The following is a 281600-nucleotide window of genomic DNA, read 5'->3' as shown; positions in this document are numbered from 1 at the left end:
TTCCAAGAAAAAAATTCAGGTTTAATGTTTCAAAATGATTTTGTGAAAATAGGAGGGGAAAAAAAAAAAAGAAATAGAAAGGAGTTATTTTAACTTCAGGCCAGGTACAGCCTGCATGGATCTGCAGCAAGATTTGAGTAAGAAATGATGGATTAAAAACAAGCAGAGCCCTGCTGGCACCCAGGAGGAGGAATGGAGAGGATTTGCACAGAGAACCCTGTGTGTAAACTATGGAGTCACAGAGACAGACAAGACTTCAAGGTGCTGCTTGTCACTTGTTCCTAGAGGAAAACTACTTTGCCAAGAAGCTCAGAGAGTTTTCTACAGCTTTTTCTGGAAGAAATGGATGCAAGCAGCAGGGTTCTGGGCAGCCAGAGGATCCCACTGCAGGAGTGCTTGTGCTAAGTTCCATCAGCTCTTTGTAAGAAAAAAGGTTGGGGGGGTTTGTAGCACTCATTGTCATAGCAAAAGGCAGTTTTTGTCTCATAAAAAGCCTAAACTAAAGGAATTTTAGATCCATAACTAAAGGAACTTTTCCCTCAGCATTTCTTCAGGGCACAGCTAGAAATTTATACTGACAAACAGTATAAGAGCAGGGAACCCTTTTGGGAGGTTTAAGCAACAACCAGGTGAGTGCATTTTCCTTGCTAATGCTCTCTAATGCAGGAATGACTCTGGTTTACATTCTCTTCCTAATAATCCCTAGGGAACAAATCATCCCAGAAGCCACAGCAATCATTCCTTGACACTTCTCTGCACACAGACAGGAGAAGTTCCAGCCATTTGCAACAGCAACTTTTCCTTTGGAATACCTGATGCTTTTTTTATTTTATTATTGTTATTATTTCCTCCAAATTTATGAAATGCAGCGACATTACCAAGCCAGGAGTCATTTCTTCTCTTCAAGCTGGAGGATGTGACATTGCTCTCCCTTTGAGTGGCTGACTCAAGCACTAATCCTGGTGCAAATGCAGCTAAGATTTCTCCAGAGGAGCAGCACCGGGCACGGGGCGCTGCCGGACACCGCTCGGGGATGAGTCTCTCTTGCTCCCCTCCTTCCCCTCTGTTTCCTCATCTGAGATATCTCCCTCATCTCCCTCCTGCTCTTCATACCTGTTCTTCAGCAGATGAGCTGACTCTGGACCTTGTTTCCCTCGAGGAGAAAGGAAAAACACACAAGTAAATAGCAAAGTAAAATCCACTTTTTTAACATCACGGGCAAGCACAGCGACACTGAGAGCTCCACTCCATTTCCTCTTCCTGCCCATGTGGAATTTCATGTCTTTCAGGTATGAAAATGCTCTCAAAATTTTTTCTATCCCTAAAACCAGTTTTAAAAATACCCCAGCTTTACTAAATAGCAAATCCCAACCCATTATAAACCCTAAGGGCGAGGCATCAATCCCAAATGCAAAGTTCTCCACTCCACGTCACATCCTGCAGACACCAGGATTTCTTTAATATTTTCTCCAAATAAGATTTATCAAACAGCTTCATTGAATCAGAAGTTTGCTGTGGGCTTACTTGGCTGAGGCTGGAGCTGTGGTGGTCTGTGCCTTTTGGAGGGACAGATGCAGTCTGCCAGGAACACCATCATCTGAAACCAAAGAAACCCAGGGTGAAACTCCCAAACATTCTGCACATTGCAATCGTTTAGGATGGAAAATTTCCAGATCAAATCTAAGCATTTACCCTCAGGTGGATCCCATCCAGCTTCCCCTTGGATTATGGGGGCTCCATCCTGTCCCCATCCCTGTGTTGCAGCTCAGGGTACCCCAAAACCCACCCCAACATTGAGGTGGAGGCAGCACAAGTGTAACCAGGTCACCCTCAGCCCCAAGGGCTGCACTTACAAGTCCCAGAACCATTCCTAAGAACAGAGTGGCCAATCCAAAAACTGCATAGGAGCCCCAGACTGGCATTCCAAGGTTTTCTGTCAAATAGCCATGGCCATGCTAGAATAAAAGAGAATTATTTCAGAAAGAGCTGATTTCATATTGAGGAGGAAATGAAGTGGGGATGTAGGCAAATACCCTGATCCACATGGACAACTTGAACAACGCTGACATGCTGCTCATCCTGAAACAAAGCACAGAAGAGAAACTGAGAACACCTTAAAATCTTAAAGAGAGAGCACTGAGAACACCTTAAAATCTTAAAAAGAGAACACTGAGAACACCTTAAAATCTTAAAAAGAGAGCACTGAGAACACCTTAAAATCTTAAAGAGAGAGCACTGAGAACACCTTAAAATCTTAAAAAGAGAACAGTGAGAACACCTTAAAATCTTAAAAGAGAACACAGGACACCTTAAAATCTTAAAAAGAGAGCACTGAGAACACTTTAAAACACAAATTTTCCCCCAGCTCCTGTGATGATGTCACATTCCCTTTCCTGCCTGGATAATTCCATTGCCTGTCCCTTTGCCATAATTTCAGCCTCAAACCTGTGTGAAACAACCTCAGCTCATACATGGACAGCCATAAATTCCCAGATTTCTCTAACTTGGATCTGCTGAATCCAAGTTAAAGTTAATCCATGTGAATTTCAAGTCCCTTTTCTGTTCTATCTGGACCAATGTTCTGTGAGAAGCCAGCTGGAACTCCAGTGGAGATATTAAGAAAGAAGCACAAGGAGGTTTTATTAAAACAAAAAAAAATTAAGCTATTAAAAGAAAATCAGGTTATAAGAGCTGAGAGATCCTCAGACACTTAAGTTTGGTGTCTGAGTACAGAAAATAATAAGAGAACTTGTTAATGCTGAATTAATACCCAGTTTCACACATTCCTTGGCATGGGGTAAGAGTTTGTAAGAGAACCTCACAGCCAGGAATTCCTTGCATGTATCAAACCCAAATTTCCCTTGGCAGTTTGAACCCAATCCCCTTTTTCCTGTCAGTTCCTGATGGAGAATCCCTCTGTGATTTCCTTGTGATTTCCTCCAGACAGTGAAAGAAATTTCCCAGGATTTAGCTGGGCAAAAACCATCAGAAACCAAAAAACTTCAAGGGTCAGCAAGGTCCCTACAAGAGTTTAGGAAACCTCTTCAAGCTTTAAAGTAAACCTTGCTGGGGACACCCCTGCTATGGTGACAATGCTCAGGTCACCCCTGCTGTGGTGACAACCCTAAGGTCACCTCTGCTGTGGTGACAACCCTCAGGACACCCCTGCTATGGTGACAATGCTCAGGTCACCTCTGCTATGGTGACAATGCTCAGGTCACCTCTGCTGTGGTGACAACCCTCAGGTCACCCCTGCTATGGTGACAATGCTCAGGTCACCCCTGCTATGGTGACAGTGCTCAGGTCACCCCTGCTGTGGTGACAGTGCTCAGGTCACCTCTGCTATGGTGACAATGCTCAGGTCACCCCTGCTGTGGTGACAGTGCTCAGGTCACCCCTGCTGTGGTGACAGTGCTCAGGTCACCCCTGCTGTGGTGACAACCCTCAGGTCACCCCTGCTATGGTGACAGTGCTCAGGTCACCTCTGCTGTGGTGACAACCCTCAGGTCACCCCTGCTGTGGTGACAGTGCTCAGGTCATCCCTGCTATGGTGACAACCCTCAGGTCACCCCTGCTATGGTGACAGTGCTCAGGTCACCCCTGCTATGGTGACAGTGCTCAGGTCACCCCTGCTATGGTGACAACCCTCAGGTCACCCCTGCTGTAGTGACAATGCTCAGGTCATCCCTGCTATGGTGAAAATGCTCAGGTCATCCCTGCTGTGGTGACAGTGCTCAGGTCACCCCTGCTATGTGACAACCCTCAGGTCACCCCTGCTATAGTGACAACCCTAAGGTCACCCCTGCTGTGGTGACAATGCTCAGGTCACCCCTGCTGTGGTGACAGTGCTCAGGTCACCCCTGCTATGTGACAACCCTCAGGTCACCCCTGCTGTGGTGACAGTGCTCAGGTCACCTCTGCTATGGTGACAATGCTCAGGTCATCTCTGCTATGGTGACAATGCTCAGGTCACCTCTGCTATGGTGACAATGCTCAGGTCACCCCTGCTGTGGTGACAGTGCTCAGGTCACCCCTGCTGTGGTGACAGTGCTCAGGTCACCCCTGCTGTGGTGACAACCCTAAGGTCACCCCTGCTGTGGTGACAATGCTCAGGTCACCCCTGCTATGGTGACAACCCTAAGGTCACCCCTGCTGTGGTGACAATGCTCAGGTCACCCCTGCTGTGGTGACAGTGCTCAGGTCACCCCTGCTGTGGTGACAGTGCTCAGGTCACCCCTGCTATGGTGACAACCCTCAGGTCACCCCTGCTGTAGTGACAATGCTCAGGTCACCCCTGCTATGGTGACAATGCTCAGGTCACCCCTGCTGTGGTGACAGTGCTCAGGTCACCCCTGCTATGGTGACAATGCTCAGGTCACCCCTGCTGTGTGACAGTGCTCAGGTCACCCCTGCTATGGTGACAATGCTCAGGTCACCCCTGCTATGGTGACAGTGCTCAGGTCACCCCTGCTGTGGTGACAACCCTGCCACAGCTGAGGAAGAATTGGGACACCCACCCATTCCCACAGCTCCTGCCCACACAGAGCTGGGAACAGGGAGCAGGACACACCTCAGGACATTTGATAATAAATTGTTACAAAACCAACCCAAAGCTTACAGGAAAGAGGAAGGACCAAACCAGGAGGACACTGGTTCAATGGATTTCCACTCCTCATCACTGATGAAGTTAATGAAGGCAGCTTTATTCCTTGCTCCCTGGTACCTCCTGAACTCTCCATCTTTGCAGCTGTAAAATAACAACAACATCACCCAAATCCTTTATTTATATGACCCAAGCACCAAGTGCAGCATTTGTTTCCATCCAACAAACCCCCTCCCATCACCTTGTCTATTTTTTACACATTCACTTTTTCAGTGGTGTTTTTTTTTTTTAGCTGATATTGCCTCTAAAAACCATTTTCCAAAGCCCTGGACTTACTCCAAGTTATTTCCAGAACACTGACTCCATAAACAGCTTGGCTAGCTTTAGGCTGTGATCCCACAAAAAAAAAAAAAGAAAAAAAAGAAAGATAATGATCTTCCTAAAGCCCTTGCCACACACCTGCACTGAAGATCAACCTACAGAGAAAGGATTGCAAAACAGAAACACCCATGAAAAGGCAGAATAAATAAGGCCTGAAGGGAAAGGAAAAGAAATCATCTGGCAGCACAAGGTCACAGTGGGTGAGACAGTGGATGTGTCAGTGACAAGCAGCTCCTATTCTTAAAGAGCATAATAAATCTCATTTATTTGCCAAAAAAAAAGAAGAAAAAAATGCCCACTTTCACCCCAAAAAACCCCTTCTACTTACTGATAGATGGTAGGGAGGGCTGTGATGATAAATCGTCCACTTAACCCTGTAAGGAAAGTTATTTTAAGAGTATTTTGAGTATTTTTATGGAAAAAAAAGAGGCAAGGAATGCTGTAACACCCCAAAATACAACAGCAGGCCTGGGTATCAATATTTCCATGCAATCCAACACAACCTTGTGCATGTCAAAGCAGCACACACTTGGAAAATGGTCCCTGGACAAAGAGTAACATGGGGAAAATGAGATATCCAGGGATAACAGCTCCATTGGACTCTTTTGGCTGCAGCTCTTCAGAGGGAGAGGCTCTCCTTTGCAAACAGGATCTGCAGCCTCCAGAAACCCTGAGGAAAATAACCCAAGTGAGGCAAGCTTCAAAAGTAAAGCTGCTCTGGAGAAAGAGATCAGCGTGGGGAAGGCCAGGCTTACAAATCCCACAGGGACAGGAGAGTTCCAGGAGATTTTCAGGAGATTTTCAGGACAGTCTCAGAACAGTCAGAGCAGATTGTTTGCGCTCCCTTCTCCCAACCAAAGGAGGGACTGGAATGGCAAGGCTGAAACTTTAAAAGTATGGCCAAAAATCTCCTTGAAATCATGCTCTGGACAAAATCTCTCATTCTTTTTACCTATTATAGTCTATGCATTTTGTTTATTCTATTCATTCAATTATACCTATTTGATCTACTATCTGACAGTCTCGTTCCTGTGTGGAACCTGGCCCAGGGTGCCCAGAGAAGCTTTCCCTGGACCCCTGGGAGTGTCCAAGGCCAGGCTGGACGGGGCTTGGAGCTCCCTGGGATGGTGGAAGGTGCGGTAGGGGTTGGAATGGGATGATCTTCAAGGTCCCTCCCAACCAAAACATTCTGGGATCCTATTAAGCAAGATCAGGGCGTTTAGTCACACAGCTAGAGATGAGTAAAACACTTTTATTACCCCTATTATTTCTGCCTGCCTCCCACAAGCACACACCGGAGACGAGCACCCCCAAACCCCTCAGCTCCCCAAATCCCGGGGGGGCTTCGGGAGCCCTTCCCAGCCCCTCTCACCCGGCTGCTCGGTCACATCCACTTTGGCCACGTTGACCCCCAGGTCCTCTCCCCACTCGGCGAACTTCTCCCACTCGGGCTGCAGGTTCTCGCAGGCGGGGCACCAGGGCGCGTAGCTGCGGGAGCGGCACAGCGCGGTCACCCACACAGCCCTCACACCGCCCCGGCACCCCCGCCGCGCCGCTCCCCACTCACAACTCCACCATCCACTCGTCCTGCAGCAGCTCCCGCCACATCCCGTCCGACAGCACCTTCACGGGGCTCGGCCTGCCCCGGGCGGCGGCGGCCAGCGCCAGGCAGAGCAGAGCGCAGAGCGGAGCCCTCAGCGCGGGCCCGGCCCGGCCCGGCGCCGCCATCTTGGGCCGCCCCCCCTCCTTCCGCCTTCCCGGCGCGTCACGGCCGGGCCCGCCCTGAGGGCAACGGGGAGGAGGCGCCGGGAACCGGGAGAGCGGGGCATCGGGAGGGGCTGGAGTCCTGGAATGGGAGGGATTGGGATCCTGAAATGGCCAGGATTGAAATCGGAAGGGATTGCAATCCTGAAATGGTTGGGATTGGGAAGGGATCGGAATCCTGGAGTGGTGGGGATCGGAAGGGGTTGGAATCAGAAGGGATTGCAGTCCTGGAATGGTCGGGATTGAAATCCTGGAGTGGTTGGGATTGGGAGGGATTGGAATCAGAAGGGATTGGAATCAGAAGGGATTGCAATTCTGAAATGGTTGGGAGTGGAGGGGACTGGAATCGGAAAGTATTGCAATCCTGGAATGGTCGGGATTGCTAGGGATTGGAGTCGGAAGGGATTGCAGTCCTGGATTGGAAGGGATTGGAATCCTGGAACGGTTGGGATTGGAAGGGATTGAAATCAGAAAGGATTGCAATCCTGGAATGGTCAGGATTGGAATGGAATCCTAGGATGGTCGGAATCGGAAGGGATTGGAATCCTGGAGTGGTTGGGATTGGAAGGGATTGGAATGGATTGGAATCCTAGGATGGTTGGAATCAGAAGGGATTGGAATCCTGGAGTGGTTGGGATTGGAAGGGATTGGAATCCTGGAACGGTTGGGACTTGGAAGGGATTGGAATGGATTGGAATCCTGGAATGGTTGGCATTGGAAAGGATTGGAATCCTGGAATGGTTGGCATTGGAAAGGATTGCAATCCTGGAAGGGTTAGGATTGGAAGGGATGGAATTCCCGACTCGTCCCACCCCATGGCACACCATGGCACACCAGGGATGGGGCAGCCGTGATGGTTGGGTAACCTGTGCCAGGGCCTCAGCACCCTCACAGGGAAGGATGTCACCCTGATTTTTTAAGATTTTCTAAGCCTTCTGATGTTTACATTTTTGTAATGAACTTTCTCACACACATTCTGTAAATGACTTATTGTTTTACATGCTTTTATAGAAAAGGAGAAATTTGATAAACTGTTAGTTTGCCCGGTGTCATTGGAGAGGTGGCGCTTTCACCCTCCAATCCACTGTTACTTTTAGAAATCTATAAATGTTAGAGTCAAAAAATAAACTTTCTTTTTTTGCCTTGAAAACAGCAATGTGTGCGTGTCGTGTTATTTCGTGTCCTATAGTGACAGAAGGATTTCTTCTATATGTCCTAAACATCCCTTCTATCAGTTTGCACCCATTACTCCTTATCACAGAATCATTAAGTGTGAAAAGTGCATATTAATGTGGCTCTACACAGATATTTACTGTATATGTTATGTTATATTGATTGGTAGCGCTGTATTGACATTTTAGTAGGATTGTAAATGTAGTTTTGTAGTTTAAATGTAACTTTTGTAGTTAAAATAGAAACTGTGTATGTGGGATATTTTTTTTAAAGAAAGGAATGAGGTACACCAGATAGCAGCCACAGGACACCTAATCTTTCAGAGAAAGAGAATTTATTGCTCCATTATCAGGAGAAATGAACTTCTTCTGCCTTGCTCAGGGTTGGAGACACCGTCAGGATTCAGAGGAAGAAGCTGACACTGCCCAGACAGAATCCTGTGTTGGAATGGAATTTCTGCATCATGGATGAGCTGTATGAATATGCAACAGGCTGTTGCTTTTAAGGGTTAATCCTCTGGTAACATGGGTCCTTTTTTTGGGCTTATTTTGCCCAGAAAAGGTACCCAGATGTCTGTAACTCTTTGTTTCTATTGTCTCATATTGTCCTAATCCAAATTGTCCAAATTATTTTTTCAGGCTTATTTTGCCCAGAAAAGGTACCCAGATGTCTGTAACTCTTTGTTTCTATTGTCTCATATTGTCCTAATCCAAATTATTATTACTCTAATTCTATTGCTATTTTTATAACCATTTTATTACTATTAAACTTTTAACATTTTAAAAACAAGTGACTGGCGTTTTTCACATTACCGTTGGAAATGATCTCCGAGGTCATCGAGTCTGAGCTGTGCCCGGTCCCCACCTCGTCACCCAGCCCAGAGCACTGAGTGCCACCTCCAGGAATTCCCTGGGCACCTCCAGGGATGGGCACTCCACCATTCCCTGATCAGCCCCTTCTGATGCTTAACAACCCTTCCTGTGAGGAAATTCTTCCTCACACCCAACCTAAACCCTGTCCTGGCCCAGCCTGAGGCCGTTCCCTCTGCTCCTGTCCCTGTTCCCCCCGGCTGTGCCCTCCTGGCAGGAGCTGTGCAGAGCCACAAGGGCCCCCTGAGCCTCCTTTGCTCCAGGCTGAGCCCCTGCCCAGCTCCCTCAGGGATTCTGCAGCCCCTGCCCAGCTCCCTCAGGGATTCTGCAGCCCCTGCCCAGCTCCCTCAGGGATTCTGCAGCCCCTGCCCAGCTCCCTCAGGGATTCTGCAGCCCCTGCCCAGCTCCCTCAGGGATTCTGCAGCCCCTGCCCAGCTCCCTCAGGGATTCTGCAGCCCCTGCCCGGCTCCCTCAGGGATTCTGCAGCCCCTGCCCGGCTCCCTCAGGGATTCTGCAGCCCCTGCCCAGCTCCCTCAGGGATTCTGCAGCCCCTGCCCAGCTCCCTCAGGGATTCTGCAGCCCCTGCCCGGCTCCCTCAGGGATTCTGCAGCCCCTGCCCAGCTCCCTCAGCCTCTCCTGGGGCTCCATTCCCTTCCCAGCTCCATTCTCTGCACACTCTCCAGCCCCTCAGTGTATTCCCCAATTTAGGGGCCATTGGTTTATGGGCTGGGAGCACACACTGCTGGCTTGTGTTGAGTTTTTCATTAACCATCACCCCCAATCCTTCTCCATCCAACCTGTGTGTCTGGGATAGAGAACAGCCACAGCTTCCCTCTGCTGCTGCCCAGAGCAGCTGTGGCTGCCCCTGGATCCCTGGAAGTGTCCAAGGCCAGGCTGGATATTGGGGTTTGGAGTAACCTGGGACAATGGAAGTTGTCCCTGCCCATGGCACAGGGTGGAACTGAGTGGGATTTAAGGCTCCTTCCAACCCAAACCATTCCATGATTCTGTGATCTTTACTTATGGCAGAAAGGAACAGCACCTGAGTGTCACCGTGATGTTTTCTGAAAAATCCCTTCGCCAGGATTTCTTCTCCTGGGAAGATGAGGAGCCCCAGCTTCTCCGTGTTTTGCTGCTCTGGAATGTGGTCTGGAGATTGTTTATCCAAACATGTGAATTGTTTTTAATTAATGGCCAATCACAGCCAGCTGTGTCAAGGCTCTGAGGAGTCACAAGTTTTTATTATTCATTCTTGTTTAGCCTTCTGATGTATCCTTTCTCTTTCTTTAGTGTAGTTTAGTATAGCATAATTAATATAATATAATATAATATAATATAATATAATATAATATAATATAATATAATATAATATATCTGCCTTCTGAGAACATGGAGTCAAATTCTCATCTCTCCCCTCATCCTGGGGACCCTCAAAAAGACCACACCTGAGTGATTAATTCTCAAGCAGAAATCAGGAAGAAGGTCAATGTTAACAAGCAGACAAATCCCACATCAGCTCACTCCTGTCCCTCAGCACCTGAAGCACTTCCAGGGAAGGAACCTCCTTTTCCATATGCACATACTTTCTTTAACGCAGATTTTTCTCCAGCTCCTGTGGTAATGTCACCTTCCCTTTCCTGCCTGGACAATTTCTTTGCCTGCACCTTTGCCATAATTTCATATCCCACAGTCCAGAGCCTTGGCAGCCATTGAGAGGTGCAGGAAAAAAAAAGAATAAATCAGCATTTGGGTTTTTTTTATTTATTTTATCTTATTTGAGCAACTTTTCTATAGTACAACGTGTACGTTCCTGTCTGTAGGAGAACAGGCATTATTAAGGACTTGTTATTCATTGATTCAGCACTCAGGAATAAATCACTGCTTGCAGCACTCTGCTGACTGCTGTTTTAGGCATAATTGAATTTTTGAAATTTGTTATTGATAATCCATGAATATTCCATTCTGCATCAGCAATCAGGTGAAATGCAAAGTGCTGTCTCTGAGTAACAACTGGACTCAATGATCCTGAAGGTCTTTTCCAACCTAAACACTTCTGTGACTTCTGTGATTACCCTGATAATTTGAGATATGTTGAGGAATAAGTGCATTAAAATCTGTTGTGTAACCATGTGTAAATAAATTTACCACTGTGAATAAAAAGATTTCTTCAAAGGCACACTATGAGCTCCCTATGGGAACAGCTTGAAAAACCCTGAAAATTACAACTTCATACCTCCCCTGCTTGGTTCCAGGAGTTATTTTAAGTGTAATGGCTGCTCTGAATTACTTGTACCTCAGTTATTAATATGACATTGACATTGTCTTGATTCTCTGTCAAGTTTTGAGAACAAGAAAGCCTTAACCTTATCTTTGAGGCATCTTGCTCCCCTCAGCCCTGCCAGGCTGACAGGAGAATTATCTGCCTCATCTTTCAAGGTTCATGGCAGGATAAAGAGAGTTAATAGCCAAGTGACCTTAAGAAAGAAACACATCTTTCATTATTTTATTATTTTTCATGTTCTTTTCCAGTGCTGCCACACAGAGGCAGAGTTGAGGCTGCTTCTAAAGGGAAGGAGTGAAGGAAGAGAATCCTTTTTTTGGTTAGGAATTACCTGGATTTCCTGCTGGGGACACCCCATCACCTTTCAAGGCTTTTTCTTAATCCAAGAGCTCATTGTTTAGGTTGTTTCCCTAAGGTAAAGGGGATTTTCTGGTCAGTTTAAACCTTCCCACCAACACACAATCACAAATTGATCAAGATTGGGGTTACAAAAGTACCACCACCAAAGAGTCTTTAAATTTCATGAAAATAATTCTCCATTCAGAGTGAGCACTAGTGATGCACAGGAAGAGGCACAGGCCCAGATAATTGTTTGACAGAGGGAAAATCGTGAAAACCTTAACTTGGTCTAGTGGAAGGTGTCTCTGCCAGGGCAGGGGGTTGGAACAAGGTGGATTTTGAGGTGTTTCCAACCCAAACCATGCTGGGATATTTCTCCTGTCCACAGAGCTCTTGGGTTTTGATCCAGGATGAAGGATGATGAAATAAGAGAGGCTTGTGTCATCAAGAAATCATCTTTTCTTGGTGATGTCTGTGCCTCATAAATTCAGATGCTGCAGGTAGGAGTGGAAATGGAAGGACTCAGCTCCCTTTGGGCTTTGCTTTCTTTTGAGCTGAAAATAAAAATAAAAATACTCAAACACTCGAATGCCTCAATGTTGTCCCCAAAGCTAAAGCCACAGAGATGAACAAATCCTAGAAACTCACTCCATTCTCTAAGTGCTCAAAACCACTTTAAAAAATTGCACACAGATTGACTCACTGGGTTTCTTTTTTGCAGAATATTAATTCATTTATATTTTAACTCAGAACAAATTGAAGCAGTTCTATTTTTCCTTATTTTATCTTTTTTTTTTCTTTCTTTCTCTCTGTTTTTTAAGCACCTTCACATGCCCTGAGGCTGAGCTGAACACTGAACCAGGTGAAGGAGCTGCAGGAGCCCAGCACTCGCCCACCTGGGGCTGACCTTTGGAAGGAGCACTTGAGGAGAGCTTTGGCCAAGTGATGGTTCCAAGCCCTGCAGTCCCTGGATCAGGTACAGCATCAGAGCCCTGACCTCATTTACAGCCCCTGCATCTCTGAAATGCCAGGAGATTATGCAGAGAGCTTTCCTGAGTGGCATCATGTGAGGCAGGAGACACCAAGTCATTGTCCTAAAGCCCAAGGTGAAACCAGGCTGTCCCAAAACGCCCCAGCCAGGCCTGGAGCTGCATTTTGTAGTGCTGCAGGAAGCAAAGCTGATCCTGGATGGTTTTTTCTGGGTGGTTTTGCTAAGGTGAAGGGGATTTTGTGGGCACACCAACACATCACCTCATTTTGAGCAAGGTTGGGGTTACAAAAATACCAAATGTCTGTGAATTTCATGAGTTGTCCAGTTAGAGTGAACTGTTTCCTGGCTTCATCCTTTTGGGAAAGTTGGCATCTAGAATTTCACTCAGAGCAGTTTTCTGGGCATCAGCATTTAAAAAAATAGCATTTTAATGCTAAAATATTTAGCATTAAAAAAAATAAAAGTCAAGATGTCATTATTTCTCTGCACCTCAGGATTTCATTCCAGGAACTCTATCCATACATTAATGCTTTTTTCATACACAAAAATCCTGGATTTCACAAGAAATAATTCATCCTGGACTGAAACACCCAGAGGTGCCAGTGGCTTCTCAGGAGCCACATTGGGCTTGGTGCATGTGAACATTCCCCACTGTGGGAAGGATTAACAGAATTCCCTCCTCCTGCTTGGAAACCCCCCTGGCAATCACATTCCCATCCAACAGGCCCATTCCTTCTGCTCCACAGCACCTGAGCTGCATCAGCCAAGCCTCACAGGGCCCATGGGTTCAAGGATTCAGGGTTTTGGGAGCAGAGAGTTTCTCACAATCAGTTTGCTGCTTCCCACTTCGGAAAACCACATGGAAGACCTCGGAATTATTCTCACAATCCTCTCTGAGCTAAGAAACCCCAGTAACTGCTAATTATTCAGTAATTAAGTGTCTCTCTGGGGTAGTAATTGTGAGTGTGGCCTCTCCCCGTTACCGTGTGCAGCAGTTTCCTCAATGCCCAAACAAATTCTCTCCTTCCCATTTGATTGGATTACAAAATTGCTTTAAACTCTGCAGAGATGATGAGGAAAAGTGTGGTTCTGCACAGGAGTTACCATGGGAACCAAAGTAGGGAGAGATCTTTGTAAACCAGGAGTCAAGCAGATTGTGTTTCAGACAATTAATATTGCCTTGTTCATTAGCTTTAACTCTTCTGTGCTCTGCTCCAAAGTAGATTTTATCTCTTTTTCTGTATCAAGGGCTGTGTCAAAGAGGTTCTGCTCCCCTGAGGATTCATCCCTCGTTCTCCTGCAAGGCCACCTTGCATCCCTGGTTAGCTTCAGCTTCCCCTTCTGCTTTGGTTTTGGGGCTGGGGGCATCTCTGGGGGCATCCAGGTGGGATTTGGTTTGGGATTGGGATATAAACGTGGGGAGAAGTGTCAAGGCTCCCATCCTGTCACAGCAACCAGAACTGGTGGCTGAGCTGAGCAGCCCTCACTGCTTCTCCTGCAGGAACCCCTCTGCTCTTATTTCTAACACCTTGGACTCCTCAAATCTTCTTTTCTTCTAATTCCATGTTTGGCACTTTAGGGAGCAGCAGCTGAGAACTGCCCCAGTGCAGGAGCTGTCCCTCGCTCTGCCCTCTTTTTCCCATCTCCTGACTTCTCTCCCCCCTGCCCTCTCCCAGCATCCTGCCATCCTCTGGCTCTCCCCTCACAGCACACCTTAAAAACAATTATTATTTTTGTAATTATTAAAAATAAAGGCATGCCCTTATTTTCCTTCAGCCCCCTGCCTGACTCTGTGAACAGGAGGAATTCCCCTCCCAAGGGAATTCAATATTCATGTGTTTAAAAAGCAAACTCCTCCTCCCCTGTGTGCTGCTGACCTCCTTCCCTGTGCTGGATATGGAATTACTCATTTTCCCAGGGGCTGATCCATCACTTTGTTGTTTCAGCTCCTCACAAACAATATTTGTGTCCCACCAGAGGCAAAACTGAGTTCAGCACAAAACTTCTGCATTTTCCAGCTGCTGCTCTGATCACAGGGTCTCAATCCCGCTTTTTCCACCATCCCACCTGCAGCCACAGTTCATCACCTGGGAAAAGCCAGGAGCCAAACCACCAAATTTCCAGTTCCTAATAAAAATCAAGGAAGAGTGAGACAACCTCAGAGAACCCCTGGGGAGAATTAGCATTGCATGAGGCAAACCTCCTCCTTCCCCCAGCTCCAGTCTGCAACTGCTGAACTGATTTTGGCTGAAACCTTCCAGAATATTTGTTCTGGAATACATCAGTGGGCAAGATTTCAGCTCAGGGAGATGAGAAGAGGTTGGAAGCAGAGGCTTGCAGTGGGAAATGAAATGTTGGGCAGCCAGAAATTGAGGTGTTGGCATTTCCTCTGCAGATTTTGCTGCAAAATATGAACGAACCAGAGAGTGCAAAGCAAAGAACATGGGCCAAGGAGAGCCAGATCAAAATGACCACTTCCTGCCCTCCAAATCCTCCCTTGTCCAGATGCCAATCCCTTCTGACCTGCTGGTTTTCCATCCCTTTGCACCAGCCTGAAGGTTGCTCTTGGTGCTGGGAGACGGCAGAGGTCGTGCTGATGGAAGCCCATTTTGCTGTGTTTTAGGGACAAAAAACCAAAATTAAAACTGTTTTAATATCATTTCCCCCTCCATGTCTTTGGCCATCCTGAGGCCAGCACAGGAATCTGCCTCAGGGTGGCCAAAGCCATGGAGGGGAAAATGATATTAAACCAGTTTCCTTGTAAAATGTCACTTTTGCAGGAGCAAGGTCTGGGAAGGTGTTTTTGTGCTGATTTAGGAGCTCCAGGGGAGCTGATTTAGGGGAGCTGATTTTTGTGCTGATTTAGGACCATACGAGCACAGGCCTTGTTCAGACAAGACCAAACCTAGGCCTTATTTAACTCCACACTTCATAAAAACATTCCACACTTCCACTCAGGTCCAGTTTCCATCCTGAGAAATCCACGAGGCAGGGGAGATGTCAGCACACCTCACATTTCCCTGTCACCATGGAAAGGGAAGCCTGGGCAGCCTGAGAAGCTGGAAAAAGAACCAGAAGATGTTTATTGTGGCCAGTGCTCTGTGTGGTTCACCCCCAGGCACCTTGTGAGGCAGTAAAGATCAACCCTGTGTGTTCCCTGCAGTCCCTGAGGCTGGAGGGGATTTTCTGGGAAGCTGGGAAGGAAATGATGTTGCTTTTGAAGCCAAAAATAATTCTTTGGATGACTTAATCTGTAGCAGGCCCTTTACTTCACTGTATCAGCCAATGCTGACGAGAGGCAGGTCATGACCTTCTGGAAGATTCTGTTGGGTTATTAGATCAGATTAAATTAGATTATCTTCCTGGGTATTGAGGTCACAAGGGGACAGAGGGATAGGCTGGTTTTCCACATATCCCCAGGCATCCAAGTGCTCTTCATGGGGAATCACCTCACTCCTCCTTTTCTTTACATCCCTATTGTTATGAATAAGAAGCTTGACTAGGCCAATATCCAAGCAGCAATCAATTTATTAATTAATATGGTAAAGTATGAGCAATACAGCACTGGCTACAGTGGGGGAAGTTTTCCCTCCAACTGCACACCCATAGTTGAGGATTACAGGTATTTATAGGGGCACTCATCAGCTTTCTCAGCAGTTTCTATTGCAATTTTTACTCATCAGCAGTTTTTATTCCAAATTTTTACATCACAATTCTATACACTATTGTGATTTGAATTTCTCAGGATGCATCCCAAAAGGAGTATCCCCAGATGGTGCTCGTCCAGTTTCCAAAAGAAGAAAAACGAATCCCACCTGGTGGAGTCCAGCTCCCCAGATGTGGGTCCACTTTTTAATTGCAAGGACTATCAATCTAACAACAGTGATGTCCAGCTTCCCATGGTCAAAACCATAAATCCTTGAGGTGATGTTCATCTTCCTTTCTCAAGCTGTTTTTCTCTGCTTTATTAAGGTGTTAAGATAAGCATATTTCCTTTATATATATTCCAAAGCTATAGTTTCAAGGATACAAGGAATATTCTAAAATTATACTTCAAAAGGTTATTATTGCACAGCTCTTTATGGATTAACTACAAGCAAAAAGCAACATCCTTAACAGCTTAATTCCAATGCTCCTAAATCAACCAAGGTTAATTGCAAACAAAAGATAGGTTCAAAGGCCTTTTCCATGCTTTATTGTCCTCAGTTATTATTAGAATTCACAGCTCTCCCATTGTTGGTCTCCACTCATATTGCCATCACAAATACACACGTTGCCTGTTTGTACCTGACACAAAACACAGCTTTGTATTTCACACTATTCAATTTACTTCTGTCAGGGAATTGATGCCAGCCTCTTTCCTAGCCATGTCCTCACTGCTGGAACCAAAGCCCCAGTGCCAGGCAGTGCCACAAATAAAACCCTGGAAGCATTTGTGCCCTCAGAAAGAGCCAGGCTGGCTGGCTGCTGGCACAAAGCCCTCTGCTGCCTCCCTTTAAAAAGGGAGTTTAAATCAAATTGGTGAGGGTTTTTTTCTTTAAACAACTGAAATGGAGAGCTCAGCTTCAAAGAGTCAAACAGAGCAGCACAGAAACAGCTCCAGAGCTTCTGAGGAGGCAGAGAATGACACTCCCAGCCCCGGTGAGGCCAGCAAGGCACACAGAGCTCCCAAAGTCAGCAGCTTTGAGCACAAGGGAACATTTCTCCATGTGGTTTTTCCAGCCAAAAGAGAAGCACAGTGGTAGCATAGCAAGAGAACAAAACTGTTCTTGCAGAAGGAACCAGCATGTCCAGCCAAATACCTCCTCATTGACACTGGTGGGCTCTGAGTCAGGCTTACAAGAGGATGAACAGCACATCATGATTTTCCATGGAAAATTTCCCCCACTTTTCTCCCTGGAGAGGCTTTCTGTGAGTAGCCCCATTTCTGGCTGGTGCTGATGGATATTTGCTCTCCTGGGCTGGAATTAGGATGACAGGACCCCAAAAAAAAACTGTCTAATTACAAAACTCTACCCAAACCTATGAAGAAGAAGGAAGAAAAAGGTGAAGAAGAAGGAAGAAAAAGGTAAAGAAGAACAACCTACCTCTGCTTTAAAACTTCTATTTTGTTATATATGTATTACTCTATTCTAAAACTCGAAACTCTTAAGTTTTCTACCTTGTGATATTACGCACTTCTAATCAACTACACACTCGTAATCTTAGTGCTATTAATTAATTTTGGAAGCTTGTTCCACAGCCTCAGGTCAATGCAGTGTTCTCCTGTCAGCACAGAAAGTCTGAAATTCTCAGCATCCAGAACTCCAACAGCCATCCAAACTCCCTGAGACTGGAAGAATTTAGATCTCACTCTGGCCTTTCTTATTTACATTTGTTTCTCCCGGCCACGTGATTTTTCCCTTTATACAGTGGGTGTGCATTTGCCATGCTTGTTCCACCAGACATCTTGTAAGGTTTGCTAAAAACTCCTCCCTTGTTATTTTTATAGCTAATATTCCCTTTGCTGCCTGGGCATTGCAGTGCCAGGCCCCAGGGAGCTGCAAGGCAGCAGCTGTGATAAGGATGGACGTGCTGGCTCCCTCTCAGGAGGGCTGTTTGTGTCACTCTGTCCCTTCACCTGCAGGGAGCAGCTGCCTGAGCTTCATCTCCTCTGCAAATTCAAAATGGAAACCTATTTTCACTAACAAAACACGGATTTATTCACCCCTTTGCAGCAAAAGCAGAGTCACTTTAATCTGCTTTCAGGGCATGATTGAGTCAGTGGCTCTGTAATAAGAGCTCTGTCCCCTGTTCCTCAGAGGGGGTTCTCTCTGGCACATTTATCCACATTCCTGCTGGGAAGAGCCCTGAACGAGCTGCCCACGCTGTGACTGCTGTGTGGGTTTATGCAAAATGTTCCTTCACCCACCATCCCTACCTGCCTCTGCCTTCAAATGTCATTGAGAAAGCAGCCCAGGATCCAGGCTCAGGGGAGAAGCTTCTCTGCCAGGAGCCTGCCCCAGCCTGGCCCTGCTGACCTGGAGGGGACAATCCCAAATCTGCTGCAGAGCTTGAAAAGTGCTGGGGGGTTTGTTTGGCATTCAAAGGAACAGCACGGGGGAATATCTGGTTATGTGAAATGATAAAGTCATTGACTGGTTTAGGGTGGAAGGGACCTTAAAGGTCACCTTGTCCTATGACAAGGGACACCTCCCACTGTCCCAGGCTGCTCCAAGCCCTGTCCAACCTGGCCTTGGGCACTGCCAGGGATCCAGGGGCAGCCACAGCTGCTCTGGCAATTCCAGCCCAGCCAGGAATTCCCAATTCCCAATCTCCCACCCATCCCTGCCCTCTGGCACTGGGAGCCATTCCCTGGCTCCTGTCCCTCCATCCCTTGTCCCCAGTCCCTCTCCAGCTCTCCTGGAGCCCCTTCAGGCCCTGCCAGGGGCTCTGAGCTCTCCCTGGAGCTTTCCCTTCTCCAGGTGAGCGCCCCCAGCTCTCCCAGCCTGGCGCAGAGGAGCTCCAGCCCCCAATAATTTCCATGGGCTCACTCCAACAGATCCTTGTCTCCCCTGTGCTGAGGACCCCAGAGCTGGGCTGATATTCCAGCATGGTGAGCACAGGGCTCCTGCCCCACAGGAACAGAAGATGCAATGGTGGAAGAGAGTCTGAAACCCAAACATCAGACACAGGAAAAGAGGGACCCAGGGGTTTCTATCGAACATCTAAACCAGAAGCTGGAGCCAGGAGGAATTTTGATAGAATGAATCCATAAAGGAGCAGCTTTTCCCAGCACTCAGCTTGCCTCTCATTTCCATTCATTTCTGCTTTTCCTCACGTCAGGAACAGCCCCTTGTGCTGTTGGAATCAAACTGAACCTCCAGACAAGCAAACAAACAGGCAATAAAATCCTCCCCAGGAGAAAGGGGCTCATTTTCTGGGTACATAACACAGGGCAGGCATGGCAGGGAGAGGAACTGGCACTGCCATGCAGCTGAAATCTGCTCTTTGGCAAAATCCATCTCTCCCCTTCCCTCTCTGTGCCTGAGCAGTCCCAGGCACCCAGTACCTCCTGCACAGACATGGCTCGTGCTGCCTCTGCTGCTTCCTCCTCTCCTGGCTGCTGGCTGCAGTGAGATAAATCAGGTTTAATCACTCCCAAGTCTTATTCATCTTCTTATTCAGTGTTTGTGGGGTTGCAGCAGCAATTTCGTGCAGATTGGTAACTCCTGAACACTTGAAAAGTGTTGATTTCACCACGTTCAGAATAGAATTATAGAATCATAAAATCATGGGGTGGTTTGGGTTGGGAGGAACCTTAAAAACCATCTCATTCCACCTCTGGCATGGGCAGGGACACCTTCCACTGGATCAGGTTGCTCCAAACCCCATCCAGCGTGGCCTTAAACCGGAGTGAGATGGCAGGGGGAGGGTTTTAAGGTGGAAAAGGGTAGATTTAAGTTGGATATTAGGAAGGAATTCTTCCCTGTGAGGGTGGGCAGGCCCTGGCACAGGCTGTCCAGAGAAGCTGTGGCTGCCTCATCCCAAGGTCAGACCAGACAGGGCTTGGAGCAGCCTGGGATAGGGGAAGGTGTCCCTGCAAATGGCAGAGGATTGGAGCAAAATTACCCTTAAGGTCCCTTCCAAACCAAACCATTCCATGATTCTGTGATAACCTCAGAGCCCAGTGGCTAAATGGACTCCAGGAGGACTGGAGAGGGACTTGGGACAAGGGTCTGGAGTGCCAGGACAAGGGGGAATGGGCTTCCCACTGCCAGAGTTCAGGGTTAGATGGATCAAAGCTGGAGATTTCCAGGATGAGAAGGGGAGAGGAGACAGCTGGGACATGGCTGTGGCAACAGCACAGGTCACAGCAGAGCTGAGAGCCCAGCCCCATGCCCAAGGAGTTTCTGAGGCTGAGATGACCCTTGAGGTATTAGAAAATCTCTTTTTTCCCAGCCCCGCAACCAAAGAAGTCGAGATTTATCAGTTCTGATTTTCAAGGTTGTTTATTTTTTCTTATCTGTTCCATTCTTTCTCTGGCCTGCTGAGGTCTGTCCAGCAGGTTGGGTTGAGGCACACTGAACTCCCTTGGGGTGGTGTTGGCTTTTTATACTAAAAACCTACATGTACTTTATTTACAATAATTTTCCAATACCTATCACCCATGTCAGACAGTCTGTCTCTACTCTAAACCAATCCAGCAGTGCCACCACCACAGCAGAAGATGGAGGACAAGAAGAAGAAGAAAGAAGAAAGAGAAGGAGAAGGAGAAGAAGGACAGGACATGCCCAGATTCCTCCATCTTGTCTCTTGAACCCCATTCTAAATCCCCAAAATTCTACTTTTTCACCCTGTGGCAAATTCACTGCCATTCTACTCAAACCCTTGTGGCTTGTAACTCCTCACACAGAGTTGGGAATTGTTTCCATGGGCTACAGTCAAAGGCCCAGGTGTCTGTGACTCCGTGCCAAGGTCTCTGAGCCCCTGCCAGGGGCTGGAGTCCCCCAGGGCAGCCAGAGCAATGTCCTGGGTCCTGACATCCTGCTTTGTCACCTTGTCACCCTCACAATGCCAGGCACACGGGGCTGGTGCCCTGTGTTGGCCCTGGTGCCACGATCCCAATCCCGATCCCGATCCCGATCCTGTGAAAAATGCCAATCACTTGTTTTTAAAATTTTACAAGTTTAATAGTAATAAAATGGTTATAAAGATAGTAATACAATTGGAGTAATAATAATTTGGACAATTAGGATTTAGGACAATATGAGACAATAGAGACAAAGAGTTATGGACACTCCAGGTACCTTTTCTGGGCAGCACGAGCCCGAAAAAGGCCCCACGTTAGCAGAGGATTAACCCTTAAAAACAACAGCCTGTTGCATATTCATACACTTCATCCATGATGCAGAAATTCAATTCAAACACAGGATTCTGTCTGGACAGTGTCAGCTTCTTCCTCTGAATCCTGATGGTGTCTCCAATCCTGAGCAGGCAGGAAGAAGTTCATTTCTCCTGATAATGGAGCAATAAATTCTCTTTCTCTGAAAGATTCAGGTGTCCTGTGGCTGCTGTCTCACTGCCAGTCCTTTCTTTAAAAAAAGTATCCTACATAGCATAGTTTCTATTTTAACATTTTGTTATAACCTAAAACTATATTTAACACACTACTTAAGAGAATTAATACAGCATCACTTTCTAACACAACACATATAATATTCATTTAAATATTTGTGAAAAGCCAATCATAAAATACACATTTTTCACAATCCTGATCAACTCGCAGGCTCCCTGCAGAGAAAATCCACCCTAATGAAACGCTTCCCGCAGTAATTGGATTTCCACAGCAAACCAAGTCATTATGCTGATTGTCCTCGTGCTTTGGAGATGAGACAAGTGGCAGTGAGTGGCAGCTCTGGCTCCTGGATCCCTGTGGTGGAAAGTCAAGTCAGGAGAGGAAGAGCCGGCGTGTGCGAGGTTCAGGAGTCACTGGCTCCAAATGTTTCTGCTTCTGCTCCAGAAAGGGGGCAGGGGAGAGGCTCTGAAGTGGGCAGGGGGCTCCCAGGAGCGTGTCCCAGCTGTGGTGGCATTGCCAGGCACAGGGTGCCCTCCCTGTCCTGCTGAGTGACAGGCAATTCCCAGTCTGTGCTGCAGAGCTGCTCAGGGAAGGGCTGGCTGTGTCCCTGCTGGGAATGCACAGAACTCCAGCCCACAGCAAGGCCAGGTGGGAGAAGGAGCAGGGGAAGGATGGGTACCACAGGCGTGTGTCAGCAGCAGAGCTGGAATCAGACCCACGCTCCTCTGAGCTTCTTGATTTTGGAGATTATGGGAATCCAGCACATCCCTCTGGCAGTCCAGGACGGCCAAGACCCCTGCCAGGGGGCTCAGAGACCCTGGCACAGAGTCCAGAACACCTGTGGGTTTGATTATGACCTGTGGAGCAAATCACCAACCTTGTATGAAGACCAGCAAGCCACAACAGTTTAGGCAGAATAATAGTGAAGTTATCACTGGGTGGAAAAGTAGATTTTGGGGTTTTTGGTATGGGGGTTCAGGAGGCAAGATGGAGGGAACTGGGTGTGTCCAGCCTTTCTCCTTCTTCTTCTTGGCCTCCATCTCCTGCTGTGATGGTGGCACTTTTAGATTGGTTTAGAGTGGAAGCTCACTGTCTAACACAGGTGATAGGTATTGGGAAGTAATTGTAAACATTGTACACGTAGTTTTTAGTATAAAGACATAACCCCACCCTGGGGGCAGGCAGAATGCCTGGAACTGTGCTGCTGGATGGACCTTGGCAGGGCAGGAGAAAAATTTTTTATACATAAGATACAATAAATAACTCTGAGACTGAGAAATGAAGAGTCCTGACTCATTCTTCAAGCGCTGGGCTGGGAAAAGAGACTTTCCAACTTTTCTTGGGGTCACTGTGACAAGCCAAAGATCCCAACAGGAGATCTCAGCTGAGCTGGTGCCAAAAATCTACTCCCGCCTGGTGGAAAAGAGGTGAAGGCAATTTTAGGACACTCTTGGAACAACCACAATTCCAGCTGGGGTTCCAGCAGGGCTTTGTCATCGTGGTTTGATCAACAGCACATGTCTGCCTGAGCCATCTCCTCCCCCTTTTGTTTTCCAGGTTCTTTAGTCACACAGGGAAATGTCAGGCTTTAAAAAAAAACCCCACAGAACAAAATCCAAAGCCCAAGTGAAAAGGAAAATGCAGCTGCAATCCCAAGGTTGCCTTTCTGGTTGGTTGTGAGTGAAATCCTTCCAGCAGTGCCAGCAGGCCTCACAAAGACAAAATGCCATTGGGAATGGAGGTGCCTGGTTGGATTTGGGACTGGTGAAATGCACAGCACCAGAGGAAAGGGTCACAAGTTGCACCAGGGAAGGTTTAAGTTGGACATTAGGGGAAATTTCATCATGGAAAGGGTTGTCCAGCCCAAAATGGTGGTGGAGTCCCCAAAGCTGTGTGGATGCGGCACTTGGGGACGTGGTTTAGTGGTGGCCTTGGCAGTGCTGGAATAACAGCTGGACTCGAGGATCTCAGACCATTTTTCCAACCCAGAGCTGATCCCAGTTCCCAGGGAGGCAGCAGGGAGCTCAGTGCTGGTTCCCATCCCAGCTCTGGGGTCACTCTCCCTCTTTCCTTGTGTCCCCATGGCCAGAGGTCAGTGGGAGAGACTTTTGACAAAGGTTTGGAATGACAGGACACAGGGAATGGCTTCCCACTGCCAGAGGGCAGGGATGGATGGGAGATTGGGAACTGGGAATTCCTGGCTGGAAGGGTGGGGAGGCCCTGGCACAGAGAAGCTGTGGCTGTTCCATCCCTGGCAGTGCCCAAGGCCAGGCTGGACAAGGCTTGGAGCAGCCTGGGATGGTGGAAGGTGTCCCTGCCATGGCAGGGGTGGAATGGGATGGGATTTGAGGTCCCTTCCAACCCAAACCACTCTGGAATTCTGTGATCTTAAGCAGGCATCAGGACATGAACCACCAGCGTGGCCTTTTCCTGATCTTGTCCAAATGTGGCTTTGAGATCTGCCTGAAAATTCAGAGGAAAAGAGGAAGTTTAATATCCCCATTATCCAACAATGCAGAGGCAATGCAGCCCCTCTGTGCCATTCCCAGGGGGGAATCCCTTTTTGATCTAATGAAAACAGTGCATAATGATCCCCAACAGCAAGGAGCTCCAGTCAGAGAAAAAATTCCAGCTGGAAATTGTTGGTTTTCTCAGCTTTTACAGAGATGGGGCAACTCAGAGGCGTTTTAAAAGATTTTATTCCATTATCAGTCTTGATGAATAGTGAGACTCAAGGGATGCAAAACTCAGTGCCATTCCATCAGAAGCCAACCCATTTCCTGGTCACAATACCTTATAAATGTTTTTCAGCCTATTGGCCTTTGCCACACAATGTGCTAATGCTTCCAACACCAATCACCTGTATTTTTACCCCACATGGTCCTACTACAATGCATCTTTCACAGTTCTAATTCTCTAATTCTCTAATATATCTGGTCTTTTTGCAAAACCATCTATTGAACCTTGTTGAATCTTGTTTATAGTTCAGTCTCTCTCTCAGCAATGTCATCTCTACCCCATGGCCTTCCTAAGCCAGCACACCTCATCTCAGAGTTTGCACACAGGTGTACAAGGCTGTGTGAGCTTTCTGCCAGCTTTTGAGAATCCTTCACAAATCCATTTCCCACGGAAATGAGGCGCACATTTTCAAGGGGAGGGGATGAATCCCTGGAGCCCAAGGATGGGATGAAGGCTCTGGCAGGCAGAGCCTTGCAGCCCCACCTGGATCTCAGAGGGAGAGTCTGTGTGGAGCCACCAGCTGTGCTCACACATCAAAACTGCTGCCCTGAAACCTGGGATGTGTTTGCCATGGGAAACCATCCTACATAGGATCACAGGTTTGGGTTGGAAGGGATCTCAAAGCTCATCCCATCCCACCCCTTTTCCATGGCAGGGACACCTCCCACTGTCCCAGGGTGCCCCAGTGTCCAGCCTGGCCTTGGGCACTGCCAGGGACCCAGGGGCAGCCACAGCTGCTCTGGCAATTCCAGCCCAGCCAGGAATTCCCAATTCCCAATCTCCCACCCATCCCTGCCCTCTGGCACTGGCAGCCATTCCCTGGTCCTGTCCCTCTATGCCTTGTCCCCAGTCCCTCTCCAGCTCTCCTGGAGCCCCTTCAGGCCCTGCCAGGGGCTCTGAGCTCTCCCTGGAGCCTTCTCCTCTCCAGGTGAGCACCCCCAGCTCTCCCACCTGGCCCCAGCCCCTGGAGCATCTGAGGGACAAATCTACACAACCATTTCTTTTTCCATATTCTATTTCCATATTCCATTTCCCTAAGACTTCTCCTGGTCCCCCACAGCAGACACCAGGATGTCACCCCACACTTTGACCCATGGATTTGTAAAGAAGGGGCTGTGTCCACCCAGCTGGGTTCCATTGATCACTGAGCCACATCTCTGTTTGCCCAGTGACCCAAAATACCAAATTATCCCATCCTAATCCAGCAGAACACGGGCCCAGGGAATACATTTGTAACACTTTCACTTAATTTATTCACACAATCAGATTAGTACATGAATGTGTGCTGAGCCCTGTCTCTGTTGCTGTCCAGGGATATTTCTCCCTGCATCTGGATGTCTGACAGTTTGTTTACATTATCACAGACATGAATAACTTAAATTATTTGGCTTAGCATCCTGAACAGCCTCTATTTTAGCCACCTGCAGTGGCAGCTCCCAGTGAATTTTAATAAGCCATTAACAATGTGTGCAGAATTTGTTGTTGTCAGCAGAAGGATGAGGGCACAGATATTTCCTGAGGGCTACAAAAGGATTAATAATTTCTTTTCCTGTAGAGCTGAGCTGCCTGGCAAGGTGGGTCATCCCCAGAGCACAGACCTTGCCCTGACTCCTGGGGGAATGGCTGGGCCAGGGGAAGTTCAGGTTGGATTTCAGGAAAGGTTCCACTGTTCCAGAGGGTGCTGGCACTGCCCAGGCTCCCCAGGGAATGGGCACATTCCCAAGGCTGCCAGAGCTCCAGGGGTGTTTGGACAGCACTGCCAGGGATGCCCAGGGTGGGATTTGGGGTGCAGGGCCAGGAGCTGCCCTGGATGATCCCTGTGGGTCCCTCAGGATTTTCCCTCAGAATATCTCAGGATGTTCTGTGGTTCCCTGACCACCCTGGCCGGGTGGCAGGGGCTGTGCTGTCACCTCTCAGCTTATTCTCTTCAAGGAAACTCCTTAAAAAGAAAAGGGATCATGTGTGACAGGGGTTCACAGGGGTTCTTGGATGAGGGAAGAGACGAGGATCTGACTCCATGTTTCAGAAGGCTGATTTATTATTTTATGATATATATTACATTAAAACTATACTAAAAGAATAGAAGAAAAGTTTCATCAGAAGGCTGGCTAAGAATAGAATAGAAAGGAATGATAACAAAGGTTTGTGGCTGGGACAGTCTGAGCCAGCTGGGCTGTGATTGGCCATTAATTAGAAACAACCACATGAGCCAATCCCAGATGCCCCTGTTGCATTCCACAGCAGCAGATAACCATTGGTTACCTTGTGTTCCTGAGGCCTCTCAGCTTCTCAGCAGGAAAAATCCTAAGGAAAGTATTTTCCATAAGAGATGTCTGTGACAATCATGATCACTGCCCAGTTCTTTCCCATCCTCCTGCAGGTTCCTCTCCAGCCCTGCTCTTGTTGCCCACAATCAGCTGTCTGGAATTCCCTGGTTTGGAGCTGAAGCATCCAAGCCATCATGTGAGTGCCACTGGGGCCCTGCCAGGAGCTGCATTTCCAGCAGCTCTGGGGCTCCTCAGGGCCCTGCTGCAGCCTTGGGAGCAGCTTTGTTCCAAAGCCCTCTGTGCAGGAGGGTTTGTGGCCATGGGGAGCCCACATGTGCTGGTGGCTGAGTGCCCTGAGGTGTTACCTGCTCAAAAAGAGAGAAAAGCTACTCCAGGTGCTCAGGGCTGGCTTGGGACCAGGTTTGTGCTGGTCCCAAATGAGGGGGAGGCATCAGGAGCCCATCCCTGTGCTCAGGATGGAGCAGAACTCCCCTTTCCCAGGCAGCTGCCTCTCCCCCAAAAGCAAAAATCATGGGGAGCTCCCACATCCTGCAGATCCTGGGACACCCAGCAGCCCCCAGCTCTGGGGGGTGAGCAGGGGCCCAGCACCAATGACAGGGCAGCCCAGGCCCCTCCTGCTCCCTTCCCTGCTCTGCTCTGCTCTGTGTGGAGCTGGAGTCAGGAGGGAAATGGCTCCAGGGTCCTCCCAGGGGGACACTGTGGAGTGGCACAGCATGTGGGGGTAGTGGGAAGGGTTTTGGGAGTTTGGGTTCTTCATCCCATCTGATGGGCTCTGGGAGAGGCCACAAAAATCATCAGAGGGCCAGAGATCCTCTGCTCTCCTCTCCTCAGGCTGGGAGAGCTGGGGGTGCTCATCTGGAGAGGAGAAGGCTCCAGGGAGAGCTCAGAGCCCCTGGCAGCATTCCCTGTTCCTGAGAAACTGGGAAAGCCTCAGGCACTGGGAATATTGCTGGGAAGAGGGGAAAATCCCCACTGTGGGTGAGGAGGTGGCAGCAGCCTTCAGCTGGGGCAGCTGCCCTGGCAGAGCACAGGAGTCCTGGCAGCTCCAGGGAGGGATGCTGCAGCTCTCTCCTCACATACAGAGCACAACATTGGAGACTTTGGGATTTTTTTCAGTTTTATTTGGGGGGGATTTTTGGTTTGGGGGTGATGAGCCAAGCAGTTGGTGTTGGGGTAAGGCCTGGGGAGCTCCAGGCTCTCCAGAGCACCACGGGGCTGGAGAGAGCCCTGAATTCCTGCTCTGACACCCCAAACCCTCCTTTTCCTCAAGGCAGCATCTTCCTCATCACTGGTGCCATAAAACAACCTGCTCCAAGTGTGTGCTGAGGGTCTGTGGAAATCTGGGCTGTGGGATGTGCTGCCACATCCAATGGGAGGATTTTGGGGTGTAAATGGATTCAAACTGCCAGAGGCCAAGGTTAGATGGGAGATTGGGAAGGAATTCCTGGCTCTGAGGGTGGGCAGGCCCTGGCACAGGTGCCCAGAGCAGCTGTGGCTGCCCCTGGATGCCTGGAACTGCCCAAGGCCAGGCTGGACAGGGCCTGGAGCAGCCTGGGACAGTGGAAGGTGTCCCTGCCATGGCAGGGGTGGCACTGGATGAGTTTTGAGGTCTCTTCCAACCCAAACCATTCCATGATTCTACAGGCTGGGATGGCAGAATTTGTCTCATGGCCAGATCAGGCAGCAGCAGACCTGGAGGATGGGATTTCAAACAGAAAGGCATTTTTGAGAAAAAAGGGATTTTATTAGAACATTTCCCAAGGGAAGTTTTCCCCAGAGCCTGGGGACTGTGACCAGCACGTGCAGAAATGGCCCCTCCAGCTCTCCCCAAGCCCAGCAGCTCCCAAAAACCTTTCACAAGCAAATCCTGAACTTGAGCAAAGCCAGCCCTCAACCTCACTCCTCCCACCACCCTGATGGGCACAGAGCAGCATCCCAGCAGGAACAACACCCACCTGGGCACAGGTGGCACCCAAGGGACCCCATCCACCGTGCCAGGGGTGTGAGACACAGCCCCCCGTGGCTGTGCCAGGCTGGAGGAGAGGCAGGAGGCTCGGATGGAGCGGCTAAAACGGGATTTGCGCACTCTCTCCTATTTTTGCAGCGCTTTAGTCACAGCAACACGTCCTCCCTGGATATTTTTATCTGCTGCAGTTGGGAAGAGCATCCTCGGGAATGCGGCTCCTTACGCAACATCCCCTGCACGCTGCCGGCCCCAGCCCCTGCTGCTCTGGCTCCTCGGGTTCAGCTTTTCTGCTTTTCAGGTTCTGTGCTGCTTCAGTGTGTGGGGCTGAGGGGATATTAGGGGATGGCGAGCTCTTTTCATAGAGTAGGGAGACAAAACAATTCCCGCTCCAGCTGGGCACCAAGGACAAATTGTTGTGTGGTGATTTCAGGGTTTACCTCAGAACCTCGGGTCCCTCCCCTGATGATTCCCTGCCAGGTGTGTCAGTCACCTCCCCTTTCCCCTCCCAGCACTGTCTGTCACTCCTGGCATTCCAGGAGGGCACTGAGTGATTGGGCAGATCCAAAGGATGCCCTCTGTCCCTGGGGGCATTGGGCCATCCAGGTGTCCTTTGTCCCTTTGTCCCTCCCCTCCTGTCCCTGCTTGGTGCCTCCCTGCCCCTTCCCTGCCCTCTCCCCGGGGTTAAAGGAGCAGCAGCCACGGGCTCAGGGAGTTCTGTGGGAGCTGGTGCTGCATTCAGAGGCCTGAGGGCCAGAATAAAGCCCTGGATCCAAACCCTCCCTCAGAACCGACTCCTTTCCTTCACCATGGCCTGAAAGCTTCTCCACAGAGGGAAACCTGAGGAGCAGCCCCTGTTATGGGGGGAAGCTCCATCCCAGCACCACCAGAGCTCCTGCAGGCCTGGACTTGTCTGCAGGGCCCAGCTGCAGCACCCAGGCAGCCAAAAGTGTCTGTGGGGTGAAACACCACACACCCAGGCAGCCAAAAGTGTCTGTGGGGTGAAACACCACACACCCAGCAGCCAAAAGTGTCTGTGGGTGAAACACCACACACCCAGCCAGCCAAAAGTGTCTGTGGGTGAAACACCACACACCCAGCCTGGCAAAAGTGTCTGTGGGTGAAACACCACACACCCAGGCAGCCCAAAGTGTCTGTGGGGTGAAACACCACACACCCAGGCAGCCAAAAGTGTCTGTGGGTGAAACACCACACACCACCAGCCAAAAGTGTCTGTGGGGTGAAACACCACACACCCAGGCAGCCAAAAGTGTCTGTGAGGTGAAACACCACACACCCAGCCAGGCAAAAGTGTCTGTGGGGTCAAACACTACACACCCAGCCAGCCAAAAGTGTCCCTGGGGTGAAACACCACACACCCAGGCAGCCCAAAGTGTCTGTGGGGTGAAACACCACACACCCAGCCAGCCAAAAGTGTCTGTGGGGTGAAACACCACACAGCCAGCCAGCCAAAAGTGTCTTGGGTGAAACACCACAGTGCTGCTGTTTGGTTCAGCACCAAGGGCCAGATAAACTCAGGCACATCCTCTCTGGCTATATTGGTAATATTCCAGTAATACTGGTAATATTTGTGATGAATATATACCAATATATTGGTAATATTCATAAGAAATAATCCAAATCTCAGGCCCAAGAACACAAAACAACGTGGGTTGAAGAGAGAAAAACAAGAAGGATGGAACTTGATGGGCTAAAGCTGGAATTGGACAATTGTGGTCATTAATTGTTGTGGGGGTCCCCAGGATGAGGTGAGAGATGAGAATTGACTCCAAGTTCTCAGAAGGCTGATATATTATATTATATTACATTACATTACATTACATTACATTATTATATTATATTATATCACATTATATTATATCACATTATATCACATTATATTATATTATATTATATTACATTATATTATATTATATCATATCACATTATATTATATCATATCATATCATAATGGTATACTAAAACTATACTAAAGAAAGAGAAAGGAGCCATCAGAAGGCTAGACAAGAATGATAATAAAAACCCTATGACTGACCAGAGTGCTGACACAGCTGGACTGGGATTGGTCATTAATTAAAAACAATTCACACTGAACCAATCAAAGATGCACCTGTTGGTAAGCAACCTCCAGACCACAGTCCAAGCCATCAGATAATTATTGTTTGCATTTCTTTTCTGAGGCTTCTCAGGGGCAAAATCCTGGCAAAGGAATTTTTCATAAAATATGACAGAACTGCAAGATGCAAATGGAGCAGAACTGATCCCAGGGAGAGACCCCGTGCCCGGCCGTGCATTTTGGGGCCATTTTGGTTCATCTTGGGTGCAGGCCTGGCTGGGCTCTTGTGCTGCCCAAGGTGGATGCATGGAGGAGATGCTTTGAATAAATCCCTGCTTTATTCTGGAACTCCACCCAGCCTCTGCTCTAGGGCAGCCTGCACAAGGCATCAGCTCCCTGTCCTGGGAGGGGATGTGGGAGCTCAGGAGAGCCTGGGGAGAGCCAGGAGCATTTATTTTGTGGCCTCACTGCTCTGGGTCAGAGGAAGGAAACACCTTCCTGGTGTTTGTGACCTTTGGAATTTGAGCTGTTTGCCCCTGCAGAGGTGGTTTTGGAGGGGAGCTTGGCAGGAATGGCAGGAATTGGCAGGAATCAGCCTCCACACGGATGGAGAAGGAGCCACCGCTCCCTGAGAGTTTCCCTGCACTTATAAAACCCCTGGGAATGCCGGCAGAGCCACCTCTGACTTCAGCCTGACTTTGGCTTCCCCTCCTGCCCTTCCACAGCATCCCTGGAGGTGGCACCTCCTGCTGGGCCCCTTCCCTTTCCCTGTCACCACCTTTAAAAGCTTTGTTGGGAAGGGATCGGCTGAGCTGCCTCCGAGGCAGGATCAGGTGGAGCAGCCCATGGAAGTGCAAAATGTGGTTTTTAAGAATTAAAACCACCACCAGTGGGGCCTCTGACTTATTCCTCTGCCTGGAGATTAAAGCTTCCTGGGGCTTCTTGAAATTTTGCCATGAAAAGTAATAATTTCTCCTATAAATACAATGAGTCAGTGATGCCTGGGAATTGTTGTGTGGAAGAGCTTTCTTCCAGAGTCATCCTCTATTAAAAAGGCAAATGTCTTGTTTATTCCTTACTTGGATAAAGGTTTTTCTTTACCATTTATTATTTCCTGTGAGTCAAGGCACCTTGTAAGGTTGTCTCATTCTCCAGCTGGTTATTTATATATACAAAGGGTAGATAATGCCAACCATTAATTGGGAATTAAGGAATTCTATTCAGTCCTTTCTTGCTGCACAAAGGAAGAAGCACAGCTGTAATGAGCACCAGGAGAGAAGTTCCTCACCAGGGCTATTCAGGGCTAAAGAAACATTCTTAAAAATTGAATTAATGGCCTGTTTTGGAAGCCACTGTAAAGGTGATTGAAGCCATTTCAGGCAGAGCCTGGTGCCACACAGAGCCTTCCCAGACCTTAGAAAATATTTTCAAAATACAGATTAAAGAGAGTAACTTATGAAGCTTTTTCAAAACCATTAATCCTCTGCAGGAAGCATGGGATGTAACAAATGTCCACATCCCTGGAAGTGCCCAAGGCCAGGCTGGATGGGGCTTGGAGCAACCTGGGATGGTGGAAAGTGTCCCTGCCATGGCAGGGGGTGGGACTGTGTGGGCTTTAAGGTCCCTTCCAAACCATTTTGGGATTCTATGAAAGCTTTTCCATTTTTGCTCTGTTTAGATAAACAGTGAGGCTCCCCTTAGCTTGTCGGAATTTTTTCCACAGCCAGGCAGCATTTGCAGTATGGGGGCATCTGTCAAAAATGATTCATTCCTTCCCCTCCTCTCTCCACTGGTATTTTCCTCCCAGCCATAATAATAATAATACTCATTTTTCTCTCTTAATCTTCCTCACACTTCAGTGTTTGGGGTGTTCCTTGCCCCAGGGGGGGATTGGTGAGCAGAGAGAGGGGTGCCCCTCGCAGGGAGGGAGACCAAGAGCATGGCATGGGGACATGCCTGACAGCCACCTCCTCTGCAGGGCACAGAGCCATGGAACCATGGTTTGGGCTGGAAGGGACCTTAAATCCCATCCCACTCCACCCCTGCCATGGCAGGGACACCTTCCACCACCCCAGGCTGCTCCAAACCATGTCCAAACTGGCCTGGGACATTCCAGGGATCCAGGGGCAGCCACAGCTGCTCTGGGCACCCTGTGCCAGTGAGGTGACACAGCCAGCCTGGCACTGCCTCCAGCTCTGTGTGACCAGGCAGGATGTCCCCAAACCAGCACAAGACCAGCACAGAGCTTCTCTGTTATTATCACCTGGACATTTACAGAAAAATGCTCTGAGAGCTGGATTTCCTCTGCTCTGGAGCCAGGCTGGGAGAGCTGGGGGCGCTCACCTGGAGAGGAGAAGGCTCTAGGGAGAGCTCAGAGCCCCTGGCAGGGCCTGAAGGGGCTCCAGGAGAGCTGGAGAGGGACTGGGGACAAGGGATGGAGGGACAGGAGCCAGGGAATGGCTCCCAGTGCCAGAGGGCAGGGATGGGTGGGAGATTGGGAACTGGGAATTCCTGGCTGGGCAGGAATTGCCAGAGCAGCTGTGGCTGCCCCTGGATCCCTGGCAGTGCCCAAGGCCAGGCTGGACAGGGCTTGGAGCACCCTGGGACAGTGGAAGTGTCCCTGCCATGGCAAGGGTAGGATGGGATGGACTTTAAGGTCCTTTTCCAGTCCCAACCACTCCAGGACTCTCTGATGTTTAACTCCTCTCAGTCCAGCTGTGGAATCCACATCCCCAGACCCCCTCAGCCATGGAGGGCTCAGGGAAGCAGCTGCTGAGCAGATATAAATAGGGAGATTTTGGCTGCTGTTTCCAAGTGCACAAGGCAGAGCTGGCTTTGCTCCGCTCGGGCGGTGCTAAATTTTCCCGAGCTCAGTGACAGAGAAGACAATGGGGAAGATCTCAGGCGTTGGGATCCTATTCTCTGCTCATTCCCTGTGCCCACCTCCTTCTCCTCCCACCCCTGGGCACAGATGGAGCTGCAGCATCCTCCAAGGGTTGGGAGGGAAAGGGAGCTGGGAATCCACTTCTCCTGCCTGCGCAGCCCTCTCGGACAGGGCATGCTCCTGTGAGAAACAGCTACTCACTTTTGTGAAAAATGCATATTTTATGATTGGCTTTTCACAAATATTCAAATGAATATTATATGTGTTGTGTTAGAGAGTGATGCTGTATTAATTCTCTTAAGTAGTGTGTTAAATATAGTTAAGTTATAACGAAATGTTAAAATAGAAACTATGCTATGTAGGATACTTTTTTTTTCTAAAGAAAGGACTCACAGTGAGATAGCAGCCACAGGACACCTGAATCTTTCAGAGAAAGAGAATTTATTGCTCCATTATCAGGAGAAATGAACTTCTTCCTGCCTTGCTCAGGATTGGAGACACCGTCAGGATTCAGAGGAAGAAGCTGACACTGCCCAGACAGAATCCTGTGTTGGAATGGAATTTCTGCATCATGGATGAGGTGTATGAATATGCAACAGGCTGTTGTTTTTAAGGGTTAATCCTCTGTTAATGTGGGGCCTTTTTCGGCTCGTGCTGCCCAGAAAAGGTACTCGGACTGTCTGTAACTCTTTGTCTCTATTGTCTCATATTGTCCTAAATCCTAATTGTCCAAATTATTATTACTCCAATTATATTACTATTTTTATAACCATTTTATTACTATTAAAGTTGTAAAATTTTGAGAACGAGTGATTGGCATTTTTCACAGGATCCATGGGGGCCATCGCTGCTGAGCCGCCCCAGCGCCAGCGCTGCTCCATCCTCGACAGGAACACTCCTGTGTCACAGACATATTTTATGGAAAATCCTTTCATTAGGAGCTTTTCTCCTGAGAAGCTGGGAAGCTTCAGTTTCTCCATGTTTCGCTGCTTTGGAATGTGATTTGGAGAGTTGCTTACCCAGCATGTGAAATTGTTTTTACTTGCTGACCAATGACAGCCACCTGTGTGGAGGCTGAGAGCAGTCACAAGGTTTTATTGTCATTCCTTTCTTTTCTATTCCTTGCTAGCCTTCTGATGAAATCCTTTCTTCTATTCTTTTAGTATATTTTTAATATATTCTTTTGTTTTAATATAATAGGTATCATAAAATACTAAATCAGCCTTCTGAAACATGGAGTCGAGATTCTTGGTCTCTTCCCTTGTTGGGGTTGCTTGCAAACTCAAAACTCCTGCTCAGCCCGGGCCTCCTTGCTTCAGCCTTTCTTTTTCTTATAATAAATACTGAAATCACTTTAGTACCAGGGGCCTGCTCTTGTTTTTAGCAGATCCAATCCCTGTGAGCCACCAGAGGTCACTCACTGGGAGAAGGATTGGTGTCACTACAGGACACGAAACACGAGCGCACACGCTGCTGCTCTCAAGGTGCAAAAAGGGGAGTTTATTTTCTGACCCCAACATTTTTAGATTTCCAAAAGTGACACTGGATTGGAGGGTGACAGTGCCACCTCTCCAATGACACTGGACAAACCAACAGCCCATCAAATTTCTCCTCCTCCATAAAAGAATACAAAACAAGAAGTTATTTACCGAAAGTGTGTGAGAAAGTTTGTTACAAGAATGTAAACATCAGAAGGCTTAGAAAATCTTAAAAAATCAGAGTGACAGGGCCCTCATTCCCTTTGTGTTCACTGCTGGAGACATTCCCAGCCCAGGGTCCACTGTCAGAACCCAGGAAATTCCTCTGGCTGCCCTGGAGGGCTCGAGCCCCTGCCTGGGGGCTCAGAGACCTTGGCACAGAGCCCAAAACCCCTGTGCCTGTGATTTAGCCCTTGGAAAAAACAATTACCAACCTTTATATGAAGAATTACAAGTCAAGAGAGTTCAAGTAGAATAATAGTTTATCACAGGGTGAAAAATAGATTTTGGGGGTTTTTAGAAATGGGGTTCAGGAGCAAGATGGAGGAATTTGGGCTTGTCCAGCCTTTCTCCTTCTCCTTCTTCTTGGCCTCCATCTTGTGGGTGATGTTGGCATTTTTGGATTGGTTTAAGGTAGAAGCTCACTGTCTAACATAGGTGATAGGTACTGGGAAGTTATGGTAAATAATGTACACGTAGTTCTTAGTATAAAAAGCTAACACCACCCCAAGGGTGGTCACTGTGCCTCAACCTGACCTGCTGGACAGATCTCAGCAGGTCAGAGAAGGAATGGTAGAGATAAGAAATAATAAGCAACCTTGAGAATGAGAACAGAAGAATCCTGACTCCTTCTTCGACAGCAGGGCTGAGAAAAGAGACTTGTACACATCTCAGAGTCACTGTGACCAGCAGAGATTCTGAGAGCCCACCACCCCTCCATTCTTAAATGGACACTGCTGCCATTCCAGAGCATCCTTCCCCAAATCCCCAAATCCCTTCCCTTCTCCAGCCTCCCATCAGCAGCTGCTGCTCATTTTGGTGCCCACTGCAGATGGGATCATTTGATCTCCAGATTTCTCAGTGCAGCCAAGTCGGAGCTTGCAATTTCCTTTCAGCTGAATTAAGTTCCTGCATGATTTTCAATTCACTCCTCCTTTGTGGGGGATGAATAGAGAAGGGTGTTCTCTGTCAAAGAAGGTTTATTAAAATGCAAATAAACCTCAAGCTGAAGGTCCATTTCCACTGAAAATCACTTACATCAACAGGGAATATTAAATTTGGTCACAAGAACTGGGAAGCAGAATAAGGAGGGAACAAAGCATCTCTCCCACTATGAGACTTTTATCTGTGGCTTAAGGCATCACCCCAACTCCAGGCAGCCAGAGCTGGCATTTCCCATGGCAGGTGTCCTTCCTGCCTTCTTGGAAAAGTTCAGGCCAGGTCAGCCACTTTTGAGGAAGAAATAAAAGCTGCAGGGGAGGGTGGACAAGTCCATGGGTGAGGACTCTTGGGAGAATTGCTAAATTCAAGCAGTGGCACCTTCTCCATCCATGGCTAAAGCTGCCCAGAATGGCACCCAACAGGCTGAGCAGGGTGGGAATGGCCATGGATTGCCCTCCAGGGAGACTGGAGGGAGCTGCTGGTGATGAGGAGGAGGAAAAGGGGGAGGAAGTCACCTGTGAGCTCAGAGGGGAGCAGATTCCCAGCTTTCCTCCTCCTCCCAAGTGCAGCAACACCTCTGACTGAGGTCACATCTCACCAGGGACCATCAGTGACGCTCCTGGAGCGCTCCCACCTCCCACCAAAGTGCCTGGAAAGGGACTGGGGACAAGAGCCTGAGGGGACAGGAGCCAGGGAATGGCTCCCAGTGCCAGAGGGCAGGGGTGGATGGGAGATTGGGAACTGGGAATTCCTGGCTGGGAGGGTGGGGAGGCCCTGGCACAGGTGCCCAGAGCAGCTGTGGCTGCCCCTGGATCCCTGGCTGGACAGGGCTTGGAGCAGCCTGGGACAGTGGAAGGTGTCCCTGCCATGGCAGGGGTGGCACTGGATGAGTTTTAAGGTCCCTTCCAACCCAAACCACTCCATGGCTTTATGATTCTAGGAATCATGGCACACAGACCCAATTCCTGCCATCCCAGGTGGGCACTGCCCAAAATAACCCCCTCAGATCTTCCCAGCACCCAGTCCTGGAGGATCCACAGGGAAGAGAGAAGGGAGCACATCCTGGGGGGGTGAGCCCTGCTCTCTGCTGGGGATCCAGCACAATCCCTGCCTGCAGGGCATCCCCAGCTCTGCCAGACCCCAGGGACCTCTGGCACTTTTTGATTGATGTCCCTGTGGCCATCTGCAGCCAGGGAGGCCAAAGCCGTGACCAGAATCCATCCAGGTTGCCATGGCAGCAGGAACAAAAAAAAAATTAAAAAGAAAAAAAAAAGAAAGGAGGAAAAAAAAAAAAAACCCAACAAAAAACATGTCTTAGGTATGGGAGTATGGGAGAAGGAATCTCCAGCAAAATAAAAAGCCAAGATGATCTCAGTGCCAGCACAGACCTGGTGGAAGCTCCTGTGGGAGAGGGAGGTGTGGTGGCACAGGGATGGATGATGGATGGATGCAGAGCAGTCGTGGGAGGAGGAGGAGGAGGAGGAGGAAGGAGGGTGCAGCATTACCAGTTTGTCACTCTCCTTCAGGGAGGGAAAAAAGCCCTTTAGAGCCTTATGGGATGTCTGGATCAGGTGGAGGCATGCCACAGCCCAGACACTCCAAAAAATTCCCTTTTTTACAGATAGAAATGCTGCAGTGTTTCCCTTTTCTTTCCCAATTGCTCGTGCCTCACCCTGGCTCTGGGCATCCAGTGATTGAAAGATCCCATCAAAGCAGATTTGTTCCTTACCTGGGCTTCTCCAAGGTCTAAAAGGACTAGACTGACTCATTTTAATTCCCTCCATTTTCTTTTTTTGGTTCATTTTTCCAGTTCTGTTCTCCATACCCCTCTCTGCTCACAGCAGTTCTGCACTAAGCACAAAATCATGGAATTACAGGGAATGGTTTGGGTTGGAAGGGACCTTAAAGTCCATCCCATTCCACCCCTGCCATGGGCAGGGACACCTTCCACTGTCCCAGGCTGCTCCAAGCCCTGTCCAGCCTGGCCTTGGGCACTGCCAGGGATCCAGGAGCAGCCACAGCTGCTCTGGGCAAAGAAGGGCACAGACCTTTCATTTTCCTGGCATTTTAGCAGCCTTTTCACATGGACTGGTTGTGGGTGAAGTCTCCACACAAATTATGCCCTTTTTGATTTGCTGGAAAGAGCCTTTGGAGTTTCTTTCCAAAAAATCAAAGCCAAAAGCAGGGAGGAAGAATAAAAATCTTCCAAAAAGTGTCCAGCAAATCCCATGGAGCACTGACATCCTGGTGTCCACATTTTCCTTTTTCCATGGTCCAGACCTTGCTTCCCCCTCATCTCCTTTGTGCTGGAGAGCTGCCTCAGCTCCAGCACAGCAAAGGCAGCCAGGAGAAAAAGGGAAAGGTTTTTCTTGGAGTGGGTTTGGTCCCTGGATCAGGGGACTGGCAGGTGCCATTCCCTTGGCAGGATCCCAGGGAAGGAATCACGCAGCTCCTCTCTCCTAAAATCCTGCTGGATCCACCCTGATACAGACAGGGTGCAGCGAGGTGATCACAGAAAATGGCCCAGAGGATGGATCCTTCATCCTTCCCACGTGCTCTCCTCTTCACCTGCTCCAACATCCCCTTTCCCCATGTCTGAGGCAGATGGGATGCACCTCATCCATCCCTGAGCCCAGGCTGGATGCTTCAGTGCTAGACCCCCTGCACGTGCAGGGAATGTGCCTGTGGCTGGCACGAACACCCCAAAGGATTTCCCACTTTTTTTTTGGAATTAACCTTGGCATTGGGACAGCAGGAGGCAGCAGTGGTGTGTGGGAGGAGTAGCCTTGGCTCTCCATGGATGGACAATGGATTCATCCCAGGATGTTTCCACTGCCACCTGGGACGAGATCAAATCACAAAACCCCGAATATCTCAATGTGCCAGTTTCTCTCTGTTTTGCCCTTTTATTGAGATTTAAAACTCTGCTGTGCCAGCCAGAGGTGAGTCTGCATGAGGAGTGGGCAGTGAGGAATGGGAACAAGCCTGGTTTGCTTCTCTCACATCTCCTCAGAGCTTCCACCACCACCCCCTTGATTCATCTGAGTGTGTCACTGCAGGCAGCTGGGAACACCCACGCCAGGGATCCGTGCTGGGAACGGGGGGAGACACCTTGGGAAGCAGAGATTCCTCTGGGAAGGGTCAGGGACAGCCATCCCAGCCAGGGCTGGAGCATGGGATCCACCTCCCCATCCCTATGGGGCAGCTGAAGGATTTGGGAAGAGTGTCAGTGCTGCTGGGCTTCCCACAGCCTTCAGGTTAGGAGCTTTTACCCAAGTCTCAAGCTGCACCAAGGGAAATACAGACTGGATAGCAGGAAAAAGTTTTTTACAGAAAGGGTGAGAAAGTTCTGGAATGGCTGCCCAGGGAGGTGGTGGAGTCCCCATGCCTGGGTGTGTTTAACAAAGCCTGGATGTGGCACTGGGGGCCAGGGTTGAGTTGAGCTGTTGGGGCTGGGTTGGACTCCATGATCCTGAAGGTCTCTCCCAACCCAGTGATTCTGTGAATTCTGTGAATTCTGTGAATATGGAAGGGTTGGTCCTGTCATTGCCTCTGGCACAGTCTGGCCACCACTGTGGCTTCAGGTCAGGTCAACTTTTGTCTGCCAGGACCTCACATGTGGCCACCAGACCTGAGTGGATCTGAGGCTGTGACCCCAGGGAGAGGGATACCTCTCACAGCACCTGGCCAGGACATGCCCTCTCTTCACCCTTGTTTGAATCCTCTTCCCATGCTGGAGATTCTGGAAAAGAAATCCCAGTGGCACCAGCAGCAGGAAGCCCAGGCCAGGCTGGAGCAACCTGGGCTGGTGGAAGGGCAGTGGGTTGGGACTGGATGATCTTGAAGGTCCCTTCCAACCCAAAACATTCCAGGATTCCATGAAGCTCACCTTGAGGAATGGTGGCACCTTCTGCTCTCTTGGCAGGACATTCCCAGCCTCTGGTGAAGGCTCTGCAGCAGGGGAGTGTCCTGGAGCCTGGGCATCTCCTGAAGGCCACTTGGAGCAACAGAAAAACTCATCCCAGGGGAATCATCCCAACCATCTCATCCCCAGTTCACCATGAAGCCACCCACACCTGGGCAAGTCTCCCAGGCTCCCTTCCCAAGCCCCTGTCACAGAATCACAGAATTCACAGAATCACAGAATTCACAGAATTCACAGAATCCCAGAATCCCAGAATCCCAGAATCCCAGAATTCACAGAAATCACAGAATTCACAGAATTCACAGAATCACAGAATTCACAGAATCCCAGAATTCACAGAATTCACAGAATTAACATAATCAGAGAATGATGAGGTTGGAAGAGACCTCTGAGACCATCGAGTCCAACCTGTGCCCTCACACCTCACCCAGACTATAGCACCCAGTGCCATGGCCAGGCTTTTTTAAACACACCCAGAGATGGTGATTCCACCACCTCCCCGGGAAGAACATTCCAGTCCTTTATTACTCTTTCTGTGAAAAATTTCTTCCTGATATCCAACCTGTCCCTTCCCTGATGCTGCTTGAGGCTGTGTCCTCTGGTTCTGTCAGAGACCAACCCCACCTGTCTGCAGCCTCCCTGCAGGAAGGTGTAGAGAGCAATAAGGGCACCCCTGAGCCTCCTCTTCTCCAGGCTGAGCACCCCCAGCTCCCTCAGGGCTTCCTCACAGGGTTTGTGTTCCCAGCCCCTCTCCAGCCTCGTTGTCCCCTCTGGATGTGCTCAGTGTCCCAAGGTCCTTCCCAAGCTGAGGGGCCAGAGCTGGGCACAGCACTCAGGGTTTGGCCTCACCAGCGCCAAGGACAGGGGCACAATGACCCCCCTGCTCCTGCTGGCCACACCATTCCTGAGCCAGGCCAGGAGCCATTGGCCTTCTTGGCCCCCAGGGCACTCTGCTGGCTCATGTCCAGCTGGCTGTCACCAGCACCCCCAGGTCCCTTTGTGCCTGGGCACTGTCCAGCCACACCATCCCCAGCTTGTAACCTTGTAGGGGGTTTTTGTGGCCAAAATGTGGAACTCAGCACTTAGATATATTAAACTTCATCCTGTTGGACTCCACCCATCCATCCCTGCCTGATTTCAGCTCTCTGATTTAGGAAGAGATGCTGGAGCCCTTGGACACAGGCACCACTCAGGGCTGTCCCACACCTAAAACACTCCTGGGGTGTCCTCCCTGCAGGCTGGCTCTCCAAGCTCACCCAGAGCTGCCACCTGCACAGGCAGCTTTTCCAGAAGCCCAGATTTTGTGGATGTAGTGGTTTATTTTGTGGATGTAGTGGTTTATTTTGTGGTTATTTCGAGCAGATGGACACTGGCACCGGTTTCATGAGTCTCCCTTCACACGTAACCACAGCAGGTGCTGAACAGCTGCTCTGAGCACCTCCAGCTCATTCCCAACATAAACCCCAAAGAGCACAGGGCAGGCAGATTGACTCCCAAAGTTATGCAAAGCATCCAACCTGAAGACAATTTTCCCCTGTAATTAGAGGAATGTTAAACACCGTTACATAATGGCTGCAGATTCCAGGTCAGATCCTCCATACGTCACGGAAGCATGGAGTGTTTTGACATTTATGGGAATGCTTCTTATTTTTAGTTAGTTTGGTTGCCATGGCAGCGAGAAGAAATCTGCACCATTCTCAGCCATACATTAGATTTGAGCCTCCCACTTGGTACATCCAAAAAAGTTTTCAGCTGCTCTCCTCCAAAGTTCTCAGCCAGAAGCTGGGAGGAGTGGAAGGAGGCTTGGAAAGAAAATATCCCACTCCATCCATTAATGGGAAAGCTGCTCCTGAAGGCCTCTCTAACACCTGGCTGACTCATCAGCAGATCCACTTTAATTGTTCTATTTAGATATAATTTGGAGTTCAGAATTTAAAACTTTATCATTTAGATTTTATTTTAAGAGATGTCTGTACTGCAGAGGTTAGGAGATCATTTTGAATGAGCAACTTTCTGCTCAAAAGAAGCAGAAATTGGCTGAAAATGGGAATATCAGAGAATCCCAGAATGGTTTAGGTTGCAAGGACCTTCAAGCTCATCTCATTCCACCCCCTGCCATGGCAGGGACACCTCCCACTATCCCAGATTTCTCCAAACCCTGTCCAACCTGACCTTGGACACTTCCAGAGCAGGTCAAACAGGCCTTGAGTTGTTTGTGAAGCCAATAAATTTGGGACAAAGCTTCTTTTTCAATGCAGAAGTCACAGGGAATTTCCCACCTGCAGCACATCTGAACCACCAAGTGTTCCAGCTGAGTCTTTGGGCAGCAGGGAAAGGAGGATGGAGACAAACTGGCTGTGGGAGGAAGGACAGATTTTTCTGGTGGGATGAATTTAATGTTGCTGTTCTCCAAAATGAGTCACAAGCTGGAGAAGTGGGGCATTAATCCCAGAGGGGATGAGTAAGTGGGCAGGCTGGTCAAAGGAGCATCACAATTTAGACTTGAAGCTCTGCTCTTCCCCTCTATTAGCAATGGATTCTGCTCTGTTTTGATAAAAATCAGAAATTTTCCACCAGCTCCTGGGAGTAAGAAAAAATAATGACTTTAAAATAAATGATGTCACCCTTGAAAGTAAGCAGCACATTGAGATGTAGAGATTTTTTTTCAGTACATCTCACTCTGAGGCATCATTTGAGCTTTAACTTCTCTTCCAGTCAGACATGCCCAGATCCTGGCACCTCGCCAGCCTGGCTCATATTGATGGAGCAATTTTGCCACCTTATTTTCAGAAGTGATTTCCAGAGATGGTTTTGGGCAGCATTATCCCCTACCAATGCCCACGGTCACAGCTGGAACTCCTCAGGGAAAAAACAACCTCCTCTGGCACTGGGGGTTTATCCCTACCCTGTGCTACCACTTCAGTGCTGGGTTTAATATGCAAAGTTTGTGCTTGATGCCTTGTGCAGGCTGCCCTAGAGCAGAGGCTGGGCAGAGTTCCAGAATAAAGCAGGGATTGATTCAAAGCATCTCCTCCATGCATCCACCTTGGGCGGCACAAGAGCCCAGCCAGGCCTGCACCCAAGATGAACCAAAATGGCCCCAAAATGCACGGCCGGGCACGGGGTCTGTCCCTGGGATCAGTTCTGCTCCATTTGCATCTTGCAGTTCATTGTCCCATTCCAGCTTTAGCCCCTGCAGTCCCACCCTGCTTGTTTTTCTCTCTCCAGCCCACGGGGTTTGTGCTCTTGGGGCTGAGGTTTGGATCATTTGTCCTTGGTGCCCAGCTGGAGCAGGAATTGTTTTGTCTCCCTGCTCTGTGCACAGAGCTCACCGTCCCCTGATATGGAGCCCAGACCCTCACACTAAAGCAGCACAGAATGTGAAAAATATAAAATCTAAAACCTGGGGCATCATGCTCAGCAATAGTAATTAAAGTCTGACAGAGGATAAAACCCTTAAATATCTCAATCAGTTCCACAGTTAATGTTGCCATCAGGGTTTCTCAGGATCCTGTGACAGAGCAAGGAGCAGCCTTGGACACCTCCACAGCTTCTTGGGAAGGGTTGGAGCAGTCATGAACCCTTTGTTGTTTCACACCCACTCCGTGTGGGTGGTGATGAACAACTCTGCTGGTGTTGCTCATCAGCCAAACAAGCCCTGAGTGTTTGGGGAGAGAGAGAGGGAAGCAGAGAAATCCCTGAATCATGGAATGGTTTGGGTTGGAAGGGACCTTAAAGATCACCCAGTGCCACCCCTGCCATGGGCAGGGACACCTCCCACTGTCCCAGGCTGCTCCAAGCCCCAGTGTCCAACCTGGCCTTGGACATTTCCAGGGACCCAGGGGCAGCCACAGCTGCTCTGGCAATTCCAGCCCAGCCAGGAATTCCCAATTCCCAATCTCCCACCCATCCCTGCCCTCTGGCACTGGGAGCCATTCCCTGGCTCCTGTCCCTCCATCCCTTGTCCCCAGTCCCTCTCCAGCTCTCCTGGAGCCCCTTCAGGCCCTGCCAGGGGCTCTGAGCTCTCCCTGGAGCCTTCTCCTGTCCAGGTGAGCGCCCCCAGCTCTCCCAGCCTCGCTCCAGCCCTTGGAGCAGCTCTGTGGCTCCTCTGGATTCATTCCAGCAGTTCCAGATCCTCCTTGTGCTGAGCCTCTTTGTCTTCCTCCTACACAACAGGAAAAATTCTGAGTGTTTTGCCATTGGGAAGCTTTCCTTTAACTTCCACAATCCATCTAACCCCAGGAAACCTCAGCACTCTCCCAGGAGCTCCCTGCCAGCAGTGAGGCAGCAGAGCTGGCATTGCCTTCAGCCTGCAGCAGCCCAGAGTGGTGGGAAGGAACCTGTCCTGGGTAAAGGGAAACTGATTCTGGAGAACTGGGCATCAAAATGGTCAAAAATGCTCAAAAACTGCAAGGTCTGACTACAGGCACAAAGCATTTCCTGGATCCTTCATGTTTGTGACACTGACATTGGGCAAAGATGCCCAAGTCAATCATCCACAAAAATCTGGCACTTTTCCTTGCAAGGAGGAGACCTCAGAAACAAATGGGAAGGGTTTCCAGCTTTCTGAGCTCCTGAAGCGGTGCTTGGAGCAAATGATGTCACCAGCAGAAGCTCTGGAGGTTGTTCTGGGAGGCAGCTCCTGCCAGAGCCCTGGGAGCCCTGGAACCTTTCCAGGCACGGTGCCAGCATTCCTGACCATGCTCTTGGCACCAGAGAGCAGAGTGACCTCAGCTCCTGTCCTGCTGCCAGGAGCTGTCCCCAGGACAGGGAAATCAGGATGTGCTGAGAGCTCTGGGTGAGCTGAGGGAGCAGGATGAGCTCAGGGATGCTGATTTCAAGGTCGTGCACACAGGGACTCACAAACGAGGATTGCTCCTGTCAGCCAAGGGCTCATCCTCTCAAAATGATGGAGGAGGAGGAGGAGGAGGGTGTATTGGTTGGTGACAGGATGAATTATGAGCTGCCAATGTCTTGGAGTCATAAAAAGGCAGCTCCAAGCTCTGGCTGCATCTGCTGAGATGTCCCCAGGGGGCACAGGGAGAGGGTTCCAGCACAAGGAGTTCTACAGGAACAGCAGAGATCCTGTGTGGGACCTCCAGGCACAAGAGGAAACACATTCCCAGAGCCTGAAGCAGGTTTCCCACGTGGCAGTGGAAGATCTGCTTGCATCAGACACCTGAGGCCTCTCTGGAAAGGTTCTGGTGCTCCCAAGCCTCTCCTCTGAGGAGCTCTGAGCCTTTGTCCACTCTCTGATTTATCTCCTCAAGGTGTTCTGGGCGTGGGATGAATAAAGAGACTGCAGAGTTGTTGTCTTGGTTCATTCCTCTTTTATTTATGAGCTCTAGCCCAGCTCAGATATTTATTACCATTCACCAAGAGGATCCAACAGCACTTAGAGAGTCTAAATTACTTTAATTTATCTCAGCCCAGCGGTGGCTTCCACACTCTCCAGGGCAGAGGTTGGTTACAACAGGAGATGCACCAACAGCAGGAGATGGAGGAACTTCTACAGCAGGAAAATCCAGGATAATTTTCATCATGGAAAGGGTGGTCAAGCATTAGAAGGGACCCCTGGGGTGGTTTGGAGTCCCCATCCCTGGAGGTGTCCAAGGAATCACTGGAGGTGGCACATTGTATTTGTGGGGATGAAGGAAGGAATGATGAATCTGACACCATGTTCTCAGAACAATAATTTATTATTTTATGATACGATATTATATAAAAGAATACTAAACTATACAACACTGAAGAATACAGAAAGGATACTTAGAGAAGGCTAAAAAGATAAAAATGAAAACTCCTGACTCTCTCCAGAGTCCTGACACAGCTTGGCCCTGATTGGCCAAAGAGTGAAAACAATTCACAGAAAACCAATGAGACAATCACCTGTTGGATAAACAATCTCCAAACACATTCCATATGTGAACACAACACAGGAGAATCAAATGAGATAAGAATTTGTTTTCCTTTTTCTCTGAGGCTTCTCAGATTCCCAGGAGAAAATCCTGGGCAAAGGGATTTTTCCAGAAACTGAGACTGCCACAGTGGCACTGAGTGCTCTGGGCTGGGGACAAGGTGGGGACCAAGGCTGGACTCGATGATCCCAAAGATCTTTTCCAACCTCACAGATTCCATGGCTCTGTGGGAAGGTGAGAGCCACAGGAGAAAAGCAGGAGCCAGCTGAGAGAACAAGACAATTTCCCCACCCTTTAACTGACCCCAGCCACATCAGACAGACAAATGCTGAAGCTGGGTCAAGTAATTATTGCAGGTCCAGAGCTGTGCAGCTCTCAGGGCAGTGACAAGTGTGACAGGGACTGTGTGGCAGCTGTAAATAAAGCACAGCCAGAGTGTGAGCAGCACTCAAGCTGCAGTGCCAGGAAGAAAGCAGCTCCATGTTCATGACCAAGGGTTGCTTCCAAAGGCACCGGCTGTGCTCCTCTCTCTGCCCATTTCCATGAGCAGCAGCATCACTCCAGCAGAAACGGCAATCCCAGACCTGCCAGAGTGAAAAATGGCCACAGGAAACAGGAGGCAAACGAGGAATGATGGTTTTATTTCAGCAAAAGGGCAGCTCGAGGTGGGAGAGCAGGGGGGAAAAAAATGAGCAGCTCAGAGCAGAGACACCAACAGGGAGCAAATGAGGAATGTTCAGCAGAGTCCAGGGGAAGCCACGGTCAGTACAGAGCCTGAGGAAGCAGAAAGGGAAGAACAAAGCACACCAGAGTGGAAAAGAGAAGCTCCCAGGAAATCCTTTTCTCCTTATCACTTGTCCTCCTTGTCAGGCTGAGAAATGGTGGTGCCTTCCTCGGGCATCTGGGCTTTTGGGCTTCCCCCCTGCCTGAATATCAGTGTGGGAGCTGGGAATTGCAGCTGCTCCCGGAATGCCAGGACCTGCCTGGCCCCACTGCAGAGGGGAAGGAGCCCCTCAGAGTGCCCTGACAAGCAGGGGACTCACGGCCCTGGGTGCCCCCAGGATTTTGCCATCCTCCCAGCATGGAAATGGGTGCCATGGGCAGGGACATCTTCCATTATCCCAGGTGCTCCAAACCCCATCCAGCCTGGCCTGGAACACTTGCAGGGATCCAGGGGCAGCCACAGCTTCTCTGAGAATCCCATCCCACCCTCTCCCCACCTTAAGCCAGGAATTCCCAGTTCCCAATCTCCCACCCATCCCTGCCCTCTGGCACTGGCAGCCATTCCCTGGCTCCTGTCCCTCCATCCCTTGTCCCCAGTCCCTCTCCAGCTCTCCTGGAGCCCCTTCAGGCCCTGCCAGGGGCTCTGAGCTCTCCCTGGAGCCTTCTCCTCTCCAGGTGAGCACCCCCAGCTCTCCCAGCCTGGCTCCAGAGCCCTTTGAGCATCTCCATGGCTTCCTCTGGATTTGCTCCAGCAGCTCCAGGTCCTTCTAACATTTGGGTCCAAGAGCTGGACCCAACCCAAAGCCATCACAGAGGGCACAGAGCATCTGGGGCACCAACGGCCAGCCCAGATTTGTGCACAGCGAGAGGGAGATAGGAGATAACACAGCGGCATCCCGAGCAATCCCATTTTTCCATTGGCTGAGCAGGACCCGCTGTGCCGCTCTGTTGCCAGGAGAGTTTAAGACCTCAGCCGACCTTGGGAGCGAGCAGGGCTGAGAGGCAAAGCCCCGGCAGCTCCTCGGGGCCGCTGTCCCCGCTCTCCAGTGGCGGAGCGCGTCCCCACGGGGGCGTCCCAGGCTCAGGGACCGCGTCCCGCTGCCCACGCCGGGCATCACCGCAGGGCACCGGGCACCGCTCCGCTGCCATCCCCGGAGAGCCGCGGCACCGCCAGCACCGCAGGGCACCGGGCACCGCTCCGCTGCCATCCCCGGAGAGCCGCGGCACCGCCAGCACCGCAGGGCACCGGGCACCGCTCCGCTGCCATCCCCGGAGAGCCGCGGCACCGCCAGCGCCGCACAGGTGCGGCCACTCCAGTCAGTACAACTACACCCTCACGACCGCATCCGTCAGCGGGTCCCTTGCACTGCCAAAGTCACCTCGTGAGGGCAGAGGGGAAAGCGCAGGAGCGCCCCAGGATCCCGGGGAGGGGATGCTGCGGGCACCGCGGAGCGGGAGGGCGGGAGCCGCGAGGCTGGGGTGACGCTTCCCGGGAGCCGGGGAAGGGAAGATGAGCGGGAGGAGCAGCGGGAAGAGCGGCGGCAGGCCCGGGACCGCCGCTCTCCCTCACAGACCCCGCAGCGGCGCCGCAGCCCCGAGCGCAGCCCCCGCAGCGGCGCCGCGGGGCGGGCCCGCTGGATGACGGACGGGAGGATCAGCCAATCGCAGCTCGCAGCGCACCCCCGCGCCGGCGGACGGGCCAATGGCGGAGCGGAGGGGCGGAGCCCGGCGGCGCGCGCGGCGGCGGGCGGCGGGCGGGCGGCAGTCGGCGCCGAGGCGCGGTGCGGTGCGGGTCGCTCCTCGGGCTCCTGCCGCGGCCGCCGGAGCCGCGCCGCCGCCCTCCTCCTTCCCTCCCCTATGGAAGAGATGGAAGAGGAGCTGAAATGCCCGGTGTGCGGCTCCTTTTACCGGGAGCCCATCATCCTGCCCTGCTCGCACAACCTGTGCCAGGCGTGCGCCCGCAACATCCTGGTGCAGACGCCCGACTCGGAGTCTCCGCAGAGCCGCCGCGCCTCGGGCTCGGCCGTCTCCGACTATGACTACCTGGACCTGGACAAGATGAGCCTCTACAGCGAGGCGGACAGCGGCTACGGCTCCTACGGGGGCTTCGCCAGCGCTCCCACCACGCCGTGCCAGAAGTCCCCGAACGGGGTCCGCGTGTTCCCGCCGGCCGCGCCGCCTCCTCCCGCCGCGCTGGCGCCGCCGCCGCCGCCGCGCAACGCGTGCCTGACGTGCCCGCAGTGCCACCGCAGCCTGGTGCTGGACGAGCGCGGGCTGCGGGGCTTCCCCCGCAACCGCCTGCTCGAGGGCGTCATCGACCGCTACCAGCAGGGCAGGGCGGCGGCCCTGCGCTGCCAGCTCTGCGAGAAGGCGCCCAAGGAGGCGGCCGTGATGTGCGAGCAGTGCGACGTGTTCTACTGCGACCCGTGCCGCCTGCGGTGCCACCCGCCGCGGGGACCGCTGGCCAAGCACCGCCTGGTGCCGCCGGCCCAGGGCCGCGTCAGCCGCCGGCTCAGCCCCCGCAAGATCTCCACCTGCACCGACCACGAGCTGGAGAACCACAGCATGTACTGCGTGCAGTGCAAGAGCCCCGTGTGCTACCAGTGCCTGGAGGAGGGCAAGCACTCCAGCCACGAGGTCAAGGCGCTGGGAGCCATGTGGAAGCTGCACAAGGTGAGCCCCGGCTTGTGCCAGCAGCCCCAGCCGAGCCGCCTTGTGCCACAGGTTCCATCTCCCCCGGCTGGCAGGGTGGGAGCACCCTCGGCCATTCCATCCTCATCCATTCCATCCTCGGCCATTCCCATCCCCTGCCATTCCCATCCTCATCCATTCCATCCTCGGCCATTCCCATCCCCTGCCATTCCCATCCCCTGCCATTCCCATCCCCTGCCATTCCCATCCCCTGCCATTCCCATCCTCGGCCATTCCCATCCCCTGCCATTCCCATCCCCTGCCATTCCCATCCTCGGCCATTCCCATTCCCTGCCATTCCCATTCCCTGCCATTCCCATTCCCTGCCATTCCCATCCTCGGCCATTCCCATCCTCGGCCATTCCCATCCTCAGCCATCCTCATCCTCTCCCGTCCCGTGTTGCCCCCTTGGCATCGTGCAGATGATGCTCTCCTGATGCGGGTCCCCAAATCCGGCCGTGCCAGCTGCCCCAAAGGAGCTGGCAGCGTCCCTCGGGGGTGGCTCGGGGACATCTGCGCCGCAGGGCTGGGAAAGCAACAGGAGCGATGGTTTGGGGACGAGGAGGAGGAGGAGGGAGGCGTGAAATGCACCGTGGGAGCGGGGAGCCGCGGGGTGCCACCTCCTGCCGCACTCGGAGTCACCGGGAGGAGGAGGAGGAGGAGGGGTGGCAGCGGGCAGCCGGGAGCTGTCCCTGAATACTGATCAGCTGCACTCGCTCCCCACGCGTCCCTGCTGGAGGAGAGGGTCCCGGAGCCTGAGGCAGGGATGTGGCCATCATCATCTTCAGCTCCATCCATCCTCTGCCTCCCGCCCTCCCTGCTCGCAGCAGGGACCGAGGGCACTGGGGCAGAAGTGAGCGGGACACGGGCGGACAGGGATGGGCGTCATTCCTTGGATGAACATCGCCGTAATTGGCCCCCGCTCCAGCAGATGGGAGCAGGTGGGGGGGACCTGTGACAAGGAGCTGGGGAGGGTGTGACCTCCCGGTGGGCGGGACTGGGCTGGGCTGCTTTCAAGAAATGTTTCAGGATGCTCTGGCAGGATGCAGATCTCTGGGATGTAGCTCTGCACCCCCAGTTGGGTCAGTGGGTGCATGCAGGGACAGGGTGTCACTTGTCACAGTGCCCTTAAAAGGGGGGTGAGCACCTTGTGCTGTGGGGAGAAGGTTTGATGGTGCTTTTTGGAAGGGGGTTTTCCTGACCCTTTTGCTGGGAGCAGGAGCAGCTCCTCTCTGGATTTTCAGAGCTCTTGTGCAGATGTGCCAGAGCAGTTTGGTGCCCTTGTCCCCATGCATGGGGTGCAATCCCTGATCCCAGAGTGCCGGCACTGCTGTGGGATGCCCAGGGTCAGGGTGGCACAGGTGACTGGGGAGCTGCTGGCAGGAGGCAGAGGATGGAGCCAGGCTCTTGTGGAGTGGAGCAGAGGGATGAGAAGCAACAGGCAGAGTTTGGAACTCAGGGAATTCCACCTGGAGAGCTTTACTGCTCAAGCCAGGTTGGAAAGGGCTTGGAGCAGCCTGGTCTGGTCTGGTGGGAGGTGTCTGCCCATGGCAGAGGGGTTGGAATGAGATGAGCTTTAGCTTTTCCTTCCAAATCCCTTTTCCCGGGGGAGAGCTTTAGCCAAGTGCTGTTTCATTGATGTAACTGACAGATGAGGATAATGTAACATTATTTCAAATGATGATCTTGGACGGTGGAGCCTCATCTGTCTTGAGAGCTGTGTTTCTGCAGGGGTTCACTGCTATTACCTGGTGTTAGTTTGCTTTCTAGGGGAGGGGAAGAGTCTGTGGAGTTAAATGTGGTGCTAAGGAATAATTGAAGGAGTGATTTCCAGGCTAGAGAGCTCAGATTGTTACTTGAGATGCCATCCAACAAAATCAGGGGAAAACCTTATTTACCTTAATTTTTGTTACACACACACACACACACAAAAAAAAAAAACAAAAAAAAAAAAAAAACCAAAAAAAAAAAAAACACACACAAAAAAAAAAAAACCAAACCAAACAAGCAAAAAACTCAACAAAAACCCACAAACAAACCAGAGCCAATACCCATGATTTCCAAGGCTGATCTTGGTTGGGACTGGGCATTAGGAACCAAACCACCTGTGGATTGGAGTGGTGATCCTCTTGCAGAAGTGTCTGGTGGTGCCATTTTTTGAGAGCACAGTCCCTTGGTGGTGGGACAGATTTGCTGAAGATGTGACTGTCCCTTTTTGCCTGAGCTTTTCTCTGTGATGGGCAGTGTAATGATACCTACAGCTCACAGGAGGGAATTGTGGAATGTTTGGATTGGAAAGGGCCTTAAATCCTATCCAGCTCCATCCCCTGCTATTCACAGGGACGCTTTCACTGTCCCAGGTTGCTCCAAGCCCCATCCAGGCTGGCCTTGGACACTTTCAGGGATCCAGGGGCAGCCACAGCTGCTCTGGGCACCCTGTGCCAACCCCTCACCACCCTCACAGCCAAGAATTCCTTCCCAATGTCCCACCCAAATCAACTCTCTTTTAATTAACACCCATCAGGCAGCTCCTGAGTTCTCTTGCACCATTCCAGCCCCTCTTGGTGTGAACGTTCTTTGGGATGCTCTTCCCTTCTGGCCCAGGAGGGCTGGGATTGTCCCCAGAGCCTGTGGGTGCCTGGATGAGCTGTGGTTCCTGAAAGCAGCTCTGTTCATGCCCCAGTAGGTGATTGCCAGACCCAGGGCAATCAATCCCTGCTAATTGCAGCGTGCCCCCCATTGGAACCAAATCCAAAGGGTTTTGCACAGCCCTCTTTGGGAGCTGCCCCAATTTCCCCTTTCCTCCCTGGAGGTTCTCTGGGATGATCATTGACAATAATCTCTGCTGAGGCACAATCAATTGTCATTCAGGGAGCTGGGCTTTCTAAGCTGGACACAGATTGTGGCAAATCCTCTCTGCCCCTGTCTTCCTCTCACTTGTTGGGAGCAGGGTGAATATTCAGAGAAACACAGAGGGAAATGGGTTTTTAATCTGAATTGTCCCAGTTTTGCACAGATATTGCAGCTGTCTGGGTTTTTATCCTGACGAGCTGGAATGCTGCTTGGCATGCCAGGAGCAGGAGCACAAGATGGAGCTGAATCATTTATTCCTCACACATCTGAGTCCCTCTTCTGCTGGAAATGTGTGCAGAGTGCAGGCTCAGCAGCTGGATGGTGTTTTTATGGATGGATGGATGCATGGATGGATGCTTGTGTACAAATACAAACAGGCTGGGAGGGATCTCAGTGATGCCTTGTGCAGGCTGCCCTAGAGCAGAGGCTGGATGGAGTTCCAGAATAAAGCAGGGATTGATTCAAAGCATCTCCTCCATGCATCCACCTTGGGCAGCACAAGAGCCCAGCCAGGCCTGCACCCAAGATGAACCAAAATGGCCCCAAAATGCACGGCCGGGCACGGGGTCTCTCCCTGGGATCAGTTCTGCTCCATTTGCACCTTGCAGTTCATTGTCCCATTCCAGCTTTAGCCCCTGCAGTCCCACCCTGCTTGTTTTTCTCTCTCCAGCCCACGGGGTTTGTGCTCTTGGGCTGAGATTTGGATCATTTGTCCTTGGTGCCCAGCTGGAGCAGGAATTGTTTTGTCTCCCTGCTCTGTGCACAGAGCTCAGCATCCCCTGATATGGAGCCCAGACCCTCACACTAAAGCAGCACAGAATGTGAAAATAGAAAAGCTGAACCTGAGGCATCATCACTGTCTCCCACAGCCCTGAAATCCCAGCCAGTTGATCCAACTTGGTCCTAAAATCATTTTACTGTTTCTGGTGCAGGTTAAAAAGGCCTCCCAGAAAAAGATTCTGGTAGCAGATTTTAAGCAGGTTTGAAGGTGTTCTGTGCTGGGAAATGGAGAGACAGTGATGCAGAGCACTTCTTCCTGCCTGTCTCTCAAATACTGAGGTGTTGCCCATCACTCTTGTGTCTGACTCTGCTCTTGGGTCCCTGGCACCTCTTGGCTCATGGCTGGACAATCCCTGGGGGTGGCACGGTCTGGGCACCTCCCAGGGTGTGGGACGCAGCTGCCAGGGGCTGCTTTTTGCTTTTTTTGCCTTTGCCATCCATACCCCAACTGCAGCAAAGGTGAGCCTGGATTTGCCATGCACTAAAAAGAAGCTGAAGAGGTCAGGGGTGCCATGGTGAAAAGTTTCTGCTGGTTTTGGGCAGTGCAGGAAGAAACTTCCCTCTGCTTTGGGCTGGGATCTTCTCTCTGCTCTCATCCACGTTCCTTTGCTTTCTGCATCCAGGGAAGGGCAGCAGAGCTGGTGGAGGCTCTGGAGCACAAGTCCTGTGAGGAGTGAGGTGAAATCCCATCCCTGGAGGGGTTTAAAATCCCTGTGGATGTGGCACTTGGGGACATGGATCAGTGGTGGGCTTGGCAGTGCTGGGGGAAGGTTGGACTCAGTGGTCTTAAAGGGATTTTCCAACCTAAATGATTCCAAGATTCTGATTTGGGACCACTCTCTCCTTGAGGAGCTCAGGCAGCATGTCCAGATCCTCTGGGAGAGAAGCAGAAACAAATCTTGGCTTTAGTGGAAGAAAATGTGGCATTCACATTCCCTGAAAAAATCCCTTCACCCAGGGTTTTTCTCCTGGGAAGCTGAGAAGCCTCAGAGAAAAAGGAAAATAATTCTTATCTCATTTGCTTCTCCTGTGTTGTGCTCACATGTGGAATGTGTTTCTAGATTGTTTATCCACAGGGGATTGTCTCATTGGTTTTCTGTGAATTGTTTTGACTCTTTGGCCAATCAGTGCCAAGCTGTGTTGGGACTCAGTCACAAGTTTTCATTATTAGTTTTTTAGCATTGAGTAAATCTCCTTTCTGTATTAGTATATATTCTTTAGTATAGTATAATACAGTATTCTTTAATATAATGTAGTATTACAAAATTGTAATATAGTATGATATAATTTATATGATTATAGTATTATAAGAATATAATTTATATCATTATATTATTATAGTAATATAATTTATATTTCTATTATTATAGTATTATAAAATAATAAAAGAGCCTTCTGAGAACATGGAGTCAGATTCATCATTCCTCCCTGCTACAGGGGACCCTGCAGGTACAACAGGAACACAAAGCTCTCAGTTTTAATTTTACATGGGATTTAACTGCCCAGGCTGAAGACACAAACTGTCCTTGGATTGCAAATCCCTGCAGATTGCAGCAGAGCTCAGCCCTGGGAATTTCCATCCCTCACTGAGTGGGATCAGCAGTGATGCTCAGCAGGCACAGGTGACACCTGGGCTCAGCTCCTCCTGCCCCAGCACAGATACAATGAGGGATGCAGGTGATTCCTATTAAGAGCCAAAAATCCCACACTGGGACTTAATTCCCGCTGGTTTGGGTATATGGGGAGAAGCAGGGGTGGGAAATACTGCAAGGACCCCTCAGTTTGTGCCCAGGGGCCACCAGAGCCAGGACAGGGATGAGCAGAGAGGATTTTTCCTTTTTTCACTTGCCAGGGCTCTGTGTTGGCTGCCAGAGGAACTTTGGAGGGGAGATTTGGACACTGGGAATGTGCTGCCCTTGTGTCCATGGCAATTCCTGCTCCCACAGCACTTGGGGAAGTATCCAGGGAGTTGCTGTATGACCAAGATCTGTTTGCACTTGCAAAGTAAAATATTTGCTGTTTAAAGAGAAGCAGGGAAAATCCTTAATGCTTCCCAAGCCTTGGTGTGGTGGCCTTCCTATCCCACCACCCTTTTTCCATCTGCAGCAACAGGATCCATCTTCTCCTTCTCCAGCAGTGCCCAAATGCCCTTCCCACCTCCTCTATCCCTCTGTGGCCAAATCCAGAGGGTGCCAAACTGCCTGAGAGGCTTTGAAGTCAGAAAAACCCAAGAAATGCCAGGATCTGGAGCAAAAATGTGATGAGGAGAGGCTGAGGGGGCTGGGCAGGGGCTGCAGAATCCCTGAGGGAGCTGGGAAGGGGCTGCAGAATCCCTGAGGGAGCTGGGAAGGGGCTGCAGAATCCCTGAGGGAGCCGGGCAGGGGCTGCAGAATCCCTGAGGAGCTGGGCAGGGGCTGCAGAATCCCTGAGGGAGCCGGGCAGGGGCTCAGCCTGGAGCAAAGGAGGCTCAGGGGGCCCTTGTGGCTCTGCACAGCTCCTGCCAGGAGGGCACAGCCGGGGCAGGGACAGGCTCTGCTCCAGGGAACAGGGACAGGACAGCAGAAACTGTCACAGACACATTTTCTGAAAAATCCTTTTGCTAGGATCTTTTCTCCTGAGAAGCTGGGAAGCTTCAGCTTCTCCATGTTTTGCTGCTTTGGAATGTGATTTGGAGAGTTGCTTACCCAGCATGTGAAATTGTTTTTACTTGCTGACCAATGACAGCCACCTGTGTTGAGGCTGTGAGCAGTCACAAGATTTTATTATTCATTCATTTTTAGCCTTCTGATGTCTCTTATCTCTAGTCTTTAATATAGTTTTAATATATAATTTTCTTTTAATATAGTATATATCACAAAATACTAAATCAGCCTTCTGAAACATGGAGTCAAGATTCTCATCTCTTCCCTTGTCGGGTTGACTACAAATTCCACAGGAAACCCTCTTAGGCTGCTCCAGGGCAGGTTCAGATTGGATATTTAGGAATATTTCCTCATGGAAAGGGTGGTTAGGCACTGGATAAAGCTTCCCAAGGGAGTGCTGGAGTCCCCATCCCTGGAGGGACTTAAAAGCTGTGTGGGTGTGACACTTAGGGACATGGGGGCTTATTCATGATTTAAAAGTCTTTTCCAGCCTGAATGATGCTATGATTTCCACCAGCCTGTGCCTGCCCAGCATCCAGAGGTGGTGCTGGTGATCCTGTTCATTTATTTGGATAAAAGCTTTCTTTTATATATATAATATATAAGAGTCAGATGGCTCTTGGCTTAGCACTCCCTGCAGTTGATGGAGTCAGGAGCAGCCCCAGAGTAAATCAAAGGTGGTGTGGTACAGCAAGTTCTCCAGGGGTTTGTGGAGCCCAGGAGGCAGGAGGTGACCTCTGGGTTATCTGCAGAGGGAAATGGGCCCAGGGTCATCTCAGAGTGAGTGGAAATCACTGCAGCTTTTATTCCCTTCCAGTGGGAAGGTTAGATTAGAATATGAGGAACAAATTCTTCCCTGGGAGGGCAGTGAGGCCCTGGCTCAGGTGCCCAGAGCAGCTGTGGCTGCCCCTGGATCCCTGGCAGTGCCCAAGGCCAGGCTGGACAGGGCTGGGAGCAGCCTGGGACAGTGGGAGGTGTCCCTGCCATGGAAAAGGGGTGGAATGAGATGGGCTTTGAGTTTCCTTCCAACCCAAACCACTCCATGATTCTGTGTCCAAAAATACACAGATCTGACAGAGCAGAGCTCTGTTCCACCATCTGCCTCTCCACAGGCTCTGAGCCACCTCCATGAGCACATTGAGCTCTGGTGGGCTCCATCTTCATCTGTAAATATCCAACCTTCTCCTTTCTCTCCCATCTTTTTTCTTCTCTTGGCCAATTGATGAATGAAGGACCCTCCTGGCTGGATTTTTCTGCATTTACTGTAGGAGCACCTCAGCTGAGATGGGGGAAATTAACCCAGGGACTGGTTCTTGTCTCTCTTTCAAGGAAATTTCTGCAGTATCCATACCCAGAAATTCCCCTGTTAAGGTTTTTATTGACTCAGAGATGGGGTAACTGAGAGGTGCTTTAAAAATTTTTATTCCATTTTCAGTCTCATGTGAAGGGTGAGACAATACAGATGTTATAATTACCACCATTATAATTAGAAGCTCTTTTCTAATTACAATGCATTATAAGTGTTTCTTGGCTTACATTACTTGAGAAGTAAAATATATAAGGAAACTTTAACCAAAAAGCAGCTAAACAAGAACAAGTTTGTATACAATTGCATACTATGTCAGCCTCCTGTCAAGCTTTAAGAACTCTCTACAAATTCATTTCCCACAACCACATCCCTAGCCTGGAAAAACAGAATGAGGAAGCAGAGCAAACACTGTGCCTGGTGTTAAATAAATCACTTGAGAGTGTGGAAAGGCTTTGCTGTTCATTAATCAGGTTTCACAGGATGCTTTCCAGGAGCTGCCATTGCTGCATGGTGGATTTTTGTTGGGAAAATGTTCTCCAGAGGCTTTGGGGCTGCTCTGCATTGCTCATTCCTGCTCCTCTAAATAATCCAGCACCCAGAAGTTTTGGCTTTTAAAGGGAAAACTTTGCTTGGTGTCACAGAATTCCAAAATGGGTTGGGTTGGAAGGGACCTTCAGGATCATCCCATCCCAAACTCTGCCATGGCAGGGACACCTCCCACTGTCCCAGGGTGCTTCAAGCCCTGTCCAACCTGGCCTGAGACATTTCCAGGGGCAGCCACAGCTTCTCTGGACACCCTCTGGGCTTCCCCACCCTCCCAGCTAAGAATTCCTATCCCATCTAAATCTTTCCTGTTTTTTCTTCTTGCCACAACCCTTTCCTCTATGACCACAAATTCATTTTTGGAGTCCTGCTGTGCACTTTCTAGCAATCCAGCACATAGCACTGGGAGATATTTCCCTTTCCTGAACTTGGAAGGAACTTCCAGCAGCCCTTGATTAACTCGTGTTGCTCACACAAATTCATTTATTTCAGAGTGCCTTCAAATTGCATTGCTCTTCCCAGCTCTATGAAAGAGTAATTAAAGAAAAATGTGCCTGAAACATAACAACTCTCAAAGCTGCTCTTTTGTCAGCCTTGGTCTTTGTTTTGTTTGTTCTTGGGATGAGGCATTTTACCTGGTAAATTGGCTTATAAATAAGCCAGCTCATTCCCTGTTCATTCAGCTCGTCCTGCTGGCATGAACTGGATAAATTTCTATTTAGAACAGGCACATGAGGCACAGAGAGCTGGGGTTATAAATCTCTGGTGACCCTGGCTCAGGTGAAGTCCTGGAAGGAGAGACAGAGGCTGTGGTGGAAATGCTGTGAGGAGTAAAAGCTCTCAGGGTGTGTCTCTCCAATCCAGCTGTAGCTGGAAAGAGCAGGGATGGTTTGGGGTCTGGGACCACCACTGAGGGTCACAAGTGGGAAATGTACTAAACTCTTCAAAAGGGAGACAAATAAACAGAAATGAAGCCCAGCTCTCACCCATTCCAGTGGCACTTCCCTGATTAATGCAGGAAGGAGAGCAGAGCTGAGAACAGCAGGGCAGAGAATTCACCTTGCCTCTGTTGAAAGGAAAATTTTGTTTGCAGCCTGAACCAGCTCATATTTTGCTTTCATAGTTGGATTCAGCTTTGGGGACAGCCTGACCTGGAGCTGGCTGGAAAAGCTCAGCAGAGGCTCTGAGCAGGGCAGAATTTCTGGGCAGAAAAAACAAGACCCAAGTTCAGCTGGAAATTTTCTTGAGCAGCAGAGGGGTGGCTGTGAGGGTGATGCCAACCTCAAACACCATATGCACAGCATGGATTGAGGTTAGGGCCACGTTTTTGTATTTAATTAGCCATTAAATTCCCCGTGTCACAGAAATAGAGGGCTGTTAACAGGAGCCTGCTCCGTTCTGTAGCAGCAGAAATTGCCCTGGGAGGGATCTGGCAGTTGAGGGATTTCCCATCAGTGTTAATTACCCTTTCCCCTTTACTACCCTTATAGGAATTGATGGGTTTAGGGAAAAAAAAAAAAGCTGGAATTGGATGTGAATAAGGCATGCATGGATGCTGCCTGGAGGGCTGAGGGCTGGAGCCACAGTTGCCATTCCCAAGGGGAGTGGGTTGGATCTGCGGCTGGCATGGATGAAGGGAGCACAGATCCATGGAAGCAGCTGCAGCAGCCACTGGAGTGGAAGATCACATTTGTGACTTCCAGTGCCTCCTGAAAATCCCAGGAGATCTCCTGTGGAGATGCCAGCCTGGCTGCCCACACTGGGGCTGCTGCTTCCTGCTTGGTGTAAAGCCAAAATACGTGGGAAATATCAGTTAAATTATTTGCACCAGCCCCAAAAATTTGTGAAATGTCTTTCAACCAGTGATCCTTTTTTTTTCTTTTTGGTCTCCAAATGTACAAATTTAATTTGTATTAAATTCTGTCATTTTTCCCTTGCTCCTGGCCTCTCTGGATTTGCATGGTCAGTTCAGTTCCCTTCTTGTTGCAGTTCCCTGTGGCAGGATTGGGGTGTTCCTGTGTGAATTAATACTGGGTTATGGCCTTGCCTTCAGCTCAGTGCTGCTGCCATGGCATCATTCCTGACAGCCTGTGCTGTGGAGCTGCTTCCCACCTGCAGCTCTTGGGGTTTTCTCTGGTGAAATCCCTCTGTTTTCCCAGATAACCAGTGTCCCTCCAGTCAAGATGTATTAATTCAGTGGCTCTGTTAACTTCACCATTTTCCTTCTCCCTGCTTCCTTTTCCTGGAAGTTCCCAAGGCCAGGTTGGACAGGGCTTGGAGCAGCCTGGTCTAGGGGAAGGTGTCCTTGCCCATGGCAGGGGGTGGAACAAGATGGGATTTAAGGTCCTTTCCAACCCAAACAATCTGGATTCTGTGATTCCCAGGGTCTCTGCTGTGCCTGTGGGATTCCTGCTTGGGAAGGACCTTTCTGCCTGCAGAGGCAAACTCAGAGGTTTGATTTTGATCCCCCTTTCAGAGCAGATTTCTGTGATTCTGTGCTTTGCTTTCTCTGTCAGGGGATGCAAAGCTGGCAGAAGGGGGGTGGTTGTGTCAAGCTTTGAAATGGATTTTTCCTAACAAGGCACATTTATTGATTTCCAGACACAAACTCTGCTTTGGGGGCAGAGTTCCCTCTGTTCCCTCTGTTCCCTCCCTGGCAGGGCTGTTTCACCCACATCACCCAGGGATCCAGGCTGGAGCAGGGGAGGACAGGCAGGGAATTGTGGCAGCATTTCCCTGAGGATGCTGGAAAGGGAAGGGCTGGGCTGGAGATCAGCAAATCCCAAAGGATTTGCTTTGTCCTCCTGGGCAAATAATTGCACAAACCCCCTGTGTGTCGTCTCCCAGGAAATGTGTGTTTGGCACCAGTGCCCTTCCTCCAACCCAGCAGCAATTATGGTGGGAATTCATAACAGAACACGTGGAGATAAAGTGGGAATTTCCAAAATTGAGAGAGCTGGGTGAAATCCCATCAAGGACACAGCAGGAGCATCAGCCTCCCTCCCTCCCTGGGAAAGCACTTCCAGCCTTGCTCAGACAAGGATTGAAGTCACAGAGATTTGAGGGCATGACTGAAATGCTTTCTCATGTTGGGACATCTGAGATGATAAATTGGGAGAGCCCTTGATGTGCAAACAATGCTGGATTAACGAGGTGCTGGGTGAGCCTGGTGCTGTCCCTTGGCTTGGTGACAGATGCCACCATTCCCTGGGTGGCACAGCACTCATTCTTTGGCAGGGTACAATGTTATCATGGAGATTTGTACTAAGTAAAAGAATTTACTCATTTTGTAGAAAAGGGGAGAATGAGACATGGGGTTAGAAATTAACTTGGGATAGAAATCAATTTGGGATTTAGATGAGGTGTGCTGGTTTCACTTGTTTAGTCTATGGCTTGATCACATTGGTGCCTTGTGCAGGCTGCCCTAGAGCAGAGGCTGGATGGAGTTCCAGAATAAAGCAGGGATTGATTCAAAGCATCTCCTCCATGCATCCACCTTGGGCAGCACCAGAGCCCAGCCAGGCCTGCACCCAAGATGAACCAAAATGGCCCCAAAATGCACGGCCGGGCACGGGGTCTCTCCCTGGGATCAGTTCTGCTCCATTTGCACCTTGCAGTTCATTGTCCCATCCCAGCTTTAGCCCCTGCAGTCCCACCCTGCTTGTTTTTCTCTCTCCAGCCCACGGGGTTTGTGCTCCTGGGCTGAGATTTGGATCATTTGTCCTTGGTGCCCAGCTGGAGCAGGAATTGTTTTGTCTCCCTGCTCTGTGCACAGAGCTCAGCATCCCCTGACATGGAGCCCAGACCCTCACACTAAAGCAGCACAGAATGTGAAAAATAGAAAAGCTAAACCTGAGGCATCAGCACAGATGAAGTGTGCTGTGTGTTTAACTTTAGTCTGTGAGCTTGCTGTGCAGAAGCAGAGGTGTAGAACAAGCTTCAGCCTCCACAGCAAACGCTCTGCAGCTCAGCCCTGCTGTGTGAGGGAGCAGTGACAGCACCTCTGATTGTCCCCACGTCCCTTCCCTGCTGCTCCTTTGTAGCTCAGCCAGCTCCTTCTTTCTTGTGCCATTTCTGCTCTTTGTGGGGCTGTTCCCTCAGAGGAGCAGCAGTGCTGTGTTGCTGTCATACTTCTTGAAAAATCTCTTCGCTAGGATTTTGTCTCTTGGGAGGCTGAGAAGCTTTAGAGAAAAATGAAAACAATAATTATCTGAATTGGGTTTTTTTGTGTTTTGTTTTTTTGGAATGTAGTTTGGACATTGTTTACCAACTGGTCATTGTTTCATTAGTTTCATGTAATTTGTTTTAACTTAATGACCAATCACAGTCCAGCTGTGTCGGGACTTGAGAAGGACTCATGAGTTTCATTATTATCTTTGTGGGCTTCTATCTGTATCCTTTCTCTATTGTTTAGTATGGTTTTAGTATAATATAATATATAATATAATCAAAAAATAATAAATTAACCTTCTAAGAACACAAGGTCAGATTCATCTTTCCTTCCAACAACAGAAACCCCAGAAAACACCACAGTGGTTGCTCCTGTCACGCTGTCACACCAAACCCACACAGCCCAGGCATGGCTGAGCCTGTGCTGCCTCCATCCTGCACCAACACCTCTCCCATCCTGACATTCTGTTCCCAGGAAATGAGGACCTCAGAGGGCATTTGCTGAGGTCTGTGCTGCCAGCAGCCCACACCTTGGTGAATCAGAGAGCTTAGACACAGTTTCTCACCTCTGAGATGATTTCTCACCTCCCACGGAGCACAGCAGTTAAAATTCATGAATATATGATTTTTTTTTTTCATTTGTCTTGGTTTGGAAAGCCAGGTGCCTGCTAAGAAGGCAGGAGCCTCCTCTGAATTGGAAAATGTGAACCCTCCCCACCGCCCCCAATTGTTATAGATTTGAAATTAAGAGGCTCTCAGGCAAAAAATCATGGGAGCAGGAAATAACAGTTCTTTAATAGGGAAGAAAATAAAAGGATAAAATAAACAATGCAGTGAACCAAACCAACAGTGCCAGAGTCAGAGCCCAGCCTGACACCCTGTGGGTCAGGGTGCTGGCAGCAGCCCCATTGGAATTGTGGCTCAGCCCTCCTGCAGTGCCAGGGGTGGCTCTGCTGGAGCAGGGATCCTGGAGAAGGGTGGAGTCTTCCTCTGCAGATCCAGGGGAAGGAGAGGCAGCTGCTGCTCCTCTGGGCAATCCAGTGCAGAAGCCGTGCTGGTGTTCCAGAATCTCCAGATTATATCCAGGCAGGAATGATTGGCTCCTCCCTCTGGGCTCACATCTCCCAATGGGATGCTGTAGTTCTTATCAGCCATGCAGGGACATTCCATGGCTGTTATCAGCAGATGTGTCCCCAGTGGAAGAGATAAGGAAAAACTGCCCAATGAGCAGAGGACAACTGCCATACAGATGGCAAATAGAAAACAATTTGCTTGGCAATCCAGGACATCATTTTAAATGCTGCCCTCTGGCAGTGGATGCTGCACCTTCCCCCTGCCCTGGGGACAGATGGAGGGATGGAGGGGCAGAGAAGGATGGACAGCCCAGATGGAGGGACAGGGAGGTCACATCTGCTGGGCTTGGTGCTGGGAGCCCTGCTGTGCTCCTGGAGCTGTGGCCAGATGATCCATCTGTGGTTTGGGCTCTGCACTGATCTCCTGCCATGGTGCCAGGCTGTCAGATGGACAAGGACAGGGCACAGGCAGCTCCAGAGAGGATCTTGGCTCCATTCCTGCCTGGCAGGTGCTTTGCCTATGTCTCTGCCAAGCTGCCAGCTGAGCACTGCCTGTTGCAGGGGGTTTCTGGCTCCTCTTGCCATGCTGTGCTGTTTGATGGTGGCTGGTTGGCCTGGGATGGGATTCCTGGATGAGCTGGGAGTGCTAGAAAGGTGCCAGGAGAAAAGAGGAGGCTCAGGGGGCCCTTGTGGCTCTGCACAGCTCCTGACAGGAGGGCACAGCCAGGGGGGTCGGGCTCTGCTCCCAGGGAACAGGGACAGGAGCAGAGGGAACGGCCTCAGGCTGGGCCAGGGGAGGTTTAAATTGGATATTTGGGAACATTTCTTCATGGAAAGTGTGGTCAGGTGTGAGAAACACTCACATCAGGTATTGGAAGGAGCCACCTGGGGAGGTTTGGGTTCCCCACCTCTGGAGGTGCCCAAGGAATTCCTGGAGGTGGCGCTCAGAGCTCCGGGCTGGGGACAAGGTGAGGATCAGGCACAGCTTGGACTCCATGGGCTGGGAGATCTTCTCCAGCCTTAGGGATTCTGGGATCCTCTGGGATGTCTCATCATGGTGGGAAGCCTGAAGGAACTGCAAGGTGGAAAGGTGGGAGAAGGAAAGGGCAAAGGAAATGGGATCCTACCCCATTCGCCATCCCCACCTCGCAGGGCTCCAGCAACTGCAGAGGCTTCAGGGGCAGAGATTCTGCTCAGTTTGTTCCAAATTGGGCTGGACTGGGCTTGGAGCAACCTGCTCTGGTGGAAGGTGGCCTCAGTCATGAGCTCTGAGCTGGGGAGCACCTCCTGCCATTGTGGGATATATGGTTCTGAGGAGGAAAACTGGGATTGCTTTTATGGTGTGGTGGTGTTTGCAGGGGTCTCAGGATGAGGGAACAGATGAGAAATCCTGACTCCATGTTTCAGAAGGCTGATTTATTGTTTTATGATGTATATTATATTAAAAGAAAATTATATATTAAAACTATACTAAAGAATGGAAGAAAAGATTTCATCAGAAGGTTAGAAGGGAAAGATAATAATGGAATGGAATGATAATAAAATCTTGTGACTGACCAGAGAGTCTGAGACAGCTGGACTGTGATTGGTCATCAAGGAGAAACAACTCACATAGACCAATCAAAGATGCACCTGTTGCATTCCACAGTATTGATTTCCTATTCCTCTGAGGCTTCTCAGGAGAAAAAATCTTGTCCAAAAGATTTTTCATAAAATATGTCTGTACATTATGGAGCTGTTGCAGTTCCTGGGATGGTCTGGGGTCTGACAGAGGCAGTGACAGGAGGGTGGTGCTGCACCAGGTCATTAGTGGCAATTAGCACAGATTGCCTCCCAGGGACCTTGTGCACTCAGCATTTGGCACCTGGGTTTATCTCCTGCTACATCCAAAGGAGAGGCAAGGAATAATTGATGGCAGGGCTGTATGTGGTGGATAAAACCCTTCCTGCCATATGCCAGATTTGGCTTCAGCAAGGCTGGAATTGTGGAATTCTCATGAATCACAGCGGGTCCCAGAGCTCTGGGGTTCACCAGCCTGACAGTGACCCCGGGAGGGACGGACAGACTTTGTGACAGGGCCTGTTGTGATGGTTTTAAACTAAAAGAGGATTGATTCAACTTAATTTAAGGACAAAATTATTTATTGTGAGGGTGGTGAGGCACTGGAGCAAAGAAGCTGTGGCTGCCCCATCCCTGGAAGTGCCCAAGGCCAGGCTGGACAGGGCTTGGAGCAACCTGGGATGGTGGGAAGTGTCCCTGCCATGGCAGGGCTGGGATGGGATGAGCTTCAAAGCCCCTTCCCACCCAAACCATTCTGGGATTTATTCAGTTAACATCAGGTAGGTCATGGCTCAGTTCCCTCCCAGCAGTGTGTTACACACAAGAAAATAAGTGTAACTTAAACCAGCCAGTGGGGTTTGTATTTATGCAGTGGGATTTGTATTTATGCAGCCTTTCCTGAAGGGGTCACATCCCGGCAGGGCTCCTGATTCCAGGAAAAAACTACTTTCCTTGTACATGCCCCAAAATACAGCTATTTAAAATTAAATATATTACCTTATTAAAGTATTAGAATTAATTATATCTAATATTATTATATAAGAAATATTTTATAATATATAATAACATATAATATAAATATGTAATAATATATCAGAATATAATTATTAATTATATTCTGATATATTATACATTATGTTATATAATTATAGAATAATATTTTACAGTATGTAGTATTATATAACATGTTCTATAATATGTAATATATAATATAACATAACATGTTATATAACATTAATATAAATATATAATTATATATAATATGATTATATTATAATATTATATACATTTTATGTTATATGATAATTATATAATATATATTGCATAAAATATTATATAATAATTGTGTAATTATCATATTATTTATAATATATTTTTTACTTTTTATTTTATTTTTATTTTATTTTTTAATTTTTTAAAATTTTTAATTTAATATAACAAAGCTTATGGGGCCAACACCATCACCTGGTGATGGCACGTGCTGCATGTGGAGTTCAGGGGGGCTGTGCTGCTTTAGCCTGATTCCAGCTCCACTATAAAACATGACCAGTTCCTAAATGTGCTTCCCAGGGATCCAGAGCAGGGTTTTGTGCCTAATCTCCATCTCTGGGAAAAGCTTTTAACCTTGGTGAAACACTGATGAAATCAGTAATTCTTATTTTATTGCAGCCATTTGGTTTAAGCAGATTACTTGGTTTGGGGTCTCTGGGTTGATTTGCAGTTCCAGTTTGAAGGAGCCAGGAGATCTCTTGAGTACAAATAAAGTCACAAATGGGTGTCCAGGGTGGGATTTAAGGCCTGATTCTGCCTCCTGCATTTCTCCTGGCTGTCAGGAATATCTGTGGCAACTTGAAGTAATTGATTCCTTCAGCATGAGGTTGGTGGAGTTGGACTCTGAGCATTTCTGTGGGGTTGGGAGGTAATTTATGTAACACTTTATGTAACAGCTTGCTGCCTTCACCACTTTGCATGTGCACAAATCCATCAGCCAAGCTCTTCCTGGAGGAGAATATTTCAAAAGCAGGTGGTCTTGGTGGCTGCACAGCCCTGCAGCAAAAAATAGGTGTTTATTCTGAGGCAGGGGTGATGTAGAGATGCTGATTTTGGATGCCTGTGTTCCCACTGGTAGATATTATGGTCTGGAGTTAAATACATGAGACATTGCTGGCACTAGAGGGGATATGGAGATAATCCAAGGCTGGGAGAGCTGGGAATGTTCCCCTGGAGAGGAGAAGACTTCAGTGAAAGCTCAGAGAGCCTAAAGGGGCTCCAGGAGAGCTGGAGAGGGGTGGTATTTTCAGGGTCCCCAGGATGAAGGAGGAATTGAGAATCTGACTCTGTGTTCTCAGAAGGATTATATTATATTATATTATATTATATTATATTTATATTATAGAATGCTATACTAAAACTATACTAAAGAATAGAGAAAGGATACATCAGTGGGCTTAATAAGAATATTATATTATATCACATTATATCAAATTATATCACATTATATTATATATTATGCTATACTAAAGAATAGAGAAAGGACACATCAGAAGGCTTAATAAGATAATAATTAAAAACTCATGACTGACCCCCTCAGAGTCCTGACACAGCTGGACTGTGATTGGTCATTAAGTAAAAACAATTCACATGAAACCAATCAAACAATGACCTGTTAGATAAACAATCTCCAAACCACATTCCAAACCAAGCAGCAAAACACAGGAGATGAAAATGAGATAATGTTGTTATTCATTTTTCTCTGAGGCTTCTCATCTTCCCAGGAGACGAAATCCTGGCCAAGGGATTTTTCCAGAAAATGTGACAGTGACAGAGAGGGACTGGGGACAAGGCATGGAGGGACAGGAGCCAGGGAATGGCTCCCAGTGCCAGAGGGCAGGGATGGATGGGAGATTGGGAACTGGGAGTTCCTGGCTGGGAGGGTGGGGAGGCCCTCCCAGAGAATCCCTGGCTGTCCCTGGATCCCTGGAAGTGCCCAAGGCCTCTGTAGGGCAGGAAGGTCCCTCCTTGGTGGCTCTCCACGCTGGAAGTGACAGTGACAGCTCAGAATTCATGGAGCTCTTGGCTCCTGGTGCTGCTCCCCGTGCAGGGAATGGTTTTGGTGCTGTGCTGGGAGCCCCTGCCCTGGGCTTGAGGGAAAGATGGGAAGGACAGGCCTGGGCAAGCCTTGCTTAACGAGCTGCTTCTCCTTTGTGTGTTCAAAACTGGCTGTAAGTTTAATTGGAAACATCTTTTATTTAAAGCAAAGCCTCCAAGGGAAATGAACAGGCTCTGGCACTTCTGGGACTCAGCCCTCACCTTGGAAAAGCCAAATAGAAAAAGGAAAAAGCCACTTGAATCTTGGGATTTTTGCTAGTCAGAATGACTTTGAGATACGGACAAGTCTCTTTTCTCAGCTTGGCAGCTGAAGAAGCAGTCAGGATTCTTCTGTTCTTTTTCTCAAGGTTGTTTATTATTTCTTATCTATAACATTCTTTCTTTGACTTGCTGAGGTCTGTCTGGCAGGTTGGGTTGGGGCACACTGATCACCCTTGGGGTGGTGGTGTCTTTTTATACTAAAAACTGCGTGTACATTATTTATAATAACTTCTCAATACTTATCACTTATGTTAGACAGTGAGCTTCTACCTTAAACTAATCTAAAAGTGCCAGCATCACTCAGAAGATGGAGGCTAGGAAGAAGAAAGAAGGAGGACAGGGTACACTTAAATTCTTCTATTTTGGGACTTTGAGCTTCTATTCTAAAAACTTCAAAAATCTATTTTTCACTTTGTGACTAACTATTAAAACTATCATTCTACTTAAACTCTTTTGACTTGTAATTTTTCATATAAAGTTGGTAATTTGCTCTATGGGTCAAAATCAAAGTCTCAGGCATCTTGGGCTCTGTGCCAAGGTCTCTGAGCCCCTTGGAAGGGGCTCGAGCTATCTGGGACAGGTAGAGAGATGTCTTGGCTTCTGACACTGGAAAAAGCCCAAACTTCACATTTTGGGGTTAAATTGAGACCCCTGGTTCTCTGTGACATTTGTGTGCGGACCCTCTGTCCCCGTGAGGAGCCAGCAGAGCCTCCTGGCAGTGCCAGCGCTCCCAGGCTGGAGGTGAAGGCACAAGGGCTGGGGGGACAGACAGGACAAAGGGCACCCATGGGACAAACCCAGGCTTGTCCTGTGCCTCTGGAGTGTCACTGCAGTGGGTCATGGCAGGGACACGCAGCCTGACCACCTGGGAGCTAATTAAAATCAGGGCTAATGAGCTCAGGCTCACTGGGCTAATCCTCCTGTGCAGTGGACATCCCACACAAGGGACAAGAGGAAACAGCCTCCAAATGCACCAGGAGAGGTTTAGGCTGGATAATAGGAGAAATTTTTACCCAAAAAGGGCTGTTCAGTCACAGCACAGCTGCCCAGGGCAGTGCTGGAGTCCCCATCCCTGGAGGGATTTCAAAGCCACGTGGATGTGGCACTTGGGGACATGGAGCAGTGGTGGCCTTGGCATCCTCAGCACTGTGAAAAATGCCAATCACTTGGTTTTCAAATTTTAGAAGTTTAATAATAATGAAATGGTTATAAAAATAGCAATATAATAAGAGTAATAATAATTTGGACAATTTGGATTAGGACAATATGAGACAATAAAAACAAAGAGTTACAGACATCCAGGTGCCTTTTCTGGGCAAAATAAGCCCAAAAAAGGACACACATTAACAGAGGATTAACCCTTAAAAACAACAGCCTGTTGCATATTCATACAGCTCACACATGATGCAGAAATTCCATTCAAACACAGGATTCTGTCTAGGCAGTGTCAGCTTCTTCCTCTGAATCCTGACAGTGTCTCCAATCCTGAGCAGGCAGGAAGAAGTTCATTTCTCCTGATAATGGAGCAATAAATTCTCTTTCTCTGAAAGATTCAGGTGTCCTGTGGCTGCTGTCTCACTGCGAGTCCTTTCTTTAAAAAAAGTATCCTACATAGCATAGTTTCTATTTTAATATTATGATATAACCTAAAACTATATTTAACACACTACTTAAGAGAATTAACACAGCATCACTTTCTAACATAACACATATAATATTCATTTGAATATTTGCAAAAAGCCAATCATAAAATACGCATTTTTCACAAGCACCCTGTTGTCTTAGACCTGTATCTGTGGCTTCTTTCCTCCTTAGCCTGGTTTTTCTTTCTTTTTTTTCTTGAAAGCACTTTCTCCTAAAAAAAACCCACACCTATTACTGAGGTAAATGTGAATCATCCCCCTGCTCCCATCCCCTGGTATTTCCTGGGTTCTTCACTTCTCCATAAATGCTCATGAATGATTCAGTGAGCCCAGCACTGGCTTCCCTGGTGACACCAGGATGGATTTCTCTGCTCCAGTGGTTCAGATTCCCTCCAGTTGTGGGGATGGAACCCCCTCACTCCTCTGTAGAAACACTGACAAGTTATTCATTACTTCCTAATTAGCCAGACATCCCCTCTTATTAAAGATTAATTTTTTTAAAGGCAGTCATTATCTCAGCTCTTCCAAGGGTTATTGATTTATTCTTCTTCCTTTTTTATTAATGGATCTACAACCTCCTCATAATCCACCCAGTGCAGTGGTTCCCCTGCCTCTCATCCTCCTTTCCCTACACCATTAATGTAGGAAATAGATTTGTAGAAAATTTTAAAAGTTTGATAGAAGGTTTATATAGTATGTATTTGTATGTAAATTTTGCGATAAGACGTGGTAACTTAGAAATGATACGGAATAGGATAGACATTGTTGAGAGAAATTGAATTAGAAATAAGTTTGAAAAGGTGGTTTTAAAAAAAAAGATTATATATTTTGGAGAAATAGAATTATGAAAGATGTATTGTAGTAGCACTTAGGAAAAGTAATTTTAGATAATTAACTTTAAAGCGTTTACAACATAGTGTAGCTAAAGCTTATGGGCCAAGAAATGCTTATAGTGTATTATAATTGGGAAATAGTTGGTTTCTGATAGTAATAACATAAATTATAACATCTGTATTATCTCAGCCTTCACATGAGACTGAAAATGGAATAAAAGTTTTTAAACACCTCTCAGTTACCCCATCTGTGGGTCAGAACAGGGAATAATCCAACACATTCCCAGTCTCCTGCTGCCTTCAGTGCTTTTCTCACTCAGAGCCTCTCTCTGGGCTTTATTTTCCTTGGGAATCTCAGTTTGGGTTCCCAAGGGGCCACTTCCAAACATCTGCTGAGCTTGAGGGAGTGGGATTTCCAAAGAGAACTTGAGTTTGTTTTCCTGTGGCCATTCCAGGGGAGGAAAAGGTTGTGAAATTCCTCCTGTGCCCAGTCTGCTCCCTGTCTCAGGTGGGATTTCTGTTTATTCTCAGTCTGGGAATGAGATGCTTTCCCATCTCTGTAAATCCAGCTCTCTCCACGTTTTGGAGCCCCTGTAACCCAGGCTGCCTTTTTGGGTACCTGCAGCACCAAATCTGCAATCTGGTTGCTGTCACATTTTGGGATTAATCCCAAATCCAGCCCTTTCCAACCTGGGATGCTGGCATCCAGCTGCAGGGGCTCAGAGCCCAGTGCCTGGAGGAAGGAGTTAACAGAGAAGAAAAGCTGAATTACTGTGTTTTTCCTGTGGTTTCCTGCATTTGAGGGGAGATCTGAGCTTCCTAGGTGTGTTTTCCTGGCAGCATCCACCCAACCCAGCCGTGGTGAGTGGTGCATTCCCAGTGCTCCAGTATCCATGGTGATGGGAAGGATTTCTGAAGAGCTGCTGTAAAGGAAATGTGAAATCTGCTCCTTGGACCTTCCCTTCAGTCTCTTGCAGAGCAGGACTCTGTGAAGCCCAAGGGCTCTGGGTGGTCCTGCTCAGCTTTGTCCCCTCTGAAACCACAGTGGGTAACAAGGTGAGAGCAGCTCTGCTCAGGCAAAAATGTTCCTGGCAGGAAAAACCTCTTTTTTTTTTTTTTTCAGTCACACAGCTTTAGTCATAAAAAACTTCACATTAGGAGGGACCTCAGAGCTCAACCTTCTGCCCAGAAGCAGCAGCAGTAATTGAAGGAGAGTTTTCCAGAGTGATTTGGGTTGGAAAGGACCTCAGAACCCATCCATTCCCACCCCAGCCATGGCAGGGACACCTCCCACCATCCCAGGCTGCTCAAAAACCCAGTGTCCAGCCTGGCCTTGGGCACTGCCAGGGATCCAGGGGCAGCCACAGCTGCTCTGGGAATTCTATCTCAGCCAGGAATTCCCAATTCCCAATGTCCCACCCATCCCTGCCCTCTGGCAGTGGGAGCCATTCTCTGTGTCCTGTCAGCTCTGCTGCTGAGATCTCCACATCTTTCCGGCTGCCTGGAATCTTCCAGACTGCATTTGTCCTTGCTGAAAGCACAGATCCAAGGTGATGCTCTCCAGGGAGCGTTTCCCATCCTGTTGGAAGGGGAAGAAATGCAGCAGAAAGACCAGGTGATCCATATTTGCCTCCTCCTCCCTGCTGCTGTGTGAATCCAGCAATGTGATTAAAAGCAGCATCAAATTGGTGATAATTAGCTGACGAGCAGAGCAGAGATGCTGCAGTGGCTGTGAGTCAGGTGGGCAGAGCTGCTGGTTCCTGGAGATGTGAGGGGGAGCTCAGGGATGCTGCTGGGGATGCTCAGGTCCCTTAAATGTATTTTGCTGTTGGCTCTGGGCATCCTGGTTACAGCAAGAGTTTGAATGAGAGATGTGGGATTTTAGGCAGCTCTTCAAAATGCAGTTTATTACATCTAAGACATTACAGCAGGCCAGGGTTGTGAGTGGCAGAGCCTGTGCCCACAGCTGTCAGCTCCAGTCGCAGACAAGCCTGCAGTCCTGCATCCCTCATTCAGGCTCTTACTAATGGCACCCCACGTTGGGCGCCACTAAGAGCCTGAATGAGGGACATGGGACTGCAGGGGCTCTCCAAAATGCAGTTTATTGTATCCAAAGTGTCACAGCAGTCCAGGGTTGTGAGTGACAGAGCCTGTGCCCACAGCTGTCAGCTCCAGCTGCAGGCAGGCCTGCAGTCCTGCATCCCTCCTTCAGGCTCTTACTAATGGCACCCCACGTTGGGCGCCACTGTAAGAGCCTGAATGAGGGACGTGGGACTCCAGGGGCTCTCCCAAATGCAGTTTATTTATTCCATCCAAGGTGTCACAGCAGCCCAGGGCCGTGGGTGACAGAGCTGTGCCCACAGCTGTCAGCTCCAGCTGCAGGCAGGCCTGGAGACCCTTAGTTTAGGTTATAATACAGTAGAACCAATCTATCCTTTAACTTTTATTTATAGCCCATCATAACTACTGTAATTACCATATTCATGTCACTGTTCTCCAATCACTAAAAGTTAGTACATTACAGTTTAAGCTAAAAGTTGCTTTTCAGTTTTTTTGCAGTGGAAAATTCTGAGACCGTTTTTCTACTTGCAACATCAGCAAGCTTGTTTGCTTGTGTTATTTTTCTGCTTAGTAAAAACATCTTCTTGTTTGGGGTGGGTTTATCCTTTGCTGTAAGTCATAAAAACCCCTTCTAACTAACAGACCCTCTGCCTCCTTGGTTATCCAGTGAGACTGGCTCGGCAATTCTTTTCTTCTATATCAAAACTTGCTTCTATCTCTATTCCTTCTTCAGATTTTACATTCAAAAATTCTTCTGCTAGGCACACATATCTGTGAGACTTTCTTGTCAAACTTTCATCCTTCCCAACAGGTCACCCAGAACATCTCAGGAGGTTTAAGGTGTCACTTTGGTGCTCCTCAGGCACTCACCATGGAGCACCAGAGCTTTAAAGCACTAGCCAGGAGCAATGTTGAGTGAAACACCAAAAATGATGTTTTAAGAGAACCCACATGCTCCTAAAAATGTGTCAGATGAGCAGAGGGAGGGGCTTGCTGTGTGTTTGGAGGTCAGGGACACCTTCCACTATCCCAGGTGGCTCCAAGCCCTGTCCAGCCTGGTCCTGGACCCTTCCAGGGATCTGGGCACCCTCTGCCAGGGCTTCCCCACCCTCCCAGGGGAAAATTTCTTCCATGTATCGAACATAAATCTCTCTTCTTTCAGCTGAAATCCATTCTACCTTGTCCTGTCCCTCCATCCCTTGTCCCCAGTCCCTCTCCAGCTCTTTTGGAGACCCTTCAGGCCCTGGAGGGGGCTCTGAGGTTTCCCTGGAGCCCTCTCCAGCCTGGATACCCCCAGCTCTCCCAGCCTTCATGGCCACCACCCAGCCACTCACAGCCAGGGGATGTGTTCCTTCCCCTTCTTGTCTCAGTGATTGCTCACAACTGGAGAATCCAATACAATTTGCATTTCTAAGGAATTAAATGTCAAAGCAAAGTCAAGATGCTGGCGAGCTGTCAAGGCTGTTTATGGCTGAGCCTGATTCCAGTGCCCAGATGGTAATTAAAGCTGTAGGACAAGACAAAAGAATGGTCAGGACACTCCCTGCAGGAAGAGGAATTGCCCCACAGGGCTCTCAGCCCTGGGTTAGGGCCAGGACTGGGGAAAAAAAATCATTGTTTATGCACTTAATCAGGTTTAAATTTAATGTAATCAGATTTCAAGACTTAATGCAATAATGGGATGGGAGAGCTGAAGTGTGAGTAGCCACTGGAGTGGGATTGGAGCAGATGGAGCGGAATTTTAAGGCAGGAAGCACCAGATCTGCAGGGTGCACATTCCTGGGTACTGGGCAGTGCCTGGACCACAAACACTGCCTGGATGGAGATGGAGGAGAAGCTGCTTGGTGCTCACAGGCACTGGTGACCACATCTGTGTGTTCCTGTGCTAATTCTATCCCAAAACCTGGCTGTGCCAATCCCCTGACAGCTTCATGGCCTTGCTTTGTGCACAGCACCTTTATCCTGTACAGGACGCAGCTCTTGACCCATGAGATCATAACCCAAGTCTTTGCTTCATGTTTTCTTCATCCTCCATGGAGAAGAGCTGTGTCTGAGGAGAGAGTGTTTGCCTGCTGGGACTTCCCTCACCACTCACAGCAACGTCCTCCAGACTTTTTGGAGTAAAAAGATGCAGCAGTGATTTGTGTCCTTCAAACACAGCAGGAACCAACCCTTTCCCCAGCACTGACCTGGTTTGGGAGTGGTTTGGGTAGGGAGTGGTTTAGGTTGGAAAAAATGGTTTGGGTTGGAAGTGGGTTAGATTGCAAGTGGTTTAGGTTGGAAGTGTTTTGGGTTGGAAGTGGTTTAGATTGGGAATAGTTTAGGTTGGAAGAATTGATTTGGGTTGGGAATGGTTTAGGTTGGAAGAATTGGTTTAGGTTGGAATTGGTTTAGGTTGAGAGTGGTTTGGGTTGGAAGAAGTGGTTTGGGTTGAAAGAAGTGGTTTGGGTTGGAAGTGGTTTATTTCAGAAGTGATTTAGGCTGGAAGTGGTTTGGGTTGGGAGTAGTTTAGTTTGGATGTGGTTTAGGTTGGACGTGGTTTGGGTTGGAATTGGTTTAGTTTGGAAGTGGTTTGGATTGGGAATGGTTTAGGTTGGGAGTGGTTTAGTTTGGAAGTGGTTTCTGGTTGGAATAGGTTTTGGTGGAAGTGGTTTGGGTTGGAAGAAGTGGTTTGGGTTGGAAGTGGTTTATTTCAGAAGTTATTTAGGCTGGAAGTGGTTTGGGTTGGGAGTGGTTTGTTTGGATGTGGTTTAGGTTAGATGTGGTTTGGGTTAGAATTGGTTTAGTTTGGAAGTGGTTTGGGTGTCACAGACATCTTTTATGAAAAATCCTTTTGCTAGGATCTGTTCTCCTGAGAGGCTGAGAGGCCTCAGAAACAAAATGCAAACAATAATTATCTGCTGCTGTGGAATGCAACAGGGGCATCTTTGATTGGTCTCATGTGATTGTTTTTAATTAATGGCCAATCACAGTCCAGCTGTCCCGGACTCTCTGGTCAATCACAAGATTTTATTATCATTTCATTCCTTTCTATTCCTTGCAAGCCTTCTGATGAAATCCTTTCTTCTATTCTTTTAGTACAGTTTTAATATAATATATATCATAAAATAATAAATCAGCCTTCTGAAACATGGAGTCAAGATTCTCATCTCTTCCCTCATCCTGGGACCCCTGTGAACACCACCACAGTTTGCATTGGGAGTAGTTTAGGCTGGACGTGGCTTTTGGTTGGAATTGGTTTTGGTGGAAGTGGTTTAGGTTGGAAGAAGTGGTTTGGGTTAGAATTGGTTCAGGTTGGGAGTGGTTTAGGCTGGATGTGGTTTAGGCTGGGAGTGGTTTAGGCTGGGAGTGGTTTAGGTTAAAATTGGTTTAATTTGGAAGTGGTTGAAAGCTCCTTGACCTTCTCTGGCAGTCATTCCCCTGGTGCTAATTTGTCCTGCATAAATAAGAGCATTTCACAGCAATCCCTGAGGAGCTCATTTCCTTCTGGATGAGCTCAAACCCTCAGGCCTGAAGCAGAAGGGAGGTCAAGTGGAGCAGTGGTTTTTTAGGGAGATGACAGCAGGTTGCTGAGGAAGAGAGAGGAGTTTGCTGCCTCCAGGATATAATTAAGGATGGCTATGACACCATCAGTGCTTCACATCCTACTTTTCATGTTGTGGGACTCCTTGGGAAGAGCTGAGGTGCTGGACCATGGCTCAGTGTTCCTGAGCATCCTGTGAAAGTCTGCTTTGGTGTTTGTCATGGACAGAGGCTGCTCTGTCCCTAAATATTTTTGGGGTTTTGGGTTGTTTTTTTTTTTTTTTTTTTTTTGTTTGGTTGGGGGTTTTTTGTTGTTGTTGTTTTTGTCTCTTAGTTCTAAAACTGGTGGGAATTCATAGCTGGAAACACAGAATGGTTTGGGTTGGAAGGGATCTTCAAGCCCATCCCATTCCAACCCTCTGCCTGTGGCAGGGACATCTCCCACTGTCCCAGATGCTCCAAGCCCTGTCCAGCCTGGCTTTGGGCACTGCCAGGGAACCAGGGGCAGCCACAGCTGCTCTGGAAATTCTATTCCAGCGCCTCCCCACCCTCAGAGGGAGGAATTCCTTCCAAATATCCCATCTAAACCTCCTCTCTGTGTGAATCCTCTGTTGAGGAAGTCAGTGCCCAGCAAATACCAGGAGTAATATTGCTCATTAGTGCCAGGTAATCAAGGCAATGGATGCAGTTGTGAGCAGCCTCAGGAAGCAGAGTTCAGCTTCTGGAGGAGGCCAGAAGGAGCTGGCTCCTCAAGGAAGATCTCCCCCATCTCAGGCAGCCACGGAAAGAGCATTCCTGTTGTTCTTAAGAAGCAACAAATTCATTTCAGAGCCTTAATTAGAGAGAAAGGCCCTTAATGGAGCCAGAGCTGCATTTCCTGAGCAGGCTGCTTAGCAGCTAATCCCCCCACAGCTGATCCCTGCTCCTTGTGGCATTTTCCCTTCACTCCTAAGCCTCAGAGCCCTGGATTCCCCTCACCACGGGGCAGCAGACAGAAGGGAATGGGTATTAAAGACTCAGCTGTGCTGTCCTGAGCTCCAGGGTCAGCTCCAGGTGTTCCATTGGTTCCCCCAGCGCTGCCCTCTGAGGTGCAGAGATCACATCTCCCTCTAGGTCACCCTAGGTCCACAATTTCCTCCCAACATGGGCCCAGTAGCTCTCAGTAACCCCCAGTCAGGATCCATTCACACCCACTATAATCCCAGTATGATTGTAGACTCCCAGTGTGATTCCAGTCACTTGCAGTCAAATCCCAGTTGCTCCCAGTCAATCCCATCATGATTCCAGTCACCCTCATTGTGACCCCAGTCTACCCCAGCATGGGGCCAGCTGTTCCCAGTGTGGTTCCAGTCACCCCAGTATGGTTACGGACACTCCCAGTATGATCCCAGTAGAACCCAGTTGCCCCTTCCATTGTCCCAGTCACTCTCCATATGATCCCAGTCCCTCCCAGCATCATCCCAATCACTCCCAGTTCTGCCCAGCATGGTCCCAGTTCTTCCCAGTGTGGTTACAGTCACCCCAGTATATCCCAGTTGCTACCAGTGTGTCTGTAGTCATGTAGCGGAGTGGCTCCCACAAAAAAATCCCCATCTGTCATCTCCGGGGCCATCCCAAGGCACAGAAGAGAGGGATTTGCCTCTGCAGGAGGTTTGGAATTAAATAAGGGGCAGTGGAGAGGGCTGAACAAAAGGAAACTGGATCAGAAGGACCTGGAGCTGCTGGAGCAAATCCAGGGGAGGCCACAGAGCTGCTCCAAGGGCTGGAGCCAGGCTGGGAGAGCTGGGGGTGCTCACCTGGAGAGGAGAAGGCTCCAGGGAGAGCTCAGAGCCCCTGGCAGGGCCTGAAGGGGCTCCAGGAGAGCTGGAGAGGGACTGGGGACAAGGGATGGAGGGACAGGAGCCAGGGAATGGCTGCCAGTGCCAGAGGGCAGGGATGGGTGGGAGATTGGGAATTGGGAATTCCTGGCTGGGAGGGTGGGGAGGGGCTGGGATGGGATTCTCAGAGAAGCTGTGGCTGCCCCTGGATCCCTGCAGTGCCCAAGGCCAGGCTCCTGCAGGATCCCAGGACACAAGGACCAGCCCTTAGCAAAGTTGGGGCTCTTCTTGCCAGGGCTCAGCTCCCCAAAAAAGCCAGACTCAACATGGATTTGGAATTGTCCTGATTCTGCACCCTGATGTCTGTGCAGGGCTGCAGCACCTCCTCTCAGGGACACAACCTAGAACATGGAGAGTGAACCTCATCACCAGCTCACTCAACAAGTGCATATTTGGAGTTTTTACTTTGTGTCCTTACCTCGTTTCCCCTCTCTGTGCCTGTGGGAGAGCAGCAGCTCCTGGTTGAGTTTTTCTCAGCATCCCTGTAACAGATCCTGCAGTTCTGCCTGTGCTTTCAAAGGGACCCCTGTCAGGTGCTGGCAGGGAAAAGCTAAGATCATTTTCTGTTGATCATTAATGAAGCAAGCCAGGAATTAATTGGACAAAATCAAAGGGCTGTAGCGAGGTGCTTACATTACTTCTCCCCAAAAATCAAAGCAAAGACTGGATCCTGTATCAAAGCAAGGACAGAGAATCTTTAATCCATCCTCACAGCCAGGAGCAGCCCAGGACATCCCATAACTCTGGTATTTGTTCAGCCCAAATACCAAGGACAGCCAAGAAAGTCACATCAGCGATCCACACTGAGTGTCCCTGAGGCAAAACTGGCCTTGCTCAGCTTCAGCCAACCTGGAAGTTGGACTTGATGATCTTGGAGGTCTCTTCCAACCTTTTAATGATTCTAGGATTCATCAAGGAATCCTCCTAGAGCAGCCCTTTTCCAGGGGATGAGCTAAAATGAGGCTGATCCCACTGCAGTGCTTGAGGTGGGGAGGGTCACTGCAGCTCTGATGGAATCTGGTAACCTCACCTGGTGTCTCCATGGGTTTGGAAGGCTGGTGTCTCACAGGCCACCTGGGTTTGTGTTTTCTGCTGGGGAATTCACAGAATCACTGGGTTGGGAGAGACCTTCAAGATCATCGGGTCCAACCCAACCCCAACAGCTCAGCTCAACCCTGGCCCCCAGTGCCACATCCAGGCTTTGTTAAACACACCCAGGGATGGGGACTCCACCACCTCCCTGGGCAGAACATTCCAGAACTTTGTCACTTTTTCTGTGAAAAACTTCTTCCTAATATCCAACCTATTATCTCAACCTGTTATATCAACCAAAATATCAACCACAGCTTGAGGCTGTGTCCTTTGGTTGTGTCAGTGCTGCCTGGGGAAGGAGCCCAACCCCACCTGAGGGTTTTGCATGACTGGTTATTGTATTTGTGGGGATCCCTGTGGTAGGGAAGAAGGAATGATGAATCTGACTCCATGTTCTCAGAAGGATAATTTATTATTTTATGGTACTATATTATATTAAAGGATACTAAACTAAACTATACTAAAGAATACAGAAAAGATACAGACAGAAGGCTAAAAAGATAATAATGAAAACTTGTGACTCTTTCCAGAGTCTCAACACAGCTTGGCCCTGATTGGCCAAAGAGTCAAAACAACTCCCAGCAGAATCCAATGGAACAATCACCTGTGGGTAAACAATCTCCAAACACATTCCAAAGCAGCAAAACACAGGAGAAGCAAATGAGATAAGGATTGTTTTCCTTTTTCTCTGAGGCTTCTCAGTTTCCCAGGAGAAATTCCTGGGTGAAGGGGTTTTTCCAGGGAATGTGAATGTGACACCTGGTTTGCCCCTCAAAGAAAGGGGATCAGAGAGCAGGGATGCTGGAATTTGGGTTTTTTTTTTTTTCTCCCAGATCCTGCTGAGGAATCACTGCAGGCTGCAGGGCAGCAGCTGGCCTGGCCTGGGAGCCAGGGGATGGCAGGTCCAAGTGAGCACAAGGATTCACAGCAGGAACAAAACACTTTAAACACTTTTGCTGTTCCATTTCAGCAGCGCGTGACCTGTCCCTGAGCATCCCAGGGATTCCAGCCAGGCCCTCACCCACATGGCTCCTGGCAGGAGGGCTGCAGCCCAGATTTGTTCTTTCACAGCTCTGACATAACTGTTTTGTGCCTCAGAATCCATGCCAAGAGAAGAATTGCTGGGTTTTACCCTCCTGCTTCCAGCAGTGTCCCCAGTGCAGGGCTTGGCCACCAAATAATTTTTAAAAGATTAAAAGTCTCCTTTCAGGGATGACCCCCCAAACCTGGGGGCTGGTCAGGGTGTGGGGTGAGGGCCTCTTGGCTGCCAGCTGGCCTAGGCAGGTACAGATGGATGGCAGACACTGCCACTGCTGCAGGATTGTCACTGTCACCAGGCTGAATAAAGCCCTAAACCCAGCATGGCCTGGGAGCAGGCAGAGCACCAAGCCTGCCCAGGGCCAGGGGACCCCACATGGGAGGCAGTGAAAGGCTTGCAGTAAGGTCATGCTTGAAAAGAATCTATCCTTGTTTTATTTGCTGGAGCTTTTGAATCAGTTGTGCCTGCTGAGGGAACACAGTGCCCCTGTGTTGGCCTGAACAAAGCCAGGCCAGGGTTATCTGTGCAGCCCAGGGACAGCACACGGGGCTGGGGCTCCAGCTCTGCCAGCACCACCCCACAGGCAGCTCAGGCCACCCTCAGGTGGGAGGAATTTTGGAAAGAATTCTATTTATTTTTAATAAATTTTTACAATTTATTTATCTTTCTTCATAGGCAGGAAGGTTAAGTTGGGCTCACATCTTCACTGCATGGTTCAGAAGGTCCCAAGACTCCTTTTAAGGATTTATTCACCAATAAAACACCACCAACAAGGATATTTATGTTTTTCACCCAATCCTTAAATATTTCACCTTATGGACCCCTGCTACAGTGTGAGCTTCCTTAGCCAACCCTGTTATGGCACACAAACCCACAGTGCTGCATTCTAAACTCCTTGTCTACTTCTGGAACTACTTTTATTTTTATATCTTAAACTCTAAACTTTCTTCTTTTAAACTTTAAACTATAAATCCATTCTCACTTCTAGCACCTCAGTTTGAAGCTTTTTCCAAGGCTTTATGGAGCTGCTCCAGGGCCTTGTTCCACCTGAGGATTTACATTTCATCTCCCTCCTGCACACCCCAGATTCCCTGGGGGAGCTGCAGTGAAGGAGGAGAACCAAGGCCCCTGTGGAAGGCAGCAAGGGAGTGGGATCCATGCCTAAAAATTCCTTTTTCTCCTACAGTTTGTACTCAAGCTTGTGCTCACAAACCTGCCTCTGTCTGTGTGTCTTTCTCATGACAATTGTAGGCTCTTCCTTGAGTTGTTGTTTGATTTGCAGCTTTCTGGCAGGCTGGGATATTGTATTTGTGGGGTGGCCCTTGGCAGGAAGGAATGATGAATCTGACTCCATGTTCTCAGAAGGCTAATTTGTTATTTTATGATGCTATATTATATTAAAGAATGCTAAACCAAACTATACTGAAGGATACAGAAAGGATACTTACAGAAGGCTAAAAAGATCATAATGAAAACTCCTGACTCCAGAGTCTCAACACAGCTTGGCACTGATTGGTTATCAAATCAAAACAATTCACATGAAACCAATGAAACAATCACCTGTGGGTAAACAATCTCCAACCACATTCCAAAGCAGCAAAACACAGGAGAAGCAAAACAGACAATTATTGTTTTCCTTTTTCCCTGAGGCTTCTCAGCTTCCCAGGAGAAAAATCCTGGGCAAAAGGGATTTTTCAGAAAATATGACTGCCACACTGGGATCACATCTTCTTGTGGAAAACCAGGGAAACCTGAGCTGGGGATGTGTCAAATGCTCAGCACCAGTGGTGGAGCTTTGGGAGTGGGACAATTCAGACCCTGTTCCTGTCACCTGCTTTGGCTCAGTGACAGATATTTGCAGCTGAGATTGCAAAATCACAGCATCAAGGAGTGGTTTGGGTTGGATAGGATGTTCAGGACCACCTCATTCCATCCCACTTCTGTGGCATTCGCATTCTCTGGAAAAATCCTTTTGGCCAGGATTTTTCTCCTGGGAAGCTGAGAAGCCTCAGAGAAAAGGAAAACAACAATTATCTCATTTGATTCTCCTGTGTTTTGCTGCTTTGGAATATGTTTGGAGATTGATTACCCACAGGTGATTGTTTCATTGGTTTCATGTGAATTGTTTTGACTCTTTGGCCAATCAGTGCCAAGCTGTGTTAGGGCTCTGGAAAGAGTCACAAGTTTTCATTATTATCTTTTTAGCCTTCTGTCTGTATACTTTCTGTATTCTTTAGTATAATATAGTATTCTTTAATGTAATATAGTATTATAAAATAATAAATGAGCCTTCTGAGAACATGGAGTCAGATTCATCATTCCTGCCTTCATTGGGGCACCACACAAATCCAATAAACTTCCACCTAGTCCAGGTTGCTGCAAGCCCCATCCAACCTTGAGCTAGAGAGGGACTGGGGACAAGGGCTGGAGGGACAGGACCCAGGGAATGGCTCCCACTGCCAGAGGACAGGGATGGATGGGATTTTGTGAACTGGGAATTCCTGGCTGGGAGGGTGGTGTCGTTATAGGACACGAAATAAAATGGCACAGACACGCAACGCTCTAAGGTAAAAAAGGGGGAAGTTTAATTTTTGACTCTAACATTTATAGATTTCTAAAAGTGACAGTGGATTGGAGGATGACAGTGCTACCTCTCCAATGACACTGGACAAACCAAGAGTCTATCAATTTTCTCTTCTTCTATAAAAGAATGCAAAATAGTTACTTACATAAAGGGTGTAAAAAAGTTGGTTATAATAATGTAAACATCAGAAGGCTTAAAAAAACCAACAAGGCAACAGTGGTGAAGGGCTGGGATGGAATTCCAGAGCAGCTGTGACCGCCCCTGGATCCCTGGCAGTGCCCAAGGCCAGGCCCCTGCAGGATCCCAGGACATGGCAGTGTCTGACCCCTCAAGTCTCAAGGGGCAGGCTCTGCCCAGGCTGCAGCTCTTGTTTCTTTCCAGAGGCAGCCTTGAATCCAGAAGTCAGGCACTGGGGCCAAAAGCCAATTAGCAGCAGTTTAGCTTCAGCAACTTCCTGACTGAATGCGAGTTTTAATTAAACATCCCATTTTAATTAGGCAGCCATCACGTACAGGGAGCTGGCCTCAAGACACAAAGGCTGCAGGTCCTGTGCCTTAATTTAAAGTAAGACTCACATGAGTTCAGCTCCAGCATCTGTGACAGCTCCTGATCCTTTGGAGGGCAGGAGAACAGCTGGGAACAGCTCCTGCCCTGCCATGGAGTTCTGTGGCGGTGTTCAATGAGGGAAGAGATGAGAATCTTGACTCCATGTTTCAGAAGTTTATGATTTTATGATATATATTATATTAAAAGAAAGTTATATATTAAAATTTACTAAAAGAATAAGAAAGGATTTCATCAGAAGGCTTGCAAGGAAAGGAAGGAATGGAATGATAATAAAATCTTGTGACTGACCAAAGAGTCCAAGACAGCTGGACTGTGATTGGCCATTAATTAAAAACAACCACATGAGACCAATCAAAGATGCCCCTGTTGCATTCCACAGCAGCAGATAATTATTGTTTACATTTCATTTCTGAGGCCTCTCAGCTTCTCAGGAGGAAAGATCCTAGCAAAAGGATTTTTCATTAAATATTATAGCAACAGTGTTCCTCTCCTCTTGTGCTTCTAGAGGAGGAGCTGGCTGGGAGATGACTTGGCTGGAAGGAGAGAAGAGGCAGGAGCTTCTTGGGGTGTCAGGGCAGGTCCTGGGCTCTTGCTGTGATGCCAGGAGCTCTTTTGGGGTGAGTTTTGCTGAGTTTGGTGTTGGTGACAGCAGCTGAACATGAGCCCAGGTGGGCAAGAAGGCCAAGGGCACCTGGCTTGTACCAGACACAGTGTGGCCAGAGGAGCAGGGCAGTGCCTGTCCCCTGTGCTGGCACTGCTGAGGCACCTCCAGCCCTGGGGACAGCTCTGGGCCCCTCAAGGGAAGGGTCTGGAACCCCAGGAGAGGCTGAGGGAGCTGGGCAGGGGCTCAGCCTGGAGCAAAGGAGGCTCAGGGGCCCTTGTGGCTCTGCACAGCTCCTGCCAGGAGGGCACAGCCGGGGGGGTCGGGCTCTGCTCCAGGGAACAGGGACAGGACAAGGGGAAACCATCTCAGGTTGCTCCAGGGCAGGTTCAGGTTGGATATTTGGGAAAATTTCTTCATGGAAAGGGTGGTTAGGCACGGAAAAAGCTTCCCAAGGCAGTGGTGGAGTCCCCATCCCTGGAGGGATTTAAAAGCCACATGGATGTGGCACTTGGGGACACGGAGCAGTGGTGGCCTTGGCAGTGCTGGGGAACATTGGGACTCCACAATCTCAGAGAGCTTTTCCAGCTTTAACAAATCTGGGATTTTATGGTCCTGCCTGGTGCCAGAGCCTGCAAACAAGCTGGGTTTGAAATGGGACCGAGTTCCTCAGCCCTGCTGGTGTCCAATACCAGTGAAGTGAGGCTGGTCCAGATGGAGCTGTCACACCCATCCAGCACCCAGGGCCTCCAAAAATAACCAGCCCAGCTCCCTCCTGTTGTATCTGCAGGATCCCTCATGGCAGGCAGGAATGATGAATCTGACTCCCTGTTCTCAGAAGGCTCATTTATTACTTTGTAATACTATATTATATTAAAGAATACTAAACTATAGTATACTAAAGAATACAGAAAGGATACTTACACAATGCTAAAAATATAATAATGAAAACTCCTGACTCTTTCCAGAGCCCCAACACAGCTTGGCCCTGATTGGTCATTAAGTGAAAACAACTCCCAGCAGAATCCAATGAAACAATCACCTGTGGGTAAACAATCTCCAAACACATTCCACATGAGCACAACACAGGAGAAGCAAATGAGATAAGAATTTGTTTTCCTTTTTCCCTGAGGCTTCTCAGCTTCCCAGAATAAAAATCCTGGGTGAAGGAATTTTTTAGAAAATGTGAACGTGTCACCTCCTCACCTCCAAGTCAGTGTGCATGAGCTCCACCACTGGCAGCTGGGTTGTAGAGGAGGAAAACCAGAGCACTTCTGCCAATGCAGCATTCAAATGATGGTGCTTTTCTCTGTTTCTTGGAGCCTGCTCAGCTCTCCTGAGCCCTCAGCTATTGTATTTGTAGAGAAATGTCCTGATGAAGGTAGGAACGATGAATCTGACTCCATGTTCTCAGAAGGCTCATTTATTACTTTATAATAATTATATTAAAGAATATTATCATTTATATTAAATATTATTGTATTTATATTATATTAAAGAATATTATAATATATTAAATAGTAATAAATTTATATATTATATATTAAAGATTATATTATATTATATTATATTATATTATATTATATTATTAAGGAATACTATACTAAAGAATACAGAAAGGATACTTACTGAGTTCTAAAAAGATAATAATAAAAACTCATGACTCTTTGCAGAGTCTCAACACAGCTTGGCCCTGATTGGCCAAAGAGTGAAAACAACTCCCAGCAGAATCCAATGAAACAATCACCTGTGGGTAAACAATCTCCAAACACATTCCACATGAGCACAACACAGGAGAAGCAAATGAGATCAGAATTGTTTTCCTTTTTCTCTGAGGCTTCTCAGCTTCCCAGGAGTACAATCCTGGGCAGAGGGATTTTTCCAGGGAATGTGAATGCAACCCTCAGCCTTCTGCACCGGCTGCTCCCATCCCTGTGCTGGGACAAGGGAGAACCAGAGAGTGACAGAAATGCCTTTGTCAGCCTGCCTGGGAAGGAGGAGGCTTATGGAGCTATCAGTGAGCACAAAAAGAGGACAGATTCTCTCCTAAGTGCTCTGGGGACAGAAAGATTTAAATGCTTAGCTCCCATTAATGCTGATGTGAATCACAGAGGTCTCTTCTTACTGCCTTGGACTGAGAGCATTGAGAAAAGAGGGCAGCTTTCCACAAAGAATTAATTCCCTTGATTTTATGGCAGCGGGAAATGGGATTTTTCTTCATTTCACACTCATTAATTTCCCTGCCTGTGCTGGTTGAGGGTAGGGCTCAGCTCCACTCCAGCCCCCTGGGTAACCCCATGGATGGTGTCCCCAGAGCAGGGTTCCTGACCCCAAAAAGCCACAACGATTTTGTTGTCACATGGAGATGCAAAGTGCAGCACCCCAGGTTGCCAGAAATATTCACAGTTATTTGAATATATCACACAATATTCCTCTTGTGGAGGAATAAAGTGCCTAAAGGAGCTTCGGGAGAGCTGCAGAGGTGTTGAGTTTGTGAGGTCCCCCGGACAAGGTGAGGGATGAGGAATCTGACTCCAAGTTCTCAGAAGGCTGATTTATTATTTTATGATACATTACATTATATAATGTATATTATATTATAGAAATATATTTCTATAATATATTAATAATTATATATTATATTTATAATATATAATATATATTATGTTAAATTTTAATATATTTAATTATATATTATATATTTTATTATTATATTTAATTTTATATGATATATTATTTTAAAATTATTTTATATTATTTAATTTTATATAATTAATTTTGTATATTATATTAAAGAAAGAGAAGAATACAGAAAGAAAGCTTAACAAGAATGAATAATAAAAAGGAGTGACTGACTCTTCAGAGTCCAACACAGCTGATGGTGATTGCTCAATAAATAAAAAAAAATTCCCATGAAACCAATCAAACAATGATCACAATCTCCAAACCACGTTCCATTAGCAGCAAACACAGGAGAAGCAAATCAGATAATTCTTGTTTTCATTCTTTTCTGAGGCTTCTCAGCTTCCCAGGAGAAGAAATCCCGGTGAAGGGATTTTTCAGACAATATGACAGTGACAGACAGAGACTTAGGACAAGGGATGAAGTGACAGGACAAGGGGGAATGGCTCCACTCTGGGAGACCCATCTGGAGATGGGAATGAAGCTCCTGCTGGTGAAAAGCCAAACCTTGGAGCTCCTGGGTGCTGTGAGCAGCCTGTGCCCACCCATGTTTAGGAACTGTCCTGAAAATTCTGGAAAAATTACACTTTTCAGAGTAGATAATGCTCTTCCCTCACTTGCCCTGGAGCAGAGGGAAGGGCTGAGCTGAGACTGGGGTGCAGTGAGCCCACAGGCAGGGATGCTCTGAGCTCCTGGAGCATCTTTTTGTGGGGGCTCCAAGCTTGCTGCGCCAGGGGACCTGCTGTGTGCAAGGCTGGGGGTGCCTGGGGTGAAGGAACCTCCATGGACAAACACACAGGCACCACAGAGCTCCTAGGAAATTTTAAGCCCACTTTTAAAAAGCTTTCCCATCAGGAAAGCCTCAAAGAATTATGATCTAAAGATACCCTTTATGAAATTCATGTTAATGGGAAAAAAAAAAAAAAACCTTTTAAAGACATTAAAGGGAAAAAAAAAACCAAACCCAACATGCTGCAATTTTAATGAGGAGCTTGTAAACACAACCAACCCCTGCTGATTTTTTCAATTAATTGCCTGTGTTATCAGGGAGCTGAGCCCTGCAGCAACACAGCAAAACACCTTGCTGGGCTTGGGGCATCTCCCCAAACCCAGGATTGCTGAGCAAGGTGATGGAGGCTCTGCAAGAGGCAGGGCTGGGTTGTCCCTGCAGCAGGGCCCTGACCTTGCCTGGGGAGGGAGGAGGGATGGGGGAACTGCTGAGCTGAGTTAGCAATCCCATTTCTATTAGAGATGCATTCCCTGATTAGCTCCACATCCTAAGGATAAATTACAAAGGAAATGCAGGAAGCACTCGGGTGAGATTAAAGCCTCCCAGGGAAGCAGCAGCGAGGTCATTTTCTGGGCCATTATTTCTGGGCCATTAAAGGGTTGCCACGGCTCTCCTCAGTAGCAGAGCTGGGTTTTACTCTTGATTTCAACCCAGAAAGAGCAGAGCCCTTCTCTGTTGTATTTGTGGGGTGCCCCATGGCAGGAAGGAATGATGAATCTGACTCCATGTTCTCAGAAGGCTCATTCATTATTTTAAGATACTGTATGTATTAAAATATTTGTATTATTATATGTAAATATATTTATATAAATATAAACTATTTCTATAAATGTATTGAATATTTATTTATTATATATAGACATATTATATTATATTATATTATATTATATTATATTATATTATATTATATTATATTATATTATATTATATTATATTATATTATATTATAAGCATGCTTAAGAAGGCTAAAAAGATAATAATGAAAACTCATGACTCTTTCTAGAACCTCCACACAGTTTGACCTTGATTGCTCATTAAGTCAAAACAATTCACATGAAACCAATGAAACAATCACCTGTTGGATAAACAATCTCCAACCACATTCCAAAGCAGCAAAACACAAGAGAAGCAAATAAAATAATATTGTTTTCCTTTTTCCCTGAGGCTTCTCAGCTTCCCAGGAGAAAAATCCTGGGCAAAGGGATTTTTCCAGAAAATGTGAATGTGACATTTTTCCCATCTCCCTTCCCATCTCCCACACTGGCATCCAGGGGGGCACAGCACTGCTGGGAAGGGGTGCCAGCCCAGTGCCCACACCCTGATCCCTGGAAGGATGGGCACAGCAGATTTTTGGAGATTTGGGCACATCAGCCACCATCCCAGCACCTTTCTGTGTCTGCCTCAAAGAAACATCACCCCCCAAAACCCACGGGGTGTCTGCAGCCGATTTGCAGCCCACAAAAGAGGCAAAATGTCTCCCAGAGGAAAATTGCTGAGGGTGATTTGGGCAGCTCTTGAGATAATCCACACACTGCTGTGATGGCAGAAGGGGGAGATTGGGAAGATTCCTGAGTGAGTGTTCAGAAAGAGCCATGGAAATGAAAAAGAAAAAGCATTTGATGAACATAATGATTGTTATTACCACATTCTGTTGCTCAGGGCCAGGGCTGTGGGAGTGTTCCCACTCCAAAGGGAGAAGGAGCAGTCATTATTTTGCAGGAAAACCTTTTACCTTCTGTTGGATAATGGTTTTTTCTGACCTAGAGATGGGGAAACTGAGAGGTGTTTTAAAACTTTTATTCCATTTTCAGTCTCATGTGAAGGGTGGGGCAATACAGATGCTATAATTCACACCATCACAATCACAAGACAACTATTTCCTAATTACAATGCACTCCAAGTGTTTCTTGGCCTATCAGCTTTTGTCACACCATGCTGTAAATGCCTTAAAGCCAATTATCTAAAATTACCCCTCATGGGTCCCACTACAATACATCTTTCGTAATTCTATTTCTCCAAAATACCTAATCTTATTTACAAACCCACCCTTTAAAACTTATTTCTAGTTCCATTTCTCTCTCAACAATCCCCATCCTATTCCATAACATTTCTAAATCAACATTTCTTATCTCAAAGTTTACATACAGATACACACGATATAAACTTTCTGTCAAGCTTTAAGAATTTTCTAGAAATCCATTTCCCCCAATCTTCGCCCTGAATATCTGCTTCCCAAAGCCAGGGTGTGCTGGTTCACCCTCCTTTTTCTCTCCTTGCACTCAGGCACACCTTGGTGGGATGCTGGAGGCAGTGCTGGGCTGCAGCCCATCCCCAGCCCAAATCCCACACAATCCTATCTCTCTGTTGAAAACCATGATGGGCCCATTCCAGATCAAATGAAATTTTCATGTGGTCTCTTACATCTTGTGGGTGTCCAGTCCATCAGCTGCATTGCAGGAGCTCTGATCTGGGTGTGGTGGGAGAATCTGCCCACATTTCCACAGCTTGCCTGTTAGCAGGGCAGGGTCTGTGAGGATAACTCAAGTTGTGCATGTTGCTTTTGGTTTTCCCTTGTTTTTCCCTTGTTTCCATGGATTTTCCTGATTGTTACAAGCTCTGTTTCTGCCTGTTAGTTCCATGACTTAGAGTGCTTGAGAGGGACCTCAGTGGAGTCAATTGTGCTTGTATTGGGGAATGGATGAGTCCTGGACGTGGAAATGACCTTGCTCTTTGTTTTCCCTGCAGAGCCAGCTCTCCCAGGCCCTGAATGGATTGTCAGACAGAGCCAAGGAGGCAAAGGAATTCCTGGTCCAGCTCCGCAACATGGTGCAGCAAATCCAGGTACTGAGTCGGAACTGAGGCTGAGGAACTGCCCCTTCCCACCAGGATGAGCCATCCCCATCCCTCTTCCCAAGCTGGGTTGGGTGGGTGCTCTCCCAAAGGAACTTCATTTTCCATATTGCCCCCCTGAACCCTCCCCAAAACTGCTGATTGTGGAGGTAACAGCAGAGTCCTGAGCCCTTCCCATCTCTGCCAAGGGTGGATCCAAACCTGATCCTCACCTGCCACTGATGCCTCAGGTTTGAGCTTTTCTATTTTTCACATTCTGTGCTGCTTTAGTGGGTCTGGGCTTCATTTCAGGGGATGGTTCTGATGCTGTGCAGTTCTGAGCTCTGTGCACAGAGCAGGGAGACAAAACAATTCCTGCTCCAGCTGGGCACCAAGGACAAATGATCCAAACCTCAGCCCCAAGAGCACAAACCCCGTGGGCTGGAGAGAGAAAAACAAGCAGGGTGGGACTGCAGGGGCTAAAGCTGGAATGGGACAATGAACTGCAAGGTGCAAATGGAGCAGAACTGATCCCAGGGAGAGACCCCGTGCCCGGCCGTGCATTTTGGGGCCATTTTGGTTCATCTTGGGTGCAGGCCTGGCTGGGCTCTGGTGCTGCCCAAGGTGGATGCATGGAGGAGATGCTTTGAATCAATCCCTGCTTTATTCTGCAACTCCATCCAGCCTCTGCTCTAGGGCAGCCTGCACAAGGCACCAATGTGAGCAAGCCATAGACTAAACAAGTGAAACCAGCACACCTCATCTAAATCCCAAATTGATTTCTACCCCACGTTAATGTCTAACCCCATGTCTCGTTCCCCCCTTTTCTACAAAATGAGTAAATTCTTTCACTTAGTACAAATCTCCATGATAACATTGTACCCTGCCAAAGAATGAGTGCTGTGCCACCCAGGGAATGGTGGCATCTGTCACCAAGCCAAGGGACAGCACCAGGCTCACCCAGCACCTCGTTAATCCAGCATTGTTTGCACATCAAGGGCTCTCCCAGTTTATCATCTCAGATGTCCCAACATGAGAAAGCATTTCAGTCATGCCCTCAAATGTCTGTGACTTCAATCCTTGTCTGAGCAAGGCTGGAAGTGCTTTCCCAGGGAGGGAGGGAGGCTGATGCTCCTGCTGTGTCCTTGATGGGATTTCACCCAGCTCTCACAATTTTGGAAATTCCCACTTTATCTCCATGTGTTCTGTTATGAATTCCCACCTGCCCAAAGTGGATCTATTGAGGAGATCCTTTGAATAAATCCCTGCTTTATTCTTTAGCTCCATCCATCCTCTGTCCTAGCTCAGCCTTCTCAAGCCATCCCCACCTCCACATTTTCCACCCTCCCAGGCCCTGCAGATCCCACATCCAGCACTGTGGATTCATGGCTGGCAGTGATGCAGCTGCATGTGCAAAAACGACCCCTGTGGCTCCATTTAAAAGGAAAACCCAGTTTTGCAGCTGGCCTGGGTTTGTTCCCTGGGCAGTGACTCCCTCTTGCCCCACAGGAGAACAGCGTGGAGTTCGAGGCCTGCCTGGTGGCGCAGTGCGACGCCCTCATCGATGCCCTCAACAGGAGGAAAGCCCAGCTGCTGTCCCGGGTCAACAAGGAGCACGAGCACAAGCTGAAGGTGAGCCTGGGTGGCCAGAGAGCTCCCTGCAGGCCTGGCACTGGGTGGGGATGAGGACTGGGATGCTGTTTTTTGGGGAGGTCGCTCCTTTTCCACGTGAATTCCATCTTGCTGCAGGTGCCCAGCCCGCTCACAGCACGTCCCTGACAAAGTGCTGCTTCCTCCAGGTGGTTCCCACCGAGTTGTTGGGTTCATTTCTAGTCCTTAGGTCAGCAGAACCACGTGTACAGCATGGAAAATTACTTTGTTCATCTCACATGTTGCTTCCAAGCTTCTGGAATGTTCCTGCAGGATCTGCTTGTAACTTCTGCTGAAGTCCTGAGCCACTTGGTGTCATGAGTTGTCACCAGGAGCAGGACTGGCTCTGATTTCTCTGCTGTCATGGCCTCGGGGTGGTGGTGGCACTGAGGTTTGTGGTGTTGGGGAGCAGAGGTGCAGCTCAGTGGGAGCTGTGGGAAGGGGCTCCTGGTTTGTGTCATTCCCACCACACCACATCTTTCCAGCTGATGTGGGGCTGGGAAGGGAAGCAAAGGACCAGATCTCACCTGGGAGCAGTGGAACAGGTGCAGCCATGCCCAGAATTGTTGGACAGGGGGGTTGTACCCTGGCCATCAGTGATGGAGTCCAGCTGAGGGATGTCACACCCACATTTAGGATTCCTCTTCCAAGGTCATTTCAGTGTTCTGCCTTCTGTGTCTCTTGGCCTTGCTTTGGGCCACCCAGGAGGCTGCCAGAGGGGTTCCTGGAGCTGCCTAAAACCAGGGTGAAGGCCACCAGTCCTCTCTGCATGCAGACCATGGGCAGCACGAGGACATTTCCACGGGGACAGGGACAATGGCAGCTTTGTGGGACCATCAGTGCTCATTGCCAGCAACAAAGCACAGCCCCAACAGCCACAGCACAGAGGGACCCCCAGTGCCTGGTGGGCTCCCTGTCCCTCATCCCCTTCAGGGCATGCTTAATTAAACTCTCACAAAGCCAGGCAGCACAAAGCAATTTCCCTGCTCAGCACAACCCACAGAGGCCTTTGGCTGAGGGAATGGATCTGCATCCCACTGCTTGTTCCATCCATGGATCTGCATCCCACTGCTTGTTCCATCCATGGATCTGCATCCCACTGCTTGCTCCTGTCCATGGATCTGCATCCCACTGCTTGTCCTGTCCTGTCCATGGATCTGCATCCCACTGCTTGTTCCATCCATGGATGTCCACCCCACTGCTTGTTTCTGTCCATGGATCTGCATCCCACTGCTTGTTCCATCCATGGATCTGCATCCCACTGCTTGTTCCATCCATGGATCTGCATCCCACTGCTTGCTCCTGTCCATGGATCTGCATCCCACTGCTTGTCCTGTCCTGTCCATGGATCTGCATCCCACTGCTTGTTCCATCCATGGATGTCCACCCCACTGCTTGTTTCTGTCCATGGATCTGCATCCCACTGCTTGTCCTGTTCTGTCCATGGATCTGCATCCCACTGCTTGTTCCATCCATGGATGTCCACCCCACTGCTTGTTTCTGTCCATGGATCTGCATCCCACTGCTTGTCCTGTCCTGTCCTGTCCATGGATCTGCATCCCACTGCTTGTTCTCTTCATGGATCTGCATCCCACTGTTTGTTCTGTCCATGGATCTGCATTCCACTGCTTGTTCCCATCCATGGATCTCCATCCCACTGTTTGTTCTGTCCATGGATCTGCATTCCACTGCTTGTTCCCATCCATGGATCTCCATCCCACTGCTTGTTCTCTCCATGGATGTCCACCCCACTGCTTACTCCTGTCCATGGAGCTCCATCCCACCCCCATCCACCCTCATTATCAGCTGGGCTTTGTCATTGGCCAGGCCTGGTCCTTAAAACAAGAAACAGCCCCTGGGTTTGTGACTGGACTCCCAAATTAGCCCTGGAGCTCCTCAGCTCCACGTGCTGTGGGGAGGGCAGGAAGGGCTCTCTGCTGCCCTGGCAGATGTGGCACCTGAGCCTCATCCAGGTAGAATCAGAATCATGGAATGGTTTGGGTTGGAAGGGACCTTAAATCCCATCCAGTGCCACCCCTGCCATGGCAGGGACACCTCCCACTGTCCCAGGCTGCTCCAAACCCAATGTCCAGCCTGGCCTTGGGCACTGCCAGGGATCCAGGGGCAGCCCCAGCTGCTCTGGGCACCCTGTGCCAGGGCCTCACCACCCTCCCAGCCAGGAATTCCTTCCTCATGGCTCATTAAACTTGCCCCTGGAGTGGGTGAAGCTGCAGTGATTTTCACTCACTCTGAGGTGACCCAGGGCCCATTTCCATCTGCAGGGAAGCAGGAGGTCACCTCCTGGGCTGTGCTTTGGTGGAGCTGTGAGCAGGGAGAGTCCTGCAGGGCTGTGGGGTCTGTCCTGGCCAGTGTTCCCATCAGCACAGGACACTTTGGCCACTTGGGATGGGACCTTTCCCACAGGAGGCCTCTCCTGGGTGTCCCTTTCTCACTGTCTTGTCCTGGAGCATCTCCCCCCTGGGATATGAGTGCCCAGTGAGCCTTGGCAGTGCCAGGGAGCCTTGGCATGGCCAGTGAGCCTTGGCAGTGCCAGGGAGCCCTTCCAGGTCCCAGCTGGGACGGAGCCACCATGTCCTGGCTCCTGTCCTGGGGTCTCCCCAGGCTGCTGCTCCTGCCCAGTGGGATTTTGGCCATCCTGGCACCGTGGGATGGAGGGAGGAGGAGAAGCACAGGGCACAGAGCCCTGGCACAGGGCCACAGGCACCTCTCAGGACACGTTCCCAGCCCCAGTTCCCATCCCCATGTGGCTGGCACCAGGATTTGGGAGGGGTTTGGCTTTGGGGCTGTTCTTTGCCCTGACACACATTCCATGGAGGAATCCAGCCTGGATTTGGGGTTGGTTTGGCTTTGGGGCTGCCCTGCTTTGCCCTGACACACATTCCATGGGGGAATCCAGCCTGGATTTGGGGTGGGTTTGGCTTTGGGGCTGTTCTTTGCCCTGACACACATTCCATGGGGGAATCCAGCCTGGTTTTTTTGGGGTGGGTTTGGCTTTGGGGCTGCCCTGACACACATTCTGTGGGGGAATCCAGCCTGGATTTGGGATGGGTTTGGCTTTGGGGCTGCCCTGCTTTGCCCTGACACACATTCCATGGAGGCAGGCACAGATCCAGGCCTGACTCTGGGCCAGCACTAATTAATTTCTGCAGATCAGGGGGAGGTCTGTGAGGACACCAGCTGGGAAGGGACATCTCCCTGCCCTTCTGCAGCCTCCCACCATGGCTGGACTCAAGGCTGAGAACCTGGGCTTTAAAAACCAACATCTGGAGGAGCACTGGGGCCAGGGCAGCTCCTCCTCCTTCCTCGTGTGTCCTTCCCACTGCTGGGCCTGGTTTTCAGAGGAGCACTGGGGTCTTTCCTGAGGGGTGGTGTCCTCCAGCACGGGCAGGTTTGTGCAGGGCACACAGAGACTTCCCTGGAGTGTTGTCCCAGGAAGAAATCTCTCCTCAACCCACCACACACACAGGCTGAGCTCTGGGTGCTCCTCCTGAAGCCCTCAGCAGCATTATGGACCATTCCAGTCTTTTTCAGGCCATGGGATGCCTTTGCTCCATGATTTCTCCAGGTTGCTGTTTGCCACATTTCCCAGGAGAGCAGATGGCAGAGAACAGTCCCCAAGGCTTTCTGTCCATGGCACTGCCTCTCCAGGGGTGAAATGCTGCTCCTTTTTCGGGGTTTCAGTCAGGATTTCCCAGTGGAACTCGGTGTTCCCTGTTGGATCAGGTTCCTGGTGGTGCCAGCACAGCAGCTCTGCTTTCCCAGCTCCTCTCCCAGGCCACCATGGAAACACCCACCTGGAGAAAGCTCTGGCTCTGGGATTCTGCACACTCAGAACCTTGCCAGGGTCTGTCCTGGGGATTTTTCCAGCTGGGATTTTTCCATCTGGGTGTGCAGGTGAGCCAGGGTGAGGAGGGAGGGTCCGTGTGACATTCCATCTGTGTCCTCCATGTGACATTCCCAGCAGGACTCATCCCAGGCACTGGGAAGGTTGAGTGCCTTGAAATGTGTTATCCACCCAAGCACTTGAAAAAGGAGGAGGACACTTAAGTGGAGATGTTATTGCCTTCTAGGAGCTGTATTAAAATTAAAATGTAAATTACAGTTAATGCCATCTCAGGGAAGAAAAGCTCTTGAAAGAACTGTCCTATTTTAAGGTTGTTGTGAGCTGCTGTGAGTGCACAAAAACCCCTTTTTATAGGCTGGAATTAGCAGCCAGGTTCTGGCTGTTGCTTTATTTAGCACTTGAAAGGGGGGGGGAAACGGTATTTGGTAAAAAATGACCACAGAAAAAAAGTGTGGAGCTTCCCAAATCCCCTCAAAATCTGAGCCAGGCTGGGGTCAGTCTCTTCTCTGAGCTGACAAAGGGAAACACCCTCGAGGTGCTTGAGGGGAGATTTAGATTGGATATGGGGGAACATTTCTTCATGGAAAGGGTTTTCCAGGCCAGCAGCAGGATCACCATCCCTGGCTGTGTTCAAAACCCCCCTGGATGTGCCAGGTTTTCCTGGAAGTCCTTCCTGGCCCCCAAGGCTGCCCCTCAGCCCAGCACAGGCTCTTGCACGAGTCCAAGACTTGAGGCACCCCCAGATTTCCCTTCCAGCTCTCTCCATCAGCAAACCCTGCATTTCTGGGGTCCCAGGGAGTAGAAATCCCTCCTGCATGAGGAGAATCCCAGGATTCTATGGCTTAAGAATCACAGGATTCAAGTGGCTTAAGGCCACATGGAAAATATTTTGGCTTTACTGTCCCCACTGGGTTTAGACCAGGCCTTCAAATGTGTGAGATGTTTATGTCTTATTTCTAAGACCTTTAATTTTACTGGTCAAAGTGACTGATGGAATCCTTCTGCCCTATGTGCATCCCATTTCTCCTTTAAAGCCCTACTAGATCCCAACCAAAGATCCTTTTTTTTTGCCTTAAAAGCAGTTTGGTGCTGGTGAAGGCAACTTGGATTTCTACTTTTGGCTTTTTTGCTGGAGAGATGGTGAAATTAAAATGCTGTTTTATGCCCTGCTTCTCCAGATGGGAGATGCTGGATCCCTGAGGGGATCAAAGTTAGAGGAGGGCTGGGACAGGGCTGCAGCTTTGGATTCACCTGGAAATGGCTGCTCTGGGAGTGTGGAGTCTCTCTGCTGCTGGAGCCTATTTTTTTTCTGGTCTTTGAGCACCTTAACAGAAAAAGGAAAAAGCTTTTATTATGTCTTCACCCAGCAAATGCTGTTTCCTGGAGCTGGAGCCTGGCTGGGGGCAGCAGATGGCAATTCTGCTGGAAATCCTTGGAAAGCACCAGCTCCAGCAGGGAGAGGTTCACAAATTCATTATCCTGGGCAAAGCAGACAGAGATTTAAGCTGCAAAGAAGATAAGAAGATTGCTTTAGCAATCCCATCTTTGCTGCCTTCCCAGTGGCACGTGCATTTCCCCACAGAGGGGTCAAGGTGGCTTTTCCAGGCATTCCACATGGGATCCCATTCCCAGCAGGCAGGGAGGGCAAACCCTGCCTGTGCCATGGTTGGTGCAGCCAGGATGAGCTCTGACAGCAGGGTTGCACCCCACAGGATTGGTTTTATCTCATGGTCTGCAGCTGGGAGACCCAAAATCCACCCAGGCAAAAACCCTTCCAGGAGCAGACGAGTCCTGAGCAAGAGGGGTCACACAAAGCCCAAAAGCTGCTTTGCACCTTCTGGATCCTGTCCTGAGGGACTGAGAAGGGAAATCCAGGGGCTTGCCCTCTTTCAGGAAGGTCAGGGTGGGAGTGGGATCTCCAGGAGCTGCTGTTGGCTCTGCCTTACCCTGGCAGGGCCTGAAGGGGCTCCAGGAGAGCTGGAGAGGGACTGGGGACAAGGGATGGAGGGACAGGAGCCAGGGAATGGCTCCCAGTGCCAGAGGGCAGGGATGGATGGGAGATTGGGAATTGGGAATTCCTGGCTGGGCTGGAATTGCCAGAGCAGCTGTGGCTGCCCCTGGATCCCTGGCAGTGCCCAAGGCCAGGCTGGACAGGGCTTGGAGCAGCCTGGGACAGTGGAAGTGTCCCTGCCATGGCAGGGGTGGGATGGGATGGCTTTCAAAGATCCCTTCCCATCCAAACCATCCTGGAATTGTGTGATTCACGCCAGCAGAGCTGTTCCAGTGCACTCAAGTGTCACAAACTGGAATTGAATGAACTCCCCACTCTAACAAGAGCAGTGTTTGAGGCCAAACCCAGCCTGTGCAGGTCCAGCTCCAGCTCAGAGCCCTCCAGCATCTCCACAAGCCTCTGGACAGTGTCCAGCTCCAGAGGAGCAATATGGGAGCTCCCTCTGCTGCCCTGTGCACCCTGCACCCCTTCTTCCCCCTGCCACAGCCTGCAAGCACCAGGCTGGGATTGCTGAAAGCAGCAAGGAATGGCTGCTCCCCGAAAATCTGGAGCTGTTCTGGAGAGTGGCATTTAATGGCATTTCACACCAGCTGTGGGGTTGTCCCAGATCTCCCAGGGAACAGGGACAGGATGAAAGGGAAGAGCCTCAAGATGCACCAGAGGAAGTCAAGATTGGGTATTAGGGAAAATTTCTTCATGGAAAGGTTTGTCCAGCCCTGGCACAGGTGCTCGGGATCTCCATGCCTGGAGGGATTTTAAATCCATGTGGACCTGGGAACTTGAGTCAATGTGGATTCTTTGTTTCCTTTTTTTTTCCTTTTTTTTTTTTTTTTTTTTTTTTGTTAAGGTTGGGATTAAAAGCATGAGATGGAGTTTCTTGTTTGGACTCAGATGTTTATTAGTTCTTATCTATGCTACAGTCTCACAAACCCTGAGTTCTACAGTACTGTATTTTAACAAATTAAAAATGGAGCCCCATCTCTCTCTTTACAAGGCCTTTTAAAGATAAACTGTTTAATTAAGCAATAATATTTAAATTATTTTTACTTTTAACTTAATGACTACTTGTGTCCCACAATGTGGACTTTTTTATCCAATTACATAATATTACCTAAACTTATGAAGAAGAAGGATAAGCTTCTGCTTTAAAACTTCTATCTTGTTTTATATATGTATATAGTTCTACATATATATTTTTTATATATATATATAACTACACTATATATATATTACTACATTATATATATATATTTTTATACTACATTTTAAAACTTTAAGCTCTAAGTTTTTTACTCTGTGATATCACACACTTCTATTCAAACTCCACACCCATAATCTCAGTTCTATCATTTAATTTTGGAAGCTTTTTCTACAGCCTCAGGTCAGTGCAGTGTTCTCTTGGGGGTCAGTTCCTGGCAGCACAGAAAGTCTGAAATTCTCAGCAATTCCCAGGGCTCCAGCAGGGCAGTGCTGGGGGGACAGTTGGCCTGGGTGGTCTTAGAGGGCTTTTCCAACCTGAAGGAATCTTTGCTTCTAAGCTGCAAGGCTGCTAATTCTTTTCTTCCTGCTAGGTGATTAAGTAGAGGTGATTAAATTTTAATTAACCAACACATGATGGCACCGATTGCCCTGCAGGACTCGCCCCCCCTGGAAGCCCAGGTTCCCCCACTGTAATTCCTTTCCCCTGCCCATCCCTCAGACAGGAGGGCTGGCAGGAGGAGCTCTCCAGCCCAGAGTGGGGAGCAGCAGGCACTGACCTCCCAGGAATGTTCATCTGTGGCGCTCATATTTTTTGGGAAAATCCCTTTGCCCAGGATTTTTCTCCTGGGAAGCTGAGAAGCCTCAGGGAAAAAGGAAAACAATATTATTTTATTTGCTTCTCTTGTGTTTTGCTGCTTTGGAATGTGGTTGGAGATTGTTTATCCCACAGGTGATTGTTTTATTGGTTTTATGTGAATTGTTTTCACTTAATGACCAATCAAGGTCAAGCTGTGTCGAGGCTCTGGAAAGAGTAATGAGTTTTCATTAGTATCTTTCTAGCCTTCTGTAGGGCTCCTTTCTGTATAATATAATATAATATAATATAATATAATATAATATAATATAATATAATATATATAATAATATGTTATGTATTTTGTATTATATGTAATTATATATTATGTATACATAATAATAAAATATTATGTGTATTATTTTATATATTAAAACATATATTTTATATATTTTTAATTTATATATATATATATATTATTTTATTATATATATTACATCATAAAATAAGAAATTAGCCTTCTAAGGACATGGAGTCAAATTCCTCATTCCTTCCTTCATCTGGGAACCCCACAAATACAATATTCATCCCTGTTTATTGCAGCTTTTCCCATCTGGCTGCAGCTGCCAAGCTCATCCTCATAGCTCATCCTTGCTGTAACACTCCACAGAGCTGCACAGCTTTGTTCAGTGCCAGTGGAGGGCTGTACACAGCTTTTTAAAGCTTTTCCAGGAGTACAAAATAAAAAATCTTCTGTGAGCATTTGAACACTTTTCTCCAAGAATAAAATCTCTCTTCCCGAGCTGCTCTGCCAGTGAAATCCTGGACCTGCAGGGTGCAGTGTGAAGGAGCAGCCAGCTTCAAACAAATAAATAAAAATAATCCTTGTGTCATCCAGCCTGGACCCTCTCCTCCTTGCTGTGCTTCAGGGAAGGTCAGCAGAGCCCTGAGGCACCAGCAAACCTCACCCTTGTGCTGCTCTGCTGGGATGCTGGAATGTGATCCCTTGGGGAAGGAGCTGTGAGTGCAAGAGGTGCCTTAATGCGGAGCTTGGGCAGCCCCAGGCTGAGCTTGGATTTATTTTATTTATTTATCTCCTCTCCTTAGAGCTTCCCTTCCTCAGAGCTCATCCCCAGCCTGTGGAGAAAAAAAAAAGGGAATTCTGCAGCATGGTCCCTGCAGCTGCTGAGCATCTCAAACACATCCTGGGGATGGAGCTGGGGGAGGTGATGTGTTCATCCCCCTGGCAAAGAGCAGCTGCCAGGGTCACTCCTTATCCTCCTGAGTTCAGCTGCCCCAGAGCCAGCCCCATAACCTGGCTGCATGCCCAGGCTGGACAGGGCAGCTGTGGATCCATGGAAGTTGGCATTTGCTTGGCATGGAGCTCACCAGCTGCCATTTGGAAGCTGGCTTAATTAAAGGCAGGGCATGGAGCTGCCCTCCTGCTTTGAATAATTATGTGTGTTAATTATGATTTTGGGCTGAACGAAGCTTGTTAGAACAGGTTGCCCTGAGAAACTGTGGATTCCCCATCCCTGGAAGTGCCTAAGGACAGGTTGGACAGGGCTTGGAGCAACCTGAGATGGTGCAAGGGAGTGGAACAAGATTCCTTTGGGCTGGAAGGGACCTTAAAAACTTTCTGTGATTCCACACTGCTGTTGCCCAGGTTCTGAAAGGTCTGGAGCTCAGTGTGTGAGTCTGGGCCAGTCCTGGTGACCCTGGTGTCCTTGTCCCCTGCAGGTGGTGCGGGACCAGATCTCGCACTGCACGGTGAAGCTGCGCCAGACCACGGGGCTGATGGAATATTGCCTGGAGGTCATCAAGGAGAACGACCCCAGTGGCTTCCTGCAGGTCAGGCTGGGGCCTGGGGGGTGCTGCAGGGCTGGGGCTGCTCCAGGGGAAATGGCCCCATAAAATCCAGGATCTGCCTCTGATCACCTCCATGTTCACAGCAGGGCAGGAGCAGGGGTGGGGCAGGGACGTTTCTGGAGGAGAGTGTTAGGAAAATTAATCCACAAACACCAGAGGTTATGTCCAAGAAGGAGACAGAGGAGTCCTTTGGCTTTATTTGAATAAAGGGAGAGGCCATGGGGCATTCCCCTGGGATCTCTCACATTTTTGGAGGATGCAGCCTCCTTTTTATCCCAATTTCCCAGCCACATTTCCCTTCTCTCTTTCCCCATTGGCTGAGGTCCTTGAGAGGTTCAGACTCCCCAAAACACCTGATACCAGAGATTCCCTTGTAATGTATAACCCTCCTTTTAATGTTTAATTGATATGGAATTTAGGGGTTTTTCTTCCCCATTCTTTCTTTCATCTTTCAATGTCTAATTTCATTTATCAGCAAACCTGAAGTTTATTTCTAAAGGCAAATATCTTTTTCCATTCAGCAATCAGTGGAATCCTTCCCATTGTTTCTTTTATCTCCCAGTGCTGGTTTTATCAACCAGCAGACCCACAGCTTGTTTGGAAAGACAAATCTGCCATTCCTCTCAAGAGGGCTGCAGCAGGGGGTGGATGGTGCCTCTCTGGAGCAGGGATCACACTGTGCTCCTGGCTCTCCACTGAGACACCAACAGACCAGGCATTCCTGGGCTCCCTTTGCTGTGAGAAATGGATTTGTGAAGGATTCTCAAAAGCTGGCAGAAAGCTCACACAGCCTTGTACACCTGTGTGCAAACTCTGAGATGAGGTGTGCTGGCTTAGGAAGGCCATGGAGTAGAGATGACATTGCTGAGAGAGAGACTGAACTAGAAACAAGTTTCAAACTATGGCCTTACAAAAAGACCAAATATTTTAGAGAATTAGAACTGTGAAAGATGCATTGTGGGGAAAAATAATTAGGTGATGGGGTGAAGTATTAGCAGCATTGTGTGGCAAAAGCTAATAGGCTGAAAAACATTTATAAGGTAATGGGTTGGCTTCTGATAGAATGGTGTTGAGTTTTACATCTCTTGTGTCTCACCCTTCTATGAGACTGATAAGGGAATAAACTCTTTTAAAACACCTCTCAGTGGCCCCATCTCTGTAAAGCTGGGGTTTTCCAACACTTCAGCCCTAAACCCTGCCATTAAATAGCACCCAGCACTCCAGGGCTCCCTCCTCCAGCCCAGCCTGCAGGGAAGAGCGATGCTGGAAACCTCGTGTGACATCCCAGCCTTCAGCCTGGCAGGCAGAGGGACAGGGAGAGCAGGGTGGGGACAAGGCATGGGACACTCCCACGGCAGCTGAGGCTGCTCCTGCCCTGCAGATCTCAGATGCTCTCATCAGGAGGGTGCACATGACCGAGGATCAGTGGGGCAAGGGGACGCTCACCCCCCGCATGACCACGGACTTCGACCTGAACCTGGACAATGCCCCTCTGCTCCAGTCCATCCACCAGCTGGACTTCGTGCAGATGAAAGGTAAGGATCTTTCCAGTGCCTTCCTGCCTGGGTTTGGAAAGCCAGGGGTCTGCAAAGGAAGGCAGGAGACTCCCCTGAAATGGAAAATGTAAAACCCCTCCCTCTGAATTGCTATAAATTTTAAATTAAGGGGCTCTCAGGCAAAAATATGGAAGCAGAAATAACAGTTCTTTAATAGGGAAGAAAAAAAAAAAGGATGAAATAAACAATGCAGTGACCAAACCAACAGTGCCAGAGTCAGAACCCAGCCTGACACCCTGTGGGTCAGGGTGCTGGCACAGCCCCATTGGAATTGTGGCTCAGCCCTCCTGCAGTGCCAGGGGTGGCTCTGCTGGAGCAGGGATCCTGGAGAAGGGTGGAGGCTTCCTCTGCAGATCCAGGGGAAGGAGAGGCAGCTGCTGCTCCTCTGGGCAATCCAGTGCAGAAGCTGTGCTGGTGTTCCAGAATCTCCAGATTATATCCAGGGAGGAATGATTGGCTCCTCCCTCTGGGCTCACATCTCCCAATGGGATGCTGTAGTTCTTATCAGCCATGCAGGGACATTCCATGGCTGTTATCAGCAGGTGTCTCCCCAGAGGGAGGAGTGGGTGTGGAAGAGATAAGGAAAAACTGCCCAATGAACAGAGGACAACTGCCACACAGATGGCAAATAGAAAACAATTTGCTTGGCAATCCAGGACACTTCCCAAAGCTCAGCTCTGCTCCTGCTGGGAGCTGCCAGGCAGCTCGTGCCAGGGGAAGGGCAGAAAAGGAGAGTTTCTCACCTCCTGTGAGAAGTGAATTTGTAGAGAATTCTCAAAGCTTAACAGAAGGCTGACATAGAGTGCATCTGTATGGAAACTTTGAGATGAGAAATGCTGACTTAGAAATGCTATAGAATAAGACAAAGATTGTCAAGAGAAAAATAGAACTAAAAACAAGTTTCAAAGGATGGCTTTGCAAACTAAACTAATTAAACTAAATACTTTGGAGAACTATGAAAGGTGTATTGTAGTGGGACCCACAAGGGGTAATTTTAGATAATTGGCTTTAAGGCATTTACAGCATGGTGTGACAAAAGCTGATAGGCCAAGAAACACTTATAATGTATTGTAATTAGGAAATAGTTGTCTTGTGATTGTGATGGTGTGAACTATAACATCTGTATTGCCCCACCCTTCACATGAGACTGAAAATGGAATAAAAGTTTTGAAAGGCCTCTCAGTTACCCCATCTCTGGGTCAGAAAAGGGCCTAATCCAACAACCTCCCAGCAGAACTGGGCACCCCAGACCCAGAGTTGTGCCCCTTTCTGTGGGTTTTGCATCCCTGGGCCAACCATCTGCTTCCCTGTCTTGGATCCCTGGGCCAGAGCAGGGTGCCAGGGCTTTGGCTTTGCCTGGAAAACCCCTCCTACTGCATTAAAAATTTACTAGTGCATTAAAAAGTGCTCTGACAAAGTTGTCAGTGCATTGAAAAGTGCTCTGCAGGTTGGGACCTCTCTTTTGAGAGCAGCACAAGGCTTTTGCCAAAGCTCTCCTCACATCTCTGTGCTCAGCAGCATCTGTCACAGAGCAGATGTCCCTGCAAACAGAGCCAGGTCACCTAGCCTGTGCTCTGCCCTCCCTCCCTCCCCTCCCTGTTGGTTTAGATCATCATTTTGGCTTTCTATTCTATTCTATTCTATTCTATTCTATTCTATTCCAGTTCTATTTTTCTCTATTTCCTTGCTGTTCCCCATTCCCCCTGTGCTCCTTCTCCTGTCCCACCAAGGGCTGCTGCAGCCCATGGGGAATGAGGGGTTTGGGAAGCCCAGGGAAGCTGCCAGAGCTGCAGAGGGGCTGTGACACAGGGAGGCTCAGGAGGACACTGAGCCTGGCCTGGACCTTCAGCCACCAGCTGCAGCTCTGGCACTGCTCTTCCTCCCCACCACAGCTGCAATTCCTGGCCCAGGAGCTGTCTGCACAGCCCAGGGTGTCTCAGTGGCCAGGGACAGGAAGGATGTTGGCCACACTCTGCTCTGTCACCACAAGGAGCATCCTCAGCTGATGGTGCTGGTGGCAGTGAGGAGCTGCCCGTGCTGGCTCTTCCTTAGCCAGGCTGTTCATCTGAAATGTCAGGAATATTTTTGGATAGCAAACCCAGGGAGGGCTGGATTGCTGTTTCACAGCCCTGTGTTCCTGCCCTCCCTTCCTGCAATTTAGCCCAGAGGGTTATTTTTAATTAATAAGAGCAAATCTGCTGCTGGTTCAGCCGCCCACCCTCCTCTTATCAAATCCCTCCTCCTCCTCCTCCTCCCAGCTCACCCTGTCTGTGGAAATCAGTTGTTGGTTTTGTAGACTTGCAGGAGGTTGGGTTTGCATCCCAAATCTGTACCACAGCACCAGGGGAGAGAGGACAGCACCTGAGGCCTCCACAAAGAGCAGTCCCAAGGCACCCCACACCCTCTGCCAGCCTGGAGGATGCAGCCCAGGAGGTGGAGGAGTCACAGAGGGTGAAAATGCTGAGCAAATCCAGCTTTTTCCCAGGCATCCATGGCTCCTCCCCGTCTTGTCTGGCTTCTCCATGTCTGCTTCCAGTGGCTCTTGTCACTTTGGGCAGTGAGGATGAGGATGGTGGACGAGCAGCTCTTTGAGAGGTGTGTCAGGGGACATCTCCCTGTCACTCTTCCTGTGCTTTTCAGGCTGTGGGACATGTGGAGATGCCCAAACACAGCAGGAAAATCCCTGGCAGTCCTTTCTGCCCCCTGTGCAGCTGATGGCAGCCAAAGTGGATGCTCAGCCCCCCAGTTTTGTTGCAGTGAATTTATTGAAGGGAAGAGCAGGGCTGTAGATAAGAACCAGAACCTGTGGGAGAATTGTCCCAGGTTTGGGACTGGCTGCATGAAAGGTTCAGGCAGCTCAAAACAGACACTTTGTGCTGCCATAATTCCCCAAAATCAATTAGAAAATGGGAATAAAGCAGAAAAGCTTCACCAGGCCGGCAGGGGGGAGGAATTCAGTGGGAGAAAAATCCTTTCTGCTTCCTCCCCTGCCCCTGGAGCTGCCTCCCCTCCCCCAGGGTCGCACTAATTGCACTAATTGGTGATTAGTCTCGTCCCCAGTGCCGGCCCCGCCGATCCTGCAGCTGGAGGAGTGCTGCACCCACAACAACAGCGCCACCCTGTCCTGGAAGCAGCCCCCGCTGTCCACCGTGCAGGTGGAGGGATACATCCTGGAGCTGGACGATGGCAACGGCGGCCAGTTCAGGGTACGCGTCTGGGATCTGGGGGCTCTGCCTCCAGGGACTCCTGCCATGGGATTTGGGAAGGATGTTCTGCCTCCAGGGATTCCTGCCATGGGATTTGGGAAGGATGTTCTGCCCCCAGGGATTCCCTGCCAAATTATCTGGGGAGATGTTCTGCCCCCAGGGATTCCCTGCCAAATTATTTGGGGGGGGTGTTCTGTCTCCAGGCATTCCCTGCCATGGGATTTGGGAAGGATGTTCTGCCTCCAGGGATTCCCTGCCATGGGATTTGGGAAGGATGTTCTGCCTCCAGGGATTCCCTGCCATGGGATTTGGGGGTGTGTTCTGCTTCCAGGGATTCCCTGCCACAGGATTTATGGGGATGTTCTACCCCCAGGGATTCCCTGCCATGGGATTTGGGGGATGTTCTGCCCCCAGGGATTCCCTGCCAAATTATCTGGGGAGATGTTCTGCCTCCAGGGATTCCCTGCCACAGGGTTTGGAGGGATGTTCTGCCTCCAGGGATTCCCAGCCATGGGATTTGGGGGGATGTTCTGTCTCCAGGGATTCCCTGCTAAATTATCTGGGGGGATGTTCTGCCTCTATGGATTCCCTGCCACAGGGTTTGGGGGATGTTCTACCCCCAGGGATTCCCTGCCACAGGGTTTGGAGGGATGTTCTGCCTCCAGGGATTCCTGCCATGGGATTTATGGGGATGTTCTGCCTCCAGGGATTCCCTGCCACAGGATTTGTTCTCATATTTTTTTTTAGGTCCCCTTTTCCCTGCTGGGTTGCCCAGGGAAGCAGATGGTGCAGACACACTGTGGGGTTTTGGGGTACAGGGTGATTTGAGGAGGTGCAAATGCCTTTCCAGTGGCCACCTTGACTTGGAAACTCAATGTTTGAAGCTCTTGTTACCCAGAGCAGCTGTGGCTGTTCCTGGATCCCTGGCAGTGCCCAAGACCAGGTTGGACAGGGCTTGGAGAAGCCTGGGATGGTGAAAGGTGCAACAAAATGGTTTTTAAGGTCCCTTCCAACCCAAACCATTCCTTAAAGTCCATCTTTTTCGGCTGCTGAATATTTCATGCAAGGCATGCTAATTGCCATGAAAGCCTCATGGTTTGCCAGCTGCCAGCAAGCAGAGGTGTTTAAGGCCTGAGGGCTTTTAAATTGCTGTAATTACACAATTAAAATATGATTTTTCTCTGATCCAACACGCCAATAATTATTCTGGCGTGTTCACATCCACGGAGAGCAGGCACAGGACCAGCCCATTGCACTCTGAACTTCCCCACAGTGACTCAGGCACTGCCAGAGCACAGCTGAGGCAAAGGAGAGGTGACAGGGGCGGCACCTGGAGGGAGGGGAGCAGCAGGATGGGTGTGGGGAGAACAAGGTCAGTGCTTGCTGCTGCCAATATTCATGGCCAGTCTCCCACCCATCCCTGCCCTCTGGCACTGGCAGCCATTCCCTGGCTCCTGTCCCTCCAGTCCCTCTCCAGCTCTCCTGGAGCCCCTTCAGGCTCTGGAAGGGGCTCTGAGCTCTCCCTGGAGCCTTCTCCTCTCCCAGCCTGGCTCCAGCCCTTGGAGCAGCTCCATGGCTCCTCTGGACTCTCTCCAGCAGCTCCACGTCCTCCTGATGTTGCACCTCAGATCTGGGGGCAGAGCTCCAGGCTGGGATCCCAGCAGAATCCCCCCTCAGCTCCTGCTGGTGCTGAGCCCAGGGAACAAACCCCATTTTGGTCAGCCTCAGCCCTCCCCAGCCCCCCAGGGATGCCCCAGGGGGGATCCTGTGCCCCACAAGGTGTGCCAGGCTGTTCCCTGTGCTGGTGCTCACAGGGGGCCCAGGAAGAGGGGAGAGATGAGGATCTCACTCCATGTTTCAGAAGGCTGATATATTATATTATATTATATTATATTATATTATATTATATTATATTATATTATTATATATTGTATATATTATATCTATTATATTTATATTTATATGATATATTTAATATATATTAAATATATTATATAAATAAAAATATATTATATTATATTAATAAAGATATATTATTTATATTTATATATCTATTTTTATATATAATATATATTATATATTATATAATATATATATTATAGTACATTATAGTATATTATATTATTTATAGTATATTAATTAATTAATATATTATATTAAAAGTATTTGATCTATTAAAACTATACTAAAAGAATAGAAGAAAGGATTTCATCAGAAGGCTTCAAAGGAAGGGAAGGAATGATAATAAAATCTTGTGACTCTCAGAGAGTCCAAGACAGCTGGGCTGTGATTGGCCATTAATTAAAAACAACCACAGAGACCAATCTCAGATGCCCCTGTTGCATTCCACAGTACAGATAACCACTGTTTGCATTTTGTTCCTGAGGCCTCTCAGCTGCTCAGGACAAAAACTCCTAAGGAAAGGATTTTTCATGAAAGATGTCAGCGCCATTCCCCATCCCTGGCACTGACAGGAGCCTTTTCTTGCAGGAGGTGTACGTGGGCAAGGAGACCATGTGCACAGTGGATGGGCTGCACTTCAACAGCACCTACAGTGCCCGTGTCAAGGCCTTCAACAAGTCAGGAGTCAGCCCCTACAGCAAGACCCTGGTGCTGCAGACTTCCGAGGGTAAGGAACAGCCTGGAGGCGGCTCAGGAGAGCCCAGCCCAGCTCCTGCAGCCCTCCCTGAGCCACCCCTGCAGCAGCACCAGCACTGACCTGGGGCACAGCTGGGGCAGGAGCCTCCAGCAGAGCCAGGAGCTCCCTCTCAGCCTTTGCCTGTGGCCTCTGGGCAGGCACGGGGGGAGTGTGGAGTGCAGGGACACCCCGAGGTCTGGGAATGATGGGGATCTGACTCCAGGATTCAGAGTGCTGAACAATTGCTGTATTAAGCTATTCTATATTACTAATACTAATATATATATAGTTATTCTATATTATAGAATAGTATTAGTAATATAGAATATATATTCTATATTACTAATACTAATATATTATTAATACAATACTAAATGACATACTAAACAGATACCATACTAAAGAAAACTATACTGAAGTTTTATATTATTCTATACTAAAGAAAAACCCATGACTGTCTGAGCCAGCCAGGACACAGCTTGGAGTGATTGGTTAATTAACATAAACAACCATCACCAGAGTCCAGTTACCAAATCCCTTCAGGTAAACAATCTTCCTGACACATTCCACACCTGCAAAAACAACAGGAGCAGTGAATAGAGATAAGAATTGTTTTCCTCTTCTTCCCTGAGGTTTCCCAGGACAGGTCCTTGGGAAGTTGTGCCTGCTGCTCTCTGTGAAGAGAGGGGTTTAAATTTGGGGAGATGTGAAAGGGAAAGCTTCCACAAAAGGGAAACTCAGATGTTTCCACTGGGCCCATTTAAAGCAAAGCACTGCCAGCATTGCTCCTGAGGGCTGTGCTTGGCTGCACAATGCCATAAGCACAGGATCCAGGCCTGGCAGGACAGCACAGGGAGCAGAGGGGCCATGGAGCAGTGTTTTGGTGTCCTGCTGTCCTTCCAGAGCCAGGGGAGCACAGGAGCCCTGCAGCATCATCTGCATCGCCCCCACACCCACTCAGAATATTAAACAATCCCTTGCAGGCTGCAGGGGGATCTCCCTGCCTGGCTTTAAGTACATTTGTCACACCAGGCACTTAATCCATTGTGGAAAATTGGTTTATTCCTGACGTGCAGGTGGAGAGTGGCAGGGCTGGCTCCGAGGTGGGAGTGGGGAGGTGCAGCTGTGGAGGAAGGGATCAGCCCCACCAGCACGTCTGCTGCCCCACAGCCAGGCACAAAACCCTTCTTTGGGAGCTCTCCACGCTTGCTGCAATCCCTTTTCCTTGCTCTCAGACGAAAATCTCTCTTTTCCAAACCGTGTGAGGGTTTTTCACAGCAGCATCCAGCTGGCTGGCAGCTGGGATCAGAAGGGAGCACACACAGCTTGTGGGGCTGCTGAGGGGGTGGAAGGAAGGGGAGAGCCACAGAGCAGCCCTGGGGGCTTTCAGCAAGGAGAAAAATGGGATTTTTGCTGAAGAAATAGAAGACAAAAGCAGAGCAAGCTTGTTTCTGTTAGAGAAATTAAGCTAGTTTCTCTTGCTGCCTGCAGATCACCATTCCAGTTTGGAAAGGGCAGGTCAGCAAGGAATGGGATTCATTCAGAGCTAGAGCAGACAGCAAAACTGTGACAAACTTGTCCCAGGAGAGGCAGGGAGGTCACAGCACAGCACAGAGGCCTTGGCACATCTGTCAGAGACACCTCAGTGCCTGTTTGCAAACTGAGCACCAGCAGCAAAGGAGCTGCAGAAGTTCCTCTGGAGATCCAGGGAGGGGACAAGCTGCATCCAGCCCCGTGCCAGGCTGGCCAGGATTGCTCCCAAAACCTGAAGGTCAACAGCTCCCACTCCAGCCTTAGCAGGAGACAGCAGAGCTTTGACTTCTCATCTCCTTCGTGCCTCACACGACACATTTGAGGCACAATTTCCTCATCAAAACCAGCTGGGCTTTAAGTTGTCCCAGCCAGGAGTTCACAGGGTCCTCTCTATGATCTTCCCAGCTTTGATTTCCTCTCAGAGGTGTTCTCACCTTGAGCCAAGCTCCAAAATACAGAGGAATCTGGGAGAAAAGAGCTGCTTGTGGCCCCAGCAGGGCTGTGCTCGGGCTGTGCCACCAAGGAGAAGTTCCATCTCCTTGGCTGCATTCATTCAGCCTTTTCACTTGAATGAGCTCTTGCATTTGTTATTCCAGCACAAAAAAAAAAAAAAAAGGCAGGGAGAGAAAGTCAAACGGGCCTGGAGCATTTTGTGCTCTTAGAGGCTGCCTGAGCTCTTTTGGATTGAAAGGGAAATAAATCACATCTGTGTGTGCAGCTTCCGGATATCCCAGTGACTGTGAATGGAGCACATCACAGCCCTGGCTTAGGCTTTTATTCCTGCCTTTTACAGCACCATCAGCCCTTCTTAAGAGCTATTTTGTCTGAAGTAGGCTTAGCTTTTCCCTTCAGCCAAGCTCTGCAGCTTCCTGCAAAGTGGTTGTGTGGGAAGAGAGGACAAAAAAGGGACAGGCTCGATGTGAAGAGAGAATCTCTCTGAACGTGGCTGGGAGGAACTCTGGTATTGAAGAGCTGGTTTATAGCTCTGGCCCATGAGATGTTCATCTGCAGCCTGTGCAAGGGAACTGAAGCCTCTCTTCTTCTTTCTATGAGCAGAGGGTAGTGGGGAGCAAAAGGTCTTGCAGGGTTCAGCATCTGAAGAGAACCAGGATGAGAAGAAGGGGACGTGCCTGGGGCTCTGCAGGTGCTGCCTCTGTCAACAGCCACAGCAGCCAGGTGGAAAATCCCATGGGAAGGCAGGAATCTGCAGCAGGAGCATCTTCCCAGCCCATGGGAGAGGCAGCTTCTGCTCATCCCTGAGGAAGCTATGGCAGGTCACCCTCCAGAGCTGGTTCTTGGTGCCAGCAGCAGGACAAGGTCTGAGCTCCTGAGCCCTTCCCCTGTGCTGGGGCTTCCCAGGGGTGAAGATCCCTGTCACCAGCACAGCCAAGGGGCAGCAAGGGTGGAAGGTGCCATCCTTCCCTTGGGCTGTGTCCCCTCCTGAGCTGGTTTGGGGCTGTTCCACACAATCCCTGCGAGTGTCTCTTGCTCTCTCACATCTTAGCCCAAGGCTCTGCCTTAACCTCTGTTTCTCCAGCACCTGAATGAAGCTCAGCTGTGTGCTGGGAAGTGAGTCTGGAAGAAAAAGGTGACCTAGGGCACAGACATGGCCCAAAGCTTGGCTGGTGGCAGCCCTGCTTGGCTGCCCTGGGGTCTCTCCCAGCCTCCTCCTCCTCCTCCCTGAGCTGGGCAGCCCTGCTCTCCTGGTTTTCCCTCATCCAGCAGATTTCCCTGCCTCTAGCCAGACTCCTGCTGACCTCTTTCCATGCTCTGGATGTCAGGATGAAGGACCAGCTCACTCCAGGTGGAGATGGAGAAATGGAGCTCAGCAGTGCCTCCCAGGCTTCTCTCCAGGCACAGAGCTTCCTCCTCCCTTCCCCAGCCAAGCCAAGCACCAGAACCTTTTCTTTCAAGCCCAGCTCCTCATCTGGAGCCCAACTTTAAATTCCTGACCATCCATGGAGTGACCCTGAGCAGCAAGCAGGGCTTTTTAACCAGCAGCTTTTGGAAAGGGTGAGCAACCCCAGGGGGATCAGCCCCAGGGAGCTACAGGGATGTGAGGGGCTGATAGGGAGAGCCATGAGCACAGCTACTCGTGGTAGTAGCTCCTCTCACTCTTGGTAGGGTTAGAAGCTAAACTAATAAACAAACTTTGAGCTCTGTTTATTGGCTGTTGTGCAATAATTTATCTCCTCTGACCCCACTGACCCCCTTTGCTTCCACAGCCTGGGCCACAGCAGCAGCGAGTTGCAGAAGTTACAACCCACCATGCAAAGAAATGTTCCCTTTTTATCTGTTTTAACAATTCCCAGCTCAATCCATACTCACAGCAGAGCTGGGAAGGCTGGGGGATGCAGTGTGAGCGTGTGGATGGTGGATTCTACATTTTCATGTTAACACAATCCTGGAAGAGGTTAGGGAAGAAACTGTGGGAGGTGACTGTGGTAGCAGGGAACAGAGACCAATGACCCAAGAGGTTCCCTCTGCTCTGACGTTTTTGCTGTGAATGCCACAGGTTAAATTCTTGCTGTAAGGCTCAGATGTGTTTTGACAGGTACAAAGGGATACCAAGAACACAACCTCCCGAACAACCCTTGAGTAAGGTGGGTGCTTGGTGGTTCTTAGGGTGATGGAGCTTAGCACAGCCCTGCAAAATGTCACCAGCTGGGTTTGCCACCCCTGGGAAAAGGTTTGGGATGTGTTAAAGCACGATGGGACGTGTGCATGGTAACCTGTGAATTCTTTTAGGTGCATTACTGTGAAGAGATGCAGAACCCTCCCCCCTTTACAGAAAACCAGTTGAATTTGTCACGGGGACACTTTGGAAGATGAACATGTTTTCCTTGCTGTCAGGCTGCCCTCAAGGGTCTCTCTGGGCTGCCCAGCACCTGTCACAGGAGCAGGCTCCATGCTCTGCCCTGAGCTGGGGCTGGGGCTGGGGAGTGAGAGATCCCCAGAGGCACAGGGATCTCTCAGAGCTGTTTTCTGCTCTCTGCCCAGCAGAGAGCCCATGTCTGATGTGCAGTTTGCCTTGATCTTACGTTTAGACACGCAGTCAGAAGAGCAGACCCTCCCTTTTCCAGTGCCTTTGGAAAGATCGCAGCTTCGTAGAATGAGTCCTTTCTCCTCCACCCTTAACCTGCAACCCAGCTTCTCGGGGAGATCCTACTTTGAGCTAAGATCTTCGGCCCACCAGCTGAGCTTGCATTCTTCCTTACAGTCCCTGAATTCAGCCGGTGAGCTGAGCACCTCTGGCCTTGCCTCTTGGTCTGTGCTTCTGGGCATCTCCAAACTCTCTGTTTGTTCTGTTCTGTCGTGTTTGTTTTTGCCATGACATGCAGATGGCAGTGGGAATTCTTTCTGTTTGTCAGTGGCCTGCTCCTGCCGCCCAGGGGGGTCAGTGGTGTGCTTCTCCTGGGGTGTTTCAGGTGTGGGCTGATGGAGCAGCACAGTCATTCCTTACCTGGGTGCTGCTCTTGGTGAGGCTGAGCCCTTTGGTGATCATAAATCCCTGAATGGTTTGGGTTAGAAGGGACCTTAAAGCTCATCCACTTCCAACCTCCTGATATGGGCAGGGACACTTTCCTCTGGAAGATTCCTCATTTCTGGTTTGTGTTGAGCTTGTGTCAAGGGTTAATCAGAAAAGACATTCCCTGGGTGAAACCTGTGGGAATATCCCCATGCTTTCCTTTCTGAGCACAACCAGGAAACGCAGCCTCTGCTGGGAGATATGGTCTGTGAAATGAGTTTGGTTTATTAAATCTAGACCCCTCTTAGGAAAGAAGCAAGTCTGGATGCAGGCTCTGGCTTGTTGCTCAGAGAGACTGAGGACTCCCCATCCCTGGAAGTGTCTGTCCCAGGCCAGGTTGGAGCAGCCTGGGATAGTGGAAGGTGTCCCTGCCCACAGCAGGGGTGTGGAATGAGGTGATTTGTGTCCCCTCCGACCCAAACCAGTTTGGGATTCTGTGATTCCAGCTCACAGCCCGACTTAGGGCCTGGAGACGTGGGCTCTTTTCTGCTCAGCTTTGAGCACTGGGCTCAGCTTTTCCAAACTCAGATGTGCCCATCCCAAAGCCCTGCTTCCTGCAGAGCAGAGGACACCACCCCTGTGATGCCTCTGTGGCCTGGCAGCCCCACACGAGCTCAGATCCGTGTGCCCGGAATCGTGGCTGTGCTGGGATGGAGGCAGGTCAGGCAGAGTGAGGGATGGATTTGGGCAGCCAGAAAGGAGCCACAGGCACAGGCATCTCTCAGAGCTGTTTTCTAACCAATCTTTGCACATCTTCTGTTGCTAAAGATCCTGGGCCCTGATTCTTCCACCACTCTGGATGTACACCACTCCAAAGGCGTTCATTCCCGGCTTGCTCCGGTGGAAGCCCTGGAAGAATGGGGGCCCCCGATTGTTTGACTTCCATCCCATAACACGGAATGAGGAATGCTGCAGCATGACCCTTGCCAGAATAACCAGGGTGGGGGGGAGGACCCTGCAAACTTTCTTTTCTTTGTGCTTTTTATGTTTGATTTCTCATCGCGCTGCTGTGAGCTGATGGCTTCCAACGCTGTTTTGTTACGGACGTTCCTTCCTTTGTGTCCGGGGTTCCGGGACCCTCCCGTGCTGCCCGTGAGCCAAACCCATGCGTGCACCTTGGACCTTCTGCAGCCCCACTCTGGGGTGGGGGAACAGGGAAAAACGGGGTCCTGACAGCCAAAACAGGGTCTGTGTGTCCCTCATGAGAGCTTTGGAGCACAGCGATGCGCGGAGCCCTGGAGAAGCGGTGTTGGAGTCGGGACACGGGGCAGGATTCATTAAAGCAGCCTCAGGAGGAGCCTCTTGGCACAGCACGGAGCACAACCACAGCCAGGTGCCTTCCCACCAACACCCAGGGCAGGAGGGGGGAACCAGGCACAGAGCTGGGCAGGGGTGGCCCTAAAATCCAGCGCCCTTGGTGAGTGCTGCCCCACACAGGGCTTATGTTGGTGGCTCCTCCTGGTGAGGATGAGCTCCTGGATCAGGACAATCCCCTAGGTCAGCACAAGCCCCTAGGTCAGCACAAGCTCCTGGACCAGGACAAGCTCCTGGATCAAGACAAGCCCCTAGGTCAGGAAAAACTCCTGGAACAGGACAAGCTCCTAGGTCAGAACAAGCTCCTGGATCAAGGCAAGCTCCTGGATTAGGACAAGCTTCTAGGTAAGAAAAAACTGGATTAGGACAAGCCCCTAGGTCAGGAAAAACTCCTGAATCAGGACAAGCCCCTAGGTCTGGACAAGCTCCTGGATCAGTCCCTGGCTCCCATGAGGTGCTTGCAGCCAGCAATCAGGCACAGGAGCATGAAGGGCACCTGACACATCCTGCCCTTGCAGCTGATGAAGGTACAGCCCTTTGGGGTCTGAGGCAGGTGCCAGCCCCTGGGCATCTCCATTCCAGCTCCATTCCACCCCACACCCATCAGGAGCTGCCTTTTCCTCAATCCCTGTCCTTCAAGAAGTGTTTTTTCAGTCAGTTTAGAGAATCCTTACCAAGCAGCCAAGATACTCCACCAAGGCTAAAATTTCCTGCCTTTTTTCTGAGAAAAGCAGAATAATTTGGCATCCTGAGCAGTCAGACTTTATACAGTCCACACTCAAGGCTGTGTTTGCCACCCCTCTCCGTGCCCTCTGGCTTTTAATGAATCAGGCCTCCCGTGGCTGCTGGATGCTTAATTAACAATGAAATGCTCAGAGTGTTTGTCAGGAGGTTGTTGTTCCTCAGCTGTGATGTGTGAAATGTAGTATCTCTTTATAGGATGCAATTTTGACTCACAAGGATCGCCTTACTCCCAATTAGGCAAGTATCTTAATTACAATTAACTGGCACCTACTGCCTGTTGCTTCATTCTTTTTATTCTTTTTGCTTTTTTATCTTTTCTTTGGCGACTGAACAGTGTTTCTCGCTCGTACCCTGCTTGCAGAGCACTCCTGGATGTGACAGAATCATGGAATTGTTGAGGTTGGAAAAGCCCTCTAAAACTGAGTCTAACTATTCCCCAGCAGTGCCGAGGCCATGTCCCCAAGTGCCACGTCCACACAGCTTTTAAATCCCTCCAAGAATGGGAACTCCACCACTGCCCTGAGCAGGTGGCAAATTTGGAGAAGTTATGGTGGCTGGATGATGTAAAGGCATTTTGGTTTTCCCCCAAATGGTTTTAAAGAGAAGCCTGAGGTCAGTGCTCTGGAAGTGGCCCTGTAATTGGGAACTGATTCTTCTGCTCTCCTCCTCTTTAAAATTGAAAGAGGGCAGGGTTAGATTGGATATTAGGAAGGAATTCAGGCTGTGAGGGTAGGGAGGCCCTGGAATAGAATTCCCAGAGCAGCTGTGGCTGCCCCTGGATCCCTGGAAGTGTCCAAGGCCAGCTTGGAGCAACCTGGGCTAGTGGAAGTTGTCCCTGCCCTTGGCAGTGGGTGGAACAGGATGAATTTTGAGGTTCCTTCCAACCCAAAGCACTCCATGATTCTCAGTACATATCCCTGCTCATTAAGGCACTTGAACATGGGCCAAATGCCCTGAATGCAATTAGCCCCTTTGCAGCTAATTAAAGCAAGGTGGCTGCCGCTTGCCTGTCCTCTTCAGGCTGTCTGCAGGGCCAGTCCTGCTCATTCCCCTGGGAGAAGGAGCCCGCAGCCCTGTGGGATTCCCTCCTCACCCTGCTCCCTCTCACAGCCCCAGCCCATCCTCGCGCCTCTCGCCCCACCTTGATGCACAATGCCAACAGGTCCGTGCTCTGGCTGGAATCACAGACAAGCAGGAATGGTTTCTCCTTCTCTCTCCTACCCAACCTGACGTGCTGTTTTCTCTCCTGCATGCCTTTCCCTGGGGATGACCACAGTTGACATTAAAAAAATGGTGGCAGGTACGGCACCCCCGTGCGCAGCGCGGGGAGCGCGGGGCGGCCGCGTGCATGGCAGCTGTCCTGTGGAACCTTCCAATAAACCAGAGTCAATCAGTCTCACACGAGTGGTTTTGTTTTTCAAGCCGCCAGAGTGTTTTGTTGGATGTGTCAGTTCACATTTTCAGCTGGAGGAAACCACCTGGGGAACCGGGCTGGTGGCTTGTGAATGACTCCCTGTCCGTCTGTCTTGTCGAGGACGTGACGCTGTGTCTGTCAGATTTGCAGTAACCAAGTCCTGTGCATTTAAACCAGCAGCCCTACGGAATCCTGGAGGTTTTGGGGCATTTTCCAGCCTTCCCTTGAGTTCTTGTCTTAGGTGTGGCTCGTTGCTTGGCAGGGAGGTTCCTTTGTGTGACTCAGTGAATGAAGACCTTTGTGTGTGCTTTTGGTTCCCACAAACAGCCCTTAAATACACACACAGAGTTTATCTGCTGATCCTCAGTTCCCTTCCCACACTGACCTGACTCTGCAAACTGATAACACTCGGTCCTGAGAGTAAGTTACATTCCAGGCCAGGCTGGACAGGGCTTGGAGCAACCTGGGATAGTGGAAGGTGTCCCTGCCGTGGCAGGGGTTGGAATAAGATGGGCTTTAAAATCCCTTCCAACCCAAACCCTTCCACAATTCCATAATTCTGTTAGAGCCCGGAGACCTGGTGAGGATCACATCTCCTGCGAGGCCCAAATTTTAGGAGGCCTTGAGGATCCTGCAGGCTCACGAGCTGAGACATTGGCAACCATGGAGCAGCAAGAGCGAAACTCCTCCAAGTCCTGGCCATAAAACCTCAGGCACACTGGCAGCTGCAGCCACAGGAGCTCAGAGCATCCCTCCGTGGTGGAAGTTGTCCCTCCCTGGTGGAAGTTGTCCCTCCGTGGTGGAAGCTCCGTGTCCTGCATGCAGCATGCCCCGTCCGTGTCGCTCCCCGCGTCCCCGGCGCGTCCCCACCGCGCTAACCCCGTCTTGTTTGTGTGTTCCAGTTGCTTGGTTTTCTTTCGACCCCTCCTCTGCCCACGCTGACATCATCTTTTCCAATGACAACCTGACTGTCACCTGCAACAGCTACGATGACAGGGTGGTGCTGGGCAAAACGGGCTTTTCCAAAGGGCTCCACTACTGGGAGCTGTCCATCGATCGCTACGACAACCACCCCGACCCGGCCTTTGGCGTGGCTCGCATCGACGTCCTCAAGGATGCCATGCTGGGCAAGGACGACAAGGCCTGGGCCATGTACGTGGACAACAACCGCAGCTGGTTCATGCACAACAACTCCCACACCAACAGGTAGGTGGGTGGGTGTGGGGTTGCATTTTAGTTCAGTGGTTTGCTCTGTCTCACCCCTCGAAAATGTAGCGGTTATTCCAAGCCTGGGATCCTCTCCCCTGAAGTGTCATGGATCTGTAATCCCGTTGGCCCAAGGCTTATTCCATGCCCACTTTGAATCTCCCTGTTAAGCTCTGGGGGGAGACCATAGACTCTCTCTTGGCCCTTTTCTCCCCAGGCTCTCCCTCTCTCCCCCTGCCTTCCCTTTTCTCCCTTCTCTCTCACAAACCATGCTGCTCCTGGGGGTGGGACCCCCAAAAAACCCTCATCGAATTAGCACCCTCAGAAGCTGTGTGGAGTCTCCTTGCCTGCCTGCTGCTACCAGGGAACACACAGCTTAGGGGGCCCCCAGGGATCCCCCCAAACCAACTGCATCAGGCAGGGACAGGGGCTTCCCCCCACACCACAGCCCAAAGAGCCTGTGGCTTTGAGTGGCACCTACAAGAGTTCACTGGGTGGGTGACATCAATCCTGGTCATCTCTGTTGGAGGATGTGCCCTTCCCCAAGTGGGAATCAAGCCCTGCCTGCTTGGTGCTGCCTTGTTCCAGTGTTCCTTCCCTGCCTGCCACCACTTTTTCCCTGCTGACTCTTTCTGTTGGCATCCCCTTCCCAGTAACAGCCAAATCCTTGCAACTCCTGCAGCAACATTTGCCTTGATTCCTGAGCCACTGCTCGCGTTCCACATGGGACTGGGGACTTTGTTTGGGGAGAGCCTGGGGTCACCTTCCTGCAGGCCTTTCCCTGATGCATCAGCAGGTTTTGGTGTGGCTTTGCTCCACAGTTCCACCTGCTTTCCCCCGTGGTTGTGTCGCTGTAGCTGCTCTCAGGGTGGTGGAGGGTGGAGGAGGAGGTTCCCAGGGAAGGATGAGCATGGCTGGGATGGGAGCAGGTCATGGCCTGGCTGCTGGGTGAGCTGTGGTGTTCACCATCATCAGTCCTTGATCTCCATGGCCTGAGCCAGGAGCACGGGGACCATTGAGCCTTTTCCTCCCACAGAACGGAGGGTGGGATCACGAAAGGCGCCACGGTGGGAGTGCTGCTGGATCTGACCAGGAGGACCCTGACCTTCTCCATCAACGAGGACCAGCAAGGGCCCGTGGCCTTTGAGAACCTGGAGGGCCTCTTCTTCCCCGCCGTCAGCCTCAACAGGAACGTGCAGGTACGGCTTGGTCGGGCTCTCTGGAGCAGGGTGTGACATTCCCAGCAGTGGGAATGGTGACCTCGCTGTCACACGGCCCCCATGCTGCTGTCACTGCGGTGGTTGCTGCTCAGGAGCAGGAGCAGGAGAGTTCTTGGGCAGCAAGGGTGGCTTGGAAGGAGCTGATCATGCACCCTAAACCACCTGGGAGTCTCCCAAACCAGGACAGGCCTCCCTGTAGCCTCACTGCCTGCTCCAGGTTCTCCCTCAGGGCTGCTGAAGCACCAGGGTTCTCCAGTCCTCCTTGGGGTGGGGTTTGATAACTCCTTTGTGATGCTGCCTCACAAGAGCCTCACCAGCTCCTACAGCTCTCCCAGGTCCTGGCTGGGAGCATCACCAGGGAGAGGGGCACCTTTCAAAGCCTGTTTGCCTCTGGGACATTTCAAACCCCTCTTCTTTCCCTCTCTCCCAAGCTCTCAGCTCTCCTGAACATCCCCAAGCGGTGCCACCATTCCGGTATTTCCATCTTTCATTTCTCTTCTCACTGATCACATCCCTGCTCTCCTCTGTCCCAGGGAATCCTGCACACCCTGGCTTTGGCACATCCCCCCTGGCACTGCCTGCACCCCAACCCTGCACAATGCCCAGGCACATCCAGGGACACGGGATGGATCATCTCAGGGTGCCCAGCATTTTGGCAGGGTCTTCTACAGTGGGTGTCAGACCTGGAGAGGGACTTTGGAACACAGCCTGGAGTGACAGGATAAGGGAGAATGGCTTCCCAAAGGGCAGGAGGAGATGGGATATTAGAAGAAATTCTTCCCTGTGAGGGTGGAAGGCCCTGGAATAGAATTCCCAGAGCAGCTGTGGCTGCCCCTGGATCCCTGGAAGTGTCCAAGGCCAGGCTGGACAGGGCTTGGAGCAGCCTGGGACAGTGGGAGGTGTCCCTGCCATGGAGGGGGTGGAATGAGATGAGATTTGAGGTCACTTCCAACCCAAACCATTCCAGGATTTTATGAGCACCTCTGTGCAAGGGCAGAGGCACCAAGTGGCCTCTGTGAATCAGGGATCCATGGATTAGGACATGCTCTGCTGTGTCCATCAGGATCATTGTGAATCAGGGATCCATGGATTAGGACATGCTCTACTGTGTCCATCAGGATCCAGGGCTTGCTGCACTGTCACCAAGGCAGTGACAATTTTCCAGCAGCACTGGGACAAAGGTGGGTTGGGACCATCCCAAACTTTGGGAGCATCCTTGCCAAATTTTCCCACCCTAAGGGTCTCACTGGCAGGGGAGTCTGCCTGGCTTGGAGAAATGTTTAATTAGGAAATGCTAACGAAGCCCATGTTGTCTGTGCTGGGTTTAGAGGTGCTGTAGTAATTTGGTGTGGTAAAAGCATCCTGCTGAGTGCTGGGTTTAACTCCTACCCCAGTTCTCTACATAGCCATAAGGGACAAGGCATCTCTGGAGCCCCTTGGCTTTTGTGAGTTCCCTGGGCAAGGCAGTGCCTAAATCCCCTGACAGCACAGAAATCCCTTGGGATGCTGATCAAAGGCTGCTAATTAAGCCAAGCCATTTATTATGCTTTTTCAGAGGTATATGCCTAATTGAAAACAACTCTAATTAGGAGGGAAATCTCTGTATTTTAGACAGTTTTCTGCAAATCTGTATCTGAAGGGGGAAATGCTGCTGCTGCAATAAAAGGAGGAATTGTGCTCTCCTTGCAGATGAAAGCATTTGTGGAGGGAACTGAATTTCACCAGTGCCTGTGTGAGCATGGCCCTGCCCCAACATCCTGATGCTGCTCAGCTTTGCCACCACAAAGCTCCCTGCTCCCACCAGAAAAGAGCCATATCCCCTCCACCATCCCTGTCCCCTCTCTGTCCCCATCCCCACTCAGCTCAGGGGCTTCTCCAAGATCTCCTCTAATGTCTTCACTGTCCTTCAGGTCCCCCCATCCCCTTTGTCCATCTCACCTGCACAAAGACCCAGCTCCTGCCATGTCCCACCTCTCTGGCAGCCAGCTGTGGGATTTCTACAAAGCCAGCTGGGAATACTTGGAGCTTGCTACCAGCAGTCCCAGCTCACTCCAGCAGCACAGAAAAGTGAGGAACAAGCCAGATGGAGCCACTGCCACACTTCTGGGGACACACGCATCTCCAGTCACATCCTGCCTGTCCCCAGTGCTGCTCCTGCCCTCTCTGGGGACAATGTGCCAGCTGCCATGCTATGAGCTGTCCCAGCAGGCACCCTGGGACACAGCTGAGCCCCACCCGTGTCTGTCCTTGCAGGTGACGCTGCACACCGGGCTGCCCGTGCCCGAGTTCTACGCTTCGCGCTCGGCCATGCCCTGAGGATGCTCCCGGAGCCGGCTGCCTCTTCCCGGGGTGAGAGGAGCCAGCCCGTTCCCTCCTGCAGGACAAGGCCAGGTCCCTGCCCAGCTGCTGGGTGCCTGCCCAGCTGCCAGGTCCCTGCCCAGCTGCTGGGTCCCTGCTCGGCCTCCGGCTGGAGATGGGGAAGGAATCAGGAAGGAAGATCCCGGCTTTGGGCCGCCTCTGCTCTCCGGCCTCCGCGCTGTCCCGTGTGTGTGCGCTTTGCTCTTTAGCTCTCCTTGGCTGATGAAGTACCTAGGTAGCCTGAGCTGTTCTCCTGTGTCTGCTTTTAGGTTTGGTTTTCCTAATTTGAGTTGGGGTTTTGGGGGAGGGGGCAGTTCTGTCTCGCTTTCCCCGCCCGTGGGGGCAGCCCGAGGGACCCCACCACGGGAACGCTTCCGCCCACGCCAGCCTGGTTACTTTGCAGGATTATTTCTTTCCCCTGTGGCCTTTCTTGCAGAGCACCCTCGGTCATGTGTAGAGGTGGGTCCTGGATTACCAGTCAGTCTCCATGTCCTTACCAAAACACCCCACTCTGTGCTGTGTCCCCCTGGGGCATCTGTGCGGGGCAGGGGGTGGCCATCCTGTCCCCAGGCGCTCCAGGTGCTGGCAGGCCCTTGGTTGGGTGCTGAATGCCCACGGGGGGCTCTCCAGGGGCCCCCCACACCTCGGTGCACAGCCATAGACCGGAGAGCCCTCACCCGGCTCTTTGGAGATTAGTGTTTATTTTTTTATAGTTGCCATATAAAGCCTAGCCTTAAATTCAACTGATAGTGTCCTTCCAATCACCGGAGAATTCATTCTGCAGCGAGGGTCTGACAGAGAGCCCGGGGGCGGGGATGGGATGGGGAGGAAGGAGAGCACAGCCCCGCACTCAGGAACGCGCGCCTGCTGCCGGCAGCAGTTCCCGCCGGCCGCCGTCCCCTGCTCGACTTTCTGGTAATCCAGAGGCAGGAGAGGAACAGTGCCAGCCCCGTACGGAGCCGAGAGCGCCTGCATGCGCTGTCCCCTCGCTTCGCTTCGCTGTCCCCGCGGAGCCGGGACGGGCAGCGGGATCGCTCCCAGCCCGGCTCCGGGCGGGATGCGACGGGAGCGCCGGCCCAGCAGAAAGACAAATGTAAATAGCCCATTCCCTCCCAGCCTGCCCTCCTCTAGGACAGCCCCTTGTTGCTCTAGCATTAGGTTTTCCTAATTTATTGGATGGGTGCTATCTCGTTGACTCCCGCCGAGGAGTTCCTCCCAGCTGCCCGAGCCGTGTTGCGGGACAACGCCGGGCAGCTCCCGGGTGGATTCCTGAGGAGCCCCCGTGGCCGGCTCACCCGGGGCTCCTCTCTCAGCCTAAGTCATCCCCCGTTCTTTAGGGTGTCCATGGTGCTTCTTAGAGTCCCAGTGATTGTAAGACGTCGTCCCCCCGTTGCGCGATGGTAGCCGCACACAGCCGCTGTACTGACGACAATGTCATGTTTGCCGTTCTAATAAAGGACTTTTACCAGAGAAGGGCAGAGCTTCCAGAGCATCTCTTGTGCTTCACTTCCCATCTCATGGCCCCTGGTGCACATCCCTCACCGTCCTTGGCCAGAGGCAGCAGCAGAGATCACACAGAACTCAGTCAATGGGAGGGAGGGAGGGAGGGAGGGGGCCATGGGAGCTGCTGGAGGAAGGAATTCTTGGCTGTGAGGGTGGGAGGCCCTGGCACTGCTTGGCCAGAGAAGGCCCTGGATCCCTGGAAGGAGGGAGGAATGAGCAAGGCTGGATACAGAGCACCATCTCCCCAGGGAGATGAAATAGAGGCAGAATTCAAAGGGATCAATGGAGGGGGAGCCATTTCCAAGGGAACAGCATGGAGAGTTCTCCCAGGGCCGTGAGAAGGACTCGCTGCTGGGATATCAGTGCCTGCTCTGTTTTCCCAGAGTGGCTCAGGAGAGGTTTTCAATGTGCAGCCTCTGAGCTCATCACGGGCTAGAGTCCAGGGCTAAAGAAGAAAATGCTAATGCATGAAGTGCATCTCAGAAGGATGCTTGTTCCTTCCAGAGTGGGAATGTGCCAGGAACACCGGAGATACAGGAAACTGCATCTTCCCTGCAGCATGTAAAACCAGCCTGAAAGTCATGTACAGCACAGGGAACAGCCCAGGGCCAGAGCATCTGTGGCAGTGGGACAAGGGGGAATGGTTTTATACTGACAGAGGAGAGATTTAGATGAGGTATTGGGAAGAAATTCTTCCTTGTGAGGGTGGTGAGGCCCTGGCACAGCGTGCCCTGTAGCTGCCCCATTCCTGGAAGTGTCCAAGGCCAGGCTGGACAGGGCCTGGAGCAACCTGGGACAGTGGAAGGTGTCCCTGCCCATGGCAGGGGGTGGAACTAGATGATCTTTAAGCTCTTTTCCAACCCAAACTATTCCATGATTCTGTGAGTCTGTTACTCTCTGGGTGGAAGCCTGTGCATGGATCTAATCTAATCTAATCCTGCCCTCTGGCACTGCAAAGCCATTCCCTCATCCTGTCACTCCAGGTCTTCCTCCTAAGTCCCTCTCCAGCTCTCCTGGAGCCCCTTCAGGCCCTGCCAGGGGCTCTGAGCTCTCCCTGGAGCCTTCTCCTTTCCAGGGGAACATTCCCAGGTCTCCCAGCCTGGCTCCAGCCCTTAGAGCAGCTCCAGGGCCTCCTCTGGACTTTCTCCAGCAGCTCCACATCCTCCTGATGCTGGACCCCAGGGCTCGATGCAGCACTGCAGGTGGGGTCTCACCTGAGTGAGGCAGAGCAGCTCAATCCCATTTCCTTGCCTTGCTGCCCACCCTGCTGGAGATGAGGCCAGGACAGGGAAAACAGCCTGGAAAGCCTGGCTGGAGGAGGAGGAGGAGGAGGAGGATAAGGAGGATGGGGAGGAGAAAGTGTTGCGTTGGAAGCTCATATCGGATATTTTTGCCCTTGGGAGGAACCGGAGGCAGGGCAGGGCAGGGTCCTGCGGCAGCCACGGTGCGGGAGGCAGCCGGGAAGAGCCCGGAGCGGGGGAAAGCGACCCCACACCATTTCCAGAGGGATTGCGGGCAGAGAGAGAACTGTGAGGAGACAGGGAGGGGGGAAAGGGAGGGGGCCGGGAAATGCTGCGGGGGAGGGCGGGGGACAGTCGGGCAGGAAGGGGCCGTGACACCGCAGAGAACCGTGACACAGGGGTGGGACCGTGACACGGGGGGGAAGCCGTGACGCGAGGATGGATCGCGACACGGGGGGACACAGCACGACCCTTTCCGGGTTTTCCCGGCACCTTCCTCGTACGTGCTCCAGCAGAGGCTGCCCGCGGGCGGGGCCACGCGTGGGGCGGTCCCGGCCGGGGGCGGTCGCTCCGTGGGAAGCGCTGGGGGCGGTGGCCGCGCCGGGACCGCTCCGCTCCGCCCGGGGGCTCCGGCTCTGCCCCGGCCCCTCCTCTGCACCGGCCCGGGACACCCCCTCTGCACATCCCCCCACGGGCCCCCGTTTGCGCATCCCTCTGAGACCCCCAGCATCCCCCCCCCCTTTGCAGACCCCTCTGTGCCCCGGCGAATTCCGCCTGTCTTTCGCACACCCCTCTGTCCATACCCGGGGTCCCCCTCCCTTGGCACACTCCTCCGTGACCCTGGGGCTCCCCCCTTTGCACAGCCCTCGGTGACCCAGCCAAGGGGCGGTCCCCGGGACACCCCCCGGCCACATTCCTGGAGTCCCCCCTTTGCACTTCCCTCCGTCCATCCTCGAGGTCCCCCCTTTGCACCCCGCTCTGTCCATCCCCGGGATTCCTCCTTTTGCACCCCACTCCGTCCAATCCCCGGGACTCTCCCCTTTGCACCCCGATCTATCCATCCCCGGGATTCCCCCCTTTGCACCCCACTCCGTCCAATCCCCGGGATTCCCCCCTTTGCACCCCGCTCTGTCCAATCCTCGGGATTCCCCCCTTTGCACCCCCCTCTGTCGATCTGTCCCTCCTCGGGGTCCCCCCTTTGCTCCCCCGGTGGCGGCCGCCGCTCCCGCCCCACTCGTGGGCGGCCCTTGGCGGGGCCCGTCCCCATCCCCGTCCCCATCCCGTCCCCTCCCGGGGCGGTGCCAGCTCGGGGCGGAGGCGGAACGCGGCGCCGGAGCCCAGCCCGTGTGTCCGTGTCCCCCCTCCCCGTGTCCCCGCAGCCCCGCCGCGATGTCGCGGCCGCTGTCGGACCAGGAGCGGCGGAAGCAGATCAGCATCCGCGGCATCGTGGGCGCCGAGAGCGTGGCCGAGCTCAAGCGCGGCTTCAACCGGCACCTGCACTTCACCCTGGTCAAGGACCGCAATGTGGCCACCCCACGCGATTACTACTTCGCCCTGGCCCACACCGTGCGGGACCACCTGGTGGGGCGCTGGATCCGCACGCAGCAGTACTACTACGAGAAGGATCCCAAGGTGGGAGCGGCGGGATACAGGGGGAGCCCCCCGTGCAGGGCGGGGTGCTGGGAACCCCCCACGGTGGTTGTGGCTGGGGTGGGAACCATGGGAACCCCGGGGATGGGAACCCTCCCTCGGCGCTGGAATAGAGGGATTGGCGGGGCTCGATTTTCCGTGGGTTTAGGGCCGTTCCGGTAACTTTTCCGAGAGGAGGGACTGGACTTTACCAAGCGAGGCCACTGTCCTTTGCTCTGCAAAACAAACAGAGCCCGGCTTGGCCGGCAGCGGGGTGCAGGGCATGGGAACGCCGCTTGTTGTCCCGCGGCGCCGGCGTGGGTGCTGTCTACCAAAACCAACTCCAAAGCCTTCCCCGGGGAATTATTGGAAAGGCTTAAAGGCACCCGAAAGCAACCGCAAACAGGTCTTGTTTAACACAAGTGATGCCAAGCGTGAGAGATCCGGTTTGTGCAGGAGTTGCTGTGCTGCTGCTCGTCCCGCTGGCTTGCTCCGGGCCCTGCCGGGGGGGATTAAGCCCTAATCCCCCTGCTGACACCTGGATGTCCCTGTCGGCATCAATTTCCTCCCTGGCAGCACCTCGCTGGGAGCGTGCCAGCCGCGATAGCTCAGCGCTCCCCCGTGCTGTGTAGGGGTGAGCAAAAGGAGCCTCTTGCAGGGTTTGGGGTTGGGATTCTCCCGTGCAGCCCAGGCGAGCCGGGTGCTGCCTGCCTGGAGTCGCTGCTCCAGGCTCTGCTGGACTCAAACCAGTAAATCCCAGTGCACCCTGCCCAGCACACCCTGCCCGTGACAGGAGCGTTGGAACGGGGCGATTTGTGCTCCCTCAAACCCCAAAGCATTTTAGGACCCCAGGATTCTATCCCACCTCCGTTCCCCGCCCGACCCCCGCAGGTCCTGGGGAGGGAAAGCTGTCGAGTCAGCGACTTCCCCCAGCCTAAATCCTTCCTTAAAACCTGCCGGTGCTGACGCCGGGGCTCGGCTTACACAAGGCCGGAGCGGCCGCATCCTGCGCCCGCCGTGTCAGCGGCAGTGTCCCCACGGCCCCATGTCCCCACGGCCACCGCCTGGCCCCGGCAGCTCGCTCGGTTTTCCGGTGGTTTGCAACCCGGAGTGACATTAGGAAACGGCTCCTCTTTGAAGTTTAACTTAGTGCTGCCACCGGTGACCGCGGTGGAGCTGTCCCCACCCTGGGACAGGGCAATGGGGCTTGTCCAAGTGGAACAGCCTGAGCAGGAGAGCAGGGCAGGGGCTGCAGGGTCCCCCAGGAGCCACAAGATGGAATTCCTGGTGCAAACCACCCTGCTCTGTTGAAGCTGGGGTTTTTTTCCCTGTTTGTTTTTGAGATATCACACAACAGCAGCTTCTGGAGTCCAGGGGAGCCTCCTCAAGCCCTGGGCAAGGTGACCACGGGGTGCTTTTCTCTTCCAGAGGATTTATTACCTCTCCCTGGAATTCTACATGGGGCGGACGCTGCAGAACACGATGATTAACCTGGGGCTGCAGAACGCCTGTGATGAGGCTGTCTACCAGGTGAGCATCCCACCAGGGCTGAGGACATGCCCTGGCAGGGATCCTTGTTTTCCAGCTCCTGGGAATGTCCATGTTTTGCTCCCTGAGCCACAGGGGATGGCTTAGGGAATAAAGGCTGCTCCAGAACCTGCCCTTGAAAGGCCTGGAGCTGCCCAGCCTGGCTGTGTGTTCTGGGAATGCAGCAGGATCCTGGCAGGACACTGGTGGTTCTGTGGATGAGGCTGTTCATGTCCATGATCAGTGGTAGGGGGGAATAAAAGCTTGAATTAAGCCCAGCTGGGTGCTGGCACCAGGTGGCACTGGGGTGATCAGAGGGTTTTGGGTGGCTCCTTTTGTCCCCACCCTGTCACCTCTGGTGTTCAACATCATCAGATGTGGCCAGGGTGGTTGCACAAGAGCAGGAACAGCTTTTGTGCAAACACTACAAAGGAGAGGAAGTTATTTTTAGGGGGGTTTACATTTTTTATCCCCACTTGCTGTGATCAGGGGACATCAGGGCAGGGCAATGGACCAAAGGTCTCCACCTGAGCTCCCCAAGGAGTTTTGCATAGGCAAAACCACTTCCTCCTACAGCATCCTGGGCTGGAAAAATTAAATTTCCATGGAAAAGAGGTGTAGATGCTTCTCACCCTAAAGGGTGATGCCTGCAGCTGGGAGGAAGGGCACCTGGGTGCCTGTTCCAGAGGATGGGGGTGCTGAGGGAGAGGAACACAGCACTTGGATCTTGTCCCCAAGGGATTGGGTGCTGGGGGAGCAGGAGGGTGGCACCCAGGTGCCTTCCCCCAGGAATAGGGGTGCTGGGGGAGCAGGAATGTTCCACCTGGGGGGTTCTGGAACAGGTAGGGAGCAGGAGCCTGGTGCCTGCCCCTGCAGGGCTGCAGCCATGGAGAGAGGGAGCAGGCCTGGGAATGACCTCTCAGAGCCCTTGGAAGAGTCTGGAACCCCAAGGGCAGCACCCTGGTTATAGTTTGGTGCTCCAAATCCCCAGATCTTGCCCAGATCTGGCAAGGTCAAGAATGTGAATGTCCCTTTGTAAAGCCTGGTAGAGTGACCTTAAACATGGGAGATGGTCCCTGCCATGGCACAGAGACACAGCTGAGGGGGAGAGCAGCTGCTTTGGGTGCAAATCACAGTGTCCCACCTGCAGAGATGGGTCTTGTGGAATTGGGTGCCTTTCTAGCCCTCCTGGAACCCACCTCCAAGGGATTGTGTGCCAACAATGCCCTCCTCTGTGGGGCTGGGCACTCTGACAGCCTCCAGCCCCTCTCCTTTTTTCCATCTGTAGCTCGGGCTGGACATGGAAGAGCTGGAGGAAATCGAGGAGGATGCTGGGCTGGGCAACGGGGGTCTGGGCAGGCTGGCAGGTGAGTGACCTCCCCAGGGCTTTACATCCACTGTGGGAACTTCCTAATCCTGGGGCTTATTGCTCCAGCCTTTCCAGCACAGAGCAAGGTGCTGCTGGGTGCCCGCTGGCCCTGGCTCCTGTCCCTGTGGGGCTTGTGGGTGTCCCAGGGAGAAGGATCCATCTCCCAGGGCTGCAGGGTCCCCAGCTCACTGCTCTGCTCTCTCCTGGCAGCCTGCTTCCTGGACTCCATGGCCACGCTGGGGCTGGCAGCCTACGGCTACGGCATCCGCTACGAGTACGGCATCTTCAACCAGAAGATCCGGGATGGCTGGCAGGTGTGGATGGAGATGTGTGGCCCTCACTGTCCCCTGGCACAGCTGGAACCTCACATTCACCTCCTCCCCCTTTAACTGGGGGGTACAGACACTTCCCCTCAGCTCAGAGGCTGCTGCTGTGATATTTAAAGTTTAACAGATATTTTCATGAACAAATTTAACTTCTTAACCCAGTGCAAGCTCACAGCTCCATCCCTCGTCCCCATCCTCAACATGGGCCACCCCAAGAGCTCAGGGCCACCCCAAGAGCTGCTCCATGGCTGCCTGGAGCGGGTGAGGATGGAGCAGTTGTGTTCCTCTTGTGGAAGAGGCTGGTTTGGAAATGCAACATTAGCAGTGCACTAAGAGAAACCTTGGGTTTGTCCCCATCCTCATGGAAGGCACAGACACCCCAGAGTTCAGGGTGGTACCTCCAGGCTGACCCTGCTGTGCCAAAATCTAGGTTTAGGGTGGACACGCTCAGAGCATCCTCCCCTTTGCCATGAGCAGAGCCTTTCCCAGGCATCGTGGCCCAGCCATGCTGCAGTTGTGGGGGATCCCCAGGGTGGGTGGCCCTGTCACTGCTGTGTGTCCCCCTGGCAGGTGGAAGAGGCTGATGACTGGCTCAGGCATGGCAATCCCTGGGAGAAGGCCCGCCCTGAGTACATGCTGCCCGTGCACTTCTACGGCCGGGTGGAGCACTCTGCCTCTGGTGCCAAGTGGATTGACACCCAGGTAAGGGCTGGGGACAGGAGTGTCCCTTGCATGGCTTGTCCTGTCATTTGGGGGGCTCTCCCTGGCTGGCTGCACCCCAGGGATGAGTCCTGCAGAATCTCTGCCGGGAAGGTTGGGCTGGGATGGAAAAGGCAGTGGTGGGGCACAGTGGGGTGGAGATGGACATGGGCATGAGCAAAGATTTGGCTGCTCCACATCTGCAGCCAAGCTCTCCATCCCTGGAAGTGTCCAAGGCCAGGTTGGATGGAGCTTGGAAGCAGCTGGTCTAGTGGGAAGTGTCCCTGCCTATGGCAGGGGCTTGGAACAAGATGGACTTTAGGGTCCCTTCCAACCCAAACCATTCTGGGATTCTACAAAATACCAAAAGCAGCTCCAGCAGGAATAAATTAAACCTAAATTAAGCTGCTCCTGACCTTTACACTCTTTATGAAGCCACTCTCCATGCCCTGAGCACTTCTGGCAAACACCAGGCAGCAGGCAGAGCCAGAGGGGTGTCCCCATGCAGGGGTACCAAGGACGTGCAGGGACTCCAGGCTGAGCTCAGCCCTGAGCAGGAGGCTCTGTGGGATGGGAGGGCTCCAGGGGGGGGCATGGGGGGGATCCCAGCCCAATTCCAGCTGTCCTGGGGATGTCACAGGTGGTGCTGGCACTGCCCTACGACACGCCCGTGCCCGGCTACATGAACAACACGGTCAACACCATGCGCCTGTGGTCAGCCCGCGCTCCCAACGACTTCAACCTGCGCGACTGTGAGTGGGAGCTGGGCAGGCTGGGGTGGGGTGGGCACAGCTGGGGGGGTCCCACGCCCACCTCACCCTCTGCTCCTCCCCAGTCAACGTCGGGGACTACATCCAGGCCGTGCTGGACAGGAACCTGGCCGAGAACATCTCCCGGGTGCTCTACCCCAATGACAACGTGAGTCGTGGTGTTTTAGGGGGTCCTTTAGGGATGGAGGGGGAAAGGGAGCAGCTCCTCACTCCAGGATGCTGCAGAGATGTTTTTAGTTGTGTTTCAAGCTGCCTGCAGTGCTTGGATGAGGGTTGCTGCCTCTCACCAGGATGAGTCTGTTCCCCAGAGCTTTGCCCAGAGTGAGTGGGGATGAGCAGGCCCTGCTGCAGAAACGTTCCTTGAGTCTCAGAATGTAACGTGAATCAAACTGCTGAACGCTGCTGGTGTTACCCTGGTGGCCCTTTGCAACCCTGGGACCAGAGGCTGTGCCTCAAAATTGCTGTTTGCTCCCCAGCCTCTTGCTGTGGGAGTTCCTGCCAGGCTGGCACTGAAGTGTGGTGGGACACACAACCTTTCCCTAGCCACAAACCAAGCTGTGGAGCAGGAAGAAAATAAAAAAGGGAAGCTCTCCCTGCCCTGCATCCTGTTTGAGGCAGTTCCTGATAGTGTTTTTCCCATTAATCCTCCTCCAGCCCCCCCAGCTGGTGAGGAGAGCTGGAGGCACTGCAGCTCCAGCGGTGAGGTTGTCTCCTGCAGCTTTTCCTTTGCATTTGATGTTTTTTGCTGCATGAATGGTGGTGAAATCCTTGTCTTGGAATTAGCTCCTATAGCTTCCCTTCCCATTATCCTGGTACCTTTCCTTGCAGCCAAAAAGTTCAAACCACTGAGAACGGGTTTTGACAATGCTCAGGTGGGATTTAACCTGTTTGTACCAGCACATCCCAAACCCTTGTGCTGGAATCTGGGAAGCAAGAAGATCTTGGGGTTCCAAGTGATGCTGGGGGAAGCACACCCTGGGAAAACCTTCCCCCAGGAAGTGCAGTGAATCCTGCAGGAATCCTGCAGTTCCCTGCTCCTCTGCCCACAGTTCTTCGAAGGAAAGGAGCTGAGGCTGAAGCAGGAGTACTTTGTGGTGGCTGCCACCCTGCAGGACATCATCCGCCGCTTCAAAGCGTCCAAATTCGGGAGCACGGACAGCGTCCGCACCGTGTTTGATTCCTTCCCGGACCAGGTACGAGCCAGGGCTGCTCCCACCTCTGCCTTGGAGCTTGTGTCAACACCTCCCAGAGGATGCAGATGTTTGTAGGCCCTTTGTGAGGTTCCCAGTGTCCCCCCTGTGTCCCCATGTGCCACCCTGCTCTCCCAGGTTGCCATCCAGCTGAACGACACGCACCCCGCCATGGCCATCCCTGAGCTGATGAGGATTTTTGTGGACATTGAGAAGCTGCCGTGGGATAAGGTAGGGACACCCCACCTGGTCTCCTGCACCTGCACCCACCTGCCCATGGTGGAGGAACCAGTTTTGTGCCTGCTGGGAATGATGTGGAGTGGTCAGGCTGGGTTTAACTGGTGTGGACTGGGAGGAGCTGGCTGGGCTGGGCTGGGCTGTGCTGCTGGGAGTGGTGGGAGGACCAAGGGTGGGTTCTGGCACTTGAGGGGTGAGTGAGCATTGGCTCTTCCCTACCAGGCCTGGGACATCACCAAAAGGACCTTTGCCTACACCAACCACACGGTGCTTCCCGAGGCCCTGGAGCGCTGGCCCGTGGACCTGGTGGAGAAGCTGCTCCCCAGGCACCTGCAGATCATCTATGAGATCAACCAGAGACACCTGGATGTGAGTGCCTGGGAGCCAGCTCTGGGCAGGGGGACAGGGATGTACTGTCAGGATGAGGGGCATGCACAAACTGGTGATGTTGGGTGTGGGGCTGGGGGATTCCAGCTGCTATTTTGGGAAGTTGATGTGTAGGAGAGCCCTTTCCCACCAGCACATTGCCATCCTGCAGTTAGTGACTGTTGGGAAGCTTCACCTGCTGCTTCAGGGACTTGGGAGCTGGCATTTCTTCACTTCCTAAATTCATCCTGGGAAAGAGGATGTTTGGAGTGGTTTGACCTCCTGGTCTGGCAGCAGCTTTTGCCCAAATGGCCTCACTGGCCAAGTGTGTGCCCCCAAACCCCTCTGTGTGGCAGCTTGGGGGGATCCTCCTATCCAGAGAGATCCATGCTGAGAAAGGGCACCCTTTGGAGGGAGTTTGCACCACCACAACAGAGCAAAAGCCACCGCTCTGCCTGGTGTCAAATGCACTGGGGACATTGCCCTGGCCCCTCCTCGTAAGCCATGGGGTGGGGCACCCCTCAGTGCCACCCCCTCTCACCGCCTCCCTGGCTCCCCCGGCAGCACATCGCGTCCTTGTTCCCCAATGACGTGGACCGGCTGCGGAGGATGTCCCTGATCGAGGAGGGGGACACCAAGAGGATCAACATGGCCCATCTCTGCATCGTGGGCTCCCACGCCGTCAACGGCGTGGCCAAGATCCACTCCGAGATTGTCAAGACTCAAGTGTGAGTGAGGGGAGGGAGGTGCTGATGGCTCACCCTGGGCTGGGGAGGGGTGGTGGTGCCAGGTGGGCAAGGCTGGAGCTGTGCCACCCTCGCCCCCGCAGGTTCGAGGACTTTGCGGAGCTGGAGCCGGAGAAGTTCCAGAACAAGACCAACGGGATCACCCCGCGGCGCTGGCTCCTGCTCTGCAACCCGGGGCTGGCAGAGCTCATCGCGGAGGTACCGGCACGGGGGGAGCACCCTCAGGCCACTGACCCTTCCCTGCTGAGCCCAGGGTGCCAGGGAACCTCAGCCAGTCACTTCTTCTGGGTGGTTCAGGGTCAAGGGAGGGGATTCTGCCCCTCTGCCCTGCTCAGGAGAGACCTCACCTGCAGAGCTGCCTTCAGCCCTGGGGTCTCCAACAGCAGAAGGATGTGGGGCTGCTGGAGCAAGTCCAAAGGAGGCCACGGAGATGCTCCTGACTCTGCCTGGCTGGGAGTGTTCAGCCTGGAGAAGGCTCCAGGGAGACCTTAGAGACCCTTCAAGTGTCTAAAGAGGCTCCAGGAGAGCTGGAGAGGGACTTTGGACAAGGGATGGAGTGACAGGATAAGGAGGAATGGATGTAAACTGACAGAGGACAGGGTTAGATGGGATATTGGAAAGAAATTCTTCCTGTGAGGGTGGTGAGGCCCTGTCACAGGGTGCCCAGAGAAGCTGTGGCTGCCCCTGGAAGTGCCCAAGGCCAGGTTGGACAGGGCTTGGAGCAACCTGAGATAGTGGAAGGTGTCCCTGCCCATGGCAGGTGGTGGAACTGGATGATGTTCAAGATCTCTTCCATCCCAAACCACCCCACCATCAGCATGTGCCCTTGCTCCTGTTGCAGAAAATCGGGGAGGACTACGTGCGGGACCTGAGCCAGCTGACCAAGCTGCACAAGTTTGTGGACGACGACCTCTTCATCCGGGAGGTGGCCAAAGTGAAGCAGGTGAGGGGCGTGGGCAGGGGGAGCAGAGAGCAGGGCTGGTGTTCCCTGGGGGCTGACGTGGTCCCTGCCCTGGCCCAGGAGAACAAGGTGAAGTTCGCGCTGTACCTGGAGAAGGAGTACAAGGTGAAGATCAACCCTTCCTCCATGTTTGACGTGCATGTGAAGAGGATCCATGAGTACAAGCGGCAGCTGATGAACTGCCTGCACATCATCACCATGTACAACCGTAAGCCACCCGAGGGGACAGGGTGCCCCGGGGCTTCAGCAGCTTCCCTGTGCCCCACATCCCACAGTGACCCTGCTGTTTTCTCCAGGAATCAGGAGGGATCCTGCAAAGCTCTTTGTGCCCAGGACAGTGATCATTGGAGGCAAGGTAAGTTGGGTCAGGGGTTTTAGAGATTTTGGAGGAAGTGTCCTGGGGTGGGATGTGGGTGCAGGTGTCTCATCTGGGGGCTACATCTCCACAACTCCCTGACAGGAGGGTGCAGCTGGCAGGGGTCAGTCTCTTCTTCCAGGGAACGAGGGACATGACAGAGGAAATGGCCTCAAGCTGTGCCAAGGGAGGTTTAGGTGGGATATTAAGAAAAATTCTTCATCAAAAGGGTGGTCAGGCATTGCCCAGGGCAGTGGTGGAGTCCTCATCCCTGGAGGAACTTGAAAGACATGTGGATATGGCACTTGGGGACATGGGTCAGTGGTGACCTTGACAGTGCAGGGGGAATAGTTGGATTCGAGGGCTTTTCCAGCTTAAACAATCCCATGATTCCATGGTGTTAAGTCCACAAAGTTGTCCCAAAAAGCACTGATGCTTCAACCCAAGCAAGTTTGTGGGGGGTTTGGACAACCATCTGCTGTCTGTGGTCTTGGAAGCCCCCAGAAATGTTGTGGTGTGACACGTGGTGATGGGAACAGGGATGAACAGGTTGTTCCCTGGACACTGGGAGCTGGCTGTGCCTCACCTGCCCCTGGCACCAGCTCTCCTGGCTCACCTGTGGCTTTTCTCCCAGGCTGCCCCAGGATACCACATGGCTAAAATGATCATCAAGCTCATTAACGCCGTGGCTCAGGTGGTGAACAACGACCCCGTGGTGGGCAGCAAGCTGAAGGTCATCTTCCTGGAGAACTACAGGGTGTCCCTGGCAGAAAAGGGTACCTTGGCTGGGACATGCAGTGGGGAGGGGGCGTCCCTCCATCCCATGGCTCCCACCATGGGCCTTCAGCAGGAAGCAAACCCAAAGCTGGTCTGGTCATCACGAGCCCCTGGTGTGTTTTGTTGGCAGTGATCCCTGCGACCGACCTGTCGGAGCAGATCTCCACAGCGGGCACCGAGGCCTCGGGGACAGGGAACATGAAGTTCATGCTGAACGGGGCTCTGACCATCGGCACCATGGATGGAGCCAACGTGGAGATGGCCGAGGAGGCTGGAGAGGAAAACCTGTTCATCTTTGGCATGAGGGTGGAGGATGTCACAGAGCTGGACAGGAAAGGGTGAGGGCTGGGGATGCCACAGCACTGCCACCTCAGGTCCCCGGGGCAGCACCATTTTATGGCCTCCTTCCCTTCAGGTACAATGCCCAGCTCTACTATGACCGGCTCCCGGAGCTGAAACAGGCTGTGGACCAGATTAAAAGTGGCTTCTTCTCCCCAAAAGACCCCAACCTCTTCAACGACGTGGTCAACATGCTCTTCCACCACGACAGGTGAGGTGCTGGGGTACCATCCATCCATCCCCTGGGCTTGGGACCACATTGCACAGGGATGATGCTCCTCAGGCACGGACTCTCCATTGTCACATTAATGCCTTTGGGTGCACAGCCCTTCCAGATGATTTGAGGCATCTCAAGGGCTTTCCTGGCCAGGGCACTGGTCAGCCATGGCCATTGGGATAGGATAAATGCTTTTACTGCATTTCCCTCCTGGAGCGTCCAGGGTTCTTTACCAACAAGGTTTGAGGTGAGATAATTTGGCCAGAGGTTTTGTGTTGGAGGAGGCCTGTCAGAGACAGGATTAGATCGATGTCTGGAGCCGTTTTTGGGGTTCTTGGGACGCCTCTGTGTGTGTAGGGCTGGGGTCTGGCCCGGCTCTCTGCTGAGGCAGTGCCCAGACCCCTCAGCCTGGCAGAGCTGTCAATCATGGCACCTTGGTGTGTGGGGCTGTGCTAACCGAGCCTCTGATTGGCCGAGCTGCCAATCAATCATACTAAGCAGTCTCTGATTGGTCGAGCAACAAGAAGTCCCGCCTAGGGGCGGGCCTACAAAGGGCTAGGGCTGTAAAAGGCGCCGAGGGCGTTATGGCTCACCCTGCCCTGGCGTCTTCCTTGGAGTTTCTGCTGCCTCGCCCACGCTGGAGCCCAGGAATTGGTAGCTGTGTGGTTTTTCTGTACCTTTTCCATCTTTCTCTCTCTCTCCTTCTCTTAATCCTTTCATGGAGCTTTATGGGTAACATACCATCTTAAGGTTTTAAAGGTTTCCCAGTTAAATGGGCTAAGCAAATGCTAAATCAATCCTAAGAAAATGCTGACTACTAAATTAATGCTAAGTAATGCTATGATAAGTGGTTTTACATTGAATTCAACATTCTATTTACTTTGAGTACAGTGTTGTATTTTTTGCCAACATTTCCTTAATTTGCTCTGGTTTTGCAAGTAAACTTCTGTGTGGGTTTTTTTTTTTTTACCTCTTGAGAATATCTGGTGTGGATTTCTCCTTTGCACCAGAAAAAAAAAAAAAAAGAAAAAAAAAAAAAAAAGGAACCTTAAGTTTACCCCTGGATTTAAAGATTTAAAGGTCTGGGGTGTGACAACACCTCACATCAGGGCATTCCTATTCCTTCTGCTCTTGACTCCTCCTTCCTTTGCTGCTACAGGTTTAAAGTCTTTGCAGACTACGAGGCTTATGTCAAGTGCCAGGAGAAGGTCAGCGAGCTGTACCTGGTGAGTGCCAGCCTGGGGACAGGGCAGGGAGCTGTGCTGGGACACAACATTCCATCCTGGAGAGGGGACATGCTGGAGATGAGGCTGATCTCATCCCAGAGCATCCCTGGCTGAGAACCAGCCTTGGGACCAACCCACTCCTCTCCTTTAGAGAAAAGGAGACTCAGGGGTGACATTATCACTCTCTACAACTCCCTGAAAGGTGGCTGTGCTCAGGTGGGGCTGGGCTCTTTCTGCAAGCAGCACTGACAGAACCCTGGGGACAGGGCAGGGAGCTGTGCCAGGACACAACATCCCATGCTGGAGAGGGGACATGCTGGAGATGAGGCTGATCTCAACCCAGAGCATCCCTGGCTGAGAACCAGCCTTGGGGCCAATCCCCACCCCTCTCAGGAGACTCAGGGGTGACCTTATTGCTCTCTACACCTCCCTGAAAGGTGGCTGTGCTCAGGTGGGGCTGGGCTCTTTCTCCAGGCAGCACTGACAGAACCAGAGAACACAGCCTTAAGCTGCCTCAAGGGAATTATAGGTTGGATATGAGGAAGAATGTTTTCCCTGAAAGAGTGATAAAAATTTTTTCACTGAAAGAGTGATAAAGGCCTCCCCCACTGCCCAGGGAGGTGGTGCAGTCCCCATCCCTGGGTGTGTTTAACAAAGCCTGGATGTGGCACTGGGGGCCAGCGTTGAGTGGAGCTGGGTTGGACCCCATGATTTGAAGGTCCCTCCCCACCTGCTCACTCTGTGCACTCCTTGCAGAACTCCAAGGCCTGGACCAAGATGGTGATCAGGAACATCGCGGCGGCTGGAAAGTTCTCCAGCGACCGCACCATCAAGGAGTACGCCCGGGACATCTGGCACGTGGAGCCCTCGGACCTGAAGATCCCCCCACCCAACGAGCCCCGGGACGCGGGGCAGGACAAGACCCCCAACGGCACCGCGGCCTAGGGGGGAGGCGAGCACACACGCTGTACAATTCCCTGCTGTCTGAGTCTCTGTGTTTGCTGCTGCTGCTGCTGCTGGCTTTCCCTAGGGGTGGGCAGGAGGGGAGGGGTTTTTATAACTCAGGTGTCGTGTGGGAAGCGAAAGCACGTCGCCCTGTTGCTTGCATTAGGTGCTGGAAATAAAGAAGTGCCGTTGGAGTCCGGAGGGGGATGTTTGCTGGAGGCTAAAATTAGGGCTGGGCTTGCTTCCACCACCTGGGTGCAGCTGGACACAGCTGGCTGGGCCCTCACAGGCACTGCTGAAGCAGGATAGGGGGGTGCCAGGCCCACCAGTGTGCCCTGGGATGCTCCCAGTTGTGGCTCTGGTGGCCCAGCCCACATCAGTGTCTCCATCCCTCGAGTAACCTGCAGCATCCTGGAGGCAGAGGGTGACTTTAAAAGTTTCTTAGTAGTTTTTATTACTTACAGCAGTAAGTTCAGTGCCATGGAGGGGGGGGTCCTGGAGTGGATTTGAGGGAGCATGGGATCAGTGCAGGCAGCAATTGGCATCACTTCATGTTTAAGAAGTCTCTGCAACAAGATGTAATAAATCTTACACTGTGTCACTGACCCTCCTGTGCTGCGTCAGAGCCTGATTTGTGATCCCTGCAGGTGGGGCTGAGCTGGCCTTGGAGCATCTCTGCACCCAGGGCAAAGAGGAGCTGGTGTCCCCAGAGCCACCTCCCCGAGCCACCCAGGCTGAGGACAGGCTCAGGGCAGTGGGGAGTGACTGAGGTTTGGAAAGTGATGCCAGCAAACACCACGGGGAGGGGAAGGAGCAGGGGGCAGGCAGCAGGAGAGGAGGCAGCAGTGGAAGGGGAGGCCAAGGCTCATCCTGTGTGTGCCCCCCCATTTCTGTGGAGCAGCACTTACTTCACCAGGGCAGGCAGCTCCGGGTTGAAGGAGATGTAGTCGTGGCCCAAGCCCAGCTTTTTGGGAAAGGTGATTAACTTCACCTTGGATTTGTCCTTGTAGGCTTCGAGTGCTGTCTCATAGAGCTGCCACAGGGCAGGAGCGTGGTTACTGCACCAGCAGGGACCCCAAACCCCTCCTGCTGCGTGGCCATCCCCTCTCTGGCCACTTCAGCCTCCAAAGCCAGGCTCCAAGCCTGGCTGGCAGGTGCCCACCTGGTGTCCCAGCTTCGGAGGCACGACTCCATCATCATCTGCATGCAGGATGAGGAGGGGGCAGCCCAGCACCTTCACACTGTGGGCAGCAAGCACAGCCCTGAGGACGCTCCCCAGAGCCAACAGACCCCCCCCAGGAGCCTCCCCATTCCCTGTGAAAATTCCCAGAGCACCCTGATCCCCCCAACACTGCCCCTCAGAGCCATCCTCACGCCCACCTGGGTGATGCCCACGCTGCTTGCCCTCCTGGCATGGCAGCACCGAGCACCCCAATCACCTTAACCCCCAATTTCAAAAGCACCCGTAAATGGATTTTGGGCAGGCTCTGTGTGCTGCAAGGAACAGGGGTGCCAAAAAAAGGGAGGTGTCTTGTGGACTTTGCTCAATAATCAAACACATTATGCAAACAAAAAGTCGCTTTTGAAGTATGAGTAAGCTGGGTAAACACAGGAATTTCAATGGGGTAACTGACACCCCTCCTCAGCCAGGTGCTCCTGGCATCATTCCCACAGCGCCTGTGCCCCTTCCCACCAGGAACTCACTTCTCATCACTGGGGAAGAACATTCCTGCCCGAGCCATGGAGTCCAGGATGAGGTACTCAAAACCCGGGTACTGCCGGAAGATCTGGCAGGGAGAGAGTTTGGGGGTGCTAAACCATGGCTGGATCCAGCTGTGAGGGGGGAGAGCCAGGAATCTGGGGCTGTCACTGCTGGGGGACCGCAGAGGCAGCCCCCAGACTGGGCTGTCACTGCTGGGGGACCCCAGAGGCAGCCCCCAGACTCACCTTGGTGACGGGGATGTTGGCAGCCGCGTCTCGGATGTTGGTGTAGGGAGACTCCAGGACAACTCCATCAACCTGGACCCCTGAGGGCAGAGGGAGGTGGGGGTGGGCATGGCTTTGAGGGGCTGTCCCCCTGCCAGGCTGCTGCCACACTCCCCTCCCAGGCTGCAGAGGGGCCAAGATGTCCCCATGCCAGCAGGGAGGACAGAGAGGGCTCCTCATCTCACAATCAGGCCAGGGCAGGGTGACACTGCATGGGGACAGCCCATCCATGCTGGCCCTCACCTCGCTCCTCCTGCAGTTTCCTCGCTGCATTGGTGGCAATCCTGTGACAGGAGAGGTGACAGTGAGGGGGAGCAGCACGGGGGGGGACACAGCTCCCTCAGGTCCCCCTTGTTGGCTGCGTTTGGCTTTGCAGGGGCCTCCACCAAGGAGCTGCTCCAAGCCCTTGGTCCATCCCCTGGTGGCACCAGTCTGGCAGCAGTGTCACAGGGCACAGGGTGGGCTCTGGTGTGTCCCCATCCCTACCCTGCACCTACCCTGTCCCCAAGGAATGTCCCCAGAAGAGGATGCTGCTGTTCCCACTCCGTGCTTTCACCCAGTCATAGAGTGCCAGGACATCTGTGTTGAAGCCAGTCTCTGAGGGGTATCCAGTGGAGTCCCCATAGCCTGTGGGGGACACAGCTCAGTGTCACAACCCTGTGGGGACAGGCCCCAAGAGGGGGATCACCCAGCAAGAGGCAAGGGGACAACTGTACCTCTGTAGTCGAGAGCCAGGATGTGGAAGTCAGCAGCCCCCATCGTCTGTCAGAGCAGCACTGAGTTATGGGCTGCACCCCAGGAGCCCCAGCATGGCCCATTCACTCTGCACAGGGTCTCTGTGGGGTCCCCAGGGCCAGCAGGAGCCTCACTCCCAGCAGGTCCCAGTGTCCCCACAGGCCACCACTTACCTTCAAGAACTGGATACGGTGTCTGGCAGCCCTGATGGGGAAAATGGGGTTAGAGCTCAGGGGGACCCCAAGGGACCCTCCCCTCCAACAGCAGGGCAGGTGAGGAACCAGGGTGACCTGATCCCAGAAGGGCAGAGTTGGATGTTGTGGGGTGGGTGGATTTTAACTTTTCCCTTTATTTTATAGGGATTCTCCTATAAGAATCAGAGACCTCTGCAGCAGCCCCGGCCCTGCAGCACTGCTGCTGCTGCTGCTGCTGCATCGAGTTTGCTGCTTCTCACCTCAGAGCAGCCACCCTGCCCTGCTCCTGGCCCTGCAGCAGCAGCTCAGGAACTCACCTGGTGCCCCCATTGCCGTGCAGGTAGATGATCACAGGGTGGCCATCAGCAAGAGCCTCCTCGTACCAGCGCTGGTCCTTGCCCTGCGCCTCGGCCCCTCTGCTGCCTGGCACCGTGTGCCTGGGGGGACAGGGGGTCACCCTGGGGGCTCCACCAGGACACTGCTGTCCCCCATGGCTGCTGGGGATGTCCTGAGGCCATCCTGCTCACCAGATGCCAACTGTGATGCCCGGCTCGGTGGTGAGGTACAGGTTGATGGTGTTGTTCACCAGCAGCTCCGGCCGCCGAAAGTCCACGAAGAAAGGGAAGGACACTGATGGAGAAACCACAGCCATCATCCAGAATCCTCCTACCCAGCTGTTTCACACAACTCTTTCTAAACCAGTGTGTTATTTGTTCTAGATTATCAAGGGCCACGCTGAGCCAGACGAGCTGAGCCCTCTGCCACCTCCTCCTCCTCCTCCCACCCGAATTCCCAGTCCCGCTGATGCTGAGCGTGCCTGGGCGTGCCGTGGCTGCAGGCAGTAATCAGGGTGGGCAGCAGCACCTAATTAGAGCTTGCAAAACACGGGCAAAATCCTTCCATGCCTCCTCTGCTAGCCCAAGGCACAGCAGGATTAACACTGTCCTGATGCCACCCCGGCACAGTGCCACCCATGTTTTGGGGGGTCTGCAGCAGCCAGCTGAAAGCCTGGGGGGTTCTGTGAGGGTTCTCCTGGTCAGGACAGCCCCGGGATACTCACGGAAGTTCAGGTAGACGAATTTGTTGAGCAGGCTGGGGAAGAGGCGGATGAGGAAGGGCACGGAGGCGTAGGCCAGGAGCGGGGCCAGGAGCAGCGTGCGCAGCCATGGCTGCCACCAGCGCCCGGCCCTGTGAGGGGGGAACTGTCAGCTCATCCCAGCTCATCCCTACCCATCCCAAGGGGTTTGGGGTGCAGCTCCCCATCCCCAGTCCCAGCCAGGAGGAAGGGAAAGGTGCAGGTGAGGAATGGGGCCAGGAGCAGCGTGCGCAGCCGTGGCAGCCGCCAGCGCCCGGCCCTGTGAGGGAGGCACTGTCAGCTCATCCCCGCCCATCCCCGGGGATTTGGGGTGCAGCTCCCCGTTTCCCATGAGGGTTGGATACAGCTACAAGGGCCTGAGGGTGGTCCCAACCCCTCTGAGGGTGGGAATTGGATCCCCACATCCCCACATCGGTGCTGTGCTTGGCTTTTGGGGACAGAGCCGACGTGTCCGAGCAGCCCCACGGTGACACTGGGTGACACCGGCTCTGATTTGGTCCCACGCCCTCCCACGGGGTGCCTGGAGGCAGGAAGGGCAGGGAATGTGCCAGGGCTGGGAGCTGCAAGTCAAACCTGCAATTAGGAGCAACAGATGCTCTGTGACAACAGCCCGAGCCCGGGCTGGCCAGGTGTGCCTCAAGCCTGGCATTAAGAGCTCCTGCAACACTCCAGGGACAAGGAGGAAGGAAGAAAAAGGGCTTGGGGGTGATGTCCCCCAGGGCCACCAGCAACACCTCCAACAGTGCCCTGCCATTCCAGGGCTGCCCCACAGCGCTGCTCCAGCCAGGCCTCGCTGCCCCACAAGTGACCCCAAAACCCCATCAGTGACCCACAAGTGACCCCAAACCCCCTTAGCAACACATAAGTGACCTAAAACCCCATTACAGACCCTCAAGTGCCCCCCAAACCCCATAACTGACCCACAAGTGATCCCAGACCCATGGGTGACCCCAAACCCCATTAGCAACATATAAGTGACCCATAAGTGACCCTAAAACTCCCTTAGTGACCCATAAGTGACACCCAAACCCCATAAGTGACCACACAAGTGGCCCCAAACTGGCCCTTGCTGCCCCACAAGTAATCCCAGAACACCAAAACCTCTAAGTCACCCCACAAGTGACCCCAGGACACCATTAGTGACCCTAAAACCCCAGAAGTGACCCCAAACCAGCCCCAGGTGGGAAAGAAAAGCCAAGAGCTGCAGCCTTCCAAGCATCAACACCCTCTGGGTGAATGGTGATGGGGAAATCAGTCTGGGCAAGGGGGATTTGGGGCAGAGGGCTGTGATGGGAGCCAGGCACAGCTCAGCAAAGAGAGGTCAGAAAGCACCTGGCCCATTCCCTGCCCTGGGAATGCTGCAGGACCCCAAGGAAGGACTGCCAAGGGGTGTCCCCAGGGAATGGGGACATCCCAGGATGGCAGGAGCTGTGCTGGAGGCACGGGGAATCCTCAAATCCCGGTTATCCCGCAGGACATGGGGCTGGGCAGCCATGGGACAGCCGGGAGTGCCCTGGACAGGCTGCGGGGGACGGGCGGGTGGCCCGGCCACAACACCTGGGGCAGGTGGGACCGCGGGGACAGCCCCTGATGGGACAGCAGGGTGACAAGCCACGGCACGGTGACACAGCCAGCCGGGGTCACGGTGCTGGCAGGGTGACACGGGGACACGGCCACAGTGTGGAGCCGCAAGATGAGCCGGGGACACAGCCACAGCATGGGCTGGTGCCAGCCACAGGGTGACACGGCCAGACACGGGGACACACACGGGGTCACGGCCCAGCAGCGTGACCAGGCCACGGCGTGGGGACACAGAGCACGGGGTGACAGCCCCAGCGGGACAGCACGGCCACGGCCACGGGGGACAGCGCATGAGACACGACAGGGGACACGGGACAGGGCTGGGCACGGGGACACGCGGCTCGGTGTCCCCACGGGGCCGGTACTCACCGCCCGAGCCGGGCCACGCCGAGCGTTCCCTCCGCCCGGACAATGTCGCCACCGCCGCCGCCGCCGCCGCCGCTGTCGCCGTCCCCGCCGCGCCGCCGCATCGCTGTGCGCACGACAGCGCCGACAGGCCACGCCCACAGCGGGGACACGCCCACGTCACGGGGACACGGCTGTGTCACCAGGACACGCCCATGACACGCCTCGGGAACAGGGACGGCGCCACCCGCCGAGACACCGCCCGCGCCAGGGCACCGGGGGGACCCGGCCGGGCTGCAGCCCCTTGTCCCCCAGGGTCCCAGGGGGTCTCTGGCAGGGTGACATCCCCTTGTCCCCAGGGTGACATCCCCTTGTCCCCCCCCAGCGCTGGCTGCGTCTCAGGGGGTCTCTGGTAGGGTGACATCCCCTTGTCCCCAGGGTGACATCCCCTTGTTCCCCAGGGTCCCAGGGGGTCTCTGGCAGGGTGACATCCCCTTGTCCCCAGGGTGACATCCCCTTGTCCCCCCCCAGCGCTGGCTGCGTCTCAGGGGGTCTCTGGCAGGGTGACATCCCCTTGTCCCCCAGGGTGACATCCCCTTGTCCCCCAGGGTGACATTCCCTTGTCCCCAGGGCTGGCTGCGTCTCAGGGGGTCTCTGGCAGGGTGACATCCCCTTGACCCCCAGGGTGACATCCCCTTGTCCCCCAGGGCTGGCCACGTCTAGAGGGACACCATCAGGGTGGCAGTCCCCTGTCCCCCAGGGACCCCAGGACATCTGTAGCTCTCTGTCCCCCCAGGATGGGCAGGTTTAAAGGGGACCCCAGAAAATCTGCAGCCCCCAGGGACCCCAGAAGATCTGCAGCCCCCTGTGACCCAAGGCTGGGTGGGTTTAGAGGGGACCCTGGGAAATCTGCAGTCCTCTGTACCCCAAAAGAGGCCAGGGGGATCGTGTGGCCTGCAATAAGGTGACACACCAGGGAAAACAGCCTTGCCACAGGCAAGGAGCACAGAGGGAAAGCTTCCAGGTTCAAAAATAAAAATAATTTTTAAAACGGTTTAACACTGAACGTGGTGTCCCCAGGATTCAGCAGGAAGGGTGGGAACCTGCCCTCCCAGCTGAGCCTCCCACCTGCAGCTCTGTCAGGGTGAGTCAGCTGGGCCTTTTCAGGATGAAACCTCCCACCAGGAGAGAAATAGCCCTGTTTCAGCAGAATTCCCTGTGCAAGCCTGCCAGGTGCAGGAGGATGTGCTGCTGGAAGGCACCCACAGCTGGGCCAGCCCTTCAGCACCTCACCTGTCAGTGGGGCCCACAGCAGGGACCCATAAATCATCTGTGGGAGGGCTGGGGACAAACCTTTCCCTAGAGGAGCAGCCACCCAGGCTGGCATTTGGAGCTGCTTTTATCCAAAGTCAGGCCTGTGCTGCTTTTCCTGAGTTGGAATCGTGGAATCCCACAATGGTTTGGGTTAAAGGGGCCTTGAAGCCCATCCCATCCCACCCCTTACCATGGGCAGGGACACCTTCCACCATCCCAGGCTGCTCCAAGCCCTGTCCAGCCTGGCCTTGGGCACTGCCAGGGATCCACAGCTTCTCTGGGCACCTGTGCCAGGGCTTCCCCACCCTCACAGGGAGCAATTCTTTCCCAATATCTAATCTAACCCTGCCTCAACAGCAAAATGCAAATCCAAAGACAAACAGGTCCAGCCAAAGCAGGGCTGTGGGCAGGCACAGCGTGTTCCCCACCAGCAGCTGCTGCAATGAGGTGGCACAAGCCAGCCCTGAGCTGCTCTTCCCATGCCTCAGGGGCAGGAGAACGGGGGAAATGACCAACAGACCCAGCTGGTTCCACAATCCAGAGCTTTTCCTTCCACCCCCAGTTTTCCCCCATTCCCAGCTGCTTTCACAAGCCAGACCTTTTCATTGTACCCCAAATTTTTCCCCATTCCCAACTGGTTTCACAATCCAGAGCTTTTCCCTCTACCTTCAATTTTTCCCCATTCCCAACTGGTTTCACAAGCCAGAGCTTTTCCTTCCACTCCCAATATTTCCCCATTCCCAGCTGGTTTTGAAAGGCCAGAGCTTTTCCTTCCACCCCCAGTTTTTCCCTATTCCCAACTGGTTTCACAGGCCAAGCTTTTCCTTCCACCCCCAGTTTTTCCCCATTCCCAACTGGTTTTACAATCCAGAGCTTTTCCCTCTACCTTCAATTTTTCCCCATTCTCAGCTGGTTTCACAAACCAGAGCTTTTCCTTCCACCCCCATTTTTCCCCATTCCAAGCTGGTTTCACAGGCCAACCTTTTCCTTCCAGCCCCAGTTTTTCCCCATTCCCAACTGGTTTTACAATCCAGAGCTTTTCCTTCCACCCCTGATTTTCCCCATTCCAAGAGTGCTGGGGCTGCAGCTGGGCAGTGATTTTTCATGGGAGAGGTGATCCCCAAAAACTTCAGTGATGCCCACAGGGCTGGGCAAGGTGCCAGAGGGGTCTGGAGCTCCTGAGAGCTGGAAGGGGCTGGCACAGAGCTCTGGAAGCTCACAGCGCTCACCAGGATGGAGCATCCACCCAAATATTTCTTGCCATAAGGACCCAGCACAGCAAACACCAGGTTTTCCTGGGCTGAAGGGAAAATCCTCGGCTGGAATGAGGCAGGATGAGGCCGGAGAGGCGGTGCTGGAAGGAGATTTGTGAGCTGGGAGCCGGACGTGGGATGGCAGCAGCGAGCCGAGGAGCGGCGGTACCACTGCGGCTGAGCAGGGCTCGCCTTTGTTTCGTGCAAAAAAAAAGCAAAGTTTGGGCTTATGTCATTCCAAACTTCTCCCGGCACCAGCTGGGAGATGGGGAGGTTCCCTCCAGCTGTTTGGTTTTGGGTTGGTTTTTTGGTTTTTTTTTCCCCCACAGCCTCTTTTCCTTTTTCCCTTTATATTTTGCTGATGGCTCCATGGCTTTTTTTTTTTTTTTAATTATTTTTTAATTTTTTTTTTTCTGAATTTTTTTGGCTATTTGACGACCCTCTTCCCCCTGTCCTGACCGGGATGAGGGGTTCCTGCTCCCAGCAGGGCACAGCTGGAAAGACCCCAGGAATGCAGGAGCAGCTCCCCGCTCCCCCCCAGCTCCCGGACTTTTCCTCGCCCTAGAACAAAGCACCCCATTGTTCAGGGAAAATGGGAAGGAAAGCGTGACGGAGCAGCCAGAGCCAAGCCGGGAGGGTGTTCCTGCAGGAGCCGGGCACCCACGGCCTCGCACAGGGGTCACCCACCCACCGCCTGCCCCTGATTTTGGGTGGCTCCGTGCCAGCCGCGGCTCCATCGGTGGCAATGATGTCCTGCAATCCCCGCGTTTCCCACGTGTCCCGGTTTTTGTGACGTTGCTTGAGCCGAGGTTTCCTTCCTTCCGAGCTGGCTGTAAATGCCATCCTGGAGCGCAGCTGCTCGCTGGGAAGGGGGCTCCAAAAATAGGAGGCTCTGGCGCGGCTCCGTGGCTCCCCAGAAACGCAGGGAGCCCCTTTCCCCTTTTCTCCTGTGGGAAAAATGTGAAAAATGCCAATCACTCGTTTTTCAAATTTTAAAAGTTTAATAGTAATAAAATGGTTATAAAAATAGTAATACAATTAGAGTAATAATAATTTGGACAATTTGAATTAGAACAATATGACACAATAAATACAAAGAGTTACAGACAGTCCGGGTACCTTTTCTGGGCAAAATAAGCCCGAAAAAGGACCCACGTTACCAGAGGATTAACCCTTAAAAACAACAGCCTGTTGCATATTCATACAGCTCATCCATGATGCAGAAATTCCATTCAAACACAGGATTCTGTCTGGGCAGTGTCAGCTTCTTCCTCTGAATCCTAACAGGGCCTTCGTTTCTCCTGATAATGGAGCAATAAATTCTCTTTCTCTGAACGATTCAGGTGTCCTGTGGCTGCTGTCTCACTGCAAGTCCTTTCTTTAAAAAAAGGATCCTACATAGCATAGTTTCTATTTTAACATTTTGTTATAACCTAAAACTATATTTAACACACTACTTAAGAGAATTAATACAGCATCACTTTCTAACACAACACATACAATATTCATTTGAATACTTGTGAAAACCCAATCATAAAATACGCATTTTTCACAAAAAAATAAAACCGGGATGCCTCTGCTAACAGCTGGTCCTAAAAATGAGTCAGGAATTTGCAGCGGGACGATTCCCAGCGCTCCTGAGGCGGAGGATTCATGTCCCTGTGGGATGGGGACATGGGGACACCGAGCGTGCCGCTGTCCCCACCGCCCGCCCGTGCACGCGTGTGGCCCGTGGCTTTGTTGGGGACAGGGGGGGACTTTTAGGGGCTGTCGCTTGGATTAGAGAGGCAGGAGGAGGAGGAGGAGGAGGAGGAGGGGTATAAAGGTCCTGGCACTCGCCGGGCTCGCAACAAAACAAAGCACCAGATGGTTCCAACTTCAGCACAATACGCGGGGAAAAAGTGTTTGAAGCGGGGATGGAAAAGCAAATGTGGAAAGAGAGGGAGAAAGGGAAGAAAGAAAAACCCTCAGCAAGTGTCAGAGCAGAAGAAAGCGGCGGAGAAAAATGGCAAATGTTAAAAACCCAGACAAAAAGCCCTTGGCCGGCACAAAGCCACGGCTGCTGACATCTGTCCGGCAAAGGGCCCCTTCCCTCTGGTGTCACCTTGCCTCGCTGCTGTCACCGCGGGGACACGGCCACATCCCCGGACAGGGCTGTGCTGGGGACACTGTGCCATGCCCCACAGCCACAGCCCTGCCCCGGGACAGGTGGCACTGACATGCCAGGTGACGTGCAGCAGAGCTACCCTTAAATATTTGATTACAATATTTTGTTACAATATTTTATTACAATACTTTTGGAGGTCTTTACGCTGTCACCTCACGTGTCCCAGATGTCCTCGTATGGTGGCAAACCCACCCGTGGCTCTGCTGTGGGGTTTTAAGCCTGCTTTATGATCTGAGCGAGGTTTTTGTGCTCCCCTCCCTCCTCCTTACGAAATTTCTTGAACCCGCGGACCAGAGCCGCCTCGAAAAAGGGAAGAAGGCTAAAAAGTCACGTCGCCCCTGGCATTTTCACCAAAAAAAACAACAAAATAATCTCATGCAATTGCTCGAGAGCGGATTGCAGCGTGGGTGGAACCCTTCATTAGCCATCAGAGAGCCCACAAGCCTTGGGGACCGCCGGTTTCCTGCGGCTCGGCTGGCGCGGAGCAGGAGCGTGGGCGGGCGGCGGCTGCGGCTCCCAGCCGGGACTGCCGGGCTGGAAATGAGGGATGGAGCTGGGATGGAGCTGGGCTGGAGCTGGGATGGAGCTGGGATGGAGCTGTGGCTGCTGTGTCACCGCCCCAGGGCTCCCCTGCTCCTGAGGTGGCTCCTGGGGGAAAAGGGGTCCTTGGGTTTGTCACCCCCGCAAAGAGAGTGAGGGGCGCGCGTGGGACAGCGCGGAGCCACCACCAGAGCTGGGGCGGTGCGAGGGGTGGATGTCACAGCACAGCAGCTGTCCTGCATCACGGTGACACAAGGAGAGTCGGGATGTTGTCCCCCAAGCCCAGGGATGGCAGGAGCTGGGGTGCCACGTCCCCAGGGTGGGGGACAGGGGGGTGACATGGTACCCGGGAATGGCAGGGAGCCAGGGTGCCACATCCCCAGGGTGGGGACAGCGATGTGCTGCTGTCACCTTCAGGCATGGGACAGCCCAGGCGACGCGCCATTGTTTTTTTGGGACAATGAGGAGCTGCAGGGCCGTGTCCCCTGGGGTGCAGGACAGAGTGGAGCCGGGGTGATGCCACCTTGGGGGACAGGACAGTGGGGAGCCGGGGTGATGCCACCTTGGGGGACAGGGCAATGGGGAGGAGGGGTGATGCCGCCTTGGGGTATAGGACAGCAAGGACTCAGTGGTGTCCACTTGGCTCGTGGGAGGTGAGAACGAGGGTGGTGTCACTGTGGGGGACAGGACGCTGGGGAGCTGGGGTGATGCCACCCTGGGGTGCAGGACAGTTGGGTGATGCCATCTGGGGGACAGGATGGAGCTGGGGTGATGCTGCTCTGGAGTGCAGGGCAGCAGGAGCCAGGGTGATGTCCCCGTGGGGTGCAGAATGATGGGAACTCAGGTGATGTCACCCTGGGGGATGGGACAGTTGGGAGCTGGGGCGATGCCACCTTGGGGAGTGCGATGGCAGGAACGGCAATGATGCCATTTGGGGGGATGGGACATTGCAGAGCCGCTCTGAGGTGTGGGGTGATGCCATCCTGGGATGCAGGACAGCGGGGACCATGGCGGTGCCACCCTGGGGGACACGACAGTGGAGAGCTGGGCTGATGTCACCCGGGGGTGCAGAACAGCAGGGAGACGGGATGATATCCCTGGGGTGCAGGATGATGGGAACCGAGGTGATGCCACCCGGGGGATGAGCACATCGGGGACCGAGGGTGCAGGACAACGGGAAGCTGAGGTGATGGCACACTGAGGGACATGCCAGCAGGAAGCTGAGGTGATGCCACACTGGGGGACATGCCAGCAGGAAGCTGAGGCGATGCCACACTGGTCCAGAACAGCGGGGACACGCTGGTGCCCCAGGAGTGCGGGACGCCCCAGCAGAGCCCCGCAGCCGCCCCTTGTACCGGGGGGCGTTCCCGGGCGGTGCCGCACAAAGGCCGCCGGTCCCCCCGCCCCGGGGCCGTCCCGCACCCCCGGGGCCGCCCCCGATTCTCGGCCCAATAAACGCGGCCGCATTTGAACGCGGCGCCTCCCCCGGGCCCGCAACGCTCCGAGCGCTCCGCCAGCCCCGCGGCACCGGCAGCCGGTGAGGCCGGGACGGGAACGGGGGCGGCTGCGGGAACGGGGGAGGAACGGGAACGGGAAGGGGAACGGGAAAGGGGAAGGGGAAGGGGCAGCAGCGAGCCCCGGTGCGGGGGCAGCGCTGAACGCCCCGGCCCCTCCTCCGCGGGCGGTGCCGGGCCCTGCCCGCCCCTTCCCGTCCCGTCCGTTCCCGGCGGGGCCGGCCGCGTGTGCGGGGCGCCGGGACGGCCGGCGGGGACCGGGAGCAGCGGCGAGGTGGGTGCCTGGGCAACGAGGGCGTCTGCAGGGCGGGGGGATGCTGCAGGGAAAGGGGGGATGCTGGAGGGTGGGATGCTGGAGGAAGGGGGTGCTGGGGACAGGGTTAGGGGTAGGTTTGCTTCCTCGTAGCCGCAGGGCGGTGTCAGGGGTGGCTGTGAGTGGGTGACACCGCAAAGCTCCCAAGGTCCCCTCGGTGCTGGTGGCAGGTACCGGGAGCCACTCGCCCTCCTGCCAAGGGCGCCCCGTCCCTGCTCCCGGAGGGATGCTCCGAGCGCTGGCAGCGGGGTCTGCACCGCTCCGGCCGGGCTGAGCCCTGGGAGCAGCCGGCTGCGGCTGGAGGAATTAATAACAGCAGTTGTTTTGTCATCGGCAGAGCTCTCGTTGTCACCAGGGTGGCAGACAGCATCTGCTGTCTGGTCCCCAGCCGTGGGCCCGTCTCCCTTGGAGCATCCCTGTAGGGATGGAGCCAAAATCCAGAGCCTAGGAGCACCCAGTGCTGGGATTGTACTGGGGTGCCTGGGTGACAGTTTGGGTGTATCCTGCTCCTCTTCCTCGTGTGCTCCCCAAAACGGAGCTGAGGAAGGCTCTGGGCTCGTTTTCGCCGTGATTCAGCAGAGCGGGGCAGCTCCGAGCTCCGCGGGAATTCCCGAATCCCGCCTTTCCCGGGATGAATTCCCGGCTCGCTTTGTTTACTCCTGCAATAATCAGCTTTGTGCCTCCTCCACCTTGGGCTTTATCGCACCCGGGGCTCCCCGAGTCACTGCGGAGCGACTCCAGCCCGATTTGCAAAAATCAAACCAGATGGGCGCTTTGTTTTTCCTTACGGAGGGAAGGCCGGGAGTGAAAAGCCCTATTACAATGCAAATACCGGGCTGGCGTGAATATTCAAACCGCTGCGCTGCTTTTGAAGCTCTTTACATAAATTTATAGTGCTTTTATAGCCAGCGCTGCTCGGCTGATCTGGACTGGGGCTTGGTTAACAGAGTCGCTGCTCTCTGCCAACTTCGGAGGGTCTGGGGGTGTTTTTTGGGGGTGTTTTGAGGTGCAGAGGGAAAATGATGAGCGTGGTCAATGGGGAGGAGGAGCTGCCAGCTGTAAGGCTTACTCTGGTAGTGACCCTTGAAGAGCTGGGCGTGTTGTCAAGTGATTTACTGGCATTAAGGTGCTTCATTGTCTTTTTGGGTTTTGTTTTTCCCTTTGGTTTCTCGCTGGGACCCTTTGTGGGGCTGCTGCTCCAAGAGGGGACGGGCAAAGTGAGCTGAGCTGGAAATTGTCTTGACGCGGTGTGGGGATTTTGGGGTGGACGCAGGGACAGGGCACCGAGCTCTTCTCTCTGGTGACCAGTGACAGGACCCAGGGAATGTCTGGAGTGAGTCAGGTTTGGGTTGGATTGCAGGAAAGGTTCCTCCCCCCAGGTTTCCCAGGGAATGGTGACATTCCCGAGGCTGCCAGAGCTCCAGGAGTTTGGACAACACTCCAGGGATGCCCAGGATGGGGATTTTGGGGTATCTGTGCAGGGCCTGGAGCTGGATTCCATGATCCCTGTGGGTCTCTTCCAGCTCAGGGAATTCTGTGATTCAGCAGAGCTGCTGATGGATGAGATGGTTCATTAGGGAAGGAGATAATGAGGGTGAGACAACCTCAGCTCTGCCTTTCCAGCAAGAGCTCCCCAGTCTGCTTTTGGTGGCTGCTGGGCCTCTCAGACAACCCCCAGCACTAAAACCTGGGCTCCTGGTGGGTTTTGCCAGCTGTGTTCACATCACCCAGCTTGTCACAGGTGCAGTGGGAAGGGAAAGTTGCTTTAAAGTGCCCAAGTGTGGCCAAGAACACTTTGGGGGGACACTCGGAGCAGTGACATGCCATGGAGTAGGTGCTTGTGTTCTGGAGGTGGATGCTGCTCTGCTGGGTAATTACTGCTAATTACCAGGCCCTCATTTGAGTCGAGGCAATCAAGAGGAGCAGTAAAAACATTTTCCTCGCTGTCCCTTGGAGGTGATGACTTCAGTGGAGGGCAGGGATAAGGGCAAGGTACCCCTAGCCCTGATTAGTGATGCAGAGCATCCCCAAAATCCCAAAATTTTCCTCTTGTGCAGCAGCAAATGTGATTTTGTATTGTCCTACTGGAAGCCTGTGGCTGGGGGTTGACATGAAGTGACCTTTAAGGTCCCTTCCAACTCAAATAATTCTGGGGTTCTGTAATTCATACTGCTTACAAACACCCCCCCACCCCCCCAAAAAAAGTAATTGTGCTAATTGTGGTGTTTCTCCTTGCTGATGCCATTGATTGACCGATCTGTGTCTTCATTAGCTCCAGGCTAAAGTTGATATCGATTCCAGGCACTTAAATATGCGAAGCAGTAATTACTGTTTAAGCCTATATTGTTTGAGTTAAATTTAGCTGAGAATTTAGTCCTCTCAGGCCCCTACATTGTGTGCCTTGAAGGTTATCTGGCTCTCAGGAGGGGGTGGATTTAAAAGCAGGAAAGAAATGCCGGTGAAAACTTCCTCTTCTCATCATCATCCCGGAGCGCTTTGCTTCCCCGGGCTGGCAATAAGGAGAACAGAAATGAGGAATAATGTGGTGCTGACTGTCCTAAACGTGCACTTTCCAGCTCAAGCTGGTCATTCTGGGGGGCTTGAAGCAGCACAGAAGGGCAGCAATAAATCTGAACAAAGTGATGCCCTGTGCAGGGACCATCCCCTCTCCTCCTGGCGGGGGACTGGGGAGCCCCCGCTCAGCTGCTGCCTGCCTGCCCCTATTATCCCTGCTGCATCTCAGCTGCTGGCCCATCTGGAGCAGGGATGAAAGGCAGCCCTTTCACTGGGGCTTTGTGTGCCGCTGCCGGGTCCCCCCTTCCCCGGCACCACGGCTGCTGATGGAGGTGGCAGCGCAGCCGGGGCTCTGATGCTGCTGCCCTCATTATTCTGACTGCTGCCCGATGCCAGCTCCTCAGGTAGGAAGGAGGCTCTGGGTTGGTTTTTTTTTTTCCCCCTCTCGCTGTGGAAGCGCTGCTGAATAATTCAGGCAGGAGAGAGGAGAGGAGAGGAGGCATCTTGGGTCACCTTGCGCAGCCGGCTGCGTGCCGGAGCCGCCTGCCTAAGATGGAGGTTGAGCAGGATTGCGGGATCGCCGGGCTGCTGGCAGCGCCCTGGGCCCTCTGAGGCAGGAGGCACCCAGCCCTGGCCTCCCTGGCCCTGGGGAACAGGGAATCCCTTCCCAGGCTCTGCAGGGGGGGTTGTGTCCCTCTAAGCTCTGGCTGTCCCCTGGCGTGGGGATGTGTGAGGCTGTTCCTGCCAAAAACTCACCTGGGCTGTAGGGCAGGTGTGGCCCATGCACCTGATGCTCTTTTCCTTTAGGGATTGGGCTTTTCCTGCTGGTTTTCTGGGGTTCCCAATGCCCAGGGTGAGTTTTAGGGCTCTGTGCTGTTGTGGCACTGTGTCCCTCTAAGCTCTGGCTGTCCCTCACCAAAAACTCACCTGGGCTGTAGGGCAGGTGTGGCCCACGCACCTGATTCCCTTTTCCTTTAGGGATTGGGGTTTTCCTGCTGGTTTTTGGGGTTCCCAGTGCCGAACTTGCCCAGGGTGAGTTTCTGGGCTGTTGTGGCACTGAGAGGGGTGATCCCAGTGCTCCAGCAGCAGGGATGCTCAGGGATATACTGGGAGGTGGCATTTATCTCTCTGCACTAACTGGGGGAACTGGTTCTGGTCAGGTGCTGGAGACATCTCTGGGGGGGCAGGAGGTGGCTGACCCTGAAGATAAGAGGTTCAGAGATGCTTGGGAAGCTCTGTGGGGTGGAGTCACCTTTGCTGGAGGCTTGGCTGTGAGTTTTGGGGCCGCTGGAATGTGCAGGCAGGGCTCCCTGACACCAGGATCCAGCCACTGTGGAGCCCTGGGGGTGCAGGTGGGAAATGGGGCTGCTGGTGTGGCAATGGAAACAAGTTTGTTGCCTTCCTCCTGCTCACAGGCACCTGAGTTTTTGGGTGCTGCCTCCTCCTCCTCCTCTGTGCCCCGGGTCGAATGTGTCTGTGCCTCCCTCCTCCCCCCAGCACTTGGGAAATCAGCTCAAGAGGGATTTGGGGGGAAAAAATTAGGCCAGGAAGGGTGTGAGGCTCAGGTGGAGGGGTTGTGTCCATCCCTGGAGTGCCCAGAGCTGTGGCAGGGCAGGGGAAGGACAGCCTGGCTGGGCTGTGCCTGTCCTGTGGGCTCTGTGGGCTCCACAGCCCTGCATCCCTCAGCAGATGTGGGATCCAGAGGATGCTCTGCCCTGGCATCTGCTCCTGCAGCCAGGGAAATCAAGGACACAGCTGCTGCTCTGCCTGCCCTGCAGATTTCCTGGCTGGGCTGGGCAGGGCAGTGGAGCTGGGCTGCAACTGCAGCAGCTCTGGGATGTCCAGGAGTGCTGCTGTGGCCCAGGGAGCCACAGGAACCCTGTGAGGAGCAGAGGGGACGGGGCTGGGTGGGGAAGGGAGTTGGGGTAGGACCCCCCTGTTTTGGGAAATGTGGCTGACACAACCCCCAGCAGTCACAAAACCAGAATTCCCACGGCTGGCTGGTGTGGGCTCATGGATGAGGCTGGGATGCCCAGCTGGCTCCTTGGGACACCAACTGCTGTGCCCATTGTCACCCAAGCACGGTGACAGTGCCTGTTGTGCCCCAGGGTAGTGGCACATCCACACTGAGGCTGTGTGGTGGCGCTGGGTGACACAGCTGCCACCCAAAGCCAGGCTGAGCAAACGGATCCAGCCAAATCCTGCATTTCAGACAGGAAATTTCCCTTTACCCCCTGCCAGAACAGCTCCTGGGGCTGTGAGCAGGATGAGAGGGGTGAAAACTTGACCTGGAGGGGAAAATGAAGACCTGAGGCCAACAGGGTCTGGGTTTTGTGTGCCTGCTGCAGGACACGGGTCCATTTTGGCTGTCCCCACGCTGCTCTGGCTTTGCTGCCTGTCACACTCTTCTCTGCCTTCAGCCAGGGTTTGACCTGAAACACCTGAGGGGGAGCAGCATGGGGAGCTCTTGGCAGCTGGGCTTGATCTGGGGAGTTGTTTCCCCAAAGTAAAGCATTCCATGATTCTGGAATGGATCCTGGAGCTGTGTTGTGCTCCTGGAGGGGGTGGCCATGGTGGGTGGCTGCCCTGAAGGGTTTGGGCTGGGGTCTCCTGCCCTGCCCTCCTCAGGCTTTGCTCCCTGCAGCTGCTGAGCCGTTCTTGCCTTGTTTGTCTTTTCACCAAAGGCTCACCTGCAGCACCTGGGGATCCCTGGAGCCCCAGGGAACAATTTAGCTGCTGCAGCTGAGCCAGACGAGCTGACAGGAGCAGTGGGAGGTGGCACACAGGGACTGTCCCAGCCACCTGGGCTGTCCCCTCCCCAGGGTTTGGCTCTGCCAGGCTTTTTCCCCTGGCTCTTTCTGCTCTGTGACTTCTTCCCCCAGTGGGCTGGGAGAGGCTGGAGCAGTGGTGGAGCATCAATGCAACCAAATACAGCCCCAAACAGCCTGGTGGGCATCTTCTGTGCCAGCCCTGGGGTTTTTTGTTTGGTTTTTTTTTTTTTTGCTGTCCCATGCCACCAGGGATGACCTGTGCCATCTCTTCCCCCAGGTGAGCGTGGCAGGCTATGGGATGGATGAAGCTGAGCAGGACCAGTATGAAGCTCGCCTCAAGGAGCTCTTTGACAGCTTTGACAGCACAGGCACGGGCTCCCTGGGCCAGGAGGAGCTCACTGACCTCTGCCACGTGCTGCACCTGGAGGAGGTGGCCCCAGCCCTGCAGCAGACCCTGCTCCAAGGAAACCTCCTAGGCAGGGTAAGGAGCTGGGGGATGGAGGGGGCAGTGCCTGCGTGCATGGGGTGGTTTTGGGGAGAGATTGGCGTGTGATTTGTGTGTATCCAACATTCCTGAGGCTCTGGTGCCACAGGGCTTGTGGGGTTTGGTCTGGTCTGTTCAGCAGGGTGGGCACAGAGCAACTTCCAAGAGCAGAACTGGGGATAGCAGGAGAGGGAACTGCTCTGTCTGCCCTGACTGGAGGTGGTGTGAAACTCAGGAGCCACCACTTTGGGCTGAGCCTTGTGCTCTGCTGAGCTTTCCCAAGGCCAGAGCAGGTGCCAGGTCTGGCTGCCCTTGGCTCACGCTGTGTCTGTGTCCCCAGCTCTGGGTCCTGCTGCTGCTGGCCTGGGTCACCTCCCCAAACCAGCTCACCAGGTGCTTAGACAGGCTCTGAGCCACCTGGGATGGGACAAAGCCCTAAATCCAGGGCTTGAGCCTGTGATTTACCCTGGCTTAAGCTGTGGTTATGCTGGCAGGGCTGTGTGCAGTCACGGATGTCTCTCTAAGGTACAGAATGTTGTCCCACGCTGTCTGAGCCATCTCTGTCCACTTTGCCTGCTGTTGGTGGCTTCCCAAAGCCATTCTCCAGTTGTGGTTGCACCTTCATGGGGTTAAATCCCAGGGCAGTGAGCAGAAGCTGCTGCCCTTGGGGGGATCTCCACGTTCAGCTGGGTGTCTCTGTGCTCAGAGTGCATCAGATCCTTCCCTGGAAATCACCCTGAAATCCATCACTGCTCATTAAAATCACAGAAATGTGGAGCAGGGCAGCCAGGGCTTTCAACACACAGGCAGCCATCCCGACTCCAATTTCCAATCAAACTGCAGTTCTCACAAACAAAATAATTCCTTTAATGATCAAAGGGGTTTTTCCTTTTTCCTCCTCTTCCTCGCCTGCCCTGGGGCTGCAGCTCTTCTGCTGTGAGTGAGTGGAGCTGGGATGGATGCAGGTGGAGGTTGTTGACCTTTAGAGTTGCAGTGTGGCATTTTCTGGAGCACCAGAGACTTTGTGCTGCTCTGTCATCTTGAGCACGGGGCACTCAGATGCTGTTAGCAAAGAATCCTGGAATGGGTTGGGTTGGGAGGACCTTAAAGATCATCCAGTGCCACCCCTGCCATGGCAGGGACACTTTCCACCATCCCAGGCTGCTCCAAGCCCTGTCCAAGCCTGGCCTTGGACACTGCCAGGGATCCAGGGGCAGCCCCAGCTGCTCTGGGCACCCTGTGCCAGGGCCTGCCCACCCTCACAGTCAGGAATTCCTTCCCAATATTGAATTTAAATCTATTTTCCTTCAGCTCAGAGCCATTTCCCCTTGTCCTGTCCTGGTTTTGCCACTTGTGGGATGGTGGCACAGAGAGAAGAGACCAGATGTGGCTGTCACAGCTGGTCAGGGCACTAAAACCCCCATTAAAGCATCCCAAATGCAGGGTCACACTCACCCCATCCCAACCCAGAGCTCCACCCCTGCAGGACATGAGGCATCCCATTTTATTTGATCCCCCCTTTGTCCCTGGGCATGGTTCTCCCTCCCAGCCTGCCACAGAGCCTCAGGACAATCTCTGCCTCTGCTCCTCAGCAGCAGCAGTGGCCCAGGTTTAAGCAGGAGCCAGATTTCAATTTCATGGCCCTGGCATCCTTGGGGTTTCCTGGGGAGAGCAGCAGCACACCCAGAGCCCCCTGAGCACAGACTTGTTGCACCTGCCCCTCGTGCTGCAGATGGTCCCAGCCTTTGTCTGCCTGCCCTTCCAGGGGCTGGGATTTATGGGAGAGCCCCGGGGAGGGGGGCACTGGGGGAAGGTTTTGTCTGCTCAGGGGCAGCTCCCTGGGGCCACGTGCTTGTCTTTGTGCTGGGGCTCTGCTCCAGGCATGAATGGATGCTCTGGGATCATAAAATCGTGGGATGCTTTGGGTTGGAAGGGGATTTTAAAGATAACCTCGTTGCAGCCCTCTGCCCTGGGCAGGGACTGGGAGCTGAGTTTGCATTCAGAGAGGGACTGGAGGTGCTGCCTCCCCCGAGATGGTTTGGGAATTATTGGGGTCTGGGGTGGGTGTAAATCCTGCCCTGACTGGTGGTCTGGAGGTGCTGCCTCCCCTGAGATGGTTTGGGAATTATTGGGGTCTGGGGTGGGTGTAAATCCTGCCCTGACTGGTGGTCTGGAGGTGCTGCCTCCCCTGAGATGGTTTGGGAATTATTGGGGTCTGGGGTGGGTGTAAATCCTGCCCTGACTCCAGGCAGAGCCAAACCCCTGTGGTGGAAGTGTTTTCCTCACACACTGTGTGGAGATGATGCTCACTGCAGTTCCTGGGGTGCCTCAGGAAGGTTCTTGCCCCTCACCCTCGGTGGCAGGAGGGAGGGGATGGGTGTGGCTGGGCCTGTCTGTCTGTCTGTCTGTCTGCCCTCTCTGTGCCCTTTAATTAGCAGCAAACCAGAGGTGTCCTGGGGACAGTGCAGGGATGGGGATGAGCCCTGGGAGCCAGTCCCTATCCCTGGAAGTATCCAAGGCCAGGCTGGACAGGGCTTGGAGCACCCTGGGACTGTGGAAGGTGTCCCTGCTAGAACAAGATGGGCTTTAAGGTCCCTTCCAACCCAAACCACTCTGGTTTTATGACTCTGCTTTGGTATTGCTCATCTGTGTGTCTGCTCATGGGGGGTCTCTCTGCAATTTGGGGCTGATCCCAGCCAGCCAGGAGGCAATGGGGGTTGGGGAGGTGATGCTCAATGGGCTGTCCAGGATCAGGGACAGCACACACATTCCTGGCTGGCAGGGTGGGCAGGCCCTGGATCCCTGGCAGTGCCCAAGGCCAGGCTGGATGGGGCTTGGAGCAGCCTGGGATGGTGGAAGCCCATGGCAGGGAGTGGGATGAGATGATCTTTAAGGTCCTTTCCAGCCCAAATCCTGCTGGGATTCTGTGAGGTTGGGCACTCTGGGCCTGTGCAGGGCCTGTCCTTGGAGCTGTCCTTGAGCAGGGATGAGGAGCTCAGGTTTCACCTGCACCACTGCATTCCCAGCCTGCAGCAAGGACAGCCTGGCTGGGCTTTCACTCCCAGCTCCCTGCAGTGACCTCTTGCAGAATACCCAAATATCCTCCCCCTGTGCCTGCAGTGCCCTTGCTGCTCCCCTTGGTGCCCTGTGGGCTGGGGCCAAGGCTGCCCTGTTCTGATGGCACTGCAGGAGTGGCTTGTTGGGACCTGAAGGGACACCTGGAGCTGTGCCAGGGCAGGTTTGGGTTGGATTTCAGGAAAGGTTCCTCCCCCAGAGGGTGCTGGCACTGCCCAGGCTCCCCAGGGAATGGGCACAGCCCCAGAGCTCCAGGAGCTGCCAGGGATGCCCAGGGTGGGAGTGTTGGGGGGTCTGGGCAGGCCAGGGGCTGCACTGGATGATCCCTGTGGGTCAGGATGTTCCCTGTGGGTCAGGATATTCCCTGATCCTCATCTCCCCCAGCAGACATTTCCCTGTGCAGCTTCTGGCTGGAAGGAGTCTGCAGGCCGAGGCAGAGCTCTGGGGATGGGGTTTGTGCTGGGGATCAGGGCAGGGAGCTGCAAGGAGCCTGTGCCAAGTGCTTTGCATGGCAGGGGCACACAGGAGCAGCAGGTGCCCTGGCACAGGCTCCCAGCCCTTTCTAGTGCTAATCAGCACAGCTTCAGAGGGAGCTGGCTCTGAAGGGACCTTGGGCTTTCTCTGAGGAACCAGAGCTGCTCAGCAGCACAGCTTTGGTTGGTCCCTGGCTGCCTGGGCAGGCTGGGCTGGCTTTGTCTTGTTTGATTTACTTGTTCTGAGAAAATTCTCCTTGCTGGGGAGCTGCCCTGGCTGTGCAGTGCTGGTCTGGCTGTGGGGTGTTGCTCCAAACCCCATCCAGCCTGGTCTTGGGCACTGCCAGGGATCCAGGGCCTGCCCCCCTGCCAGCCAGGAATGTGTGTGCTGTCCCTGATCCTGGACAGCCCATTGAGCATCACCTCCCCAGCCCCCATTGCCTCCTGGCTGGCTGGGATCAGCCCCAAATTGCAGAGAGACCCCCATGAGCGGACATAGAGATGAGCAATACCAAAACAGAGTCATAAAACCAGAGTGGTTTGGGTTGGAAGGGACCCTAAAGCCCATCTTGTTCTGGCAGGGACACCTTCCACCATCCCAGGCTGCTCCCAGCCCATCCAACCTGGCCTTGGGCACCTCCAGGGATGGGGAACCTGGGCCAGGCTCCCCCCAGCCTTGCAGGAGGATTTCTGCAGCATTTCTGTAGGATTTCTGCAGCATTTCTGTAGGATTTCTGCAGCATTTCTGGAGGATTTCTGGAGGATTTCTGCAGCCTTTGTGGCTTTGCTGTCCCGTGGCTGCCTTGCCTGGCTCGTGCTCCAGCCCAGCTCTCATTTTATCAGTGCTGTTTCTCCAGCTCTGAGTGCTCTGTGCCTGCACACATCCAAGGTCAGAGGTGCACCACAGGCTGCTTTTGCTGCTCAGCTGCTGTTGGGGAAACCTCTGCCCCATCTTGAGGACAAATCTCCCCCCCTTTTCTAGCTGGGACTCCACCTGCAGAGCGAGGAGGGCATTGGGGACCCCCCCTGTGCCTGTCCCTGTGCTGCTGGTTTGCATTTGCAGTCCTGCTGTGCAGCACAGGAGCATGGCCATGTCCTGTTCCTCAGCCTGACCTTCCACAGCCTCCTGGGGCTGTCCTGCTCATGGAAAAATCACAATTTGACCACAGGGCCAGTCTACTTTATCAGACCCCAGTGTCTAATTAGACACCAGCTCTGGAGTGGGTTTTGCTAAGCCCACGCTTTGCCAAGGGCTGTAGGGAGCAGAGAGGGCTCAACTTATTTTATTTTTCTGGCTTTTTCCTCCTTTCTTGGTGATTTGTCAGGCACACAATAGTGGGGGTGTGAGCAGCAGCATCTCCCCCTGCTCTTGGTGGGAGGAGTGGGCAGCAGAGCATCCTCTGCTCTGGGGGTGTTTCCCCCTCTGTTCAGGGGGATATTTGGCATTTTTGGGGGTGAATGGCACACAGGGCTGTCTCATGGGCATCTGCTCCATGAAAGGCTGGATTTTGACATCTTCATGTTTTTCCTGTGCCTCTGGAAGCACCTGGGGTTTGGCTGGAGCAGCTCTGAGTTGGACTTGATGACCTTAATGATTCTTTTCCAACCTGAATGATTCTCCAAGCCTTCCTGCTCATTTTTGGCTGGGAATGAGAAGCTGTTCAGCTCCTCAGTGAATTTCCTGCGTTCAGGAAGCATGGATGGCTGCCTCTGTCCTTGTGCAAGGGCTCAGCTCCTCCTCCTTCCTCCTCCTCCCCATCAGTGCAGGCAGGAGCTGTGGGCTCATTGTGCAGAGCAGGGGATGGCAGTGCTGCTGCACACCTGCCCAGGTGGTTTGGCTTTGTTCAATTCCATGTGAGGGATGCAAAGTGGGTCTTGTTTTTCTGTGAGCTCCCCTCCAAAGCCATCCCCAGCACCCATCCAAGGGATTGGCTCTGTCCATTCATTCCTGAGAGGATCCCATGGGGAGGGAACCTGTAATCTGAACACCCTCATCTTTTATTCATCCTCATTTAGTCTAAATGTCAAGTTTTCTTTATTTTAATGGGGGAAAGTCTCCTCTCTCTGTAAACTGGCCTTTTTGAAGTACACCAGTGGCTGGAAATGGATGGCAGCAATTAGTATTCAGATGAAGCAGTCCTGATGAGCTTCTGTGCTGAACATATTTTTTAATTGTGTTTAAAAAAAAACCCCATGTTTAAAACTGTTTAAAGCCTCAGGGGTGATTGGCACTGCCTGAGCTCCCCTGTACCTCCATGGCTCACCTCTGTCCCCTCCCAACCAGGGGGCTTGTTGGTATTTTTCTGAGCTTGCTTGACCCCCAAAAACAAGCTGGGGAACTTCAGACTTGAGCTTTGGTGCTTGTGCAGGGTGAAAATCCCTGTGAGTGCAGCTCTGCCAGCCAGAGCAGCCTCTCTGGGTTCCTTTAAATTCAAAATCTTCTTGTTCCACGCTGAAAATTCTTCTAAGATTTATTTAGCCAGGAGAAATGGCAGCAGCCAGCTCTGCCTGGCCACTGACCCATGTCAAATTGCTCCTCCAGCTGTCCCTGGGTCTGGTGTCCCCCAGGCTGGAATTGCTGACATTCCCCAGCAGGCTGGGAGGATGCTGCAGCCTCCTCCTGGCTCTGCTGCCTGGCAGGCAGGAGGATTTCCAGGAAGGCACAGATGGAAAAAAGCAGAAGGGAAAAAAAAAAAAACCCTCCCTCAGTGGCAGAATCATCTCTGGTTTATTCCCAGCTTCACTCCAGGCTTGGTATTCCAAGTTCAGCCCTCCCAGAGCTGCTGGAGCTGCCCTGGAAAGGGAGGGATTTTTCTGCCATCCACATTGGGGAGTGGTTTTTGAAGGTAAATGAGGGCACTGGAGCATTTCCACAGCAGAATATTCATCCCTGCTCAGGAATGGTCTCACTGCAGAAGCCACCGACCCTGGCCAGGTCACCTCGAGGGATGGAGATGTCCCTGCTCCTTTGGAAGTGTTCTTTTGGTTCCTGATCAATGGAAAAACCCAACCAGTGCCTGAAATCTGTGGCTTTGGGTCCTTCTGTGTGGCAATAGCTGCTCCCACGTGCCCAGAGGTGCTGGCTGTGCCTGCCTGTCCCTTGCTGTCCCTTCTGCAGGGTTCCTTGGTGCCCCTTGCCCAGGCTGTTGGTCTGGGGGTGCTGATGAGTGATCCCCACTGCTGCCCATCTTCTGCTGCATTCTGGCCTCCTGTTTAACTCCTGCACCACCTGATTGCCCATTTCCTTCTGGTTTTTTTTCTTTTCCTCATATTCTGGCCTCCTGTTTAACTCCCTGCACCACCTGATTGCCCATTTCCTTCTGGTTTTTTTTTTCTTTTCCTCATATTTTGGCCCCATGTTTAACTCCCTGCACCACCTGATTGCCCATTTCCTTCCTTTGTTTTTTTTGTTTTTTCCCCCCACAGGTCCACTTTGATCAGTTTAAAGAAGCACTTATCCTCATCTTATCCAGAACCCTGTCAAATGAGGAGCACTTCCAAGAACCAGGTAAATACTGAAATTACCTAAACTGGTACATTTTCATTGGCAAAGCAGCTCTGGGTGGCTCTCACAGAAGAACTTAGAAGAGAAAGTGCTTTTTAGGTGCTGCCACCCAAGCAGAAAAAGCTGATATTGGGAGAAAAGGTGTTGGTTTTTTGTTTTTTTGTTTGTTTGTTTTTATAGAAATGAGGTAACTGAGAAGTTTATAAACCTTAAGAAGTTTTATAAACCTTAAATATAAGGTTTATAAAAATTATTTATATTAACATATTAATATTTGTATTTACATTAATAATTCTATCTGTATTTTAATCATAGTATATATTAATAAATATAGTTATTTATATTAATATATTCATTTATAGATCAATATTATAATAATATATTTGTATTTATATATTTATAGTAATATGCTAGTTTATATTAATATATTAATTTGTATTTTAATGATATCATTCTATTAATATATTTATTAATAAATATTATTTATATTTATATAATTATTTATATATAAATTAATATATAAATAATATATTCATTTGTATATATAAATATAAAATATAAAAATATAAATAAATATGTCAATATCAACATGAAAATATGAATAAATATGTAAATATACACAGATTTTTATATATATATAAAAATTCATATATAAATAATATATGAATTTATATATATATTTATATTTTCATGTTGATATTGACATATTTATTTATATTTTTATATTTTATATATATTAATATCCAGAAATATAATCTATTTGTGTATATTAATATATATAAAATATAGAAAATCAAAATAATTTTAATTTTTATAAATTATTATTTATTTATTTTATAGAAAATTAAAAAAATGTTATTGTACTATTTCTTTTGATGAAGGGTGAGAAATGGATTCTTTACACAAAGGGAGCTGAGGTTTGTTGTGGAACCTTGCCCAGAGGTGTTTTCAGAGCCCTTGGGTATTTCTCTGCCATTCCCATGATCTGAATGCCCAGAGAGGCCCAGGCTGGCTGTGAGCTCCCTGCAGATGCTCAGGATGGGTCATGGCTGGGACAGGGGCTCAGCTCCCTCCATCCCACACCACTCCTGCTGCCCAGGGATGCTCGAGGAGCAGAGAGTTGTGGCCAGACAGACAAAAGGCTGAGCTCCTGCTGCTGCTGGGGTTTTTCCCAGCTGGGACTTGTGTTGGTTTTTATGTTTTTTAAGTCCCTTCTGTTTCCTTGTGTCTGAGATGAGCAGGGTGTAGGAAGCCTCTCTGAATTTCTCCCAGGAAAACACAGTCAGGCTGCTCCAGAGCTGTTCCTCACCAAGTGAAGCCCCTGAGAAACCAGGCTGGGGCTGGTCAGAGAATTCCAGGATGGTTTGAGTGGGAAGAGAGCAGTTCCACCCCCTGCCATGGGCAGGGACACCTCCCACTACCCCAGGCTGCTCCAGGGACCCTTCCAGGGGCTCTGCTGTGACTCCTCAGTGTTCTCCCTGCTTTGTGCCTTGAAAATGGGGCATTTTTAGGCTTTCCTTGGAAGGAAAGGTTTCAGGTTCAGTGTTCCCCCCCCTGCAGCAGGGCCTGGGAGCTGTGGGGCCGTGCTGGGGCTGAGCCCTGCAGCTCCAGCTGGTGCCACACCTGTATGGAAATCCCTAATCCTGTCCTTGGAGCAGCAGGGGAGCCAAATCCCCCAAGGAGAAAACAGCTTAGCAAAGGGGGAGAGAGAATTCTCCAGATTTCCCCCTCCTGGAGCATCAATCTCAGCTGGAGCATCCCACTCTGGAGAGAGGAGCCTGCCAGCAAAATTACAACTTTCCCCTTTTAATAAGGCTGCAAAAACCACAGGGCTGGAGAGGTGTGATTGATGGATTATTTTTCTTTTCCACCTCTCGTTTCCAAAGCTCTTTAATGCTGTGAGAGGGGTGATGGCAGCTCCTGTGCCCAGCATTCCTTAATGGAATTTCCAAGTGCAGCTCAGTGGGTGCTCAGGGGGGAGCATTCCCTGCCAGCCCCTTGGGAAGGAGCTGGCACAGAGCAGGAATCAGCCCCAGTGAGGCAGAACTAATCCAGCATTCTGCATTTATTGGGGTATCATATGGCTGAGAAGCTCCAGCTTGATTGAAATGTAAATAAATCTTCCAGAAACAGCTAAATTTGGGGTTATCACAGGGGAAATTACAAGTGAAGCTGGAGAAGCCCTCCTTGGGGATGCTCTTGTCAGAGTGGGGTTGGAGTGGCAGCAAATCAAAGGGTGTAGGGTACAGGTAGGGAGGCAGAGCCAGGCAGGCCTGGGAGGCATTTTATTTTTAATGCATTTTGACAGGTTGGTTAATGCCAAAGTCTTTGCTTCTTTTAATTTAGATCAAACTGGAGATTTGGAGAAACAAGCTGCTTTGTGCTGTTGGTGTCAAACTGTCAGGGAGTGTGGAAATGCTGGTGTTCCAGCCTGCCCCAGGCTAGGGAAAAAATTGAGTTAAGAGCTCTAAATCATATCATTTAAATGAAAATTTAATTGGGGGGGGGGGGGGGGGGGAGAAGCAGAGATTTTAAGGCTGTTGGCAGCATCTGGGAAGGAAGAGGCTGTGGGGGTTTTCTCCAGGGATTTGGGTGATGGGAGGGTCAATGGGGGAGCACTGGGGGCTTTGTGCTGCAGCCCCAGACAGTCTGGGACACGGCCAGGGGGGTGGCATGGCCTTGTCCCCATGGATGCTGTCAGCTCAGGAGGGTGACAGGAGGGACAGGGAGCTGTTGGAGGCACAGAGGGATGCAGCCCCTCTGCTGCTCAGAGGTTTGGGGCTGTTCAGGCTGGAGAAGAGAAGATCTGGGGACACCTTCCAGCCCTTGCCAGTCCCTGCAGGGAGCCCAAAAGAAACAGGGAAAGGGAAAATCCACAAGGGCCTGGAGTGACAGGACAAGGGGAAATGGCTTTGAACTGCCAGGGGGCAGGGATGGATGGGAGATTGGGAATTAATTCCTGGCTGGGAGGGTGGGCAGGCCCTGGCACAGGTGCCCAGAGCAGCTGTGGCTGCCCCTGGATCCCTGGCAGTGCCCAAGGCCAGGCTGGACAGGGCTTGGAGCAGCCTGGGATGGTGGAAGGTGTCCCTGCCATGGCAGGGGGTGATTTCCAAGGTCCCTTGCACCCAAACTGATTCTGTGCCAGGGCTCTGGGGTCACAGGGGCTGGGGACAAGGAACCAGAAGTGCTGCAGTTCCTGCAGAAGCAGCCACTGGGGTTTCCTCATTCAGGAGGAAGCACTCAGGCTTGCAGAGAGCAGCTGATAGATTTATACAGATTTATTTTTTTGTCTCGAATTCCTTTTGCAAAGGCAAGACTGGCAGGGAGGATGGTGCTGCAGGCTCCTTGCCTGGGAAGCAGCTCTGGAAACCAAGGCAGGCAGAGCTCCAGAGCTGCTGTGATCAGCTCTGTCCCCTCGAGGGTGACACTGTGGGGACACAGACCCAGCTGTGAACCAGAGCATCAGCTGGGCAAAGCCTTCCTCTGCTGGGAACAGGGATGGGGAGATGCCAGGAAAAGCAGGAAAAAAGCTTGAATGTGGTTTAAAATAATCACTATCTTAGCTCTTGATTCCCGTGGGACAGGGCTGGGTGCTGCTGCTCTTTGTCCACGGGTCACTGCAGCAGTGAGGGGACAATGAAATAGATTTAAGGGTGGGGAAAGGAAAACAAAAAAAAAAATCAGTTGTGTGGGTGATTAGGGAAGAAAAAAAAATCAGGCTTTTTTTCCTCCCCATTATAGCAAATAAAAAGTGCATGGAAGCTGGGCTAGGGAGGGATTATGGGGTGGAGTGCAGGATTACAGGAACACCCAGGAGAAATTAAAGAGCACTTGGACGCCATCCTCCCCACAGTCACGAGGGTTTTGGGGTTTTTCCTTCCCTGTTTTTCCCTTTTCCTTCTGGAGACAGCAGAAGTGCCCTCTAACAAAGGGGCTGGTGGGGATGATGCCCTTTGGAAGGGCCCCATCCGTGGGGGAAAGGTTGTTCAGGTGGCTGCAGCACTGGCTGAAACCAGTGTCACAGCCCAGGCAGGGCTGCCTGATGCCACAGGGTATTTTTTGGGTCAAAACCCGTTGGTTTTGGGTTGTGATGACCCTGCCACCACTCCTCTCTTCCTCCACTGCTGAGCCTGAGTGGTGAAATAGGGCTTGGAGGAGTTCAGACGTACCTGGTGCCTCAGGGGATTAGGATTTAGCAGATCCTGGCTGCCATGGGCTTTGCCCAGCACTTGGAGCATCCCTCCCTTCCAAATCTTAAGCAGCAGAGAAATTAATTTCCCCTCTGAAGGCTGGGATTGTGGGATGAGGGGGCTCCTGCTCTAAACCCCCTTTTGTCTGCTCTGCAGGGCTTTGATGCTGGGCCCAGGGAAGGGGAGCCCCCCCTCCCTCCCCATCTGAGGGCAGAGCAGGATTTTGAAATGACTTATCTGGTGCAGAAAGGCAGAAAATCAAGTGTAAATCTCCAGCCATGGAGACATTTCAGTGGGATGGATGAGGGGAGTGAGAGAGGGAATTGATGGCTCCCGTCTGTGGCGCTTAAATCAGGGAGTGAAATGCAGAATTAGGGGGGGTTGTTTCATTCCAGGGGCACTTGGAGGGCCACAAACCCTCTGGGCAGTGGGCAGGAAGGTGAGAGGCTGCTTCCCTCAGCCTCCTCCTCTTGCCCCCAGCCTGGGGGCAGTTCAGGGGGGCAGATCAGACCCCAGTGTCTAATTAGACACCAGCTCTGGAGTGGGTTTTACTAAGCCCACGCTTTGCCACGGGCTGTAGGGAGCAGGGAGGGCTCAACTTATTTTATTTTTCTGGGTTTTTCCTCCTTTCTTGGTGATTTGTCAGGCACACAATAGTGGGGGTGTGAGCAGCAGCATCTCCCCCTGCTCTTGGTGGGAGGAGTGGGCAGCAGAGCATCCTCTGCTCTGGGGGTGTTTCCCCCTCTGTTCAGGGGGGTATTTGGCATTTTTGGGGGTGAACAGCACACAGGGCTGTCTCATGGGCATCTGCTCCATGAAAGGCTGGATTTTGACATCTCCTCTGTGCTCCTCCTGAGCACCTGGGGCTGGAGCAGCTCTGAGGTTGGACTTGACGACCTTAATGATTCTTTTCCAACCTGAATGATTCTCCAAGCCTTCCTGCTCATTTTTGGCTGGGAATGAGAAGCTGTTCAGCTCCTCAGTGAATTTCCTGCATTCAGGAAGCATGGATGGCTGCTTTTTGCATTTTTGTGTGCCCAGCATCCCCTAAATTTCGGGGATGGTGGGAACATCAAGGGCACCAGCTGCTCTGCTGGGGGGTTTGGTGGGCAAGCAGGAGATGGAGAGGCTTGGAGGGTGCTGCAGGTGTGGGAGGTGTCTGTGTCCACCTGGCTGAGAGGTGATGGTGCTGGAAAGGAGAGGGATTTGTGCTGCAGGATGTGATAGGGGAAGGGCTGGAACCCAGTGTCAAAACCAGCCTGGCTGTGGAAATTGGGATTTCAGGGTGCCTGAGCTGGGCTCAGGCACAGCTGGTTTGGAAGTTGGAGCAAACTCTGTTCTCCTCAAGCTGTGAAGGGTCACCTTTCCCTCCCAGGGATGTTCTGGGGCTTCACAGGTTTTTCATTACAAAAGGCAAACAAGCTCACCCGTGGTGCTCAGAGCAGAGAGGAATCAGCTGCCAGCCTGCAAGTGCCCAAAGCACAGCAGTGGGGAGAGGCTCCTGATGTCCCCTTTGCTGTGCTCACAAGGGGGCCCAGCGTGGTGGCACTTGTGCTCCTGAGGGTCACAGAGCAGAAGGGACTTGGAAAATCATCTCGTTGCAACCCCCTGGAACAGCAGGAACGCCTTCTACAGCACCACTGAATTTCCAGCTGCAGCAGTGGGGAAACACAGTCAGTGTGGTGGGGATGGAAACAGGATTCTTCGGAAATTCAGAAGGAAATTCAGCTGGAGCTTCACTGAATTCCAGCTTCTTCCCCCCTCCTCCATCTCTCCAAAGACAGATGGAGGTACAGCTCTGTCTGAGGAATAATAAAAATGATTTCTGAAGGAAAACAAAGCCCCCCAGCCCTCTCTTGTGCGGGGAGGGAGGAAATAACTGGGTGAATGAGTAGCCACAAATATTAGCATTTCAGAGAGAGCTGCTGGATGGAGATTGTTCAGCACCGGGCGGGCTTTAATAGGAGTGATAAGGTTTGCTTTTGTTCTGGGGCTCTTCCTTAATCAGCCTGTCTCCTCCTGATTTTTCTATCGGTGCACTCCATCAGCCCAACTTTCATGTGCTGAGTCCCAGCTGCAGCAAATCTTGTTAGAATGGCCTTGTTCAAACACAGGCACGGGGTTTGTTCCCTAGAGCTGCACCGAGGCTGGATGGAGTGTGGGGCTGCAGGAATCAAAGCGCTCCTCAGCCTGTGTATTTTATAATTCATTGCATAGCTAAGTTGTGGAGTATTTTTTTTTTCTCCCCTCTAACAAGCTTGAAGCCTTTTCTTCCATATCTAAAGGAATATTATCCGAGGAGGCATTTGGGTGAGGGGGTTTGGAGACCTGCTGCTTCCCCTGTATCCTTTGTCAGCGGTGGAACAGCTTCCCTGTGCCTTATTAGTATTGCACTCTTGCATTTCTTTTATATCACAGCCCTCTGCAAATAAAATTTTCAAAAGCTGCTGCTCTTGCCACTGTGAGAGGCAGAAAATAAAAGATGATGGAGTCCTGGGGGGGTTTCAGCAGTCAGGTTAGCAAACACTGAAACAAAGAGTGGCACCGAGCCTTCCCCTAATTGAATCCCTGGTTAATTTGGTCCTTGGTTTAATTTGCCCCCTGCTCCAGATTCTCACTGAAAACAGCCCAAAACGTGCTTATTTATTTTTTTGTTTTGATCCTTGCCTGCCAGTGCTCCTGGATAATTCAGTCCCCAAAGGCAGGAGCTTGCTGGGGGAAGCTGGAGCTGGGGAATGTGGAGCCCCTGTAATTAGAGGATGACTCCAAAGGGTTATTTAGATCTTGCAGTTGGCTTTGGCTGCTCAGCACAGGCTGGGACCTGCCCCACTGTCTCTCACATCAGCTGCTCCTGTCGGGGCCCCCAGAGACTCCAAACTTGCCCAATTTTTTTCCACTCTCCTGCTTGTTTGGGCATTTTTAATGGAGCTGAAATTCAAACCCACAGAGAGCAGCAGCCGCCCAGGTGTCTGCAGGATCTGGAGACTTGAGCTGCCTCAGTGCAACTCAGTCCCTAATTAAACCTGCCTGGTGCTGCTAATGGAGAGGAGTGCAAGGAGGAGAGGCCTAATGGACTTTCCATCCCAGGCTCCTGGCAAGGTTGTGGAGGTTTTCCCTCCCCATCCTGTTAACTTCATCTGGGGCTTGGGGAGGGGTGAGGAAGAGGAAGATTGCACTTTGTGAAGGCTGTTTTTGGTAGGGAGCAGCACCAATTCCAACCATCAGACGCAGTGCCAGGGTGAGGGGTGTCACAGACATCTTTTATGAAAAATCCTTTCCTTAGGATTTTTCCTCCTGAGAAGCTGAGAGGCCTCAGGAACAAAATGTAACCAATGGTTATCTGCTGCTGTGGAATGCAACAGGTGCATCTGGGATTGGTCTCATGTGGTTGTTTCTAATTAATGGCCAATCACAGCCCACCTGGCTCGGACTCTCTGTCTGAGACACAAGCCTTTGTTATCATTCCTTCTTTTTCTATTCTTAGCCAGCCTTCTGATGAAATCCTTTCTTCTATTCTTTTAGTATAGATTTAATATAATATATACCATAAAATAATCAATCAGCCTTCTGAAACATGGAATCAGATCCTCATCTCTTCCCTCAACCTGAGACCCCTGTGAACACCAGCACAGAGGGTGGTGATGATCCAGCAGTGGAGCCACCATTGGTGCCATTGCCCACCAGGAATGGTGGCAGCAACTGGGCACTCAGAGTCCTGCTGAACGAGCAAACCAGCCCTGAGAGAGCTCAGAAATGGCATTCCTGATGTGTTCTGTGCTTGGATTCCCCAGATTCCTCCCCAGAAGCACAGCCCAAGTACATCAAAGGTGGCAAACGCTACGGGCGCCGTTCCCTGCCGGAGTTCCAGGAGTCCCCGGAGGACTTTGCTGAGGTGACAGTCATCGAGCCACTGAGCGAGGAGCCTGCCCACATTGCTGCCAGCCAGGAGGTCAGCAGGGAGGGGTGGGTGCTGGGCTGCCCTTGTCACCTCTGGGCATGGCTGCTGCCCCCATCCAGAGGGGTCGGGATGTGCTTGGAGCCTTCCCAGTGAAGGCATTGGCTGCTCTCCTAGGATGGGTGTTGGGGTGGCCTTGTCACCTCTGGACATGGCTGCTGACCCCATCCAAAGGGATTGGGATGTGCTTGGAGCCTTCCCAGTGAAGGCATTGGCTGCTCTCCTAGGATTGGTGTTGGTGTGGCCTTGTCACCTCTGGACATGGCTGCTGCCTTCATCTAAAGGGGTTTGGGATGTCCCAGTGCCTTTACTGGCACTAGGGTGGGTGTTGGGGTGGCCTTGTCACCTCTGGGCATGGCTGCGGCCCTCATCCAAAGGGGTTTGGGACTTTCCAATGTCTTTACTGGCTGCCCTCCTTGCCTGTCCCTAGGATTGGTGTTGGGGTGGCCTTGTCACCTCTGGACATGGCTGCTCCTCACATCCAGAGGAGTTGGGATGTGTTTGGAGCCTTCCCAGTGAAGGCATTGGCCTCTGTCCTTGCTAGTCTCTAGGATGGGTGTTGGAGTGGCCTTGTCACCTCTGGGCATTGCTGCTTCTCACATCCAGAGGGGTTTGGGATGTCCCAGTGCCTTTACTGGCCACTCTCCTTGCCTGTCCCTAGGATGGGTGTTGGGGTGGCCTTGTCACCTCTGGACATGGCTGCTGCCCTCATCCAAAGGGATTGGGATGTGCTTGGAGCCTTCCCAGTGAAGGCATTGGCTGCTCTCCTAGGATGGGTGCTGGGGTGGCCTTGTCACCTCTGGACATGGCTGCTGCCCACATCTAAAGGGGTTTGGGTTGTCCTAGTGCCTTTACTGGCACTAGGGTGGGTGTTGAGGTGGCCTTGTCACCTCTGGGCATGGCTGCGGCCCTCATCCAAAGGCGGTTGGGACTTTCCAATGTCTTTACTGGCTGCCCTCCTTGCCTGTCCCTAGGATTGGTGTTGGGGTGGCCTTGTCACCTCTGGACATGGCTGCTGCCCTCATCCAAAGGGATTGGGATGTGCTTGGAGCCTTCCCAGTGAAGGCATTGGCTGCTCTCCTAGGATGGGTGTTGGGGTGGCCTTTTTAGCTCTGGATGTGGCTGCTGCCCACACCTAAAGGGGTTTGGGATGTTTCAATGCCTTTACCTGCCATTCTCCTTGCCTGTCCCTAGGATTGGTGTTGGGGTGGCCTTGTCACCTCTGGACGTGGCTGCTGCCCTCATCCAAAGGGGTTTGGGATGTCCCAGTGCCTTCCCTGTCCCTAGGATGGGTGTTGGGTGGCCTTGTCACCTCTGGGCATGGCTGCTGCCCACACCTGAAGGGGTTTGGGGTGTCCCAGTGCCTTTCCTGGCCGCTCTCCTTGCCTGTCCCTGGGGCTGAGCCATGCCAGGCGTGGCTCCCTTGCTCGTGGGAAGTGGGGAGGGAGCTGGGCCCGTGCTCCTGGCTGGAGCGTGGGCCAGCAATTAGGAAAGGGCAGAGCTGCTGCCCCTGTGGCTAACGAGGAGGTGTGGGCTGGGAGCAGCCTGAGCACGTCCACATCCATTAGTGCAGCTGCCAAAAGCTGGCCATGGCTCCAGCAGAAGGCATGGGGGACAAGGGGTGCTGGGCAGCCAGCAGCTGCTTTGAGACAGTGGCTTCTAATTGCTCCAAAAACAATCCCCATTCCTGGTTTTGTGCTCCAGAGCTGTGGCTCTCTCTGTGCCAGTGAATCTCCTCTTGCTTCCCCAGACAGGAAAGCCAAGGGAGCTGAGTGCTTGGGATTGGTGCTGTGTGTTAGAGCACAGCCACAACAGCGCTGCCCTGGAGCTGGGCTGCTTCCAGCCTGCCCTGCTGTGCCAAGTATTGTTGATTCAGGAGATGTGGTGGGAGTTTTCCCACTGGGAAGGAGAAGCACTGCTGCTTTCTCCCTCCTCTGTCTCGTGGCCTCACTTGGAGCCTCTACAGCCGCTGTTGTAGGGGGACACCCAGCCCTGTGTGAGAAAGCAGGGAAGGAATTTCCAATTCCCATGGTTTCAGTGTTATTCCTATGCAGCTGAGCTTAAAAATGATAAAAAAAACCCCAAACCAACACCTCAAAGAAAGGTTTTCCCTGCTGCTGGTGACCTTTGCTCAGCACCACAGGGATGCTCATCCATCTCCTGGTGCTGGCCACATGGGCTGCCCTGACCTTGGAATCGATGTTAATCCTCCCACACTCCCCAGGGAAGGGCTGTCCTTGCTGGAAGGGGCTGCTCTAACCTCACCCCTTGGTTTTAGCTGTCACAGAGGTGTAAAGGGCAGTCCATTAACAAGGTCAGTTAATTAACCCAGCTGTTGTAACCACACTGTGGCTGGGGGCTGGATCAGTCTCCTGCTGGGGGTGCTTGTTGCACCTTTTGGGCTGCTGGGATGGCTAATTCCTCTGCAGGTGGAGCAAAAATCAGGCTAAACTTGTGAAACCCCAACTTTATCAGCATCTCCAAAGCAGATCCTCTTGGTATGCATGGGAAGGACTTGCTGGAAGGTGCTGAGGGGTCCCAGGGGGGTGTTGGAGGCTCCTGATTCCCTGGGATCTGGCCAGGGATCAGCCCTTGCCCAGTTCTCTGTGCTGCGTGTGCAAACACAGCCCCCAGCCTGAGAACTGGGGCAGGGTGGCTTAATTGGTGCTTGCTCCCAGGCAGTGCCAATTAAAAGGGCTCAGGCTGTGTCTGAGAGGTTTCCCTCCCTGGTAAACACGAGGGGAAGGGCTGGAAGGCAGCTCTGGGAGGGGAAAGGCTGGGAAGCTGCTCTGGGAGGGGAAAGGCTGGAAAGCTGCTCTGGGAGCAGCTGCCCAGGGAGGCTCCACCTCCATCCCCGGGGGTTTTCAGGTGCTGCTGGATCAGGTGATGAGCAGCTGGGCCTGGATTTGGCATTAACCCTGCTGTGGTGGGTTCCTGAGGGTCCCTGTGACCTGCAGGAGCTTGTCCCCATGGATGGTGGCTGTGCTGGCTTCCAGTCCTCCCTGGGGAGCATCCATCACCTCCCCTTCCCCAGCTGCTGCTCTGCTCTGGCAGGGGTCCCTCCTATTTGCAGGTTCCTGGGATTCCAGAGTGGTTTGGGCTGGAAAGGACCCTAAAGCCCATCTCATTCCAGCCTTCTACCCCAGGCAGGGACAGTTTCCACTTGTCCAGGTTGCTCCAAGCTTTGAGGTTTTAGAATCTGCTGGCACATCCCAATTCTGTCCCTTCAGTGCCACCTGCTCCCATGCTCTGTGTGTTTGTGAGTTGTTTCCAGCATGGCCTGGCTCATTGGGAGGGTTGAAACTCCTGCTTTGGGTTCTTGATGTGAGATTCCCAAAGTGGGACTGTCCTGGAAAGCCAGGATTTGTGATTTAACAGCTCAGGAAAGTGCCCACTCCCAGAAAAAGTGCATTGCTGGTGTGACCCGTGCTTTGGAGCTGAGGGCACCTGGCAAAGTGAGGTGTGGGGATTTGACAGCTTTTTTTGGGGGTCTCTGCTCAGCCCAGGGAGCTGCAGTGTGGATCTGGGAAGAACAAAATCCATCAGCACTGGGAAGAACAAACTCCATCAGCACTGGAAAGCCAGGATTTGTGATTAAGATAGTGCCTGCTCCCAGAAAAAGTGCATTGCTGGTGTGACTGGTGCTTTGGAGCTGGGGGCACCTGGTAAAGCCAAGAGTTTGACAGCTTTTTTGGGGGTCTCTGCTCAGCCCAGGGAGCTGCAGTGTGGATCTGGGAAGAACAAAATCCATCAGTACTGGAAAGCCAGGGTTTGTGATTAACAGCTCAAGATAGTGCCCGCTCCCAGAAAAAGTGCCTTACTGGTGTGACTGGTGCTTTGGAGCTGAAGGTACCTGGCAAAGCAAGGTGTGGGGATTTAAGATTTTTTTGGGGGTCTCTGCTTTGCCCAGGGAGCTGCAGTGTGGATCTGGGATGAACAAAATCCATCAGCACTGGAAAGTCAGGATTTGTGATTAAGATAGTGCCTGCTCCCAGAAAAAGTGCCTGACTGGTGCTTGGAGCTGAGGGCACCTGGCAGAGTGAGGGATTTGAGAGCTTTTTTTGGGGTCTCTGCTCAGCCCAGGGAGCAGCTGCGTGGATCTGGGAAGAGCAAACCCCATCAGCACCGGGGCTCACCTCGTGGCATGTGCTGCTGATCATCATTTTAATTAGCAATATATTCCGGGGCAGAACAAAGGTCTGGCTGGCTGGAGCAGATGGCAGGGGGGACAGAGAGGTGGCTGCTGCTGCTGCCTCATTGTGGGCAGGGCCCACGGCCCAGGCTGCAGATGCGCTCGGAGCCATCTGCTCCCCGCACGCGCCTCCCCGGGGATCAGGCATTCCTGGCACCCCCTGCCTCTGACCCGGGGCCAGCTGAGGCCCTGCTGGGGCTGGGGGACAATGAGAGCCTGACATGGGCCTGTCCCACCCACCCTGGCCCCTCTTTGTCCCCTCCCGGTGGTGGCTGACCCCGAGCACACAAAGGCACAGGAGGGAGGGAGGGGAGGGCACACGAGCACCCCAGCCCAAACCCCCTGGCTTTGTTCAGCCTCTTGGGGTTGTTGGTGTTGATAGAGTTGTTGTGGTTTTGTAGAATGCCAGAGTGGTTTTGTAGAATGCCAGAGCCCCTCTTGGGGTTGTTGGTGTTGATGGAGTTGTTGTGGTTTCGTAGAATCCCAGAATGGTTTGGGTTGGAAGGGGAGCTTAAAGCTCATCCCATCCCACCCCTGCCATGGCAGGGACACCTTCCACCATCCCAGGTGGCTCCAAGCCCTGTCCAGCCTGGCCTGGGACACTTGCAGGGGCGGGACAGCAGCAGCTGGTGTGGTTTTGCTGAAAGTGCTTGAAGTGAGGGGGTCTGGTGCTCAATTAATCTGATTCTTTATAAAAGTGTGCATGTTGCTTATGCAGAAGGACTGGGACACAGAGGATCTGCCTCCTGAGCATCACTGCCAGCTTCCCCTCAGTGTCCCACTGTCCCCAAGGAGGAGGATGGGTGGCTGCAGGGTGATTGCTCTGGCACCCAAGCCAGCCCTCTCTCTGCACAAAATTTTCTGCATTTTCAGGTGGCAATTTCATAGAATCCCAGAATGGTTAAAGCCCATCCAGTCCCATCCCCTGCCACAGGCAGGGACACTTTCCACTATCTCAGGCTGCTCCAAACCCCATCCAGCCTGGCCTTGGACATTTCCAGGGATCCAGGGGCAGCCACAGCTGCTCTGTGCAATCTGTGCCAGGGTTCTGCCATTCTCTTTGTGCAGAACTTCCAGGGCTGGGATTTAATGGCACCTGTTGCCTCAGCTCCTGCATTTTGTCCCTTGTGGGATGTTGTGATGCTGTGGCAGGGAAGGGCCCTTGCCTGGTCCTGCAGCTGAAACAGGAACAGCAGCAGAGCTAAAAAAAGTCCAGTGCCTTAATTCAGTTTCCATGGCAACGTTGTAGATTAATGGCTTTTAGCTGTAATCTGAATGAGAGCTATTGAACTTTTCTGTGGTGATTTAGAGCCTCTTTATGTCCTGGGTGACTTTGACTCCAAATCCATCAGTCACGTGCAGGCAGAAGGATCCACTTGTCCCAGTGCGGGAGCAACATCTGCCACTGCCAAAGCAAAGTTCATGTTGTGGGAGTAAATACCCTGGGCTGCTGCAAGGGATGAGACAACGTGTAGTACATGAGGAAATCACCTTAAATGCTGTGCTTTTGCTCCTGGGGCTGCCTGGGCTGATGGGGTGATGCCAGAGGGAGCAGGATGGTTTAAGACCACCAGAGAGTGGATTTATTTTCCCTCTGTTAAGCTCTTGTTGGCAGCATAGCTCTCTCCTGATACAGAGCTGCTCTCAGTGCAGGAGGTTTGAGTTGGGCTTGGCTGACAGAATGCAGTGCTGGAAGGAAAGGATAACCCAGCTCTGTGATCTTCCTGCATCCCCATCCCCTCAGCCATCAATCCCTCCAAGGAAAGCAGCATGGTTTGCCCTCTGAGCAAACCTCTGCCTTGCTTCCAGCACCCTGCCAGGCCCTGCTCTGTCCCCTCTGCTGGCTCACTGTGGGGCTTTGGGCACCGCTGGGCTCTCCCACCACAGAGCAGGGCAGCATCAAAGAGCCCTGGATCCCCAGCCCAGCCTGCAGGGAGATGAAAGCCTGGCAGCCCTGCTGGAGCCCTGCAGCTCCTTGGCTGCTGATCCCAGAGTCTCTTTCATTCAGGGGATGCCTTGCAATCAATAACTCAGGAGCTTTTTGTTTTCTCCCCAGCACTGGAAGACGCGAGGCAGCGAGGAGTACGAGGCCGAGGGTAAGAGCAGAGAGCAGCACCTGGGCCTGCCTGTTCTCATTGCTTGTTCTCCTTTCAGCTTTGAAGAGGGATCAGAGGGGCTCTGGGTGCATGCAACACCCAGCCTGGCTGCTGCACAGCTTGGGGAGGTGCAGCTGGGGATGAAAGCTGAGGCAGGGCCCATCTTGTGCCGTGCCCCCCTGCCCTCTTCATCCTGCTGTGGGTGTTCCTGGTCCCCCTGCCCTGCTCCCCATCCTGCCCCGGGGGGCTCTGGCTGTAGTGGAGCCTGGTGGGCACTAGATGTCAGCAGGGACCAGTCGTTAAAAGTTCCCTAATTGTCACAGAGTTGTAAATTCCTGGAATGCTTTGGGAGGGAGCTTAAAGCTCATCCAGTCCCACCCCTGCCGTGGCAGGGGCACCTTCCCCTATCCCAGGGTGCTCCAAGTCCTGTCTGACCTGGCCTTGGGCACTTCCAGGGATGGGAAATTTCTCTGGGCACCTTCACCTGTGCCAGTGTTCTACCATCTTCATCAGGAGGGTGACAGAAAGGACATGGAGCTGTTGGAGGCACAGAGGGATGCATCTACATCCTTTTAATTACATCAGCACCTCTTCCACATTTCAGCTGCTCTCTAACCCTTTCTCAATCCAAAGGGGCCAACTTTTTTCTCCTAAAGCTGCTTTTCCAGCCCCAGGAGATGCCTTGCAGCTCCCTTGATCCCATAACAGCCCAGGGGAGGGAGGGGTCCCTTTCCCATCCATGCCAGCAGCTGAGGGAGCTCTGCTGCCCTTCCCTGGCCACCAGCCCACATTGGCCATCAGACTCATCCACATTCCCAAAGATGCTTCTGGCCACAGCCCCAGCTGCTGCTCAGTCTGGGAGGGATGAAAAGCTGTGTGGATGTGGCACTTGGGGACATGGGCCAGTGGTGGCCTTGGCTGTGCTGGGGAACACTTGGACTCCATGGTCTTAGAGGTTTTTTTCCCAATCTCAGCAATTCCATGGCTCTGTGGACATCAGGCTCCTTCCCCTGGTGGCACAAGTGAGTGAAATGCTGAGCAGAGTCTGGTACTGCTGGGACCAGTATCTGCATCCTGAGCCCCAGAGTGTGCTCTGGACCCAGACAAGCGATCCCTTGTGGTCTGCAGAGGCAGGAGGGAGCTGTGCCCAGGGCAGCAGCAGGTTCTCTGTGGGGTGCAGAACCCCAGATGTTCTGCTCCTCACCGCAGACACCGGATCAATCTCCCCCCTTCCAGGGCAGCTGCGCTTCTGGAACCCAGACGACCTGAACGCCTCCCCTGGGACCTCCCCGAGCCCAGACTGGATTGAGGAGAAGCTCCAGGAGGTGTGTGAGCACCTGGGCATCACCAGGGATGGCCACCTGAACAGGAAGAAGCTGGTGTCCATCTGTGAGCAGCACGGGCTGCACGCGGCGGCCGGCGAGGTGAGCCACCCATCCCAGCCCTGCCCTGCCTGGCCTTTGCTGTCCGCCCCAAAATCCCTCCTGGGATTCACCCCAAGCTCAGCTGGCTGCCTGGGAAGGAGTTTCCAGCTCCAGCTGCTGGTTCTCAGTGGGGTTTTTGGTCCCAAACCATCAGGAGAAGGCAGCTGAGGCTGAGCCGTGGCGTGCGCGCTCCTCACGCAATCACGGAGGGATCTGGAATTTAAAAGCATGGCTTGAATTCCAAACATGTCTCCTTAATCCTAGGAATTTTCTTGCTAGACAGCAAATATGGGTTAAATATTCAGAGGTGGTTGCTTTTGACTTTGGGAAGGCCTGTGGGTGTTTCTGTCCTGCAGCAAGAGCCCATGAGAAAATGAAATCTTTAACAAAAAAAAAAGGCTCTTATCAACTTAGGATTTAGTTTTATTAAAAAAGTCAGATTTTTTTGCATCTTAAGATAACATGGTTGGTATTAATTTCCTCCACAAAACATGTTCTTGAGCAGGTATTCCTTTGCAGCATCCACAATGAAATGCTTTCAGGGTATTAAGGCAGAAAATAATACCTGAAAAGATAAACTGTAGACAAAGAAATAGTGAGGGACTAATCTGAACATCTCCAGTCCTACTTTTGAGCAAGCAGCATGCCCTGAAGCATCAAACAGATTTATGATAACCTTGCAGTGTCTTAGAGGTTTTTTTTTTGGCCTGGTCACTTCCAGCTGCTCAGGGTTTGGCATCTCAGTACCTCGAGCTGAATTCCTGAGGTCACACTGGCTCAGGGGCAGAATAAAATGAGGTTTTTTTCCTTGCTGCCTCATTAAACAGCAGCTCCAAGATGACCAGGAGCTTTTTTTCATGCTGTATGTGTGCCTGCAATTTTCCACATGGAGAATATGGAAATGTGTTAGGCTGATGTAGCAGGTAATTCCTGCTTTGCTCTTTTTGGAGCCTTGGGAATAGAATGTTTGCTCTGTGCCAGATTTCTTTTGGCCTTTTACATGATTTCTGTCTCCTTGCAGGTGCTTGAAGAGGTGCTCCATAACCTGGAGCAAGATGGGACCATGAGCATAGAGGATTTCTTTTATGGCCTGTTTAGAAATGGGAAATCCCTCACCCCCTCCGCATCCACTCCGTACCGGCAGCTGAAACGCCACCTCTCCATGCAGGTGAGAAAGTGAGAGGAGAATCCTGGGGTAAAAGGAGCAGGAGAACTCCTGAACAATTCCCAACCCAGCCTGTCTCCTCCTCTTCCTCAGTGTTTGTCCCTGCAGGGGCAGCTGTGAGGCAGGAGGTGGTGGCAGTGAGCTGCTGCCTGCCCTGCTCCAAAAGCAGATTTCAAACTCTTGCTCAGAAAAAACTCTTTTGGGGGGAGCCAAAACACAGAGCACCCTCATGGGAAAGGGGACATGGCTCCACTTGGAAGTTCTGTGGCTTGGAGAGGGCTCTGGCAACCTGTGGAGTGCAGTGGTAGAGCCTTGTAGAGTTCCAGGGTGGTTTGTGTTGGAAGGGACCTTAAAGCTCATTCCAACCCCCTTCCAGTATCCCAGGGTTCTCCAAAGTCCATCCAGCCTGGCCTGGAACATGTCCAGGATGGGGCATCCAGTATAAACTGGGTGCAGGGGGAAGCACTGCCTGGGATAGGCTGGGGACATGCAGCTCCCACATCTCCACTCCAATTTGTGCATTTTTTCCTGAGAGAGAGTTTGAAATCTGCTCCCTGTCTTTGCCTGGAAGCTGAGGGCTCTACCCAAACCACTCTACAAGTGCTCCCTGCAGCTGTTTTAGGCAAAGTGACATTCCAAACCAGAAGTGAGCACTGTGAAACCCTTCTGGAGCAATGAGGGCAGCTCTGGAACACTGCTCCTCCTGGGATTTGTTTTAAATCCCGAGCGCCTGCTTGAGGTCAGCAGCGACGCTCCCACCGGGTTTTGCTTGGCCGTGAGGAAAACCAGAGCTTAATCCTTAATCTCTGGAGCAGTGCTAGGGGAAATTCCATTGGTGAAGCCCTGTGGGCACTGCCTTTGCCCTGTCTCACCCTCATCCTCTCTCACAGTCCTTCGACGAGAGCGGCCGGCGCACGACCACGCCCTCGGCCATGCCCAGCACCATCGGCTTCTCCCTCTTCTCCAGCCTGGATGATGGCATGGGCTATGGCTGTGTGGAGGGGGTCCTGGACTGCTGGCACCAGGAGGGCATAGAGAACAGCCAGGAGATCCTCAAGGTAACCCCCAGCTGCGTCTCACCCCTGGTTTTATGTGGATTTTTTTATCCCTTTGTTATTTTTTTTCCTTTCCAAAGTCTCTATTTTTTTCCCCTTTTAAATCTTCCCACAGAGAAGCTGTGGTTGTTCCATCCCTGGAAGTGTTCAAGGCCAAATTGAACAGGGCTTGGAGCAGCCTGGACAGTGGAAGGTGTCCCTGCACATGGCAGGGGGTGGAACTGGGTGATCTTTAAGATCTGTTCCAACCCAACACATTCTATGATCCTGTAAAAATTCCCAGTGCTAGTAACAAGAGTTCTGGGAAATTTCCAATCATTTCCTTTATGGTCATCCCATTTTATAATTTTTAATGATAAAAATAGTGGAAGGTGTCCCTGCCCATGGCAGGGGGTGAGACTGGATGATCTTCAAGATCTGTTCCAACCCAACAGATTCTGTAATTCTATAAAAATTCCCAGTGCTAGTAACAAGAGTTCTGGGAAATTTCCAATCATTTCCTTTATGGTGCATCCCATTTTATCATTTTTAATGATAAAAATACACCGTGATTTCCAGCATAGCTTGAAGAGGTCACCTACATTTGTTAGGAAGCAATTTAATTCCTTTTCCTCCCTGAATAGCTGCACCTGCAAACCTCTGAGCACCGGGGTGACCTGAATTATTGCTTGTGCTGAGGTGGAGGACAGCACTTGAAACCCTGCCCAGTCCCCAGTGTTCCATTAGAGAGAGTGAAAGGGTGATGGGGATGAAATCAGATACCTGAATGAATCCATCCCTGTCCATCTCATCAGAAGCTGTGGGTGGCAGAAGATCATTTCATGTGACCATCACTGGATTCCAGCAGTGATGAGTGTGATTCTCCTGGCTTTTAAATATCCATGTGGGTAGAGAGCAGCCAGGCTGGAATAACCTGTGCCATGGCTCAGGATTTAAACCCACTCACCACTTTGCACTGGTTGGGAAGGTGGGACCACCTTCACCAGGTTTGGGTGTCCACCTTCGCTTTGTTGCTTTCCACTGGAAAATTGCTTTGTGCTGGTGTCCCTGGGGTGGTTTCTCCAGTGTCCCAGCCCCACCACAAGTGCTTTTTGCTTTGTGCTCCTGCAGGGTTTAGGTTGGAAAAGTCCAGCTGTCAGCTCAGCCCTTGTTCAACACTAAAGCCCATCCCCAAGTGCCACATCCATGTGGGTTTGGAACACTTCCAAGGAAAGAAAAGGCCTTTCTTCAAGGCTTGGAGCAGCCTGGGATGGTGGAAGGGGGATAGAATCCTACCCCATGGCAGGGGGTGGAACTGGATGACCTTTAATGTCCCTTCCAGCTGAACCATTCTGGCGTTTTACAAAATCCCAAGCAGCTGCTGATGATAACTTGCTTTCTGGGAGGTGGGATCCTCCCATCAGACCCCCCTGCAGGGCTGCCCCTGTGTTCCCTCAGTTGCAAGAACTGGTTTTGTTTGCCACGAGCATCCCCAGCCACCTCCTCACAGCAGCTGAGTCCAGTCTCATTAGATCCTGCAGGGAATTAGTGCAATTCATCAGTCCTGGGCTTAATTTCCTGTTGGTCTTGCAGCACGACCAGGACATTTCCCATCTCCACAGCTGGCAGCAGCTCTGTGGAGGGAGGTGGCAGAGATGTCTGGTTTGTTGCCCTCGGGGCGTTTGTGACAGATTCATCAGCCAGCAAAGATCCCTTGTGAGCCTGCTCGTTCTGCCCTGTCAATCCCTGCAGAAATGTCTCCAGGCTCCTGCAGGAAGCTCATTCCACTCGGAGGATTTGTTGTTTCCACAGGCTCTGGACTTCAGCTTGGATGGGAAGGTGAACCTGACGGAGCTGACGCTGGCGCTGGAGAACGAGCTGCTCATCACCAAGAACGGGGTGCACCAGGCAGCCCTGGCCAGCTTCAAATCAGAGATCAGGCACTTGATGTGAGTCCCAGGCGTGCCTGGAGGTGCTGCTCCCTGCCCTGGTGGCCAAGCAGGAGCTGAGGGAGCAGCTGAGGGGGGCTGGTGCTCCCAGGGGCTCTGGGGTGGCACTGGAAGGCTCAGTTCTCTCTTGGAGTGCTCAGGAATTTCCAGCGTTCTTGTTTTGCCTGGGAAAAACACTGAAACCTCCAAGGGGTGCAGAAAAATGTGGTTAAAAATTAAAAATGGAAGCAGCAGGCTGTTCCCAGTCTGGGAGTGGGCACTGCTGTCCACAGTGGCCATTGATGGCCAAGGAATGCACAGCTCAGGGCAGGGGCTGGTGGAGTTTATCAGTGCCTTGGATCCAAACTGATCTGGGGCTTTGCAGAGGTTCTGCCATATGGAGGTGAGGTACAAAATCTGTACCACTCTAAATCCCAGTGGTTTTCCTTTGAAAGTCCACACAGTTTGACTTTGTGCTGGACTCACTGTATTTATGGTTTCTGTATTGAAAAAGAAGGCTCCAGGGAGAGCTCAGAGCCCCTGGCAGGGCCTGAAGGGGCTCCAGGAGAGCTGGAGAGGGACTGGGGACAAGGGATGGAGGGACAGGAGCCAGGGAATGGCTCCCAGTGCCAGAGGGCAGGGATGGATGGGAGACTGGGAACTGGGAATTCCTGATGTGAGGGTGGGGGAGCCCCTGGATCCCTGGCAGTGCCCAAGGCCAGGTTGGACAGGGCTTGGAGCAGCCTGGGACAGTGGGAGGTGTCCCTGCCATGGCAGAGGCTGGAACAAGAGGGTCTTGAAGGTCCCTTCCAGCCCAAACCATTTCAGGATTTGAATCTGGGGGCTGGACCACAGCTGAGGGTCTCAGGATCTGTGGGGACACCAAGACATGTCCAGAGGTGTTTGGGTAGAGGTTGAAATCCAGTGACTAAATGCAGTTGAGGAGACCCTTGGAGACCTTTCCAAGCTTCTCTGATGTTTCAAATCCCCTTTTTGGGGGGAAGCAATGAGGGCTGACCTAATGCAGGCTGGCTGTGCTCTGCTCTGCCCAGGGAGAGGTTTGACCAGGTGGCCAGGGAGAAGGAGAAGCTGCGCTCGGACCTGGAGAAGGCAGAGAAGCTGAAATCCCTGATGGCCTCAGAGGTGGACGATCACCACGCGGCCATCGAGCGCCGCAACGAGTACAACCTCAGGTGGGGCAGCTGCAGCACCCACCCATCATCCATCCATCCACCCATCATCCACCCATCATCCATCCATCCACCCATCATCCACCCATCATCCACCCATCATCCATCCATCCACCCATCATCCATCCATCCACCCATCCATCCACCCACCCATCATCCACCCACCCATCCATCCATCCACCCATCCATCCACCCATCATCCATCCACCCACCCATCATCCATCCACCCACCCATCCATCCATCCACCCATCATCCATCCATCCACCCATCATCCATCCATCCATCCATCATCCATCCACCCATCCATCATCCATCCACCCATCCATCATCCATCCACCCACCCATCATCCATCCACCCACCCATCATCCATCCACCCACCCATCATCCATCCACCCACCCATCATCCATCCACCCACCCATCCATCCATCCACCCATCATCCATCCACCCACCCATCATCCATCCACCCACCCATCCATCCATCCACCCACCCATCCATCCATCCACCCATCCATCCATCCACCCATCATCCATCCACCCATCCATCCACCCATCATCCATCCATCCATCCATCCATCCATCCATCCATCCATCCATCCACCCATCATCCACCCATCATCCACCCATCCATCCATCCACCCATCATCCATCCATCATCCACCCATCCATCCCTCCCTCCTGGGCAGGGGCTTGGTGACCACCCAGCTCCACCCCCAGCAATATTTGTCACCCTCTTCCTTGTGGGGGTTCCAGTTGTGGGTTTCTCTGGGTCTGGATTGAAGGCACTTGAGACAGTGGTTCATGCTCAGACTCAGGTGTTTATTATTCCTTATCAGTAAAAGTCTCACTGCTGTGAGTTCAGCAGCAAGGCACAAAATGGCCAACAATCTCTTGTTCCAAGGTCTTTTAAGACTAAACCATCCAATTAAGAGCTGACACCTGGATTATTTCCCCTTTTAACCCAAAAACTGATCCCACAGAGCCCCCAGTGCAGCCTTTTCTGCCCAATTACAAAATGCCACCCAAACCCATGGAGAAGGAGGAAGAAGAAGCATGAAGAAGAAACCCAGGATGACACCCTGTGCCCTCCATCTTGCTTCCATCCACAACATACTAAAAACCCCAAAACCTCAATTTCTCACCCAGTGACACACCCACACTGCTCTCTATAATCTATTTCACACTTTTGCGGGTTCCAGTCTATCTTGAAGTCTGGGAAACTTTCTCCATGAATGAGGGTCAAAGTCAGAGCTGCCCTGGGGGCCAGGGCACCCCAGAGCAGACAGAGAAACATTCCCTGGCTTTCCACACTTGCTCTAACAGGCTCCTGTCCCCCTGGCAGGAAGCTGGATGAGGAGTACAAGGAGAGAATCTCTGCTCTGAAGAACGAGCTGCGCAGGGAGCGGGAGCAGATCCTGCAGCAGGCCAACAAACAGAGGCTGGAGCTGGAGCAGGAGATTGAAAAGCTGAAAACGGATGAGAATTACACCCGGGACCGCCTGGGCCTGGCCCTGAAGGTAACAGGGACTGAGCACAGCCAGGATTTCCCCCAAAATCAGGAGTGCCCTGGCACAGGGGGAATGACTCCTGAAGGGATGAGCTGTGGGCTATGTTTAGCTGGCCAAAAAGTCATTGAAGCAGCAAGGTAGGGCCATGTCCATGAGAATTGGTGTTTGATGGGTTGTTCCATGGATTCCTAACCTCCAGAGATGTCAAATCTCTGCTGCCATCACGTGCAGAGTGTGTGTGTGTGTGCACAGCTCTCAGGTGAGCTGTCATGCCAGGAGATAAAACATCTTGATCGAGTTTAAAATCCTCTTTTACAAACAACCAAACCATGCAAAGCAAACTTGCTGTTAAGCCTTTTGATAATTTCTCAAAAGTCCAGTGTTCGCACTTGCTGTGGCAGGAGTGGGTTGTGTGTGGATGAAAATAATTCCTAATTCCTGTCATCACCTGAAGCTTGGAATAGTGTCATGCTGGATTGGGAGTTACCCTTATTATGCTGATTTTTTCCTCCTCCAAGTGCTGATCTGCTGTGGGGTTTTTTGTTTGCTGCAGGAAAACAGCCGCCTGGAAAACGAGCTCTTGGAAACAGGAGAGAAACTGGCTGAGTGTGAAAGTCTGGCAAGCAAACTGCAGAGGAACTTGGAAAATGTCCTGGCTGAGAAGGTAAATCCCCCTCTTCCCAGTGGGGTTTCAGAATTAAATGATTTTTAAGTTGCTACATTGCAGCTGCCAGTTCAGCTGATAGCCAGAGGCTTTGGGGGTCTCTATCCAGATTATCCAGGCACAGCCTGCCTTGGTGACATGGGCTTCCTCCCAGCTAAGGAAAATACAGATATTCCACCTTGGCTGTAATTTTATTCCAATTAAACCATGGAGCCTTAAAATGAAGCAATCATCCTGAAGATCTGCAGGGATTTTTTTTTTTTTTCCCAGCACAGAGTTTTGGATGGGCCCAACTTACAGGTCCTTTCCAGGAGCAGTGAGGTTTTACATGGCATCACTGCTGGAATTAGGTGAAAATCGAGGTTGAACAGCTGTTCATGGCTGTATTACATTAAACTTTCAGAATATCAGCTTCTCCAAAGTTATTTAAGTTTGTGCAGCCATAGCCTAAGGTTCATATATTGGGATTTCCAGCCTTCTTGAAAGCTTGGGATTATTTACCACACTGAGACGTGCATATGCTAAGGTAGAAAGCTGTGATCTGCAATCAGAATGAGCATGAGAGCTGTGCTAGATGGCAGACAGGTTTTTTGGGGAAGTTACTCATTCCCTGCTAGGAGGAAAGTGGACTTTCTTTATTTAAAATAATAATCCAGAGTGGAGAGAGAGTGGAGTGCAGGCTGCAGAACTGCTTGGGATGGCATCCATGCTGTCCTGAGCAGGGCTGCAGGGTGGGTGGGTGGATAACTGGGTATTCCACTCCTGTGTTCCAGTTTGGTGACCTGGATCCCACCAGTGCAGAGTTTTTCCTGCAGGAGGAGAGGCTGGCCCAGATGAGGAGCGAGTACGAGCAGCAGTGCAGGGTAAGTGCAGCTGAGGCCTGGCTCCTGTGTCCACCAGCAACATCACAGAACCATTTAGGCTGGAAAATCCCTCTCAGGTGGAGTCCAAGCATTCCCCCAGCACTGCCAAGCCCTGCCCTGAGCATGTCCCCAAGTGCCACATCCTCACTGCAAGCAGCAGCACGAGGCAGGTTGGAAATCTCTTCCCACTGGCTGAGCTGAGAGGGTGAGGTGTCCCCAGGGTCCATGGGGCCCTGTGAATTCAGAGTTGCAGGAACTTTGAGGAGAAATAAAACACATCCACGTTTTGCTGGTTGTCAGACCAGGAATATTTTTTTTTAAATAAACCTAAGAACAGAAAGTTTGCTTTCTCGTCCATCTTGTGTACTTAAAAGACTTTAAGGTGAGCTTGCAGGTTTTCTATTTACACATCTGCTTTCTGATATCTGCAGAGGAACCAGCTCATCTGTTGCCCAGAGCAGCTGTGGCTGTCCCTGGCTCCCTGGCAGTGTCCAAGGCTGGGTTGGATGGGGCTTGGAGCACCCTGGGACAGTGGAAGGTGTCCCTGCCCATGGCAGGCGGTGGAATGGGATGAGCTTTGGAATCCCTTCCAACCCAAATAATTCTGTAATTCTGTGATCTGTTCTGCAGGGTCCTTTCCATTCAAAAAAGGGCTGCCTTTGCTGTTGGATTGGAAAGCAGCACAGCAGCTCCCTTAGGAAGCTGCAGTTTAAAAGCAAAGACTGAGTAGAAATAGGAGTTGAATCGGTTCTTCTCAATACGCAGCTGATTTTTCTCTTTTTGAGGATGGCAGAAATAAGTCAGTACTCAAGGTTCACTTCCTGGGCCTTTCAGAGCTGCAGGCTTGTGTGTTTGCACATTCAGGGAGTTGTTTTCCTCAATAACTGCTGTTCCTGGAGTGCAGTGCACAGCCCTTGGCACAAACCCTCGGGATGTTCCTCTGGCAGGCAGGAGGAAGGACCAGATGGTAAATTCAGTAATGAGGGGATCTCCTTCCTAATTTGATCTTTTGCTTCTGATTTGATTTTTTTTCAAGTAGCTGGTGTTTGAGGAGGCATTTCCCAACTGTTTGGAAATGTTACTAAAGCTGCTTTTTAATAAAAGGTCACAGGAAGAAGGAATAAAGGCAAAGCTCCTGCAGCTCCTGTTACACCTTCACCTTTGAGAGTTTGGGATTGTAGAATCATCAGAGAATCCCAGAATGGTGCAGGTTGGAAGGGACCTTAAAAACCATCTTGTTCCACCTCTGGCCATGGGCAGGGACACCTTCCACCATCCCAGGCTGCTCCAAGCCCTGTCCAGCCTGGCCTTGGGCATTCCAGGGATCCAGGGGCAGCCACAGCTGCTCTGAGAATTCCATCCCAGCCCCTCCCCACCCTCAGAGTCAGGAATTCCTCCCCAATCTCCCATCCAGCCCTGCCCCCTGGCAGTGGGAAGCCATTCCCCCCTTTTTGGCCGTGGCTCTGTGTTTATTGACACATAGCCTTATTCTATTAAGAATAGAATACTTTTCTATTCTTAGTATTCTTACAGAGTATTTTTACTCTGCTGTAATTCCCACCCAAACGTCCTGTGGTGGGACTGGGTGGGTGCTCAGCAGCCTTGGCTCCTTTTCACTCAGCTTTTTTTTGTTTTCCTCCCTCTCAGGAGCTGCAGGACCAGATTGATGAGCTGCACTCAGAGCTGCAGGAGTTCCGTGCCCAGGGCAAAGTGCTCAGGCCTGCCCTGAGAAATTCCTTGTCAGAGGAGTTTGACATTGACATGAAGAGCCATGGCACCAGTGGGATTGAGCCTGACCAAGGTGAAAGATCCCTCCTGTGGCACTGGGATCTGGGCTGCAGGTGTTTGTAACATCTTAGAGGTCATTCTGAGAAAAGCTTCCCTGTGAGAATTGGTCACCAAGTCTAATTTGGTGTTTAATGTTAATCTGGACTGTGACTGCTGAACCAAATTTAAAGCTGAAATTGAAGTTTGCAGTTCCTTGGCTGTGTTTGTGATGGGAGTTTGAGAGCTGCCAAACAAATTTGAATTGAGGGAGTAATTCTGTTGAGAATTATATATATTTATGTATTGTATAATTCATGTTTTTATAGTTATATAAATTATTACTTGATTATTTTTTCTGAAGGGCTCGGTTCAGAAGACTGCAACCCATTAAATATGAGCATAGAGGCAGAAATGGCCATTGAGCAGATGAAGGAGCAGCACCACAGGGACCTGCATCACCTCAAACAGGAGCTTGAAGACACAGTAAGTGTTGGAATGAGATGGTCCTGCAGGTCCCTTCCCACCCAAACCAATTTGGGATTCTATGATCCCAGGAAGAAATAAAGCTGAGCACTGATTATTCTTTCCAGGGAAATTAATATGGGATGCTGGAGTGTAAATCTAAATATCAGTAGAGTGAATGTACAAAACTAGATGGAAATACTGATGAAAACATCCCTGTAGAATTTTCAGTAGAAAATGAACAAACCCATCCCATTTTCCCTCCTGCAGGTGAGCCATTATGAAAAGCAGCTGGATGAGACAAAAGCCCACTGGGAAAAGGAGCAAGAGGATCTGAGGCAGAAGTGTGCTGAGGAGATGAATGCCATGGAAAAGGAGATCACTGGCCTCAAAAATCAAATAGCAGAGCTGCAGGGAGAGGCAGCAGCGCTCAGAGAGCAGCAGGAGAAGCTCAACTGCAAACACAACGAGGAGAAAAACAAATTACAGCTGCATTTTGATGAGGAGAAAGCCAATCTGCAGGAAGTGCTGAGGCAGGAGCATGAAGATGATGTCAGGGCCAGAGTGGAGCAGCTGAAGGAGAAGTCCAGGCAGGACCGGGAGGAGCTGATGCAGAAGAGTGCCTGGGTGGAAGAGAAGATGAGAGCTGTGGTGCAGAGCCTGCAGGAGGAGAAGGGGGAGCTGGAGCAGGGCTTCCAGGAGCAGCTGCAGAGGCTGGCGGAGCTGCACGCCCTGGAGAAGGAGGAGCTCCAGCAGGAGCTGCTGAGGAAGCACCGGCAGGAGCTGGAGGAGGAAAGGTGAGTGTCAGCCCTGGTGGGGACAGCGCTGGAGCCTGCTGAAACACCTCCCTGCTGGGCAACTCCAGTGTCCTGCTCTGTCCCACAGCTCTGGGCTGCTCTCCAGGGGTGTTTTTTTCCTCTTCTGACCTTTCTCAAGCAGATCTTGAGGTTCGTTTTTAGCTCACCCAGAGGCAGCGATTGTGTTAAAGCATAACCAGGAGTGATTAACTCGAGCTCTGTTCAGGATCCCTGTGCTCCACAAATCCCTTTAAAACTCAGTAAGCTCTGGGTTTTCAGAGTTCTTTGCTGAAGAGGGAAAGGGGTGGCAGGGAAGTGCTTTTGTAGCCAATATGGAGTGTCAAAAGAAACTGAGGCCACCCTGGGGTGAGGGGGGTGAGAGCATTTGCCCCCCCAAAATCTGAGCACAGGAACTGAAGGGCACAAATTGCACATGAAACCTTTTCTGAGGACATTTCATGAGTTGTTGCACTTTTCCAAGGCAGCTTTTCTTTTTGGAGTTTCACCAAATTGCCTCGAATTTAACTTCCAGCTCCCAGAAACACCCATCCAATAGTCAGTGGATTAAAAAAAAAAAAAAAAAAGTAAATTTCCAACTTGTTGTATTCAGCCTAAAAAAGCCAGTTTAATCTCTGAGGTAGTTTAGTAATATCTTATGTTAACCATGTCTAGGAAAAAAATGGCAAGTGACTATAACAGAAGAGCATCTCATGCACAAACTCAGTTTTCTGTGGACACACAAACCCTTGTGAATAAATATGAAGAAACCCTGCAGAGCCTGGAAGGACGTTACCAGAGAGAGCTGCAGGACCTTGCTGAGCAGCAGAGAGAGGAGAAATCCCAGTGGGAGTTTGAAAGGGATGAAATTGCTCAGGAGGCTGCTGAAGCCCACGAGCAGCTGAAGGAAAGCTTGGCGAGTGAGAAGGCTTTTTGTTCTGCCCTGAGCCAGGAGAAGGATCTCCTGGAGAAACGTTTCAAGGAGGAAGTGAACAAGCTGGTGTGTGAGAGGGAGCAGCTGGAGAAGGAGCTGAGAGAGCTGAGGAATGCTGCCCAGGAGCAAGAGGAAAAGATGATGGAGAAGATAAACCAGCTCCAAAATGACCATGAGAAAGAGCTAAAGGAGAAAGAGGAACAAATAGCCACAGTGGAGCAAAATGGGAAACTGGTTAGGGAGAAGCTGGAGAGACTGGACAGTGAGTACAAGCGAGAGAAAGAAGAGCTCAATTCCAGACTTCTCGCTCTGGAGAGTTTAAACAGAGACATTTGTGAGAGAGCAGAGACAGAAAAGGCTGAGATGGGTTTGGAAGTCTCAGACCTACGAGGGAAAATCCAGAAACTGCAGTGGGAAACGCGGAGTTTCTCTGCCCTGCAGAGCCATTACAGGGCCCTGGAGAGTGAGTATGCAAAAGCCAAGAGCCAGATCGCTGCTCTTCCTGGTGCAGCTGCTCTGGGGGACGATGGGGATGTTCTCCAGAACCTGCAGAAGGTGCACGAGCAGGCAGTGAAGGAGAACGTCAGGATGGCCGCCCAGATCCTGAGGCTGCAGCACCGCCTGCGAGCGGCAGAGCAGGAGCTGCAGCCTCCCAGCCCCAGCTGCTCCCAGTCTGCCTCAGAAGCAGAGGAAATGGAGCCCAGCTTTGAAGGGTTGCCCAGTGATTGTCAAGATGTGGCCCTGGGAGCAGATTTCGGTGTCCTTCCACCTCTGGAGGCTGATGCTACAGACCTGGAAGAAATGTTGGAGGTGGATTGGGATCTGGAGGAGGGATGTGTGAAAGCCAGAGCTGGTGGCCACGCTGAGGCACAGGAGTGTTGGATCCAGGGATGTCAGGCGGCTCTGGATGCTGATGGCAGCCAGGATGGTGACAAGAACCTTTCTTGGGTGCCTCTGCTGTCAAAAAAGAGAGATCTGGAGAAAGTTCCCAGGCCAAAAGTGCTCCACAACAATGTCAAACAGCAGAAGGTTCATCTGCTAAATCACAGAATAGCTCCCAAAAAGAAAGGGTTTGTTTCTGATGCTTTGAAGGTGCAGGTGGAGCTGGAGAGGGCTGAAGAACTGAGTGAAGACTCCCTCCTGCTGGATCACACTCCTGGGACAGCAAATGGTGACCTGAAGAGTGTAATAGCTCAGCTGTGGAAAAGGATGGAGGAGCTGGAAGAGAGATCCATGGCACAGGCTGAACTTCTGTCCCTGCAAGAAGAAATTCAGGTAGAAAATGAGGATCTGAAGGCTGAAGTGATGCAGTTAATTGAAAAAAACGGAGTGCTGGAAGACAACCTGCGCAGGCTGAGGAGGCTTTGCTGTGAACAAAGAGAAAGTGAGGTGGAAAGCGTCAAGTTTGAGGATGAGAACACCAAATTCCTCATGCAAGGTAAAGGATTGGAAGATATTCAAGAATTGGAAGATATTCAAGAACTGGAGGATGTCCAAGAACAAGATGCTCAGGGAAACTCAGATGTGCCCGGTGACAGGAGAGGTGGGAAGCTGGAAGAACATCCCACCGCAGTCTCGGGCCAGCAGGACAAGAACCCCCCAAGTGACAGCACCGTGACACAAGTGGGAAAAGCAGGAATGAGGGATCCCAGCCCCCAGGTGAAGGAGGGAGCTCTGGGTCCCCCAGAGGAGAGGAGGGCAGCGACCCAGGGCTTGCAGAGCACGTGCACTGAGCTGCAGCAGAAGGTTGACCTGCTGAGGTAACGTAACGCGGCGTTAGCCACTAACCCAGCGCTGCCCTGGCTGCTCCTTTAACCACCCTAGATTAACTCTGGCTTAACTCTGAGTAGCAAACACTGCCATGGACTCCTCTAACTCCTCTAGTCACGGATAACAAAGAGCACTGGAATCAGTAACTGTGTGTGACTTACTCCTCTCTGTGCCTGGAGCACCTGCCAGCTGTCCTGTGTGTGGATGTCACCGTCACCGTGTGTAGCTCGTCCTCCAGCACAAACCCATTGTATTCCCGTGTCCAAAATCCATGGTAACACCTCCAGAGTGCTTTGTAGCTTTTACTAATCTTCACTTCACTCAGTTTGTTCCCTTCTAGAGCTGAATGTTGCTCACAAGGCTAAAATTGCTCCTCTTTTGCCTCAGTGTTTCAGTGAATGCCGTAGGATTATGGTGATTTGAAATGCTAAAAGTGCTTCTATTTTTCTCAGTATTTAAGTTAATATTAGAAAATTATAGGGACTTTTTTTCCCAGTTAGGAAGCCCTCAGGAGTGGGATATGGCAAATACAGTTATAAAACATTTATTCATTATATTATACTCATCATAGGTTTTACCTACTTGTTTTTAACTGCTGTATTCCAGCAAGGATTTTTTTCTTTTAATGGATAAAGTGGTTACAAGTGGTTTAATTGTTGTTCAGCACCAGCTTCCTGCAGGAAATTGTTCTTTCAGGTGTCCCACCATGGCTAAGTTATTTCTGTGCAGTCTCCTGAGGACAGAAAAGGCTTTTTCCAACCGTGCTGCTCCCAGAATTCTGAATTCCTGTTGGGGAAACAGCTCGCTCTCCTGGCAATCTGCACATTGTGGTGTTCAGTTGTTATTTCTAGCTTAAGGACTGAAAGATACGTAGAATATAGTGTGAAACTTTAGATTTTAACTCACTTGAGCTGCTTAAAAACATGCCCCAAAAGCCCAGGGTTTTTTTTTTTTTTTTTTAAAGTTTGTTGTAAAATTTTGGGGTTTTTTGAACAAACTGGGGAGCGCTCCTGCTGAATTCATGTAAAATATAAATACACCATTTATACATAAAACAAGGCAGTTGTAGCTTTGGTTTTGAAGCATTACAGGTAGCTCTGACTTGTGGGACTTCTTTCCTTTGCAGTTGTGCCACAGGAGCCGTTCTCACTTGTCTCCTGTCTGTGCCACAGGTGCGAGGCCGAGAAGCTCCGCGAGGAAAACGCCGTCCTGAAAAACGAGGTCACTTTATTAAATGAGGAAGGGAGCGCTTCCAGCCTGAAACTGAGGGAGCTGAATGGATCCAGGGAAGAAATGAGGTGAGAATTCCATGGGGAATGCACCCTGGGATGCCTTCAGGCTGTTGTCGTGGCTCAGCCGCAATGGGTTCATCCCTTCTCTCCAAGCTCCCTCGTGTTTCAGGCGCTGTACAGATCCAAACTGGGGCTATTTCATGGAAATCCAGCAGGCTGTCAGGTTATTCCTCATCCTTTTCCCTGCCCCAGCTGGTCCTGCCCATCCCCAGAGGCAGCAGAGGTTTAGCTGTAGGCATTGGGGTGACCCAGTAACACACACAGAGGATGTAGGAGCTGACCTGATGCAATTCTTTGTGCTTCAGCAAAGGCAGGGAGAGGCTCCTCTGGCAGATTATTCCAGTGGTTGGGTCTTTGGCAAGTGCAGAACCATCCCTGATCCTGGGATTATTCTTCCCCTCTAGGAAAGACCCACTTGGGGCACCTTGGGAGGCTGAGCACTGGCCCAGCTGATGCAGAACGGGGATGCCGAGCAATAAATAAATAAATATCCACAATTACCATTTCTGGTGGTGTTTAAAAAACCAGCTCATTTTTGGAATCATTAAGGTTGGAAAAGACCTCCAAGATCATCAAGTCCAACCATAACCCAGCACTGCCAAGGCCACCACTGACCTGTGTCCCCAAATGCCACAGGGATTTTCAATCCCTCCAGGGATGGGGACTCCACCACTGCCCTGGGCAGTGAGGAAATCTTTCCTAATACCCAATCCAAACCTCCCCTGGCACAACTTGAGGTGATGTCCCCCTGTGCAATCTTGCAGCTGTGTATGTTGATAATTGATTTTAGTGTTAATGAGCTTTCATTTCTCCACAGGCAGAAGATAGAGGCTGTGAGGAAGGAGAAAGTGGCTGTGCAGAAGATGGTGGACAACCTGAAAAAGCAGGTGTGTGGCAGCAGGAAACAAGCACTTTATAAATTTAAATGTTTTGATTACTGTTTTATTGCCTCTTTGAGCAATTGATTTGAGGCTTGCTTGACCTGCTCATAACACAAAAGCAGTAATTGTCCAGCTCACAGGCTTGAGAGCACTTTCCACAGTCAACTTGGAAAGTTTTTTTGTAGAAAAACAAAGTTTAAATATTTTGTTTTATAGTTTTTGTGCCATTCTCTGCAGTAGCCCATGGGAAATAGAGCTTGTGATTCAACCTTTACTCATTTCCCATCTGGCCTGGTCTAGGGGTTCTGCCAGCTGTATCCATGTGGCTGCTACTTTTATTTTAGGGGTGGCTTGTTATAATGGATGAAATAAAAGGATTAATTACCTTTAACATCATGCCATCTTGGTATTGCTCAGGAAAATACTTGCTCAGAATAATCAGGATAACCCTCAAAATCCACACCAGCCTGGCAGAGCGTTGGGTGACTGATATGACTGGTCTCTAATTAAGGCCAATTATGACAAATTATTTGTTTGGAGTCACTGTCAGAGTGAGACTTGTCAGATCTTTAATTGCCTTAAGAGAAAGGAAATTCCCAAAATCTCATTCCTGGTGTAAAATCACTGCTGTCCCCACTCAGGTGGCTGATCTGAAGACCAGGAACCAACAGCTGGACTCTGAAAATACAGAACTCAGCCAGAGGAACTCCAAAAGCCAAGCAGATGTGCAGGATCTCAATCAACAGCTGGCACGGGTGCTCAAGCAGAAGGAAAGGGAAGAGGGGAAGTGTACCCTGGAAGAATGGGAAAAGGAGAGGCTGCTGCTGAAAGAGGAGCTGGAGAGCTCCAAAATCGAGGTACAGCATTTCATAGGACAGTTGGGCTTAATGGGCTTTGGAACTGGCATCCCTGTCCTGGGATGGGATTTCAAAGCTGAGCTTTGCAAAGTGCTGCCCTAAACACAGCAGCAGCCAAAAGCCAGGAGGGAAAAATGTGCAGGTGTGTCTTGAAAACACAGCTTGGTGATGCCAAATGTTTCCCTGCATTTTCCACGTTGTTCATCCAGTGCCATCTCAGCTCCATCCAGTGGCTGCAGCATCCTCAGCTCAACTTTGCTCTGTCAGTCTCCTAAATTGAAATCTGAGCCTTTCATTTTTTTTTTTTTGCAGTCCTCAAATATGGTGTCATCTTTGGAGATGGATTTGTCAAAAATGAAGGTCCAAGCTCATCTACTGGAGCAGGAGAACCACATCCTCAAGCAGGAGCTGGAGAAGACAAAACAGGTATGGCATCCTCTTGCCCAGAGGAGCTGTGGCTGTTCCTGGGTCCCTGGAAGTGTCCAAGGACACCTTGGAGCAGCCTGGGACAGTGGCAGGTGTATCCTGTTTATTCCAGAGAGGTTGGAACTTGATGACCTTTAAAGGTCCCTTCCAACCCAAACCCTCCTGGGATTCTGTTTGAGTGCATTCAGATTAATTTGCACCATCTCTTAATGGATGAAAATTAAGAGGTAGAAATAGTTGATTTCTTCAAAGAAAGGTCATAAAAGTAAGGGAATGTATCTCCTCTTGAAAGAGTTTCCAGGTGCAACACACAATTCTTCAAATAAGGTTGAGTTCACTTCGATTTTGCCAAAAGATTTTGGGAGTAGTGGATCTACAAAGAGAAGCTTTGGTCAAGATAAAGATTTAAAGCTGTAATTAAGGGATAGATAGGGAAAATGGGATCCACAGGAGGACATTTCCCTGGTTTAACTGGAGATATAACCCATTTTAGCTCCATTTAAGGAGTGAGCTCTTCCAGCATGTCCTGTCAGGGAGAATTCCTGTTGCTAAACAGGAGATTTGGGAGATCTGGGAGTCTCACAAGGTCTGAGGATAATTTCCTGGAGAGCTCAGTTATCTCCTGTACAAGCACAGTTCAATTGGCTGTAAATGTATGCTAATAAACACAGATAATGAAGGCTTCAAATGAGGCAGTTCCCTGATTAGGGCTCCACAAAGTCATTTTCTGCACAGTGTAAAACACTCAGTGCTCAGGGTAGATAATGGTCTTAAAAAGCAAAAGCAGCTGAGGCCTATTGAGAAAGGAGGGGATTGTGGCTGGAGTGTAATTACAGAGGTGGAATGAGGAAAGGCAGGGATAAAGCACTGGGGCACTTGGGACAAGGATTGGAACTCAGCAGTGCAGAGGTTTTCCCTCTCTGTGTTTGGTGATTTCTATGGGATATTATGGAAAAATCCTTCCCTGTGAGGGTGGGGAGGGCCTGGAAGTGTCCAAGGACACCTTGGAGCAACCTGGGATTGTGGAAGGTGCCCCTGCTTATGGCCTTTAAAGGTCCCTTCCATCCCAAACCATTTGGGCATCCCCTGATTTTCCTGCCAAATTCAGTGACAGCACAAAAGTGGAACTCTGAGGGGTTTGTTTCCCACAGCTGCCCAGATGCCCTGATCTTGCTGACCTTCAAAATGAAGTTGCAAGTTTGATCACTAAAAATGAAAAGCTGCAGAAGGAGAAAGAAGCCCTGAGTGAGGAGCTGAACAGATGCATTGAAAAGGTAAGGAAGGAAAATCCTCATCACTGTGTGCTGTAAAAGGCTGTTAAAATTCCTATATCTGTATCACCATAACCTATGGTTATGATAACTTCCCTGGATGCTTTTTCCCTCACCCTTGAGCCAGATAAAGGCTTTGTTGCCACCTCCTGGATTGTTTTTTTCCTAGCTGGTCTTAGAGAGGAAAGCTTCAGTTCTGGAGCACAGCTTTGCTGTAATTTGATTATGTAGGAAATTCCAAACATTGCAAGGAAGAGAGGCCTGGATGTAAATCCTGCAGCAGGACAAGGGAGACAGTGTTCTTGGACTTTTATTGCATCTCTAACCTACTGTAACTCTGAACTGGAGCAGAGCACTCTGCACACTGCAAATAATAATCCCATTGTGTGGAAATTCAGGGAGCTGAGGGGCTTTTTGCTTTCCTGCGTTTTCCTTCCTTCCTTAGCTTTAACTCCCTCTGGGGTAACCCTTGAAGTGAAATGGAGTCAAAAAGCAAATTCCTGAGTGAGGACTCCTGGTGTAATGTCATTGCAGGTAGCTCGGGTCAGCTGCCTGGAGAGTGCAATGGGCAGCTTGAAGCAGGAGCAGAAATCCTGGGAGCAGCAGAGTCAGGCACTGAAAGCACAGCTCAGCCTCTCCCAGGACAAGGTATGAAACACTGATTTATGGTCCAGCCCAGATGAAAGCACTTTGATCATCTCCTGTAGTGCTTTTCCCCCTGAAAGGCCCCTCCTGATGCCATGCAGCTGAGAATGGCTGCTTGAGGGGCTTTCACAGAGATGTTCTTAGAGGACAAAAGGAAACTTGTTAAACACAAGGAGGGGTTTTTCTCTCTACAGCCAAGCTACTTTTGCCAATTCCCTCTGCCTGGTGATTCCTAAAATGCTGCAGAGACTCTGCTGTTGCTGCTCTGTCCTGGTGCAGGCTCATCCTTCCCCAGGCAGGGATGGGATCAAGTGGTTCCCTGCTTGGCTGAGCATTTCCAGAGCAGGAAGAAGAAACAATTCAAGGGAAAGTTTCTTTCCAGGATATCTCAGTGAATGCTCAGGGCTGGAAGATGTTTTTGGTGAATGCAGCATTGTGGCTCTATTCAAAGTGGGTGGCTGGGAGCTTGGAACAAGAAGTTGGAAAATCATTTGGAATTATAGAGTTTTAAGGATAGAAAATCCTTATAAGATTGAGTCCAACCATTCCCCCAGCATTACCCAGGCCACCACTGCCCCCTGTCCCCAGGTGCCACATCCACCCAGCTTTTAAATCCCTTCAGGGATGGGGACTGCACCACTGCCTTGGGCAGATGTGCCAATGCTCAAAAATCCTTTCCACGAGGAAATTTTCCCTAATATCCAATCCAAACCTCCTCTGACACACCTTGAGGCTGTTTCCTCATCCTGTCCCTTGTTCCCTGGGAGCAGAGCCTGACCCCTTTCAGCTCCACCTTCCTGTCAGGGACTTGTGGAGAGCAATAAACTCAATTTGACATTTTCAAAGGAGGAAATCAACGTTTTAACTTCACTCCTTCCATCAGAGATCCTAAACACCTGGGATACCTGGTCCACACAGGGAGTCCTGATCCAGCAAAAGCCAAACTGTGCTCTTGCTCTTTCCAGGTTCAGAGCCTCAGTGAAACTCTGCAGAGCACCAACCTCCAAATGTCGCGGCTGAAATCCGACCTGCAGCTGACGCAGCAGGAGAAGGAAAGTCTGAAACAAGAGGTGATGGCCCTGCACAAACAGCTGCAGAGCACCAGTGAAAAGGTAAAGGCTTCAGGCATCTCAGGGGGTGGCTGGAATTAGTGGATAGTGGATATAATGTGGTTTTAAGCTGTTTTTTTAAAAATTGTAGTTTAAGTGTTGAACGTGGACAGGCAATGATCAGTCCCCCTCTCCCGAGTCTCCATTCTTCCCTAAAAGAAACCTTTTGCCAATAAAACCCCCCCAAATCTGTGGACAATGCATTAATTTGCACCTATTAACTGTAAAAATTAAACCAGTCATTGGCAGAGGAGGTAATTTTCAGTGCAACTTGGGTTTGAAAGGTAGAGAATCACACCAACCTCTCAGCTAATGAGGATTTGTAACTGAAGGAGGTTGTAGACAGCAGTCCTGGGATTGCTGTTATGAATTCAGTCACTAATTTGGCTTGTTTGCCATGTAATTAAGGAATATTTAATGTCCACGTGGAAAAGAGACTCTCTCAGAATTGTACAACAGGAGCTAAATTACAGCTATTAGTGCATAATATAGAATACTGAGTTCTGTTTGGCTCTAAGGAGAGCACAAATTGCCTTTTTTGTGTTGCTGAACTCTGTGCACTCCTTGTGCACACAGCTATTATCCATGGTTTTAGTAGAGGGAAGCACTTGGGATTTGCACATTGGATTTCTTAGGGGAAAACAGTGAGTGGGGCTGGGAGGGAGATGGGAATGCTGCAGCTTTGGAGCCTGCACTTACTGAAAATCCACCTAAACCCCACCTGAACAGAGCAAATGTCTGCTTCTTTGTTGAAGGCCTAACCCTGCAATTCTGTCTGTCTTAAGAACCTGGTTCTGGAAGTGGCTGTGCCTCCCTCAGGGCTGCAGGAGCAGCAGGGGCCCATCCCCTGGGATGAGCAGGAGCAGAGGCTGCTCAGGCAGGACAACGAGAGGCTGCAGAGGGAAGTGCAGAGCACAAAAACAGACCTGGCTCACTCCAGGGAAAAGGTAACCTGGGCAAGCTGGGAGATCACAGCAGGGCTGGGCTGGGGGATCTGCAGGGCACTCAGACCCCTTTGCATAGATCACAATCCAAGCAGGGATTGAACATCTGAGACTCCACAACACTCTCAGGATATTTCTCTTCTTTAAAGGACAATCCTGGTAGCCTTTGTCCAAGATTTCAGTCCAACTTCAAGTTACCAAAAAAATTCTTAATATTCCTAACGTTCTTCTTGTGGAATTTCTCCAGAGAATGAGACTCCACAACACTGTCAGGATATTTCTCTTCTTTAAAAGATAATCCTGGTAATTCTTGTCCAGTCCTGGTAATTCTCTGGAGGTCACTCAGACCCCTTTGCATAGATCACAATCCAAGCAGGGTTTGAACATCTGAGACTCCACAACACTCTCAGGATATTTCTCTTCTTTAAAAGACAATCCTGGTAGCCCTTGTCAAAGATTTCAGTCCAACTTCAAGTTAACAAAAAGATTCTTAATATTCCTAACATTCTTCTTGTGCAATTTCTTGGCTTGCAGTATCAAGTGGATTATGGGGAGGGCAAAGGGAAAGAAGGCCAAGATGTCAGAAATATCCCAGAGTTGCCCAGAGAAGCTGTGGCTGCTCCTTTATCCCTGGAAATGCCCAAGGCCAGCTTGGACAGGACTTGGAGCAGCCTGGGATAATGGGAGGTGTCCCTGCCAAGGCAGGGGTGGGATGGGATTTAAGGTCCTTTTCCACCCAAACCACCCTGAGATTCTGTGAGCCCAAAATCAGCTGGTATTTTAAATAAAGTGGAACTATCTGGAACATCTTTTGCCACTTGTTCATCTCCCATCTCCTCAGATCCGACAGCTGGAATCCACAATCCTCTCCCTAAAGCACCAAAAGCATCAAAGCCAGGCAGGGATTGTCAAAGCCATGGAGCAGGAGAAGCTGAGCTTGAAGAGGGAGTGTGAGCAGCTTCAGAAGGAGCTGTCATCTGCAAACAGGAAGGTGAGTTTTGGGTGCTAAACACACAAATCAGTCAATTCCACCTCTCAGAAGCTCAAGGGGTTTTGAAATACCCCTTGAAACAGAAAGCTGTATCTGAAGTGTTGAACATGGACAGGCAGTGATCAGTCCCTCCCTTGAGTCTCCATTCTTCCCTAGAATAAACTGTCTGCCAACAAAACCCCCAAATCTGTGGGCAATGCATTAATTTGCACCTATCAACTATAAAAATTAAACCAGACATGGACAGAGGAGCTAATTTTCAGTGCAGCTTGGGTTTGAAAGGTGCAGAATTACACCAGGCTCTCAGCTAAGGTAACTTTCTGCATCTGCTGTGAGACAGCTCCTGCAGCAAAGCACTTTTCCAAATATTCCTGATTTTTAGACTTGAGTTGTCTTGGTATTCAGTGGTTCATGGGGGGGGGGAAACAGATAAAAGGAGAAATTGCTGCTTTTCTAAGGAAACTTTTTGTCTCTGATAGATCAGTCAGATGAATTCTCTTGAACGTGAACTGGAGAGCAGCTCAGAAAATGAAGGGCTGAGAAAAAAGCAAGTCAAGCTGGATGATCAGTTAATGGAGGTACTTCTCAATCAGTGTTGACTGTGGGCCTTTATCACTGTTTTATTGAATTTATTTTCTTTTAAAACAACTTATGGATGTGCAGCAACAGAGGAAAGTAATTGAATCTAGAAGAATGAACCTCTCCTCTTTCATGACCGAGTTGTGTGGCAAACATCCTGCTCTCTGAAGCATGTTTTGTTTAGTCATAATTCACATATGGCTTCAGATGGAAAATCAAACAGCAAAGAAATTTGTTTCTGTCCTTGAGGCAAGGCTGACACTTCCCTCTTTCTTCCTAAAACATGTCACCTCAAATTTCCTATCTAATATTTGTGCGATGCTGCTCTTAATGTAGAAACCTGGTCTTATTTCCTCTGTGAATAATTTGCTGAATTTAAGCTTAATATTATCTAAATAGTGAAAAAAATAGCAATTTACACAGTTTACTCTTAATCTAAAGGCACAAGTGAAAACTTTGGTGGAGATTCTTCCCAAAGCTGCTGTAAAAGTTCTGCTGGAGATGGATCATCAAAATTTAGGAGTTCTTGTTTATAGGAATGGGCAATTTAATTGTGTTTAGTGCATCCCATAAGGTCAGCCCAGACCTCCAAGCTCTCTCTCAGTAGTCTTGCCTAAATTTGATGTCCTGGATTTGAGTTTAAAACATAATATTAAAAAAAAAAACCCTACAATTTTGACTTGTTCCATAAGTCAAAGCATCTTTTAGATGAGGCTTCTATAACACTTTATAGATGGCTTCATTTTCCACCAAATGGGAGCCATTAGGCTGAAAATCCTATGTAATTAGTAATAAAACTATAAAAAACCTAATTAGGAAAGATGAGATTTTGACAAGTTAATGAAAAGACTGTTTCTATTCCCTGTGAATTTATTTACATAGTCTTAATTAAGCTTTGGGAAAATGCCAAACACTCAAACCCATAAACACCCAGCCTGGGATTGCCTTTTCTCCTGAAATGTGAATTTCAACCATGCAGGATTTTGTTCTTCCTGGTAACCTTTTCCCAGCAGGTGTGTGCAGCATTCACTCAGTGATTTGTGGTTTCTAACTCTCTCTTTTGTGCCTGTTCTCCTTTTGTCCATGGCTAACCTGGCTAGAACTCAGTGGTTGGAGCTAGCAGAGAAGGGGGCAGCTCTCTCTCTGAAATAGTGTGTGAAGGTAGAGCAATCATTTTTCATGTACCCTCATAGCATGGAAAAACTCATTTTTTTTTTTAAATTCATTTTAATGAATTCATTTTTTTAATGATTTTTTTTTGTCTTTTTATTCCATGCATCTCTTAAGTAAAGAAGCCACTATTCATTTCAATGTCAATTTTGGAACAGTTGCACAGGTTCTTTGTGGTTTGTGCTGTGCACTGTGGCTCTGTACCCTCAGGAGCTGTGTGTTCCTGAGGGGTTGCCATGAAAATGGAGAGAAATCACCCCAAAATTCCCAATTCTTTTGGAATTTTAAGAAGATAAAAGAATATAAAAGAATAAAAGAAAATAAATAGAAAAGAAAATAATAAAAGAATTAAAATTGGAAGTGGGAGAATGAAAAGTGGCTTCCTGCTCCCCCATTGCCTGTGAGGCTTGAAGGTGTTTGCATATTTACTCCTGCACGAGACTGCCCAACGTTTCCTGAAATTAATTAATTTCTCATCATTAATTCTCATCTGATGGTTTAGCAAGCTCATGATGGTTCCATTTTCTTCCACAGATGAATCCAGCAGGGCTATATTGTTCCCATTGTTGTTTCATTAGTAATTATTTTTAAGATGCTGTTAGCACTAATTGACTGTTTCCTCATTAGTTACTTGTGTGCTTCACGACATGACAGGAATCCTGAAAGAAATCCCACCAAAAGCTCATTATTTTCACTGTTTATATTGTCAGGGAAAGAACAGCTCCTTTACAGACAAAAAGAACCCCTAAATAGCTTTAAAAAGCACAAATAGTTTTATTTTCAAGCATTTATAAACCTATGTTCTGTTTACCTGGACCAGCAGAGATAGGGGTGGTAACAGGGCCAGAAGAGCTGCAGCATTGTGAAAAATATTTACAGTTAGAGATGAAGTCAGTAACTGAAATATTATCAAAATGGATAATTTTGTCAGTTGTGAAAGGGAATTAAAATCAGCTGTGAAAGGAAAGCTAAAATCACCTAGATAATCTTATACACCTTTTCCTAAGGGAACAGAGAAATGGTTTTAAGGTAACAGGACCTTTATGGTCCTGGTTTTTTCTTTCTTTATGGGAAGAAATTATTAGTTCTACACAAATTCCAGCTGCAAATGAGTTTGTTTCAACCAGGGATTTTTACTGTCCACTTCTGGCCCTTTTTAGTTATAATTAACTCTTCCAGCTGTGAGTTACTTACCTGGGTTTTGCTTTAGTCTGGAAAAATTCTAAATTATTCCATGTGACTGGCTTAGGTCTTAATATCTCCACAGTTAGGAGTGAATATTAGGAAATACCTGTAGGGTGTTATATACTGAATTTTGAGGGTTAGGGTTATAATCAGCACAATAATCAGCACAACTTCAGCCTTCCCCTTGAAATGGGAAATTACTGCTACTTAAAGCTCCCCAACTAAACTTTGATAAGAATTCATCCGAAATTCAGTGATTTTATAATTCAGGCCTGAAATGATGAATCAAAGCCCAGCTTCCTTTGTGTGAAATTCCATCTTTTGTCACCTCTATCACCAAGTCCAGCCTTGTTTCCCTTGCACATAAAAAAATCTGGGAGCTGCTCCTGGGTAGCCCTGGCAGAGGGAGCCGGTGCTGATTTTGGGATTTGGGGTTTTCAGGTGCTCCTGGGGAGCTCTGGCAGAGAGAGCAGGTGCTGATTTTGGGATTTTGGGGTTTGCAGAAGCTCCTGGAGTAGGTGCTGATGTTGGGATTTTGGGGTTTTGCAGATGCTCCTGGAGCAGAGGGAGCAGGTACTGATTTTGGGGTTTTCCAGATGCTTTTGGGGCACCCCTGGCAGAGGGAACAGGTGCTGGTTTTGGGGTTTTGCAGATGCTCTGGGGCACCTCTGGCAGAGGGAGCAGGTGCTGATGTTGGGATTTGGGGTTTTTCAGGAGCTCCTGGGTAGCCCTTGCAGAGGGATCAGGTGCTGATGTTGGGATTTGGGGTTTTGCAGATGCTCTGGAGCAGCCCTGGCAGAGGGAGCAGGCGCTGATATTGGGATTTGGGGTTTTTCAGGAGCTCCTGGAGCAGAGGGAGCAGGTGCTGATGTTGGGATTTGGGGTTTTCCAGATGCTTTTGGGGCAGCCCTGGCAGAGGGAGCAGGTGCTGGTTTTGGGATTTGGGGTTTTGCAGAAGCTCTGGAGCAGGTCCTGATGTTGGGATTTGGGGCTTTGCAGATGCTCCTGGAACAGAGGGAGCAGGTGCTGATGTTGGGATTTTGGGTTTTTCAGGAGCTCTGGAGCAGCCCTGGCAGAGGGAGCAGGTGCTGGGTTTGGGGTTTTGCAGAAGCTCTGGAGCAGGTGCTGATTTTGGGATTTTGGGGTTTTGCAGATGCTCCTGGAGTAGGTGCTGATGTTGGATTTTGGGGTTTTGCAGATGCTCTGGAGCAGAGGGAGCAGGTGCTGATGTTGGGATTTGGGGTTTTGCAGAAGCTCTGGGGCACCCCTGGCAGAGGGAGCAGGTGCTGGTTTTGGGGTTTGGGGTTTTGCAGAAGCTCTGGAGCAGGTGCTGATTTTGGGATTTTGGGGTTTTGCAGATGCTCCTGGAGCAGGTGCTGATTTTGGGATTTGGGGTTTTGCAGATCTCCTGGCACAGAGGGATCAGGTGCTGATGTTGGATTTTGGGGTTTTGCAGAAGCTTTGGAGCAGGTGCTGATGTGGGATTTTGGGGTTTTTCAGGAGCTCCTGGAGCAGAGGGAGCAGGTGCTGATGTTGGATTTTGGGGTTTTGCAGATCTCCTGGCGCAGAGGGATCAGGTGCTGATGTTGGATTTTGGGGTTTTGCAGAAGCTCTGGAGCAGGTGCTGATGTTGGATTTTGGGGTTTTGCAGAAGCTCTGGAGCAGGTGCTGATGTTGGGATTTTGGGGTTTTGCAGAAGCTCTGGAGCAGGTGCTGATGTGGGATTTTGGGGTTTTGCAGAAGCTCTGGAGCAGGTGCTGATGTGGGATTTTGGGGTTTTGCAGATGCTCCAGGCCAGGGGGATGCATAGCCAGAGCTCCCAGCAGCAAGGCTGTGCCACGGTGCCCAGGGAACAATTCCTGCAGCTCCAGCAGCAGCTGCTGCAGGCGGAGAGGAGGAGTCAGCACCTCCAGGAAGAGCTCCAGAGCAGACCCTCGGCGACAAACATGCAGCAGGTAAGGCCCTCTCGCCTTGAAAGTGAAACACTTAAAGGATTTGGTTTGGTTGTCTTGGGGTTTTTTGGTTTTGTTTTTGTTTTTATTCTGGTGAGATCCGTTCTCTGTTTATGCCAGTTCAAAAGTGAAATTTCATGGCAGCAAGGATGTGTGTAAAATGCTGGTTGGTGTGGTCAGCACGAGCCAGAGCTTTGTTCTCAAGTCCTCTTTATTTTTTTTGAGATCAAACCCCTCCCATCCACACTTAACTGGCTTTTCTCCTTCTGCTCCATCTGCAGTAAGTGTTTATAGAGGCTTTTTTCTTGTTGTTTCTTTACCTAATGGCCCTGTCTAGAGCTATTCTTTTTAAAATACACCACACCAAATATTGCACAGGCATCCATCACATAAAATCCGAATTTGGGCTGCTGCTGTCACACGGAATTGTGTCAATTGTAGCAGAGCAGAACACAAATTAATCCTTTTTTTCTAAGGTTTTTTCTAATCCTTTTTCTTCCTGATTTGGCCACGAGACAAGACACTGTTACTGTTGTACAGAAACTTCAACATTTCTGAGGGAAAACCAATTCCAAGGAAGATTAATTCATCCACTCACTTTTAGTGTTAATTTTTTACCTTGTAAAACTGAGTTCTAGGCAATAAAAAGGTTTACATCTGCCATATAAAAATTTCCAAATGATCTTTTTCTTCAAACTAATAGGATCTCTAAATGTCTCAAGCTTTGGCTCAGGCCAAATAATGTCTTAAAATAATATTCCAACTTTACCTTATGAGAAAAGGTAAAGTTTAAGTAAACTAAATTTATATTTAGTATTTTACCTGTTTTAGATTGGATATTTATTTAGATTTACACTTAGATAAATAAATTAGATTAAATACTATTAGTTATGTATTCATCTGGTAGCAGGAAAAAAGGACCCCTCTTATATTTTAAATTTGGATTGCAGTTATATAATAATAATAATAATAATAATAATAATACCAAGACTTTGAAGCTCAAAAATCTCTGAATGTGGGAATAGGTATTCCAGAAAAAAAGGGTATTATGGAGAGAGTATAGGCAGAGTAACCAGTTTTTAAAGTATCCAAAACTTGGAGTAAAATTTTTTTTTGAGAAAGGTATAAAATCAAAATGTTTTATTAAAAAAATAAAAGCCAATCATTTCAGGTTAAGTAGAAATAAATTGATTATAAGGTTCCTTTTCAGAAGTGCATCACCACAGGCTGGTGTAGTTGTTCCCATACCATGGGGAGCAAAATGTGCAGTTTAATTTAAAAATCAATCAAAGCCATATTGCAGCAGTGGCAAATGGAGTGTGCTGGGATTGCATTAGGAGTGATGAGTTTGTAATTTAGATTTTGGAACAATCTGCAAACGAGTCACGTCCTGGACCTTGCAGTTCTGGAGAGGAATTGCTCCTGCATTTCCTGGAAAAGCTTTGGGAATTTAAAAATACTTAGAGAGGCTTTAAAAATGTGCTGTCAATGCACTAACACACTTCATCCTTTTAATTTTTTCCTTAAAATGAGTGCATATTCTGCTTTATAACACCCTTTTTTTTACTACATAACTTTCCAAATCATTATTAAAAACCTGCACTTACAAACAAAGCCAGATTTATTTGTCTCCACTTTACGAGCACCTCCTGCTTGAGTCTCTGTTGATTTTTCCTTGCCATCCTGATTTTTAGGGTTTAACATTGAGTTGAGCTCATGTCCCTTTTGATGTCCCCTTTAGCACCCTGAAAACTTCCATGCTAATCCCTCTCCATCATCCTCTCACCAGTGAGTACAAGGTCAGGCTGTCTCCATGTGTAAAATAAATAATTCAGTTTTGCTGCTTTGCTTTTTGCAGCTTTTTAGCTCCTGTCTAATGAGGCATCCAAAGTTTCCCCCCCCTTATTTTTTTTTTTGTTTTAATGGAATTATTTTGTGTTTATCCTGCTTTGCAGTTTTCATTGCTTTTTGATCCTGGTTGTCTGTGGTTTTTTCATTCATTTTACGGTCAGGCCTGAGTTATTCTCACCCAAAGGCTGCTGTTACATATTGAAATTTCACTAAATTAAATAAAAATTATAACTCCTGAGCTGTTTGTACTGTGTTAACCTGCCTGGACTCTTCTGAATCTCCAGTGATTGTTTCTGCTGTGTCCAGTGCTGTGATTACCTCATATCCCTTTCTCAATAACTAAATTTGGGAGCCTGGTAATTACCCAATATTTCCCAAAGCTTGCTTAGCACTGATCAATATTTGAGTTGCTCAGTTCCCCCTTTGTACAGCTCTTTATTTCAAATTTCATGGCACCTCTGACCAGCTGCTTGTTCACTCTGAGGGGAAAAACAACAAGGTTTGAGATAGAAATGCAAAGTTTTCAAAGGAGGGCCAGTTTGGCTACGTTTTTCCCAAATGCTTGGCAATCTGAGATTTTATATATAATTTTTTTAAAATATATATATATATTATATTTATATATAAATTTTTGGCTACATTTTTCCCAAATGCTTGGCAATCTGAGATTTTATGTATATTTTTAAAATATATTTTATATGTGTATATATATATATATATATATAATATTTATATATAATGTTTGGCTGTATTTTTCCCAAATTTTTGTCAATCTGTGAGGTTATATATATATATATATATTTAAATATATATCTATTATATTTATTTATAATTGGCTACATTTTTCCCAATTGCTTGGCAGTCTGTGAGGTTTTATATATATATTTTAATATATTATATATATATATATATATAATATTTATATATAATGTTTGGCTGTATTTTTTCCAAATTTTTGTCAATTTGTGAGGTTATATATATATATACACATATATATATAATATTTATTTAAATATATATCTATTATATTTATATGTAATTGACTACATTTTTCCCAATTGCTTGGCAGTCTGTGAGGTTATATATATATATATATATATATATATATATATATATATATATATATATATATATAATATATTTATATGTAATGTTTGACTACATTTTCCCCAAACGCTTGGCAATCTGTCAGGTTTTACATCTATATTTTAAATATCTATATTAAATTGATATATAATGTTTGGATACAATTTTCCCAAACGCTTGGCAATCTGTGTGGATATATTTTAAATATCTATACATTATAATATCTAAATATTTAAATATCTATGTATTAATGTCTGGATACATTTTTCCAAATGCTTGGCAATCTGTGAGATTTTACAGATAGATTTTAAACATCTAAATATTATAATACCTATATATTTAAATATCTATATATTATATTTATCTATAATACCTGGATACATTTTTCCTAAAAGCTTGGCAATCTGTGAGGTTTTTTTTTATATATATAGATATATATAGATAAAATATATATATATCTATATCGATATATGTAATATTTATATATAATATCTGGATACATTTTTCCTAAAAGCTTGGCAATCTGTGAGGTATTTTTTATATCTATATAGATATATATAGATATAGATTAAAAAAATATATATATATCAATATATGTAATATTTATATATAATGTCTGGATACATTTTTCCCAAAAGCTTGGCAATCTGTGAGGTATTTTTTTATATAGATATAGATATAGATAAAATATATATATATATATCAATATATGTAATATTTATATATAATGTCTGGATACATTTTTCCCAAAAGCTTGGCAATCTGTGAGGTATTTTTTATATATGTATATAGAGATATATATATAGATAAAAATATATATCTATATATCAATATATGTAATATATATATATATATAATGTCTGGATACATTTTTCCTAAAAGCTTGGCAATCTGTGAGGTATTTTATATATATATAGATAGATATATATATAGATATAGATAAAAAATATATATATCTCAATATATGTAATATTTATATATAATGTCTGGATACATTTTTCCCAAAAGCTTGGCAATCTGTGAGGTATTTTTTATATATATATAGATATATATAGAGATATATATATATATATATATATATATATATATATATCAATATATGTAATATTTATATATAATGTCTGGATACATTTTTCCCAAAAGCTTGGCAATCTGTGAGTTTTTATATATATTATATGAGATTTTCATGCTATAAATGAGATTTTTCGAGAGGGAGAGAGGAGGATTTCCTCTAAAAAGCTTTGCTACCTCAATCAGTGCCAGTGATCTTATAAAAACCATGGATGAGAGTCCTTAGATGTAGAAAGCACCCCCTCCATGTCCCAGCTGTGTAGTGCTAATATCAATATTTACAGCTATAAAATATAAAATACCCTGCATGTTTTTTCTCTTTGTGTGTGTGTATTTTTTTCTTTTGTCCTGTGTTGCTTGCTTTGCTTGTTGTGCTGATTGTTTTTGGCTGGAAGTGTTGATGGTTTGAAGCAGAACGTGGATCTCAGGGTGAAGTTTGCCCCTTCCCTTCTTTCCCCAGGCCCTGCTACCGGAGCAGCGAGCAGTGCATGCAGATTCCTACCGCAGGATTGGGCACCTCTGAACCCCTGGCTGCTTCTGATCCCCTTCCCTTGCCATGATAGACACAAATCACAGAACTGGCATAAGCTGAGAACCTTGAGGATCAAATGCCTTTGGTTTTTCCTTTTTTTTCCCCTTTTTTTTCCTTTTTTTTCCCCCTTTTTTTCCCCTTTTTTTTCCTTTTTTTCTTTTTTTTTCGCCTTTTTTTTCCTTTTTTTTTCCCTTTCTTCCCTTTTTTCCTTTTTTCTTTTATTTCCTTTTTCCCTTCATTTTTCCCTTTTTTCCTTTTTTTTTTCTTTTTTTCCTTTTTTCTTTTTTTTTTTCCTTTTTTCTTTTTTTTCCTTTTTTTCCCTTTTCCCCCTTTTTCCCCCTTTTTCCCCCTTTTTCCCCCTTTTTCCCCCTTTTTCCCCCTTTTTCCCCCTTTTTCCCCCTTTTTCCCCCTTTTTCCCCCTTTTTCCCCCTTTTTCCCCCTTTTTCCCATTTTTTCCCCTTTTTTTCCCCCTTTTTTTCCCCCTTTTTTCCCCCTTTTTTTCCCCCTTTTTTCCCCCTTTTTTCCCCCTTTTCCCCCTTTTCCCTCTTTTCCTCTTTTTTTCCTTTTTTTTATTTTTCCTTTTTTTTTCTTTTATTCCTCTTTTTTCTTTATTCCTCTTTATTTCCTTTTTTCCTTTTATTTCCTTTTTTCCTTTTTTCCTTTTATTTCCTTTTTTCCTTTTTTCCTTTTATTTCCTTTTTTCCTTTCTCTTCCTTTTTTCCTTCATTTTTTTTTCCTTTTTTCCTCCTTTTTCCTTTTTTCCCCCCTTCTTTTCCTTTTTTCCTTTTTTCCTTCATTTTTTTCCTTTTTTCCCTTCATTTTTTCCCTTCATTTTTTCCCTTCATTTTTTCCCTTCATTTTTTCCCCTCTTTTTTTTCCTTCATTTTTTTCCCCTTTCCTTTTTTCTTTTTTGTTTCCTTTTTTCTTTTTTGTTTCCTTTTTTCTTTTTTGTTTCCTTTTTTCTTTTTTGTTTCCTTTTTTTCTCTCAAAAAACCAGCAAAAAAAAAAAAAGTCTCCGCAGTGTTATTTTCTTATTTATTTGTCTAGAAGCTATTTTGTGAAAGCTCAGAAGCTTCCAGAAGCTTTTTAAAATTTGTTGCAAACGGGTTTTATTTATGTTATTTAAAATGTGCAGTTGTTCAGTATGGGAAAGAGCCTATTTTTCTCAAATGGAACTAATTTTATATGAGAGTTGAAGAAAACCTGGGGTATTTATACTGCATTTTTGTATAAGATGTATAAACTTTTTAACAGGGAAAGATGACTTTTTTTGATGTAAATGAAAAATAAAATCTTTTTTTAACCATAATGTCTCTTGTCTTCATGGAAGTCATTAATTTCTACTTCAAGAATGAACAAGTTTTAGACAAAATATTTCTCTTTGATAATGAACATTGTTATATCTGGGAAATATTTGTGGTAGGGATGTATTACAGTACAGAAACTCAGCTTTTCTTTAGCACATGTACCTGAAAATTTAAGAAAATGAGGGGATCTTCTACTGCTGTGGCCATAAAGTAAAAAAGGGAAAATTATTGTTTATTGGACAAAATGCTATTGTTTTTATTTTGTCTCAAACTAGGATTTTAATGAAATGTAATTAATTTATTAGGATTTAATTAATTTATTTAATCCTAATTTAATTAAATTAGGATTTTAATACTTTTAACAGTTCAGCAAAACACCTCTTTAAGGCCTGTGATTTTCTAGTTGGAGCCATGAACCATTCCAGCTGTTTGCTTGTAAAGATCTTTTTTCTCCTATTTTTAATGACCTTAAAGCTGCTGCCTGAGCTGACTTCTCCCATTTAACATGAAATAATGTGAAGTGAGAATATTTAAGGCAAAAAAACAGGGATCACAGGTATTGAGATGTCTCTAATTCTTATTTTCCACATAATTACTCACCCAGGGCTCCTGCAACCAGTGGAAAGTGGAATGGTGAATTCCAAGGTTTTGAATTCCAATCAAATTCCATTAATTCAGAAAAATATCCACTCCACCCCCACAGTAAAACTCTTTTCTCTATGTGACTCTAATGTAAGTTTTTTTATAAAAATAGATTGTCACATTACCTCGTACACAGATTTGAATTTCTGATGCCACAGCGAATAAAATAAAATGTTGAGTGAGATTAAATCAGCCCCCCAGGGGGATCATTTTGTAGGGTTTTAGATGAGGAACTCCCTGCCTGACACAAATTTTAATTTATCCTCCTCCACAGGTGGGATGGGTTTGGGTTTTTGAAGGTGTTTTGGTTTGGGTTGGTGCTTTCTCAAACTTGGATCTCCTCAAATGACTGCCTGGAATTTGAATAACAAACCAGCATTAAAACCAAGTCTCAAATTTCCTGCAGTCGGTGTTCAAAGTTCCTAAATCCAAACAAGTTCTTCTGTAATTCCTGATGTTTCTTATTTATTTGGGAAAATTTCCCTCAGGTGTTCATGTAACATGCCACAGAATTGTGATGCTTTTAGTTACACTGTCACCTTGCTGAAGAAAAAGAAGAAAAACCAGTTTAGGGTTATGAAAACTAATCTAAAAAGATGTAAAAAAATGAAGTTTGGCATCCTGTTTCTTTTGGATATTACTCAAGTTCTTTTGTAATTCCTGATGTTTCTTATTTATTTGGAAAAATTCCTCTCAGGTGTTCGTGTAACATGACACAGAATTATGACACTCTTAGTTACACTGTCACCTTGCTGAAGAAAAAGAAGAAAAACCAGTTTAGGGTTATGAAAACTAATCTAAAAAGATGTAAAAAATGAAGTTTGGAATCCTGTTTCTTTTGAATATTAGTCAAGTTGTTTTGTAATTCCTGATGTTTCTTATTTATTTGGGAAAATTTCCCTCAGGTGTTCGTGTAACATGCCACAGAATTAGGATGCTTTTAGTTACCTTCCTGAAGAAAAACCAGTTTAGGGTTATGAAAAAACTAATCTAAAAAAAAAGTAATCTAAAAAGATGTAAAAAAATGAAGTTTGGAATCCCACTTCTTTTGGATATTACTTGAGTTCTTTTGTAATTCCTGATGTTTCTTATTTATTTGGAAAAATTTCCCTCAAGTTCTTTTGTAATTCCTGATGTTTCTTATTTATTTGGGAAAATTTCCCTCAGGTGTTTGTTTAACATGCCACAGAATTATGATGCTTTTAGTTACACTGTCACCTTGCTGAAGAAAAAGAAGAAAAACCAGTTTAGGGTTATGAAAACTAATCTAAAAAGATGTAAAAAATGAAGTTTGGAATCCCACTTCTTTTGGATATTACTCAAGTTCTTTTGTAATTCCTGATGTTTCTTATTTATTTGGGAAAATTTCCCTCAGGTGTTCGTGTAACATGCCACAGAATTATGATGCTTTTAGTTACACTGTCACCTTGTGAAGAAAAAGAAGAAAAACCACTTTAGGATTATGAAAACTAACCTAAAAAGATGTAAAAAAATGAAGTTTGGAATCCCACTTCTTTTGGATATTACTTGAGTTCTTTTGTAATTCCTGATGTTTCTTATTTATTTGGAAAAATTTCCCTCAAGTTCTTTTGTAATTCCTGATGTTTCTTATTTATTTGGGAAAATTTCTCTCAGGTGTTCGTGTAACATGCCACAGAATTATGATGTTTTTAGTCACCTTGCTGAAGAAAAACCAGTTTAGGGCTATGAAAACTAACCTAAAAAGATGTAAAAAATGAAGTTTGGAATCCCACTTCTTTTGGATATTACTCAAGTTCTTTTGTAATTCCTGATGTTTCTTATTTATTTGGGAAAATTTCCCTCAGGTGTTTGTTTAACATGCCACAGAATTATGATGCTTTTAGTTACACTGTCACCTTGTGAAGAAAAAGAAGAAAAACCACTTTAGGGTTATGAAAACTAACCTAAAAAGATGTAAAAAAATGAAGTTTGGAATCCTGTTTCTTTTGGATGTGACTCAGTTTTAAGGGGTCTCTGGCATGGGAGAGTTACATTGTCAATATGACCTTATAACTTCACTTTATTTTTATTCTAAAACCATTAAATTGGCATTTTGTTTTCCACATTCATCAGAAATTTGGCAGCACCAAAGAACAAGAAAAGGGAATTATCCAGCTCTGTCACAAACAAGACAAAAGTTAGAATTTTATATCATTTTTCCTTGATTTGCTAATTTCAAATGTAACTTGCTTGAAAAACCAGTGGAATGCTGAGAGTGTCCTTTAAGTGTTGCCATAAATATTTTGCTTTAATTAAAGGTTTATTAATTTATTTGCTCTAAAGCAGACTGAAATGTGGATGGCCACCAATTTTTTTGAGCATGAAGTGGAAAAACAAAACAGACTGGTGAATGAGAAGTGATTTTTAACTGATTTTTCACATAAATGTTGCTTTCCAGGAGGGTCATGAGCAGCTCCTAAAAATGATGGAAGAGAGAATGATGGATGTGGAGCAGAAATTAAGGCTTGTGAAGAGGCTTCTCCAAGATAAAGTAAATCAGCTGAAAGAACAAGTAAGTGGTTTTGGATTTCCTCAAACCTTCCCCATTCCTTCTCTAAACCCCTAAGAGAGCAAAAGCTGCCAAGCTGTTGTTCAGAATAAAGTTAAAAGTGGTTTGATTTAATTTTATTCTGAGCTCAACTACAGCATATTTGTCCAAAATTCATAAAACTCTAAAGTGGGGACTAAATCCACTCCTCAATTTCCTAAATCAAGAAACAAAAATCAAATTTCAGCTGAGGATGCGAACTGGAGAAGTTGCTTAGAAAAGGAGGTAAAAATAATTTCCTGAGGAGAAAATATTGATTTCTTTAAGGTCTCCTACCCTAAATCCATCCTTTGTTTGATGTGGTTTTGGGGTTTTTGGAAGTATCTCTGTGGGATCACTGGGCTTGTGGATTCTTTTGTGCACTAAATTTATCCTTAGAGGACAAATGGTGTAAAGGAGAATTCACCTGACAAGATGGATTTGAATCTCTCTGCTACCAAAAAAAAATCTTTCCAGTCTCAAAAATTTCTGAGCATCTCTAAAGACGCTGGGTTTTTAATGAGAGGAGTGGGATATTTGATATTATCAATTACTTTGATATTTGAATTATAATTAACACATTCACTTCCCCACCACCTCTGGGGTTTTTCTTTGCCATTTGCTGAGTGCCTTGTCCCATTCCCACCCTGACTTTTGAAGAACACCAAGGGTCACCAACCCCATCTCCTTAAAAAACCTTTCCAGTCTCAAAACTTCCACAGCATCTCTGAAGTCCCCAGGTTTTTAATGAGAGGAGTGGGGTTTTACTTTGATATTTGAATTATAATTAACACATTCACCACTTCCCCACCTCCTCTGGGGTTTTTCTTTGCCCTTTGCTGAGTCCCTTGTCCCATTCCCACCCCAGCTTTCCAAGAACACCAAGGGTCACCAACCCCATCTCCTTAAAAAGCCTTTCCAGTCTCAAAAATTTCTGAGCATCTCTGAAGACCCCGGGTTTTTAATGGGAGGAGTGGGATATTTGATATTATCAATTAATTTGATATTTGAGCTACAATTGACACATTCACTTCCCCACCTCCTTTGGGGTTTTTCTTTGCCCTTTGCTGAGTGCCTGTGTCCCATTCCCACCCCAGCTTTCCAAGAACACCAAGGGTCACCAACCCCATCTCCTTAAAAAATCTTTCCAGTCTCAAAAATTTCTGAGCATCTCTGAAGACCCCAGGTTTTTAATGAGAGGAGTGGGGTTTTACTTTGATATTTGAATTACAATTAACACATTCACCTACTTCCCCACCTCCTCTGGGGTTTTTCTTTGCCCTTTGCTGAGTGCCTGTGTCCCATTCCCACCCTGACTTTTGAAGAACACCAAGGGTCACCAACCCCATCTCCTTAAAAAACCTTTCCAGTCTCAAAACTTCCACAGCATCTCTGAAGACGCTGGGTTTTTAATGAGAGGAGTGGGATATTTGATATTATAATTATTTGATATTTGAGCTATAATTGACACACTCACTTCCCCACCTCCTCTGGGGTTTTTCTTTGCCTTTTGCTGAGTCCCTGTGTCCCATTCCCATCCTGACTTTCCAAGAAGACCAAGGGTCACCAACCCCATCTCCTTAAAAAACCTTTCCAGTCTCAAAACTTCCACAGCATCCCTGAAGACCCCGGGTTTTTAATGGGAGGAGTGGGATATTTGATATTATCAATTAATTTGATATTTGAGCTATAATTAACACATTCACTTCCCCACCTCCTCTGGGGTTTTTCTTTGCCCTTTGCTGAGTGCCTGTGTCCCATTGCCATCCTGACTTTCCAAGAACACCAAGGGTCACCAACCCCATCTCCTTAAAAAACCTTTCCAGTCTCAAAACTTCCACAGCATCTCTGAAGTCCCCAGGTTTTTAATGGGAGGAGTGGGATATTTGATATTATAATTATTTGATATTTGAGCTATAATTAACATGTTCACTTCCCCACCTCCTCTGGGGTTTTTCTTTGCCCTTTGCTGAGTCCCTTGTCCCATTCCCACCCTGACTTTTGAAGAACACCAAGGGTAACCAACCCCATCTCCTTAAAAAACCTTTCCAGTCTCAAAAATTTCTGAGCATCTCTGAAGACCCCGGGTTTTTAATGAGAGGAGTGGGATATTTGATATTATCAATTATTTGATATTTGAGCTATAATTAACACATTCACTTCCCCACCTCCTCTGGGGTTTTTCTTTGCCCTTTGCTGAGTGCCTGTGTCCCATTGCCACCCCAGCTTTCCAAGAACACCAAGGCAGATGCCATGGTCAAGGATCTCTACGTGGAGAACGCGCAGCTGCTGAAGGCTCTGGAGGTGACAGAGCAGAGGCAGAAAACTGCAGAGAGGAAAAATTATTTACTGGAAGAGAAAATTGCCAACCTCAACAGAATAGTGAAGAATTTGGCCTCCCCCTCCTTCAGCCCAGAGATCAGGTCATAGCAAAGCTGCTGTGTGTCCCAGCCCCTGCACTTTACTGAAATGGGAGTATTTCAGCTTCTCACTGCGCTGCCTTTTCTTACTGAATGAGTTTTAGTTACACAGAGCACAGAGCTGATTCCCAAAATGGACACTACCAAAGGAGAATTTTGTTGGTTCCCAAACTGGATTTCTGCTAAGTTTTGCCTAAAAATAATCATCACTATGTAAAAAACCCCAAACTTATATTTTTCTAGGCTAACCTACTTTGATGCCTTGACTTTCTTTTCAAATCCAAATTCTGAATTTCCTGTACTGGATCATCTAGATTGAAGCCAAGGCCTAAAGTAAACTCAGATTATTGAACTGAAAACTTAACAATATTTTCAGCTTTCTAAAATAGCTCCAAACCTAGAAATGCTGATGGGTCAGTCTTCAACACTGTCAGCAAAATGTTATTGAAGGCAAGACTTTGCTGCCATGGGCTGTGTCCTGTGAACTGATTCTGGTTTCTCTAAAGCAATTATTCATTAGGCTTCTGGGTTGTTCTTCATGGCTGTTTCTCTGCAGAGCTCAGGAAAAAAAAAGAGGTTTATTTAAAATACAGAACTAGACTACTGCCTCCAACTAAGTGTGACAATATTTCATCTGAAGAAATTTCCCAACTAGCAAATAAAGACTATTATTTCCTTTTTTTAAAGCTGTGCTGCCAGACAACTCTGAATTGTAGAGGCCTTACTGGTTTTGTAGATGGAAATAAGTTAAACCAAGGAAGAGTCACGGAACAGAAGCAAAGATGGGAGCTTTGTTTATGTGATTTGTAAATTCAGTAAAGCAGTGCAGTGTATTTATTAAACTGCTGGCAGAAGAATGACGAGGGGCACTTGGATGATTTTGTCAGTGGGATCCTGTGTTGGAACCCTCGTGAGCATGGAGCTTTGCCAGGAATGCAGCATTTGCTCTGACCTGAGGAATCATTTGGAAAAGTCTTGTCTTTGGTGTTAATCCTGGTGCAGAATCTGTCATTAGTTGTGCAGAAACACATTCAGTGTAATCATGAAGAACTCAGGGAGCTTCAGCCTAAATCAGCTTCCTTCAGCTATAAAAGTGAGTATAAATGTCAGCAGAGGGAGGTAAACACCCCTGAGGGAAAGCAGGGTAAAACAAATTGGATTTGGCTGAGTATTTCCTTGGTACTCCTTACCCAACTTGAAGAGGAGCATCAAGGTTTGGGATGAGTGGAGAAATGAACATTTTTGGGAGCACCTTCCAGACAGAGGGGTTTGCCAGAGGAGCAGCTGGGTAAGAGCCTGCCTGCTCAAGGGGGTGTGTGTTATCCTGGCCTGCCTCCCCAGAGCAGGCAGGCACAATTAAACATTGTAAATCAAACTGGGGCCCTTCTGGAATACTTGAAACGGGACCTCTTGAAATGCAAGCGATTGGGAGGGGGAGGAAGAGGTGTTTTGTCTCAGAGATCACTGGCAAGCTGATCATTGTGTCAGGAGCCAAAATTCCTCCAAAAACTGGGGTGAAACTGCCTGCAAGCTGTGCAGGAGCAGATGGAAAATGAATTTTATTGCGTACTGATGTGGCTGAGAGGATGTTCCTGTGCCTCTGGGGTTACTTGCCAGTTTTGGAGGGTTTGTGGACTGAACTAGACACAGGAAACACTCTAGTCACTAGAAAGGGACTTTTTCCTCCTCCTTTTCCTCCTCTATTGCTTTGTGCAGGCAACAAAGTGGAAATGGAAATAGAATCATGGAATAACATCATGTTGGAGTCCTCATAAATTATTTTACTGCTGTGCTCTTCTAATTGCATGTAGTGGAGTTTTCTCCGAGTCATCCCAAGTTCAAGGATTTACAGATTTTTCAGAGGCTGCAAAAATACTTTCACAAACTGGAAATGTCTTAAATTGATAGAAATCTGAGGGTTTGAAAAGCTGAAGTAGTGATTTCTTGGTGCTTTTATCACCAAGTGGTCTGAGTTACATGATAATAAATCTCTGCGTGGGTACCAGGGCTGTGTGTTGGCAAAGTGGGAACTGAGCACACCCTAAACCCATGCTCTGGAAATTAGCAAAATTCCAGGAAACAAAAGAAATTAGGTTCAGAACTGTATTTGGAAAAAAATATTAATATCTAGTACATTTTAAGACTACTTCGTACCTTGACCTTGATTTACTTGTGTCTGTGACCAGGGTCTAAAAGGAAGGAATGAATATTTCACTTAAATTATTGTGCAATTACTTTCATGTTGCTCAATTTAAAGGCTGGACTATTTCACTAATTCTTCTAATCTCCTGGTAGTTACCAGGCTTTTATAAACCAAACACAGACATTGCTAGAGCACAGCACCAAAAAGGGAGAAGCAGAAATAGGGAAAAGGGACTTTTGGCTTTTCCCTTTCTCCCCTATCCTACTTTGCTCTACTTCTCTTTCACTAAAGTTCAGAAAAAAACAATTTAACTACAGGAGAGAGGAGGAGGAGGAAAACGTCCTGTTGGTAAAAACTCCAGTTTCACTGAAGATTTGTGTGGATTAATTCTCAGAAGTGCCTTTTGCCTTCCTGTACTGTAGTGGCTGGGGTGCCACAGGACAATTCAGGACAATCCCTTCCCAAAACGAGGGATCCCAGAGAAAGGCAGAGCTGCTTCCAGATGGGTGTCACACTGCTCCTGAATTCAGTGTGTCAGCTCAGAAGAGAAGCAGCTGTTTTACAAAGTCCAGGCTACTGAAAATAAGCATAGAAACACATAATTTATTAAGCATTAGGGGTGTTTTGTGCATGAATGTGTCTCCTATGCAGAATAGGCAAAAAAACCAAAGTATTTAATGTTATTGTTGCAGTCAAAAATCACTGAACTTTTAGGCCTTGTTCCTACAACAGGTCCTGCCATGTCAGATATGAACTACTTCATCACCAGAAGGTGTTTTAAATGTTTTCAACTCTTACTTTATGAATCACTGTGAAAATAAAGGCACATAGACATTTCAGGTTGGGGGTTTTGGAAGGGGACAGACCCCAAGTTAAATAGAGGTGTACAAAATTCACGCAGCTGAAGTGCTGCTTGTCAGTTTAGAATGATTTAAAAGTCTACATTGGTGGGACATGCTCCAAGTGGTACTTTAAATACAAGGAAAAATGGAGTTGTTTGAATTCTGCTTGGGGAAAGAAAAAGGATATTAACATTTTTTATTTTAGCCAGGTTATATGTTAGGTATAGCAGGGGGAACAGTCTGGATTGATCAAGAGTAAAATCCTTTTGTTTACTTCCAGCAAATGCCATCCCTGTCACTCAGGTTTTCCATCATTTACCTGTCTAATCTCTGTTCAGTGTCGTTTCATGACAAACAACTTGTGTATAAAGGAAAACAAATGTATATTATTTTTTTTCTATTGAGTTTGTTTTGTTCTGGTGTAATATATTGTCCTTAGAACATCATGTAAAGCTGAGAGATGAAGCAACTGATACATTATTTATAATGAGCATAAAAAATACATTAATGTACAATGCATACTTGTGTCTTTTGGTTTTTGTCCAACATGAAAATCATAGAGTAATTTGAGTTGGGAGGCACCTAAATCCCATCCAGTCCCACCCCTGCCATGGCAGGGACATCTTCCACCATCCCAGGCTGCTCCAAGCCCTGTCCAGCCTGGCCTGGGGCACTTCCAGGGATCCAGGGGCAGCCACAGCTTCTCTTCCCATGGATGTTGTAAATACTTCAAGTAGTATCAAAGGCATACACAATAATGAAAGGGATGGTTTGACAGCTCTGAAAAAGTAGCTTCTTGCATTATCAAAGTATGAAATTGAAGCGTAAAAACCTGACAGGTAGTGAGCACACCTTGGCTTATGTTCATCTGAAGTTGCATCCCTACTCCTCACCTTTATATTGAAGTATTGAGGGGAAATATTGAGTGCTTGTTGCAAGCTTTTCACAGAATCAAGGGATGGGAAAAGCTGGAGGGAAGCACAGTGGGTCCCTGCTCTATCCTCCATGGTCAAGCCCTGCTGTGTCCAGCTCTGGGCCTCTCATGACAAGAAACACTGAGGGGCTGGAGCGTGTCCAGGGAAGGGAACAGAGCTGGGAAGGGTCTGGAGCCCCAGGAGAGGCTGAGGGAGCTGGGCAGGGGCTGCAGAATCCCTGAGGGAGCCGGGCAGGGGCTGCAGAATCCCTGAGGGAGCCGGGCAGGGGCTGCAGAATCCCTGAGGGAGCCGGGCAGGGGCTGCAGAATCCCTGAGGGAGCCGGGCAGGGGCTGCAGAATCCCTGAGGGAGCTGGGCAGGGGCTGCAGAATCCCTGAGGGAGCTGGGCAGGGGCTCGGCCTGGAGCAAAGGAGGCTCAGGGGGCCCTTGTGGCTCTGCACAGCTCCTGCCAGGAGGGCACAGCCGGGGGGGTCAGGCTCTGCTCCAGGGAACAGGACAAGAAGGAACAGCCTCAGGGGAGGTTTAAACGGGATATTTGAGAAAAATTCTCCACGGAAAACGTTGTCAGGAGTGCCCATCCCTGGAGGTGCCCAAGGAAGGCCTGGACGTGGTATCAGTGCTCTGGGCTGGGTAACGAGGTGGGGATCGGGCACAGCTCGGACTCGCTGATTTCGGAGGTCTTTTCCAACCTCAACGATTCAATGGTTGTGTCACTGTGGGGTTCTGTCACTGTCATTCCGGGGTTTCTGTTACTCAGGGGTTTCTGTTATTCCGGGGTTTCTGTTACTCAGGGGTTTCTGTCCTGGCGGGCTCCCGCCGCTCCGTGAGGGGCCGCGCCCTCCCCGCCGCGCGGGGGCGCTGTGGCCGCGCCCCCTCCCCTGCGCTGCCCCGCGGCCGTCCCGGAGGGCGGCGGCCGCCGCCTTCCCACAACGCCCCGCGCGCCCGCCGCGTCCCCTCAGCGACCCCCGGCCCGGCCCGGTCCCGGTCCCGATCCCGATCCCAACCCCGCTCCTGGTCCCGGCCCGGCCCCCGGCGGCGGCCGGACCTCCCCCCCCCCGCCCTGCGGAGCGGGGAGCGGCGCCGGGCATGCGGGCGGTGGCAGCGGGCCGGGAGGTGGGATGCTGTCGCGGAAGAAGACGCGGACGGAGCTCTCCAAGCCGGGCGAGGTGCAGGGGAAGTACGTGAAGAAGGAGACGAGCCCGCTGCTGCGGAGTGAGTGTCGGGGGGAACCGGGGGACGCCGGCTCGGGGGGGCCGATCCCGAGGCCTTTGTGTGCGGCCGGTGCGGGTCCGGCGGGCCCTGGAGCTGCGCGGCCTTGGCGGGGTGAGGGGCGTGAGGGGGAGTTATCCCTGTGGGTGTGTGTAAGGGTTATTTCTCCCTGTAAATGTATGTAAGGACTATTGCTCCCTGTAAATGTGTGTTTGGTGCTGTTATGAGCCCTGGGAGATGACGGCGGGGAGTTAAAACTGAGAGGAAACCCGAGTTTCAAAGGGAGCCCTGCACGCCTTGTTCCAGCGGGCGCTCAGCGTGCCCGAACTCGGCGGTTTTTGTGGTTTTTATGATTTTCTCGGTGCCCGGTTCCTCAGTTTCAGCAGGCCGGGGTTCAGGCAGACGCTGATTTTAAACGCAGCCAAGAGCTCCAAGGGAGGCTGGCCGGGGCTCGGAGCAGCCTGGCACAGGGAAGGAGGGAGGGAAGGAGTCCCTGTGGCACGGGGGAGCTTCGGGGCCGCGGCTCCGGGGATCCCTGAGCCCGCTCCCTCCCAAACGGAGCGCTTGTTTTCCCCATCCGAGCTCCGTGGAATGGGATAACTGTCCCGCCAGGCAGTTGCATAAAATCCCTGCATAAAAAATGCCCCAGGTCCTATCCGTGACTCAACGTGGTGAGGTCACCTGGGCTGCAGGGATCTTCCCGTGGTTCTGATGCTGCAGCCCTGTGTTCCTAGGGCTGGGCACATCACCACAAACACACACTGAAAGTGTGCTTGGGTTTGGGTTTGCTGGTCTTAGAAGATAACCCGAGATTGAAATGGGTTTGTTTGCTCAATAAATAAATAAATGTATTGCTGACACCTTCTAGGGTGCACCAGATTTTAAGGTAAGTTGTAAGAGTTTATTAATAAAAGGTAATTAATAATAGGAATGACCTCATTCTAAGTGAAAGTTAGCATCTGTATTGATTTACCTGGAGGGAAGCTACTTATTTCTATCATGTTGAAAGTAAAAGGAGGGAGAAGAGGAATGTTACACATACTGGAGGGAGGCAGTGAAATTCTAAAGGACAAAGTGAAATATCTCCCTGATAATTTGAGGACTTAATGCATATGGAATGACATCGTTTTTTCTGGCTGAACTTTGTGGCTTTGGGATCAGTGGGGGCAGTGTGAATTCTATCTTGGATTCCTGTGGGCATTAACATTTGTCATTCCCAGTTTATAAGGACAACATTCCCAAAGAAGCAGTAGCCAAGATATGTGGATTTTCTTGACCCTTCTCACAGAGAAACACGAACCCTGACTGATTTAGCCACAGCACAGTGTGGGTGGTTTGGGGTTTTTTTTCTTGTGTGGTTTTTTTGATGGGTTTGGGGTTGGTTTGTTTATTACAGCTGCAGTTTTATTACAGTGGCAGAACTGCTCAGTGGTGTGGGCTGTGCTGGTTTCTGCTGCACCTGGACATTCTGCAGCTTTACCACCACATTTACTCAAGCATATCACAGAATTCACAGAATCACAGAATTCACAGAATCGCAGAATCACAGAATTCACAGAATCACAGAATCACAGAATCAGAGAATGATGAGGTTGGAAGAGACCTCTAAGATCACGGAGTCCAACCTGTGCCCTCACACCTCACCCAGACTATAGCACCCAGTGCCATGGCCAGGCTCTTTTAAACACACCCAGAGATGGTGATTCCACCTCCTCCCTGGGAAGAGCATTCCAGTGCTTTATTATTCTTTCAGTGAATTTTTTTTCCCTAATATCCAACCTGTCCCTTCCCTGATGCTGCTTGAGGCTGTGTCCTCTGGTTCTGTCAGAGACCAACCCCACCTGTCTGCAGCCTCCCTGCAGCAAGGTGTTAGTGTGAAAAACGCCAATCACTCGTTTTTTAAATTGTAAAAGTTTAATAGTAATAAAATGGTTATAAAAATAGTAATACAATTAGAGTAATAATAATTTGGACAATTTGGATTAGGACAATATGAGACAATAGAGACAAAGAGTTATGGACACTCCGGGTACCTTTTCTGGGTAGCACGAGCCTGAAAAAAGCCCAAAAAAGGCCCCACAAAAAAGGCCCCACGTTACCAGAGGATTAACCCTTAAAAACAACAGCCTGTTGTATATTCATACAGCTCATCCATGATGCAGAAATTCCATTCAAACACAGGATTCTGTCTGGGCAGTGTCAGCTTCTTCCTCTGAATCCTGACAGCATCTCCTGCCCGAGCACAGGAAGAAGTTCGTTTGTGCTGATAATGGAGCAATAAATTCTCTTTCTCTGAAAGATTCAGGTGTCCTGTGGCTGCTGTCTCACTGCCAGTCCTTTCTTTACAAAAAAAGTATCCTACATAGCATAGTTTCAATTTTAACTATATTTAACACACTACTTAAGAGCATTAACACAACATTACTTTCTAACACAACACGTATAATATTCATTTGAATGTTTGTGAAAAGCCAATGATAAAACACGCATTTTTCACATTAGAGGCGCCTTAAGTGAATTTCCCCAATTTCAGCGTGTAAATCACTGCCCAGGCAGGGCTCTCACTTCTCCCCGTGCTCCCTGGCAGATCTGATGCCTTCCTTCATCCGCCACGGCCCCACCATTCCCAGGCGCACGGACATCTGCCCTCCCGACTCCTCATCCTCTGCCTACGCCCCCGGCGGCGCCGATGGCCTCGTCTCCAGGAACCAGAGCTTCCTGCGGACCCCGGTGCAGAGGCCGCCTCACGAGATCCTGAGGCGAGAAAGCAACAGACTGTCTGCACCCTCCTACCTGGCCAGGAGCCTGGCCGACGTGCCCAGGGAGTACGGCTCCTCCTCCTCCTCCTCCTCCTCCTCGCAGCCCTTCCTGGCCGAGCCCGGCCCCGCGCTGGAGAACGGCGATGCCGGGGCCCGGGGCTATTACTGCGATCACTTCTACGATGGCCACAGGAGACGCCAGCTGAACGAGCGCCTGCACGAGGACTACAGGTATTATGAACACAACAGTGATCTGTTCCAGAGGATGGCCCACAATCATGGCAGGCACACTTCAGGTAAGGATTCCTCCGTGCTTTTGGGAAAAATGCGGGTTTGCTGAGAGTTTGGGGAGTCTGGATGGTCAGGGTTGTGTTGGAGCTGCTTTTTCATGGCATTTCTGGGATTTGGGTAATTGGAATTGAGGGTTTGTTCACACATATCCAGAAAGGAAAAACAGATTTAAACCAGGATTATTGTCTCAAATAAATGGACTAAGGTCAAGCAGGTTTTGTGTACATCTCCTCTACGCATCAGTTTTGGGTAATTGGAATCGAGGGTTTGCTCACACATATCCAGAAAGGAAAACTAGATTGAAACCAGGGTTATTTTCTTAAATAAATGGACTTAGGCCAAGGAAGTTTGTGTACATCTCCTCTACACATCAGTTTTGGGTAATTGGAATTGAGGGTTTGTTCACACGTATGGTTTCTAATGCCAGGTAATTGGAATTTGGTTTCTCATGGTTTCACATATGGTTTCTAAGGCTGGGTAATCTGAATTGAGGGTTTGTTCACACATATCCAGAAAGGAAAACTAGATTGAAACCAGGATTATTTTCTTAAATAAATGGACTTAGGCCAAGAAAGTTTGTGTACATCTCCTCTACACATCAGTTCTGGGTAATTGGAATTGAGGGTTTGTTCACACATATCCAGAAAGGAAAAATAAGACTTAAACCAGGATTATTGTCTTAAATAAATGGAGTAAGGCCAAGCAAGTTTGGGGTTTTTAATGCCAGGCATATGAACATCTCTACACATCAGTTCTGGGTAATTGGAATTGAGGGTTTGTTCACACATATCCAGAAAGGAAAAATAAGACTTAAACCAGGATTATTGTCTTAAATAAATGGAGTAAGGCCAAGCAAGTTTGGGGTTTTTAATGCCAGGCATATGTACATCTCCTCTACACAGTTCTGGCTAGCAAGGAATTTTATTCACTGGGGGATATCTCCTCTTTTCATGATGTAGAGAATAACAGCTCTAAACTACAACATTGCAGCATTATTATTATTATTATGGTTATTATCATTAAATTTTAAGTATCATCCTATTTAATTTCATTGTTTGAATTTGACCTCAATAATTAAAATAATTCCTTATAAATAGTCATAGGGAGGAATGACTGCTTTGTGTAATTAGCAAATTGGTGTCTAATTAGTGTTGAAATTTACTTCCCAATCCTTGACTCCTTTCTTTTAGCCTTTAAATTTGTTTGTAAATAAGCCTGTTCCCCCCTTAGTTTCACTGGAACTTGCCTTTGTTTCCTAAAACAAAACAGCATAAGAAAGAAGAATCCATTAAATATTACTTTTCTGGAATATTTTACTCTGATATTACAAAAATGATGCCCAAGGAGGACTTTGAAACAAACATTTCAAACCTGTAAATAATGAAATATTAAAAAAAATATTTAAAAATATTAAAAAAATATTTAAAAACCTGTCAATATGAAATACATTGTCACCTGTAATCTATAAACAAAAATGTAATTAGTGTCTGATAAAATAAATCCCCTGTCTAGAAAAAGAAACCTGCCAGGAAGAACATCAGCTGTTAATGCTGCTGCCCTGGTGTGTGGGATCAGAACCTGGCAGTGCCTCGTGTTTTCTTCACCACAGAAACACTTCCATGAAAAGTGGGAATGGCAGCCAGGAAATGCTGAAATGCTGAGGTTTAAGGCCTGCTACTTGAATCCTCCTTTATTTTTCTAAAAGTGAATATGGCTGGTGTGCCTGGACTTTGTGGGCAAAGCCTGCATCTCTGCAGTTGTTGCTCCTCCAGCAGGCATTGAACATTTCCCTGGGCCAGGGAACAAGCACTGGGATGTCTGAGGGAGGAGAGGAGGATTTCACAAACCTGTCCATCAGTTTACCCTTCAGAATTGAACAGCAGCTGTGTCTGCTGAGGAGATCCCCAGAAATGCAGCTCTGCCTTGCAGGTGGAGATTCATAGAGCAAATTTGTGAGAGGAGCTCCATACTTTGCTCCATTGTTGCAACATCTTCTTCCTAAATAGATTTTTTTTCCTGCTGTTTGTTGACCCTAACCCTGGAAATCATAAAGGAGCTGCTCCTGTTTGCTTGGTTTGGTCATTGACTCTCATAGTTGAGTATTTCATCTTTTGAACAAGTTTTACACAGGTTTGGTGGTGGGTGAGTATTTCATCTCCTGCACTCGTAGGGACACACAAAGGTGAGCCTTTCACTTGTCACTGGTTTCCCTTTCCTCCATTTTTTTTCCATCTCCATATGAACTCCTAAAGTGTTTCCTTTTTCTTAAAGAATTATGTGGCCCAAAAGAAGAAAGTTTTAGGTTTTGTTACTTCCTTCATCTCACCATTCAGCTTCTTTTTATTTGAACCATCCCATGCCTTCACACCTTCAGTGTTTTCCTTGAGTTCCCCAAATGTCTCTGTAATTCCTTGTTTCTTTTTCTTGCATTTCCAGAGCCTGTTGCTTTCACTGTCTTTGTCTAAATTACTTTTCTTTACTGGTCTCCATTGTTGTTTCTCTTCATTGAGATGCCAGAATTGCCTGATGCCTGCAGTTCCAAATGAAAAATCTGGTTTTTAGCTGGAGTTTGTAAACGCTGCCTCCTTCCCTTTCCCTCAGAGGTGCCCTTGCTCAGTCCTGGTGTGTTTGGGGTGGATTCCCCAGGAGGTGTTGCCTGGTGAACACGAGGTGTTCCTGCTTTGCTGGCATTCCATGGTGCTCACACTGAGGTGATGTTTGGGAGCAGTCTGGAGTGAAGAGGTGCCTGTGCATTTCAGCTCTCATTCAACACTGAGATTTTCCTCTCTGGGGTTTGGAGAGGAGTTGCAAGCATGTTCTTATCAAGGCTTCAGAGTGCTCAGCCAGGTGTTGAGGCAGCCTGGGCTTTGCAGCAGTTGGTGTTTCAGCATTGCCTGTCCCTCCATGGCATTTCTCCTTCCAGCCACCTTTTCTCTCTCCCCGTGCTCCACTTCTGCCATCTCCTCCTTTCCATATTTCCATTCAGTTTGTTTCTCATTACCAACTCAGTGCTGCTGATTTTCCTGACCAATATTTTCAGTTGAGATACCTCCTAATTTTATACATTTAGCTACCTCTGTGGCATTCCTTAAATTTTTAATTTCTTTTTTTTTTTTTTAATTATTATGAGTGTCCTTTTCAAACTTTTAATTCTTAAGAGACTTTTACCTGTCTTTCCTTGCCATCTCTTTCCTCTCTTCTAGGTTAAAGTTTTGGGGAGGTCTGTGGTTGAAGTTATACCTACAGTGTAGATTGGAACTAACTTGTAACCAAGACCTCAGAGTTATTTGTACCTGTGTGAGCGGTAAGCTGAACCATTCTTCTGTGTCTATGAAATTGCTGAGCTTGAAATCAACTCTCTAAGGGCACTTGCTGGTGGTGGATTGTGATGAGTTCACTGGGATGTCACAGGAGAAAAAACAATTTAACAGAGAGGATCCACTCTGCTTTTGGTTCATCTGTTAAGTTGTACCCATGAAAAACTGCAAACTTGTTTGATGTAAGAGCAAAAGAAATACAAATTATGGCCTGAAACCCATTTAGAGCTGAAACAGCCATGTTTTTATTTTTCTGGGTGTACACTTGTCTCACTTTTAAACAAATGGCAGTTCCTGCCTTTTTCTTCTTTCGTGCTGATTTTGCAGGAATTTTGCAGCATAATTCCTGACGTGTTCAGAGTTCTTCCTGTCATTTCCTATTTGTGAATTTGTGCTTGCTTGGAACGCCCCATTCCCTCCAACAAAAGAGGTGCTTGTGCTCAGGAAGTTCCTTCAGAGGCTTTGGAGAGGCTCAGGGAGGCTGGGACCTGCAGAAACAGGAGAGTTATGGGAGCTTTGTGGTATTTTATTATTATTTACTCTTGTCAAATTCAACAGTTTGTTCATCTTCTCTTCCTGCTCTTCACCCAGCTCTGATGAGGGCAAGGGAGAGGATTTTGGCATCCTGAAAAAAGGCTCTCAGGACAATTGGGCTAATTCAAAACAAATAGGGTTTGGTAAGATTTTTGTAAGTGTTTCCAAATTTTATTTGGAAATTTGGGTGAAGTCACTGGTGGGGAGTTCCCGGGCTCTGAAATTTCTCTGCATTTTCTACCCCAGTGGAATTTTCTCCTCTGGTTTTGCTCTTTGCCCTTTATGCTGGTGCTGGGATTTTTGTTTTTTACCTGCCCTTGGTGGCAATCTTTGCTCCAGAGGGCCTGGATTTCTTTCCAGGCAGGGTTCCCTCAGAACAAAGCCCCTTTTACTGGGAAAGCACTGACATCATTCCCAGCTCCTTTGTTCCTTCCTAAACTCAACTTCCCTGAGTGAAGAACACACTCCAGACTGTTCACACTTGTGACTTTATTTGGGTTTTTGGGAGAAGGAACTTTCTGCATTGATAAAGTGCATTGGAATGTGCTGCTCAAAGTTCACATTGGTAATTCAAGACCTTAAATTGAAGATACTGCATTTTAAAAGTGGAAGGAAAATTAAAGCCTCAGTTTCAGTGTTGATATTCCTTAAAAGCAGCAGCTGAACCAAAAAACAGCCCATTATCTAATATATTATATTATAATATAACATTATAAACAGAATTACCAGCTGAGGCTTGAAAAGGTTTTACAAATGCATAAATTGAAGTGGATTGTTGACCATCCTTGAGATTTGATGGTGCCACTCCAGAGAGTGCCCATCCCTGAGCAGGGGAAAGGAGACCTTTGGGAAAAGAGGAAAATCTAACTTGAATTCTTGGGAAAGCAGGAAGAAGGAGAACTTTTATTTGTTCCAGCTGGAAGAGCATGTGAGCAAGAAAACCCTGAGAGTTCCAGTGAACATGCTCAGTTTATCTCATGGTAGGGATCACATCCTCCATGCCAGGAAAATCCCAAGTTTTACACCAAATCTTTGTATCAAAACTGTTCAGCTTTTCTGTTTGGGATCCATAAATCTGGTGCCAGCCCCCAAGCCAGGGAATGTCCCTGGTGCTTGCAGGAAAATCCTCTGTGGAGCTTTGGGCTGCTGTGAAAATGCTCTGGGGCTCAGACTTTACCTGGAATTTAAATGCAGAAAATGTCATTCCTGGAAATTTGCCATGGAAAAGGCAGGCCATGGATTTAGGCTGGCTTGGAATTTTCTTCTTTGGAAAAAATCACAGAGGAATTTACTCTTTCCTCCAGGTGTTGTTTAGTTGAAATTACAGAGGTATATATATATATATATATATAAAAGTTAATTTTGCTCTTCTCTTACTCTTCAAAACTATAGGAGGAGTTTTTCTCTTATGTGTGTATCCATCCTCCCACAAAGCAACATCTGAGGTTTATCAGGGAAACCAACAGACAATTTCCTTTGATCCCTAAAAAAATAATTCTATAGGGAAAAAATGTCTAAATTGTATTAATTGTTGATTTTCATGCCACAGTGGTTGATGGCTTTAAGGCCCTATGAATATCAACATCTTAAAACTTCAGCAGAGATAATATTCCAATATAATCTGTGATAGAAGGGAAAACATGATTGTTCAAACCATCAGTTTATAAGTCTGGCCTTTGATTTCATGTCCATGGAATATTGTTCAAAACTGGTAATTTCTGCATCTGCACAAGTTTATTGTAATGGTTTGGCTCTGCTTCTTCATACAGGAAATTAAATTAGCAGAAGGAATGGATAAAATATTTGTGATCTGGTGTTCTTTTTGTTCCTTGCATCTTGGAAATGAAAAATGAGCTGGCATTGGGAGAATCCATGTGTCAGGAGAGCTTTAGTGCAGAGGATGGCACCTCTTCCACATTAACCCTTACCTTTAGGAAAAAGAAATATCTGTGGATTTGAGGCCAGAATTTAAGGAGGAGGAACTGTAAGAAAAATACAGGGATGTGCAGGTTTTAACAGAAAACAGAAAAATAGGGAGGGATTTTTTTACCCCCCAGTGAAATTTGTGTGTGCAGCCCTCGTGGCAGTGATGATTGAACAATCACAATTTCCACATCCATGAAATCCCATCCCAGAGCTTCCTAAAGGGGAAAATCCTGGGTTTGTTTGGCCCCAGCATTCTGAAGAAGCTGAAATGTTCTCATTTTGTGCCTGGCCTGTGGAGCTGAACCAGCTTCACTACCCCAGCCCTTCCAAAGGTCAGGAAGGCTCCAGATGTCTGGAATTAAGCTCTGGGTTGTTGAATCCCAGTTCAAGATGGACACAGCTTCCCTTTCCAATGCTGACAAACAGGTGAGTGCTGACAGCAGAGGAAATCCTTCCAGGCCAAACAGCTCAGAGCTGGAAAAAGATTCATGGCTGAGCACAAAGTTTGAAAGGAGGCTGTTGGTGAGGGGGATTTGAATTTATATTTTTTATTTATCCAGTTGTTTTGGAGCCTTCCTGTAAGTTTCTTTTTAATTATTGTAATATTCTGTTAGGATATAGCTCACCCAGGTTTCAGGCTGCCATTTTAGGAGAGATTCTGCCTTTCCCTTGCCTCAAAAAATCACCCCACAAAAATGTTATCCCTGAAAAGAAAAGGAGCAGGGGGTGGATTCCTGTCAGTAAATGTGTGTATGTGTGTGTGTGTGTGTGGAGGGTGATTTCTGACTTCTACAAATGTGTCAAAAGTGGCTCCCAAATCCCTTCTGCTGGCTGTGGGACACAGTAACACACAAACTCTGCTGCCAATGGGATTGAAGGGATGCATTTGGCTGGGGGATGAAAAGATAATTGGAATTATCATTAAAACCAGATACTGTGAGGGACTGGAGGGAACTCCTTGAAATGAATTTTTAAAGGGAATTGGATGGAGCCCAGCACTTCCAGGAGGTAGCAAATTCCCAGGGATGGGAAGAAACCTGCAGAATTCTTGATTATGTCACTGGGGTTTTGTGGCTGGGTGTCCTGGGGGTGGTTTTTATGAGTTTTCTGTACTTGCTCATCTGGTTTTATTTCTTCCCAAGTGTCCCTGGGGAGGGATGGGACAGGAGCTGTTTCTGTGGGCATCTCTCACCCTCCAGCTGCTAAAAACTGTAAAAACTCTCTGTGTGTTACAACAAATCCCACATTTCAAAGAGCTGCTGAGCTGAGCAGTCCTTTAAACCTAGTGCTGGATCAATCCCAAAAGTGCTCTGATTCCAGGGAAAAGGTGGGAATTTAATCAGCTCTTGGACCCCAACCCTGCTTGTCCCTCCTCTCTTGTTTACCCTGTCCTGTTGCTGCTCTTGACTGGTGCACCTGGAAAGCTTTGTTAGGACTCACTGATTTGTCTGGATAGTTTGAATTTCTGAATTTTTGGGTGTTTTTTTTTTTTTTTTTTTGGTTGATATATGAAATTTTTTTTGTTTGTTTTTGTTGATGGGGTTTTTTTGTTTGTTGCTAAACGAAGCAGCCGTAATAATTCCTTACCAAAAATCCTAATTTCTGTAAATCTCTCCCTTAAACCCCGATCTCCCTTTGTTTCAGGCATCGGGAGAGTCGCTGCTACATCTTTAGGAAACTTAACAAATCATAGTTCTGAAGATTTACCTCTTCCTCCTGGCTGGTCAGTGGACTGGACTATCAGAGGAAGGAAATATTACATCGACCACAACACCAACACCACCCACTGGAGCCACCCCCTGGAGCGCGAGGGGCTCCCGCCGGGCTGGGAGCGCGTGGAGTCCTCGGAATTCGGGGTTTACTACGTGGATCACATCAACAAAAGGGCTCAGTACAAGCACCCCTGTGCTCCCAGGTGAGCTCCCACCTTCCCTGCCCTCCCTGGGTGGTTTAGTGCAGGGAGGAGATGGGTTTGTATCATAAAACAGGGGAAAAATCTTTATTTTCGGCTTTGCCGCTTTGCGGGGTTTGGCTCTCGTTTCTGGTGTTTAGAGGCAGGATGGTGCTGCTCAGTCAAACAGAGCAGCTCTGCAGCTGCCAGGAGAGCTGCAGAGTTGGTGAGAATTGAGAATTGAGGTGTAAACTGAAAGTCTGATGTGCCTGGAGGTGCTCTGGACATCTGAAATGTGAACTAAGTCTTGCCTGGGATGAAAATGGGTATTGCAGTTACTCAGAATTTCAAAGGAAAATAAAACTAATACACACCAAACCCAATGTTAATTGTTAATCTACACCAAATCTAACAGTTAATTGTCAATATACACCCAATCCAATGTTAATTGTTAATCTACACCAAATCTAACAGTTAATTGTCAATATACACCAAATCCAATTGTTAATATACACCAAATCTAACAGTTAATTGTCAGTATACACCCAATCCAATGTTAATTGTTAATCCACATCAAATCTAACAGTTAACTGTTGATACACACCAAATCCAATGTTAATTGTTAATCTATACCAAATCCAATGTTAATTGTTAATCTACACCAAATCCAATGTTAATTGTTAATATACACCAAATCCAATTGTTAAACTACACCAAATCAAATGTTAATTGTTAATATGCACCCAATCTAACTGTTAATTGTCAATATACACCAAATCCAACTGTTAATTGTTAATACACACCAAATTAACAGTTAATTATAAATACACACCAAATCTAACTTAATTGTTAATACACACCAAATCCAGTGCTAATTGTTAATATGCACCAAATCCAACTGTTAATTGTCAATATGCACCAAATCCAATGCTAATTGCTACATTGTTAATCCAAATTGTTGATTTCTGCTCTCAGTCTGTTCTGCTGATACCCAGGAAGAGAAAGTTCCTCACCTTGTGGCACAAAAGATAAATATAAGGGGATATCTTTAAATGGAGTAGCTCTGATCAGCTGCTGCCTGAATCCAGCTGTTCTGACATGTTAAATTGTGGATTGTGTGAATCAATACTTTTAAAATATTTTAGAAACAACTCCAGTGCTTTGAGTGGGGCTAAGGTGAATTTCACCAAAATAGCAGCAGCAGCTATTGCTGGGTGCAGACCCCAGTGAGGTTGCAGCAGCAGCAGCCTTGGCAGTGGTGAGTGTGTGCATAATGCTCAGGAATGAATTTGTGTACAATGCTCAGGAATGGTGAATTTGTGTATAATGCTCAGGAATGAATTTGTGTATAATGCTCAGGAATGGTGAGTGTGTGCATAATGCTCAGGAATGAATTTGTGTATAATGCTCAGAAATGCTGAGTGTGTGTATGATGCTCAGGAATGGTGAGTGTGTGTATAATGCTCAGAAATGAGTGAATTTGTGTATAATGGTCAGGAATGGTGAATCTGTGTATAATGCTCAGGAATGGTGAGTGTGTTTACAATGCTCAGAAATGGTGAATTTGTGTATAATGGTCAGGAATGGTGAGTGTGTGTATAATGTTTGGAAATTGTGAATCTGCGTGTAATGCTCAGAAATGGTGAATGTGTGTATGATGTTCAGAAATGCTGAGTGTGTGTACAATGCTCAGGAATGGTGAATCTGTGTATGATGCTCAGGAATGGTGAGTTTGTATATAATGTTTGGAAATTGTGAATCTGTGTACAATGTCAGGAGTGCTGAGCCTGTGTACAATGTCAGGGATGCTGAGCCTGTGTACAGTGTCAGGGATGCTGAGCCTGTGTACAATGTCAGGGATGCTGAGCCTGTGTACAGTGTCAGGAGTGCTGAGCCTGTGTACAATGTCAGGAATGCTGAGCCTGTGTACAGTGTCAGGGATGCTGAGCCTGTGTACAGTGTCAGGGATGCTGAGCCTGTGTACAGTGTCAGGAATGGTGTGTCTGTACAGTGTTCAGGAATGGTGTGTCTGTGTACAATGTCAGGAATGGTGTGTCTGTGTACAGTGTCAGGGATGCTGAGCCTGTGCACAGTGTCAGGAGTGCTGAGCCTGTGTACAATGTCAGGGATGCTGAGCCTGTGTACAATGTCAGGGATGCTGAGCCTGTGCACAGTGTCAGGGATGCTGAGCCTGTGTACAGTGTCAGGAATGGTGTGTCTGTACAGTGTCAGGAGTGCTGAGCCTGTGTACAATGTCAGGGATGGTGTGTCTGTGTACAGTGTCAGGGATGCTGAGCCTGTGTACAGTGTCAGGAGTGCTGAGCCTGTGTACAATGTCAGGGTGGTCCCTGCAGAGCGTGCAGGGTGTGCAGGGCGCTGGCTGACCCTGTCTGTCTGTCTGTCTGTCTGTCCCTGCAGCGTGCCCCGTTACGATCAGCCGCCCCCCGTGTCCTACCAGCCGCAGCCCCCAGAGAGGAGCCAGGCCCTGCTGGTCCCTGCCAACCCCTACCACAGTGCTGAGATCCCTGACTGGCTGCAGGTCTATGCCAGGGCTCCTGTCAAGTGAGATTCTGCCTTTTTTTTTCTTCTTCTTTTCACTCTGCAAATGAAAAACAAAAATTGAATTTCTGTGTCTGACAGCAGAGCTTGTGCTGTATTTGGTTTTCAGGCTGAGGTTGACAGCATGAGGGAGTTGTACCAAATGTTTATCCCATTAATTTGCTTTCTTTCAGGCATCACTTTGTGCAGCTCCCACAACTGGCAGAAAGCTCTGTCACAGGGTGAAGGATGTGTTTTGCTTTCAGAGTATTTACAAGAGTGGTACCACGTGCTCAGAAAATATGTGAAACATTCCTAGGGTGGAACTTCCTCATGTCTCTTTTAGTTCTTTTTAAACAGCACAGCTTTTCCTTCACCTTTAAGAGTTTTAAATCACAGAATCATGAAATTGTTTGGGTTGGAAGGAACTTAAAAATCATCCAGTTCCACCCTTCCCATGAGCAGGGTCACTTCCACCATCCCAGGAAGCTCCAAGCCCTGTCCAGCCTGGCCTGGGACACTTCAGGGATCCAGGGGCAGCCCCAGCTGCTCTGGGGATCTGTGCCAAGGCTTCCCCTCCCTCACAGAGAACCATTTCTTCTTAATATCCAGCCTAAATGTACCTTTTTGCAGCTGAAAGCCATTTGTGAAAGCCCATTTCCAAACACAACCCCCAGCTTTTGGGGTCAGTCCCATAAAATGATCTCATTCACACCATCCTGAGTCCCCTTGTCCTTCCCTCCATCCCTGGTCCAAAGTCCCTTTCCAGCTCCTTTGGAGCCCCTTTAGGCCAAATGCTGGCTGACATCTATATTTCTATATTTCTATTTCTATATTCCTGTTGAAGAAATTGAATTAAAAACTAAAGGCTAATAAAAAGTCATTTTGTCAAAAAAAACTGCTGCAGGAACAGGGAGAATCTCCTCCAAAAAAAGGTTTGAGTCAGCATCAAGAAATGAGATTTTCTAATGGGTGCAGCTCTGCAGAGCAGTAACACTGAATAGAAAGCAATAAATGTGCTGTAATAATTATTAAATCATGTGCTATTCATAAGGAGAATATGGAGAAATTCAGTTTTCCAGCAGTGAGGACAGCCTGTAACTGCAAATTCAAGCTGTGGTGTTCAGTGACTTCCACTAAAAAAATTCCTTTTTTTTATTACCTGCTCCTAGTGAGTACAATTTGAATGAGTTTTATTCTTTCTTGTGACTGCTGGCTTTGCCAGCAGCCCATAAAATTTAAATTGCCCTAAAAGCCCCAGCACACTGAGGCTCCACACTCAGTTCCTGTAGCCTGCAGGATTTGTATCCTAGAAATCCTTCCAGGTTTTGGCTGCAGATCCATTCCTTTATTGAGGTCTTGGGCACATCCAGACAATGTGAATTTAAATAGCTCAGCCTGTGTTGTGTGGATTATTTTGGGTATTTTCTTGAAACTTGAGAAACAAACATAAGACAAGTTAAACAATTCATCAGGGATTTCTTTAGAACAAGTAGGCTGAGACAAATTTTTAAATTTTTAATTATCAGCACAGTTTTGCAGTGAAATAATTGGTTTTATTTTGTCATGATTTGTTACTTACCCCTGGCTTTGTAAATTGATTTAGCTTGGGTATTTTTTGTTTGTTTTTGTTTAGAGGAGTAGATAATTATGGAAAAAATAAGAATATTAGATTCTGTTGTAACAAATTCCTCTAGAGCATAAAAATTAGGGTTAGAAAAAGCCTGACAGAGAGTCCAGGAGGTGTTAACCAAAATAATCTTTGTTTATAGGAAAAAATTCCTTCCTGTGAGGGCAGGGAGGCTCCTGCTGAGTGGGAAGGGAGAAGGAGGGAAAGGTGTTGTCCCTGTGAGCTCAGCAATCCAGAGGGGTCCCCTAATTAACAGTTAATTGGTAACACACACCAAATCCACTGCAATTGTTAAACTGTTAATCCAGATTGTTCATTTCTGCTGCTCAGTCTGTTTGCTGGTAGCCAGGAACACAAAGTTCTTCACACAAGTGCCTGAGAACTTCAGCCCTCCTTGTCAACACACAGCTCCAACTCAAACAGCTGCACTTGGTTATTCCTCCTTTTTTTGGGAAAAAAAAATCAAAGATTTTAGCAGTGCAGCCCTGTCAGAATCAGGGATAACTTTAACACAGAGGCTGTGATAAGATTTAATTAAATTCTTAAAATTCCTCAGAGCATCTTTGGAAGTCACCTGCATGTCCTGGTGCTTCTGTGATACCTCTGGAATGTGACTTTCAGTGGGGAATGCAGTTTATTTCCATAAACCCCCTGATACTCCAGCCTCAGCCTCCAGCCAGGTGAATCCAGCTTCTCCTGTGCCTCAGCTGCATCAAAGATCTCCATCATTCCAAAAATCTCCATTATTCCAAAGATCTCCATCATTCCAAAGATCTCCATTATTCCAAAGATCTCCATCATTCCAAAGATCTCTATTATTCCAAAGATCTCCATTATTCCAAATATCTCCATTATTCCAAAGATCTCCATTATTCCAAATATCTCTATTATTCCAAAGATCTCCATTATTCCAAAGATCTCCATTTTTCCAAATATCTCCATTATTCCAAATGTCTCCATTATTCCAAAAATCTCCATTATTCCAAATGTCTCCATTATTCCAAAAATCTCCATTATTCCAAATATCTCCATTATTCCAAATGTCTCCATTATTGCAATTATCTCCATTATTCCAAATGTCTCCATTTTTCCAAATGTCTCCATTTTTCCAAATGTCTCCAATTATTCCAAAAATCTCCATTATTCCAAAAATCTCCATTATTCCAAGTGTCTCCATTTTTCCAAAAATCTCCATTATTCCAAAGATCTCCATTATTCCAAATATCTCCATTATTCCATATAACTCCATTATTCCAAAAATCTCCACCATTCCAAATATCTCCATTATTCCAAATGTCTCCATTATTCCAAAAATCTCCATTATTCCAAATGTCTCCATTATTCCAAAAATCTCCATTATTCCAAAGATCTCCATTTTTCCAAATATCTCCATTATTCCAAATGTCTCCATTATTCCAAAAATCTCCATTATTCCAAATGTCTCCATTATTCCAAAAATCTCCATTACTCCAAATATCTCTATTATTCCAAAGATCTCCATCATTCCAAATATCTCCATTATTCCAAAAATCTCCATTATTCCAAATATCTCCATTATTCCAAATATCTCCATTATTCCAAAGATCTCCATCATTCCAAATATCTCCATTATTCCAAATATCTCCATTATTCCAAATATCTCCATTATTCCAAATATCTCCATTATCCCAAATGTCTCCATTTTTCCAAGTGTCTCCATGATTCACGAGCCCCTCCTGTTCTGGGTGGGCAGAGCAGCCAGCTCCCCATTTCCAAGCTCAGGAAATCCATTTTGGGTGGGCTGTGTGAGGGGGAAGCAGGAAGGGAGGGGAGGGCAGTGAGGCTGGAAGCACAGCAGGGTTTGCTTTCAATACCCACTGCTGATTATCACTGCTAATTAACCAGGAGGGGTTAATTGGAGAGGTTGAGCAGCCAAGAACACTCATTGCACTGGACTGGGGACACTGCCCCATCCTTGGGAGGGACCTGAGCTCTGAAGTCGTTCATGAATTCATTTTTCTGTGTGACTTGGATTGAACAGCTGCTTTCCAGTCAATATTCCAGGTGCTTGGGATGGAATTGCTGTTCAGTGCTTCCAGAATGCATTTCCATGGAATGCCAGGGTGCTTTGGTGTGGAAGGGAATTGAAACCATCCCACCCATCCCAGGCTGCTCCCAGCCCTGTCCAGCCTGGCCTTGGGCACTGCCAGGGATCCAGGGGCAGCCCCAGCTGCTCTGGCAATTCCAGCCCAGCCAGGAATTCCCAGTTCCCAATGTCCCATCTAACCCAGCTGAAGCCATTCCCTGGCTCCTGTCCCTCCATCCCTTGTCCCCAGTCCCTCTCCAGGGGAACATTCCCAGCTCTCCCAGCTGTGTTTGCTGTGCTGGTTGGTTCTGGTCACTCCAGGGCATCCCCTGTGTCCCTGCAGGGGCTGTGATGTGCTACAGGAGCTCCTTGGGCCAGGTCCCACAAGGTTCAGAGTCTGAAACACACCGAGACAGCCCAGCTGCCCCTGCAGGCATAAAAATCAGCAGCATGGCTTCTGTTGCAGGGTTGGAAACAAAAAGGTTTTAATAAACCTTTGATTAAAAAGGTTTTAATAAGGTTTTAACCTTATGAAGAAGGTTCTAATAAATTTCTATCATTAAATAAATTAATGTTTTTATTAATATTAAATTAATATTTATGAAATAAAATTTAATAATTGAATTTTGTTAATTTAATATTAACAAAATATTGTGGGAAAACTCCCAAACACACATGAGAATCTTGACTCCATGTTTCATTTCATTTTATGATATATATTTTATTAAAAGAAAATGATATATGAAATATAAACTATACTAAAATAGAAGAAAGTATTTTATTTAAATAAATTTTAATTTATTTTTTTATATAAAATTTTTGCCTTATTTTAAAAGGCAAAGTAACAAACAGAAAAATCGAGCCAGGTGTAGTAGGTCCTTGCTCCTGGTAAAACACCTCACAGAAATGATTTGGTTTTTTGTTCTCTTCTTTTTCTGGTAAATTGCCCAGGCAGGATTTTTGGCTTCTGTCCCATTAGCCATCCTTAAGTTTGAGGTGAAGCCCCCCAGGTCCTATGAGGTTTCTTTTCACCTCATTGAGGAGGGAAGGTTCTGGGCTCATTTTCTTTCTGAGGGGACACAGGAGAATTTGTGGCTCCTGCAGTGATGTTAGCCCAGCCCATTCCCAAACACAGCCCCACCATTAGGGCTCAGTCCCATGAAGGGATCCCATTCCAGCCATCCTGGAGAGACCCTGTTGAGACAGAAACTTATAGAATTCAGAGATTTTAGAGGAGCTAAGATTCTAGTTAGAGATAAGCTTTATTAGAGTTAATTAAAATAAATTAAATACAAGGCCTTGATGAAGTTAAGAGTTAGTAGTTCAATAATTAATTGCTTGTCAACACAATGTTTGGTGAGCTGGGTTTATAATGAAGAATATAGAAACTGATAAATGGCTTTTATAGAATATAGAATATAGAAACTGATAAATGGCTTTTAGGAACATGAGACAATTGTGGCCTCCTCTGTTCTGAACCCAATTGAAGATGGGAATGGGAGTTCTACCAAGGGTTCATTTGTCAGATCTGCATTGAAAAGGCAGCAAGGTCAGAACGAGGAAGATTTCATTTACTTCCTCATTTTGGGACCCCTTCCCATGAAAGGGACCATGGACCCACATCAAGGAACAAACCGTGCATGCTTAATGGCTTTTGAACTAATTACCATGCTTAATGGCTTTTGAACTAATTACCATATGGGGCAGGGAATGGGATGTAGCAAAGTTATGAATATGGATTTGTATTTTGGGTATTCAATACTCTTATAGATACTCTTATATACTAATAGATAAAAGGGCTCTGTGATCACCTGTAAATTGTGGTGTGTATTTGGGAGCTATCCCACAATAAACACACACTTTCTAACGTTAAACTGTTAGAGAGGTTTTGTCCCTCACAGTTGGATATCAGCACTAGATCAGTACCTGTCACAGACACATTTTATGAAAAATCCTTTCCTTAGGATCTTTTCTCCTGAGAAGCTGAGAGGCCTCAGAAATGAAATGCAAACAATGGTTATCTGCTGCTGTGGAATGCAACAGGGGCATCTGGGATTGGTCTCATGTGGTTGTTTTTAATTAATGGCCAATCACAGTCAGCTGGCTCGGGCTCTCTGGTCAGTCACAAGATTTTATGATCATTCCTTTCTATTCCTTTCAAGCCTTCTGATGAAATACTTTCTTCTATTTTAGTATAGTTTATATTTAATATATCATTTTCTTATATATCATAAAATGAAATGAAACATAGAGTCAAGATTCTCATCTCTTCCCTCGCCCTGGGACCCCTGTGAACACCACCACAAATGTGAAAAATGTGTATTTTATGATTGGCTTTTCACAAATATTCAAATGAATATTGTATGTGTTGTGTTAGAAAGTGATGCTGCGTTAATTCTCTTAAGTAGTGTGTTAAATATAGTTTTAGGTTTTGACAAAATGTTAAAATAGAAACTATGCCATGTAGGATACTTTTTTAAAGAAAGGGCTTGCAGTGAGACAGCAGCCACAGGACACCTGAATCTTTCAGAGAAAGAGAATTTATTGCTCCATTATCAGGAGAAATGAACTTCTCCTGCCTCAAAGATGCTGTCAGCATTCAGAGGAAGCAGCTGACACTGCCCAGACAGAATCCTGTGTTTGAATGGAATTTCTGCATCATGGATGAGCTGTATGAATATGCAACAGGCTGTTGTTTTTAAGGGTTAATCCTCTGCTAACGTGGGGCCTTTTTCGGGCTTACTTTGCCCTGAGAAGGTACCCAGAGTGTCCATAACTCTTTGTTTCTATTGTCTCATATTGTCCTAATCCAAATTGTCCAAATCATTATTACTCTAATTATATTACTATTTTATAACCATTTTATTCCTATTCAACTTTGAAAAGTTTCAAACCAAGCCACTGGCGTTTTTCACATTATTATCCATATCTTTAAGCAATCCCTGTGTCTCCCCCAGGTACGACCACATCCTGAAGTGGGAGCTGTTCCAGCTGGCTGACCTGGACACGTACCAGGGCATGCTGAAGCTGCTGTTCATGAAGGAGCTGGAGCGCATCGTGAAGCTCTACGAGGCCTTCAGGCAGGCGCTGCTGGGGGAGCTGGAGCAGCGCCAGCAGCGGCAGCAGTGGTACCAGCAGCAGCAGCAGCAGCACAGCGCCAACTACTGAGCTCCCTGCCCACACCACAGCAGCTCTCCAAGGAAAAGTGCTTCTGGTTGAAAAGGCAGCTTATTTTTGTTGACGTTGCACCTTTGTTATTATTATCCTCTTGAATATTTTTCTACATGTATTATGTGTTGTTTATAAAAAGTGGAAATTGTTTGTTAATCTCTTTTGGCCGCGCCGGGAGTAGTTTGAGTTTGTTATCCTGAGAAACCAGCAAGTTCCGTGTCCCTGATGCTCCAGCCCTTCCCTGCAGTCAGCTGCAGTATTAAAAGCTGGCTGTGTACTTTTGAAGGGCAGTAGATGCAGATGTCAGGTCCTGCCTTCCAAACCTTGTCCAGATGCAGATGCCTCGCTCAGGGCGTTTCCCGGGGGTTGGGACCCCTCTCCTGAGAGCTCTGCTCTTTGTTTACAGCTTTAATGTACAGAACCAGCCCCGGCCTGGTCACTCCCACCAGGAGCTGATCTCACCCTCCGGACCCCAGCGCTTTGCCCAGGCGAAGCCTGCCTTGCCTTATTTTTTACTTTAGCTCATTAGTACTCCAGCCTCACTCCTCATTTCCACACAGGTTACTCAGAGGGGGACGCTTGTACCTTCCCAAAGACCAAGATCTCTAAGCAGAGTGGCTTTGATCCTGCATTTCCCAAAACCTGACCCGCTCCAGTGGAAAGGCAGTAGCGTTGTCTGACCCACTGTGCCACCCCAGGGGGAAAATCAGGGATGTAACAGCAATTACTGGGTTTTTTTTAATGAGCTTTTGTCTTAAAGCTCCTCACTTGGGGAAATCTTTAATTGTCCAGTTACCCTCTCCAGTAATTTCATTTGGTTCATTAATTGTCCTGGTATGTTATTTATGGGTTCTTTTCAGTGCAATAAACACTGCAGACAAAAAAAGTACATTTCTTGTAAATCCTACGAATTCAATAAAAATCATTTTGTTTGATGAATGAAGGGTTTGTGTGACTGATTTGTGGCCTTTCAGAACATCAGATAAACCATTCTTACCAGCAGGAAAAGCCCCATGGGCTTGAGATGATGGAAGCTCTTGGTGGCACCAAGCTCTGGGTCTGTCTGGATGAATGACCATAAATGACCCTCAAAACACCAACCCTGACATCCCAAATCAAACCAAACGTGTGAAAAACCCCAGGGGAGAAGCTCTTGCTTAGGTAATAAATAATTTCACTGTAGAACCAACTTCTTAGGAACCAAAAGCAAACTTTAATAGTTCTGACAATAAAAGAATAGAACTGTACCACACGTCCTATGCACTATCGTGGATAAATATGTACAGAAACACAGAGAAACTTCCTCCAGAACAGCTACAAAGTGACACTTTGTGCAGACAAACAGAAACGGTTCCTCACAGCACCCTTAACAGACCATAGCAAAGTGCCCTTAACGGTGTCTGATAAAGCAAGTTAACACTTTCATTATGTTCATGTAATTAAACGGTTAAACGAAGGAAACAAACGTGGTTACATGTTATAACTTCTTCAAGTACCTGAAATAAACTGCCTTTTGGACAAGCTTCGGCCATTTTAGTTGCGGTATCACGTAAATTATCGTTTCCTCGGTGGTGACTAATTAAGAAGGGGGAAATAAGGCTTCATAAATGAGCTGGGAGTCGCTGGCGATGGCAGAGCGAAGCTCCGGGCTGCGGCAGCGCCCTCTGTACACAGGGACGGGGCCGGGGCCATCCATGCTGGCGCTGCCCGCGGCGCCGCTGCCCCGCTCCCGGCGGGCTCGGGACGGACACGGGCGGAGCGCGGCGATGCCGGGGGAGCCGCGGCCGGGCGGGAGCGGCACCGGCACGGCCGGGCCCGGGCGCCCCTAGAGCTGCTTCCTGTCGGAGGCCGGGCCGGGCTCGGGCCGGGGCGCGGGGAAGGCGTGCTGGTACAGGTGTCTGTGCGTGGCGGCCGCGCTGTACAGCTTGTACAAGGCCTGCGGGAAACACGGCTCTGAGCGGCCCTTCCCGCAGGGCAATCCCGGAGCCAGTCCCGGGAACCCTGATCCCAGGGGATCCTGAACCCGGGGAACCCCAAACCTGGGGAATCCTGATCCCAGGGAACCCCAAACCCAGAGAATCCCAGACCCGGGGAATCCCAGACCCGGGGAATCCTGATCCCAGGGAATCCCAAACCTAGGGAATCCCAAACCCGGGGAATTCTGATCCCAGGGAATCCTGAACCCGGGGAATGCCAAACCTGGGGAATCCCAGACCTAAGGAATTCTGATCCCGGGGAATCCTGAACCCAGGGAACCCCAAACCCGGGGAATCCCAGACCCGGGGAATCCCAGACCTAAGGAATTCTGATCCCAGGGAATCCTGAACCCTGGGAACCCCGATCCCAGGGAATCCCAAACCTGGGGAATCCCAAACCTAGGGAATTCTGATCCCAGGGAATCCGATCCCAGATCCCAAACCCAGAGAATCCCAAACTCGGAGAATCCCAAACCTACAGAATCCAAATCCCAGGGAATCCCAAACCCGGGGAACCCCTGCCCCAGGAAATTCTGATCCCAGGGAATCCCAAACCCTGGGAATCCCAAACCCAGGGAATTCTGATCCCAGAGAATCCCAAACTCATGAAATCCCGATCCCAGGGAGTACCGATCCCAGAGAATCCCAAACCCAGGGAATCCCAAACCTGAGGAATCCCAATCCCAGAGAATCCCAAACCCGGGGAATCCCAAACCTGAGGAATCCCAATCCCAGAGAATCCCAAACCCGGGGAATCCCAAACCCATGGAATCCCAGTCCCAGGGAATCCCAGTCCCATGGAATCCCCAAACCCATGGAATCCCAAACCCATGGAATCCCAATCCCAGGGATCCTGGTCCATCCCAGCCCCCGTGCGTTCTGTGCACCAGCGCAGTTGGGTCAAGTGCCCAGCACACCCAGAGGGCTCCAGCTCCGGGTTCAGGGCCTGAGGAACACCTGGAGCTGTGCCAGGGCAGGTTTGGGTTGGATTTCAGGAAAGGTTCCTCCCCCAGAGGGTGCTGGCACTGCCCAGGCTCCCCAGGGAATGGGCACAGCCCCAGAGCTGCAGGAGCTGCCAGGGATGCCCAGGGTGGGAGTGTTGGGGGTCTGGGCAGGGCAGGAGCTGCCCTGGATGATCCCTGGGGGTCCCTTCCAGCTCAGGGAATTCTGTGACTCCACAATTCCAATTTTCCAAGCACCTCAAGCCCCCTGAGCTGTATCAATGCTTCATTTGGAGCAGAGTGAGGCATTTGGGGTTGTTGTCCCTGTTTTGGTTCCTGCAGCCTCAGCCTTTGCTTCCCCCCCAGGCAGCTCCGTCACTGCCTCAGCCCGAGGGCTGGGGGTGGCACAGGTCCCTGTCCCCATCGTTTTCCTGCAGATGGTTTGGGGTTTTTCTTTCTGATTTTACCATTTTCTGTTTGTCCTGGAGCCAGGCCAGGCTCAGAACAGGCAGGAGCAGCCGTGGGGCTGCACTGCCCACAGGGAATTGAGAGCACAGCACCCACAGAGCTGGGAGAGGCTCTGAGCCCACAGGTGGGTGACAGGTGGGTGACACCCTCGTGTCCCTCCCTGCCTCTTCCCCACCTCCATCCCACAGCAAACAGCAGGAGCTGCCAGGACACAGCTCAGCACCTGGTGTCACCAACTGTCACAGCTCTGACATTGCCATTTTAATAAACTTGGGGTGGAATAAACCAACCCAAATCCCATCAGCTCCTGCTGGGACTGCTGGCAAACCAGGATCAGCTCTGGAAGGGGTGGGAAGGGGCACCAGGACCCCACACACTGAGAGGGCGATGAGTTCCTGTGTGCTCAGGGGGTGAATGGAGCAGGAGAGGCTGAAGGAGCAGTGAGGAGGAGGAGGGTGAGGATGAGATGCCTCCAGAGGTGTCCAAGAGGATGCTGATCCCATCCCAAATGGGCTTTTGGGGACAGAAGGGGTGGTTTGGGATGGTTTGGGAACAGAAGGGACAGGCAGAAGAGAATTCACACAACTTCTCTGCTTCTCTTTCTGGGAAATTCACCTTCAAAAGCCCCATCCAGGCCCCCTTGCAGCATTTTGTGCTGTTTTGGGGGCTTTTGTGATGCCAAACCAGTCCCACAGGGCTCATTTTTACATGGCAGGGTTTGTTCAACACCTCACCCACAGCAAATCCTGTGTTCTGCCTCTTGGCACCCCTGAGGTACCCAAGGGCCACGCTGGCTGCTGGCAGGGATGAGGGATGGGATGGGTTTAACAGCCCCAACTTCCTCTAAAGGAACTGCCCCAGCACTCAGGGGCTCAGGAGGTGGCACTGCCAGCTGGGGCTGGGGGCTCTGGGGACACAGGAAAACGTGGAAATGTCTGGTGCCAACCTGGGCCAGCCTGGGCAGGCACTGGGATCCAGAGCTGCAATAAATAAAAGGCCCATGTGCAGGAAATTTGGCTTTCTTTGGTTTAATCAGATCCTGGCTGAGGCTCTGCCCAAGGAACATTCCAGAAGCTCCCACTGGGATCCTGCAGGGCTGGGCAGGAGGAGCACAGGGAGCTGAGCTGGGCACACCCAAAGAGCTGCTGTGATCATAAACCAGAATCCCAGAATGGACTGGCTTGGAAGGGAACCCTAAAACCCCAAATTTAGCTCCAATGCCCCTGGAATGAGCAGGGACACGTTTGGCTGTCCCAGAATGCTCCAAGCCCCAGTGTCCAACCTGGCCTTGGGATCCAGGGGCAGCCACAGCTGCTCTGGCAATCCCATCCCAGCCAGGAATTCCCAGTTCCCAATCTCCCACCCATCCCTTCCCTCTGGCACTGGGAGCCATTCCCTGGCTCCTGTCCCTCCATCCCTTGTCCCCAGTCCCTCTCCAGCTCTCCTGGAGCCCCTTCAGGCCCTGCCAGGGGCTCTGAGCTCTCCCTGGAGCCTTCTCCTCTCCAGGGGAACATTCCCAGCTCTCCCAGCCTGGCTCCAGCCTTGGAGCAGCTCTGTGGCTCCTCTGTCTCTGTTCAGCAGCTCCACATCCTCCCCTGCTGCTCTCAGGGTCTCACCTGAGTGAGCAGCTCCCTCTCCCATCCAGGTTTTGCTGTTCCTGGAGGCCTGGCCAGGGAGCATTTCCCCTCAGAGCAGCTCCCTGCCATGCTGGGATTGCAGGATTGCATTCCCTGTGCCCCAGGGATGGATGAACTCTGGGCTCTGCACTCAGCTCAATCCAACACGGGCTGGTTTTTCCCAAAAAACAAAACCCACAGCGATTCCAGCAGCACTGAGAGGCCTGGCCAGGCATGGGGGCTCCCCAGCTGTCCCTGCCTGCACCAGAACAATCTGGGGCTTGGGTCTGGGTCTGACCTCCTGGCACAACAGGAAAATCCCCAAACAGAGCTGATGGGACCAAGATGAAGATCCCAATCACGTCCTGACACTCCCCACCCAAATCTCTGTCCCACCTGCTCCTGCAGTGCAGTGCCCACACCCACAGCCCTCCCCAGGCAGCCAGAGAAGAGCCAGGGCCAGCCAGGGCACCCAGAGCCCTGTGGCTGCCATTGCCCAGCAGCCCAAAGGTGCTTTTGGGGCCAGGATGCTTTTCCCAGGAGCCCAGGGCCTGGCAGCATGCAGGGAGCAAGAGCCACTTACCTCATTGGTGCTTCCCTGGGAGAGGCAGGGGCAAAGGGGAGACAGAAAGAGAGAGAAAAGCTCTGTGGATCTCAGTGTCCATGGCAGCTCATTCCTGGGGTGCTCAGCCCAAACTGGCCACCCCTCCCAGGGCAGGCAGCAGCAGCAGCTCCCCTCTGCCACAAATCCTTCCTGGGAGAACTTTCCCTCTGCTTGGAAAGCCACAGGGCCCGTGGGAGCCAGGAGCAGCTCCAGGAACTCTGCCCTGTTTATTCTCCCCCAGCTGGATGTGGTGCAAGGGCAGCACCTTCCTGCTGAGCCCCCACTGATCCCTGCACTGGGATGGGATGGGATGGAATATTCCAGCACATCCCAAAGGCTCCAGGGCAGTGTCCCTGGGCAAAGGGACACGGCAGGGGCTGTGCTGGGACAGGATGAACCCAGCTGGGACAGCAGCACCTGCCCAGCTCTGGCATGGAGGAACAGCACTCAGTGCTGCCTCTCTCTGCCCCAAAGCTGCAGCAGCACAGGGAAGCAGGGAAAGAAATGTGTTTGCTCTCCTTGGAAACCTCTCTGGTGGAGGAAAAGCAGGGAAGGAGAAGGGCCCTTCCTGCCAGAAATGAGAGCTGGGATGGCTCTGGGGGATCAGCTCCTGCAGCTCTGCTGTGGCAAGAGCAGGAGGGCCCTGCAGCCTTTGGGCTCTCTGGATACATGGATTGTACCCCTGGATGGGGAGCAGGGCTCAGGGGAGCCTCTGTGGGCTGGGCTTGCCCTCTTCTGCAGTGGGAACAGGGAAGGGCTGCAGTGGGAAATCAGGGCCTGGTGCCAAAACTGGCAGAGCCAAGATCTGGCCTCAACCTCTGGCAGAGCTGGGAGAGCCCAAATCCCTGCCCTGAAGCAGGGGAGAGCCCAAATCCCTGCCCTGAAGCAGGGGAGAGCCCAAATCCCTGCCCTGAAGCAGGGGAGGGCCCTGGCTGCTCCTCTTCAGCAGCCACAGCCATGCACACACACCAGGATCCTCCCCAGGGCATCCCTCAGAGCTGCCCATCCCCACAGGGCTCCATAGAATCCCGTCTGGGGATGGGTAAGACAAGGAGGAAAGAAAAAGGCAGAACACAAGAGCTTGCTGGGAGTTCTCTCAGGTCTACACAGCTTGTTTTCCACACTGGACAGGAACTGGGGGCTCAGGGACAGCTCCAGCCTTGCTCACCCACCTGTGCTGCAGCCACAGAGCAGCCCTGTGACCTCCCCCTCACACCAAACTCCACAAAATCAACTGCAACAATTCCTCTGCCCCTCCTCTCCCCATCTGGAAGCTCTAAGGAACAGATTCAAACTTCAATTAAAACTGAAAAGCTGTCCCTGCAGTGATCACAGCACAAACAGCTGGATCTAACAACCCTAAAAACCAAAACCATCTCCAAAGGGGGAGGAAAACCCCCAGGAAACTCAACACACAACAAACCCAGCGGGGCGCAGGGAGGACACTTTCTGTGTGACTTTCGAAATCAAAAACTCTTTATCCTACCTGGTCCCACAAGGCTGCAGCCACTTGGTCTATTACAGCTCCCAGTTCTCTGTACTCCCCAGAGTATCTGATATAAGCCCAGGTACAGAGTGTGATAAGTGTCAAGCCCAGGATCATGTTGCACAGGCTGGCTATGATGTCCAAGCCAATGAAGCCGGTGACGCCGGCCAGCACGTAGGTGATGAAGATGACGACGAAGAGCGTGGCCGGGGTGCGGGCGGCGTGGAAGATGTTCTTGCTGTCGTTGTGTTTGATGTACTGGATGTAGAGCTCGTCGATCTCCGCCTCCAGCTGCTGCAGGTAGCGCCGGCTGAACTCCTCCCCTCCCATCTTCTTCACGGCCCGGAACAGCCGCACCGCCTCCTCCCTGAGCTCCGCGTGCCGGGCCTGCAGGTCACTGGGAGCCAGGAAGGGCTTGTCCCCCCCGCACACCTGCAGGGGACACGGGGAGCGAGGGCACGGCTGGGATGGCTCTGCCGGCACGGGGAAACCAGCACTGGCACGGGGAGATCAGCACTGACACGGGGAGACCAGCACTGACACGGGGAGACCAGCACTGGCACGGGGAAACCAGCACTGGCACGGGGAAACCAGCACTGGCACGGGGAGACCAGCACTGGCACGGGGAAACCAGCACTGGCACGGGGAAACCGGCACTGACACGGGGAGATCAGCACTGGCACGGGGAGATCAGCACTGGCACGGGGAAACCAGCACTGACATGGGGAGACCAGCACTGGCACGGGGAGATCAGCACTGGCACGGGGAAATCAGCACTGGCACGGGGAGATCAGCACTGACACGGGGAAACCAGCACTGACATGGGGAGATCAGCACTGGCATGGGGAGATCAGCACTGGCATGGGGAGATCAGCACTGGCATGGCACGGCTGATACAGGGAAATCAGCACTGGCATGGGGAAATCAGCACTGGCACGGGGAGATCAGCACTGGCACGGGGAAACCAGCACTGACACGGGGAAACCAGCACTGACACGGGGAGATCAGCACTGGCACGGGGAGATCAGCACTGACATGGGGAAATCAGCACTGGCATGGCACGGCTGATACAGGAAAATCATCCCTGAAATGGGGAAATCAGCACTGACATGGGGAAATCAGCACTGACATGGCACTGCTGGCACGGGGAAATCATCACTGACATGGGGAAATCATCACTGAGATGGGGAAATCAGCACTGAAATGGCACTGCTGGCACAGGGAAATCATCACTGACATGGGGAAATCATCACTGAGATGGGGAAATCAGCACTGAAATGGCACTGCTGGCACAGGGAAATCATCACTGACATGGGGAAATCATCACTGAGATGGGGAAATCAGCACTGACATGGCATTGCTGATACAGGGAAATCATCCCTGAAATGGGGAAATCAGCACTGACGTGGCACTGCTGATACAGGGAAATCATCACTGAGATGGGGAAATCGGCACTGACGTGGCACTGCTGATACAGGGAAATCATCCCTGAGATATCACTACTGGCACGGGGAAATCATCACTGACATGGGGAAATGATCACTGAAATGGCACTGCTGATACAGGGAAATCACTGCTGATAGGGGGAAATCACTTCTGGCACAGGGAAATCATCCCTGACATGGCACTGCTGGGATGGCACTGCTGGCACGGGGAAATCACTGCTGGTACAGGAAAATCATCACTGAAATGTCACTGCTGATACAGGAAATCACTGCTGATAGAGGGAAAACATCCCTGAGATATCACTGATGACACAGGGAAATCATCCCTGAGATATCACTGATGACACAGGGATATCATCCCTGAGATATCACTGATGACACAGGGAAATCATCCCTGAGATGGCACTGCTGATACAGGAAATCACTGCTGATACAGGGAAATCACCCCTGACATGGCACTGCTGATACAGGGAAATCATCCCTGAGATGGCACTGCTGATACAGGAAATCACTGCTGATAGAGGGAAATCACCCCTGACATGGCACTGCTGATACAGGGATATCATCCCTGAAACATCATTCCTGACACAGGAAAATCACTCCTGAAATGGCACTCCTGACATGGTGAAACCACTTCTGACACAGGGAAATCATTCCTGAAACATCACTCCTGAAACAGTGGAATCATCCCTGAAATGGTACTTCTGACACAGGGAAATCATTCCTGACACAAGAAATCACTCCTGGAATGTCACTGCTGACACAGGGAAATCATCCCTGAAACATCACTCCTAACACAGGGAAATCTGAAATTAGGGTTAGGGGTTAGGGTTTGGGAAGGAATTCCTGGCTGTGAGGGTGGGCAGGCCCTGGCACAGGTGCCCAGAGCAGCTGGGGCTGCCCCTGGATCCCTGGCAGTGCCCAAGGCCAGGCTGGACAGGGCTGGGAGCAGCCTGGGATGGTGGAAGGTGTCCCTGCCATGGCAGGAGTGGGACTGGGTGGGCTTTAAGGTCCCTTCCAGCCCAAACCCTTCTGGATTCCATAAATCTGTGACAGGGGAGCCAGGAGGCAGGAAGGGGCAGGAAGGGGCAGGAAGGGGCAGGAAGGACACACTCAGCACCACCCACCTCTTCCATCCTCTTGCTGTAGGTGTCTTTGGCAGTGGCAACTGCTGCTAAATTGTTGGCTTCTGCTGTGGCCTGTAAGGGCAAAAGGAACATGAAATTTAGGAGCAGAAGGACAGGGTTAATTAAGCTGTGCAAGTGCCACAGCCAGGACACAGCCAGGACATGTGTGTGGCACCCAGAATCAGCCAAGGGGCTCTCCCAGCCTCCAACCAATCCCAAATAAGCTCATCCCATATTTACACATGAAGAGAGGATTCCTCCCCTTCAAGCCAGAGCTATGAAAACTTTGGCTTCAGCTGTGGGAACCACCAAGGAAAGAGATAAAAGGCTCAGCCACAAATAAGCAGCTCCAGCTGCAACCCCCAGCTGGCTCTGGCAGCCACTTCCAGGTGTCACCTCCCTGTGTGGCCCCCAGGATGTCACTGACCTGCAGGGAATCATTATTCAGCTGAGCTGGCTGGGGCTGTGTCCATCCCAGCTGTGATTCCTCAGCCAGGTTGGGCTCCTGATGCCAAACCCTTCTCAAAGTGCTGCTCCTTGGTTACACTGAGGCATTTGGAATAAAGTCCCAGCAGTGCCACTGTGCTGGACACCTCTGCCAATTCCTGGGAATTCATGGCAATTCCAGAGCAGGAATTCCCACAGCTTCCACTCACACCTACCTGCAGCATGGATTTGGGGTGTGGCAGCTCCTCCCCTTGGTAGATCTTTATGTAGGCCTGGAAAAGAGCAGGGAAAAGGGAATCATGTGGAATGAAGCACACAGGAGCAACAGCAGCACCCCCACCCAGCTCCAGACAGGATTCAGAAGCAGGGAGGAGGAGGAAGCTCCAGCCCAGGATGGCTTTGGTCAGAAAATGCCACTGCTAGGGTGGCCTGGGCCAGTCCCTGCAGGCTCTCCCTGCTCCTCCCCTCACTCCCAGTGTCCCTCCCAAAGGATCTGCACCTACCTCTGTCCCTTCCCTGCAGGAGAAGGAGCCAAGGTAGCCCTGGGAGTAGGTGGTGAGAATTACTCACCAATGTCTCTCATGGAAATGTCCCAGTAGCCATGACAACAAAAATAAGCTTTTTCCAAAGGCAATTGGAATACAGCCCTCAGCTTATCCCCCTCTAGCCCTCAGTTCTCCAGGAAAGGGAAAGAGGAAAACAGCTCCTCCCACTCTCTGGGCTTGTTGTGTGGTCAAATCAATGACCATGAGGTGTTTGCCCTCTGCTGCAGTGAGTCAGGACTGCCACTGCTGCCCTGCCTGCTGCTGCTTTCCCCTTCAGCAGAATTCCCCAGAGGAATAAATCCACTTTCTCTGAAATAAATACCTTGAAATACTCCACAAGGCCTCGACAGGTGATGTGGTTTCCATTGATCTCCTTAACATCCAGGTTCTCAGGACTAAGGAGCCAAGGAATCAAAATCTTCAAGTTCTTGATGAACTCATCATCTATTTCTGGAAAAAAAAAAAAAAAGAGGCATCACAGAGTCCCAGAATAGTTTGGGTTGGGAAGGACATTAAAGACCACCATGTTCCAGTCCCCTGCCATGGAAGGTTCTTCCCCCAGAGGGTGGAAGGAACAGGCTCTACAGGGAATGGCCACAACCCCAAGGCTGCCCAGAGCTCCAGGAGGATTTAGACAAAGCTCTCAGGGATGCACAGGGTGGGATTTCTGGTGGTTCCATTAAATTCAACTGTATAGGACCGAAGGCAGAAAAAAAACAATGCAACAGCCAGGAATTTGGAAGGTATGGAAAGCAGGGAAAATCCCCCACATTTCTTCCATCAGAGCACAAAAAGCTGAGTAGAGCTCTGAGGCAACAAGAATATTGTGTCAAGAAGCTGCTGACAGCTCCTGTCTGCACACAGCAATTGTTCCTCACTCCTCAGCACCTGAGATTAAGGGGGAGTTCCAGGCCTCAGCTCATTTTCCACCAGCACATCTCCCTCCTGCTCTGCACAGAGCTTGCCAGCAGAGCAAGTCTGAGCCAGACAAAACCAGGGGAAAACTCACATCTTTGCCTGCTATTTTAAGTAGTTAATGGTCCACTTTATTGCTAAGATTGCAGCAGCCTGGAACCAGCCACGCTGGTGAGGAGTTCACAACAAACACCTAAAAATATCCCCAGCACGTGGCTCCTTTTGGGGTGGAGAATCTCACCACAGCTCTTTTCTCCTTCTCTCTTTTTTTTTGAACCTGCTGAACCAAGCCTGCCCTGTAGGGAAACCACTGATCAGATAAATCAGGCAGATTAAATATTCCCTGGAAAGCTTTTCAAAGGGAAATAACTGCTCTGAGAGCTTGCAGCCTTCCACCCACCAGAAGCAGCAGCCCTGCAGCAAGCAGGCTCTGCCTGTGCAGGTGAGGCACAGGAATTTACTGCAGCTTCAACACCACATCCACAAACATCCACTCTCATCCCTGCCCTTCCCAGTTTTCCTATCACTGGGTTTTGCCAGTACTCTCAGCTCTTTCAGCCTCCCACACCTTTTCTCCCTCCACATTTTGTCTGCTGCACTGGGGAGAAGCAGAAGGGGGTGTGAACAGCACTTGAGAGGAGGATCCAACTGCTCTTCCAGAAGTTTTTTCATGGAAAATAAGTTTGGGGGTTCCAGGAACAAGCAGTCTGCCAGGGTTTCTGAGGAATCAGGGTAGAAACCAGAGCTTTGCCTTTGTACCTTTCAGTTTGCCATCGAAATTGGGGTTGGTGGCGACTTTGAGGCCGGGGTGGGGTAAGAGGAAGCAGGAGATTTTGGTGAAGCAGGAGTGGATGTGCTTCCTGACATTCTGCAGCTCCTCGTGCTGATTGCCTGACACCTGTGGAGACAGGGAAGCACAGAATATCCTGAGCTGGATGTGCCCACAAGGAGCAGAGTCCAGAACTCCTGGCCCTGCCCAGACCCCCAACAATCCCAGCCTGGGCATCCCTGGCAGCTCCTGCAGCTCTGGCAGCCTCAGGAATGTCACCATTCCCTGGGGAGCCTGGGCAGTGCCAGCACCCTCTGGGGGAAGAGCCTTCCCTGAGATCCAACCCAAGCCTGCCCTGGCACAGCTCCAGCTGTTCCCTCAGGTTCTGTCACCAGAGAGAAGAGCTCTGTGCTGCCCATCTGCTTCCCACAGTCTGAGTTTCCTTCTGATAGGAATATTGGGATAAAGCTGGCAGCAGCACAGCATACTCCACACTGGAGGGGAAAGGAGAAGATTCCATAGGCATGAGGACAAAGAGAAGGAGCTGGAGTATCTCTGACCACATGCCCTGGAGCATGTTATTATCATCTGGGAAATGCACATGTCCATGGATGACTGGAATACAAAAACATTTGGGATTTCCCACTAGGGCCCTGCTTGTCTCACACATAATTAGGTCTCTCCACCACCAGATCACCCTGCATTTCCTGACTGATCCCAAGCAGCCCTTGCCCATCATTTTGATTGTCCAACTCCCTAATTTAACTGAAGCATCATTCCCAGTCTCTTGGGAATCTGCTGACTCCCATGGCTTTGGACTCTCCCAGAGAGTCCCAGGGAGCTGGGCTTGGGCAGAAACCTGAACATGGCAAGGAAATTCACCCTCCCCAAATGGCTCCTATAGGAAATTCACCCTCCCCAAATGGCTCCTGTGGGAAATTCACCCTCCCCAAATGGCTCCTGTGGGAAATTCACCCTCCCAAATGGCTCCTATAGGAAATTCACCCACCCCAAATGGCTCCTGTGGGAAATTCACCCTCCCCAAATGGCTCCTCTGGGAAATTCACCCTCCCCAAATGGCTCCTGTGGGAAATTCCCCCTCCCCAAATGGCTCCTATAGGAAATTCACCCTCCCCAAATGCCTCCTATAGGAAATTCACCCACCCCAAATGGCTCCTATAGGAAATTCACCCTCCCCAAATGCCTCCTGTGGGAAATTCACCCTCCCCAAATGCCTCCTGTAGGAAATTTACCCTCCCCAAATGCCTCCTGTAGGAAATTCAGCCTCCCAAATGGCTCCTATAGGAAATTCACCCTTCCCCAAATGCCTCCTGTGGAATTCACCCTCCCCAAATGGCTCCTCTGGGAAATTCACCCACCCCAAATGGCTCCTGTGGGAAATTCACCCTCCCCAAATGCCTCCTCTGGGAAATTCACCCTCCCCAAATGGCTCCTCTGGGATTTTAAGGCACTGGGTGTGACCATAACCAGCACTGCAGTTCACACCTGACCTCCAGTGCTGAGGCCACCCAGCTGAGCAGGAAAACCATGGAATCACAGAGTGGATCAGGGTGGAAAGGACCTTAAAGATCATCCCTGCCATGGGCAGGGACACTTCCACTACCCAGAACCAAGAGCAGGCAAAACATACCTTCAGCCTCTTCTCCAAAAACCTGGCACCACCATCAGATCCATAGGAGAACTCATAAGGGAAGCTCCAGTCACGAACAAGGAATATAAGGGACTGGAAAACACCAACAGTGGGGTCAGGACCTGCTGCTCTGAGCCCACAGCACCCTCTGCACCCTCATTTCACACACCAAAACCTGGCCCTGAGTCTCTTCCCAGCTCCAGCAGCATCTCCCACCTTTCCTGGTGGAAATGAGAGGTCCCAGGGTGCAGGGACTGAGACCACCCCACTGTCCCAGCCCCCCAAAGTGCTGCACCAGCTCTGAGTCCCTGGCTGGGAGAACAACATCAATAATCACTCCAAGTGCCCAAGGAAAGGGATTGCTGCTAACCAGGACAAAAGGCAGCAAGCTCCCTAATTCCAGCCACATTTAGTTCCATCCTATGGGAATTCTACAGGCTCATTTTTTCAGCCTTTTTCACTGGGCAGCCTTCCAGACAGACTTTTAATGAGAAGCAGATGCAGAGGAATGAGGGTGAATAAGAAATCATTGGCTTTTGTAATCTTTATTGAGGCATTCAAAGTTCCTGGGCAATAAATAAATAAATACCAGAGCAGTCAACTTTGAATCTTTAAAAAAAAAAAAAAAAAAAAGGTTTTCAGAAAAAAATCAGGTCTCATCTGTACAAGATCCCATGTAGGAAATAAAGGGTTTGGAGGGGGAAGTCCTGAATGCCAAAGCCCAGGAGGGCCTGGCAGAGGTGCCAGAGTTTCTCTCTGGAACAGGGATAAGCAGGTCAGCAAGTGGAACCCATTTCACTGGAATTACCCTAAAGTTTATCTATGTTTACAACAAAAATCTAATGAAGGGAGGGGAAATATTCCTGCTATTTCTCTTTCATAAAACATCAGAAAAAGTTAAAAAAAAAGAGGAGAGAACAGTGAGTTGGCCTTTTTTGAATTGCAGGAGAAGCCACAGTGAGTGCACCCAGGGAGCTGGTTCAGGACATGCTGTTCTCAAACACCAGGAGATGCCTCAGAGACATGCCCAGGCTTAGGACTTTTCCACAAACACATTATGCACGCCTTGAATTGGGATTATTATTTTTTTTCTGAAGTAAAATTGTTCCAGACAGGCTGTGCTTACCACTACCACTGCCTTTGTGAAGGCCCCACATTCAGGGCCTGCCTCTGGTGAGGGCTCCTCAGTGTGAGGAGAGGAGGGAGACAAAGGGAAATGGGAATTTTCCACTGCCAAGTCTCATTTCCCTTCCTTCCAGCAGGATCTGTGCCACTGCTGTTTATTCACCATCACACCTGGAGAATCCCAGCATGGTTTGGGTTGGAAGGGACCTTAAAGCTGCCATGGCAGGGACACTTCCACCATCCCAGGTTGTCCTTAACACTCCCAAGGATCCAGGGGCAGCCCCAGCTTCTCTGGGAAAACTCTGCCAGGGCCTCCCCACCCTCACTTTTCCTGCTTTCTAATCCACACTGTCACATTTCAAACATGTTCTGTGGGAAGCAGCCCATGCTGGATGCAGACAGATCATTTCTCACCTGGCTACAGCACCACTGACCCCTCTGCCACATCTGCCACATCTGTCACACCCACAAGGGTTCCCAGTTTGATAATTGCCCCTGATCATTAATGAAGATGACATTGAACCAGGGAGAGCCTGGGGGATCCCAAGGAAACACTTCTGAAGGATGATGATTCCCCACAATTAGCTGCAATTAGTTCAGCGTGCTCTGGCATCTATCAGTTAATGAGTTTTTAATCCATTAACTATGGATTAAACCAGACAATGCTGACTTCATTGGCTTTCAATCAGCATCCTGGAGAGATAAGGCTGACAGAAGGCAATGGATCATGGTGAGAGTTACCTTTATCAACCCAGCTCTTTCAAAAACTGATAATGGGATTGTTTGACAAGAGTCACCATCCACAAACTGTGACTTGACAGCAATTACAGTGTTTTGAGAGTCAGAGCCTATTACCCAGCCCTAATGATTTAAGCATGTTTAAGTCTCCCCTCACAGCCTCCTTTCACTGATGGAGTAGGAAGTATCTCAGTTCCACTGGAATATTTGGCTACATTATCCCCACAGTCTTTAAATAAGGAGCAGGAATATTTATTTAATGTCTGGCTTTTTGCTGTACCATGTTACAACATTCTTCAAGCTCTTGCCTGTCATATATTTTTACCATATATATTTTTAGTTTTACCGTTTATCAATCACCAGTCCACAGCAGAATCCAATACACCTTAAAAATCTCAATTTGTCCATTTGTTGTACTTTTTAACTTTTTAATTTTATTTCCACTTCCTGACCACAGACACTTTATAAACCCCTTAGTCCTTCCAGGACAGCAATTCTCTTTTTATGTGGGAAAGCAAATGTAAAAAAGCTGTAACTCAGCCCCAATTGCTCTTTAGATTTTTACAGCATGCTTTGTTCTCTGCTGGTTTTTACTTTAGGAAGTTCACAAAGCCTCACCCAACCTAATCAAAACACTCCTGTGTCTCTCAAAACAGGAACCAACCTCACCTACTGGGAATGCCCAATGCTCTCCTTTTATTTTTACCACCAGCTTTTCACAGGTAGGGGAGCAGAAGGATGAACAGATGTCCCTAATTTGAAGTTAAAACCCCACTCACACCGAGTTTTCCCACAGCTCTGCTAATCCTTATCCTTTCATTTGGCCAGGAGCAGGGATTCCCAGGGCAGGTGAGTTCAAACCTCTCAGAACAAAGGCTGGGCAGAGTTCCTGACTGCAGAGAGGGACAAACCTGCTGCAGCACCAGCTGCTTTCCAAGCCTGGCAGGACAGGGCCCAGCTCTTGGGAAGGCGGGGGTTGAGGGAGGAAAGAGAGAGGGAGTTTGGATGTATTTGGAAGCACAAAGCCCTTCCTTGGAGCAGCAGAGCGATCCCCAGGCAGCGCCAGCTCCTCCCACGCTGCGAGCTGCAGTGACACCTCGTGGTGAAGCCAGGGGGACACACGAGCAGCCCAGGATCCTCGGACTCACCTGGAAAGGCTTCTGGAACGTCTCCTCCATGGCCAGCCGGCCGTACTCGGTGAAAAGCTGGAAGGAGAAGGAAAGGACAGGACAGGACAATGAGTTTGTCACTGTGGGACACAGGGGCACCAGCACTGAGCTCTGTGACAGGGACAGGACCCAGGGAGGGGCTGGAGCTGAGCCAGGCCAGCTGCCTCTTCTCCAGAAATCCTGCACCACCATCAGATCCATAGGAGAGCTCCTAAGGGAAGCTCCAGTCACGAACAAGGAATATAAGGGACTGGAAAACACCAACAGTGGGGTCAGGACCTGCTGCTCTGAGCCCACAGCACCCTCTGCAGCCTCACTTCACACCACACCAAAACCTGGCCCTGAGTCTCTTGCCAGGGAAAGGTTCCACTATTCCAGAGGGTGCTGGCACTGCCCAGGCTGCCCAGGGAATGGGCACAGCCCCGAGGCTGCCAGAGCTGCAGGGCAGCGCTGCCAGGGATGCCCAGGGTGGGACTGTTGGGGGTCTGGGCAGGGCCAGGAGCTGATCAATGATCCCTGGGGGTCCCTGGAGGGAACTCCCCATTCTCTGGAGCAGTAAGGGATATTTAGGAGTGAGCACCACTAGACACAAAGAGGCTCTGGGCTCCCAGCTGACATCCCAGAGGCACAGGGAGCTGCTGTGGAACCTCATGTGAGAGATCCCAGCCTGCAGCTTTTGGCTGCCAAATCTGTGGAAAATGGCTCAGATCAGCTGCTTGCTGCTGGTTTCATACCAGCCAGAAAGTTCTGGTGCTCCAGGGGCTGCTGGAGCCCTGCTCCCTCCAAACACTCCGGGAAGGAACGGAAATGAATTCAGAAATAAGTGCTTTCCCTGCAAACCCCTGCTGTGCAAAGACTCGAAAATCAGCCTTGCAGCAAGATTTGAAGACTCTCCAGTCTCTCTGCACTCTAATTTCTAACTGAAGGCACAATGATGTGTTTCACAGATGCCTAAAAAAAGGGTAAACTTGTTAAACAGTCACGGCTTAAAATCCAAACTGAAAGATCAGAGCTACACTGAATAAATTCAGTGTTAAAGAAGTGTTATTGTTAATAATATTTATGGACTGAGATAATTCAGAAGTATTCTAAATGCTGATTTTTTCAGCTGGACTTTTGCTTTCCTTAAGCTCCTGGAAAAACCTATTTAATTAATCAACCAATCAATCAATCAACTGAGCAGAAGAGAAAGCAGGAGGTAATTCCAGGAAATAGGCAGGTGTGTCACAAAAATCCCATTAGCTGCTTGTCTCCAACAGTCAGGGCTGGAATCACCCTGAGAGGGTCACCTGTGCTGAGCCAGCACCAGATGGCAACACCCAGGCTGATAATTCACAATCACAGAATAAAATCCCAGGATGGTTTGGGAGGGACCTGAAATCCCACCCAGCTCCAACCCCTGCCAGGGGCAGGGGCACCTTCCACTATCCAAGATTGCTTCAGCTCTCATCCAAGCTGGCTTTGGACACTTCCAGGGATGAGGCAGCCACAGCTTCTCTGGGAAACCTGTGCCAGAGCCTCAGAGGCAGAAATTCCTTCCTTTATTCCACCTAACCCTGCCCTCTAGGAGTAGAAGCCATTCCCCATGGTCCTGTCACTCCAGGCCCTTGTAAACAGCCACAGTTAGGTTACCCCAAAGCTTCTCTTACCTGCAAGTGCTGCAGATCATCCTCCTGCACATTCTGGGACAAGTTATAAACCTGCATTGAAATAAAAAACCAACTTCAGATCACTCAGACCCCCGTCCTTGGGGCTAACACGTGGTTGGTGTGGCTAAAGCTGTGACATCCCCGTGGGGACACGGGCAAGGTCCCAGTGGTGCTGGCACAAGTGGCAGGAAGGAAGCCCTGATAGGCTCTGTAGTTCCTGGGGCTGAGCTCCTCCAGCCCAGAGGTTTCTTACCTGGATGGAGCTGATCATGGTGCTGAGGGCAAACACGGTGGCAGAGTCCCTGAGGGTGGACTGGCTGTCAAAGGTGCCCTGGGTGTCCATCAGCAGCACCGCAACCTGCGGGGCACAAAGCTCCTGTCAGCTCCCGCACGTGCCACGGGGGCAATGGCAGCTGGGGGGCTGTGCTGGGGCCTCACTGCTGGGGGACAAAGGAAAAGCTCAGCCCCAGCCACTCCTGACAGCAGGGAGACTCCAGCAGGCAGCAAAATCAATGCTCTGCAAGGCACTGGGGGAACTGCTCTGCTCCTCTGACACCTGCCAGTGCACAGGAGGCTCTGCTGAGTCTGCACCAGAACCCAAACACAAACTGCACCTTCTGAACCCAAACACAAACTGCACCTTCTGAACCCAAACACAAACTGCACCTTCTGAACCCAAACACACTCAGCCACTGGTAGGAACAACACCCTGAATGCCTCAGTGGCACTTGGGTGCCATGCTCCGTGTTGAAGTGTACATAAATACAAATATTCCTGGCAGGATGCTCCAAATCCACTGTGACAACTCTGAATGAAGAAACTCCACCTTGCAACTCCTGGCCTAGGAAATGAAGGAGTTTGCAAGGACATGAGATTCAAGATTTTTGGGAATAATACAGAAATAAACTCTGGGATGCCCAGAATTGAGGGACACTTCGAGAACCTATCAGGGACACTTGGACATCACAGCACCTCACTGTTAAACCCATCTTTAACATGTGTTTTTTACAGAGGTGGATACAACTTCCCACTGGTTCTACAGACTGTCAATTACACAGAAGTTTTTGCATCACTTCCAGAAATGCCTCCCATAAAACACCACATTCTACCCCTCAGCTCTGTGAAATACCCATATTAAAAATTATTATCAAAATTACATTCTTTCAAAAAATATTTTTACATCACTTCCTTCACTTACCAAAATAGAGACACGGTATTGAAAACCTTCCCTAAGAAAGGTTTGGACACCCACCTAAGACAAGGCAGGAGAGCCTCAAAAGCTGGAAAAGGAGGAAAAGGAGCTGGCAGCAGCAGACACACACACACACACACACACACACACATACAGACCTTGGTGCCATCGGGCTTGTCCACCAGGAACACCTCACTCCAGATCTGAATCCCGGTCGTCTCCCGCTCCGAGCCGCCCCTCCAGGAGAAACCGGTCAGGGGCTCGTTGTAATCCCCAACCCAGTCCACTGCCTCCTGCAGGGAGGAACAGAAGCAGTTGCTGCAGGTGGCAAAAACCCCTTAAGAACCCCATAAGGGAGGTTTTTCTTCCCTTTTACTCTCAAGGCACCTCAAATCCTGGGGTCAGTTTTGGGGTCCTCACAACAAAGACATGGAGGGGCCTGGAGAGAGTCCAGGGAAGGGAATGGAGCTGGGAAGGGGCTGGAGCCCCAGGAGGGGCTGAGGGAGCTGGGCAGGGGCTGCAGAATCCCTGAGGGAGCTGGGAAGGGGCTGGAGCCCCAGGAGGGGCTGAGGGAGCTGGGAAAGAGGCTCAGCCTGGAGAAAAGGAGGCTCAGGGGGGACCTTCACAACTCCCTGATGGGAGAGGGTAGCCAGGTGGGAATTGGGCTCTGCTCTCAGGGATAAAGCAGCAGCAAAAGAGGAAACAATCTGAAGTTACACCAGGCAAGTTACTGGGTTGGATATTATGAGAATTTTTTTCACTGGAAGGGTGGTCACACATTGGAACAGGCTGCCCTGGGCAGTGGTGGAGTCTCCATCCATGGAAGTGTTTAAAAGACACAGATAAGACACCTTATAAGAGATAAGAGGATATGGTTCAGTGCTGAGCAGGGTGATGCTGGGTTAACAGCTGGATCCAATGATCTTACAGGGATTTTCCAGCCTAAATGATTTTGTCATTCAGGGCAGCAGATGTGAACATTCCTGCTCCAAAGTCAAGTCCAAAAGAAACTTCTGCCTGGGGAAGGATCTGCTCTGCTTTATTTGTGAAGCCCACACTCACGAGAGCCTTGAGCCTTCCGAAGGCCCCAAATGCTCCACATGGGAGCAATGAGGACCAGCAGGCCTGGGCAGGGCCCCCTGAGCTGCAGCCTTACCTTATTGTACATGTAGCGCAGCATGAAGTCCATCAGGAAGGATTTTCCTTTCCTGAAAGCTCCAGCCACGGACACAGCCACCACCTCCTTATCTCTGACAGCCTCGGAGAGCAGGATGCGGTTCAGGGCGGCCTCGTCCAGCTCGAAGGAGTGGTCATCCTTGACAATGAGGACCTGCACCGGCCCTGCCTTCCTCACTGACTCCTCCTCCTCAGAGCTCCACTCGTAAGTCTTGTCTGCAAAACTGCCTGTGAGGACAGGGAACATGAGAGGGGTTTGGTGCCTTCCTCTGCACTGTGAGGGGTCACTGATCCTGGGTTTGTGGGGTTCCCAGATGAAGGCAGGAATGATACACCTGATTCCGTGTTCTCATGTTCTAATTTATTATTTTAAGATATTACATTATATTAAAGAACACTGTACTAAACTATACTAAAGAATACAGCAAGGATACTTAAACAATGCTAAAAAGATAATAATGAAAACTCCTGACTCTTTCCAGAGCCCCAACACAGCCAAAGAGTGAAACCAACTCCCAGCAGAATCCAATGGAACAATCACCTGTGGGTAAACAATCTCCAAACACATTCCACATGAGCACAACACAGGAGAAGCAACAAGATAAGAATTGTTTTCCTTTTCTCTGAGGCTTCTCAGCTTCCCAGGAGAAGAATCCTGGGCAAGGGGATTTTTCCAGAAAATGTGACGGTGACAGTCAGTGACAGCGGGGCTGGACAGGGTGCTAAGAGATCCAAAAACTCAAATATCCATCCTAAAATGGCATCATCCAGAGCAGATCTGCTGCACCTGGCCTCAGACATCCCAGTGGAGACCCCATGGTTCTCTGGGGTCATCTGACCCTGTGCCCCACACAGGCAGAGCATTCCCTGCTGGAACCTCCCTTGGCAGAACACATCCCTTAGATTTTATCCTGCATGGAAAAGAGATCCCTGCAACTTCCTACATAAGCAGGGCCTGCTATACCACCTTCCTTGGCCCTCTCTCAGCTGGAGAAGTGAAGTCCAAGCTTTCTCATCATCCCTTCTACCACATTATCTAGGGTTCTGCTCTCCTCTGGACACTTCCCACCAGGTCTTTCCTGAAGGCTGACTCAAAACCAGAAGCAGCTCTCCAGCTGAGGTGTCCAAGGGTCTCACAGCTCTACCAAAGGATGCTGCTGCCTTTGTGTATCCTGTGCCACTGCTCTTCCTGTAGCAACACATTCCTGCTCCATCTGCAGCCTGATTGCTCCAAGTGCAATCTGCTGTTCCTGCCATCAGCCTCACCATCAGCATCCCCCAGGACACCCCCAGCAGGAATCAGGCCATGCAGACACAAGCCCATCCTGCTAAAAGCCACTTTGCTGCTCCCAAGTGGGAAGCACACACAGAGCACAAGCACTGCCCCTTTCCCCCTTGGAAATGGCCAAGGTCCCTGTGGAGCTGCTGCCTGGGCTGTGCAAGGCTCACACAGGAGGCTCTCACAGGGGCCAGATGCATTTTAAGACCTGCAGCCCTGGGATTTGCAAAGAGGAGGCTGGCTCCAGGAATTTTCCTTTGCTGGTCTTTCCAAACTTTGCAGCACAGGGAAGAGATGCTGAAGGTGATTATTGTGCCAGTCAGCTCACCCACAGCCACACGAAACCTCCCTGCCAGCAGGAAAAGGACACTGAGGTGGAAAGTTCCCCCCACATTCCAACAAAAACTTCCCAGTTTGCTGCCTCAGGCTGTAACTTTCCCAAGTTTTGCCTCAGGTTTTGCCTGGACCTTGGGGACCCAGCTTTGAGCTGTTTCAAAGCACAAGGACTGTGTGTGCACACACGAAAAGAGAAGTTATAAATAGCAAGAGGAATAGGATTTGCCCATTCTGGGCCTCTCTATAAAGAAGCCTCCAGCAGTAACTCCATATTTTAAATAACAGCAGCACTTTTGTGATTTCCTAAGATCCTGCAAGGAAGTACCAGGATCATTAGGCCTGGTTGCCAGGGGATTGCTGGTGGCTCTTGGACATATACTATGAGCTTTCTTTGCTCACAGCTGAAAGACAAAGATCTTTTCTTTCCATTGCTTGGAGGTTTTTTAACTAAACAAAAGTCCCAAATGGTGTGAAAAGCAGATTCTCCACCAGACTGCAGCACTAAAATCCCTTCCAGCACCGTGTCACTGCACAGGGGCCTCCAGGAAAAAAAAAATAAAATCCTCATTTCAAATTTCTGAGATCAGGAACACCCCAAACACATTTCCCACCAGGTAAGGACAGCCAGATGCCAAAGGCTCTTTTTAAGCACTGCCAAGCTGCAAGGGCCATGTAAAGGATAAGGAAATGCCTCCTCTCTTGTGGTGTTTCCCAAAGCCCTGCTCAGCTAAGCCAAGTCCTATTTTTATTTTCTTCTTCCAGCTGCACAGAAAGGACAGCAGAGAGATCCTTGCATAGGATGTGACTCATGGTGGGGGCAGGAAAAAATTTGTAAATCAAATTAAACTTAAATATTTCTGACTCTAACTCAGCCATCAGGGTGCAACAGCTGTGTCACCTTCCCAGACAGACAAATCCCACCTCGGGCACACAGACAGAGGGAAGTGGGAGCAGAACTTTGGCTGGAGCCCCTCTGCTCTGGAGCCAGGCTGGGGGAGCTGGGAATGTCCACCTGGAGAAGAAAAGCATCCAGGGAGAGCTCAGGGCCTCTTCTAAGGCCTGAAGGGGCTCCAGGAGAGCTGGAGAGGGACTGGGGACAAGGCATGGAGGGACAGGAGCCAGGGAATGGCTTCAAACTAAAAAAAGGGAGAGATTTAATTTGATTTTAGGAAGAAATTGTTCCCTGGGAGGGTGGGAGGCCCTGGCACAGGGTGCCCAGAGCAGCTGTGGCTGCCCCTGGATCCCTGGAAGTGTCCAAGGCCAGGCTGGACAGGGCTTGGAGCAGCCTGGGACAGTGGAAGGTGTCCCTGCCATGGCAGGGGTGGCACTGGGTGAACTTTGAGGTCCCCTCCAACCCAAACCATTCTGGGATTCCATGATTTATGTGTTTACTCATCCTGCACTAGCAGTGGGTACCAAGATGGGCACAAATCCTCGGATGCCCCTGGCCCAGAGACCTGAATGGACCTCCCAGTCCTGGGGGCTGAGGAGAGTCCCCTGCCCTGCCCTGCCCTGCCACAGGGACACCTGGGGCCAGATCCCCTCTGCTGGGGCCTGGGTGGGATCTTGCACAGCTTCTCCTCACTCTGCTCTTTCCAGCAGCTGAACCAACAACCAGGTCCTGCAGCCCAGGAGCTGCAGCCTGGGCTCCAATTCTCCCACTGAAATCACAATCCCAGAGGAGAAGGGATTGTTTTGTCCCTTCAAATCATCATCATCATCTGAAGGACAGTAATTTCTTTAAGTAATTCTTCTTTAATTTCTTCAAGCAGCCATGAACAGATTTTGGGAGAATGTCTCCAGACACTGAAGGGGCCATGGTCTCCTAGGGGACCTCCTTGGTTCCATCACCTGAACACCAGGAGAACCAGGCTGTTTGCACAACACAAGGCATTATGAGCAGGATATGTTGATTCCCAGTTCCTTGGAGACAGCAGGAAAGTGAGATTATATCAAGCAGGTCTCTGAACTCATTTCATCCCTATCTCTGCTTCTTTCACGTAGGCCATCTGCAGACAAAACTATCTTTTTTCATATTTATATTCCTATTTCCATGTGATGAAACTTCCAGGTTGTGTTTATTAGATCATCTGCCCCACTGCAGAGCCAGGGATTATTTTATAAAATGGCTGCACACTACTGGAAGTCAATTATTTTAACTGGTCTTTCTGGCCATAAATGAGGTTTTTTTTGCCTTGAAGGAAGCTGTACCTGGCAGTGGCAAAAACTCATCCAGCCAAAAAGGAAAGGAAGGAGAGCTCAGCTTTCCTGAACACACTCTTGTTTTCACTCCTTTTCTGAGTTGACTCCTCCTTTCTCTCGGCCCTGCAATTACGTCAATTCTCCAGCTGCTCATTCAGAAATTCACAGGATCCGGCTCCTTCTCCCCATCTCATAACAGCTCATTCCCGTGGCTCTGGAGCGGGGTGGAACTCACAGCTCTTTTCCATATGGCCATTGCAAGTGGCAAGGGGAAGGAGAGCAGCATTTGCTGTCAGCCAGCATAAAAAAGGCAAAGAATTCTTGAACTGGTCTAAGATTTGCTTTGGACTAAATTAATTAAATTGAAACAGCATATTTCACATTGTGCCTGTGTGCAGACTCACAGACATGTCTAATGTAATTTACTTAATTTATTCTTCTCTAGGAGTTAATTACAAGCCACTAACGATGCAGTGTTTGGTGAGTGCTTGCTGAAGCCTGTTCTCCTTAGGCATGGAAGAACAGGTCACAGAAATGCTGACTGCTTCCCAGAGTGCCACAAAGGAATCGGCCTTGTCCTCGTGTGAGCCTGCACAAGAAACACATTTCATTGCAGAGCATGAAACACAGCCATGTCCCCCCATCTGTGCAAACCCTGCCCTCAGCAGAGCCTGAGGATTTGCCAGCCCTGCTCTCAGGCTCTCCTGGACCCCAGGATTCTCAGCTAGCCTGTGGAAAGCAGGAGCTGCAGCCTGGGCCCCAACTCTCCTGCTGAAATCACAATCCCAGAACAGTTTGGGTTGGAAGGGACCTTAAAAATCACCTTGTTCCACCCCCTGCCATGGCAGGGACCTTCCACTGTCCCAAGCTGCTCCAAGCCCTGTCCAGCCTGGCCTTGGAACTTCCAGGGATCCAGGGGCAGCCACAGCTGTGCCAGGGCCTGCCCACCCTCACAGAGAAGAATTTTTTCCTCCTATCTAATCTAATCTCTCCTTTTTTTAGTTTAAATCCATTTCCCCTTGTCCTATCACTATCTGCCCATGTACAAAGTCACTCTCCATTTTTATAAGCCACTTCCAAGTCCTGGAAGGCCACAGTGAGGTGTCCCTGGAGCTTTCTCTTCTCCAGGCAAAACAACCCCAGCTCAGATGTCACACACACAGAAACACCAATGTCAGGCAGTGCTGCCATTCTCAGGGCATTCAAACCAAATTACTGCACGGAAAACAAACTAACAGGGAGAGAAAAACGAGGTTTGATGGGAAGCTTGAACTTGCTTGTTCCTTGGAACAGAGTATCCTGTATGCACAGTGTCAGGCTGCTTATCAGCAGCTCTCAGGGGATCTGTCTGACCAGCAGCGATATCTGTGTGGCTCCTTTCTGGAGTTTCCATCCCAAACATATCACACTGCCACCAACAGCACCAGAGCCAAGCCCCGAACAGAGCCTGCAGTCAGCCTCCATCGCTCCGGATGCTCTCCAGAGAGCTGCAGTTTGCAGGAAGCTGATCTGCCCTCCACAACAGCTCTGGGGAGCACAGAACCCTCCCCGAGAGCCTCCCCTGCGCCGGGCACGCTCGGCCCGGCTGCTGCTGGCACACGAGCTCTGCGCTCCGGGGCTGCGCTGAGCTCCGTGCGCCACAATGGTCCCAGGAGGCCGGGAGGGGCAGGGAGCTCCGAGCATGCACAGGAACTCCCTCCTCCCTCCACGGCTGGCACCTGATCCAGCCAACCAGGGGAAAACGGGGAATGAAGGGTGGGAGCGATGGGTGTGCACTGGAGAGGCAGAGCAGGGTGGTGCCCGGCAAACCCTGCCCTGCTTCTGCACAAAGGATACACCCCCGGAGCTGAGAGCGCGCAAATCCCCGCGGCAGGGGCTGCCAGGAGGTGTCCGGACAGAGGTAACCCGGGAGCCAGAGCCCTGCAGAGGGTGGGGCAGGGAACCCGGCCGGGCAGAGCCCTGTGTGACAGCCACCCCTGCACCACAGCCCCGAAGGTTTCAGGCCAGCAGGTCAGAAATCCTCCCAAGCTGGGTTTAACCACACGCACACATTCACCGCGCCTTGCTGGGGCACAGAATCCCAAAATAGTTTGGGTTGGAAGGGATCTTAATGCCCAGCCAGCTTCAAGCCTTACACAAATAACACCTTCCACTAATCCCAGGCTGCTCCAAGCCCTGTCCAACCTGGTCTGGAACATTTCCAGTGATCCAGGGACAGCCACAGCTTCTCTGGGCCTCACCATCCTCACAGGGAAGAACTTTTTCTAAATATCCCATGGAACCTGGCCCTCTGGCAGTGGGAAGCCAGTCCCCCTTATCCTGGTTCTATGTAGTCTTGTAAATAAATAAATCTCTCTCCATGCTTCTCCTGCACTCAGGACACAACTGGTCTCACACACAGCCTTCCCTTTACTCTGCTCACACCTCTGCTGGGATTTCTGACATGTCCACAGAACCAGAGGAGCCCAGATCCAAGCAGGGGAAGCACCAAATGCTGCCCACGCACTGACCAGACCCACGGGGACCTGGGAAGTGCCACATGCTCCTCTGTCAGGCTCTCTTGCTATGCTATCCCTTCCACCTGGGGCTGCTGAGCTGGGAAATGCAGCAAGGAAGGGGAAGGCAGGGCCAGAACTTCTAGTGCCCAACTAGGAAATCATCTGCACCTCCTCAGACTGGCTGGAATCACAGCTGCCATCAATCCGTGGAAATGATGGATCAATGACAGTCCCTGGAGCTGCAGGGCATCAGAAACAGGTGAAGAAAACTGTTATGGAAAAAGGAGCCCTGTCATTCAGCAGCCAAGAGTGGCAGATTAATAGCAATGGATGTTGAGGGACGTGGTGGAGTCACCACCTCTGGAGGTGCTTAAGGAAGGCTGGGTGTGGCACTCAGTGTCTGCTTAACGAGGCGGTGTTTGGGACCTGATGATCTCAAAGGTCTTTTCCAACCTCACTAACTCTGTGATTCTGTGAAAGGCCACACTTGGCAGTCTCCCTTTGGGATCCCAAGCAGCCAGGGCAAGCTCCCAGAGCTGAGCTGCCCAGCTGTGTTCCAGCTCTGCCAATCCAGTGTGCACTCCCACGTTCTCCTGGCAGGGACCCTGCTCTGCAGCCTGGGATGGCTGGAGCAGGGAGCTGAGCAGGGTGGCTGCTGCTGCTGCTGCCAGGCTTCATCCTCACTCACCCTTTGCTTTTTTTGGAGCAGTGGAGATGTGGAGTGCACCTTCCTCCTGCCAGGCCCGAGTCACCCAGCTGGCAGCAGCACAGCGTCAGCTCTGCCTGGCCAGCTCAGCCCCTTCTCCCTCTGGCACAGGGAGCAAGGGATGAATGACTCTGCTGATAGCAGGAGTGGTTTGGGACCTTCCCATTGCTGACAGGAGCAAGAGTTTGGATGATAACTGCTCCCCAAACCTGCCTGTTACAACATCTCAAATGCCAAAGTACGATGTGAAATTTTTAATTACAACACCTACTACATGAAGCTCCAGTGCTCAGCTGGCTCTGAAGCAAGAGCAGCTCCTACTGCTGTCAAATTCCCAGGCTGAGCTTTGGAGACACAGGCAGGCAACTACCTGGGGAACAAAACAAATCAGAGGGGGTTTTGTAGAATTTTTTCAGCAAGTTTGAGGTCAGGTCAGACAGTTATGTGGCTGTGCCCATGACAGCTCAGGTAGCAGGAATGGCTGAGTCAGAGGCAAGGTGGACACCTCCCACAGGCAAAACACTGTTGGAAGAGCACCAGCAAAAAGCCATGATCTGTTTGTCAGGTGCAAACCCTGGGCCTGCTCCCTTTCCACATTTAAACCTATTCCCATATTTCCCATAAATAATTCCCATACTTAAGCCCACATTCTGCAGGGCAACACAGAATCCCAGAATGGTTCTGTTGGAGGAGAACCTAAAGAACATCTCATTCCACCTCCTGTCAAGGGCAGGGACACTCCACTGTCCCAGGCTGCTCCAAGCTCCACCCAACCTGCCTTGGACACTGCCAGGGATCCATCTCAGAACTCCCTCTTCCCTCCCAGCACACGTTTGCTGCATGGTCCTTCATCTGCCATTTGTCAGCAACAGCCTCCCTTCAGCTCCACCACCAGTACTGGATTTAGTTTTTTTCTGACATTAAATTATTTTTACCCTTTTGTTGCTAAAATTGTCTGAAAATAAAGTTTGGTAAACACGCCATGAAATTTTAGGATAGAACATGAAAGGTAATTACACTCTGCATAAAATGCTTATGTATATGAAGTGCTTTAAATGTGCTTTATGGGCTTGGCAGAGCTCAGCCCCTTCTCCAAAGTCTGCACCCCATTTGGGAGATCTGTGTTCAGTTATTTTCCTGCTGTTAACACTTCACTTTTCCTGATCTGATGGCAAAAGGGAGCATTTCTGGCAGGAGCAGAGGAGCTGGGGGCTCTCTAGAGTGGAGTGGCTTTCAGAAGTGACCTGTGGGACACCTTGTGCCTCACATGACACAAGAGCATGACAACACCTGCCCCAGCCTCCTTCCCCCGCTGGACAAGGTTCCAGTCAGTGATCCAGGGGAGCTGATAGAAAACCTGCTGCCTCTGAACATCACCCAGGCCCTAAAGCACATTTTAGTGTGCTGTTTGTCACCCATGGAGCAGGGAAAATGCAGCAAGACACAACCAATGCTGCTTCCCACTCCCATGAATCAGGGAGGCAGCCAAGGCCAGAGCAGCCAAGGACATGACACGAGGCAGGACAAGGGCACCATGTCACCACTCCCAGGCAGGCTCAGCCCAGGAGAAAGTCAGGCTGCTCTTGCTCCTGCTCATCTGGTGGGTCCCAGCTCTTCCAGTTCCCTGCACAACAACCACGGGAGAGCGACTTTGGATGAGGGCCTGGAGGGACAGGACACAGGGAATGGCTTCCCACTGCCAGAGGGCAGGCTTAGATTGGATATTAGGAAAAAATTCTTCCCTGTGAGGGTGGTGAGGCCCTGGCACAGGGTGCCCAGAGAAACTGTGGCTGCCCCTGGATCTCTGGAAGTGTTCCAGGCCAGGTTGGATGGGACTTGGAGCAACCTGATCTACTGGAAAGTGTCCCTGCCCATTCCATGATTCTATAATCACATTCAGCTTGAAATGTTGACTTCTTTCAAGTCCCAGCACTTCATTTTCATTTCTCTTTCACAAGCCAGTCATTTGGTTGTGAATATTTCTGGCTTTTTGTGTAAAGGCCCCTCTGTCTGAAACATCTCAGCTTTCCCTTGTCAGGTTCCCAGCATTCAGAGTCACAAAGAAATGCCAGGAAGTGGAAACTGAAAATCCATCATAAAAGGGCAGAAATCAAACAACAAACACAAAGGATGTTAACACGGTTAAAATGAAAAACAACCTACCAAAATCATGGTTTTCTTCTCAGTTTAACCCATTGTGTACAGTCTAAAATGTGGCAGGGATGATCCCTGGCCTGTGCTGGAGAGGAGCCCCTTATCCTCAAAATAGTTCCTTGGCTTTTCCTGGCTCCCTTTAGGAGCTCTCCTAAATCCCCTATCCACCTTGAAAACCCTCACCAAGAAGTATCTGTAACTTCTATAATCCCTTTTATGGTTTTAAAACCGAATTCTTGCTAGGTGGACCGTTCCAATTTCAACACAAAATTGGCCATGATGGGGAAAATGAGATTTCACATGATTTGTTCCAGTCTGTGCTGCTTAAAGGAGTGACTGGGAGCAGGGATCTCACTGGATCAGAGGGACCAGGCTGAACATCTGCACCTGCCAAGCACAAAGAATTTCAGACAAAATTCAGTGTAATCTACTACAAACCTCCAGGAGCTGGCTGGATTTCACTGTGCCAAGCAGAACTTGGATTAACAATCCTCATTTTGGGCAAAGCAGGGTCCACTACTCACAACAAAGAATTATTTGGGATTTCTTTTTTTCATCTGCAGCTGCCTCAACCATTCAACTGGCAGCAGTTGTGAGGTCTGTGCACCGCTTGGCACATTCAGGAAGAGCCTCAAATGAGGCATAACCTGATGCTGACCTTTAGCCCAAGGCTAAATCCTACTCTGGATGCATCACACACCCCTACAGCGCTCCCGGGGATGTGACAGCGACCCAGCTATGACCAGGGGCAATCCCATATACTCATCCTAATTTGCTCTGTGAGCTTTAAAAAAGCAAATTATTTTTATGAAACAAAGGAGGGTTACACTAAGCAGCTGCCTGTTTCCAGGCCTGAGTAACTAGGGCAAAGTTTGATCCGTTTCAAAATAGCGTTAATATTTTTAATGACCCATAAGCCCACTTTTAGAACAAAGCAAGGACTTTCTCCTTTCTGCCTTAGTTTCAGGAAAAGCCCAAGCCTCCTCCTTTGCCAGCTGAAAAATGTAGCAGTGGAATAGTCACCCCATGGACTGATGTCACCACACAATGCTGCAGTCACTGGATGTAAACACAGCTTTCAAGGCAATGAGGTTTTGTTGTATAAATAGAATAAATAAATTTATAAAGGCTGCTTTTTCTTTTTCTTTCCTAGTAAAAAAAAAAAAAAATTGAAGCATTTCACTCAATTTCTTACTCACAATGTCAACCAGCCTGGCAAAAAGCCAGGGAATCCTCTAGGAATAGGTGGATGTCTGTGGGATACAGGGAATTATTCTGAGCTGTGGATGGGTGGCAGCAGAAGGCAGCTGATCCCACAGAGATCCACCTGGATCCATGGACGCTTCCAGATTCTTGCAGGGAAGCTCAGGAAGAGTTCACCCCTCGGTGACACATCACATTTCCCGGGAGCAGGCTGAGAAATGTGCCTAAATCCCTTGCTGGGTGCAGGCTGATGCTTTCTCCACTTCCATCCGGCATCATTTGCATTCCCTCCTCCTGCTCTCAGGGTGTGCAGGGAAGGCACAGGCGGGTGGACGTGTGTGCAATTCCCAGCACGCACGGAGTCAGGGCTGCCACGTCTGTCACACGCTCCGCGAGACAAAGCTGAGAATGGCACCACATTCCCTGGCAAGTTCTCCCTCCGGTTTACCCAAGGATCTGAGGACCTTCATTAAGTCACAGCTGAACACGGCACCGATCAAATGAGCTTGGCCCATTTTGTGCCCCCCTCCATCCCAAAAAGCCCATCACCGGATCAGCAGCTCTGTTATCCCAGCGCTTCCTCCAGCATGCCTCCGAGCTGTTAATCATTGCCATGGGAAATCCTACGCTCATCTACACAAATTAGAATGTAATTTGTGTATCTAAACATCACAGCTCAGCTCACCCGCTCTGCCTGAGGAGCCGGGATACCGCCGGCACCCGTGTGAGTGAGCTCACATGGAATTACGGCTCCGGAGGAAACGACAAATTACTCTCGTCAAATAACGGGAACTGGCTGGGTAAAATCGGATTTCCTACGGAACAGCGTGTCAGTGGGAGTGGGTGAAGCCATCCTTAACAGGCAGGCTGAAGGTGGAGGAGCCCCTCGCTGGCTGCTGCCCACCTGTGGGACCAGCCGGGGGTCCATGCAGGGGGAAGCAGCAGCTGCCGGAGGATCCAGGAGGATCCAGGCGCCTCTGGAGGGAACCGAAGCCTCGCAGGAAGGCAGCACAGAACTTCCTCCTGCCGTCCCCCCCTCCGCTCCCCGGCTCCCCGGGATCAGGGGGCTCTGAGGGATGGGTTCAAAATGGGCCCTGTCTGGAGGGTGACTCGACAACTAAATCCTACGGCTTCCAGAAATGGGGAAACCCCTCTGGACGGGTGACAAGCCGGGGTGGCCTTGTGGCTCTGCCTGTGGAAGGCGGGGTGAGCGGGATCGCTGCTCCCGGATGAGCTGGGGTGGTGGCTGAGGTGTCATCCCCCATCAGGGGCTGAGGGGACAGCAGGGCCGGGCTAAGGGGTGTCAGGGCAAGCCGGAGGAGCAGCCCAAAGGCTCCCCAGGGAGCTGCCGGGGCTGTCCGGCCCCAGGTGTGTCAGGGGGTCCCGCCGCAGCCAAGCCGAGGGCGGTGACCAGCCCAAGCCGGGAACACCTCGCCTCAGGAGGCCCCGGAACGAGGGGCGCCCCATCCCTCAGCCCCGCTCCCCGTCACGCTGCCCGGGCGGGACGGGCGGACCCCAGGCCCCTCAGGGATAGCGCCGGGGTGTCCCGGACACCCGCGCGTCCCCTCGGCACCGGGCAGCCCCCCCGCCCCGCCCGGGCCAGCCGAGCCCCCCGCCCGCGTCCTCCCGCCGCAGCCCCGCCCCGGCGCGGCCCGCGGCCGCCTCAGGCCCGGCATTGTCCGCGCTCCCCCCGCTCCCCCCCGGTTCTGCCGCCGCCGCCCTACCCCAGCTGCTCCTGTCCCGGCGGTTCCGGGCCATGGCGGCGGCTGCGGGAGGCTCCGTGCGCGCTCCGAGCCGCGCTGCGTCTGGCGGGGCTGCGGCGGCGGCGCGGGGCGGGCGGGGGAGCCGGCGGCGGCGGCAGCAGCAGCATCCCCGCCCGCCGCTCGGCGCGGCACCGCGGCACGGCCCGGCACGGCCCGGCCCGCCGGGGCACCCGCCCACGGCACCCGCGGGGCCGCCCCGGCACCGCCGCTCGGGGTGCGCGCAGCCAGGGGGGCCCCGCGGGCGGGGCGAGCCGCACCCCCGTGGGTGCTGAATCCCCTCCCGACGGGGGGGTGGTGGTGGGGGGCTCAGCACGGATAGCAGGATCCGACATCCAGGTTATTCCTGCCACAGCAGTGGGATCCTTGGGGCACCCACAGCTGGAGTATTCAAATCTGGGGGTACTGAATGCACTTGGAGGCACCCACACGCTGGAGACACCCACCCCAGGGCAGGGCACCCAGCTCATGTGGGGCACCTACCCACAAGGGGCCATGGCTGGGAGGGGAACCCTGCACAACCAGGACTGTGGTGAGTGCGTGGGGACACCTGGGCTGAGAAATCACCACAGAGATCCTGTGACCCTGAGTGGGGTCAGCCAGGCCCTGCTCCCCAGTTCCAGCTGTGCAGGCAGCAGGAGACACTGTGCTCATACAGATGGGGCACGAAGGAGGCAGGGTAAGGACTGGACTTGGACACCTCTGGGGAGGATTTAAGTGCAGCCCAGTTGATACTGTAGAATCCCAGAATGGTCTGGCTTGGAAGGGACCCTAAAGCTCATTTCATTTCACCCTCTGTCATGGGTGGGAGTCCTTTCCTTTTCCTTTCCTTTCCTTTTTCTTATCCCCAATGTCCAGCCTGGCCTTGGACACTTCCAGGGATCCAGGGGCAGCCACAGCTTCTCTGGGCACCCTGTGCCAGGGCCTGCCCACCCTCACAGTCAGGATTCCTTCCCAATATCCCATCTAACCCAGATGAAGCCATTCCCTGTGTCCTGTCCCTCCATGCCTTGTCCCCAGTCCCTCTCCAGCTCTCCTGGAGCCCTTCAGGCCCTGCCAGGGGCTCTGAGCTCTCCCTGGAGCCTTCTGTTCTCCAGCTCTCCCAGCCTGGCTCCAGAGCAGAGGGGTTCCAGCCCTGTGGCCTCCTCTGGACTTTCTCCAGCAGCTCCACATCCTTCTCGTGTTGGGGGCCCCAGAGCTGGAGGCAGCACTGCAGGTGGGGTCTGTCACAAAAGCAGGGTAGAGGGGAATAATCCCCTCCCTCAGCCTCCTGCCCACCCTGCTGGGCTGCAGCCCATGCTGTGTTTGGCTTTCTGGGCTCCATGGGGAGCTTGCCCACTCCCACCCACTCCATGTGGGCCTGCATGGGAGTGCACACACTCGTCCTCAGCTACTGTTTGCCCACACTCTTGATACCAACAAGCTGCTGGAATCAACTTGACTCTGAAGCCAGAGCCCAATGCTCTTTGGAAGGCACGTGGCACAGCACTCAAAGATCAGCTGATTAAACTCTGGAAATGTGGTGGTCACCAGAGGGACAAAATCCAGCAGGATGGGAAGGGAGCTGAGCCCCAGATTGTATCTGCAAGAGGAGATTTTGGGCGAGTGCTGATCATTTCTGCACTCTGGCCCACAGCAGTCATGGAAAGGCAGTGACCATCCAGCTTTGTTGGATTCACAGGAGCCAGCAGGATCTGCTCTTCACTCCTGACAGCAGGAAGAACACTCAAAACCGAACCAATCTTCAGTTCCAGGTGTCCGATGTGTACCAAAGCCATGTGTTGTTGGGCTCCCATTGATATGCTGATACTTCATTCCTGAGTGCCTCCTCCAACACTCTGTGACTGCCTCTTCCCTGTGTTTACAGCATCAGAAGCAAACATGTAATTTTGGCTCTCTCACGTGGCAGACAGCTGAATCCTGCCCACCCCTGCCGGGCACTGCGACCACGAGGAGCTCCCTGGGCTTTGCAGAAGCTGCATTAGGGTTTTTAGAAGTAATCCCTGAGGTTGCACGTGCCCTGTTGCTGCTTCAATGCAGCAGAGAAGAGACAGGTGTTGTGAGGAGAGATTTCTCACGCTGGACACTGTCAGAGGGGTTCAGATAGGTTGAAAGAGGAGATTAAAAGAAAAGCAGCTGGGAAATGGACAGGAGAGAGAAAAAAAATAGAGGATGGAAAAGGAAATGTGTTAATCTGAAAGTCTAATTAAACTGAGATGGGCTCAGGTCCTGTTTTCCTCATTCTGTTGAGAATTGCTGCTAAGGTCAAGCTTGTACTGCCCCATTTACTGGCATTTCTCCTTTTCTCTTGCCATTACAGCACATGGTATCCCAGTCAAAGAGAAGCAGAGAGGTTTGATCCTGTGCTGTGCTGTGGGGATTGTCTGCATGAACTCCCAAGGCCTTTTCCTGCATTATTTCCTATGATCCCAAGTCAGGGGTGATCTTTTTTTCCAAAGAGTGACTCAGCATTTGTTCATTTTCATCCATCCCTTCTCTCCACCGATTCATCTTTCCTTTATTTTCCCAGTTGCAAACAGCCCTTCCTAGGAAGCATCTTTACATTCTTGCTGCCCAAGTTGCCAGCTCACAAAGAGCTGATTTTACAGCAGATGTGCTGAATGGTCGTGGACTGGAAGAATTCTTGAGCAAAAACCATGCTAAATGGAGAAAAGGCAAAAAGAGAAAATACCCCAAGAGGGAGAGCACGGCTGGAGTTCAACACCGCGAGATCCAGCGCAGAAAAGGCCCCGGAATTTGGAGAAAACCTGGATTTAAATCCATCCTGCATTCCACTGGCAGGAGCTGTTTCATAATTTACCTTGATTTGATGTCCCACTTACCCAGGCAGCATTTCCAGTTGCTTTTCATATCCCCAGCCCTCTGCAAACAGAACCCGGGCGCGTTGTGCAACGCTTATGTAAGAGGTGCCAAAGGGACGCTGCCAAGGCTCTGCTCTTGCTCAGGTGCCACCACGGGCTCCCTGGGACTTGCTGCTCAGCAAAACGCTGCCATCCCCACCAGTTTTCCTTGGACAAGGCGCTGCCTGAGGCCTTGGGTGACAGATCTGTTCTTGCAGTGGTTATCTGAGGGCCTGGGATGCGTTAGTTTAGTTTTTATTATCACTTCTGCCTTCTCGGGTTTTGCTCTTTCACTGCTTCTGCTGAATTGCATGGGAAAAGGAATCTATGTGTCAAATGTGTCTGAAGAGCATTGCAGGGGGATGTCTCCTTGGTTTTACTGCCTGCCAGGGATTCCTCATCACTGGTTTCATTTCTGTACCCTTTTTCTAGGGTTAGAAGGCCTCAATTCCTTGGTAATACCAAAAAGGGATAAAACCGAATCAGCTTTTCCCTGGTCCTGAAGCTAAAACCTTCCTGACATCTTTCTGTTGTTTGATTTTTCTTTTTTTTTTTTTTCTTCCTGAAATATTTTAAGTGAAGCAGATCTTTGTTGCTTAGGAAATCCTGCTATTCCTGCAGCTCCCATTTCTCACCCCAAATTGTGCTGTGACCGCCCACATTTACATGGGCTGTGCAGCCAAAGGAATTTTCTTTGCTGCTTCTGTAAACACAATTGCACACTAGGGCTGCACAGAGGTATTTCACTGTGGAGGAGACAGAATTCCAGTAGTTAATTAAATGACTTGTTTAATCAATCAGTGTGGAGGTTCTTCCTTCTGGAAGATGCTCCATAAACTAAAAGGAGCTACTTAAGAATAAAATAAACATGGAGATAAAGAATCATCAGCCCAGGCCTGGTTTTACCTCGGTGGCTGCCTTTGCACCATCTGATCCTTTTATTTCTGTTTATCAGTTCTTTCCCCAGAGTGTGGTGGGGCTCCCCAGGGAATGGTCACGTTCCCAAGGCTGCCAGAGCTCCAGGACGGCTCTCATGATTTTTGGGGTGTCTGTGCAGGGCCAGGAGTTGAACTGGATGATCCTCAGGGTAATTCCACGATTCTACAATTTAGAGGTCAGCAAGGCAGAGAGAGGATCTCTCCTAAGCCAAACTTCCCATCTATTTCCGATCCTGTTTTTAATTTGTGCCCTCTCTCTGCACTGACAGGCAGATGGACACTATTGAAAACATCCTTCCTCACCAGCCTCCTTTTTGTTTGCAACGTGGCTTTAGTGAGCCCAAGCCAAAATCTGTGCGTGCCAAGTTTGTTTCTAGGATTTCCCCTTGAAGATTCACCTCAGCCAGAAAAAAAAGGCTTCCAGCTCCTCTTGGCAGAACCAACCAAATCCACCTGCCTGGATGATTCAGCAGGATACTTGCAAAATGCTCCAGCCAGGTTGGTGCACCTGGAAACTGGGGAAGCAGCCGGGTTTCCAGGCAGTGCTCCGAATTTCCCTTTTTAATGCTGTTTTTCATGGAAATGGCCACATTTTCCTGCATCCTTGTGCTGAGCAGTTGCTGTCTGCTCTCACCTCTGCCCTCCTGTGCGTGCTGGTGGGAGGGAAGGGCATCCAGCTGGTTTCCTTCCTTTGAATGCAAAGAGCACAATCAGCTGCAAAGTCTCCTGAGATGCATCTACGTAAACGGGGTGACACAAATATAATGTATAGCCACAGTGCCC

At 50.0% G+C, this 281600-nt stretch overlaps 7 protein-coding genes across 16 annotated transcripts in view; 4 read left to right on the top strand and 3 right to left on the bottom strand.

Moving 5' to 3' along the window:
* TMX1 (thioredoxin related transmembrane protein 1) overlaps positions 1 to 6754 on the bottom strand; it is an 8172-nt gene extending 1418 nt beyond the window's left edge. Inside the window, exons 1-8 of the mRNA XM_071426076.1 lie at positions 6552 to 6754; positions 6357 to 6472; positions 5313 to 5358; positions 4619 to 4747; positions 2034 to 2079; positions 1854 to 1955; positions 1525 to 1597; positions 1 to 1153 (exon numbers count right to left, since the gene is read on the bottom strand). The exon at positions 1 to 1153 is cut by the window's left edge and continues 1418 nt beyond it. Coding sequence (XP_071282177.1) covers positions 975 to 1153; positions 1525 to 1597; positions 1854 to 1955; positions 2034 to 2079; positions 4619 to 4747; positions 5313 to 5358; positions 6357 to 6472; positions 6552 to 6712 — 852 coding nt within the window. The 5' untranslated portion in view covers positions 6713 to 6754 and the 3' untranslated portion in view covers positions 1 to 974. The remainder of the gene's footprint in view (positions 1154 to 1524; positions 1598 to 1853; positions 1956 to 2033; positions 2080 to 4618; positions 4748 to 5312; positions 5359 to 6356; positions 6473 to 6551) is intronic.
* A 41602-nt stretch (positions 6755 to 48356) lies between these two features.
* TRIM9 (tripartite motif containing 9) lies at positions 48357 to 123085 on the top strand. 5 transcript variants are annotated; one of them, XM_071426071.1, is made up of 13 exons: positions 48358 to 49288; positions 89642 to 89737; positions 91235 to 91357; positions 100766 to 100876; positions 102276 to 102429; positions 105511 to 105656; positions 108147 to 108285; positions 112875 to 113063; positions 115610 to 115651; positions 116691 to 116714; positions 117731 to 118034; positions 119071 to 119233; positions 121508 to 123085. In XM_071426071.1, exons 1-13 carry the CDS (start codon positions 48473 to 48475, stop codon positions 121568 to 121570), a joined length of 2370 nt encoding a protein of 789 aa, XP_071282172.1. In that variant the 5' UTR covers positions 48358 to 48472; the 3' UTR covers positions 121571 to 123085. The 5 variants fall into 5 exon arrangements, with proteins under 5 accessions (XP_071282174.1, XP_071282173.1, XP_071282176.1 ...); XM_071426070.1 differs by having other exon boundaries at positions 105499 to 105656; XM_071426073.1 differs by lacking the exons at positions 112875 to 113063; positions 115610 to 115651; positions 116691 to 116714 and having other exon boundaries at positions 48357 to 49288.
* Positions 123086 to 124495: 1410 nt separating this feature from the next.
* PYGL (glycogen phosphorylase L) lies at positions 124496 to 138640 on the top strand. Its single transcript, XM_071426068.1, has 21 exons — positions 124496 to 124644; positions 125736 to 125988; positions 127414 to 127515; positions 128801 to 128879; positions 129092 to 129195; positions 129778 to 129909; positions 130547 to 130658; positions 130742 to 130824; positions 131726 to 131869; positions 132005 to 132097; positions 132326 to 132472; positions 133034 to 133197; positions 133299 to 133413; positions 134057 to 134158; positions 134237 to 134384; positions 134473 to 134531; positions 135166 to 135307; positions 135439 to 135646; positions 135724 to 135858; positions 137024 to 137090; positions 137847 to 138640. The coding sequence occupies exons 2-21, from the start codon at positions 125746 to 125748 to the stop codon at positions 138033 to 138035; spliced, it is 2568 nt and encodes an 855-aa protein (XP_071282169.1). The 5' UTR covers positions 124496 to 124644; positions 125736 to 125745; the 3' UTR covers positions 138036 to 138640.
* ABHD12B (abhydrolase domain containing 12B) lies at positions 138461 to 144159 on the bottom strand. Its single transcript, XM_071426069.1, has 13 exons — positions 143997 to 144159; positions 142011 to 142138; positions 141478 to 141580; positions 141268 to 141387; positions 140930 to 140960; positions 140738 to 140783; positions 140519 to 140648; positions 140265 to 140305; positions 139983 to 140062; positions 139740 to 139822; positions 139198 to 139276; positions 138944 to 139068; positions 138461 to 138601 (listed from the first exon to the last, which is right to left on the bottom strand). The coding sequence occupies exons 1-13, from the start codon at positions 144095 to 144097 to the stop codon at positions 138580 to 138582; spliced, it is 1089 nt and encodes a 362-aa protein (XP_071282170.1). The 5' UTR covers positions 144098 to 144159; the 3' UTR covers positions 138461 to 138579.
* Positions 144160 to 150873: 6714 nt separating this feature from the next.
* Positions 150874 to 222095, top strand: NIN (ninein). 4 transcript variants are annotated; one of them, XM_071426077.1, is made up of 30 exons: positions 150875 to 151034; positions 156636 to 156839; positions 163817 to 163898; positions 171877 to 172034; positions 178289 to 178328; positions 179565 to 179752; positions 180774 to 180920; positions 181808 to 181975; positions 183764 to 183900; positions 184932 to 185072; positions 186413 to 186587; positions 187132 to 187242; positions 188016 to 188105; positions 189753 to 189906; positions 190234 to 190355; positions 190605 to 191131; positions 191804 to 193822; positions 195005 to 195130; positions 195942 to 196011; positions 196647 to 196862; positions 197175 to 197288; positions 198440 to 198562; positions 199094 to 199207; positions 200170 to 200316; positions 201099 to 201260; positions 202099 to 202248; positions 202728 to 202826; positions 206967 to 207137; positions 216043 to 216156; positions 218398 to 222095. In XM_071426077.1, the coding sequence occupies exons 2-30, from the start codon at positions 156657 to 156659 to the stop codon at positions 218599 to 218601; spliced, it is 6252 nt and encodes a 2083-aa protein (XP_071282178.1). In that variant the 5' UTR covers positions 150875 to 151034; positions 156636 to 156656; the 3' UTR covers positions 218602 to 222095. The 4 variants fall into 4 exon arrangements, with proteins under 4 accessions (XP_071282180.1, XP_071282178.1, XP_071282179.1 ...); XM_071426078.1 differs by lacking the exons at positions 216043 to 216156; positions 218398 to 222095 and adding an exon at positions 203928 to 203988 and having other exon boundaries at positions 206967 to 207129; XM_071426080.1 differs by lacking the exon at positions 191804 to 193822 and having other exon boundaries at positions 150881 to 151034.
* A 1298-nt stretch (positions 222096 to 223393) lies between these two features.
* Positions 223394 to 244780, top strand: SAV1 (salvador family WW domain containing protein 1). The gene is made up of 5 exons (XM_071426085.1): positions 223394 to 223722; positions 226307 to 226774; positions 234191 to 234461; positions 236856 to 236999; positions 243628 to 244780. Exons 1-5 carry the CDS (start codon positions 223629 to 223631, stop codon positions 243836 to 243838), a joined length of 1188 nt encoding a protein of 395 aa, XP_071282186.1. The 5' UTR covers positions 223394 to 223628; the 3' UTR covers positions 243839 to 244780.
* Positions 244781 to 245031: 251 nt separating this feature from the next.
* Positions 245032 to 277203, bottom strand: ATL1 (atlastin GTPase 1). Of its 3 annotated transcripts, XM_071426081.1 has the most exons (14): positions 276983 to 277200; positions 264861 to 265108; positions 263863 to 263997; positions 262766 to 262870; positions 262513 to 262563; positions 260843 to 260899; positions 257832 to 257924; positions 256171 to 256309; positions 254819 to 254946; positions 254167 to 254223; positions 253505 to 253576; positions 250933 to 251364; positions 249426 to 249440; positions 245032 to 245777 (listed from the first exon to the last, which is right to left on the bottom strand). In XM_071426081.1, the coding sequence occupies exons 1-14, from the start codon at positions 277014 to 277016 to the stop codon at positions 245667 to 245669; spliced, it is 1677 nt and encodes a 558-aa protein (XP_071282182.1). In that variant the 5' UTR covers positions 277017 to 277200; the 3' UTR covers positions 245032 to 245666. The 3 variants fall into 3 exon arrangements, with proteins under 3 accessions (XP_071282182.1, XP_071282183.1, XP_071282184.1); XM_071426082.1 differs by lacking the exon at positions 249426 to 249440 and having other exon boundaries at positions 245032 to 245792; positions 276983 to 277203; XM_071426083.1 differs by lacking the exon at positions 249426 to 249440 and having other exon boundaries at positions 276983 to 277202.
* Positions 277204 to 281600: the final 4397 nt, after the last annotated feature.

Source organism: Agelaius tricolor, unplaced genomic scaffold (genome assembly GCF_023055355.1).
Source record: "Agelaius tricolor isolate 1412-34295 unplaced genomic scaffold, bAgeTri1.0.p SCAF_5, whole genome shotgun sequence".
Classification (NCBI taxonomy): domain Eukaryota; kingdom Metazoa; phylum Chordata; class Aves; order Passeriformes; family Icteridae; genus Agelaius; species Agelaius tricolor.
This window is presented reverse-complemented; position numbering and strand designations above follow the sequence as displayed.

Excerpts from the sequence above, each read along its gene's own strand:
- TRIM9 (XM_071426070.1), top strand. The coding sequence starts at position 48,473 with ATGGAAGAGATGGAAGAGGAGCTGAAATGCCCGGTGTGCGGCTCCTTT. Across the intron at positions 108,286-112,874 it reads GGTGCTGCAGACTTCCGAGG|ACACGCAGTCAGAAGAGCAG; the intron begins GTAAGGAACAGC and ends TCTTACGTTTAG. Across the intron at positions 116,715-117,730 it reads CATTAAAAAAATGGTGGCAG|TTGCTTGGTTTTCTTTCGAC; the intron begins GTACGGCACCCC and ends TGTGTGTTCCAG.
- PYGL (XM_071426068.1), top strand. The coding sequence starts at position 125,746 with ATGTCGCGGCCGCTGTCGGACCAGGAGCGGCGGAAGCAGATCAGCATC. Across the intron at positions 130,659-130,741 it reads CGACTTCAACCTGCGCGACT|TCAACGTCGGGGACTACATC; the intron begins GTGAGTGGGAGC and ends GCTCCTCCCCAG. Across the intron at positions 134,385-134,472 it reads CATCATCACCATGTACAACC|GAATCAGGAGGGATCCTGCA; the intron begins GTAAGCCACCCG and ends TGTTTTCTCCAG.
- ABHD12B (XM_071426069.1), bottom strand. The coding sequence starts at position 144,097 with ATGCGGCGGCGCGGCGGGGACGGCGACAGCGGCGGCGGCGGCGGCGGC. Across the intron at positions 139,823-139,982 it reads CCAACATCCCCGTCACCAAG|ATCTTCCGGCAGTACCCGGG; the intron begins GTGAGTCTGGGG and ends TCTCCCTGCCAG. Across the intron at positions 139,069-139,197 it reads CTCCGAAGCTGGGACACCAG|CTCTATGAGACAGCACTCGA; the intron begins GTGGGCACCTGC and ends GCCCTGTGGCAG.
- NIN (XM_071426077.1), top strand. The coding sequence starts at position 156,657 with ATGGATGAAGCTGAGCAGGACCAGTATGAAGCTCGCCTCAAGGAGCTC. Across the intron at positions 179,753-180,773 it reads TGCACGCGGCGGCCGGCGAG|GTGCTTGAAGAGGTGCTCCA; the intron begins GTGAGCCACCCA and ends GTCTCCTTGCAG. Across the intron at positions 196,863-197,174 it reads TGGAGAGCTCCAAAATCGAG|TCCTCAAATATGGTGTCATC; the intron begins GTACAGCATTTC and ends TTTTTTTTGCAG.
- SAV1 (XM_071426085.1), top strand. The coding sequence starts at position 223,629 with ATGCTGTCGCGGAAGAAGACGCGGACGGAGCTCTCCAAGCCGGGCGAG. Across the intron at positions 234,462-236,855 it reads AAGCACCCCTGTGCTCCCAG|CGTGCCCCGTTACGATCAGC; the intron begins GTGAGCTCCCAC and ends CTGTCCCTGCAG. Across the intron at positions 237,000-243,627 it reads TATGCCAGGGCTCCTGTCAA|GTACGACCACATCCTGAAGT; the intron begins GTGAGATTCTGC and ends TGTCTCCCCCAG.
- ATL1 (XM_071426082.1), bottom strand. The coding sequence starts at position 277,016 with ATGGCCCGGAACCGCCGGGACAGGAGCAGCTGGG. Across the intron at positions 260,900-262,512 it reads ATGATCTGCAGCACTTGCAG|CTTTTCACCGAGTACGGCCG; the intron begins GTAAGAGAAGCT and ends TTCTCCTTCCAG. Across the intron at positions 245,793-250,932 it reads CTGCAGCCTTGTGGGACCAG|CCGTGTTTCCCGCAGGCCTT; the intron begins GTAGGATAAAGA and ends GGCCGCTCAGAG.